Source organism: Podarcis cretensis, assembly GCF_951804945.1.
Source record: "Podarcis cretensis genome assembly, chromosome: 3".
Lineage (NCBI taxonomy): Eukaryota > Metazoa > Chordata > Lepidosauria > Squamata > Lacertidae > Podarcis > Podarcis cretensis.
Window position 1 is genome coordinate 85,871,447 of NC_137172.1, and position 254,034 is coordinate 86,125,480.

The 254,034-nt window shown below is 41.8% G+C and overlaps 3 protein-coding genes and 4 long non-coding RNA genes across 16 annotated transcripts; 4 read left to right on the top strand and 3 right to left on the bottom strand.

Moving 5' to 3' along the window:
- Positions 1-64,784: 64,784 nt before the first annotated feature.
- Positions 64,785-146,235, top strand: IMPG1 (interphotoreceptor matrix proteoglycan 1). 6 transcript variants are annotated; one of them, XM_079970411.1, is made up of 19 exons: positions 64,785-65,481; positions 78,752-78,985; positions 91,705-91,871; positions 92,053-92,081; positions 94,811-94,875; positions 95,853-95,899; positions 97,504-97,659; positions 105,374-105,432; positions 113,620-113,640; positions 116,448-116,695; positions 117,256-117,332; positions 119,631-119,970; positions 133,380-133,918; positions 135,838-136,057; positions 139,946-140,156; positions 142,248-142,415; positions 142,510-142,691; positions 142,957-143,034; positions 143,971-146,235. In XM_079970411.1, exons 1-18 carry the CDS (start codon positions 65,415-65,417, stop codon positions 142,980-142,982), a joined length of 2,856 nt encoding a protein of 951 aa, XP_079826537.1. In that variant the 5' UTR covers positions 64,785-65,414; the 3' UTR covers positions 142,983-143,034; positions 143,971-146,235. The 6 variants fall into 6 exon arrangements, with proteins under 6 accessions (XP_079826537.1, XP_079826539.1, XP_079826541.1 ...); XM_079970413.1 differs by having other exon boundaries at positions 142,510-142,612; XM_079970415.1 differs by lacking the exons at positions 142,248-142,415; positions 142,510-142,691.
- LOC307212983 lies at positions 79,089-82,996 on the bottom strand. Its single transcript, XR_013837325.1, has 2 exons — positions 82,844-82,996; positions 79,089-80,011 (listed from the first exon to the last, which is right to left on the bottom strand). It is a non-coding gene; the product is annotated as an uncharacterized lncRNA (long non-coding RNA).
- Positions 146,236-146,742: 507 nt separating the features above from the next.
- On the bottom strand, positions 146,743-226,119 carry MYO6 (myosin VI). Of its 4 annotated transcripts, XM_079970386.1 has the most exons (34): positions 225,967-226,118; positions 220,150-220,219; positions 218,304-218,377; positions 217,326-217,455; positions 215,110-215,215; positions 214,063-214,118; positions 209,738-209,835; positions 209,443-209,607; positions 207,847-207,927; positions 204,102-204,282; positions 203,378-203,522; positions 196,886-197,043; positions 195,962-196,053; positions 194,757-194,829; positions 193,998-194,125; positions 192,141-192,236; positions 191,490-191,663; positions 187,086-187,124; positions 183,419-183,512; positions 178,052-178,182; positions 177,851-177,928; positions 176,475-176,604; positions 174,561-174,651; positions 173,253-173,403; positions 172,540-172,748; positions 171,888-171,966; positions 169,098-169,258; positions 167,473-167,502; positions 166,986-167,024; positions 159,299-159,402; positions 158,101-158,232; positions 155,376-155,402; positions 153,181-153,402; positions 146,743-150,943 (listed from the first exon to the last, which is right to left on the bottom strand). In XM_079970386.1, the coding sequence occupies exons 1-34, from the start codon at positions 226,081-226,083 to the stop codon at positions 150,744-150,746; spliced, it is 3,861 nt and encodes a 1,286-aa protein (XP_079826512.1). In that variant the 5' UTR covers positions 226,084-226,118; the 3' UTR covers positions 146,743-150,743. The 4 variants fall into 4 exon arrangements, with proteins under 4 accessions (XP_079826512.1, XP_079826513.1, XP_079826514.1 ...); XM_079970387.1 differs by lacking the exon at positions 155,376-155,402 and having other exon boundaries at positions 225,967-226,119; XM_079970388.1 differs by lacking the exons at positions 166,986-167,024; positions 167,473-167,502.
- LOC307212992 lies at positions 160,561-162,252 on the top strand. Its single transcript, XR_013837334.1, has 2 exons — positions 160,561-160,957; positions 161,051-162,252. It is a non-coding gene; the product is annotated as an uncharacterized lncRNA (long non-coding RNA).
- LOC307212925 (uncharacterized protein) lies at positions 163,212-164,853 on the bottom strand. Its single transcript, XM_079970588.1, has 2 exons — positions 164,532-164,853; positions 163,212-164,198 (listed from the first exon to the last, which is right to left on the bottom strand). The coding sequence occupies exons 1-2, from the start codon at positions 164,725-164,727 to the stop codon at positions 163,744-163,746; spliced, it is 651 nt and encodes a 216-aa protein (XP_079826714.1). The 5' UTR covers positions 164,728-164,853; the 3' UTR covers positions 163,212-163,743.
- On the top strand, positions 176,671-179,517 carry LOC307212965. Its single transcript, XR_013837300.1, has 3 exons — positions 176,671-176,765; positions 177,582-177,641; positions 179,342-179,517. It is a non-coding gene; the product is annotated as an uncharacterized lncRNA (long non-coding RNA).
- Positions 224,999-237,091, top strand: LOC307212971. 2 transcript variants are annotated; one of them, XR_013837310.1, is made up of 4 exons: positions 224,999-225,105; positions 225,446-225,850; positions 227,188-227,242; positions 236,735-237,091. It is a non-coding gene; the product is annotated as an uncharacterized lncRNA (long non-coding RNA). The 2 variants fall into 2 exon arrangements; XR_013837311.1 differs by lacking the exon at positions 236,735-237,091 and adding an exon at positions 229,347-229,589.
- Positions 237,092-254,034: the final 16,943 nt, after the last annotated feature.

A 254,034-nucleotide genomic window follows, 5' to 3' on the forward strand; every position in this document is an offset into this window, starting at 1 on the left:
ACTAGAGGTGGCTCATGCTTCAGTGTCATGCAACAAATTATAATAATGGTACCCAGGTGAAGGTAAAGGACCCCTGGATGGTTAAGTCCAGTCAAAGGCGACTATGGGGTTGTGGCGCTAATCTAACTTTCAGGCCAAGGGAGCTGGCGTTTGTCCACAGACAGCTTTCCGGGTCATGTTGCCAGCATGACTAAACTACTTCTGGCGCAATGGAACACCATGATGAGTGCCAGAGTGCACGGAAATGCCTTTTACCTTCCCGCTGCAGCAGTACCTATTTATTTACTTGCCCTGGTATGCTTTCAAAATGCTAGGTTGGCAGCAACTGGGACTGAGCAACAGGAGCTCACCCCGTCGCGGGGATTAAAACCACCGACCTTCTGATCGGCAAGCCCAAGAGTCTCAGTGGTTTAGACCACAGCGCCACCTGCATCCCATTACTAGGTGAAGACAAGTAAATTAGTCCAATATCTTAGATATCTTAGCTTGCGCTCAAGCATTCCAAACAATCAGCATTTATGTGACATGAGGTGAGTCTTCTTCATACTAGGGAGATTGGAGATTTTAATTTTCAAAAAAAATATTTCAAACTTTCTGAACTTTGTTCAGAAATAATAGTTCTGACTCTCTGTGTGTGTGTGTGTTTGTGTGTGTGTGTGTGTGTGTGTATGTGTGTGTGTAATAAAACAACCTTCTATGAAAATAAGATTGTCATTGTATCTCATTAACATAAACACAGTCATAAGGCAATAACTTTTGACAATGAAATTGGTACAATATATCCATCAATCATACCATAAATTATACAGGTTTAGGAAAAATGAAAAGAAGAAACTCAAATACATAAATGCAAATCCATTTTCCTTCTTTCTCCTCTTTCTAGGCTGTTAGTTCTAGTTGATAACTATAGAATTTTCCCCTAGCTAATTACTGCTGAACCATCTCTTGCCTGCCCACCCCCCTTCTCAGTGCTGCTGGCTCTGCCACTTAGAACAAGCCAGGGTGCATGTATGTATGTATGTGCATGCACAAATACACAGAGCCATAACTGGTAACTGCAGCTGCATGTTTTCCCCAGATGCTCCTAGCTTTGTCCTGCTCATCCTGACCATCTGTGTTGCTATCTCAGCATCTGCCATATCCTTCCACGCCACCATGAAAGTGAGAGGAAGGTTAGAATGGGAAAGACTAAGGCAAACCACAGGGGTTAGGTTGTGTCTTTGTACAACTGGAGTGACCCACTGATAGTCAGGAAGCACTGTTCCATGAAAAATAATCTTCAAAACAAGTTGGCTTGTCTTTCATTGTTTTGAACAAGGTCTCTGGTTTAAGATCACTAGGCATATAATTTTTCTTTACTAAAAAATAATAATAGCTTGAAGTTTTTCGTAAGCCTCTATGCCATTGATGTTGCTCTTAAGAGCCTAAGACCTGTTAGCTGTGCTGCTTGTAAACCGCACAACCAGGCAATTTTTGTTCTGTTTTCATAAACAGCTTAGCCACTGATCTTTCGGGAGAAAATGCACAGTTGCAAACAGCATGTGGGTTACTTGGGTTTAACCGCAAATGTCAAGTTTAATTTGGAGCTAGCAAAATGAAGGGGCTCCTGACATAAAGTTGGACAGCTCAGCTCTGCATGTCAGATGGCAGAGTGCATGGGGATGACCTCTACAGGCTAATGTCGTCATCTGCTAATGGCTATTGGAGTCCAAGGAAGTAAGGGGAAAACTTTGCTTTGGTTGGGCATTTTTTATTGCACCCAAAGTATTACAGAAGAGACTTTTATGACATATTGTGTGCCTTTGTGAGGTTCGTAAGAGCCAATTCATGTCACAATTCATGTAGTTGTTTCCTCCCAGTGGCAAGTGGGATTCCATTCTGCGCCAATCATAGTTGTCAGAGAAACCATGGCGTGAGTCAAGATTCCTTCCCACAATGATATAATCAGCTCTTATCCTGAGCTCCCTATGCCAAACAGATGACCTTCACCCATTGGTTCCTCCGCTACAACCGTTAGGCTCATCTGAAAACGATCTCTTACCTTAGAAAGCCAGCATATGCCAAGTTAGGATTGTGGGTAGGGATGACAAAGATAATTTGATTCAGTACATACTGGAAGACAGACTTACTAAATGCACACTTTCAAAAACAAAAAATAGAAACGTAGCCACACTTTGAATATTGCAGTGAAGTTCCCCAGCCAATTAATGTGTACAAAAGCCACATACTGGGGTAAAGTATGCATTAAAAATGCATAGGTTGATGAAAATGACATTCAAAAATGCATTATACAGTGGTACCTCAGGTTAAGACCTTAATTCATTCTAGAGGTCTGTTCTTAACCTGAAACTGTTCTTAACCTGAGGTACCACTTTAGCTAATGGGGCCTCCTGCTGCTGCCACCGCGCCGCCGCCGCACGATTTCTGTTCTCATCCTGAAGCAAAGTTCTCACCCGAAGTACTATTTCTGGGTTAGTGGAGTCTGTAACCTGAAGCGTATGTGTCAGAGCTGCCCCTAGGTCCCAGCTCACAGAGGACCAACGCGAGGCTGTCGTTATGTACAAAAGTCTTTATTGAGGTTCAGTTTCCATTTCAAAGCCGCAGCGCGCAGCTCTACGTCTTAACCCTAGACCGGCGAAGTACCATCTGAGTCTCCTCCCCTATGACACCAGTTTAAGATCCTAGCCCTGCTCCACCTTTTACACTGCTCTCTCCTCCTCTGGGTCCTCCTGCCCGCTGGGGCATTGCCCTTTCTGGACTCTTCCGACGCTGAGTCGCTTAGCTCCTCCCCCTCCCTCCGGCGGGCTTTAGGACCCGGTTCCCAATCCTCATTCTCTGCTGTCCCGCGCTCCTGTACATTTGAACTTGCCTCTCGCGCCAACCCAGTGACCTTCCTCCTGACCGTTACACTACTTTGGTCACTGCTTCCCTCTTCCGGGATACTGGCCGGATCTGACCTCCCCTCCGTTGTCTGACTCTCCGATGGAGGTGTGGTCAGCCCTGCCTTATCTTCTCTCCCTGGTGGGGAATGCACTGGCCCCGATCCTTGGGACTCTTCCCCCCCACTCTGCTCTGGTGGGGAAGCTGGTCCTGATTTCCAACTACTGCTCTGAGAGTCCCTGCTGCCCCCTTGCTCCTGGGGCGTTCCCCTTGGGAACCCCCTACCCCTGGCCACTGGCGCCCCCTTCTGTGAATCTTCCGATTCGCTGGAGAGGCTCATGGAATCCCTCGGTCCACTGTCCTCTTCTCCTACGCTCCCCTCGGATTCCTCCCCTTCACTCTCCATCTCCTCTCCTCCCTGTGCCTCTGCTCCTGAATCCCTGACAGTATGTAACCTGAAGCATCTGTAACCCAAGGTACCACTGTATCGGGGAAAATGCTTTGCAAGAATATGTGTATCAGGAAAAAATTCATGCAGAAATGTGTGCCAGGGAAAAAATGCAGTTAAATGCTAACTAATATTCATGGTGATTTAAAAATAATAATCACAAATTGCTGCAGAAATGTGGAAAACTGGATTTAGGACTGGAGGAAAAATGAACCCAGATTGACAGATCCACCCACCCCAATTGGTGCTAGTATGCAAAGATGGATTCTTGGTGACTGCTCCTGAACTTTGGAATTATTTTCTCCTGGAGAGTCATATTATATTTGATGTCAAAGGCCTATGGAACCTTCTGACTTGACTGACCTGTGTCTGACCTGAAAAGCTGGCAAAAGCCTGTCAGAAACAGCTTACAGGATGCACAAGCTACAGTTTCCATCAAGCACAGCAAATCCTATTGTCTCTGTAATCAAAGTTTACTTTCCTTGAGGACACTGTTTGCTGAAGAGAGATTATTCTAGCTGTTCTTGCAGAAGCTATTGTGCTGAAGAAACCAAAAGTTTGAGCATGAAACTAGACCATCACACCTAAAACTAACATTTCTGCTAGTTGGTTTTTCTCCTCAAGTTAACACACAGAAATGCTGGTCAGCAGAAAGCAGGATTCAGGCTCTTGGCTCAAGGGCATGTGTCTGAGCTGTTTGCAAATTATTGTTCTCCAAGTTTGTTTCTGCAAGCTTGTGTTTGTAATTTTTACATGTAAGCTGAAAGTGCACTAGTGTACTTTTGTGACATCTTGTTGCAAGTAATGGCCAATACAGTATCTATGCAATCTTCATTCCCTGAATGAATTAATCAAGTTTATTTGTCCAGTCTAAAGTCTGCCTGCCTACCTGCCTGTCTTCCCTTTTCAAGGACTTTTGTGGTTGTAAGTTGGGCATTGTAAGTGTGTGTAGTTCTTTTCTCACACGTTAAAACCTGAGAATATGCATCAAGCAGAAATAATGTTAGCTGCTGTTTTTTCACACTAACATTGTGTGCCCCCCAAGACAAGACTTCTAATCCTTGGACTGGTCAGGTTATCCAAACAATCCTCTCTCCCCTTCATTGGTAGGGATGGATGACTCTGTCCATTGGGTTTAGTTGGTTTTTTAAATCCTTATGAAAATTTATCCACAGTTTATTGTACATTTTACAATTCAAAGTGTTGATGCTGACCTTTAAAGCCCTAAGCAACATCAGCCCAGGATAACTGAAGGAGCATCTCCACCCCCATCACTCAGCCCAGACACTAAGGTCCTCCTCTGAGGGTCTTCTGCTGGTTCCCTCACTGTGAGAAGTGAGGCTACAGGGAACCAGGCAGAGGGCCTTCTCGGTGGTGGTGCCCGCCCTGTGGACTGCCCTCCCATCAGATCTCAAGGATCCGACTTTTAGAAGACATCTGAAATCAGTCCTGTTTAGGGAAGTTTTTAAGGATTTTTATGTTTTTAGATGCATTGTGAGCCACCGAGACTGGCTGGGTGGGAAACCCAGCCAGATGGGCGGGGTATAAACAATGAAATTATTGTTGTTGTTGTTGTTGTTGTTGTTGTTATTATTATTATTATTATTACATTTCTCCTAACATATAATTTCTGTAAGCATTCTTCTCCAAGTCATTTTTAAAATATTGTTTTCATTTTTGTGCAGAATACTCGGTTTGCATTGCAAAATTCAGAGATCTGCTGCGAAAGGATAGCTGTGTTTCAGTTCATGTTTGATTTTGGGAAATTAAGTAGGTTGACACTAAAATGCAAACTGAATTTCTCCCACAGCCCCACTTCCTGGCAGTAAACAAATGAATAAATAGAAGTGGAACTGGAAGAGAAATGTTTGCCTTTACTTTTTAGCACCTTTAAGAGGGCGGTAGAGGTGTGAGAGTTGCTAGCCAGCATCATGCAAGCGCATGGGTGCTGGTGTGGGTTGCATGATGCTGTCTTCTGACACAGCAGTATTTGCACAGAGCTGGCAGCAGCACTCCGCACCCTCGGGACCAAGCAAACTACTGTACAGGTTACTGTTGGGCAGGGAAGAATAATGATCGTTACTTGCTCATGTTCTCAAGAAAGAGCAGGCTCTAAGTCGAATTCCATACATAAATGAACTCTCTTATTTATTTTTATCATTGAATTTATATACCACCCTATACCCAGAGGTGTCATGTCAGTTCACAAGACAAAATACATTATTCCAAAATACATTATTCCGATGTATGTTGCCAGTGCAATGACTGCTGCGCTGCTCTGGTAAGATGTGAATGGGGATCACTATTTCTTCCAAGAGTTATGAAATGTGTGAAGAAGCCCAAAGTGATTCAGTGGTGCATGGAAACAGAATGGCGTGAGAGAGATTTTACAGAATATGTCTTTGTTTTACATGCAGTTGATGACACCCAGGTGAGAGGTGATAACCTTCTTAAAGAAACAAAAATTAGCACTGTGCTGCAGATTCAATTAATTTCATGGGGTATTTTTCGCCCAACGTTGGACTTTGAATATCCATTGACGTAAAAGAACATTTAAATCTGACTCATGGCTTTGAAAAGCACAACTTATTTCATCTCTCATTAATGTGATTTTCATTTCATATTTTAATGATCTAGTTATTTGTACAGCCTAGGAGAAAAAGATGTCATGATTAAAATGTGGAATGGGGGAAGTCTCGTCAGAGGAACAGGCAACTTGTGGTGAGAATGCTAATCAAAGTCCCAAACAGGGACTGTTTGGTTCATGTTTTTCAAAGAGACAATGTGGATTTCAAGGAAACATATGTACTGATTCTCCTGCCTCCCGCAGGAACAAAGACCAGGCAAACACCACGCTCTTGATGGATGACTGAATCAATATGGTAAGCGTTGAGAAAACCACAAAGGAGGACCAAGGAAACTAGAACATGAAAAACAATGGATACATCATAACTAAGAATTAATCTATCAAAAGGCTTATGCTACAAGGGTAGAAATCCACTTCTACCACCCAGCAGTGAAATTGCTTTCAATCACACGCAAGTAACAACCACGAGGTCCCCCATTTTGCATTTGTATAAGAAAAGTTTGGGATATTGTCCAATGCAATCACTAGTTCATCAGTTTTCTGAAGTGTTTTCAGAAGGCAGTAGCTATAATATGGATGTTCTGAGACAACTGGGAGTGTAACAATGCTGAATGTTGTGTGACTAATAATTGAAATCCTAATGAAGAAAGAAAATACCATCCTTTCGTTTTGAAACTGGCTTTTCCATAGAGATCTTTTATTTGCACATTTGTTTTGGGTTTTTTTTTTTTGGGGGGGGGGGAGTTTGAAAGCTGCAGATGCCCCAATTCATTAACAGAAAAAGAAAAGACAGTACTGAGGAATAACTGCAAAAACTGTTATGTCAGTTAAGGCTTAGAAGTGAGATGTCAAGAGTTTAGGAAATATCTTGAGCCCTAAAGATTAATCTCTTATATAAACAGAAAAGCAGGGGCTATGTTGAACCACCCCTTTTGAAAACACACCCAATAAAGTGATAAAATACAAAAGATGTTACAACCTGGCTGTGTTCCCGTATGTGATCTGGAAGAGATATTTTCAGCAGATTCAATATTTAAACAACTGTACCAGCCAAGGACCATATGCTGTTTTCCAACCAATATCTTAAGCTTATCGGAAAGCCTTTAGTTCCACACAGGGAGAAATTAGGAAATTGACTGCTGTACTTTCTCTTTATGCCTGTGCTTCTTCATGGTTGCCCTGGATCACCGGGAGGACACCAGGGGCCTATTTCTAATGTCATGCTATGGATTTACTAAACATGGCTTCTGTGGGGAAGCCAGGAGGAAACCTACTATGCAAATACTATGCAAATAACACCAAAGTAATGAATTAGCAGGCTTCATAGTGGTGAGCCCAGCAAGTCAGAGGGACAAAAAAGTATTAATTCCAGCGAAAAAGCTGTGGTGGGAGTACGTAATAATTCTAATGGCAAAACACTGGGTGATGTCCAACATTAGCCAGTAGACCCATTAAACTCAATGGTCTTAAATTCATTCATTTCAGTGGGTTTACTTTATGCCTTAGTTGAATATCACTCATTACTTTTGTGTGTGTGTGCGTGCGCGCGCTAGTTTTTGTGCTCAGCTTCAGGTACATTTTTGCTATGTTTTCAAACACATTTTTAATCACTGTTCAGAGTTCTATAGAAACTTTCCCCCAGGGTATCTCCAGTGTCCAGAACTGTGAAGCTGCTATACTCGCAGTCCTCCATTTTAGCCATCTCCACCTTAGATTTTCTTCTTCTCAGTTTTACTGCCTCTGAGGTTCATTAACATTCATTCAAAATGTTCATTTGCTGCTGCCTCTGTTTGCTTCTCCTCCTCCGTCCCATCCATCGCTTTATATGCAGGCAGGGTCAAAGTCGACATCTTCAGTCTGCTCCTGCAGTCACACCATGACCCTCTGGCCCTCCTTTGTTTACACCCAACTGTGTCAGGGCCAGTGAGGTGCAGCAGGCGAGACTGCTCCTGGCTACCTCCCAACTGTGGTCTATAAATAAATTGACTGTGACTATTTGTCTGTTAGGCTGATGACCTTATTGTTCATTTCTAGACCAATGCTTCTATGATACACAAATCAAGATATATCACTTTCATAGGTACTATTGGGGCTCTGGTGTGGCGTCACGTAGACTTTTCTCCTCAGTCTTCACAACGCTCTCCCTGTCTCGGAGAAACAGCAAGTGGGATGCGGCAGGCTCATTAAATAATGCCTCAAATTTCCATTATGTATTGGATTACACCACAAAGGTACTGTCACACTTCAGTTACTCAAAGTAAAGTGCTTCTGAACCAAACATGTTCAGCCCCCTTTAAGCCTGAGGAGTCACTAGACAAACGCACAGCTCTCCAGAGAACGAATGCTTGGTTCAGCAGTTCCCAGTTCTGAAACACGGGAGACACACTAAGCATCTCTGATCTGTGTGCACAAGCATCAGAGTGAAAATGACAGGCAGAGCTGTGGAAAGAGACAGATCCTGTATTTGAGAAAGTTTAAAAAAAAAAAGGTATAGGTCACTGAAAACCTTATGACAAACACTGGAATTATTTAGAGAGGGCGTTTCTGTTTCAAGCAAGGGTCCCCCCCCCCCATACCACCAAAAATTGGGAAATACCACAGATTCAAGGCATAAGAAGAGACTTTACAGTAGATGCACACAAAAGTTTAATTACAACACAGAACCCAGAATGCTTTGAAAGAATGTATTTCTCGGGTGTAATATTTCTCATATGCTTTCTTCAAAAAGAGCTAACAAATAATATCCTAGCTCCTACAACTGCTTCTCCATGGAAAGATTCTAATCATTTCATTGAAACATGTTGAGATTGGAGCTGTAATTAAACTATTTCTTGCATCTTTTGAATTATGTCTCTTTTGTGCCTTTCCTTTTCCACACAACACTAGTCAGCCCCAAGAAAACAGCACAGGAAATGGTACAATCCAGGAGAACTGTTCCTGGACTGTACTATTACAGATTGCAGATGGACACGGACCCATTGGAGGGCAAAAAATCCTGCCTACAAATACAAAATTGCCATATTAGAGAGGCGCTAGGCTAAAATCATTTGATGTGCTTGTGACACACATATTAAGCTATAGACGTGTATCATACACAGAGGGAGAAATATTGAATAGTGATTTCCCTGCCTGAAGCTTGAAGTGGTGCACTCCATGCCGGTACAGTGTTACCTGCAGCTCAATCAATGTTTGTGTGAACTAGACCTCAATTCTTTTATGCACAAGGAAGATAACCCACAGTAGATAAAAAGGCTGCAGGTGGGTCATCACTATTCAATGTTCTCTCACCTGCTCTGCATGTATAATACAGTGAGTTTCTGCTTTATCTCCAGCTTGAGTCCCAAAGCAATTAGGGTCTGCCTGCCTTTCAGCAATCCTAGTGGGTGAACGACCCCCACTGTAGGAAACTTGGTCCTTTGTTTGTTGTCCTAATGCCAATAACACTTGGAGGCTGTGTTATGCAAAAATTGTGTGGAAATTATGCTCAGAACAATTTCCCTCACAGGGAAGTTTGTAAAATGCTCTTTCCTCACAATGCTTTTGGGAAATAAGGACCCCTTCATATCCTGGGTGAGGAAGGACCTGGAAAAGGAGCAAAAGTGGGAGCTGGTTTAGTAGTCAGCGCCATAGAGAGGGATGCAGGCAAACCAATTGCTGGCGGCAAAGCTGGAAGCTAAGGAATATATCCCCCATTATTATTCTCCTAGCTAGATACTAGAAGTGTAGTTTGTAAAGCTGGGGTTCGTCATCTTTTACTACTGTTCACAGGAAGGGGAAGCTTAGTGAAAGATGTTTCCAGATTTGGCTTCTTTAGTACCTTGAATATAAGTAGCATATCAGACACAGAATATATCAGACACATATCAGACACAGGCATCGTGGTTGATTTTGTCAGGGAGTGGTCCCTGACTGACTCCAGCTACAAAAACTAAGACTGCTGAACATACTTGAGCTGGGGTTTCTGAGGGGGGGGCGTGTTGTTGCTGTTATTGATATTAATTTTTGTATCATTTTAGATATTTGATTTATGTGTGACTTTAAATTTGATTGTGCACTTTTTGGTGTTTTATTCATTGTTTATGACTACTTTTGTTATGTTTGTAATTATGTATTTTTTCATGTTTTAAGACGCCATGAATATGGTTTTAACTATGCAAATGCAGCCTACAAATAAAACGATATGTATGTATGTATTTTGATTGACATTTCAGTGCTACTGTTTATGTTTGAAGCCAATAGCTTGAGAGGTTGTCCTGAAATAGGGAATAGCCAATCAGGGAGCATCTGAAGATGGGGTGAAGGAAAATTCTAAAGTATTGTCAGGAACAGGAACTAGTGTGAGACTAGAGATAAGAAAAAAAATGTAGATATTTATGTTTGCTGAAATATAAAAGTATAAGGATCAGCTAAGAAGAAAAGGTGGAGGAAGGGCAAGAAAATATAGATAGATACCAGAAACTAGGTACTGAGATAATGGAAACGAAAAATCATATAAAAAAAAGCATAGTGGATAATTGGAAAGCTGACATAAAGTGAAAAGGGTTGAGCGTAGCATAAGTCAACGTCACGCACAGAACAAAGGAAAGTTGCTGGATGAAGAGCTGAAGTTATTTAGCTGGAAGATTTAGAAGAAATTATAACTGCAAGAAAGGAAAATTGTCAGAGAAGATGTGCATAAAGGAAAAAATAGACCTTGAAAAATGAGGGGGAAAGAGCAAAGAAATAAAACTGTGTGACAGGGTAACGGAGGAGCTGCGGTTTTTCAAACCTAAAAACCATGTGGGTGATATCAGGTACAGAAGAAGCGTCTAAATGTGCTTGCTCTGAAAATGTTTGAAATATAGGGGACCCAACAAAAGGGCAAGGAGCTACAACAAGGAAGAACATCTTCCAGCAAAAAGTGTGGTATAAATAAGAGCCAAATGATAAACTCCACCTGCAAAATAGCTTTTAAGTTATTATGTGCCACACTATTAATGTCATCATCATATGTGCAAAAATGTGAATTGGACAACAATATGTAGGACCACTATTAACATAATTTACATTCCAAAAACCAAGTGCTTTGTAAACATGATCAGGTTCAATAGATTCTGAGATGGAGCTCAGTACCAGAACATTTTTTTCAGCCATGAACAAGATCTTATATAGGAATAGCAGTTTGCCAGAGGGTACAAGTCAATCAGTTCATAGCCAGTCTTTTAACTGCCTTGGTGTTTGTACAGAATGTAGATGAGTTCAGCATTTTAAAGCATTTCAGAGGGCCTGATATAGGCCACCTACTGTGCTTTGATATTTCACCTTCAGCCATGAATCCATATATTCTGAGGTATGCCAGGTCAAGCTTTGGCAAGATGGACTCCAAAGTTTTCACTAAAACTACACAATGTTTTCAGCAGAGATGAATGGCCCATTTGGACTGTACATTTACAGCATTGCTATAGCATACCACCTCAAACAGTCACGCATTTCCCCAAAGAATCCTGGGAACTGTCATTTGTTAAGGGGTCTCAGCACCCTTATTTCCCGCACAGAGCTACACTCCCTCACAGTGATTTAAGAGTCAACCTTCCCTTTCCACAGAACTCTGAAAATTCTTTGAAGGATTTCCATGACTGTTTAAAGTGGTATAATACTGTTTTGAGTACATAGTGCAAATGAGCCCCCCCCCCCCGAAGAGGGGCGTGAGGTGTTGCTGTTACTTCCCATATAGTGACAATCCCAATCAACCACTCAACAGCATGACACAGTTCCCCTGGGGACTTGTGAATTTCTGCTTGAGAGACAGACAAAATACATACGGTAGTGAAATGAAGGCTAGCATCTGGCTCTTCACTTTGCAGACATAAAAAATGGTAAAGATCACACCACAACCTGTTTGAATCAACAGTAACAAAGCAGTTTTTATGTGGACTTAATGCCACTTTTATTAGGTACGGTATATATACATCAACCCGATCTAATAACTGCCAAAATTGGTTATTGAATATTTTAGACTTTGTCTTCTACATTTTTATTTTTGTACACTGCCTGGACAAGATGATGGATGATGATAGATAGATAGATAGATAGATAGATAGATAGATAGATAGATTATAGATAGATATAGATAGATAGATGATAGATAGCTATCGATTCAAACGCCACTGTACAAAAGACAAAACCAGCAAAAGTCCTTCATCTCAGTCAAGAAAGGCTGATTCGGGACTGCTTCACTATGTGCAAAGATTGTGTTTCTGCAGGGAAACCATTGTTCTCCATAGTACACATAGGTTTGAAGGAAAGATGCATGTTCCTTCACATCACATGCACATGCCCAGGAGCCTGAATCAAGCTGCCATTCCCTGCTGTGGTAGTTAGTACAAAGGTTTTTGGGACACGAATCTATTCTTCACAGTTTAAATGTTTGCTATGGGAGAACTTCCAGGTTGGCGCCATCGCCGAATGGCGGACTCCCTCCGAGCTCCGGAGGGAGCCTGCTCGGCAGGGGTTGGGTCCCGCCGCACCGGCGACGCAGGGACCCTCAAAAACCATAGGCGCTGAAACCCATGGACATGATGACTCGGCGGGCACCGTTTGCGCCCCCCAACCCGCGAAGGAGCCTTTTTAAAGGCTCCGGAGCGGGGGACGGGGGATGGTGTGGTGCTATGAGTCTTCCGCTTCCCCTGCCGAGTGAAGCCGCATGCCATTTGACGGAAAGCGCTGACTTCTTCTATTGAAAATTTGGACTAAAAAGAATAACCCGTGAGTAATTGGGAAATCGGATTTAAAAGGAAAAAAAATTTAAATTTGGAACGAGCGGGGGAGGTGCAAAAAGGAAGTCCGTCTCCCCCCTGTTGTAGAGGATTTAAAGCAATATTTGACAACTAAGATCGAGAGAAGGGTCTACTTTTTATTGATAAAGTTATTAATTTCACGATGGAAAATTACAAGACTGCGCTGGAGGAGAAAAGTGGAATGTGTGAGCTAAAATGTAACACCCCCCCCCCCAGGAACCGGGAGAGATCCGTGAGAGCGCCTGGTGAGGAGATATAGAGGCTTTGACAGCTGTCAAAGTAGCTGTCAAAGTGGAAGAATAAAAAGAGAACTTTGTTACGATGACTTTGCCGGTTATATTTGTTACAATTTGGATATAAATTGTTGAAAACAAGGGATAACAAGTTACTCTGACTTTTGGGTGTGATTTGGAAGGAAACTGAGTTACCATAATCCCTCTAGAGGGGGCTTTGGGACACTACAAGAATTGCTGTAAGTGGAAAAGTACGCATGGAATTGGACAGGACTTTTTATCTCCTGGGAAAACTGCAGAAATGAAACATTATTTTGTCTACAGAGGTCTCTACACTAAAGGAGACAATAGATTTATCTATTGAAGAATGGAAGGGACTTGTTCCTGAACAAATAAAGCCTCTGTAGATGAACTAGAAGCTTTTGGAATTAGAACGTTTTTGCAGTGGAACAGGGAAAGAAACCAGAGGAAAGTGAGGAAAGAGAACAACAAGAATTGGACAAAGCTGGAAGTGGGAACATTTGAGACATCCAGATTTAAAAGGTCTAAGAAATAAAAAAAATGAGTTTTACTCTTAAATATAGAGATCTTGATGGAAAAAAGAATGGACCTTCTTGAGATAGAGTCCTTCCAAGATTGGGTGTTTGAAACTAAAGACTACCAAAAATACGGCAAGGACTATTAAAAAGACGGCAAAGTGGAGCGGAGAGAGATTTGGACATAGATGTGGGGTCTCCAGGCCGACAGCAGACATTGATGGACATTGGGGATCATAACCGGGAAAGGGGGGAGGGAAATTTGGAATCCAAAGGGTGTAAAATTATACTTTGTTCTTTATTTCTTATTTCATTCTGTTCTGTATATTAAAGAGGGGAACTCATGGAAGGGAACAGGGGTCGATTTTAGGGGGGGGAAATATTTTTAATATTGGGTCAATGATAATAAGTTCAAAATTTGGGGTAAGAACTTGCTGAACTAATTTAAGAGAATTGGAATATAAGAGGGGGTGAGGTGGGGAAGTCCGGGAAAGATGTTAATGAAAATAAGGCTTAAGTAAATGTTCTTTTTCTTTCTTTTTCTTTTCTCTGTTATATTTGGAAATTTCAATAAATATTATTTAAAAAAAAATGTTTGCTATGGGAAACACTACTGTTAAAGTCACTGTGCTTGGAACTAGGGATGGGGTGGAATTTTGATTCAGTCCACATTGAAAGACAACCTTAAAGGAGTTACAGTTTCCAACACAGTCATCCTTTGAAATCTGCTCTTCTCTGAATTTTGCAATGCAGCTCACCTGCCAAGTAAGCCATGTTGTTGGCATTCATCTGTCTCAAGAGACAATGAAGTGCGCCTCTGGGGGTGAAGTCAAACTGCTACATAAGCAGCACTGAAGTGACCTTGCTGGGATGCAGACCTGGGCAGTGTTTATGGAGGTCCTGGGGTACCCAGACAACAAGACCCCCTCTTGGCCTCATTGATGTGGTCCAAAGGAAATCTGAGCAATACATTTGACACCAGCTTGGCTATAGGAGTTGCTGGAAGGAGGCATACATGGTACCATCCAACTGTCTTAGGGACTCCATTCCAGATTTGTGTCAGATTTACTCCTTAGCCTTTTCTTCTCCTGAAGATGTCCCACAAGGCAGCAGGTACATATTTTTCCTTGGGGTTTACTCCTGAAGCCTTTCTCACAAATGAGTATAGCTGCAAGGCAGCAGAAATTTAGGTTTCTGTGTACAAAAATACCGTGTACAAAATACATATTCTAGGATAAAGTATGTATAAAAATGAATACAGCAGTGAGGGTGGGGACCCAAAAAATGCAAAGCATAATGGGAAAGGCTGTGCCCCAAAGTCCCACATTGTCCTGGTTCTGCCTGGAAGAATCTATTAATTTAATAATTTTGACAATTAATTGCAATTGTCTCTAAGTGGTATACAAGCAACTCAATACAATAAAGATAAATAATCTGTTAAAATTATGAAACTGGAATTCAGTTCAAATGCTTGCTGGAATAATTCAGTTCATCTGGGAGGGAGCCTGTCTGACTTCAGTTGGAATGGAGTTCCCTAAAAATCAAAGAATTTTGTGAGAATAATATTTTTTTAAAAAAACCCAGAGAAGGACTGGTGAGGATATGCATACTGTAGCCTTCAGGGAAAACCATGATAGCACAGCACAGTCACCTGTGAAAGGATTAATCCTCCCACCCTAATGAATAAAAGCAAAACAGTATTTTAGAAGCTACGTTTAATTAAAGCATGGAACACAACAGGAAGGAAATTTTTCACATTTCTGTGTGTAGGAGGAAATTGCTACAATTCAAATTTAAACAGAATAATAGTTAATAGCGAAGCTCTAAATTGTCACTAATTACAGCATATTAATCCTGTGGTTTCCTTAGGAACATCTGCATCTGCCTGTCACGACCTTTTAAGACAGGAGTGGGCAACCTTTTCCAAGTGTTTAACTAACAGGAGAGGCCCTTCTTCACACAATGTATTTCACTCCTGGTACCATATGTCAACTTCAATATGAAGCTCCGGCTTCAATGTTGTAATTTAGAACAGGCATTGACAAGAAACACCCATATATGTTGAACATCCGTCAACTGAACTAAACCTTTTCTAACTGAACAAGGTACCTGACAGGCTTGCTCTCAAGAGTCTATTAACATTAAAGTTACAATGACATATCTTTACAGGGGGGTGAATAGGGGCTACAGAATAGGGGAAGGCATGGAAATTGGGGTGAAGGTGTGCAATGAAGAGTTGGAAAAGGGAAGGAAGAGAAGGGGGGAATGAGTCTATAAGAGGCATGGGATTTGGGTGCAGCTGAAGATGATGGTCTGAAAGGTGCTGCAGAATGGGAGGGGATGTTGGCTTCATAATTGGGTGGGAAGTGAACAGGGCACATTGTAATTGCAATGTATGGGAGGAGGAAGATGCCATGGGGTTGGTCTGTGTGTGTGCAAGCTGGGATTGCAAAGTGGCCAACCAGATGCCTACGGGAAATCCAATACAGTGGTACCTTGGGTTAAAAACTTAATTTGTTCCAGAGGTCCGTTATCAACCTGAAACTGTTCTTAACCTGAAGCACTACTTTAGCTAATGGGGCCTCCCACTGCCGCCGCACCGCCACCATGCAATTTCTGTTCTCATCCTGAAGCAAAGTTCTTAACCCGAGGTACTATTTCTGGGTTAGCGGAGTCTGTAACCTGAAGCATTTGTAACCCGAGGTACCACTGTATCAGGACCTGAGTTCCACAGCACTCTAGCCTCCTGTTGTTTCCAGCATCTCAAATTCAGAAGCATTCCCTCCCCCTGACAGTGGGCATAGAGCACGTATCCATTGTGGCTCATAACCATGGGTGGCCTCATCCTTATGAATGTGTCTGATCAAGTTGGTGGCCATCACTATTTGTGCCAGGAGCAGATTCCACAGTAGTTGAAGCATGAGCTGTGTGAAGAAGTGTTTTGCTCTGTCCTTGAATTACCCTCAACGCTGCAACCTTTCCTCTTAGGGAAGCTGTCCCCTAGCCCTTGATCCATCTCTCTTTGGAGCAGTGTTCGAAACCGGGAAAGAAAAGCACAATTTCTAGTTGTGTTTTCTGTCGCGGTGCCCGGCGGATCCCCCGGCTCGTGCAGCACCGAAAGAGGCACGTCTAGGGCTGCTGCTAGCAGCGGAAGGGGGCAGCAGGATGCTGGGGCTGCAAAGTGCTGCTGCTCCAACTTCTGAAAACAGCTTCAGCTCTTCCGCGGCAACGTGGCTGCAAAACCACCCCGAGATCCTCTCGCTTCCCAAGGCAGCAGTAGCAGCAGCGATCCTGCTGCCCCCATCTTCTCCCTCTCTCTGTCAAGCGAAGCCTCCCGTCCTTCTTCCCCTTCGCTGGGGTGAGAGAAGCGATGCTTCGCTTTCCAGCCCGGCCTTGTAGAGGGAGGATGCAGAATAGGGGGAGCAGGAGAAGAAAGCAGCAGCAGGATCGCTCCTGCTTCTGCCTTGTGGAAGGAGACGGTTATTTGGAGCTAGAAGCAGCCGCGCTTTTGTGGCATCTCGGCAGCATCCACAACGGCTTAGGGTCTGGCGCGCGGGGGGGGGGGGTTCAGCAGCCTCACAGCTCTTCGCCATCCCACCCCACCCTCTCCTTACAGCCGGATCTGCAAAGCTCTCTTTGAAGTCCCGCTTCAGCTCCAGCGATCTCTTTCACGTAGGGCTGGCGGGGAGGAATGTCTCCTGCGCGCCCGCAGTGGCAATTGAAATGTTCGGTGCTGTGTACAGAAAATGCTCACAGTGATCAAATTCTCTATCGCAGAATGCGCCCATTGCTATGCGAGTTCTAAACACTGCTTTGGAGGCGAGGCGACCAGAACGGCACACAATATTCCAATTGCAATCGCTCCACAGATTTGTATAATGCACTGCAGTTTTATTTCCAATTTCTTTCCTAATGGTCCCTAGCATGGAACTTAAGTTGTGGGTAGACATATCAGACGACACAGCGAATTCTCCAAAGCAGCCCTTTATTTGTAAGCTGGAACAGAACTGAACTGAGGAGCTCAGTCAGCCTGCTTATATAGAGCTCCACTAGAACGCAACAGTAACCATTTTCTGTAACTAGCCAATCACTGAAGGTCACTTTTGATCCTTCATTTGCATACAAACTATCCAATCACTGAACGTCACTTTCGATCCTTCATTTGCATAACTATCTACAGTATCCCCCTGGATGAGAACTTCAGTACATAACAGAACTCGCCTTTTCCACAGCCCCGGTAAGGGACTTCCAGGGCAGGGCCTTGAGGCACGTGAGGCGACCACCTTGAAGAAGCTAAGCAAGTCTGGCTCTGGTAAGTGCCTTGAAGGGTGACCAACTGGCACCTGCATTGTATGCTGCCTAGAAGAAAACCAGGGGCAAATGTATGCAAACAAACAATGTGCCATGTAGCCAGTGTGCAGCGGCATAGCATGGGGGTGCACAGGGGCAGTTGCCCCGGGTGCAAAATTGTTAGGGGTTGCAAATTTTCAACACTTCAATACAGCTGTGTCCTTCTGTCGCTGGGCTCCATTCAAAATGGTTTCTCCATGCAAACCAGGAAGTGACGTCTCCAGACAACAAAAGGACTCTTCTTATCTCTGCAGCTTTGATCTCTTGAGCAATGCAGATACCATTAGGCAGTTGAATGCACATGCATGCTCCACCCATTTTCCTCCCTTTCACACACAGCCCTGGGCACTGGCAAGCTACGCTATGCCACTTCCAATGTGTCCCCCCTCCAGATATTGCAACTACAACTCCTATCATCCTGGACTGCTGGCTATGCTGACAAGGGCTGATAAGAGTCCAGGTTCTACAGCACCCAAAGAGTACCATGACATTGGTCACCGCTGCGCTACAAGATGAAGTCCTAGACTGGTGACTGGGGGCGGCCGCCGAGACCACATAACACCGGTCTTGAAAGACCTACATTGGCTCCCAGTACGTTTCCGAGCACAATTCAAAGTGCTGGTGTTGACCTTTAAAGCCCTAAACGGCCTCGGCCCAGTATACCTGAAGGAGCGTCTCCACCTCCATCGTTCTGCCCGGACGCTGAGGTCCAGTGCCGAGGGCCTTCTGGCGGTTCCCTCATTGCGAGAAGCAAAGCTACAGGGAACCAGGCAGAGGGCCTTCTCGGTCGTGGCGCCTGCCCTGTGGAACGCCCTCCCATCAGATGTCAAAGCAATAAATAACTACCTGACATTCAGAAGACATCTTAAGGCAGCCCTGTTCAGGGAAGTTTTTAATCTGTGATATTTTAGTGTATTTTTGGTTTTTATGGAAGCCGCCCAGAGTGGCTGGGGAGACCCAGCCAGATGGGCGGGGTACAAATAATAAATTATTATTATTATTATTATTTTCTTTGTCTGCCTTGTACCTTCTGCCAGTTCAGTGGATGGCCCTGTGTTCTATTAGGAGCAAGGAGGGAAACTTTCGTTCCACTTTCTTTCCACACTTTAAGCACTCCACTGCTGCCTTTGCCAAAGGTAGTGATGTCAAACCATGCTCTCCATGTATTTATCTATCTTGTTAGCCGCTTTATAACCCATCGTAGCTCTCAGGCTCAAAGCACTTACCAGCATATTTGAAACATAAAAAAGCATATCAGAAGGAACCAAAAAGCTAAACTAACGTCACAAATATCCCTGATCCTGCACAGCACATACTTGTTTGGGAGGCCTAAAGGCCTTAAAGTTCACTCGCCTGTGAAAAGTAAAGTTAATAGAAAGCTCTCACAAGGACACCTAACTACAGGAATGTCACCAGCACAATGAAGCAGGGGCATAAATAAAAACCAGATTGTTCATGGTCATGTGAGGTTAAAAAAAGGGGGGGAGAAGAGGTGGTGACTGAAGCTGGTTGGCATTTTAAAGAGCTGCCAGTAACCATGACATATGATACGGATTAGCACGACAGCAAATTCCTGAACATTATGGAACTCTTGAAGTAGATAAAAGCTCCATGAAAAAATACTAAGCTTCACACGAAAAAGCCCGGAAATTGGGAGAATTCTGTGCTAATCTCAATTCAGCAACATGGAAAGCAGCCTTGTAACAAGTCACACCTGTTGGTCCACCTAGCTCAGTATTCATACTGGCTGACAGTGGCTCACCAGGGCTTCATAGAGGGGGAGCTTCAAGTCCTGCCTAGAGACGCCAGGGAATTTTAAGACTGGGCAAAAATAGTCTCATCATCTCTCATCTACAGTGGTACCTCAGGTTACATACACTTCAGGTTACAGACTCCGCTAACCCAGAAGTAGTACCTCAGGTTAAGAACTTTGCTTCAGGATGAGAACAGAAATCGTGCTCCGGCGGCACGGTGGCAGCGGGAGGCCCCATTAGCTAAAGTGGTCTTCAGGTTAAGAACAGTTTCAGGTTAAGAACAGACCTCCGGAACGAAATAAGTTCTTAACCCGAGGTACCACTGTATTTTCAGGGAGTGAATTTGGGTCGGGGTGAAGAAATTTCAGCAAATATTGTGGGGTTGGGTGCATTTTTCACAGAAAATTCTCATCTGAGAAATTAGATTATATATTTCCCCTTCTAAGCCCCACCAACATACAATATATACTGCTTTTGTGCTTCCAGTGACAGAGGTGTCGGGGTGCATGGGAGGACAGAATGTGTTTGAAATGAGACTTCGAGCATCAGATCACGATGGTTGCATGTTGGGCCTCCATAAATAAAAAAATTAAATAAACACAGCTTGATTCAACTTGGGTGGGCAGATTTATCAACAGACTGATGCTATGAAGGGAGCATCAGGGAGACCCAAGCCATGTGGAATTTGGGTGCCCATGTTTATCATGCATCATTTTAATGTACGCCACCTTTCCATAGTTAAAACTTACCACTTACAAAGTGGCTTACAACATGAAACAAAATCACATAATTGCAAGTATAACAGAATAGCCATAAACTGTAAATAAAACAAATCAAAATGTATGCAATCAAATCAGACAATGGCCACATTAAATCATAAGAAGATCTAGAAATAAAGACACAAAAGAGTAATATCACCAGCACACCTAAACAATTCCCCAATCCCGGAGTCTGTTTAGCAGGCTCAGCTTTTGTAGCTGGAGTCGGTCAGGTCTACGCTTTCCCAGGCCAGGTGGGGAAAGGCCTGCAAGGCAGGGAGCAGGTCGTCCAGGACTCACAGCCAAGATGGTTGTGAATATGAATGGTTTGTGTGGGTGGATGTGAGCGGTGGCTCTTCTCACTCTGTGCATTTGATCCCACCCAGCACTGCCATGTGGCCCCTGGAATCTTAATTATGAGATAATACGGCTCTCAGTCTCTTCACCCCTGCTTTAGAATGGGGGCAGGAACAAATTGCATTCCATCAATAAGCTATTTGTTTAGGGTTATTAGTTATACAATTATATAAGATAACTAATTTCTAAAATTACAAAGGTAAATTTGTGATGCATGAATGTAATTATTTAATTCATACGTGCATTCTTTTCTCAGTTCAGCTGAAAGTATTATAATTAATGCTATTTTAAGAGAAAATGACTGTTAAATTGCTGATGGCTTAGAAGGAAGGGAAACTTTGTTTAAGGAGGAGGTGGTAATTGAAATAATTGAACTTCACGTCGTAGTTCAATTTGCGTTCTGCCTCTTCCTTTTAGCAGTCACGATACAATATGGAATAAATTACTTTAAACTTAAGGCAGCAGTTGTTTAATTTCACTCTTCCTGTGGCAAAGATGGAAAAGGGGGCTTATGTCTGTGGCTTTACACTCAGTGGCTATTAGTAGACTGTTCTTCTGAAGGAATATCCTATATAGAGATAGAGAAAGAACCAGGTGAGGAACAGGAACTTTTTGTTGTTGTTGTTTTTTACCCCAGGAGGAAAATTACTGAGAAATGAGGCCTAGGCAATGAAGAAGCAACATATAGAGTAATTTTAGGCACGTTGCTGAGCACCAACTGTAATTTAAAGTGCACTTTCCTAGTCTGAAGGTAATTTGAGTATAGCATTCTGGAAGAATGAGTTAACTGCAGGTGCTCCACTAAGTACTTCTGCCTCCAAAGATATCCACTTCTCTTCCCTTGGACGAGAAGAAATTCTGCTTCAGGTCCTGCCAGCAAGCTGAATATAACCCTATTTAATAAACATTTTATATTACCAATACTTGTGTGGAGCATGAGACCAGTGGCGTAGCGCGGGGGGTGCAGGGGGGGGCCGGCCGCACCGGGTGCAACATCTGGGGGTTAGGGAAATCCATGGGTTAGGGGGCGCAAATCCACGGGTTAGGGGGCGCATATCCATGGGTTAGGGGGCGCAAATTACTTGCCTTGCCCCGGGTGCTGATAACCCACGCTACGCCACTGCATGAGACAGTTACCAGATAAAACTTTCCTGAAGATGCCTCTCTCTTGCTTTGTTATCACAGAAATATTTTTAGATCATTTTTAATTGTTTCCTTAAAAATTAATATTTTCCCCCCAAGTTCTGTTTTTAATATTTTGATGTTTGCCACCGACGGCTCCTTAAAAAATAAATTAAAAAATATTAGAATCCCCACTTCTACATCTAATGCATCAGTTTCATTAATGCAATCCAAGGCAGAATAATAGAATCATAGAAACACAGAATTGTAGAGTTGGAAGGGACCCTGAAGATAATCTCATCCAACCAGAAAATGCAGCTGTCCCATATGGGGATTGAACCTGCAGACTTGGTGTTATCAGCGCCACGCTCTAATCAACTGAGCTATAGTAAAATAGATGACTGTCAATGCATTGTGCCTCTATAAAATTATATGAATTTGTTGTTGTTTAGTCCTTTAGTCGTGTCGAACTCTTCGTGACCCCATGGACCAGAGTATGCCATGTACTCCTGTCTTCCACTGCCTCCCGCAGTTTGGTCAAACTCATGCTGGTAGCTTCGAGAACACTGTCCAACCATCTCATCCTCTATCGTCCCCTTCTCCTTGTGCCTTCCATCTTTCCCATCATCAGGGTCTTTTCCAGGGAGTCTTCTCTTCTCATGAGGTGGCCAAAGTATTGGAGCCTCAGCTTCACGATCTTTCCTTCCAGTGAGCACTCAGGGCCGATTTCCTTAAGAATGGATAGGTTTGATCTTCTTGCAGTCCAAGGGGCCTCTCAAGAGTCTCCTCCAGCACCATAATTCAAAAGCATCAATTCTTCGGCGATCAGCTTTCTTTAAGGTCCAGATGTCACTTCCATACATCACTAAATTATATGAATATGAAAATTATATGAATAATAAATACCTAAAGTATTCTAGTTTACCTTTCATAAAGGGAAGAACAAAGGGGGCCTTGTGTGTTTCACATCTTCCACAAATTACAAATCAAGAAATTCTAGAGCAAAAAAAAAGGACATCTTTTAAGAGAAACATTTGGTGGCTGTCAGTGCCTGTGACTAGGGAAGAAATGACTTCAACCAGCTGGTCTATCTTTGTGTTCAACTTCCTTTAATTGGGGCAGAGGATGGAGAATGCAGAACCTTGGGGAGTTGCTGTAGGAATGTTTTCTAATTATTACCATGCTGTGGAAAGAAATGTAAAGGCCGGGGGTGGGGTGGTAGCAAAGGAATTGGTTCACTCGTAAAAGTGATGAATGATATAAAGCAGTGGGTAGAGAGAAGGAAGGAAGGAAGGAACTATTGCTATAAATGCTCATCCACAAGAGCCATAATTAAAAGCCGCTAAGAATCAGTCATTAAATTATTTCACTTAGGAAGTACAGAAGCCTAGCATGCTCATCTACACATATTAGCAATTAGCATTAATAACATTGAGACTTAACATATCATACCCCGCTCATTAAAGTGCATTCAGTATTGTAGGCCCAATCCTGTGGAATTTTTTTTCCAGACAATTGAACTCTATCCCGGCTGAATTTCAGGTGCTTTGCCTGATTTCCCTATTTCAGAAGGCATTTTAAGGTAGCCTGAACCGTAACCTGAACCGTATGTAACCCGAGGTACCACTGTACCATAGCCAGCCATGGCTCTCCCCACCTCCCCACCCCAATAATATTGGGAATTGTTAACAAGGGTGCTGAGAATTGTTAAGAGATCCCTTAACAGAGCTACAATTCCCAGAGTGCCTGCGAAAGAAGGATTGACTGTGAAATCACTCTAGAGATTAGGCGACTCTGATGAGAATAGGAGTCTCCTAACAACTCTCAGCTCACTTAAACCACAGTTCCCAAGATTCTTTGGGGGATGCCATAAACTGTTTAAAGTAGTATGATACTGTTATAAATATATAGTGCACGTGGGTTCATAGCTCTGAAATTAATGGGCCTAACTTAGTTATGCTCATTAATTTCATGAGTAAAACTCCTAGTAAAACTTAGTTGAATACCACCATATATGTCTTTCACAGCTGGTTGCAACCATAGCTGTCAATGTTTCCCTTTTTTAAAGGGAAATTCCCTTATTCCGAATAGGATTCCTCGCAAGAAAAGGGAAAAGTTGACAGCTGTGGTTGCAACTAATGGGCCCTGAATCTCTCATTTTTTATTTTTTATTTTAAAAAGGTGAATCCTAAAATTCAAATTTCTGCCTCCCCTTAATATACAGCAGCTGGCTTTTTAAGTAGTTCCAGGAAGTACCTGTACCAGACAAGGAGAAAGAGATCTGCAGGTGGTCAACAATGATGGATTGTTGCAGGTAATTATTTTAGCAAAGTAAAAACCTATTGGCTTTATTTAGTCATGATGGTAAGACGATGGTTTATCAAGCTTGTGCCCTCCCCATCCACTCTCCACGAGGAAGGAGATCAAAATACTTTTATGTCCATTTTCAATTAACTACAGTTTAGCATTATCTCCGAACCATAAATTGTGCTTAGCCTTAACTACGATACTTGAACAAGTTCATAAACTGAGGTTTGAAGCTAGCTTGTTTCAGTAACTATAATGAAGACTAATGCTAAATTATGGTTAGATAAACATTGATGCTGAAAACTGCTATCTCTTCCCCACACCAGAGGTTAACCGCTGTGGATGGGTGGGGAACATGCCAGAGTAATTCATAATATGTTAATAGTTTATTGTTATGCCCAAATGTAGCCATTAAAGGCAAAGTGAAATTTCTTTGTGCATCTGTCTCTCTCCCATATACATGTCATTAAATGATAAAAGCTTTGGATAGTTATACCTTCATGTTTAGTTCCTTAAAAGCATCCTTACGTTTTTTGCAACAAAAAATAAAAGTGGGACAGGCAGCCTTTTAAAAAGTTACTAAGGTAATGAAGAAAAGATCTCATCCATAATGCATAATGATACAATGGAAGATAACAAAAAAGTCAATGCTAATCCAAAAACGTTTATCTAAAATACAAATCCGACTCCCACCCCATCTTCCAAACACAAGATTTCAATTCTTCAAATTAAGCATCAGTATAAGTTCATCACCAGGACCTTATTAGAGAATTTGTCTTCACACAACCGAGAAGTTCTTCCTCACTGTGCTGGGAGCTCAGCATCTTTATATTCTATCAAAAATGTTTAAAAGGTGAGTGAAATCCAGCCATCTATTTAGTGTCAGCTGCCATAAGAAAGACTTTCAGTCTGGTACAATAGATCAAGATTTGAGTAGCATGAATAGGCCATGTGCTAGTCTGTGGTGGTCAAAAACATAAAGATTCTTTTCCTGAGAAAGTCACATTTCCCTGATAACTACTTTAAGTTATGCTCATTACAACTGCTCTTTCGGACTACAAATTCCCAGCAGAATTTGTGTGGAGGAAATGCTTTTCTAGAGCATGTTTCCTAATGCTTCAAATGTTTCCCAATAAAGGTTCTGTTCCAAAAAGTTTTCAGTACAAGCATCGTACTTTGAAATACATATTCCCAGTCAATTGCAATTCACACCAGTTGATGCAGTATTTAAGATGTATTTATTTCAAATACTTTTTTTCTGTCGCTTAATGCGGGTTTTATCTTTTTTTTAGATAAAGAATCATAGAATCATAGAGTTGGAAGAGACCACAAGGGCCATCAAGTCCAACCCCCTGCCAAGCAGGAAACACCATCAGAGCACTCCTGACATATGGTTGTCAAGCCTCTGCTTAAAGACCTCCAAAGAAGGAGATTCCACCACACTCCTTGGCAGCAAATTCCACTGTCGAACAGCTCTTACTGTCAGGAAGTTCTTCCTAATGTTTAGGTGGAATCTTTTTTCTTGTAGTTTGGAACCATTGCTCCGTGTCCGCTTCTCTGGAGCAGCAGAAAACAACCTTTCTCCCTCCTCTATGTGACATCCTTTTATATATTTGAACATGGCTATCATATCACCCCTTAACCTCCTCTTCTCCAGGCTAAACATACCCAGCTCCCTTAGCCGTTCCTCATAAGGCATTGTTTCCAGGCCTTTGACCATTTTGGTTGCCCTCCTCTGGACACGTTCCAGTTTCTCAGTGTCCTTCTTGAACTGTGGTGCCCAGAACTGGACACAGTACTCCAGGTGAGGTCTGACTAGAGCAGAATACAGTGGCACTATTACTTCCCTTGATCTAGATGCTATACTCCTATTGATGCAGCCCAGAATTGCATTGGCTTTTTTAGCTGCCGCGTCACACTGTTGGCTCATGTCAAGTTTGTGGTCAACCAAGACTCCTAGATCCTTTTCATATGTACTGCTCTCAAGCCAGGTGTCAACCATCTTGTATTTGTGCCTCTCATTTTTTTTGCCCAAGTGCAATACTTTACATTTCTCCCTGTTAAAATTCATCTTGTTTGTTTTGGCCCAGTTCTCTAATCTGTCAAGGTCGTTTTGAAGTGTGATCCTGTCCTCTGGGGTGTTAGCCACCCCTCCCAGTTTGGTGTCATCTGCAAATTTGATCAGGATGCCCTTGAGTCCATCATCCAAGTCGTTGATATATATATATATATATATATTTTATAATAATTTTTATTAGTTTTCCAATTTTAAAACAAAACAACAACAACAACATAAAAACATCAACCAATACAGACAAACACACAAATATAATTTCTTAACCTCATTTTCATAAGTCTCCTTTCTCGGACTTCCCCATACCTCACCCTTTTTGCATCCTTATTTTACAGTTTTTCAGCAACCCTTTTAGCCAATTAAATTTAAGTTTATTATCTTTCTCAATTTCACCTTAAATCCTCAAACATTTTCAGCTGCAATTCTGCATCTTCCTTCCCCTTGACATTTTAGCACTCATCAATATTGTGACAGTTCTTAAGATAAGCTTTGAACTTCTTCCAGTCTTCCTCCACCGTCTCCTTCTCTTGGTCACGGATTCTGCCGGTCATTTCTGCCAGTCCCATAAAGTCAATCACTTTTGTCTGCCATTCTTCCAGCGTGGGGAGTTCTTGTGTCTTCCAATACTTTGCTAGAAGAATCCTTGCTGCTGTAGTGGAGTACATAAAAAAAGTCCTATCCTTCCTTAACACCAATTGGCCGACCATGCCCAAGAGGAATGCTTCTGGTTTCTTGTGAAAAGTACATTTAAGTACCTTCTTAATTTCATTATAAATCATTTCCCAAAAGGCTTTAATCTTTGGGCAGGTCCACCAAAGGTGAAAGAAGGTACCTTCAGTCTCATTACATTTCCAACATTTATTATTGGGCAGATGATAAATCTTCGCAAGCTTAACTGGGGTCATGTACCACCTATAAATCATTTTCATAATATTTTCTCTTAGGGCATTACATGCCGTAAATTTAATACCGGTGGTCCATAACTGTTCCCAGTCAACAAACATAATGTCATGTCCAACGTCCTGTGCCCATTTAATCATGGCTGATTTAACTGTCTCATCTATTGTATTCCACTTCAGCAACAAATTGTACATTCTTGATACATTCTTAGTATTGGGTTCTAACAATTCTGTTTCCAATTTCGATTTCTCCACCTGGAAGCCAATTTTCCTGTCTTGTTTGAAGGTTTCCATTATTTGGTAGTAATGGAGCCAAGTCGTTGATAAAGATGTTGAATAAGACCGGGCCCAAGACAGAACCCTGTGACACCCCACTAGTCACTCTTCTCCAGGATGAAGAGGAACCATTGATGAGCACCCTTTGGGTTCGGTCAGTCAGCCAGTTACAAATCCACTGAGTGGTAGCATAGTCAAGTCCGCATTTTACCAGCTTCTTTACAAGAATATCATGGGGCACCTTGTCAAATGCCTTGCTGAAATCAAGGTAGGCTACATCCACTGCGTTCCCTTCATCTACCAGGCTTGTAATTCTGTCAAAAAACGAGATCAGGTTAGTCTGACATGACTTATTTTTCAGAAATCCATGCTGACTATTGGTGATCACAGTATTCCTTTCTAGGTACTCACAGACTGTTTGCTTAATGATCTGCTCCAGAATCTTCCCTGGTATTGATGTCAGATTGACTGGGCAGTAATTATTTGGGTCCTCTCTTTTCCCCTTTTTGAAAATAGGGACAACATTTGCCCTCCAGTCTGCCGGGACTTCGCCTGTTCTCCAGGAATTCTCAAAGATGACTGCCAGTGGTTCTGAGATCACATCTGCCAGTTCTTTTAATACTCTTGGATGCAGTTCATCTGGCCCTGGAGACTTGAATGCATCTAAACTAGCCAAGTATTCTTGTACTATCTCCTTAGTTATTCTGGGCTGTGTTTCCTCTGCTGAATCATTTGCTCCAAATTCTTCAGGTCGGGCATTGTTTTCTTTATCGGAGAAGACTGAGGCAAAGAAGGCATTGAGGAGTTCAGCCCTTTGTGTGTCCCCTGTTTGCATTTCACCATCTTCTCCTCTGAGTGACCCCACTGTTTCTTTGTTCTTCCTTTTGCTACGAACATACCCATAAAAGCCTTTTTTGTTGCTTTTAAGCTCTCTAGCAAGCCTGAGTTCATTCTGTGCTTTAGCTTTTCTGACTTTGTGTCTACACGTGCTGGCTATTTGTTTGAATTCCTCTTTGGTGTTTTCCCCCCTTTTCCATTTTTTGTACACATCCTTTTTTAATCTTAACTCAGTTAAAAGTTCTTTAGATAGCCACCCTGGCTTCTTTAGGCACCTTCCATGTTTCCGTCTCATTGGTATTGCCTGAAGTTGTGCTTTTACTATCTCCCTCTTAACAAACTCCCAGCCATCATGAACTCCCTTTCCCTTTAGTATTACTGTCCATGGGATCTCACCCAGCACTTCCCTAAGTTTTATGAAGTCGGCTTTCTTAAAGTCAAGAAATTGAGTCCTAGTATGCTTGGCTGCTCCTTTCCGCTGTATAGTAAACTTCAGAAGAGCATGATCACTCGCACCTAATGATCCTTCCACTTCTACCCCACTAACCAGGTCATCAACATTGGTTAGGACCAGATCTAAAATGGCTGTTCCTCTTGTTGCTTCTCCCACTTTCTGGACAACGAAGTTGTCTGCAAGGCCAGTGAGGAATCTGTTTGACCTTATGCTCTTGGCTGAGTTTGACATCCAGCAAATATCCGGGTAATTGAAGTCCCCCATTACTACTATCTCCCTTCCTTTTGCATGCTTGGCCATCTGTTCCAGGAAGGCATCATCTATGTCCTCTGTTTGGCTTGGGGATCTATAGTAAACTCCCACAATGAGGTCACTGTTATTCTTCTCTCCCTTAATTTTGACCCAAATGCTCTCACTTTGGCTTTGAGGTTCTAAATCTTGGATCTCTTCACAGGTATACACATCCCTGACATATAACGCCACTCCTCCTCCTTTCTTGTCTGGTCTGTTTCTCTGAAATAGATTGTATCCCTCCATTATTACATTCCAGTCGTGGGACTTATCCCACCAGGTTTCAGTGATGCCTATTATGTCATATTTAGTTTGCTGTACCAAGAGCTCAAGCTCATCTTGTTTATTTCCCATGCTTTGCGCATTAGTGTACAGACATTGAAGTCCATTAATCATTCCCCCATGTCTCTTATTTAAGGATTTTTTCCTCCCACCACTAGGTCTGCGTGCTGTTTGCTCCATTTGGTCTATGACATTTGGATGATCATCTTCATCAATTGATAGACTCCTACCTTCAGGAGCACTGTCTCCCTCCCCAACATTAGTCAGTTTAAAGCCCTCCTGGTGAGGTTTCTGAGATTTTTGGCAAAAACATTCCGCCCAACCGTTGTGAGGTGCAGCCCATCGCTTGCCAGAAGTCCATCTTCAAGAAACTGCAGTCCGTGATCTAAGAATCCAAACCGTTCCTGTTTACACCATTTGCGAAGCCAGCTGTTCACTTCCACTATTTTTCTCTCTCTCCCTGGGCCACGTCGTTCAACTGGGAGGACAGATGAGATGACAATTTGTGCATTTAATTGCTTCAATTTCCTGCCCAGAGCCTCATAGTCTCTTTTGATCTTCTGGAGGCTATTGCTTGCAGTGTCATTGGTTCCCACATGAACCAAGAGGAAGGGGTATTTGTCAGTGGGTTTTATGATTCCTTGCAGTCGTTCAGTTACATCTTGGATCTTAGCCCTGGGGAGACAGCACACTTCCCGAGACATCTTGTCAGGCCCACAGATCACTGCTTCTGTTCCCCTCAGTAGGGAATCCCCTAACTAGAATCCCCTAAGAAGAAGCAGGGATGAGAAACATGTGGCCCTCCAAATGTTGCCAGACTCCAATTCCTATGAGCCCCAGCCAGCACAGCCAATGGTCAGGGATGATGGGAGTTGTAGTTCAAGAACATCTGGAGAACAACTGATTTGTCATCCTGTTATACAACTGACTTAAGCTGTGTTACAAGGTGCATTTCTGAACCCACAGAGGGTTCAAACCACATGCATGGACCTCACGTACATTCCTGAGAGGAATTGAACCTTTGGTGTGGAGTCAAGAACTAACCAACCATTGAAGATCTGGGGTTTAAGTACACTTTGACTTTAACCAACTTCCATGGAAAGAAGAGGGGTTCCTTTGTGAGTCAATAACATAACAACACCTAAGTTGATTGAACTGTTGTTTGTTCCTTCTAGTGTATGATTGTGTTTTGTGATATAAGTTTGAAGTGGGGAGGACACAACCTTAATTTTGGGGATACCACATCTTTATCTTTACAGCTGCCAAATCATAAATCGATTTCCATCGTCTATGTGAAGTCTGTTTCTTGCTTACAGGAGGGTGTTAATTAAAACTCCTAGCAAATACAAAGATTAGTATGGTGATCCTTTCTGCAGCTATTATTATTACACACCCGAAGATTGAAAGCCAGGATGTTAATTATTATTTCAAGGTCACATCTGAGATAGGAGCTTGTACCAGGGTCACAAATAGTTCATGAGGAGTATCTTTTACATTAAACCTAGTTAGCTGCACTGATGCCATGATCTGTAGAAATAAACTGATTACACAATTACCCACTTGAGAGCAAGCTCACAATAGGACTTGCTTCTGAGTAAACATATATAGGACTGCAATACACATCTCACTGAAAGCAGCATACTTACCAGTCTAAGCACCAGTCAACCCACTTCTCACATGCTTGTCATGGAAGCATCCCCAGAGTGCCACAAGTTGTTTAGAGTATGTGCAATGTGTTATTATTCACAGTATGCTGAGAGCTTTTGTTTACTTTGCTGTGTGAATGGAGTCACTTTGCAAAATGGCTGGCAGGCCTGCATTAAAAAAATTGGCTGCTTTCATATATCACTTGTTGGAGAAATGTATTAAACATTTTAGTGCTGTTTTACTGCCTAATGCTTGAAAATGCAGTAAAGATTAAAAGCAGATAAATGTTCCCTGCAATGTGTTTCATCCTTTTTCTGACTTAAGCTGTGCGTACATTAGGCTGTGTACACATTACCGTTTATTTCAGCTCCAGTTCACTACCACTGCTAGTGTTTGAAGCCGTTTACATATAACCACAGCCCATGTTTTCTGAGATGTACACACACCTAGATTAGAAAATTCCCAAGGATTACTGTGTCTAACATCCAGTATATGCCTCTTAGTACATTTGAACTCTGTTGTTTGTTTTGACTTTACTGTTGAATTAATAGTGATTTCTGACTAAGAGACCAACCTTTCTCAGTTTCATGAAGTATTGCAGTCTGAATGCACTTTGCATTCTCCAGAGTCTTCCTAAAGTAACTTGCACACTCTCTCTGTGAAAGAACTTCATTAAATTTGTATTACACGTTCAAAATGATGAAATAACTTTGAATTCTGACATACTGACGGGTTTGGTACTTAGCAAAATGCTAGTACAACAGCAAAGCACTACTTCCCGCAAATACACATTTAAACAAAGTATTTCTTTTTTTATTAAAAAAAAAAACCCACCCTGCTAACACAGCTGCTTCTTTTTCAACCAGAGCTCAGTCCTGGCGCCTCTCAGGTGGGCACCATTGAAATTCTAAGAAAACAAGGGAAAAGTTCATGGTGAGCTCCAGCACCTCTTTCTAGAAAAATAGTGCTGCCTACTAGTATAGGTATTTGTTATATTACATGTCCTTATCTAAATACAAATCCTGAATTTGGTCCCAAAGCCTATTGATCTGGACTATCTGATGTGTGCTAATTTGTTGAGCAACTGATGTTTCAGCGCTGTGCAGGCTTTTCAACACGTGGAGTATCATGTACCCTACTTCCTGTATCACTGTGCTCAGTTGAAGGCTTCTGCAGAATTGATGTGCTTACAATTTTACATGATAAGGCTCCCCCTGTACAAATGGGAACCCTGAAAAAGTAGGTTTCCTGATTGCATTGAAAACTCCTAAGTGGCAGGGGTCACACACAGTTTCCATTTTTTCTTTGAAATGAGAGCTTACATTGCCATATCGTAGAAGACCATTGTTCTCTCAAGGAGATCAAGGTAGTGCCCAGCAATTGCTCCTCTCATGATTCCATAATGTCTAGAATTCCTGTGGGCCTGGGAATTTAAAAATGAACAGAAGTAACCACTTAAAGCTTTAGTTTCTTGCAGTCAGTTGATTCCTGAGATGGCTCTGTGTGATAATGTTTATCTTTAAGATTAGGCCTTGGCTGGCACCTGGAGTAAGAAAAATAAGCTTGCCTATGTTTACTCCTTGCCAAGTATTAGTCAGTCTTTCACACAGGTGGGAAACTGATATGTCACCCAAACACCAGTTGCGACTTATGTAACCCAACTACCACATTGCTGGGAATGGGTCACTCAAATATGCAACTCCAAGGGTACTGCGTTCCAAATTTGAAATGAACCATTGACCCTTTGATGATACAGAGGTTTTTACTTTGAATACATACTCATAACCAGCCTGCCCTCAATTACATTGTCACTCTCAGGAATCGGAGCTAGCTACTTCTGTTTCCCATGGCAAACCCTTCTCAGATCAGTTAATCACAAGGTCTTTTGAAAAAAGAAGTCCAAGCCTTCCATAATGGATGTTAAGGTGTGTGTTTTTTCCCTAAATACTAGGCCTCTCCGTGTCTCTTTGCATTGTTTCAGTCTGCTTTAGCTTCTGAGCAATCTAGGTCAGCATCCATATCTAACTTTTTACTTGTACAACTCCTAAAGTACACTGTTGGCATTTGGTAAATAAATAATAACAGCAAGAAAATGTTACAAATTCAAGGTTGAATATTCAAGACACTGAAGCTTGTACGCTGGGGTAGCTAGGAGAGCCAGAAATTCTGAGCCATCTGTGTATTCTTTTCATTTTCCATTATACACAATTTCCATTTTACAATCCCTGGTGAACACAAGCAAATCACTTCTGCAGCCTACAGACAAGAAGAACTGACACCCCACACCCACATTTCCCTTAATGTCTTTCTGTGTGATGCGTTCATCAAGTTTAAATAATTATAGAGTGTTTGTTACACCCTACAGACATGGAGTGGCCACTGCCAGAATCCTCCGATTTCACAGTCCGTCCCCCCCAGCATACTGGATGGATGCCATATAGACATACACACATATGTCCCTTTGGACATGCTTAGCGGCTCCCTCCAAACAAATGTATGGGGGGACACAGGCTGAAAACTTCTTGCTCAGTGCAATCAGCTATACTTACATTCAAATAGCTGTCCGCAAAACATGTGAATATTTAAAGCTATTCACTAGATCTTAACAATAAACCAGTAAGTTTTTCAGCAAGTATGGGGAACTTATTGTCCACCGGATGTTGTTGTTGTTGTTTAGTCGTGTCCGACTCTTCGTGACTCCATGGACCAGAGCACGCCAGGCACTTCTGTCTTCCACTGCCTCCAGCAGTTTGGTCAAACTCATGCTGGTAGCTTTGAGAACACTGTCCAACCATCTCGTCCTCTGTCGTCCCCTTCTCCTTGTGCCCTCCATCTTTCCCAACTTTGGGGTCTTTTCCAGGGAGTCTTCTCTTCTCATGAAGCGGCCAAATATTGGAGCCTCAGCTTCAGGATCTGTCCTTCCAGTGAGCACTCAAGGCTGATTTCCTTAAGAATGGATAGGTTTGATCTTCTTGCAGTCCATGGGACTCTCAAGAGTCTCCTCCAGCACCATAATTCAAAAGCATCAATTCTTTGGCGATCAGCCTTCTTTATGGTCTCCAACTCCCATGCTGTATCAAAAACACCCACCTCTTCCCACACCATGCTGCACAGATTCTCCAGTTTCCAAAAGTGACAGTATTGGGGTGGCACTGGCTGTCAGCTTCCTCCTGCTTAGCCTCAGTGTAGTTCTTGTAGAACTCAGCAGGGAGGAAGATAGGGTCAAAAACAGAATTAGTTGGAACTGCTTGTCATTGGCTCTGGCGCCACCTACTGTTGACCTCCCTGCCTTCTGCCCTAGTAGTTCCAATGGATATGCAGTTCCCTTCATATGTACAAATCTTGACTCACACACAATGCTTGCAAGAAAATGAACTAAAATTATTTAAATTGCAGTACCTGCAAGGCATTATAAACTTACAAGTAAGATCTGATCCCCCTAATATAATTTTTCAAGTTTGTTCCATATGAAAGGTTGCCATTCACCTATAATGACTGCAAAATATCTAATATAAGGAAATCAGCAGAGCAGCTGAGATTGTTTCCCACTCATTGCCAAAATCCCAGTAAGAAGTAGAATTGCATTCGCTTTTACTGGAAGATCAACATTTGCATAATGAATTTTCTACCTATGGTTGAAAAGCAGTGGATGACATGTTTAATCTGGTTGCCTAATATAGGGAAGCTTTAATTATATGGGGGGATACATTTCTCAGTTTCTACAGATGAGATGTTTATTCTAACACGTGGAGTTAAATTACTTCCAAAACAAATGATTGCCTAGACATACAAGCAGTTCAGTCCGAATCCTTCCTTAGTAGGCAACAAGCAATCCAACCACGAAGAGTGCTGAAGTGGGATTTTGCAGAGATGGGTACTGTTTTCTGTAATTAGATGCCAGCTGTACTAGACTGAAAAACTTATAATTTCCTCAAAGTGGAAATTCCACAAAGTTCCTAAAGTGGCTTGCCCTTTTGGTTGAGGTGTTTAGAAACACAAGATAGGGTGGAAGTGACATTTTGGGTTTTTTTAGAAAAATGCCAAAAAGCACAAACAAAAACAAACAATAAACTCAACATTGGGGGTGTCCAGATTTTTACTTCTTGAAATGTTGCAACCCAACACAAGGTAGGTAGGCACAAATACCTACCTACAGGAGCAATGTGGAATGTGACCATCCTGGTGTTGCTGGACTACAACTCCCATCATCCCTGCCCATTGGTCATGCTGACTGCGGATGATAATACTTGAAGTCTATCAACATCTGGATGACCACAGGTTCTCCATCCCTGACCTACAGTGCTGTTTTCTTTGTTGAACGTCGTCTAGCTAAGCAGGCACAACCTCAGTACTGAAATATAAGGTAAAACAGCATTTATCCACCACTACCCAATACATGAATCTTTTCATTCACAGAAAATATGACTGGAATAGATTTGGTTTAGAAGCAAAATAAGAAAATAAGAATCCCCTGAATGTACTTCATGCTCGCTCAGTTTCATGCAGCCATATATTCACTCTCAATGGGCTTCAATGCCTAGAAAGGATTCCACATTCAGTAAACTCCAAACTGCTAATGCAGTCTTACATCCTTCCATATTGCATGTGAGTTACATGACAATATGCTCACATTAGGCCAGTTTGGGTGTAATCCTAACCATAATTTACAAGGATTACCCTAGTATTCCCTCTCCTTGAGTCATTCTTCCACCTTCAGTATGGTCGCAAGCAGCTGAGAAGTTTACACATTTGTCTTTTAAAACTGCTATGTCATCCTAACCTGGACAAACTGTGGTAAATCTTAACTATGGCTAGTGGAAACTAACCAATTTCAAAATGTGGGTTATGTTGGTGCAAGGGGGAGATGTAGTTATAAAAAGGAGAATTGCTGGATGCCAAGATCCAAGTTTGGGGCAAGTACTCTTAGGTGAGAGAACCCCAGGAGAGATTTAACATTGCAAAAATGCAGCAAAGCATGGAAATATAGACTTTTCAAATATGTCCTAGCACATTTTAATAAATGAAGAAAATCAAGTCTTCCCCTAAATTTGCATGTAGCATTAAATTAAGGGTGGTGAAAGCAGTAGCATGAGCCAGCTCCAGTGGGCCTAAAAGCAAAGAGAGCACTTAAATGCTGTTTAAGGAATTAAACAGTTGGCTAAATGGACACTTAATAAAATACGAAAGGAAAGGTTTATTAGGTCATTCATCTAAAAGCAATAACAGGGGTATCTAAAACTACTAAACAGCAGCTGGAGTCCAGAAACAAAGGCTATTTTCCTATGCTTTAGCTAGTGATGGAGAAGGGGAAGTATGTGTTGATAATTATAGGTGATACAAACATCTTTTTGATTAGTTTTTTCCCCTTCACTGTGGAAATTTTGTAGCTGCTCATTTTGCAAAATTCTGGCCATGTTCACCACCTTTAATGTTCAACCGCTGCAAAATATTGAAGACTATGCTCATGTTGAGTTTATCCAGTACACTCCTGCCCTAATAATAGCTTTTGCAAAATGGTGGAAATGACTGCCAGTAGGTATACTTGAAGACTTTGTCAGTGTATGCCAATTTGTGAGATGCTTTTATCTTTCTATAACAAAACTGATAGTTCTGCCCTCAAGGGTTCTTTGTTGAAATTCCATACTGATATGCATGGAGATGAGAGATCTTATCGATGTCAGCTCTTCCAATTGGCTCCAAGTACCTTCCAACCATACGGTATTTGTTGCAATCCTTCCCCCCCCCCTTGCCTATTAAAGGAGATTTACAAGCTGGAAAGCCTTTCCAGCTGACACTTGATAAGGATGGAGCAGACTTCTTCCTTATATGTCTATGTCACTGTTCAGGATATCAGAAGAATCCATCAAAAATGGACCACCATGGCAACCAAGAATAACTTTAAGAGCAAGGTGTGCTATGGCAGTAATCCCCTGGTTGTGTAAACATGGTGCCTGCATATCCTAAGTGCTCTGGCATCTCCATCAGAACAAAAAAGCCTTCTCTGCTTTTGATCTGATTTGTTATAAGTAAACTAGCAAATATCCTTCAATAGAAACTGGGGGAGAGTAATGGATGCAGTTTCCCTTTCCCCCTTCTGATGCATATTTAAAAGAAAAAGGGGGAAATGAACCATGCCCTCCATTGCATTTATGGACTGTGCACAAAATGTTGGATGGGATCATTAAAAGATTGCTCCTACAACAACTATTTCAAACTGTGATGGCTCTGTGATAATCTAAGTTATTCAAGAGATGGATATCTTGCTGGTCAATTAAGTCACTGCCTGTGATAGCAATGCATTACTTTTGCTAAGAAGTTCAAAATTACATCAGGTATAGGCATAATATTAGCAACAGGGTGAAATAATCTTTCTCCCTAAGTTGCCCATTAATAGGTATGGGAAAACAAAAGTAATTTGTAATGTTATATGAGCTAATTGAACATCGGCTATTAGATGCCTACCGTTTCTGCATGAATTTTATTTTATTTTTTTTGTAAATTATTTTTATTAAGCTCTTTTTCATAAGAAAAGAAAATCACAAAGAAAAACATAAAAAACAAAGGAAAAACAAAGGAAAACAAAGGTAAACAACGTCAAAAAACAAGACCCAAACTCACCAACAAATACAACAACCAAAAAACACTAACAAAGAACACACCCACCCGTCACCAACAGTGATTGACTTCCCTTCAAAACGGCTTGAGTTGTAATCCCACATTATCTTCCTACGGGGTGTTTTTATCTCCTTTATTTACACCTCTCAAACTTTATGTATCGCCCACTGAAATTTTAATATTTCCTAAGTTTGTTTCCATATATATAAAAAATTTGCTCCAGTCATTAATAAATTTTTCATTTTTCTGCAGCCTGATCTTCTGTGTCATCCTTGCTAACTCTATATATTCGAATAATTTGGATTGCCAGTCCCTGATGGTTGGAATATTAGGGGTTTTCCAGTTTTGCGCCAGCAGTATCCTGGCTGCTACCATTGGGTATTGAAACATGGTTTGATCTTCTTGTCTAATCTCCTTCCCAACCATCCCTAGAAGGAAGGCTTCAGGTTTTTTAGGGAAGGTATATCTCAAGATCTTTTTTAGCTCGTCATAGATAAGTCCCCAAAACCTTCTCACTTTTTCGCAGGTCCACCACATATGGTGGAAGTCTCCTTCCTTTACCCTGCACTTCCAGCAAGACTTGTCCCCCGTCTTATACATTTTCCCCAGTTTCACAGGGGTAAGATACCACCTGTACATCATTTTTTGTAAGTTTTCTCGAAGGTCAACACATGCTGTAAATTTCATGTCCTTATTCCAGAGTTTCTCCCATCTGTCGAAGTCCAGATTGTAACCAAGGTCTATGGCCCATTTGGTCATCGCCTCCTTTACCTCTTCATCCTTCATATCCCAATCTAATAGTTGACTATACATTTTAGATAGGAGTTTGGAGTTTCCTTCTATTATTTCCACCTGAAATCTGGACTTTTTCTCGCTCATCCCTATTTTTTTATGCTCATTCCATAGGGAGTTAATTTGGTAAAATTGCAACCAGGTTGTTAATTTATCCTTCAGTTCTTCATAGGGTCTGAGCTTCCACCCTTTATCTGATTTTACCAATAGATCCTCATAGGTCCATCTTTGACCTTCCATATTAGGTTTTTTAATTGTCAGAATATCAACTGGTGATAACCACCACGGGGTGTCTTTTTCTAGAAGTTTCTTATTTCTGTTCCATACCTCGAGTAGCGCACCTCTAAATATGTGGTTGGAGAATACTTTATGGGCTCTTTCCTTATCTTGCCATAGATACGCATGCCAGCCAAATCTGGCATCGAACCCCTCCAAATCCAGCAGGTCTACATTTTTCAAGGCAATCCAATCCTTGATCCAACACAGACACGAGGCCTCATAGTAAAGTTTCAGATTAGGAACGGCAAATCCTCCTCTGTCACTACGGTCTGTAAGTAATTTAAATTTAATTCTTGCTCTCTTGCCCTGCCAAATGAATCTGGACAGGGTTCTCTTGTTTCTGCATGAATTTTAAATGAATATAATTAGAGGCAAATGTAATATGTTAAGATTTCTACAGGTGCTATCACAAAACATCCAGAAAGAACACTGGTGGGTTGTTTTTTTTTTAAAAAAAGCAGTATTTAAGAACATGCTGACATTCAATATCAAAATTCATAACTTAATCCAGCATCCAAGTTCATGTGGTTTGGCATAAAGAAGCAACTTGCAATCCTTTCACATTGTGGGGGATTTTTAGTTTGGAATAAACTCATCTACAGTATTATAAACATTAGCAGAATCCCCAGGGAATTTGGAGCTACATTTATTTGAACTTTAAGAAAAGACTTGGAGCTATTTTGGTGCATAGTCATGTACTGTTTACATCCAAAGTTTTTCAAGAGCCCAATTAACCTGACCTGGCTTCTTTAAAGAACAAATATGAACCAAAACAGACACTTGTTCGGGTCTTACTTGGCCTGCAGGATTCTACCTGGAGTGAGATCAGGCTTGTACACCTCCTCCTCCCTTCTTCCTTCATTACAGGAAGTAGACAGCAAACACATAGGGATCTTTCAAGCTGTTTGACTGCAGAATTCCCTCTAAATAGTGAGAAAGGCATGAGAGATTATGTGTGCCTACAGCCTACTACCAATTACACTTCTACTGGAGAACATAAGTAATGACTGATCAATTCCTATGCATGCATTTATCTGTCCTCAGATTGAGCTTAATCTGAGTTTGAGTCCCTGGCACACACACACACCCCAGAATGGGAGTTCAAAAGAATTAGGAGATAGTTCCTTACCTGAGAGATCTTGTCACCTGTTCTGCGTCAAAGGTTTATCTAACTTCAAGACTTTGGGTCCCAACAGAGGACTTGAAAACTGGTGGCCTCTAATTGTTTCTAAATGTTGTTTTCCCAGTATACCATCTTGTTGCATCCATCTGTCTCGAGACAATGGATAAATGTGTCAGAATTCAGGCTCGGTCAGAGGTATGTGCCTATCTCTCGAGGCACCGGCTGAATTCTTTTGACCTCCCTCCGGCGACTCCCGGCAGTAAAAACACACGAGGTCCGTTCCGGCGATTTTCCTCAGGCTGTGAGAAAAACACACCAAACTGCTTCTCCTCCTCCCTGCTCTCCAGCATATCCCCAGGGAGGGGAATCAGACACAGACAGAAATGTATCTACATGTTTTATTCCTGTCTTCAGCAGTCAAACAGTAAAAGAGAAAACATGTCTGCTCTCTTCAACAAACAGAGAGAAACTCCAAACTCCACCCATGTACATCCTGTACAGGTCATATGACACACACACTGAGCTAACATCCGGTGCTCAGTACAGAATGGACTGCCCCTTTGTTTCCATGGCAACAGTCACATACATCCTGTCTGGCTTTGCAGCCACAAGCAGCTGACTTAGCTGCTGGAGCCTTTGCTTGCTGCAGCATTGCTGCTTTAGAATAACATACTCCCCCTAAAGTATCAATGCGTGCTGCGAGCAAAGCGTCATCCAGAGAAGAAAACAAACAGTTGTTATACTTATAACACTCCCCTGTTGTTTCAGTTCCACCCTTGGAACTACCCGCCACTGGTTTTACCAATGTACCTCTCCGGTTGTGTGACTTCCAAGGAATGAGTGCTTCTGCATTACCTTGGTTAGCAACTCTCTGTTGTGCCTTTGTCTCTGACTCAGACACAGCTTCAATTTGACCTTGGTCGTTTACAACAGCAACACATGCAATAGCTTGGTTGGCAAACTCTTTTGAATACCTCTTGGGTGGTACACCCTTCGTTGCTCTCTCAGACCTACGTAAGAGGTGCTGCTCTCCCTTGCTTTCCGGTTCAGCCTCTGAACTCTCTGGAGAACCAGTACTAAGCTTAATCAGTGGTTCATCCTCCTCTTCTGAGGGTCTAGTCATTATGTGAGATTTCCTCTCAATGACTGTGACAACTGAGCTGTCTGAGCTATCGCTGTCATCATCAGTACTACTGAACTCAATAAGATCAAACTCATCATCATCATCATCAGAATCATCATCATCACCTGTGGGAAATGTGTGAACAATCACTCGCTCCTGTTCAGGAGCACTCTCTAGAAATTTTGTGAGAATCACTTTACCAGATTCAGACAAAATTACTCTGTAGAGACCCTTTTCATAACCCACAAAAATGCCTCTGGCATTCTTTACTCCACCCGGAGCTTCTGTTCTCACATGAGACCCGAAAACCTTGAAATGGGCAACAGAAGGTTTTCTGTGGAACAGTTTCTCAAAAGGAGAACATCCCAAGTCTTTTGAAACCTTTCTCAACCACGTGTAACAAAATGACATTAGCGACTCAGCCCAGTACTCATGTGGCAGATGTGAACTAAGCAATTGCGCATGCATTCCCTTTTGCAATTCTTTGTTCACTCTAACACAGACACATCTGTTCCAAGCTTCTTCGGAAGCTGCAATTCTGTGTCTTATCCCTTTCTTCTTCAGGAACCTCTGGAAATCCTGTAAGAGAAAAATTGGCTTCTCATCTGTGCAAAGACAATCTATGTCAGCACCATGCATATTTTTAACCTTTTCACAAAACTCTTTAAACCTTTCTAAGGCTTCTTTCGGTCTCTCCAAAAGATAAATCCAGACAAAACCTGTAAAAGAATCAACACATATTAGGTAATACTTTGCATTGCCTCTAGATGGTGCTAAAGGACCAATCACATCAGCATACACCCGCTGAAATGCCCTGTCGACCCTTGAGGTGACCTGCTTGGCGTTCTTTTTGGCTACACCTGCAAAAGAAATCATGTTAGAATCACAAGAATTACATTCCATGTAATCACTTTGATCAAAAGTCAACAAATACAGTCCATCTTTCTCTTTGGCAGAAAGATACAACTCTCCATCTTTGTAGATCTCGCAGTGTTGATCATCATAGGACAGTTTTAGTCCCTTCTTGGCAATCTGCGAAACGCTGAGCAGATTGTACTTCAACTCTGGAACCAAATAAACATTGTTTATAGTCAAGTTCAGACTTTTAAGATACACAGTCCCAATTCCGGTGGCTTCCAGCTCTTGACCGTTGGCTTGTTGTACAACGAAGCTTTGCTTCTTAAACGACGAAAACAAATCCCTGCGATGGGTCATGTGAACCGTCGCTCCCGTGTCTAAAATGAAAGAATTCCCCACTTGTGGTGTGGCTTTTAGGGACATCAAAGCCTTTGCAGGCATCGCCTGTGACTTGGCATGACTTCTGCCTGACGCCTCAGACTTCGTGGAGCTTCCCTTGGCTCCTTTGTTCTGACGTGGCTTCCTGCAGTACCGCTGAAGATGCCCAGTCTGTCCACAATTGTGGCATCGGACAACGTTCAAAGCTACGGCGTCTCCTCCAGTAGCTACAGCAGTGGGGGTGTCTGAACTCCGTTCTTCCCTCCCCCTGTCCTTGACTTCCAGGGCAGCAAGTCTGTCATGTTCGTTCAGGACCACGGCAAAGACCCTGTCCGACGTTAGATCTTGCGCTGGGAGAGACCCCAGCTGACTGGCAACCGTTTTGTAAGTCCGATTCAGGCTGTTGATCACCATGAAGCAAAACACTTCCTCCTGCAGACGGAAATTGCGTTCCACCATCTGTTGACGCAGAAATTTCATTTCCGTCAGGTGCGCTTGAACATCTCCATCAGGCGCAAGCCTCAGGTTAGTCAGCTTTTCAAAATACAGCAACGCTGAAGAACCTGCATCTCTCTGATGTGTCCTTCTCAGCGTGTCCCAAACATCTTTCGCGTGCTCTAAATTCTGTATATGAATAAGCTGCGAATCTGACACGCACAGAAGTATAGCAGTTCTGGCCTTCACATCCTGTGACTCCCAAGCACGCGTTGGTGCTGCAGGGATGGGGTTCTCAATCACCCCAAACAGTCTCTGATTCTGCAGCAAGGCCTTCATCTTTATAGACCAAGATGCATAATTGTCACTGGTCAAGAGGGGTGGAGAAGGCAGGCTTCCCTTCTTGACATCCATTTTGAGTCCTTTTATTGACTCTCAAACACAAGCCTCTAAAATCCAATAGCTGGCTTGTTTACACTCTGTGCACCTGGCAGCAATAACACTGGCTGCTTGGAAAGTCCCTTTCACAGTTCCTAGTCAAAACACGAGCTGTTTTTGCTTCTCCGAGCACAGCCTGACATCCAGCCCTTATCTTGAAACTGGCCTGCGTTGCTAAGCAACCACATTCCTTTCCTTGGACAGGAAAAACCACAGGAATGTTTGGAATGCAGACTCTTCTCTCTCGGAGCTGTTTTTCCCAAACGTTGCTCCCATGAAGCAGAGAATTAATCCATCTGCATTCACACTCTTAAGCCCGAAAATCTCATACCTGGGCTCCGTAGCTTGGCTTTCAGCTTCTTCTGGTCAGCTTCTAGCTGCAGAGAATCAGCATCCATCTCAGGCTTCCATGGAGAGGGATGAATACAGTCACCTTGATGCAGAGTTCCATGGATCGTAGCAACCGTCAGCTGCTACCAATGTCAGAATTCAGGCTCGGTCAGAGGTATGTGCCTATCTCTCGAGGCACCGGCTGAATTCTTTTGACCTCCCTCCGGCGACTCCCGGCAGTAAAAACACACGAGGTCCGTTCCGGCGATTTTCCTCAGGCTGTGAGAAAAACACACCAAACTGCTTCTCCTCCTCCCTGCTCTCCAGCATATCCCCAGGGAGGGGAATCAGACACAGACAGAAATGTATCTACATGTTTTATTCCTGTCTTCAGCAGTCAAACAGTAAAAGAGAAAACATGTCTGCTCTCTTCAACAAACAGAGAGAAACTCCAAACTCCACCCATGTACATCCTGTACAGGTCATATGACACACACACTGAGCTAACATCCGGTGCTCAGTACAGAATGGACTGCCCCTTTGTTTCCATGGCAACAGTCACATACATCCTGTCTGGCTTTGCAGCCACAAGCAGCTGACTTAGCTGCTGGAGCCTTTGCTTGCTGCAGCATTGCTGCTTTAGAATAACAAAATGCGCCTCTGGGGGTGAAATCAAACTGTTGGAAGGTTACAGTGCATGCTGTAACTGTAGAGACTGATGTGGGACAGACATGTTTTGTTGCAGATGGGGCAGATTAAGGTGTCTGGTTGTGCTGCTGCAGATGCATCATGGTGTTTCTTCTTCTGCACTCCGCCCAGCGGTCATTTCTCCTCTGGTCAGTGCTATGGATGCGTCACCTGACTGTCTCCAGGCATTGCAGTCATCTGCAGGGGTTTCCCACAGGGCAGAGTTGATGTTGCCAGCCTTCATGTCACATTTGCAAACATATTTGCAATACTTGGTCTGCCAATGAGCCTGAAGCCAAAGTTCCCTGTAGAGCACTTTCTTGGGGATCCTGGCATCTTTCATTCTGTGTACATGACCTATCCAGGGTAGATGCTGTTGAGACAGGAGTGAGAATATAGTGGGAATGTCGGCTTGGGAGAGCACATCTTTGAGACTCTGTCCAGCTGTGCAATACTGAACCACTTCCTGATGCAGTGCATGTAGAAGGCATTGAGGAATTGCTCCTGGTGGTTGTAAGTTGCCCATGACTCACTTCCATAAAGCAGCATGCTCAACACCCAAGCCTGGTAGACCTGCATCTTGGTATTGGTCATTAGAATCCCATTCTCCCATAACCTTTTGGAGAGGCAAGCCGTAGCCATAGCTGCCTTGCCAATATGCTTGTCCAGCTCAGCATCAATTGAAAGGTTGCTGGTTGTGGTGGAGCCCAGGTAGAAAAAATCGTCTACCACATCAAGTGTGTGGTCACCACTGCCGCGCATCTTGGTCTTGTTAGGCTGATGGTAAGGCTGGACTCCATGCAGGCTTGGGCAAAACAGTTGATGTGCTTGAGTAGAGCTTTCTTAGAATGTGTAGTCAAGGCTGTGTCATCTTGCAAAAAACATAACTCAGAAAAGAGAATCTCCATGGGATGGGGGTAGGCCAAAGGTTTGAAAATGGTATAAGTGCAATATATTCTGAACAAAAGGCAAAGCTAATTGTAAATAACGTGGTTACTGATGAACTTTCCATAGAAAAAGGGACACGGCAGGGGTGCCCAATATCCCCATTACTCTTTATATCAGTCCTGGAGGTTCTGTTGAATATGATCAGGGGGGGACCAGCTGGTAAAAGGAGTTCAGGTCGGAGCTAAACATTATAAATTGAAGGCATTTGCAGATGACCTAGTATTGACTTTACAAGAGCCAGACACTAGTACAAAAAGAGTTTTAGAGTTAATTCAATTCTTTGGTCAGGTGGCAGAATTCAAGTTGAACAAACAAAAAACTAAAGTTTTGGAAAAAAATTTAACAAATGTTGAAAGAGAGAGATTCCAAAATGAAACTGGGTTAATGGTGGCAAAGAAAGTAAAATATTTGGGGATTAACATGACATCTAAAAATGTGAATTTATTTAAAGACAATTATGATAAATGCTGGACAGAGGTAAAGAAAGATCTAGAAATATGGTCAAATCTGAAGCTTTCCTTGTTAGGCCGAATTGCAGTGATTAAAATGAATGTATTGCCTAGAATGTTATTTTTGTTTCAGACATTACAAATCGTGGATAAACTAGATTGTTTCAAGAAGTGGCAGAAAGATATATCTAAATTTATCTGGCAGGGCAAAAAGCCCAGAATAAAATTTAAGATACTTACTGATGCAAAAGAAAGAGGGGGGTTTGCCCTGCCGGATTTAAGACTGTACTATGAATCGGCAGCTTTCTGCTGGTTGAAAGATTGGCTACTTCTTGAGAATGCAGACATTCTGGATTTGGAAGGGTTTGATAATAGGTTTGGCTGGCATGCATATTTATGGTATGACAAGGTTAAAGTTCACAAGGGTTTTAAAAACCATATTGTTAGGAAAGCACTATATAATGTTTGGATTCAATACAAGGATTTGTTGGAAAATAAAACTCCTAGGTGGTTATCACCTATGGAGGCTAAGGAGGTGAAGAAACTAAACATAGAATCCAAATGGCCAAAATACTCTGAAATTTTAGAACAAGAAAGTGGTGAATTTAAACTACAGAGTTTTGAGAAAATAAAGTCCAAGGTACGAGATTGGCTCCATTACTACCAAATAATGGAAACCTTCAAACAAGACAGGAAAATTGGCTTCCAGGTGGAGAAATCGAAATTGGAAACAGAATTGTTAGAACCCAATACTAAGAATGTATCAAGAATGTATAATTTGTTGCTGAAGTGGAATACAATAGATGAGACAGTTAAATCAGCCATGATTAAATGGGCACAGGATATTGGTCATGACATTATGTTTGCTGACTGGGAACAGTTATGGACCACCGGTATTAAATTCACGGCACGCAATGCCTTAAGAGAAAATATTATGAAAATGATTTATAGGTGGTACATGACCCCAGTCAAGCTTGCGAAGATTTATCATCTGCCCAATAATAAATGCTGGAAATGTAATGAGACTGAAGGTACCTTCTTTCACCTTTGGTGGACCTGCCCAAAGATTAAAGCCTTTTGGGAAATTATCTATAATGAAATTAAGAAGGTACTTAAATGTACCTTTCACAAGAAACCAGAGGCATTTCTCTTGGGCATGGTTGGCCAATTGGTGTCAAGGAAGGATAGGACTTTTTTTTATGTACGCCACTACAGCAGCAAGGATCCTTCTAGCAAAGTATTGGAAGACACAAGAACTTCCCACACTGGAAGAATGGCAGACGAAAGTGATTGACTTTATGGGACTGGCGGAGATGACTGGCAGAATCTGTGACCAGGGGAGGGAGACGGTGGAGGAAGACTGGAAGAAGTTCAAAGCTTATCTTAAGAACTGTTACAATATTGATGAGTGCTAAAATGTCAAGGGAAAGGAAGATACAGAAATGCAGTGGAAATTGTTTGTTGAAATAAGATGAAATCGAGAAAGATAATAAGATAATAAGTTCTAATTAATTGGAGTAAAGGGTTGCTGAAAAACTGTAAAATAAGGATGCAAAAAGGGGGAGGTATGGGGAAGTCCGAGAAAGAAGGCTTATGAAAATGAGGTTATGAAATCATATCTGTGTGTTTGTTTTTGTTTGTTGATGTAGGTTGTTTTGTCTTAAAATTGGAAAATTAATAAAAATTATATATATATATATATAAAAACATAACTCAGAAAAGGACCCGCTGCACTTTTGTTTGGGCACAGAAACATGCCAGGTTGAACAGACCCCCATCCCTTCTCAAACGAAAGTACATACCGTCTTCTCTTGAGCTAAAGGCATATGAAAGCACCAGGGAGATGAATACGCCCAAGAGTTGGGGCAAGAACACAGCCCTGTTTCACACTGCTCTTTATAGGGAAGGCATTCAAGGATGAGCCATCATACTTGTCCTGAACCCCTGGCTTACCTGGCAGCAAATCAGTAAGTCAAGTCCAAAGTCCAAGTCTGGGGTCAAACCACGGAAGCAGAAAGCAAAATCCAGGAAGCACAGTCCAGCGTCAATCCAAGTAGCCGTCTGAAGTCACACAGTCAGAATACAGTTCAGAGTCAAACCCGAAGCACAGTCCTGTAGAGGTCTAGGAGCATCCAAGCCAAAATCCATCAACATGGGCAGCTGAGCAGACACAGCACCTCAGCTCTGCTGCCATTTTATACTTTGCATGCTGATTGCAGCATGACGAGGCAGGTGACCCTTACCTGTTCTGAGCCTACTCCAGCTGAGGAATCACACCCCTATTCCCAGAGCTAGTGAGCCCCATTTGGCCAGCTAATGAGCTGGGCTGTGGGCCCTTGCCTGCCTCAGCTTCCTAGAGTGCCTCTCCCACCACTCCCTACGCCTCAGAGCCTGCCATGTTCATGGGGACAGGGACCCTCTGGCTCAGGAGATGGATTCTGTTCCTCTAGTTCTTGGGCATTGACCTCCATCCCCTTGCCATTCTCTGTCACCCTGTAAGAACTTCCTTCTCCGTCCCCTGCTTGCCCCGGAGTGTCCCTACACCCATCACCAGGATCTTCTTCACCCTCTTCCTCCTCCCCATCATTCTGCCAGTTCATGACAATACTGGACGGTGCCTCACATGTTCTCAGGGAAGGACACAATCATTGACAACCTATCCTGAGTCACAATGTGGCTTTAGTGCTCAGACATCAATAATCAACACTGTTTTTTCACTGTACCAGTTGCAGGAGAAATGCTTAGAGCGGAGGTGCCCCTTGCACATCACCTTCATAGACCTGACAAAGGCCTTAAACTTTGACAGCTGAAAAGGACTTTTCACACTGCTCATCAAGAAGAATGCCCACATAAGCTTCGCAAGATGATTGTGTCCTTCCACGAGAACATGGGTGATATACCATCTATGGCTCCATAAAAACTGGCATTTGTCTTTGATACCTAAACATACTGAATTTATGCTGTTGCACAATGTCAGGAAGCAACAAGAAATGTTTGAAAAATAATGATTTCACATATGACTCGTTATTTTGATATGGATGTCAATAGATACAAAGCCTTCTCGCTGCTGGCATAATTAGTGCAGAAGTTTGATTGAGAGTGGATTATGTGATAGACCGTTCATTGAAAATTGTGACTGTTCATTGTAAAATTGTTCATTTTGCAATTTATGAAACTATGGTGTGCTGTAATTGTAAGGAAATATAAAAGAAAGGAAAATGACAGACTCTGACAGGGAAGATAGTTTGAACTTTGATCTTTCAGAATAACTGTTCTCTTTGAAAGATCCTTTACAATCTCCCACCACTGCTACGTGTTTATATGCTTGCTAATCTCAGATTGCATTGCATTCATCTGATGAAGCTGACTGCAATTGCAAAAGCTTATGCCAAATGATGGTTAGTCTTCAATATGCTGCAGGATTCTGGATTGTTTTTGCTACTGGAAAATGCAGGCCTTCATAATTTTGATTAATGACATTTTGTATACATTGAATCAAAGTATTTGCTAAAATGTTTTGTTTCAGTAATCCAGTAATTTAGTTCTGCTTAGCTTTTTTTTGTTTGCATCTTGGTTGTTCTAACTCAAGATATTGGCAACCATCAAACTGCACCACATGATATATTTTTGCAAAGTAGAGATACATGGTGGACTGGAAAGCCACAAGATACATTTGTATAGCCCTGCATCAAGTGAATTCCTGACTTTTGCACTACCCCAGCCAACATATGCTGACTATCAGATATGGGGTCCAGGATGAAATTTATTTACCTCAGTTGAATATATGTGAACAGGCTTAGGAACCCTGCCTTGTAATGGGGAGTTCTATCATTTGAACAATAAAAATGCTCAATAGGGGAATATATTTCCGTGCATTTTTTGAAAGAGAAGAAATAATAGCAGAAGGTGACAAATGCAATTATATTTTCATTTCCTTGCAGAGAAGTCTGAGAAAGCACGTGTTACAAGGGAAAGAAAAATACACATCAAATAGCATATTATATTAATATTTTAAAAGTAAGTAAATCAATGGCAGGGTGTTGATGTGTAGCAAGAGATCGCTGGAGACAGATTTCATTTCTAACACAGCTTTGAGGGAAATGCTGTATGTGGCCAACGGGAGTCGTATAAGTCCTGGGAAATATATTAAAAGTAAGCAGGTAAAGCAAGGTAGTTTTTCTTGCATTGTAACACCAGCTTTCCATGAAATTCATTACAATTCCCATTGACAGCCTAGCTATTCCGCATGGAGGGTGGAACTGACCAGCTGTAAATTGTTCTGATGCTGGTGCTGTTCTGCTCAGCAGACCTGGAGCTTAGGGTTTTAAACTGACATTTCTGATTCTTTGTGAATGAAAGCCTCAAGGAACCTTCTCCTTTGCTCACAGAAGCAGACGTTACAAACTCGCTAATCCACAGTTTGAACTGATTACGGTGCCAAATGAGATTATCCATTGGGAGTGAAAACAAACTTGTTCGGCTAAAGAAAGCAGGGGTTTGCATTCAGAAACACCACACCACCTCTTATGGTGTTATTCTTCACCTATATCAATTCAGTTATTGTTAGAGAAAATTTGTCAAGTAAACCCTTGTCATTATGTGCATATTATGGATAGGGGGTAGGGCTGAAGTTGAGAGAGAGACTTCTGTGAAGGTCCACTGTGAGCTCATGAGACTGATTTCCAGCTCATGGTCTCAATAGCCAGTAAACCAATGCCACAGATGGATGCTTCTTTGTGTGTGGATGTGTTCTGTAACACGTATTAGACACATTTGTGGTGGGTTTATACAGACCTTCAGATATAACAGGGGTGGGAAACCTTTTCAGCCCAGGGAGCCTAGTTGCCATCTTTTCCCTACCGCATGGACCGAATTTGACAGTGGGCTGGGCAACCCAATCACCTAACATCATTATTACATCAGAAGATGGGCAGGTGGGTTGTTTCACACACACCCCTGTTGCATTCCCTTGCTCAGCATTTGAGATATGTCTGACAGCCAGCTGGTTGTCAGGTGCTTGGGTGCCTCAGCTCAAGCTTCTCTGCCAACCCAGGCAAAAAGCACCAGGCAAAACAATCAAATTCCTCTTGGGGATGAGCAGTGAGTTCAAACTTGCTTTCTGTTGTGATTGGCTGTAAAATTGAGTTCCTCATTATGTCAGGTGTTGGGCAGGTGGACATGGGATGGGGAAAACATCTTTTTGGGGTCATTTGGGTCTGTGGGACAGAGGTCCTCTACTTCTGAAAGAGGGGGTTGTCTTCTGTAAAACAGCAAACATGGCCACTATAGTTTGACCATCTCTCTCTTTCTTTTTCTCTAACACCCCCCCCCCCCCCATTTTAACAGGGAATTATATTCTGGGGAGGAACAGCAGACAGGCTTTGTGTCTAAATAATAAGGAAGCCTCTATGAACAAGCAATTTTAGATGTCTACCTGAAACACATTTGTTAGAAAAGCGGAATATCGGTGTCTGAAATGTAAAGCACACACTCTGAAAGACTGCAAATCTAATCACTTAAAAGAGATATAGGCACAGACAATGCAAATAGAAAGCAGCTATCAAAATTACCTAGGAGGAGTGAGCTTCTATATTATCAACCAAGTTTTTCAGGCTTTCAGAAGAAGAAGAAAAAGATCTGATTTCCAGCACTTATGCACCAAAATGAATTAATTCCCATGTGGGATTATCAAAAAAGCTACTCATTATTTTTTTTAAAAAAAAAAAAAAAGCACCAGCAAACTAAACTGATAGCCATATGTGCCTGGAATTATCCACGAGCCTCATTTGATTGTGCATGAGGCAATAAAACTGAAGATAATTTGCTGCCACAGGCGCATGATGTCTACAGCCGGTGTGGGGAAGACTGAGGATATGAATACAGGAGATTGGCATTGGGTTGAACTAGGCCAGGTAAGTGTAGGTTTGGCTAAGGCGTTGGGCATGTATCCAGCATCAGATAGATAACCCCAACATAGGCTGGGTTCTACAACCCCACATAGGCTGCCATTGGGAGAGGTGTATTGGCCTGTGTGGACTCCCAGACAGAGCCACCCCTCCTGAAGTCCTTTGACAGGGTACCGCTGTGACTAAGGATCTAGCCAAATACCTTATCCATCATAAGACAGTTGCTATGAGATCCCTGGTCCCAAATATGGTGACTGAGTAAACCAGGCATAGGCAAACTCCAGCCCTCCAGATGTTTGGGACTACAATTCTCATCATCCCTAGCTAACAAGACCAGTGGTCAGAGATGATGGGAATTGTAGTCCCAAACATCTGGAGGGCCAGAGTTTGCCTATGCCTGGAGTAAACCATAGCAAGATCCTACACCTACATACACATACACACACACACACACACACACACACACACACACATATCCAGGCAAGCAAGGGGCATTATCACACTTCAAGGGCACTTCACCAGAGACTCACTTCACCAGCCACCATATTCTCTCATGCAGAAGAAACCTGAGTAATGTTTACTACTTTTTTCATGTGAGTGTTTTTTTAATCTGAGATGAAATACAGCAAGGTAAACTGTAACTGTAATTAGGGCTTCAGTTCCATGCAGTTACTTACCTGGAGGAAAGTTCAGTCAAACTCAGTGAGGCTTACTTCTGAGTAGACGTGTATAGGACTACCAGCAAACGTGTGCTACATGTCAAGTGCATTTCTCAAACCCTGTAATAGGGTCTGAGGCTCTTCCATAGCTGTCAACTTTCAGATTTGAAAATAAGGGATCAGCAGCCTCACCTGTCCCAGGGACAGTCTACAGGATATCTAACAATCCGGGATAGCAGCAGGAAGCAGCGGGAAACGGCGCTGGAATAAGGGAATTTCCCGCAAAAAAGGGAAGGTTGACAGCTATGCTCTTCTGAAACAGAAAACAGCAGACATACTCAACAGGAAAAGACACAGCAGTCTTCTGTAACTTCAAGACATTTTGGTGAGTTTTCTGGAAGAAGGGGGTACATGGGTACTGACCTATTGCTGTTGTTATTTGTGCTCTGTGCTCGAATTCTGCTTGAGAGTTTCCCATAGGCATCTGTTTAATCACTGTGAGAACAGAATGTGGGACCAGATGAACCATTGGCCTGATTCGACAGGTGGTTCTCGTGGTGTTTTATTATTACCTATTGATCCAAGTGGCACAATGTTGATTTGTTCATTCCTTGCTATACTGTTGCTCCTGATGTTGTTTGTAATAAAGTGAAGTACAGTTTTTTTAAAAAAAGTGAATATTTTTATACAAGCATATTACCATTTCATTTCCACTCATTTTGTTGCTGAGTTTGCTTAGCTAGTTGTTGATTTTCTGTTGTGAGACGCTGTTTGGGGAATCCTGAGAAACTGGAGATGTTTCCTCACATTATAGAAATCTCTGATTTGGTTAGGAAGAAATCATTTCACCATTAAGAGGTAGGTTTTTGTTACTGTGTTAGCAAGAACGAATGTTGATATAAAGCTATTATGAAGAATGAAAATTTGATCAGGCAGTCATGTAGCAGTAGAGACGTGTAAATTCAATTAGCGTTAGCTCATTTTCATACTGCGGTGGGGGTGGGGGGGTGCATTTTGTGCTGGCTGTGGCTGTTGGGATCTTTATTTTTTATTTTGTTTCTTTCATTTCTTATCTTTTGGAAAGTTTTCTGAGCTGTTAGGGCTGGACAGCTGGTGCAATTAAAACATGGGATGTGAAGCATCCACACCAAGCATTTTCCAACTTTTTATTCCCTACAGGCCACTTTAAAATTGCTAGGGGTCTCAATGGACCATTTAGGAAACCTTTTGTTCCTACAAATCAGAGCACATATTTCTTATTTTAATAACTGCAGTCTTTCCTCTTCAGTGCAATGGATTTTCCTGTTTTGGTGAGCAAAAATGTCCATTGCCAGGGAGGAATCAAATACAGGGAAAAGCACGGAGTTTTATCACTGTTCAGCTAATATTCCGTAGGCCATCTGAATGGAACTCGCAGATAACAGTTTGAGAACTTCTGAACACAATGACAATATGCTGAAGGTCATCTTTCTAAAGATTTCCTCTAATGCCTGGCACTTCATGTGCCATCACTATAAGTACTCAACAGATCAGTTATAGTTCTTGTTTGCCTTAATCATTCAGCTATTGTCCCTGTTTTCCCCATTCATTAAAATGAAGCCCTTGTTGCCTCAGTCATTCAGTTATTGCCCTTGTTAATGCCATTCATTAAATTATCCTATGTCCTATTCATTCAGCCTCCCTGGGCACTCAATAGTTCCCCAGGAGGACCAAACAACTGGGACAAGGATAAGTAAAAATCAATGTGTTTTAAAAATTAAAAATAAAAAAGTGGATCTGCATTTAAATAACACTTTGTTTTTTATTTTATAATAGCTCAGACAAAGCCAAGTATATGATCCCAAGGTGTTTATGACTTGGACAACAATAGACTTTAAGTTAAATAGCATTGTCTGTGCATCTGCAGGACCTTGTACAGTGGTGCCTTGGTTCTCAAACTTAATCCAGTCTAGAAGTCTGTTCCAAAACCAAAGCGTTCCAAAACCAAGGTGCACTTTCCCATAGAAAGTAATGCAAAATGGATTAATCCTTTAAAAACAACCCCTAAGACAGCAATTTAACATGAATTTTACTATCTAACAATACCACTGATCCATTAAAATAAAAGCAATAAACAATGTACTGCAGTCACACAATCAATCAATCAGTAGCTGAACGGGGTTCCACACAGTCACATAAACAAAACAAAAAAGAGCCACAAAAACGCAAAATAAATAGCAAAAACAGACAGACCTCAGCATAACACTCAAAACAGAGCAAATTCAGCTTCCAAAAAAGGTTGCAAACTGGAACACTTACTTCCAGGTCTGCAGTGTTCGGGTTCCAAGTTGTTTGAGTACCAAGGCGTTTGAGAACCAAGGTACTAAATCTGAGCAAGATAAGTTCCATTAGACAGTAGAGAGTGACTTCCTGATGCAATTGATTCTGGGCTTCCTGAAAGGGCATCAGATTTGTTCTTGTTGCTGAATTCTTACTGCCATGAAGAGGGAGAGGGCACTTGTGGGGTTTTCTGCCTCAGCTGCCAAAATAAAATGACAGGCTTTGGGTACTATGCATCTTGATTTCTTGACTTGGCGTTCAGTGCAGTGGAAGACTAAGGAAGGGCTCCTGGCTATTCCTGATCTGCTGTTTGGTGTAACTGGCCTTGTGAGGGACAAGGAGGTTGCAGCAAGGAGAGGGACAATCATTGGCGCAGGAATGCAGAGCTAGGGCTCCAACATGACTGTGAGGTCACCAGCTGTGTACTCACATCAGCACAGGTAAGGTTGCATCTTATACTGGAGCTGATTCTGAGGCCTTTTAAAATGCCTGTGCCGATATATACTTCTAAGATGCACTCTATTTACATGTTATTTTATACTCTCAATACCCATAGCATTTTTCAACTTCAAAGTGATTTACAGTTTGTTTGTTTTTTACAGATCCATATGTATTTCAAAAAGAGAGAGTGAGCAGGCACACGCTTGTCTGAATTGCCCCTCTTACTGGAATACAGCACTGCAATGCCTCATAATGAACAGCAGATGGTGCCCAAGAACAATGTCCAGCCTTGACCGGCAAGCAAGAGAGGTTGGAAGACATGGAGCAAGGACTCCAGTTTTTGTGGCACTGGGGGAAAATGTAAGTGTTCGATGGCCATGCTTGTGTGAGGGACTCCTGGAATCGATATTGAAAAGGTCAAAAGGTTGACATGTGCATTCCTGTGTACAAAAAAAAAAGAGAGCTGTACTGAAGAGGAAACATTGGAATAGCAACTGTCAGGGCTTTTTTCCTGGGGGGACGCATACCCCTAAACAGTTGTGCCTCATTGAGGGGCAGTATTTCAATATGAGTAGGGAAATGAGAGTACAGTGCTACCTCGGGTTAAGAACTTAATTCGTTCTGGAGGTTCGTTCTTAACCTGAAACTGTTCTTAACCTGAGGTACCACTTTAGCTAATGGGGCCTCCCGCTGCCGCTGTGCCACTGCCGCATGATTTCTGTTCTCCTCCTGAGGTAAAGTTCTTAACCTGAGGTATTATTTCTGAGTTAGCGGAGTCTGTAACCTGAAGCGTCTTTAACCTGAAGCGTCTGTAACCCGAGGTATCACTGTACCCCTAAACATTCTTGTAGGGGGGGGGGAATCACTGGTGACTGTCATTGCTCTTTATTAATTAGGGTGGTCTGAGATGTTTTGCCAATTTTTGCTGCCTGGAGAGGCTCCCTTGAGCTCTAGCATGACCAAAAAATAAACTGGAACACTTGCGGTATAGAAAGTTACAGGAATTGATCAAGAAGTCACAGGACATGCACTGACTAGAAATGATACAGTTTGTCTATGCTAAAACCTTTGCAGGTGCAGTTTTTAAAGCAGGATCATGTGCTGTATAATGACTCCCATCATGAGTACAAATCACTGTGAGTACAAACCATCATGGAAGCGCAAGAAAAAGGGCATCTGGAGGACGCCCTGATAGGAACATAAGAAGGGCCTGCTGGATCAGACCAATGGCCCTTCTAGTCCAGAAGAAGAAGAGTTTGAATTTGATATCCCGCCTTTCACTCCCTTTAAGGAGTCTCAAAGCGGCTCACATTCTCCTTTCCCTTCCTCCCCCACAACAAACACTCTGTGAGGTGAGTGGGGCTGAGAGACTTCAAAGAAGTGTGACTAGCCCAAGGTCACCCAGCAGCTGCATGTGGAGGAGCGGAGACGCGAACCCGGTTCCCCAGATTACGAGACTACTGCTCTTAACCACTACACTGGCTCTCGAATCTTGTTCTCACAGTGGACAACCAGATTCCTATAGGAAATCTGCAAGTAGAACCTGTGCACACAAGCCTTCGTCCTCCTGTCGTTTCCAGCAACTGGTATTCAGAAGAATCACTTCCTCCGACTGTGTCACTTCCTCTGACTGTGAAAGCAGGCTGTAGCCAAAATGGCTTGCAGCCATTGACAGCTTTATTCATGAATTCATCCCATTTTCTTTTAAAGCCATCCAAGTTGATGGCCATCAGAGCTTCCTGTGGGAATGAGCTCCACAGTTTAACTGTGTGGTGCATGAACGAATGGACCCCCAGCCTTCTGTAAAACAACCGGAGGGACAGAACTGAAACCTGCCAAGGAAAACAGCAACTTAACTCTCACAGTCTGCTTGGGCTTCTACATCATTCTCTTTTGTTTGCGTTCTCTCCACAGTGTCATCTTCTTCTCGATCACAAATTTCCTGTTACCTCCTGGAGCCTTTGGCAGTTTCTGTGGACATGTGTATGTTTCACCTCACATAAATCGAGCTCAGTAATCCAAGCTGTGCCTTCTCAACACCATATCAAGGAAGATAATGCTCAGCAGAGAGAGAGGATTTGAAGACAATAGTCTGGCAGGTCTTATGTTTGGCTTTGTAGCCATCATCTTCTTACCTTCCTCTAGAATCTAGAACACTGATAATGTAGCAACCATAATCTAACTTCTTTTTTTATCTTGAAGGCAACAAAGATAAACTTGTCTATTAGTATTTATTAGTGGCATTTTAATAAAGATGAAAAATATCATATTCTATCAGGCAAATCAATGAAAAATATCATATTCTATCAGAAAATCGTTATCCTTAATCAGTGGAATGGCACCCACCTGTGAGATGCCAGAACTGAGCCCTGCTGAAAAAAAGCCCTATCCTTGATATAGAAACAGGAAGTACAAGCAAGCCATACTACTACTACTACCACTATTACTACTAATTACATTTGTATATTGCCCATATCAGAAACGCATGCCCCATAGCAAAGGTATGCAAGATTCATTTTCAAATGCATAAAAAGGACATACAGCTGTCTTTGATGCCCTGTGTTAAGTGTTTGTTAAAATAATAATCATCATAATCATAATCATTATTATTTTTAATTATTATTTATACCCCACCCCTCTGGCTGGGTTTCCCCAGCCGCTCTGGGCGGCTTCCAACAGAATATTAAGATACAATAGTTCAAATACAAAATAAAAAAGTTCAAAGCTGCCCCTAAAGTTGCAGCCTAAAAACTAAAGGGGAAGAGGAAGGTTTTTCTAAAGTTGTTGCATAAGGACTATACAGTGGTACCTCGGTTTACAAACTTAATCCGTTCCGGGAGCCTGTTCTTAAACCAAAGCCGTTCTTAAACTGAGGTGCACTTTCCCTAATGAAACCTCCCGCCACAGGTGCCCTTCCACTGTTTGGCTTCTGTTCATAGACCGAGGTAAAGTTTGCTAACTGGAACACTACTTCCGGTTTTGTGGAGTTCGTATACCAAATAGTTTGTAAACAGGGCTGTTCTTAAACCGAGGTACCACTGTAGAACCAAAGGGAGGCATACTCTGGCCTCTGTCAGTGGCTAAGGGCCACCTGCAGGCTGTACTCCCTGCCTCCCAGGAACAAGATCTTGGGAAGGAGAAAACCAACCTGACTAAACCCATCAGCCAGTGATGGAGCAACTGCTTCAATGCAGCTTTAGTCTTCCCTCCCCATTCCCTTTCCTTTTATATCATGTCCATTTAGCTGTCATGTATGTAGGCAGGGACAGTCTTTATACATATAGCACTAAGAAGACTGTGCTCAGTTTCTCAATATTAGAGAATAGCATTCTTGTTCCACGTTAGAAGTGAATACCAATCTTTTTTGATGAGCTGAAGAAGAGGATATGCAAATGGATTTGTGATGTTCCAGGTTTTGGCTACAAGTTAACTAGGCTAAAGGGACGCAGGTGGCGCTGTGGGTTAAAGCCTCAGTGCCTAGGACTTGCCGATCGAAAGGTCGGCGGTTCGAATCCCTGCGGCGGGGTGCGCTCCCGCTGCTCGGTCCCAGCGCCTGCCAACCTAGCAGTTCGAAAGCACCTCCGGGTGCAAGTAGATAAATAGGGACCGCTTACCAGCGGGAAGGTAAACGGCGTTTCCGTGTGCGGCTCTGGCTCGCCAGAGCAGCGATGTCACGCTGGCCACGTGACCCGGAAGTGTCTCCGGACAGCGCTGGCCCCTGGCCTCTTAAGTGAGATGGGCGCACAACCCCAGAGTCTGTCAAGACTGGCCCGTACGGGCAGGGGTACCTTTACCTTTACCTTTTAACTAGGCTAAGCTAATTAAGAACATGTTAGCAATGGTGCATTGATGACGCTGAATGTGAAATGTCAGCATCGTTCTTTAGATGCAACATTTATTTACTGACAGCATTTATATTCTGGCCCATAACCAGAGTTCTCTGGGTGGCTTAGAATAAAGATGTTTAAATACCCTGCCAGCCACAAAATGCAAATACAGCACCAAGTTCAGTAGCTGATAAATCAAGGCATAACATAAATTGAAGACAGGAGGATTTTCAAGCAGCACGAGCAGATCTTAAAAGCGTCAGAATTTCAAATCCTGCAAAAACCCTTACACGCCTTTAAGCCTTTAAAAAGCCCTTTAAGAACCTTTTTTTAAAATCCCTGGGGAATAAAAAGAAAGTCTTCCTCTCACACCCAAAAGAATGGGTACCACTCTGGAGACAAGTTGAAAGTATGTTAAAAATAGTGAGGGGGGCAGGGACAACATAGGAAGCAATGAAATGTTATTTTTTAAAAATTGAATCGTGCTGAATTATTATTATTATTAATTAATTAATTAAGTTTCTATACCATCCATCATTTGAAGATTTCAGGGCGGTTCACAAACAAAGACAAATGATAACCCCCCCCCCTCCCAAAAGGCCAGGGAATATTAATTAGCCAAAGGCCTGATTAAAGTGGAATGTTTTCGCCTGGTGCCTAAGGATGTATAATGAAGGCACCAGATTCAAGTGATGATCAATTTATATGGGGAGAGGCAGACTGTAGTGGGGAGTTAAAATAATGCTTTTTCACAGGTATGGTCTATGCACATGTCATTAAAAAATCGTGAAAGGTAGAAAGTGACACAGAAGTTGATATTGGTACTAAGTGAATATACACTCAGCCTACACTCTGAATCTTGGTCAGCGTTCCAGTCATGAGATGGGGGAAAAAACACCGGAAGAACATTAATAGGATTTATGATATAAATATATCTCTGCCACTGCTTGGTGTGCCCGTGAACATGAATAATGTTGGTCCAGCTAGACTAAAACAACACACACATCAGCGCCAAAATCTTAGATAAAACAAATTTAATGAATTGAGTTATATTTGAGTTCTGGGGGACCGAACAGGCATTTGAATCATAATAACACAATCCAAAAGAAATCTGAGTAATGGCAGCCACGTAATCTCAGGGTTTAAAGCAACTCCTTTTCTATAAAGGACCCCCCAAGAGCAACAGGAATGGGAGGAAATAACTCTAGGCTGCAGAGATATGCAGGCTACTGTCTGTAAAAGTAAAAAATGGTCACAGCCAATTCTGTGAGTTGAAACTTAAAAAAATGATAGAAATCAAATGCTGTTTGACATGAAAAGGGAGCATTCTCAACAAGCAGAAGCTGCAATGTTAAAATGGTTCCCAAAATTTTTGACAGTTGAACAGGGCAATCACATACATGTTGACTCAGATGTAAGTCCAATTGTTCTCAATAAGGTTTTCTCCCAGGCCAGCTAAATGCTTAGCATAATTTCATCAAGTGCATGAGGACATAAAAGGAACTGTAATGAAGAGATGGCATTTAATATACAGCAAATGAATATAAACACTTTCCACATACAACCCCCCCCCCCATGCTATTCTCTTTGTTGTCACACATTCTTTTCCTGTCTTCACACTTAGATTTCCACTTTTACTGGCATGACTTCTGTTCTTTTAACAGCTTCAAAACAGAAATGCAACAAGTGACTTTTCCCAAATATGATAGAAAAAGCATCACCCCTTGAATTCCTGCAACTTGACTTCACACAGGATAGTTTTCTCCAGTTGCTTCAGCTGTTGACAAGTTATGATAGGGGAGGTGCATTGTTGTAATAACTCAAAAAAGAAAGAAAAGTAAGAGTGTTAAAATCTTGAAATATATAGTTCAAGCTTCGGTTGTCAGCATGACTCAGTGTGTTGATAAGGAGAAATAAAAATTAATATGAAGGCATGTTAATGAATAGGAGATTGCTTATAGGTGTGCCAGTTCACTTCCTTGTATTTTGTCACAGCTCATAAAGATAAACAATATTAGGGATTCTGTTGCTAAATGTTCAATAGTAAGTAACCTTTCCCAGGCATCCTGTCAACTTCAGATAACATTTGTGCTGCTAAGGGAAACTTAGGGTGGTATTTAACTGTGTTTTACTTAGAGTAGACCCATTGAAATTAATAAGTATGACTAAGTTATGCTTATTAATTTCAGCAGATTTATTCTGAGTAAAACATAGTTGAATACCACCCTTAATCTTCATCTGGTTCATGTTGCAGGTGTGTATATGAGCTCCACTAACTTTCCACATTGAAAAATATTTTTCAGATGCACCTATCTTGCAGAACAGGTGATAAATAGCACCATTAGATGTCCAGATGATTTTAATTAAATGTATTTAACTATAGTTTGTCTCAACATAATGAGGAAAATGGCCCTTACATTAGTCTCTCCCTCCCTCCCTCCCTCCCTCCCTCTCTCTCTGATTCAGTTCTCCGTGTAGTAACTTAGGAACCACAGGTGTGACTTCAGAAGTAGGGAAGAAACACAATGAAAGAGCAGAAGTTCTTAGAAGCACAATGAAAAGAAGCTTCTACATACAATATTGTTCTTTTCAGAAAACACCGACAGCAGTACTGCAGGGTGTTTTTGTCATGCTGCTGCTTTATACATTAGGAATCAGTGGACACAAAGCCTGTCAAACTTTCCTAGCACAATCGTCTGAAAAGACAAGAAACTTCTTGCTTCCTGTGAAGGAAGCAAGGAAGTAGTAGATCACATGAAAAGTCCTTAATCCTCAGCATCTCCAGGTGGACCTGGGAGAGATAGGCCTGAGACCCCACAGAGTCACCACCAATCAGTGCCAACATTACTGAGCTAAGAGGACCAATGGTCTGAGTTAGTATAATGTGGCTTCCTGTGTTCTTTTGTTCTGTTGGTGAAGAACTGAGTCAGCCAGTCCTTGGGTCAGGCACTCTCTGATATGCAAGCAATAGCTCAAACCTTTTTATTTATTTAGGAGTTCAACTTGGTTCAGCCCTGGGCATGATCCAAAGCTCTGCAATGTGCATACTGAGCTTCCTGCAGACGGGAGATGTTCATGTCTTTTCTGTAGTAAGGTAAAACTCTGTACTAAATAGCCATTCCCATTACCACATAACGGGAGGATAAAAGTTCATATTCAGTCAGTTCTGATAGCTTGTCCAGCACAAGGATCCTGCTTTGTATATCCAAATAGTTTTCATGTGTGGGATGGGTCAGAAATGAGAGCAGCAACTACACTGCCGCCTACATATGTGAGATGGGAGTAATGGCAGCATATTGGATATGGGTCCAAGAAGTGTTGGTCTAGGAATATGATTTGTCACAGAGCCTCCTTGCCCCTGCTTTGCACATGTCAAAATCTCTATTACCCTACAGATACAACAGATATGATTACGTCTCCACTCTAGGACAGTCCGTGTGCATTTCAAATGCTCTCAGGCATCAGCACAGGGTCCCAGTTGTCCCTCACTTCCCATTTTTCCATTCATCCCATTACATCCCACATCAAAAGGATATTGGGGGCTCTCCTGTATGTTTCCACAATTGGTTGAAAGAGAGTCTCTTTGTGGGTGCAAAGTTTGGTCGCATAAAAGCTGCACCTACAGCAATTCCCTTTTGCTATGGGGGCCTACTGGGAAGAAAAAACAACAATAGCTGATCCCCCATCTTGGGAATTGCACAAACCAGCTGTTAATTAGGAATCAATGAAGCAGTCCACTCTGGTTCCTTTGTTTTACCAGTCTTAAGTTCAGTTTGCCACATTTCCACATCAAATTTTGCATTTTTTTATTTTTAAAAAGTCCTAATGAAAATCCACCAGGATTTTAGTGAAAATGTCTCATATTAGACACCTTTTTGCAAGACTCTTTCCCTACTATTATGCATTTGAATGTTCTTTTTCACTATTATATGCATTTTTATGAGCATTTCTCCCTAATAATACACATATCTGTACACATTTTTGTTGGGACCACTGCATCACAAAATTCAGAAAAGTGCAAATGTAAATTATACTCATGCCTCAGTTCTTGGATGCAAATTAGGTAGGTTTGCATTAAGATAGGAACAAAACCAAATTTCTCCTCCATCCCTAGCTATTACCCACATGTTCCGTGATAGGTGGAGAACAGATGGTGACAAATGAAATCTTCTGGCATTCATCTGTGTTTGCTTCTCTTGGCTGAATGAGTGCTTCAGCTTCAAGCACTGCCCTGCTATGCTTCACTTGTATGTTTATAATGTCCCATTGAAATACAGCCATTAAAAAAAAAAGCTTTGCCTCTTTAAGAATGTATAATTATTTATGACAGCAAACCAGCTAGAAGAAGCACTTCTAGATTAATTAACAGTGACCCATAATTAAACACAGCAGTACTTTAGAGAAGCAACAGTCCCTTGATAGCATTGCTTTTACTATAATGAGTGTTTATCATCCTTGTTTGCTTTCACAGTGGTAGTTATCAAGTTTAGTTACCAGGTTTTTTAATTGTGGAAATATGGATAAGGTACTCTAAAAATACCCAGGATTTACAGATAGCTCTCAGTGTATCAATTCCATCAGAGAAACATTCATGCGGCCCATTCCTGTCTTTATTTGCAAGTAAATAATTCCCACTAAATTCAGTTGAGTTTATTCCCATGTGAGATGGTGTTGTTCATATCAATGTGCTGCCAAAACTTCCAGTGGCTGTCATGGGAAGTTGTTTTGTGTGTGTATATACATTTTAATGAAGTGTAGGTGTTTTGTATGGGCTTTTCTAATGGTATGATGTGTTTATGTTTATGTTTTAAAATGTGCTGTTAAGTCTTATTGTGAAAAAGAAGATTTGCGGTCTTTTCAGAAAGTTGCTGTATATCTTAAGTTTATTAAAGTTAGCAATATGGAAATTTTGCAAAATATGTTATCAGTTTTTGGTAAATTTTAATGCACTTACAATCTCAATAGCAAAGTTTGATGAGAGAGTGCTGGTGCAAAGTAATTTTGTGCAAACACACATTAATTTAGTAATATGCTAAGTAGTAGATTATTCTGTTCTGAATATGTACTGGGTAACTAATAATCAAATCTTGTTCCTGCCAGATGGTATTTCAGTATCGGGCTCAATGCTTTTAAGCATTCTTCAAAAACTTTGATTCCATTTCTCTGCCTTTCCTAGTGACCATGATTATGTTTATCTATTTTGTTAATTATCCTTTAATAATGGGTATCTTGGCTACAGAGCAAGTACAAGGCTTTCAGAGAACATTCAGTCCTCCTCGAAAACCATTCATTGTCGTTGCAGAGGTGATGTTGCATTGAGAATTCCTGCAGTGTGTAAAAGAACAGAATCTTCTAAAGAACAGACAACTTAGTCTTTTCATCATCTCATGTTGTGATTTTTACATGGCTTAATTATGGTTGGAGTTGCACGTTGTTCCCAGAATTTATGAAAGAAGAAATATCACCATAGCTATAGTGCTGTTGGTATTCTCATGTGTAGCTCAGAGTAAATCCAGAATTCCATTGTTCAAGATGGCTAATTTCCTGGTACAAATTTCTCTCTTTATTTCCAGCAGGCTGGAAGAAATATTTGTTCAGAAAACATAAATCTATATTCCTAAAGACTGTAAAAAATAAAAATAAAAAACAGGCAGCAGGGTAGGTCAATTTGGGGTCCCAACAGCAGCGGCTTTGTAATCCTTGCCACAAGTACTGTAGATCAAAGAGGGCGATCTTTGTTTTCTTCTGCCATTGTTTAAATCCCAAGTAAAAATAGAACTCTGACCAGGTTCAAATGAAGGTTGTTCTGAGAGCAACTTGTTCCTGCAGCGCTAGGAAAGTTTCTTGCCGCCAGTGAATCTCACAGTGTGAAGCCTAACCAGGGCAAACAAAGATATGCAAGAGAACGAAAAGACCAATCCCATCATTATCCCTGCTTTTCTGGAAGACGTGTAACCTCTTTTTAACCAAATAAAGATAACAATACCCTGGCACAAATATAGGATAGGTAAATGTTACAATAGGTCCAACTATCATTATGGAATGGAATGCTGAAGTGTAGAAGGAAATACTTAGCATTAACAGTATTGCAAATTTTGATCAGCTTCAGGCTGCAGAATGCATTCCTCTTACTTTCCTGTCTCTGCCCATGAAAGCTTCTTTTCCCTCCCCACCCCCTCCTAATCTAATTTGGAATTGGATGCTCCAAGTTGTGACCGCTACAGAACTTTCCTGCTGAGTCATGACATTGCTTGCTCAGACATTGCTAAAGCAGCCTTTTCATGGTTTGGTTTGTTTGTTTTTAAGGGAAAGGCTCCGCACCGTCAGCTTGCTGAAAGGATGTTCGCTAGCTATGATTGCACCTCACCAAAGTAATGGGCTCTCCTACTGCCGTCATTTGCCGATGCTTCTTGATGTGACATAGGCCACATGACTGGGATGTCCAAATGGCAAGTGTTGACAGGTAATGGTCACTAAAAGAAGGCTTCCGTTGTTTATCATGGTGCTACTGAAAGTCTACTGGGAGCTGACAGATGCCACTCCAGAAGGTTAATAAGATGAAGGCAGCTCCTCCAGCTGGACCATAAGAGGGATTATGTCTGAGCAGCAGATAAACAGCTTATTCCAGAAACAGACACTGCTTTTTTTTCTTCTTGTTTAAACTTCGTCACTCTTCTCCGAATTCTCACTCCAGTTCTACTTTCATTCTCTCTGGGTGACAGGTGTGAGCTTGAGAATTTGCTCAGGTTTTCTGCATCCACACCTGTTATTACACATCAGGCCAGAGAGCATTCTAAACGACTTGGGGTTTGGCAACCCCTTTCGGGGGTGGGGGTGGGAAACGCAGCTAGTAGGAAGTTTTGTTCCTAAAGTCAGTCCAACATAAGTTCTGTTTCCTGAATAACCAGCCTTGAACATTGTGAATGATAAAAAAGCAGCATGCATCTGAAAAGTGGATTAATATTTCTTATAATTTGGCTCGCGCTCCAAGTTCAAGGAAGCAAAGGTGAGTATATCTTAAAATACATTGATGCTTCAGTTTGGGGTGGGGAAGCAGGGGGTTTAGCTGAGAGGAACAAATGCCAAATTTACTGTGCGAATGTTGAAATGTGTTTTGCACTCCAGATTTGGGCATGCTTTCATTGAAGAGTAATTTTTGCTATAGGATTTGTTATTCCTATTCAATATCGCTGTATTGCAGAAACTTTTTGTGCTACCCTTCATAAAAATTCCTAGTATGCCTGATTCAGTCAAATTAGCCTCTGTCGATGATGCACTTCACTTTAGACCTTTCAGTAAGACACATATAATCTCAAAACCAAAAAAGGCAATAAATGTGAAGAGGTAAGTATGGATTTCTGCTGAAAATGTTTAATCCAGCTAAAGTTGGTCATTTAAGTTAGTTGCAAATTCACTACCAACTTTTCCTTTTAGTTTCAGTGTGATTCCATTTCATTTTAAGAGAAACTGCTATAGTTCAAATTGCAGATGTACTTGCCATCAAGGTGTTTATGTGTTAATGATAATGCTGTACAGGGATTAAAAACATTATTTAAGTGTTTGCTGAGAAAGGCATGAACTAACAATGATAATAAAATGGTACATACTACTTTTGCAGTGAATTAATTTTAAAAAACAAACAAATAAAGTCTCACTTTGTTTTAGAATGGAGTCCTAATATAAGCAAAGGCATTTAGTCTACATCAGAACTGGGCTATCTTCCTTCTGATGAAGTGAAAAGTTCACATGCTTTGAATTTTGTGTAACAGAAACAGCATTGTCACTGTTACGTTTCCCTTTTTCTTTCTAGACAGAAAACAGCAATTGGGTGGGGGATTTTGTTATTATTTAGTAGTTCATTTGGTGTACTGATTTTCTTTCATTTTTAATAAATAGATAAATTCACATTGCTATAATTTGATTTTTTTAAAATGCAAGGATTCAGTCCACGTTCCAACTCTGGGTTTGTCCAACATATTTCCATGAAAAGTGAAGTACAAAAAAATGAGTGGATTTTAGACTGCCTCACTCATTATTGAATAATTTCATACATATACCAGACATCTCCATTGTGCAGGTAAACGTCAAACAGGATTCAGGATCAAATCTATTTTTATTGGATTGTCAAAATGAGTAGGGATAGATTAATGACAGTGTGTTCCCAATACTGTTTTGAAATAATATCTCTAGATGAAACAATGCAGTCATTTTCCTGCTATTTTTCTTAAGCTGCCTGATAATAGGAAGTATAATCATTCACTAACGTACTCAAATAGCTGTAGCAAACACTGATCAGAATCAACGTTGAGAATATTTGTCTAGAGAAAAATATAATTTAGCTAAGTAGTAGTACCACTTATAGTTGTCTTTTGAAACCATTGTTTGTTATTCCATCTTTCATTTTCACAATCCAGTTAATATAATCCTTTAATACTGTTTTAAAAATTGGGACACCTGGATGCTAGAGAAAAGTGAATGCTTATCTGCAGCAAGAGCTATAAGCAAAATGTGGGCAGAGATTCACTGCTCTTGCATTGAATGAACCTTTTAAAGCAATTAAAACAAACTTATTTGACAGATTGTCAATTAACAAGGGTATGAATCTTGTAGCCTTTTTAAAAAAAGAAATTTATTATACGGAAATATATGTTTGTTCTTATATAATTCTTGAGGATTTCAACCCGTCTGAAATTAGGAGTTACTGGATGACATTATAGGAAGAAGAAAGTGACAATCTGAAACTTCCTGATAGAGATTATGAATTATTTCCCCAAGAAGTCGTCATTTAGAGGATAAGGCACAAGGCAACTACCTGGGTCAGGAGGGGACAGGAAAAAGATTAAATAATAAAATCTCTTTTTTCTTATACTTTGAACCTGCACCAGACAGCTTAACTCAAGATTATTTCTGTGCATAGGGGCTGTGACAGATCAGAAGATTTATCTTAAACAGTGCTGGTATTTGTCAGTTTGTGTTATAGTCTTCCCAATGTGATTTCCCCTTCCCCATTTTTCATTTTTGGAAGTATGGCATGAAAATGCATGCACATATTTTGATACCCCTACCCTACCCGCTTGATACTAGAGTCTTGTGGCACCTCAAAGACTACCAAATTTATCATAGCATAAATTTCATGCCCACAAAGCAGTCCACAAATTCATAATGAATTTGTTAGATGGCAATCCTAATTCTACAGACCCAGGGAGTAAGCCTCGTTGAATTCAAGAGGACTTATTTCTGAGTCGAAATGGTTAGGACCACACTGTTAGGCTTTGTTGTTTTGGGTGCAGCAGGCTAACATGGCTAGCCTCTAGAGATTTGGGCAGATATATATTTTATTTAAATCTACTGCCAGAAAGTTGTCATTACACCTGGACAGAGATTAACACTATGAGAGTTGCATTAGGAAACTTCAATTATTTGTTCGGATGAAAGGACCACTTTGATACTGGGCTCAACATTTTCTTGCTTGAGTAAAGACAGAGACAGCAATTATGCAGCTGCCCCAGAGCACATTGTGATGTAGGTTCTCCTCATCCAACTATCTTTTGGAAACTTTCCACAACACTAATGTCATCTTCCAGGAAGGTCTGTCATGTTAGATTCTACACTGGGATGTGGACGGTCATGGCATAGCAGCTTACTGCGATGGTGTGTATACGGGCCTATTCTTGACATAGCAATCTAAGCCACATCCTAGAATTCAGTTTATAATCTTGGCTCTACCTCTGTTTTTCAGCAACTATTAGCTTTGATAATGGGTCTCAGACACGAAACACCGTTTCAGAATGAATCTGATACCCAAATGAAAGGCAGATGCAAGACATTCTGTCATACATGGACAAAGTGCTGCAAAAGCATTAATTTGACTTATATACTGACTTCCTACTTATATTTAAATAACTTTGTTATCCTTACAACAAAATTCCCCCATGACTCAGTTGAAATAGTATATCTTCATGGTTTGAAGGTGCAACTTCAAGAACATTCCAAATATCAATGCACAGGTATAAAGAATAAACTAAAATAATAATTGTAAGTCTTCTTGTTAGAGAAGTAGAGGGAAATACACCCAATGTTAGGAGGAGACTTCCAGATGATTTGATCCACATCAGGGATATAGGAAGCTGCTGTTTACCAAACCCAAATCCATCTAGCTTAGTTTTGTCCTTACAGTGATTTGCATCAGTTCCCCAGAGCTTCAAGCAGAGCCCTTTCTCAACCTGCAGATGCAGAGATTGAACCTGGGTCTTTCTGCCTGCAAGCCACGTGCTGTGCCACTGACCTATGGTACTTCCTCATCCTTTCTTAGCACATTAAAGCTATTTGGAATTTCCCCTTAGAGCTCCATGAATATTAGGCATAATTCCAATGGTTGCTCAGACAAGCTGGCAACATACACACATCCCTCCTAAGCAGAATTCTAGTCATATTTTTCTTCCACACCCTGAACTACTAATATAAGATGCATGATCATTCTTTTCACAATATTATTGACTCCTTTTGTTATACATGAAAATTATGTCATGGTGAAATGTTGCTGAAAGCATTAAAAAAACCCGTATATTGTATTTAATTGGGTCAGCCACATGTGAATGTACTATCTCTTGATGATGTTCCATCGCTTGATGGCTTATCACACACTGTGTTGCCTTTGCTGAAACAGTGCAATATTGTTGAATGGCATCAAAGCATAATTCACACATCCATGTTATCATCACATGATTCAAGAGTTATTCGGTGAGTCATATGAATGTGTGGACATGTTCTCTGTCTAAATTACTTACACATTGAGATCAAGTACCTCTACATTGTGTCCTTTCCTTTTCAGAAAAGAATACGAGGATCATGTGGTTCATGGAAGCTTAATGTGAGTTTTAGGTCAGAGAATAAATATTCACCAGTTTATTCAGACAGGCGCACAAAAGCTTTCTATGTGCTTTGAGAAATCATTCTAATTACTTCTGGCTTTCCACTTCCCCTCCTGACGGCCTCAGCAGTGACTAGCAACTGTTAAAGATCTCTGTTTATATAACTGACCTCAAGAAGAAGGTTAAAAATATCTGTACCAAGAGGCCCTCATCACAATTTTTCTTTTGTTTATGCAAGGCTACAAGCTTTTGAGTGCTCATCACCATTCCACAAGTTAATTTTTCTGTTCACAGTGGAAATGCTATAGGCAGTTGTATTGGCTGTGTTAAACACATGCAACCTGTTCTCTAACACAAGACCTGGGAGTGACCTTTTTGTATTATTGAAGTATTACTTATAAATATGACATAGGGATAAACTAGTCATCAAGATAGATATGTTTGTCATATTTATTGTATACCATCCATCTGGGTCCAAACTATTATGTTTTAAGATCAGGAGGAGGAAGCCTTTTGCCTACTTCTGAAAGAAGATATATACAATGAAGTGTTTGAATTGACTGTGTTGGTCAGTTAGATTAGATAGAGGCGTTGCATGCTTGACTCTTGATAGCATGGTGACTAGTGTCTTATTCCTCTGAGACAGGTAGACTTGATAATAACAGGGAAAATGTGGGGGGGGGGGACTCTGGAGTGCGAGAACAAGGCAACTAATGCTAATAACAGACCCTCTGTACAATAATGATCCAAATCAATAGGTCCAAATTAATATCGAGTAGTACTGTACTCTTGGCAGGAAGCTCACTCTATTGTAGTCTGTGGTCTGGTGTTTTCTTTTTAATTTCATAATTTTACTGTGACTTCAAACTGGTCAGAAGAGCATTGCAATCTGTATGCTGTTCAGCTGCCTGTGTGTTCATATGGATGCATTTGCATCCGTGTGCCCTGGAGACAAGCTCCATCTACTCCCCCAGGAAAGTCATGTGCCCATATTTACAGAGGACAATCCTACCCCAACCCTGGTTTAAAGACAAAGAACCATAAAGAGAGACATTGAAGTTGCTCATCAACAGATTGATGAGCTTACAGATCACCTGATCGCAGTATTCCCAATATGGTGACATGTACTGAGTTTCTATTTAGAACAATCATTTAACAGGAATCATTTCTAAACTAATTTGTATATATCCATTTCAGTTAACACGTGCAAATTTAATGTCTTTACCTCCTCTTTTTTGGTGATGTGCAAGTGACCAGCCTACAATCCCTATTCTAAGTCACTTCTATAGACTCTGTGGCAGGGGTGAGTGAATCGATGGATTGGGGTTTATTTGTTTCTATTTTTTCCCATTTTAAGTTTAGTTCTCCACATTTCCACATCCATTTGCAAATTCTTCTTTTTTAATCACGAAAATTCATCAGCGTTTTAGTGTGAATTTCTCCTAATACACACAGTTCTATATGGAATTTTGCCTAACATTTTTATGCAAAGCAATAATACAGTTTTATGGTATCTTCATTAAGGTACGCAACCTTTTTGTGCAATCTTTTAGAGTATGCATTTTTGTAAGCATTACTTGACTGGAAAACTCACTCGCTTGCAAAATACAGAGTAGTGTAGATTTCTAAGGCTGTTTATCTTTCAGTTCCTGTATTGGCACATTAGGTAGGTTCACCTTTAAATGCAAACTCAATTGAATGTCCCTCCCATCTCTTCACTGAGGAAGGAGCTGGTCAATGAAGAATGGTAACCCTAGGAAGTCAAGTGAGCAATTTGTTAAGAAGGCATTTTGAAAAGGCACAGAAGGGGCAAGTACCAAAATGAAAACTGTTGTTGGTAGACAGGAATATTTGGGCATACGGTACCTCAGTATATATACTTGCATGGGAGAATAATTAGTGTGTTTAATGTCCCTTCAATTGCTGTATTTTCTGAATTTTAAATTTTTTATTATTAATAACTTATTATTTATCCCACCTCTCTTAAAAGGTGTTGCAAGTGGCTTAGTGCATGAGTGTGTGTTATGTTTTTCTTCAAAGAACCAGCCAGCTCTTTCCAACTCGGCTCCTTTCTTATTTTCCCTAGAGGACCAAATCCTACTTTGAACTAGTCTTCACACTCTTTCATAGTATAAGTTTGGAACTGCCTTATAAAGAGGCAAAATGTTAAGGTCAAGGCATGTAATGGGGGTGATGGCATTTATATAGAGCCTGTATAGCTCTATACATTTGTTGTGCTTACTGTTGGTATTTTAAATAGTAAGATTCCCTAAGGGCCAGCTGCTTTAGTACATCCGGTTGAGAGCTGATGAATGGCTGAGAAACCAAACTTTTAGCAAGCTGTATCCTTTCGTAGTAGAAGGGAGCAGAATTAGTCCTACTCTAGCAGCTTCAAATACACAGCCAAAGCTCTACACAAGCAGGAGCTACCCTTTTAACTTGTATTATAAGAAAGGGAAAGTTCTGAATGTGAATCTTCCTCCCCCTCCATTGAAGTGAATGGGAAATGCTGCTACTGGAAAAATTTGCTCAAGTTGTATAGGATGTAAGTGATACGTCTTTCTTATTCAGCTGGCAGACTCAAGTATTATTTCTTTGTTCTGACTGTATTGCAATGTTCATATTATAATATAAGCATATTCTTGATTGGATTTGCCCATCTGCCACATTTAAATACTGATCTGTATTTAATTATTAAAGCTCCCTTTCCATCATTAGTTTTGCCTGGTAATTTAAATACAAGCAGTGCAGCAGCTGAAAATGTAATTCTTGTTCTTAGCTTGCTTAGCAGCATATATAAGAAAGCTAATAAAATTATCCACTTGATAATTTTTGGAAGGGGAAGTTGTCATCCAATACTGCTTTTGTCTCTGAATTTATGCAACTTTTCCCATTAGTAATTGGTCTACAGTGGTACCTCAGGTTAAGTACTTAATTCGTACCGGAGGTCCATTCTTAAACTGAAACTGTTCTTAACCTGAAGCACCACTTTAGCTAATGGGGCCTCCTGCTCCTGCTGCGCCGCCGGAGCACGATTTCTGTTCTTATCCTGAAGCAAAGTTCTTAACCCGAGGTACTATTTCTGGGTTAGCGGAGTCTGTAACCTGAAGCGTATGTAACCTGAAGCATATGTAACCCGAGGTACCACTGTAATCTGAAGGCAGTATGCCTTGCTAATCAATCAGGCAGTCCTGCCTGCATTTTGAAAGTATCTTATGGGACATAAATAATTTGCTTTTCATAGCTTTCCAGAATTGGACTGACCTTCAGGATATTATTACCCCTTCCTCCAAAATTATTCAAATTTCAGCAGGTTTGTTTTATGCGATCACCTACAGCTGTTTGGTCCACATTCTACATTTTGTTAGTCTTCTATTTTACATAACTATATTATTTATGCTTTTTGCTATGGGCAGCTGTCACAGTGCCCCTCAACTGAATCCACTATTTGTCAATCAATTTGTCATCAACCAATGAAATGATCTAATGATCTAATGTTTGATGCTATCAAGTGCTGCCATGAATAGGGCACCAACATTGAGGGCTAGCTTGTTCCAGGAGGACTGTCAAAAGAATTTAGGTGGCATGGCAAGGGGAAAGAGTTGTTAATAGAAAGAATAGTGCCTCAAAGACGTACCAGTGAGTCAACATTTGCACAGATTTGTGAATAAGAAAAATGTTACATAAATGTTAAGTGATAATGAAAAGTCAGCGGTGTGTGACAGATGTCTGCCTATCTACAATTGAATTATAATTGGGGAGGGGGTAGAATATTTCCACAGCTGTCCTCACAGTACAGAAATCAGGAAATGCCTTTGCAAATAACCAGAACTAAGTAAAAGGGCAAAATTATCATGCTTAGCCAATATGTCACATGCAGATACAACACTGATAATCGCATAAAATATTTGTTATATGTGGCAAATCTGAGGCTGGAGATTAGCTATCCATGCTTCTGAGGTTATTTGAAAATATATGTATTGACAAACTCATATATGTAGTGCTTCTAAAGAGTGAGAAGCTGGATGGAGCCCAAGACTGACAAGTCCTGCCATTAGCTGTGGTAGGACTGAAGTAGAACACAACATGGTTACTCAACAATGCAGGATACTCAAAAGCACTTCTTAAAACTGTTACTTTACATATTCTAGAATTGGTCATAACATTAAAAATGGATTCTAGGGCTAAATCGTTTCACAAATTACTAAAGCATGCTTACACCCGGCACAATTGAACAGCAGCCTCTCTTACTGAGAGAGGGAACTAAGCTGCCCCACCAAGTGAATGTTTTAAAGTGAGTGGGTGGGGTGGAGGATAAATGGGAAATCTTTCTCAGACTTGGATTTAAATCCAAGATGGAGGATACTTTGGGGCTTGTGATACCATGCACCAGCCAGTGTGGTGTAGTGGTTAAGAGCGGTGGACTCGTAATCTGGGGAACTGGGTTCGCGTCTCTGCTCCTCCACATGCAGCTGCTGGGTGACCTTGGGCCAGTCACACTTCTCTGAAGTCTCTCAGCCCCACTCACCTTACAGAGTGTTTGTTGTGGGGCAGGAAGGGAAATGAGAATGTTAGCCGCTTTGAGACTCCTTCGGGTAGTGATAAAGCGGGATATCAAATCCAAACTCTTCTTTCCTGTTCTTTGAGCTGCCAAAGTTTCCTTCTTGGGAAAAGCTAGGTGAGCTCCATCAACACCCCTACAATCTTGCCCTGCTTGTGGACTTCCAAACAGTTGGCCACTCTCAGACATGAATCTATATGGTCCGATTCAGCAAGACAAATTCATATATCCTTGTCCTGAATTCTCACACAATGTATATATGTGCTCAGTGTGAACAGATTAGCTATTTAATCCTGGAATACTCCTCTTTGTCACAAGCAATTGAATGGGAGGTTGCTGGTCCAGCACTGTGTTTTACAGCAAGGCCCTTTGCTCCTTTCTGGTGTTTGAATTGTATTTCTTTAGTTGAATATAGAGAGCAGCCTTCTGCAGAGTCAGGCCAGCTATGCAACTTGCCACAGTTCAGAGAATGGTTAAGAGTCAAGACACACAGTGAGCTCTGCTACTATGCATTTTGCCCTCCCCAGGGAGAAAGCAGAACTACACCTTTAAAAATGATTTGGTTGGCTGTGGTATCAGGTGCAAATGGGAATGGATCGTCAGCACCCTACTAATCAACTTCTGTTGACTTTTTAAAAAAGAGAGAACAGGTATATCACAGTTCACCTGTCAAGGATTTAGAATTATGTGAAGCTAGGATGAGTCAAGCTTAATCGCCTACAGAAGGAAAGGAAGGGAATTCATAGTAGTACAAGTAATTTTCATGTCACAGGACTTCTTAAAGGATATATTGGTACTGAGCAGCTATAGAACTTGGCAAGTGAGATATTTTAAAAGGTGCTCAGTGTGATGGCCTGCATTTTGTTGGTTTTGCTCTTTGGTGGAAAAAAGGTGTGTAATTACTAGTAACTATATCTATGTAAGTAAGATATAGGGGAGTAGCTGGTGAACAATGATCTTTCCAAGGGTGGAGAGCTTGAAGACACGGGATGTTGGGCTTATCTATTTATATTTTAGAAATGGATTACAGGGGAGATACAATTACCTCACAAAGCAGGCAAATGTGTTTTTGTCTTTCTGTGAATCCTTTGTCTGGCTTACTTCCCCCTGGTCTGGGAGGGGAGAGCCTTGACTGTGCCTAGTGATGAAAAGTACATGAAAGATCATGTGAGAGCAAGTATGTGCGGTGTTCACAAAAGTGATGGGAAATGAAACCTCTGGGTGCTTCCTTTTTGTCCTTAACAGCAAATATTTATGCCATCTGCAAGAACCAGCTGTTTAGGCCAAAGTTTCCCAAACATAGGTCTCCAGCTGTTTTTGTACAGCTCCTATCATCCCGAGCTAGCAGGACCAGTGGTCAGGAATGATGGGAAATGTAGTCCCAAAACAGCTGTAGACCCAAGTTTGGGAAACCCCAATTTAGGCATTTTTAAGGGGAACCAACCCCAAAGAGACTTGCATTTGCACCATTTAAAGGTGTCAAAATGTAAGCACCAGTTAGGAAGGTTGAGGCTCCTAATTATTCATTTGCAGTTGTGGCTTTACCTGCCCTACACCTAACATCATGTGGGCATGGCTAGCTAAAAACAGCTTTCTGAGCAAAAGTAGAACCCCTGATGGGCATAATTTAGCCTGCAGGCCAGAAATCCCTCACTCCTGCAGTGGAGTGTTTGATGGGGACTAGGAAGGCCTGAGTTCAAATTTCACAATGTGTTAGTGAAAAACAGATCTTGAATGAAAAATAATAGATTTGTTTACTGGGCCCAGGAAAAAACAACAACCCAGCATGTGAACTACATTGTGTTGTCACTTTAATGAGGCAATCTGAGAAAGTTGTGTCAGGCACCAAGCACCATTCCTCCCACTTGCTTGCTTCACTGCCTGTACCAGCCATACTCTACCCATCTCTGTGCACCCACCTTGTGAGGCTTTCTGCCTCCCTGTCTCATTCTGAAGAAGGGCCAGAGGTTTTACCATGATTGAGGAAGGGAGGAGAGAGGGGGGGCTGCCAGTACTGATGGCAAATTAGCAATACAGTAGTACCTCTGGTTACGAAATTAATTCGTTCCGGAGGTCCGCTCTTAACCTGAAACTGTTCTTAACCTGAGATACCACTTTAGCTAATGGGGCTTCCCGCTGCCACCGCGCAATTTCTGTTCTCATCCTGAGGTAAATTTCTTAACCCAATGTACTCCTTCCCAGTGAGCAGAGTCTGTAACCCAAAGTGTTTGCAACCCGAGGTGTTTGTAATCCGAGGGACAACTGTATAAGAAACCAGCAGTGCAGTGAGGTAATTTATATCCTGGACTTAATGGTTGTGTCCATGTGCAGTACACCAGTTGTAAAGCACATGTTTAAGACTTCTCATCTGCCACCCCGCACTTGACCCAGTCTATGATTGCAACAGCCTCTACGTTCCTGATAGATTCAAACCAAAACACCAACCAAAAATAGCATGGCAACTCTGTTTAAAAAAGAAATAATCTGAAAACGAACAATTTCTATACTTCACACTCGCTTAAACCATAATGTCATCTCCACAACAGGAATGAAATGGAGTTTGCTGTGTCTCAGGAAAAGAAGTAGGAGAAAAGTGCAATCCCTTATGCCAGCCCTACATGTTGCTGTGCCCATTCTGCATGCTGGATCGCAGAATGAACAAATAACAACTAACTAAATAAAAAGAAGAACTTTTGTGAATCAATTTAGGCCAGTGCTGGCTGGGGCTGATAGGTTCAGTATATCTGTGGGGCTTCAGGTTGGAAAAGACTAAATAGAAGTTTACAGCAAAATCAAGGTTTTATTTTTCCCGCCCCTTCCTTAGAACTGTAGAGTTGAAAGGGTCATCTTGTCCAATCCCCGGCAATGCAGGAATCATTTTGCCCAATATGGAACTCAAACCCAAGACTCTGAGATTAAGAGTCTCAGGCCAACTGAACTATCAAGAAGTTGTTCCATACATGCTTCACATTTGTGCCTTATGATTGAAAGTTTTTGTATAGTGCTGCTTTTCCACTTTGGCAGTGCCTTAGTTCATGCAAGGTTGTTTGTTGTTGTTATTGTTTACAAGTCCCTGTAAAGCCTTCCCAATTACTGAATATCTCGTGTGGTTCTCCTTCTTAGGTGTGCCGTTTCGGCAAACAGTTTTATTTGTGTTTGATGCTCATTTTGCCTGGTCACAGGTTAGTGAAAAACAAATGATTGTTGATAGAAATGGAGCTGAGAAATATGGCAGAACCACATTGCTGTCTTCTCTTTCCTTGTTGTCAGTAAGATATTAGAAGCTCAGTGTGTGTGTGTGTGTGTGTGTGTGTGTGTGTGTATGCCCTGCCCTTGCAACCAACACTAAGATTTGTGCAAAAGAATAGTTCTGGACCAAACTCATATTATCCAGGTGTTTTACTCTCTGTGTGGAAGAGCACTTGTCTAAATGGTCTTAAAACGTACTGGAATAACTGTTCCCAGCTTGTGTGTTTTGAAAAAGACATCCATTGGAATGTTAATTAAGAAATTATGCAACAGTCCAATGCACAAAGGAAGCTACTTTTTCTCTGACATATTACCGGAAGTGTCACTCCCCCCAATTTTTTTCCTGTCAGTTCAGATTCAATTCATTCAATTCCAAATCATCACAATGAAGCATATATTCTCTCTTATTTTCTTTTCATCTATCTAACAACCACTGACATAATAATGAATGTTTACGGCTTTGCTTGAAGCTATATTCTTCATTTCAGAGAGTAAGAGAAAACTATAGACGTAGATCATTCCTGCTACGTGGAAACTTGTCATGCTCCACTAAATATTTAGCTCTTAGTTTTCCTAATATTCTTATTTTCTTGTAAGCTTGATTCTCTTGAAAGACATTTGATTCCTTTTCTCTGCCCCTTACTGAATTTGAACTATTTCCAAATGCAATTACCATCTACAGTCAGTTCATTGGTATCTAAGTTAGCTACACACATATTGTTGGCCTCCTAGACAAATATTTTCTGCCTCAGAAAGTTTTCCAATTATCTACACATTTTACCATTTCCTTTTCATGGAAGTTCTTTAAACAAATATTGGGATGCTATTTACCTTTTCTTCTTTTAGGTTGCTTGTGCAATTAAAAGACAGAACTGCAAAAATGCTTCCAAAGCATCTTGAAAAGTTCATTTAAAATCAACATTATAATTTTTTTTAAGCATCAGTGAATAAAATTGAAAATATAATTACTTCACTGACTGCTCCTTCATTATCTCCATGAAACTGATAATGCAGCTTTTCTTTTTAGCCATTGAAATTCAAAGCTCATAATTTCCTTACTGTTAACTTAAAAATTCACACGCACCTTGAATTAGTATGTCATGTATCAAGTTGTGTTAGGCATAATATGTAGACTAGCAAATACGCTGTACAAAGTTCTGCTCTCGTTTATTAAAGATTACTTTCCTGCATAATTTCCCACAAAAAGGTTAGTGACAACTTTCCCAGTGCTTTGGTATCTTTCATGAGCCAGAAGCAGATGCATCCTGGTGGGGCTGGGAGTGCCTGGAGTGCATGTGACTCAAAGCAGCCAAGCATAAGCTGCTGAATGATGCAACAGGCAAACCCACTTTGACTTGAAAGAGAAGATAAATGTAGCACAGTGGACAGTAATGCATAGGTTAGACAGCAGATTTACACCCAGTTCCTTATAACAGAGGCAAGTTATAATGAAACATTTGTCATGTTGTTGGTATTTTGAGGTAATAGTTTGTTTCCTTATTCTTCAGTAAATGGGGGTTGACTACCCACAACCATCTGTGTACTGTATAGCATTTTATTGATGTATTTTTTTCTCTTTGCCTTTCCTTTAACAGAAACCCCTAATAAAATGAATCGCGGTGAAGCAAAACATCTTGCAGATGCTTCAGGGTCTGAAAAGTCAGAAAGAACGACAAAGAGGTCTAAAGTATCCACCATCCGAAGGATATTTGATATGGCGAAACATCGAACAAAGAGGTCTTCTTTTTTCCCAACTGGAGTGAAGGTTTGCCCTCAAGAGTCAGTGAAACAAATTTTAGCAAGCCACCAAGCTTATTATAGGCTAAGAGGTGAGCATGCCACAATTTGACCTGCTTTCGATATACCACGCAATTATTTTTGTAACAAGTACCCATAACCTATTGGCCCATAACCTATTGGCCACATGTCTGCTTTTTCTTGCAAGAAAAGACTTTGAAAGTGACTCTGTAGGCAGTGTTATATCTTTCCTGATATAAGTGGTGCAACACTGCCAGTATATTAAAAATGACCGTGTGGGGTCCCAGTGTTATACTTCAAAGTTTGGCTGTGGAGAAGTTGGTGTCAAAATTCTCCTCAGCCGTGAAGATCAGTGGATGACCTAAGGCAAGTCAATGAAAGTCAGCCTAGGCCAGCTCACAAGGTTGTCTGATGCTAAAATTAGATAATTTTTAATGTATTTTATGGTGCTCCACTCTCCTTGGAGAGAGGGTGAGGTATAAATGTGACAAACAGTCTATAAGTAACAATTTGTACTGAATCAGACAAACAGTCAGCCTGGTCTTGTGCTGTCAGTTCTGCCTGCGTTTCATCTCTTCATAAGTAACCATGTAAACCCAGGGTAACCAAAATGGTGTCCTCAAAATGATGCTTGACTACAACTCCCAGAGGATTTCACAGAGGCAGGTAGTTGACTGCTGTGGGAAATGGGACTTGATGAGCCCTTAGTCTTCTGATCCAGTAGGATTCTTGTTGTTTGTTGTTTTCTTAAATGCAGCTTAATTCTAGAGATGTTGTGTTGAACCAACAGCATTCCAGAGGCAGCTTGCCCTCCACACACACTGAATCCTAGTACAGCCCAATGTGAGCTGTGTCACATGAATTTCTGAATGATGTGTTTTTGTTCTAGGAAAAGTAGCACAAGGCAGAAGTAGGATTCTTTTATGCCCTCCTGCATCACTTAGAATTATATCTAACCTATGGACACCTGGAGATTTGTGCTGCACCACGCCAAAAGAAGGGTGTTGTAGGAAGGTTTTCCAAGACACACAGGCTTTTGAGGGGCTGTTTATAATGATGTAGCTGCTTTGAATTAAAAGGATCCAGATAGCGTACACCTGCAGTCCAAGACAAATTTAATAGTTTAGTGAAGCTGTTTGAGTTTGTCTGCTAAATATGATAAATGCTGTCCCTCTTCTGGAGCATCAGCAAATGCAGAAAAATTGTCATGCAGTTCCACATATTTCTGCATCTCTCATATTTATGTTTTGTGAGTTGGAGTTAAGATGTTCCGCAAGAATGTTTGTAGAACGTATATAATACATTATCTTGAATAATTCATCAGCCATAGGTTTTGTCACACATGAGTTTTGCAAATGGGTTAAAAATGATCCATGTGTATCAGGAACTTGTGGTGTTTACAGAAAAACTGCAAGCAGATAAATTTTCTGCCATTTTATAGAATGGAATAAATCCAACCTAGAACTGTAAAAGTTGATGGCTTCCTATTTGCCCAGAATGGCACCTGTTTTCTTCAAGACCTAAATACCGCGAGAGGCAGCACTATTACTAGGATCACAGGGATAGGAGGAGTATGGTTAACCATTCTCTTTCCAGCAAGATCCTCTCCCTGCATAGTAATTATGCTTAGGAAGAAAACTGATGCTGTGTGTGCTCCTCTTTTTATGCTATGATCCCAACAAAAATCCCATCAAAATCCCCACAAGATGTGGTGTGGGGCAAGGAGAAGGCATGGCTGGGTGTGGCCTGCAGATTGGTGTTCTCTGACTGCAGGATTTCATGCATGCTCTGAATGTTACTTGGTATCATTAAACAAATAGTGATTGAGCAGGAGATGTAGTTCATCTGCCAAGGAACAGTTAAAGCATCAAAGACTAGGGGGTGGGGCGGGTTAGCATGGTGTCCTGGCATATTCTGGGTATAGCTACTTCAATAGCCTCTGAGGTACTCCTTAGGTAGTGGTTTTACTCAGTGGTGTTTCTCTGTTTGTGGAACAGCCCCCTCAGTGTGATGTTTCTGTCTCCTTTGCTCTTAACATTCGGGAAGTTGAAATAAATTTAAAGATTAAAAAAATTGTCCAGTAGCACCTTAGAGACCAACTAAGTTTGTTCCGGGTATAAGCTTTTGTGTGCATGCACACTTACACAAAAGCTTATACCCAGAACAAACTTAGTTGGTCTCTAAGGTGCTACTGGGCAATTTATTTTATTTTTTAATTTATTTTTACTACATCAGACCATCACGGCTACCTACCTGAATTCGGGATGTTGTTTTTTTATATCATTGTATTACCCTTACAAAAAAGTACCCTAAGCAGCTACCTAGAATGAACTAATAAGGATGGAAAAGAAAGTTGCACAGTGATTAATCCTTTTATTTCAGCAAGACTATGGCAGAGATGGTACTCTTGAGAATGCATTATTGAATTCACCAAGTCACAATGTTTGCTTCCTTGAAGTAACTGTTTTGGACTTCCTTGGCAATTTCCCACTCAAATCAATGTTGAATTTGGTAGCACCATGGCAACTTTTAGCAATCAGTTCAACAACACTTAAATCTTGCATGTCACCAGGTCCTGTGCACCATTCAAGTTTCTGTCCATGGATGCCTCTCGTCTCTTTGGTTCCATGGCCAGCTGTTTTAGGTTAGTCATTAAGGGCACCTAGAAATGTTACCTCTTTTTCATCACTGGAACATTGTAATCAAAGTCACACATTATTACAATGTTTCTTCCTACGGCTTCCTCCTTTATTTCACTTTATATCTCAAAATCACTCTGGATGTTTTCAACAGGGGGTGATGGTACCTTCCTAGTACTAAATTACTCTTAGGGCCTTGTATTGCCACCTAAGTGATTCTGTGGAGAAGTCCTTTTTGGATTTCTAGTTCATTTGACACTATAGTAAAGAATGTTGTGACTCCTAATATGCCCTTTTGGTTTGTATTTGTATCCAGAGATAGCCTTGTCCCACTGGCTTTCTCTCCACTTCACCATGTTTCTGTTTTGCCCATTATATTGATGCTCTCCTTTAAAATCAAGCACTTCATTGGTTCACCCATCTTGGCTAAGAAGTTTCTAGCATATAAACACACGTACATGGTGCCTCTCTCCAAATTTCTCTGGCATGTGTGTTTTCCTTTGGCCTTTGTGAATGCCTGTCATGCCCCTCTGCACTTTCATTGCCTAGTTACTCTAATCAAAAACATTTTCACCCTCATCCCTTAGGGATGATTCATCTGTAACTGCACGGCCCTCCACTTCAGTTGGATTTTTCCTAGGGATCAGTTTAAAAGTTGCTCAGCCACCTTTTAAATTTAAGCGCAAGCACTCTGGTTGCACTCTGGTTCATGTGGAGCCTTTCTAGAGGTCTGGCTTGGCCCAAAATATTCTCCGGGGCCTAATAAATCTAAAACATCCATCTCATGCACACATTGAGACTCATCAGCTGTAGATGGCCACACATGTGGAAGAGGTTGCATTTTAGAGAAATTACCTCGGAAGGTTCTGCTTTCTACCTAGCAACCTAAACTTTGCTGCCAAGATCACACAACTACTTTCCCTCATGTCATTGATACCAATACGTACCATGATCACGATCTCCTCCTGAGCTGTACAGGCTATCTAGATGACATGAGTTGTGATCTGCCATTTTGCACCAGGCAGGCAAGTCACCATGTGGTCTTGCACACTCATCACAAACCCAGCTATGTTCTGATTTAATCACCCACTGCCAGGAGCCCCTGACCCACTGAAGGAAGTATTATCAACGCAAAGGTTATTTATTCATCCTCCAAGGAATAAGCCCATTCAAAGGGATCATTTCAAAAGAAGGAATATAGTCACATCTATCATATCACTTTAAGCAGAAAGCAGTGAGGAGGGGGACATAGTTCTTATTTTGGGCACATACTTTTGTAATATTTCTTACCTGTTCCGTTATTTATAATTTACTGTAGTATTAAAGCTTCCAGTGGCAAAGGCTTCTTTTGTTAGGCAGTTGGATTAGTTGATGGCTCATCAATGGGTTATTTATTCACAGTATTTACCACTTTTCAGGCAGACCTCACAAAGCAGTTTACATAAGATTTGGAAGAAGCTGCTGCTTCTCCCCTCCCCTCTGGGCAAGGTGGTCCTTCAGAGCCCCCAGCCCCCCCCCCCATGGTGGCAGTTGGGCGGGAGGAGAGGCCACAGAGGGATATCAATGGTGACAGTTCCTCAAGTTTTTTTCTTCTCCCCTCCTCTCCCCTCAGGAGAATACTTTATTTATGAATTGCTTCCCATGATACCTTCCAAAGTGATTCACAATATGATCAAAATTATATATCTTAAAACGGTTAAAGCAATTGCATATATAAAAAAGCAATCATATACAGGCACACATACAACAACAGCAGATACATAAAATCAAATCCAGCATACCAACTTTTGCTACCAATTTAGATACCCAAATACTAATAGTGATGATAATAATAAAGGTGCATTGATTATTTAGTATGTAAACTAGTCTGTCTCCTAGTATTCAGCGATGGTAGTCTACTGTAAATTTTTGGGTTTATTTGCCTAAATTATGTATTATACTACTTTTCCTAACTATCCAATAGTAAGATACAGATTGCAGCTGCGTGAGCTTATTTCTGTAATCAGTCCCATACCTGAGTTGAGCATCAAATTATGATGCCAACCTGGGCCTTCACCATGCAGGGCAGCAACACCTATGACAGCACTTCATGTTGATTATACGAGATGCACAATAATGCTTCTATGTGTGGTTATTCACCACCATATGATTAAAGAACAGCAGTTGTTCTTCCCAATTATGAAGTGTGAGAATATCTGTCTTTATGAGGTTTGTGATAAAAGTTTACGGAATCTTTTTTTCGTTCTTTCATTCATTCTTTCTTGCATTCATTCTTCCTTGCATTTTCTCTCTCTATGCAGTCCTTGCCTATATATTCTACAAATGGATTTTCAAAAACATTAGCAAAATTAAATTGCATAGCAATTCTTGATTTTAGACTGCAGTTCTCTTCATGCGTATGGGATTGAGCTTTCTTTTTCAGGACTGTCTTTAAGGTATGGAGGTTTTTATGTCATGAGTTTCATTGCATCTAGAAACTATGCATTTCATATCCAGGTGAATATGAAAAGAACTCCCACAGGCACCTGTTATAGTAGGGTTCAAAAAGTAAAATTCCTGACACCTACAAAGTTGTTGAGCCCCGAAAATAGTGATTTTAGGCTTTTAGCTGTTTCTGCTACTTTTTCTACCATATTGCCATACATCTGGGTTTTTCCTGGCACCAAGCACCCCCTGGCCAGCCTCAGAGGCACCATGCACCTCGGAAGCTTGTAGCCTGGGCTGCTGCAACAAACAGCTTTGCAAGCTTTTGGTAGGTAGAAATGTGAGAGGGCATCAGAGAAGGGAGAGAAGGAAAAAGGGACAGAGGCCAGTGTTGCCCACGGCACTCCTGACCATCATTCAAGGCATCACAGGGTGCCATGGCACACTGGTTGAAAAACCCTGTTCTGGGAAAAGGCCCTGGCTGCCAGTTTCCTCCTCTTCCTTAGTTTCCATGTTGCTTTTGTAGAGCTCAGCAGGAAGGATGGAGGCATTAGAAGTAGAATTAGTTGGCTCTGCCAGTCATTGGCTCTAGCGTCACCTGCTGTTGGCTCCCTCCTTTCTGCCCCACTAGTTCCAATGTATACCAGCCACTACGGCCATCTTCCTTTGCATCTATACCCTCCATCCATTGTTTGAGGACAGGATATTGTGCTAAAAGCATTGGATCAAGGCCACCATTGATATATCTCCCTCCCCATCAAAAAAAAGGGGGGGAGAACCAATTGAAATTTGTTTTTGGCTTGTTTTTTCCTCTCAAAAACTCCCCTCAGACAACATACATTTCATCTGTGTAGTGCCCAGCTCCCTTTTAAAGCTATTCAAGCTGGTTTGTACAATATGGCAAAAAAAACAAAACTTTGTTGCTTTTCTTTGTTAGGAATTAATTAATGGGCTTGTGTAGTCTGACATGCACACATTCATTTATGAACAGCAGGTTGTTAAATATTTGTGTGCACGTTAGTCCTCCTTTTTGGAGCTTGTTGTATTAATTGCACGAGGCTGCTGACAGAGGCTGAGCAGAGGGGACTCTTGGAACTCTTCCTTGCAGCCATGAGATTTTATCCTACTGTGTGTTTGTTCTGAAGCGTCATCCCAGCCTTATTAGTTTTGTGCGTTTGCACATGCTTGCTTTTATTTCCCCAAATGATACAGAAGCCAGCAGTTGTTCCACAGCTGCGATGGCTGTTATTTTCCACCAGTAGCTACAGTTTTGGCATGCGGTTCAGTTAGTTATTCAGCATTGAGAGGGAGCACTTTAACTTTTAACAAATTAGAGCCAATGTACAAAAGAGGAGAGTTGTTTCCATGGGGACTATACATCAAAGTAGGTTTTCTTTTCTTTTTCCTGGAGGGTCATTTGAAACGACAACAAATGAAGCAGGAATATAAATGCATAGGACCACATAATTATACTTCGGACAGTATAACATTTATGAGTCAATAGATTCGGGGGGGGGTATAATATGTACACTAGAATTGGCATTATCTATGGCTAGATTATTTCCATCTGTGCCCAGGCAATTCTTTCTGTGGAACAATAGGAGAGTTTTTCCCTTTTACCACAGGATTCTGATCCCGCTTTAGTAGCTTGGTTACTGTTCAAATGTAATGAATGAGAGGGCATGCCCAGAGAAAAACACTTTTTTCAGAAATACACCATATCAAGAGCATTTTTGTATCATATTGGTGTTATTCTAAAGCAGCAATGCAGCAGCAAGCAAAGGCTCTAGCAGCCAAGTCAGCTGCTTGTGGCTGCAAAGCCAGACAGGAAGTATGTGACTGTTGCCATGGAAACAAAGGGGCAGTCCATTCTGTACTGAGCACCGGATGTTAGCTCAGTGTGTGTGTCATATGACCTGTACAGGATGTACATGGGTGGAGTTTGGAGTTTCTCTCTGTTTGTTGAAGAGAGCAGACATGTTTTCTCTGTACTGAAGTGAAAGACAGGAATAAAAGCAATGTAGATACATTTCTGTCTGAGTCTGATTCCCCTCCCTGGGGATATGCTGGAGAGCAGGGAGGAGGAGAGCAGTTGGTGTGTTTTTCTCACAGCCTGAGGAAAATCGCCGGAACGGACCTCGTGTGTTTTTCCTGCCGGGAGTCGCCGGAGGGAGGTCAAAAGAATTCAGCCGGTGCCTGGAGAGATAGGCACATACCTCTGACCGGCACTGAATTCTGACAATGGTAGCAGAGCTGATGGTTGCTACGATCCATGGGAGTCTGCATCAAGGAGACTGTATTCATCCCTCTCCATGGAAGCCTGAGATGGAGGCTGCTTCTCTGCAGCTAGAAGCTCACCAGAAGAAGCTGAAAGCCAAGCTACGGAGCCCAGGTATGAGATTTTCGGGCTTAAGAGTGTGAATGCAGATGGATTAATTCTCTGCTTCATGGGAGCAACGTTTGGGAAAAACAGCTCCGAGAGAGAAGAGTCTGCATTCCAAACATTCCTGTGGTTTTTCCTGTCCAAGGAAAGGAATGTGGTTGCTTAGCAACGCAGGCCAGTTTCAAGATAAGGGCTGGAAGTCAGGCTATGCCCAGAGTGGCAAAAACAGCTCGTGTTTAGTCTAGGCCCTTACAAAGGAACTGTGAAAGGGGACTTTCCAAGCAGCCAGTGTTATTGCTGCCAGGTGCACAGAGTGTAAACAAGCCAGCTATTGGATTTTAGAGGCTTGTGTTTGAGAGTCAATGCAAGGACTCAAAATGGATGCCAAGAAAGGGGGAGGCCTGCCTTCTCCACCCCTCTTGACCACTGACAATTATGCATCTTGGTCTATTAAGATGAAGGCCTTGCTGCAGAATCAGAGACTGTTTGGGGTGATTGAGAACCCCATCCCTGCAGCACCAACGCGTGCTTGGGAGTCACAGGATGTGAAGGCCAGAACCGCTATAATTCTGTGCGTGTCAGATTCTCAGCTTATTCATATACAAGATTTAGAGCACGCGAAAGATGTTTGGGACACGCTGAGAAGGACACATCAGAGAGATGCAGGTTCTTCAGCGTTGCTGTATTTTGAAAAGCTGACTAACCTGAGGCTTGCGCCTGATGGAGATGTTCAAGCGCACCTGACGGAAATGAAATTTCTGCGTCAGCAGATGGTGGAACGCAATTTCCGTCTGCAGGAGGAAGTGTTTTGCTTCATGGTGATCAACAGCCTGAATCGGACTTACAAAACGGTTGCCAGTCAGCTGGGGTCTCTCCCAGCGCAAGATCTAACGTCGGACAGGGTCTTTGCCGTCGTCCTGAACGAACATGACAGACTTGCCGCACTGGAGGTCAAGGACAGGGGGAGGGAAGAACGGAGTTCAGACACCCCCACTGCTGTAGCTACTGGAGAAGACGCCGTAGCTTTGAACGTTGTCCAATGCCACAATTGTGGACAGACTGGGCATCTTCAGCGGAACTGCAGGAAGCCACGTCAGAACAAAGGAGCCAAGGGAAGCTCCACGAAGTCTGAGGCGTCAGGCAGAAGTCATGCCAAGTCACAGGCGAAGCCTGCAAAGGCTTTGATGTCCCTAAAAGCCAAACCACAAGTGGGGAATTCCTTCGTTTTAGACACGGGAGCGACGGTTCACATGACCCATCGCAGGGATTTGTTTTCGTCGTTTAAGAAGCAAAGCTTCGTTGTACAACAAGCCAACGGTCAAGAGCTGGAAGCCACCGGAATTGGGACTGTGTATCTTAAAAGTCTGAACTTGACTATAAACGATGTTTATTTGGTTCCAGAGTTGAAGTACAATCTGCTCAGCGTTTCGCAGATTGCCAAGAAGGGACTAAAACTGTCCTATGATGATCAACACTGCGAGATCTACAAAGATGGAGAGTTGTATCTTTCTGCTGAAGAGAAAGATGGACTGTATTTGTTGACTTTTGATCAAAGTGATTACATGGAATGTAATTCTTGTGATTCTAACATGATTTCTTTTGCAGGTGTAGCCAAGAAGAACGCCAAGCAGGTCACCTCAAGGGTCGACAGGGCATTTCAGCGGGTGTATGCTGATGTGATTGGTCCTTTAGCACCATCTAGAGGCAATGCAAAGTATTACCTAATATGTGTTGATTCTTTTACAGGTTTTGTCTGGATTTATCTTTTGGAGAGACCGAAAGAAGCCTTAGAAAGGTTTAAAGAGTTTTGTGGCAAGGTTAAAAATATGCATGATGCTGACATAGATTGTCTTTGCACAGATGAGAAGCCAATTTTTCTTTTGCAGGATTTCCAGAGGTTCCTGAAGAAGAAAGGGATAAGACACAAAATTGCTAGTTCCGAAGAAGCTTGGAACAGATGTGTCTGTGTTAGGGTGAACAAAGGATTGCAAAAGGGAATGGAAGCGCAATTGCTTGGTTCACATCTGCCACATGAGTACTGGGCTGAGTCACTAATGTCATATTGTTACACGTGGTTGAGAAAGGTTTCAAAAGACTTGGGATGTTCTCCTTTTGAGAAACTGTTCCACAGAAAACCTTCAGTTGCCCATTTCAAGGTTTTTGGGTCTCATGTGAGGACAGAAGCTCCGGGTGGAGTAAAGAATGCCAGAGGCATTTTTGTGGGTTATGAAAAGGGTCTCTACAGAGTAATTTTGTCTGAATCTGGTAAGGTGATTCTCACAAAATTTCTAGAGAGTGCTCCTGAACAGGAGCGAGTGATTGTTCACACATTTCCCACAGGTGATGATGATGATTCTGATGATGATGATGAGTTTGATCTTATTGAGTTCAGTAGTACTGATGATGACAGCGATAGCTCAGACAGCTCAGTTGTCACAGTCATTGAGAGGAAATCTCACGTAATGACTAGACCCTCAGAAGAGGAGGATGAACCACTGATTAAGCTTAGTACTGGTTCTCCAGAGAGTTCAGAGGCTGAACCAGAAAGCAAGGGAGAGCAGCACCTCTTACGTAGGTCTGAGAGAGCAACGAAGGGTGTACCACCCAAGAGGTATTCAAAAGAGTTTGCCAACCAAGCTATTGCATGTGTTGCTGTTGTAAACGACCAAGGTCAAATTGAAGCTGTGTCTGAGTCAGAGACAAGGGCACAACAGAGAGTTGCTAACCAAGGTAATGCAGAAGCACTCATTCCTTGGAAGTCACACAACCAGAGAGGTACATTGGTAAAACCAGTGGCAGGTAGTTCCAAGGGTGGAACTGAGACAACAGGGGAGTGTTATACATATAACAACTGTTTGTTTTCTTCTCTGGATGACGCTTTGCTCGCTGCACGCATTGATACTTTAGGGGGAGTATGTTATTCTAAAGCAGCAATGCAGCAGCAAGCAAAGGCTCTAGCAGCCAAGTCAGCTGCTTGTGGCTGCAAAGCCAGACAGGAAGTATGTGACTGTTGCCATGGAAACAAAGGGGCAGTCCATTCTGTACTGAGCACCGGATGTTAGCTCAGTGTGTGTGTCATATGACCTGTACAGGATGTACATGGGTGGAGTTTGGAGTTTCTCTCTGTTTGTTGAAGAGAGCAGACATGTTTTCTCTGTACTGAAGTGAAAGACAGGAATAAAAGCAATGTAGATACATTTCTGTCTGAGTCTGATTCCCCTCCCTGGGGATATGCTGGAGAGCAGGGAGGAGGAGAGCAGTTGGTGTGTTTTTCTCACAGCCTGAGGAAAATCGCCGGAACGGACCTCGTGTGTTTTTCCTGCCGGGAGTCGCCGGAGGGAGGTCAAAAGAATTCAGCCGGTGCCTGGAGAGATAGGCACATACCTCTGACCGGCACTGAATTCTGACAATTGGTAGTCCTACACTGTAAAAGGCTGCAGTAGGAGCCATGAGGATCAGCTGATAAATAACTATGCTTTCAGTAAAGTGTGGGTTTTAAAACCCTTTGAAAACCATTTCAGAAATTATCTGGGCATGAATGTGAGGAAAATACTTTACTTCCAATAGGAACCAGCCATAATCACCTTTCGTTATTGCAGCAGCACTAGGAACTAGTTCTGGTGGCTAGCTTTAGATTTTATAGGGTACAGGTATAAAGCACTGTGAAATCCTGGGGTGGGGAATAGTTTTGCAAGGTCTAGAACAGGATATAATAACTGGATGGGTGTATGTACTCAAATGATGGTTCTGTAGTATTGCCACCAAATATCTAAAAAGCTATTACTTGGCCCATAGCTCGAATCTCTTATTTATATGATTTGTTGTCACCAATTCGCCCCACCTCAATCAGTGCAGCTTTTTGCAAACAGCAGTTTCATCTATCCAAATCACTGATTATTCAGATGCCAATACATGTGCAACTTGCACTTGCCCTTCAAAGCACTTTCTTTCCCTCAAAGAGTTCTGGGCTGAATAGTTTACTGCTCACAGAGTTAGTTTCCAGCAACCCTTAACAAACTACAGTGCCCCAAATTCTGAGGTAGTTAATGTGCTTCAAATGTGCACTAAATATGTCTAGTGTATACAGAGCCTTAGAGTAGTAGGGGTATAAAACATTTCTCACAGGGAGTTAGAGTTGACATATTTTATTGCAGCAGAAGCTTGTTTGATTGAGGTAGAAAATCAAGAGGAAAGGCATTTCTCATTATTGTACTTGCCAGGGTATTTCCACCTGTCAATGTAACTTTTAAAAGCCACTCTTTGGAGCCTGCTATTTTATTTACTATCATCATACTTAATGCAATTTTCCTGCCATAGGCCTGGTTCCTCCAACCAGACGCTTGATCATCACCCCAGCTAAAGGAGCCAACAGTTCAATAACCACCCCATACCCATGATTTTCACGATTGATTGATCTGAGGAAATTAGTGCTTCATGACTCTGAGTTAACATGTTCACCTAATTACTGCTGAGCAAGTTGCTGTCCTTTCTCTGTGTCTTCACTTCAGCTGAGACCTCATGATTTTCTGAAACATTTTTAAAAAAATCATTTTGGGGAGATGCCTGAATAGAACTATAACCATGTAGAATTACAGTCGCAAAAAAGCATATCACTTGGGAAACAAAGTCTATCGTTTGGTGTAAGTGGCATTACTGTAAGCTTTATTGAACAAATAAATAAATACTTTTGAGTAACTCCCACTTAAGTGAAATGCCCTCCCAATGCATATTTATCAGGCTAATCTTTCTATGCACGTCTGGCAAAAACATGACTGTTTTGGAAGACATTTGGTTATTTTATTGGCTTTGTGGTTTTATTTCTGATCCTCTATTACTGTCTTTTGATATATGAATGTGTGTGTGTGTGTCCATTTTTAGTGGGTATTTTTTGGTATTGTGTGACGTTCTTATATTGTAAGCTGCTTTGAACAAATGTGTAAAAAAAATGAACAATGAAATAAACGTATGAGGACTAGTTCTGACTAAACATACTGATGAGCATACTGCACATTTCTTCCCAAAAGGAAAACAATGGGTGTAGGGGGGTGGTTTCGCCTAGCTTTGAAGTTGCTAGACAATTCTAAAGAGAGAGGCCGCCAGTGGTCCTTTTGCTTCTCAAAAAAGTTAGAACTAGTAAGTGATTGAATGAGCTTCAGAGTTTGGGCAATTTGGGTATTTGTGGAGCAGAGTTCCATGTAACCCAAAATTTAGCTGCATGTGTGAGACAGACTGAAGCATTAGTAAGGGATCAAACACCTTTAAGTCTCTATACGGGTGCTGTTACTAAATTAAGATTAAAGTTTTTGCTCAGTAAAGTGCAGGCATTCTTATTCTGTTTTCTCAGTCTGCCAAGAAGCTGTATGGGAAGCCTTCCGGATCTTTCTGGATCGGATTCCAGATGCATCAGAATACCAGAATTGGGTCACCGCCTGTCAACGAGACACTTTCTGCATATTTGACATTGGGAAAAATTTCAGTAATTCTCAGGAGCATCTGGAGATAATTCAACGGGTAAGACCTAAAGACTGTGTTTTCTCACACAGAAGAATGTCTCTTTTAAAAGACCAAGGCACATAAAAAAAAGATTTAAAGGATCCACGGTGGAAAAGAAATGGCATTAGACTGAATCATGGAATAATGAAAGAAGAAACTTGCAAGTAATCTGTTTTTCTCTTTTTAAATCTTTTTGCAGCGAGTAAAACACAGAACCTTCCAGGATAGGTAAGTAAACCAAAATAAGAGTTCTCTTCAGTTGATGTTCCTGCCTTCTGTAAACAAAAATGTAAAAGGTATGTAAGCATTTTGAATGTTATGTAGCTTATGTGCATGACATACATTTATTACACCTGCTACAGTTAAGAAGAGTGTAAAAAATCCTCTGAGTCTGGTGTGTCCATGAGTGACTGCCTCTAAAGGGTGAGTGATTCAGAATCACACTCTTCATAAATAATTTGATCCACAATCCTATCCAGGAAGATTTGGGCATTAGCTATTGTAGGCTGAAGATCTTTCAATCTTCAAAACAATTTCTAAATAGACATAATGCAATATTCACAGGAGAACTGAGATGGATAATGTCAAGATTGAAGTAATATAAAGTTATTTACTTCTGACTGTATATTTGTTTGTTTAAAATTCCATGAATTTTTCAATAATGTGCCCTGTTACATATACCATTCTGTAATCTGGTTTTTATCAACATTTCCAAATTCAAGATGTCCAGTCCAAACCCTTTTTAAACAGTTCTTGTGAGCTCATATGATTGGAGTAAAGTCTGGCTAGGAAACCTCACAAATTCCACTTTCAGCAGAGTGTGAAAGTTGATATATAAGTTTCCTTTTCATTGGTTCTCATGACTAGACCACTTGTGTGAGCTGCTAAATGTACAAGAAAGCATTCCTGTGGCTTTAATCTGAGTTTAGCAGCCACCAGATCAAGCAGAAAGGATTTTGAGAAGACCTTTTGTTTGGAAAGATGTTACTTTAGATACAAGTGTGTTCTTGATCTGGCCAGTTATAATCTGGGAGAGAGAGAGAAAAGAACATGGAGTCCTCTTCATTTGTTCATTCTTTCTGACTGCCAAACTCTTTTCTCCTTACAGTCCTCCCCTCCCCCTCACTCCAATCATTCCTCCTCTGGCAATGCCATAGTAATAAGAGGAAATGTTTTGGATGCATAATGTCCCAAAATAAGCCTCTGCATGGCACCTCTAGTTGAAAGTTACCAGGCTGCAAAGGTAGAGGATTGAGAGAATTTGGCAAATGGATGTTTTAGAAAGGGTTGACACCCTAAATTAGAAGAACGTTTAGCTTGTCACAATGTAAGACAAGACCCTCAAAGAAGGAGAACATATAGATTTCCTGACTTTCATCTGTTGTGTGGTAGCCACATGAGGTGCTGCGTCGTGCAGAATATTAGAACAATTCATCAGAAAGGAAAGGAAATATTTTACCTCCATGAAAATGACCCCTGTGGTTGTTTGTTGTGGCACTTATTCATTTTATTTACTATTGCTTCCACTACTACTCTTTTGAAATTGGATCAGTTTTGTAGAGGGCAAAAATTAAAGGAACAGCGTGAATGGAGAAAAATTGAGTTATAGGACCAGTTCAAGCATCACTGTAGAAAGAAACAGAAGCAGTCTTTTACATTGCCTAAAAAATAACCCTGACAAGAGTTCATTACAAGTTTAAACTGAAGTGAGGCTACATTTGGTGCACTTGTATATGAATTGGTTTTCCCTTCTGAGGCCTTCACATCATTGCCTCACCTTACCTTTCTCTGCTTGTTTTCTGTTATACCTTTTATGACCTTCGCTCCTCCAACTCTATTAGCCTCAGCTTTTTGCTCTCTTAGAAGCAGGCACAGCTGGCAATGATGGAGCTGGTTGTTATCCCTCACTGCCCCCTGTGTCTGAGCTCCTTTTCTGACTATGAGAGCAGAACCACCTTTTTATTTCAAATCCCTCCTCAGAACCCACTGGTTTCTTAAGGATTTTGGTATAACCCCTTAATTCTCATCCCCAGCTTTAAGCAAGTCCATGTAATATTAAAAACACAATAACATCAAACATTAAAAACTTTCCTAAACATGGCTGCCTTCAGAAGTTTTCTAAAAGTCAAATAGTTGTTTATTTCCTTGACATCTGATGGGAGGGCGTTCTACAGGGCTTTGGATTTCACACTTCTCTGAATTTTGCGCTGTAGCTCTTGGTTTTAAGGACATACACATTTTAAATGTGTATTCTAGGATAAAATGGAAGGAACTTGATATCGCAGTAAACATTGCTGGATGGAACAATCACCTGTTCTGGGGATTTCCCCCATCCCCACCTTGAGCCAATTTTGGGAGGGTGGGGGGTAGAGATGGGGGGAAAGCAAGTTGTGCAAGTCCTTTGTGTAGGACTTCCACTGATAGGACTCATTAGTTGAATCTCACCCAGTGTGTTTAGAAAATTTTACTTTGAGATAGAAAATGTATTTAAATCATTTGTGAAAAAACAAATATATAAATATAAATTTTTGTATGGATTTATTTATTTTTTAAAAAAGAAACAGGATGGCATTGAATTATGAATAAACAACTTGCAAAATGGACAGAGACCAGAAACAGACTGATTCATTCATGGATAGTGGTGTTGTTGTTGTTACTATTGACAGAAATGTTTTAATTATCGGGGGGGGGGGGTATTTAGAAGCATTTATTCCATTATTTGGGCTGTGTCTATAAAACTAAGGCACCTGCCCAGCCAACATAAGCAGTTTTAAGTTCCATTGATGTAAGTGCAAAGAGGAATGAAATAGAAGATTCATTATCCTATTGAGACCAATAGAACTTTAGAGAATACCTAGTTGAATCAAGGCCTTAATCTGTATGTCAAAGAGGAAAGAATTCCTGTTCCTTTCATCTTCGCTCCATAATTTACAGTGTTCCTTATTTCTTTCTGATAGAAAAGAGGAAATTTCTACAGAGAAAACTAGTGGCAAAAAAATTGAAGAACCTTCTGTTGCTACAGGTAAATTAAAAGATGCCATATGCTTCTATCCATTAACCCTGAGTATTATTGTTACTTGTTCAGAACTCTGAAATATAATGGGTGTCGCAAGTGAAATATGCTAATGGCATATGTTTGGATTATAAGTCTCATATCTTTCCCGTAGCTACAAACTGAGCTTTCAGTGCTTAAACCAGAGCGTTTAACTGTGCACTATTCATCTTGTTTCTGCTGTAAAATACTTCTCAGAAAAGCTGCTGCGGTTTGCTAAAAGAAATAATCAGGCAGGAAATTGGCAACACAGAATTTCATCTGGATGGGGTTTGATGGTACGTTGTTGAAGGCAATGCTATTGTTCATGCAACTGCATGAATGGCTTTCAAAAACTAAATGGCAGCACTGAAGGGGCCATTTTGGAGTGTGATCCTAGCAGGGTTGTAGGGGGTTCGAAACCTTTGTCCCTTGCTATGGTTCTAGTCTGTGTTGGGCCCCTCTGTACCTGCTATTTGCAATGAAATAAAACCTTTCACTTGCACCAACAGTCTTTCTTCTAGTGCAAATAGTAAGTACAGGGCTCTTAATCTGGATTGGGGCTACAGCAGAGGAACAGAGGCTTAAAGCCCCTACAGTCCCACCCCAGTCAAGCCCCTGATCTGAATTGGGGCCCTTATGCCTACTATTTACTTCAAAACATCCTTTACGTAATTGTTAATTGCCTGAGTGGTGGCACATGTCGTTTGGCCTTTAAAGCGAAGTTCTAACTCATGGTGAATTCAGTGAGTCTTGCTCTTAAATTAGTGTGCATAATATTGTCACCCCAATCTGTGCCTTTGTTTCTCTTGAATTATATACATCACAAGAGGTAAATGTATATTTTAATTCATTTCTTAGGTTCAAATTGGTTCTGTTATTTTGCTAATTCACATTATTTGCTTCTTGGGCAAAGAAAGAGCTCCCACACCTGTTTTTAACCCCCTCTCTACCTTTACTGCACACAGCAGCCCCTACAGGCCCCGTTGTTGACGACACCAAAGTTCCTGTGAAGGTGAGGGCACATTAACATTCCATATCGCTAGCCAATTGCTCTTGGTTTTCTGACTCAGTGACTTGTGTGCCATTAGAGAAAGCCATTAGGTTTTCTCTATATTCACTTCAGTTATGATGTAAATGTTGTATTAGCGTCTCTCCTGTGAGCTAATTGTGAATGATGCTTCCTGCCCACGCTTGTGGAAAATAATGGTCATTTGAAATGGCTTTAAAGCAAAGGTTTCACCCACCAATGTTAATCAAGGCTTTTTGTCCTTATTGCATAATCCATTCCCATTACACAAACAGAAGCCTATGCTTTGCTATGAAAGGGGTGGGAAAACAGATCAAAGTTTTCTTTTCTAGCTTATGGGAATGAGGGAAAAGGCACTGAGGAAGCATTGGTCGAGGGAAAAGCCTGTCAGGAATTCATGTAAGGAATACTTTGAAATACTGGCTGGTATACACAAAGTAACCACAAAGCCCTGAGCTGAGCATACCTTGGTCCATTGTATGTTGCAGTCAGGACCATTCCAACTTGCCCATGCCATTCATGCAATCATTCTATAAACCTGTATGTTTAGGGTCATTAGCAAAGCTGTGTGCATTTTGCGATGTGCTCCCCAATAGCCCTTCCATTGTCATAGAGGATGCTACAAATCTTCGGCTGTAGTCTTCAGATTCACCAGAGCATTACAAGTTATCATGGGACGCACCTCTCGGTTTTTGCAGCATAGCTGGGCAGTGAGAGAATGAAGTATTGGGATAGATGTTATTTAAACTTACATATTTTGTACATCCTGTCAAATCATCACAGTAGCCCTACCCACCAACCCAAGGGAAGACCCAAGCAAACTGGTGGCTAGCATCAGAACCACTAAGGGCACCCCACTTGACTTATTCTTGGAAAAGTCTCAGCTGAAAATAGCAGTGACTGGTACTTCTCCTTGTTGTGATGCTGTTACTGATTGTATCAATCTAAAACTGGGAGATGTTGCTTCTACGGGGATTTCAGAACATGGGAAAATATAGACATTTGCATGCTGACAGTTTTCTAGGAAGTTGTAATTAATATGCATATTGATATACACATAAATATTCATGATTTTAGAGATTAGTGCTGTATTCAGCCTTTTAATACAAAATCAGTTGGTGTAGATTCTGTGCCCAGTTATTTTTAAATGACATGTGCATGCATCTTTAAGAAATATCACGCAAAATTTCTTTAAAATATAGAACTAAATAATATTAGTGAGTTCTGCGACAAGGTGTTGTAGTGTGGAGTGCTGGCTTGAAGCACAAGCCAGCCAGTATTCCATTCCCCTTCTCTAGTTTTTTGTTTTCTTCTTCTTCTTCTTCTTCTTCTTCTTCTTCTTCTTCTTCTTCTTCTCCCCAGAACCTTTGACTTTTTTCTCCTTTTACTTTGTCTGCTTTCCCAAAGTTTTGTGTGTGCATGTGCATGCTTCTGCTAACCTCACAGATTAATACCTCTGTCTTGTGTGTGGATGGTGTGGTTTTGATCGCATAAGACTGGCAGTCAGAGAATGAGTTCACTTTCAGTATACAGGATATTGGGTGTTGCCCAGGTAGGATGGCAACTCATTTCCTCTCCTGTTTTCTCAGGAGCCAAAGCCAGAGGTCCCGAACATAGTCCCTGAACGTCCTGTGGAGCAGATGGTGGAGTTCAGTGTGACCCTCACTGACCAGGAGTATACTCCAGAACTGAGTGATCCTACATCTCCTCAGTACCAGAAACTAGCTGAAAAATTTCAGCTTCAAGTAAGAGCACTCAGTTATTCAATGACAATACAACTTACACTTGTTTGTTTAGAGGGTTGGTTTGGGTTTATTTAGTGGGACATTATAGACAGTGATAAATAAGAAATGTGTCTGTTGTCTGCTTTGCTGTGTGTTGATATAGAGTAGTGAAATTATTTAGACTGTAATCTGTGGGAAGCTGCTTAGGTTTGTGTTTCCCAAGTAGTTCAGATTTGCAAGGAAATAATGAAAAGCTCAATCCAGGCAAGTTAAGCGCTTGATTTGATATGGGAAGGTCTTATGCTTTCAGCAAATGATAAGCAGTCCTACATTTCAGTGGAGAAGATTCATCAGTCCATGCCAACTGTTCAATCCACAGTTTTATACATGTGCATGCCAGTGTCAAATCAGTATCAAGATGCCACGCTAAGTAAAGAACTTTCTGCCATACAAACTAATTAAACCGTGCTAAAACCCAAGGACTGGTGTTTTTAAAGTACATAGGCACTGTGTCCAAGAACCAGGTTGCCTGATAACCCAGCACCAGAACCTGAACCCACATTTTACAGAAACAAGTTGATGCTCTACTACCCTGGACCACACTAGCTGTCAGAAAGTAGTAACAGTGATGACATTCTGGCCTTATGGTAACTGCTCTTTATATCAGTTGGAACCTCAGTTAGTTTAAAAATTCAGTCATTCAAAACAGAGAACACCGCTTGCTCCTAACTCTTACGTCCAACACTGCAAAGGTACCCTGCATAATCTTTGAGCCATTAAGCCAACAGCCATCCATGCAGGGGTGCCAACTTGAATAAAATATTGTGGGGGCCCAGGTAAGCCCTGCTCCACATAATTGATTAAATGATGCAGTCCACACACACCATTTGAATGGGAATGCCCATCAACTTTGGGGAGGGCAGCCCCATCAAATACTTTCTAATGGGGGTTGAAGGCCCCATAGCCCCTAGAAGTTGGCTCCTATGCATCTATGGTTGCCTAGAGATTCAGACTTCCTGTTTTGGTTGCCTACCTGAGACTGCAGGGTTGAAGGGGGAGGTGGTCAAGTACCTGACAGGCCCCACAATATGTCATTGGTTGGTTGTGTTCAGGGTTGAATACTTAGGTGTGTGCAAATTATATGAACTGTACATTCTCTGTTGCTGTATGATATGGTGGCAGGAGGAACAGTGAGGTGGTGATCATCTCGTGGGGTAGAAATGACGTGGCCCTGGAGAACCCCATGTTGACACACACATTTACTTCATCTTTAGATGTATCGGGGAGATCATAAAAATGATTGTGTCAAGCTGCTGCTTAAAACTCACCAGGGGAGAAAGGGGTTGAGCTGACCCACATTGTGAAAAGATCAATTCTCATGGGGTGGTTCTTCATTATCCCTTAGCTGATACCTGTTCATGCATTTTGGGGAAATTTGGTTTGGCAGGAGACCTCTAAAAGCCTGTTTAGCCATTTAGATTATGCTGTGTGAACATGATGTGGTGTTTTCCATTGTGGAGCCCAGCCTTTGGAATTCCTTCTCCCTAAATATGACAGGTATTGACTTTACTTGTATTTTGACATCTGCTAAAGACATTTATTTCACCAAGCATTTGCTGATCACACACACACACACACACACACACACACACCAAACTTCATCTGAGGATCAAATGTGGTTTGTCATATTAAAACACAAAAATAATTAACATAGTAACAAACAAAACAATACCCTCCCAGTTTAAAAGGCCATAAAATATTTAATTAGCCAAAGGCCTGGGAGAGGTGGAATGTTTTCACCTGGCACCTAAAGGTATGCAATAAAGGCACCAGACCAGTCTCCATGGGGAGAGCATTCCACAGGCAACCATTGCAGAAAAGGCCCGCTCTCATGTTGCCACCCTCTGGACCTCTTGTGAAGGGGGCACACGAAGAAGGGTCTTATGATGATCACAGGGTCTGGATTAGCTGCAGGAGATGTGGTCCTTGAGGTATGGCAATGCTGAGCCATCTTGAATTGGGCCCAGAAACTAATTGGCAGGCAGTGCAGTCTTGCACCCGGTGAGCAACTTAGCTGCTGAATTCTACACCTGCTGAAATTTATGAACTGTCTTCAGAGGCAGCCCCACATATAATGCATTGCAGTAATCTAACCTAGAGGTTACCAAAACATAGATGACAGGAGTTGGCTATCCCTGTCCAGATGGGGTGCAGCTGGGTCACCAGCCAAAGCTGATGGAAGGCACTCCGTGACACCAAGGCCACCTGAGCCTCAAGTGACAGCAATTGATCTAGAAGTACCCTAAAACTATGTGCCTTCTCCTTCAGACAAAGTGTAGCCCCATCAAGAACAGGCCACCTCTCATCCATCAAGTCTAGGAAACCACTTGGTGCCTTGGTCTTATCTGGATTGAGCTTCAATTTGTTGGCTCTCATCCAGTTCGTTACTGAGGCAAGATAGTTTCCCGGCACACTCACAGTCCCCCTTGCAGATTTAGCCTTTAGTGCTGTGTTTTCTATTTTTTCTGATGTGGATTGCTGTATTTAATTTACTACTGTTTTAATATTTTCTGTAAACTGTCCTGAGATTTGATAATGAAAGGTGGCATATGAATATTTTAAATGTTGTTGTTTAGTCATTTAGTCATGTCCGACTCTTTGTGACCCCATGGACCAGAGCACACCAGGCACTCCTGCTTCCACTGCCTCCTGCTGTTTGGTCAGGCTCATGTTGGTAGCTTCTAGAACACTGTCCAACCATCTCGTCCTCTGTCGTCCCCTTCTCCTTGTGCCCTCCATCTTTCCCAACTTTGTGGTCTTTTCCAGGGAGTCTTCTCATCTCATGAAGCGGCCAAATATTGGAGCCTCGGCTTCACGATCTGTCCTTCCAGTGAGCACTCAGGGCTGATTTCCTTCAGAATGGATAGGTTTGATCTTCTTGCAGTCCATGGGACTCTCAAGAGTCTCCTCCAGCACCATTATTTAACAGTTTAAATAAATAGACAAAATAATAGAACTATGTGTGCTTGTAAAAAAGAAAAGAAAAAAAGCAAACAAACAAACTTAACAGGAAGATGCTTCTAGCTCAAATCCTCTGGGCATGCTCTGAGATGGTACAGGCCTATGCGAGGCCTATACCACTGTGCTGCACCCCTTCTCCTCAAGTGGTTTAAGCATCTGTTCCCCCATTGACAGCATCTCCTCAGCAGCATAAGACAGACTATAGAGATACCCAGTCAGCAGAGAGCATTAGTTGTACTACACACCATTAGGAAAAGTCATTTGAGCCTCATCAGGAATTAATGGACAGTACTTTGTAGCGATTTCATTTCAACAATAAACCTAATGAGCAATCTAAATACGAATGTTGAATGAAATTAGCCACTGTTGTCTGAACTACTTTCAAAGGAAGCTGCCAGGGGACCCAAAATCACACATTCTCCTCTATTCATTTGGGCATTATCCCATTTCCTCTGAGTTAGAGGAAAGATGGCATGTTTATATCATTACTAAGGCTAATTGCATGCTTCATTAGCTATTTAATAGCCAGCAATTAATGATCTGAAGGTTGCTTAGTTGAAAGTTAAGCAAAAGTCAGTATGGCAAGTGAGGAGGGAGGTATTCCGGGAATGCTGCTTTGGGGTATTCACTTTGCCTTTTGAATTCTTAAATCCTTTGCAAATGCAGTGCTTATTCAAAGTGTGTTGGAAAAAACTTCAAATAACCTCTTCCTAGAATGTAACACAAATTTTTATGCAAAGTTGTGGGTAAACTTTCCACATTGTAAAACACCCTACTGAGATCTGAGAACTAATAAAGTGACAGCCCAACAGCTTTTAAACAAGTTTTGAGAGAGGTGTATGAATAATAATGGGGAAAGTGTGTGTTTGCATGTATCTATCAATCTATAATTTCAGTCCAAATGTATATATATTGACTGAAATTGCCACTGACTGCTTTGAAGGGCCTGCAGCTTTGTTCTTGAGATGAAGTATTCATCAATGAAATTGTTCACAGCTCTGTCTTTCATGCCTAGACTCATTGGCCTCCACCAGAAAGAAAATCTAAGAATGCAGTGGGCGATGCTAACCAAATACAATGCTCTCAGTTCTCTAGCTTTTGATGCAAAATGGATAGCGACAGATCTCATTATTTGTGGCAAGGTCTGTAGCTACTCTGCCACTACTTCCATGACAAAGGGGAAAAAATTAACTGACATGTTCGCTGCATTGCCACTGCAGCACATATTCCAAGAATAAGGGGGCACCTCTTTTGACTGTTGAACAAAACAGTGGTTCTCCTGCCCACATGGCAAATAGGCTGCTCCCTTTCCCCTGATCCAGCCCATCATGAGAAGGAAAGGAATGGCCATGCATGGACAGAACATCTAAGTACAACCACTGTGCTTAAGTCAAAATTGCACAATTGGGTATTGCATTTTTCCAGGAGGTTGACCTAGTGTTTTTGGATTATATACACTTAGGCAGTATTGGGATGTGTGGGGTAATTGAAGGAGAGACAGGTGTGCCGGGTCAATGGGGAGTGCACTTGCTGTCCTCCATGTGATGTACCAGGTCAGGGAAGTGGTTTCACCCAATCCAGCTCAAAGGCAGCCAGCATTTCAAGTAGTTATAAGCACCTCTGGTAAGTTACCATTTGATCATCAGTCTGTGTTCCTGATGGTCAGTAATCCTGAAGGTCTATTCACTGAGCCTAGGACTTGCAGATCAGAAGGTTGGCAGTTCGAATCCCTGTGACGGGGTGAGCACCCGTTGCTCGGTCCCAGCTCCTGCCAACCTTGCAGTTCGAAAGCACATCAAAGTGCAAGTAGATAAATAGGTACCGCTCTGGCAGGAAGGTAAACGGCATTTCCGTGCGCTGCTCTGGTTCGCCAGAAGCGGCTTAGTCATGCTGGCCCCGGAAGCTGTACACCGGCTCCCTCAGCCAATAAAGCGAGATGAGAGCCGCAACCCCAGAGTTGGCCACGACTGGACCTAATGGTCAGGGGTCCCCTTACCTTTACCTTTTATAAATACAAAAAAGAAGATGATTGGGCATGTATAGTATATGTACCACAGTGTTTAACACAAAATATTAACCAAGAAATGGCAACCAAGAGAATTAGAATAAGAATAAGAATAAGAATAAGAATAAGAATAAGAATAAGAATAAGAATATTGGCCCATAATCAATCTAAGCTTCCCATGGGAAAACGAAGCTTAGCAAATGTTTACGTTACTTGCTTCAGTATGGTAGGATTCTTTCGGCTAGCCATAAAGCTATAAATTTATACCCGAAAAGCCTTCTGTGATTTGTGTTTTCGAGATCCTGTAGTATGTTTGTAAAGAGCTGCCGCTGCAGTACTGGTTTTGCTTGGAAAGAGAAGCACTGTTTATTTTATTTCCACAATTTATATACACTGTAGTCTCTAGGTCGATAAAGATACAAAAAAGATATGTTAGATAAAATAGGTTACAATTAACCACAACATCAGAAAAGCTGACAGTCGTACCTCTGCTTACATATCCCTCAGCTTATGTAGACTTCGGGATACGTAAGCCGCAAACCTAGAAGTATTTTTCCAGGTTTTTGCCACGCACACATGCACAGAAGCGCTCTACCGTGTGTGCACAGAAGCAATCCCTCCGGTTGCGGAAACCTCAGGATCCGACCAGAGTTCCGGAACGGATCCCGTCCGCAACCGGAGGTACCACTGTACTTTAAATACCTGCTGAAATAAAAAGGTCTTCTCCAAGTGCCAGAAGTTCAAAAGGGAGGAGACCTCTCTCAGCCAGGAAGTAGGTCCACAGAGTTTAGGTATTGAATGTGTACCTCAAGTTCAGGCATTCAAGATACCTAGCTAAGAAGCTAGTGTCAACTTACCTGGAACGTAAATATGCAGTCACATGTGGGGGAAATAGAATAAAATAAATAAGGAAGGAGTATTGCAAAGCCAGCGTCATCGTCATCAAGCTCCTTCTGAGGTCCACACTGGAGCAGGGAGGTAACAGCCAGGCCTCAGAGCCCTGCTCCTCTTCTTTGATGTTCATGTTGGTCACTTGCCCTCACCTAGCACTCAAGCGCAAGAATATGGAAGAGCGTCCGCTGCATGCTTTGCCCTCTCTGCAGCAGTAGTGTACATTTGGCTTAGAAGGAGAGGGGAAGACAATGGGCTGCGTTGAACGTAGCAAGGAATCTGGCCGACTCAATAAGGGAGGGCACTGAGGGCATCTTCCACAAAAGAGTGATGTCAGAAAGGCAACGTAGCCATTCTCTGTCATTGTTCCATCCTCCCCATTACTGTCAGCACAGCTTTGACACAACCTGATCTACTGAAACAAAGCACCTAATAATTTTTCTGTCATTTGTCTTATGCACAGTATCATCCAAGGGCTAATTAGGTAGCAACAGCAATAGCCGCTTCCTGAGCAAGTGGGCTAGGATGGATCATTAGGCTGCATTATAAGTCGGTGGATTTAGGAGAAGGCCATTAGATTGGTTGGCTCACTTGGGTGGGCTTTTATCTCTCTGCTTCATCCATGTATGAGGTTCAGCCATTATCTCCTGCATCCCACTTTATAATGTCTCCATATATACCCATCACTTAGTCACTGGAAATAAACTACCTTATGTCATTTATCATGTGTAGGAAGTGATTGTTGTGTAACACAGTGGAAGCCTTTTCTAATAATGATTTGTGGATGTAGGAAGTTGGTCATTCATGAACTAAAGAAGTGTTTTGCTTCAAACCTGTGGTTAAATTCTTTTATGGGATTTAACTGCCACAAGTGCAGGGGGAGGTGGGACACAAGTATTATAAATGAATGCCAGGAAGGCACACCCACCCACTGCCTACTGTTAGGTGGTGTGAAACAACGACCCGGGTAAAAGATTCTTGGCAGTGGAGGGGTGTTGGGAGGACCGAACAGCATGCGCCATGTATCCTGCACACACACCCCGGCTAGCCTTTTGCTTCTCAGTGTTCTGCCAGCAGTGGTGAAATAAGATTTCATTGTCATTCCAGTAAATGGGGAGAGGACACCCTATTGCCCATTGCCTCTGGCAGCAAAATGCCGTGATCTTAGGTCTCAAAGCTTAGGTCATATGGTTTCCCAGCTTATATCACGACGTAGTAACCAACTTAGATTTATTACCAAGTGTACTCTAAACAGCTGTACCTAAACCAGGCTCCCTGATAAAGTGAGCCACCATGATGCATTTGTTTGCAAACACATGTTCCTACCTTGTTCACTTTATGTTTTAAGGATGCATCAAAAACCATAAAGTGACTGAAGAGGTTGATAGTGGAGTTTGGTGTTCTGCACATGCTGAGAGGAAGTCGAACTGTCATATTGCTTCATGTAAACTGGAGCGAATTCTGGCCCTGAAAACCAAGGCCATGGGCTTAAACAATGCCCTCTGTAACCTTATTGCAAACACCAATACCAATAAGGCATGCAGGCTCACTAGGTGAGAAAAGCTGCAACGTTGCAGGGCTTTGTCCATTAATCTAAACAGTATCTCAGCATGTCCAAGTTAAAATGCTTAATTAAGGTCTCCACTAACCATGCAACAAAAGCAAATTCCCCAATGGTCTTTCTAAATTCCAAAGTTCTGTTTTACAAATGCTAGAATAGGCTCTGCTGGGAGTAAATGCTTATTTAGCTAACATCTGTCAGTTCCCCTGACAGAAGAATGAACATATAATTAACTTTTCCCCCTCTCTGTTTAATAGATGCAAAAGATATTTGAGAAACTTGCGGGATTCAAAGAAATCCGTGTATTAGGATTTAGGTAAGCGATAACGTTATTCACTTTCTAGTTAGGGGTAAGTATTCCCTTCTCACTAAGGAAGCAAATAAGGCATTTTATTCTAGGAAACATTTTGTTGTACGTTAGCATTTCAGAATCTTCTAATCAGTTTTCTCTGTGATCTGTAGCTTTGTTCTGTGTTTATTTGGCTTTGGGGAATTTTTCTGAATGTTGCTGTGTGTCCTTTTATTATTCTCTGGGGACCAGATTCAATTCATCCATTCTGCTAGCAGAAGCCAGTGCAAGGACTCCTGCTAGCACAATGGGACTCTCCCCCAGTCCCCCCCCCTCCATGCCTCTCCCTCTGGAGAAGCCCTGGGACAGCAGTCGGGGGTGGGGCGGAGAGGAGGGGAGATGGTTCTGATGGAGAACAGAAATGCTTGCACTGATGCAGTGGCGTAGTATGGGTTGTCAGCACCCGGGGCAAGGCAAGTAATTTGCGCCCCCAACCCATGGATTTGCGCTCCCTAACCCTAACCCCCAGATGTTGCGCCCGGTGCGGCCGGCCCCCCTGTACCCCCCACGCTACACCACTGCGCCCCGCAAAATGCCAGCTCCACGAGAGGCGCCACGTCCACGGCCTGAGTGTAGCCCTTTGCCGCGACGCCAGCCGCAGCCGAGGTAACCTGGGACATGCGGCGGCGGCTGCGGGCCGAGGAGCGGCTGGCTGAGGCGAAGCGGCACCGAGCGGCGGGAAGGGGAAGCGGCGAGACTCGGGCTCCTCCCGTTTGGGGCTGAGGTGGCGGCGACGACAGCACCAACCAGTGGCGTAGCGTGGGTTGTCAGCACCCGGGGCGAAATCTGTGACAGCACTGAGAAAGAGTGAGTGAGCCAGGTAGGGGTAGAGAGCTGCAAGTGCGAGCGCGCCCCCCACAGATGTTGCGCCCGGTGTGGCCAGCCCCCCTTGCACCCCCCATGCTATGCCACTGCACTGATGGAACAATCTCCTTAGCAGTGTGTTGAACTCCACTCTATGTAAACAGTTTAGGGATTTATTTTTTAAGTGGTATAATTTTTAGTGATTTCAATCAGTTTTGAAAGCCGGTAGAGAGGTTAGTTTAGACAAAAGTATTTCTAAATTGGCACTTCAAGACAGTATGAGACTGTAGACCCTGCCAATACCTCTTCCTCTGTCACCTCCCTTCTCCTCTCCTCTATCTGTTGCTCCACCTTTCCGAAAGCGATAGGCAGGAAGCTCCAAACTGTAGGTGCTACCATACTATAAGATCAAAGGGAACATGCAGTGTTTTCTTACATACAGCAGAAAAGAAAGTCCCTGGGGATATTAAGTTATTACTCACATTCTTTACTAAGAGAGTCTGTGTACTGGTCCAGTAAACGCTTCCGCTGCGCAACCAGCAACAGTTCTCTTTGCAGAGCATTAATTAAGTCCAGTGCAGAGATTCTTGTTGCAGTACAAGCTTCAGAGTCTCAGCAGCAAAGAAATAACGACACAGGGAAGCCTGTCTTTCCAAAGACAGGTTTATTGCAGAAAGATAACAGAAACACCTCCGGAGCTTTCAGACATTTTTGCTTCACGCCCCCCACAGGCAGAGAAAACAAACACTCTTTATATACTGAGCAACTTAACAACTTAACGAGCTTGACTACTTAAAGTGACATGACATTGCTAACTTGCCAGCGTCTTAGGTTTCACACCCTAACACCCCCTCTCGCTGGCAATACAAAAACAAAATTACTTCAGACCCATTTCTTCACAAAAGTTTTCATGCCGCTGAAACCCAAGCGGTTTTGTAAAACCATCAGCTTGATTTTCATGACTGGGACAGTAATTTAATTTAACAATTCCTGCTTTTACCATTTGACATACATTTTGAAAGCGGATATCCAAATGTTTTGTACGACCTTTAAGCTGCCCATTTTGTGCTAACTTAAGACACGGTTGATTATCACCCCATACAGTGATTGGAGTGATGGCCTTTTCATACATCTCTTGTGCCAAGCATTTGTAAAATTCTAGATCTCTACATAACTCAGATAAGGCACAGAACTCAGCTTCTGTTGACGACAAAGCAATCAGGTTCTGTTTCTTGGATCTCCACCCAATCAGAGAGTTACCAAATTTTATTACACAGCCAGACACTGATTTTCTATCCTTTAAATTTGCCCAATCACTATCTGCGCAACAAGTAATCTGTGCTTGTCCCTCAGAAGATAATTCAAGGCAAAAATCTTTGGTGTATTGTAAATATCTTAACACTCTTTGAATTCCTTTCCATGCATTTACACTAGGTTTTGAAGCTTCTCTGCTGAGTAAGTTAACAGCGTAAGCAATGTCTGGTCTACTCCATTGCGAAAGATGAAGTAAGCTTCCCAGTGCTGACTGAAAGATTTCAGCACGCTTGAATTCAGCACTATCCTTGAACTCATTGTCTTTTACAAAACCCATTTCCATTGGTGTTCTAACACCTGCACACTCCGTCATGCCAAACTTTTTCAACATTTGCAATATCTTGCCTTTTTGATTCAGTAGAAAACTGCCATTTTTGGTCCTATCTATCTGAACACCAAGATAGACCTTTACATCACCAAGATTCTTAACTTTGAAGTGTTTATTTAACTCTTTGGCTAGTTTTTTTACTTGTTCTTGTGTCTTTGAAGTATAAATCAGGTCATCTACATAAACAAGCAAAGATTCTTGGGCATCTCCTGAACCTCTGAAATATAAGCAATTGTCAGCCTTGCTCCTGCTAAAACCAATGCCTACCAAAACGTCATTCAAACACTCATTCCAATTATGAGCAGATTGCTTGAGTCCATAAATAGATTTATGTAGTTTCCATACCTGATTTGATTTACCAACTTTCAATCCTGGCGGTAGCTCCATATAGAGCTCTTCAGCCAAGTCTGAATGAAGATAAGCTGTAGAGACATCAAATTGATTCACTTTGAACCCTTTCTGAGCAGCAACTGCTAATAGTGCCCGAAGGGTTTCACTCCTTGAAGTGGGTGCATAGACTTCGGAATAATGTAACCCCTCTCTTTGCGTAAAACCTCGAGCTACAAGCCTTGCTTTGTACTCTGGTTTCCCCATCGCTGTTGTCTTTATACTGTACACCCACCTACAACTTACTGCCTTGGTGCCTTCTGGCAGTTTAGTGATGGAAAACACACCCAGTTCTTTCATAGAATTCAACTCTTTTTGCATGGCCTCGCGCCACCTAATGGCCTCCTCTTGGGGTAATTGCTCAACCTCCTCAAAACTTTCAGGTTCGCAATTTGCCAAACCAGCCCAAACACTAATAGCTTGGTACCTTTCAGGAGGTATACCTTTGTTGGCACGCTTGGAACGCCTTAACAGTTCCTGCGATGTTCCTTCAGTTTCCCCCTCTGACCCAGAATCACTAGTCGTCACCTGTTTGTCACTAGTAGTTGAAGAACTTTCTGATTCTGACTTTACACGTCTCTCTTGCTGTACAGGTGAACTAGAAGAGCTAGAAGATTCTGACTTTACAGACTTGGGTGAACTAGGCGATTTCTCACCCTCGTCCTCAGACTCAAATTCCTCAGCCTGTTCTGGAACTAATACCTGCCCTGGGGCCTGAGTTTCATTATTACTGTTCACCACATCAAATAGTATGTCAGGATTTCCATGAATTTTATTCCAACCATCCTGTTCACAAAATTCTGCACTTCTGCTGATTGTGATTTTTGTTTGATTGCCTTCTACATTCACAAATCTCCAACCTTTTGTGTTTGCTTGATAACCACAGAAAAACATTTCTTTAGATCTAGGATCGCCTTTCCTACGTTGTGCCCTAGGCACCAGCACATAAGCACGACATCCAAAAACTCTTAATGATCAATTTTTGGCTTTTTCCCAAATAGCATGAAGTAAGGAGTGTTGCCTACTGTGCTATTGTACACTCTGTTAAAAGTATAATTCGCATACAGTGCAGCCTCAGCCCAAAACTGCTGAGGAAGTCCAGAATCAAACAGCAAAGCAGCAATGGCTTCCTGTAATGTTTGAAATTTTCTTTCGGCAACTGCATTCTCCTGTGGTGAATAGGGATTGGTAAGTCTATGAACTATACCTTTCCTTTTTAACCACGTCTCCAGCGTGTGGTTCACATATTCCCCACCACGATCTGATTGTATTTTACGCACCCTGGTGTCAAATTTACATTCGACTTCTTCAATCCAATCCATCAGGATGGAAGCTGCTTGTGATTTTTCTTTCAGAAAGAAAACCCAACTAGCCCTTGAAAAATCATCCACCAAAATTTGCATAAATCTCGCACCTCCAAGCGATTTGACTGGCATAGGGCCACACACGTCTGTGTGCACAAGTTCAAAGGGTTTCTTGCTTACTCTATCAGATCTAGGATAGTTACATGTCTTAACCTTAGCATGTTTACAAGCACAACAATCCAGAAAATTTGGACAGGGTTTAATGTTACACTCCTCAGCTAAATCTGGCATCTTGCTTACATACTTAAAGCATATATGAGCTAACCTTCTGTGTAGTAGATGTGCACAACCTGTATGAGGAGCCTTATTTACACACTTAGCTTGTGCTTCACCTGTTGAACATCTACCTGCTGCTAACTGCTCTTCATCCAAAACAAAAAGCCCATCCTCACAGGGAATTTTAACTAGCTCCTTCCCCTGTTTCGAAATGGTGCACACATCATTTTCAAACTCAACCTTAAAACCACTTTTTACCAGGCATGACACACTCAAAAGTCCATTCTTCATTCCTGGAAGAACGAAAACAGGAAGGTTAGTTTGCAAACAATTAACATAAATTGTGCCTTTAAGGTTCATTTCTCGTTTACTATTGTCTGCTATAGTCACAGTTTTTGCAACTGGCAATGTCTTGCAGTTCATCAAGCTGCCACTAGATGTCGCTGGAACTAAACTGTGACTTGCTCCACTGTCAATAATCCACTTCAAGGTTTGTTGGCTCCTTTTAGGACTCTGTTGTGCTGCCATTGCAGATAGTCCCTTATCAGCACCTGCTCCCCCTCTGGATCGTTGATTCTTGTAGTTCTCACATCGTCTTCCCCTGTAGCTCCGGAAACTGGCCTTGGACTGTTGAAATTCCTGTTGCTTTTCTGGACACTTTGCTATCAAATGAAACCTGCTGCCACATCGAAAACATGACTTGCTTGCCATAGCAGACACTTGTGAGGCTTCCTTACAGCTCTGCCTGCTAGTTCCCCCACGCTCTATGGTGGCTCTATGGTGAATTCGCCTAAGAGCTTCCCAAATTTCAAATGCAGACCTTAAATTTTCCACATGAGGTAATTGGGAATCGTCTATCGATACCATCAACATGCATCTAGCTTTAGTATCCATTTTATCAAGTTCCCTGTTCTGAGCATGTGCAGCAGCCTGTTGCTCTGCTGTGGCATCTGCTGCAACAGCCACAAACGGCTTTCGCCTTTGGACATAGTCAGCCCACACTTCTTTGGCTTCTAACCAGACTTGAGCCCTCTTAGACCACTGCACGTAATTAGCAGAGTTCAACTTTGTAAAGGGAACCTGGAAATTTTCCACTGCCATTCTTGGGGTCAGCTGCTACTCCCTCTGTGTGCCCTTGCTTCTCTTTCCCCTTGGGATTTGTTTTACTCACTTTTCAGACGCCTCCAGCCTCCTCTGAAGCCTTTTAAACTTTTTTCCCTCCGTCTCTTCACTAGCAACCTACCACCGTCCTCTGTTTTTATTAACAAAACAAAAACACAACGGGAGGTCAAGCTAGCCTTTTGCAGCTTATGAAGCTGTAAATCTTCACTTACGCAGCTCTCTCAACTTTCTGCAGCCTCTCAGTTCCTTTAAGAGCTGGATTTACGACCAAGCCGGTCTTCTCTCATCCGAAAGCTGCTTTCACTTTCTCTGCACACAATACAGCTGTAGAAACGTAGAAAAAAGCCCATAACCTAAGAGAGTCTGTGTACTGGTCCAGTAAACGCTTCCGCTGCGCAACCAGCAACAGTTCTCTTTGCAGAGCATTAATTAAGTCCAGTGCAGAGATTCTTGTTGCAGTACAAGCTTCAGAGTCTCAGCAGCAAAGAAATAACGACACAGGGAAGCCTGTCTTTCCAAAGACAGGTTTATTGCAGAAAGATAACAGAAACACCTCCGGAGCTTTCAGACATTTTTGCTTCACGCCCCCCACAGGCAGAGAAAACAAACACTCTTTATATACTGAGCAACTTAACAACTTAACGAGCTTGACTACTTAAAGTGACATGACATTGCTAACTTGCCCGCGTCTTAGGTTTCACACCCTAACATTTACAACCCACATAAGTGGTCCCACAACTACAGGTTTGTTTGCAGCGCACTGAAATTTTCAGGGATCCCAAGGGACAGCAAGAGCTCATGTGGTGGTGTGGACAGTGATTCTACTTGGGGTGGAGGCTGACATGCGAGGGAGCCTCAGCAGAACTAGGTCAACATCCCATTCAAGCTCAAGTTATGCAGGAGGTTGGCCTCTATTATTGTCTCCATCTTTATGCATTTAGGTTTTCAGGTTTTGCTTAAGACATCCTAGTTAATTCATGACTACGGTGAGATTTCAGTTGGGGACATCCCAGCTTGTGCTCTTCACCACTACAGTACTATCTACCTGTGATGCTGTAGGTGATGTTAGTTTACAACTCCCATCAGTCCTGAGGATGCACCAGGCTGGCTGGGGCTCATGAAGTCCAACAACTTTTGGGGGACTACAGGTTCCCCACCCCATTCTACCATAATATCCATCTAGACCAACGATTCTCAACCTGTGGGTACCCAGATGTCGTTGGACTACAACTCCCATCATCCCTGAGCTCTGGCCTTGCTGGGGATCCACAGGTTGAGAACCGCTGATCTAGACCCTTTCCATGCCTTGAAGAAAGCTTTCTATCATTCCCCCGCAGGTGCTGATGTTTTTATCAATATGATACTAATGTGTTATCCCACACCTACATTTTGACCAGATGTGGGGAACCTCTGGCCAGGGGCGTAGCATGGGTTGTCAGCACCCGGGGCAAGGCAAGTAATTTGTGCCCCCTAACCCGTGGATTTGCGCCCCCTAACCCATGGATTTGCGCACCCTAACCCTAACCCCCAGATGTTGTGCCCGGTCCGGCGGCCCCCCCTGCACCCCCCATGCTACGCCACTGCCTCTGGCTTCATATGTTGTTGAACAACAACTCCCTACACCCCTGGCTATTAGTCATGCTTGCTGGGGCTGATGGGAGTTGTACTTAATAATAATATTGTTATACCCTGCCCATCTGGTTGGGTTTCCAGGAGAGCCAAATATTTCCAACAAAACTTTGATAAAACTTTGCAGCACATCACCACCAGAAACAAAGTTTGACAAAACTTTGCAGCACATTACCACCAGAAATAAAGATCAGTTACACAAGGATTAAAGATATCCTGCTACATATAGAGAAGAAGCCTCCATATATGCCCCTTACCTGGCAAATTTAATATAAAAATGTTGGGAAATAGCTAGTTTAGAACCTGGCCCTACACAAAGATTATTTCTATTTACCTCTGAACATTTAGCAGTGCTAGAAATGGAGTCTTGACTTTCATGATTACCTCCGAGAGAAAAAGTAGTCTTTGTTTTGGTGCCTTCCCTTCTTGTACATCTCAAGCTAGGAGAAAGAAAGCTGTTCTGGGAGATCCACATGGGTGTGTGGGGGCAGCTAAGGAGCTCCATATTTGGCATGGAAGATATGTCAGACAAACAAAGAGAGGACAGTATTACAAAGTGTCATGGCAGGACATGGCCTCAAGAAGTGTGCATAGTCAGAATGATAATTAGGTCAGGTTACTGAGGCCCGGATTTGGACAAGAGCCAAACAAAGTCAATCCCAGCTTCTTCGTTGCCACGGGAAAGGTACAGATTAGCACCCGATGAATTGCAATTAGTGTCCTGGGGAGGGGAGGGGAAATGGATGGAAAGAGAGGGGGAAGCTGAAGAGCTTTCTTTTACTCCAGGAAGGGAAAGAGAAAAGGAGCACTCACGTTTTGTGAAGAAAGGAATTTTAATGATGGAAATCACTTGCCCTGGCAAATAGCAAAGAGGAAAGATGCAGAGTATATTACTAACTGCAAGTTAATATGTTTGTATGCTTTAATGTTCTTCTTTCTTTGCCTTTGAAATACTTCCATCTGTCCTGCCTTCGTGTGCTGGAACTGAAGACAGAAGAAGGAAAAAGATGGGTAATTTTTTCCTGCACTTTTTTAATACAAAAAACAACAACACATGATATGACATGCATAGTAGTGTCAACGTGAAATTAACTAGTTTTAAGATACAGAATCTGGAAGAAACATGTAGGCTTGGCTGACTTTAGGCCACTTTAGCCTAAGCCATTATGCAGCATAGGCAGACAAAGACTAACGTGAACAGCAGAAAGTTCCTCCGTCTACAACATAAAATAGACAAGGGAAATGTTTTTGCTTTTCTGTTCTGCTGAGAAGACCAGATTTCTTCTCCTCACGCCTCTCAATAGGGTCATCATCCTATCACAGAGCTACTGTAACCGCCACCTTGTGTGTAGGAGTAGGAAGCGATAGTGCTAGCACAGTAAATTAAATGCATTTATACATGGCTTTAGAAAATGATAAGAAGCAAACTTATTCTCAGGCTCTCTTTATGTATCTTTGAAGTGCTGATGGAAGGTCAGTTATCATCTGACTCACAAAAGGAAGTTGTCTGACGTGTAGGTTTTTCAGAACCCCTTAAGTGCCTACCAAGTAACTATTGATTTTCAATGTATGATACAAGTCTAAAATATTTTTGAAACCTATTCCCTACCCCACCCTGCCATTGAGGAGATTTGCCACAGAGTAGAATATGGAAAGCACAATTCAGTGTCTCCCCCTCCCTTCAGATGTTTGCCATTGCAGAGCAGTTTTAAGCAAGTTTAGTCCATAACTATTTGTTGTTCCTTTTCCATTCAGAAAAGTGAAGATTGATATCCTGATCCTAAACATTTGTACTATTAATTGTCTGTGAGGTTGATCTAACATTATTGAAGCACTGACATGATGACACTTGCAGTGTTTTTGGCCTGGATGTTCTTTCCTTAAGGAGTCATGTTCCCTTACCCTGGAGTCCTTTATCCTAGAACAAACCAGCTCTTTCAGGTCTTCTTGTGATTACTCAGAGGTGAAAAAAGGCACATTGATCTGCTTCATATGACATATTAAATTATAGTCAAATTTGCTGTGGTTTAATATGAATGACACTTTACTCCTCCCCCACTTCTGCTGCACTGCCAAGGAACAAACCATGATCTGACTTGTCACGCCATCTGAGCTTGGTCTCATTATTTATTTCCCTCAAACAAACCATGAGTGGCAAACTAAGAACAAACTTTGGCTTCCGCTTGTGGTTTGTTCAGAGAGAAACAAACCACAAGTCCAGGTCTGGACAACAAGACAAGCCATACCATGGTTTGTTTCCTAGCCGGAGCAAGGGAAGAGTGAAGCACTGCTTGTTCACATTAAATTGTGGTTTATTTTAACTATGGTTTAGTGCGGCATGTGAACCAGGCCTCTGAGTACATAGTCACTCCTTTTTTATTTGATGTGACTCCTAACACAGAACAGGTCTTTTATGGCACTTTTATTTATGTGCCCTGTTCCTCCTAAGCATTCATGTACTGTTCCAGCAAGAAGGGTAGAAAAACAACTGCTTTTGTTTGACTGATCAGCAACTACTCCTAGGGACTTACCCAATTAGTGCTATTACCTTTAGTCAACATTACCTTTAGTACATGGCATGATATGGTTGCCACAGGTACTGAATGTGGGAGGCTGCCTTGTTGTCTCGAATGTGCCTTTTTGTTGGGATCTGATAACACCAAATTATAGGAGTTGAGGTGACCTAGCACTGGAAGGGCTATGTTTTTTGATGCTACATGCACGTGCACACAAACCTATATCATCATATAGTGAGTTATAACTTACATGAACACTTCTGCACTTGACAGATTAGGAACGCAGGAACATAGGAAAGTGCCTTTTACTGAGAAGTCAGGCCATTGGCTATCTACTTCAGCATTGTGAATGCTGATTGGCAGTAGCTCTCCAGGGTTTCCCTACCGTACCTGGAGATGCTGCAAACAGAATCTGGAACCTTCTGCATGCAAATAATATGCTCTAGTCTAGCAGTCACCTACAACCCTTCCTTATAGGTTCAAACAGGCAGTGTTCAGGCTCCAACTGTGTCTTTTAAACATTTTAAACTGCTTAGAAAAGGCACCTTACCCCATGGGTTGAGTGGGATTTTTTAAATCCTGCACTAGTTATATAATAAGTGCTGTTAAGAAGCTGCCTATGCCATGTGTACCATCCTGCAGTACAATTAGAAAAGCAAGGGATGTGCTTGGAGAAGAATATTGCTATTTAAATGCTGAGGAAATGTAGTCATTCTGTTTAGGAGATACTGGTTAGAAAGGCGTCTGGTTTTCCATGCAAGTGAGAAGCAAAGTTCATTTATTATGCTAAATGGGATTTTAAGCATCTCCCCCTTCACAAACACCGACCTGCATGCCTCAATCCAAACTAGGAAGGATGGGAAATCTAGTTTTTAAATTTTGCATCGTTAATTGTGTTGCATTGTGGATTAAATGTTATTTTCCATTGCTGATATTTTAATGTGTTGGTTGCCTGGAGAAGGCATTTCAATAATTTAGCCAAGTTGACCTTTACATGACTGGAGTGAGTCATATCGCAAGAGCTCCTGTTAACTCGCATCAGTGGCAATATCTCCTAACCCATCTCAGTCACCATAAAAGCCGTGTCACTGGGTTTTAACCAGTGAAGAGGGCTGGGTGACCGAGGGAAGTTGTGACTCATTGCTACTAACTTAGATTAGCAAGCTAGCCAGTGAAATCAATCACCTAATGACAAGCAGGTCTTCCATGTCCTCCTCTATTACTAAACCAATTTCAGTGAAATATGAACTTGGCACAGGTAAAAGCATTTATCATACACTTAGTTTCCTCCCACACCCAAAGGTCAAGCAGCACGGTAGCTCGGTATGTCATCAACTTTGAGAGAGAGGAGTCCGAAGTTAAAGGTCCTGCGGATGACATCTCAACTATCAGTTCCAACAAGATTGAAAACGAAAAAGGTTCTATTAGTACGGAGGGCGAGATACCAGCAACTAAACCGAGAGTGACAGACCTTCAGCAGATGGTTGCCATGGCACTACAGGAAGATAAGTCACTGTCCATGGATCTTGGGACACTTCAGTTTGCTGACGGTCAGTCAATCAGATTTTCCTCTTTGTGAAGTAGGGAGCCAGTTGAAAATGACCCTGCGCTGTGCATCATTGATTCCCTCTGAGGTTGCAGAGATCCAGTAAAATGAATAAATATATGTAGGAATGCAACAAATGGATTTGAACAGCACATATATTGCACAAGCGTACCACATTTGTCAGCGAGCTAGAATTAACAGGCGCTTTGAGCCAAATAGACACTCAGTACTAAACCCAGACCTGTTGCTGTGTAATGGGGACAATGGCCTTGCAATGTGGACATCCTGAACAATCTGAGTTCATACTGCTCTTTCCCATTAGTTAATTTAGAGAGAAAGCTCAGTTCTCTGGAGTAAGCAGCATCTTTAAAATTTAAATTCATATTGAATGACCAACTCTCTCCCCCCCCCCCAGCTCAGTAATTGTATTTGTCGTGTTGCATTACTCAAGTTTACAACATAGCACCTTATATAACATTTTGCACACTTTGATCAGTAAGCATGCTTCTTGTCATTTATGCAGATTTACTGGAAAAATTCCCTTTGCATTTGTCTCATTTACAGAAACCATTAGGCCATCAAGTGACGTAGATAATGATATCCAATCCATGGTAACCGATGGTGTCGCTGGACCTGGGTTGGTGAGTAAATTTTCCTGCCTTTGTTCCTTAAGGTAAGATATATACCAGGAACCCAATAAAATCATTGCAAAATAAAACTTTGACTGTGAATATGAGTAGCATCCAACAGACCCAGGCTGCTATTATATCTTCTCTGTCAAATACAACTCCTTCTGCTTCACACAATTTTCGTTTCCCCTCTCCCCCCACCATGTGTTCACATCCTATGAAACCCTAGTGCTGAAGTGAACTTTTTAACACTGTTGTTTTTAAGGCAAAGTTTTCAACACTCGGCCTCCTGCCCTCCCGATCCCCCGCATAAACTCCTATTTTGTGAACTTGTATATTTTATTCCATTGGTGGCTATTAAACTTTGTTTGCTAAACCAAAACAGAGCTGGTGCTCATCTGCCCTAGTTTTAAAAGCTAGCAAAGGAGGGAGAGCCAAGAGGTTCCTGCCCCTTCTACCATTTATCTCAGAGCAAATCTATGTCTCCCATGGAGGGAGGAGGCAACAGATACTAAAAACAAAATCTGGAGCATGCATGACTTGTGGCACCAAAAAATAAAATGTGTTTATTGCATAATTTATTTATTGATCATGTGAAAATGTCATATAGCAGGAGTGACCTCCCTGTGACCCTCCATATGTTGTTGGGCTCCTACTCCCATCAGGCTCCACCAGCATGGTCAATGATGATGGGAGGCATAGTCCAACAATATCTGGAGGGCCGCAGATTAGCCGCAATATCTGTGGTTTCAATGATACGTTGGATCCAGGAAAGAAGGTGGCCTGTTATAGATGGAGTTGACTCCTCTTGAAGGATCAGGTCTGTAGTCTGGGGGTATTCCTTGACTTGACCTTGTCATTGAAGGCCCAAGTGGCATCTGGTATGGAGTGCCTTTCTCCAGTTGGGGCTGTTTCACCAGTTATGACTATTCTTGAGTAGGGAATGGCTTGGCCATAGTGATCCATGCTCTAGTAACCTCCTGTTTGGAGCACTGCAGTTCACTCTGTGTAGCATTGTCCTTGAAGATGGAGCAACCACAGAACTAATGGGCATGCAGTCCTTAAAGATCTGCACTGCTTATCATATTTGTCACTGGACCTATTATAAAGTAACAGTTCAGATGTATAAAGCCTTAAACGCCTTAGGACCCAGTTACCTGAAAGATGGTGTCTTCCCCATATTGTCCTGCCTTTGATGTTGGCTGTGGAGGCTCTTCTGGTACTGCCAATGTTAACTGAGAACAAACAATAAATGTTTATTGTTTGTTTACAGATAGTTGCCTTGGTGATACTATCTTGTGTCAATTGCAGTAGTCATTGTATCACCACCCTGTTCATTGTTTTAATGTTAACTGAGGCCAGGATATCTATGACCCTCTCCTATAGACACACACCAAGGGCCTTCTCAGCAATAGCACCCTGGGCTATGGAATAGTCTCTCCCCTGAAGTCTAGCTAGCATCTACTCTGTCAGTTTTCTAGTGCCAGGTGAAGGCAGTTCTGGTGAGAGCCAGTGTGGTGTAGTGGTTAAGAGCAGTAGTCTCGTAATCTGGGGAACCGGGTTCGCATCTCCGCTCCTCCACATGCAGCTTCTGGGTGACCTTGGGCCAGTCACACTTCTTTGAAGTCTCTCAGCCCCACTCACCTCATAGAGTGTTTGTTGTGGGGGAGGAAGGGAAAGGATATTGTTAGCCGCTTTGAGACTCCTGAAGGGGAGTGAAAGGCGGGATATCAAATCCAAACTCCTCCTCTTCTTCTTCTCTTGCTTCAGAGTATTTTGAATATTTGTGAGAGGACAGGTGAATGTGTTAATGTTATGTTTATATATTTATATTGTTATGAGCCACTCCAGAATCATATGTGACAAGTAGTGTAATAATAAACTCTAAATAAAAATACATACATGTTTGCGCACACATATGTATACAGTTGTAAAATATTTTCTGGAGTGTACCTGTATACATTACACCAGAGTTTCCCAAACTTGGGTCTCCAGGTGTTTTTGGACTACAGTTCCCATCGTCCCTGACTATTGGTCCTGCTAGCTAGGGATGATGGGAGTTGTAGTCCAACAACAGCTGGAGACCCAAGTGTGGGAAACCCTGCATTACACAGAGGCAGCCCCTGGTTTGCAGCGCAGTTTATAGAAACCAGAGCAAATCAAGGTTCTATAATGTACACTTAAATCATAATAGACAAGCACTTAGCAACCTTAATGTGTGCAATGGCCTTCCATGGACCACAATTAAGTATCATAGCAATTGTTCCTCTCTTCAGGTTTTCTTCATCCTCTCTTTCTTCTCTTTGCTAGACCTCTGAAGTACCACTGGTTTATGCAAGTCCAGCAACAGTTAATGACATTGAGGATACAAACCTCATTCTAGATTACCCAATGCCCACAGTGCCTTTCAATGCCTTGGATAGTACTGGGGTTCCTCTCAGACCAGGAGATCCTGATTCACCTCCTCCAGCAGATCAATCAGCCAGCAATGATTTAAGCCCAGCCTTTTCTGAGATGCCGACTGAACAGTTATTCACACCTGCAACATTTACTGCTGGTATCTTTCAGGAGGTTAGCGATGAGGAGAGTGAAGATGAGAAGATGAAAGACCAGATCCCCAGCACAGACTCAACAATCCTCTCTGAGCAAGGTAAGCTATTTAGTACCTTTCCAGTACAGGAGATCCTGTGTTCATACCATGTGTTGACAGTAAGCAGATAATGGCATTATATGTAAAATGTGCATTTACTGTTGCAGAAAGGCTTGCATTTCCCTTCCAGACATCTTTAATGAACTGTGCTTATAATAATGTTGAGCATGTATATACTGCATGTCAAGTGTTCAGTTCACATACATTATCTGAGTTAATATTACAACACTCTGGTAAGGTGAGCAAGAATTATCTTCCCTATACTGCAGATGAAGTGAGTGGCATAGCTGAGGCTGAGAGAAAGCAGCCACATGTTGATGTCACACTGCACTGTAGTTTAGTGCAGCATGAATGGGCCTAGCCCCCTCCAGGCAGATCTATACAGGGCAAACCATTCACATAACCCAGTCGGAAGCAGTTTAGGGCTTTAGGTAAGTACAAAAGCCTTAAACTTGGAATGGCAGTAGCGTATTGGCAGCCAATGCGGTTCTTTAAAAAGCGGTGTTAAATGTTTGCATTAAGCTTCCTTAGTCAGCAGCCTAAGCACTGTATTCTGCATTAGCTGCAGCTTCCGTACCAATCTTAAAGGTTGCACCTTGTAGAACGCACCACAGTAGCCCAGTCCTGATGTTACCAAGTCAGTGTGGCATGGTTAGCGTGACCCAAGAGCAGTCATACCTGCAACACCAATCAAAGGTGGTAAAAGGTGCCATTCCCACCACCTGGGCATTCTGCACACCTGCTCCTACAGGGATAGTGTAGCATTATAAGTTACCTGCCAGACTCGGGGCCTCCATCCTATTGGCATTTAGCTGAAGCTTATTAGCTCTCATCCCATCCGCCACTACATCCAGGCATTGATCCATCACTTTCATAACTGAGACGTGATTCAGATGTAACATAGAAATAGAAGCAGCATCACAGCTGGGGAAGGGAGGTTGGGACAGTGGGCAACCAGCAGCTGCCCAGCCAGGCTACCAGGTGATGTGGGACCTGCCTCTTTTCAGTGTGTTATTTTCATGATCTTGGTGTTCTCTGCAATTGCATTCACAGGCATGTTAATTGTCCCAAAATATAACATCGGAAATGAAATACCTCAGCGTGGTGTGCACAGTTAGCATTCTTTTATTCTGCAAATCATCTCTTTGGTGGTCTGTATTCTGTAGCCTTCCAGGCTACTCTGGCACCCTGAGTCTAGAGCCTTTGCCTGAATGCACTGTAGGATTTTCAAAGTCTCAGCTGGGATCTGAAAAGCAGTTCCATTTTTCTTCTTTCACATTGCTGTCACTATCAATTTAATGGGGCTCCAAGTTTGCTGGAATCATCATGAGGTGCATGAAAAATGCACACGCGTCACTGGGATCCTATAAATTCTCAGCATCTCAGAGCAGAGTGCCCAGTTCATGGCAGCAAGGAAGTGTTAAGATGCTGAATGTGAGGCAGTCTTTCTTGGTATACATCTGGCGGTTTGTTGGGAGTCAAGATTATCACTGTCCCTTTCAGAATAAGGTTTATGAGGGCAAGGTAAGAAACTTGGCTTCCCAGAAAGCTCATTGTTCACACAAGAGAAAGTGATCCAAGGTGTTTTCTGTTAGGGCTTGTGACAAAACACTCAGACAGGCAGTGATGAAATGGAAGTTATACACTCGGGGGGTATGAAGGGATTTGCTGTAACTCATTCAGCTGATGGCAAAGTGACAGCAATTCCCAGTCTGCTTCCACGTGTGATACATTAGCTGCATTTCCCTTATCTGGCTTTCTGGTTTGTAGCAGCTAACAGGGTACTCTGAAATGCTTTCCACAGGCAACAGGCAACGGAGGAAAAAAATAACTGTGCCAACAAGCTTAAACAATCATATCTTAGTTTATTAAGCTGAGATTTTAAGGGGGCTTCTGTCCCCTTTACCCAAGCCATAGTTAAATCTGGGAGCTTTTAATAAAACATAGTTTCCCAGTTTTGGAACATTCCAAGATAATAAACCAACTTCAGTTTGTAGTATAGTATCCCGGATTGTTCCAAAACTAGTAATCCTAGTTTCAGATGGAACAGGAAACTGGTTAGTTAGATGCCTCTTTGTTTAATCATGGCTTACAACAGAGGCAGTTGAAGGGCAGAGCAACCAGTTGGGTCGCACTGGTCCCCATGCTGCGTGGGGTGCCATGATGATGCTGTAGAATGGAGCATGAGAGGCGGGGTGGGCACTGGATTTTATCAGCACACAGGGTGCCACTGAAATTTGATAGCTCCAAGTCTGCCATTGCTCCCAACAAAGGGGCTGTGTGCATGGGCAACAGGCTCATGTATATCTTTAAGCTGACGTATGATGGTTCAAATGTCATATTGTATGCCTCTGCTCTGTGGACCTGGAAAGGAATGTGTAGCCTCTCTTCTGTCAATTTGAAACTGACCATGTTTTCTGTTGAAATTGCTTTGATGATTACCAATGGTGAGTTTAGCCGACACCTGCAGCAATCTGTTTGCTGACATCGTAAAGACTAAAACTGCACAGTCCAAATGATAGAGTGTATCGTGGCTTTTTCCACTTTATTGGCAGGGGCTGCCACTTGGCATGATGAGCTGTTGGAGCACCTGCACATACCTATAACACCAATCATTCCACCAACTTCTCTCCTTCATGTGACGTTTTGTAACAAAATGAAGTTGCATTTTCTGGGCAGCTCAGTATGTTGCAGGCACGCTTCTGCATGAACTAACTGGGGGAAAATACTTGAAAACAAAGGACTGTTTAAATAAGGGGAACTATCACTTCTCATTTGATTTCCAAGTACATGCAGGCAGTTTATTCATACAAAGGGGCCCATCTCAGTGCTTACAGAATGTTGAACAGATCAAAACAAATATGGTTTTCTTTCAGACATCGTGGACACAGCCTGCAGGCAAATGCAGCTCTCGTCTCCATCTCATTAGTTTGTAGACGTTGTCATAAATCTGTCTCATGTTCCAGATTGCTGGATTTTAGACAAATCCTTTGTTTGTTTTTTAGTGGGCTGACAGGTATTAGTGCTTTTGGTTCCTTAACCAAAGTAGCAGAAGGGAATTATTCATTTCTGAAATGATTTGAAACAAACATTATGCTAAATAACTTCCCATTCTATTCTGATCTAGGAGTAGCCTTACCATTAACTGACGGGAAGTAATTTTCTCAGCAACAGATTCCAGCTAGAGATGCCCCTTTGGCTCCTCCAAACTTCATATTTTGATCTTATTTTTTTAAAAAAATTATAATGACTAAAGTGGGCCCAAGATGGAGCAGACACTTAAGCTGAATACACTGGCATAGCCATGATGGTGAGATTTTACCTTACGAAAGCTATTCCATCTCTAGGGACCTAGTGTTATTTGCTAAATACAAGGGAAGGTAAACAGTGCAGGACAACAGAATCCAGTGCTCAGATTATGTGGAAAGAAGATAAAGTCACAGGGCATTTGAACATCGTGGGCCCCCAAAAAGTGCATTTTGCGGGCTAGAGTGCGTGAGGTTATCACCCAAAATGGCCACCGCAATCTCCTGCAAAAAAAACCCCAAGTTGTCCCATTTAAAGCGTCCGAAATGACATGAGACACAGGACCTTTTAAAAATTCTTTTGGATGAGCAAGCCTTGTCAGGTAAGAACTCTGATTTCATTATCCTTACTTTTAGTTCTTACAAATTCTGTTTGATCACAAACTGACAAAGTCATTGTTAACGTTTTCATCAGGAGCACCATCCACTGTCTGCCAATATCATTTCCTGCTATAGATGTGTTGAGAATGATCTGGCTGAAGTCAATGCTTTGAAGATAGAAAAAGTAAGTCCAGCTATGTACCTTTTATGAGAATTACATGAAGTTTTGATGAATATAAGGCTTTCTGTTTCCACATCCGGATAGATAGATAGATAGATATAGATATTTTTTGTGTGTGTGCTGCTTTAAGGTTAGAAACCTTTTCAACCCTGGGAGTTGAAACTCTGAAAGCAATATTAGATTGTATGTGCAATGGTTATTTTTGGGGTTTGGGAGAAGCAACATGCAATTTCATCAGCAGCACAGGGTATTGTAATAAAGACACTGATCTTGATCTTTTCAGACAGCTCATATTTCTATGTTCAAACATCCATATTTTTGTCAGTTGTTTTTTTTTTAAGTCAGTCATTATTCTGTAGTCATTGTTTTCTGCAAAAGGACTGCTGTACAGATACATTTCAGAAATACGTTCACAACTTTCAGGTTAGATATAAACTTTCCTTCAATAACACATTGCTGCTTTCATGTTCACCCAAGATTCAGCCCAGCTATTTTCCCGAAAAGCACTGTGCAGTTCTATGCATGCTTACTTGGAATTTAGTCCTGCTGAGTTCAGTGAGGCTTCTTATTGCCAAGTAAGTATGCAGACAATTGCAGCAGCGTCATGATTGACTATGGGCCAAAGTTGCACATTTTCTTCCACCCAAATTGCTTTTAAAAATGTTCATTCAAAGGAACTCTGGTTCAGGATGTTCCCAACATGTGAAAGGGTGGGAGAAACAATTGGAATTTCAAATCAAGATCCTTCATAGCCAGTCATCCTTTATAGGTTATGCCTTAAATCCACATTAAAATGTAATTCAAACACACCAAGATGTGCCAGGGCTAATGTGCCCTAGGTATTGAGAAATAACAAATAGTTTTAGTCCACCTAATTGAAGAGAAACAGGCATTACAGTTGAACCAGTAGGATTGGTGTTTTCTTCCGTTTCTAATTTTCTGCTTGCTTTTTTTTCTTTTTTAGGAATCTTGGCTTATTCTTTCACGTGTTTTGTGCCTTGTTGACTCCTGTCATTGCTCCATCCAATAAACGCTGATACCATAGAGCTACGTTTCCGGGTATTAAATTAGCCTGTGAAAGGGTTTGCCATAATGTTCAATATGTCATATAGCAAATGAGAAACAAGGGGTTTAAGCATCCTATTTAAGATTTGATTTGGAATCGGAGACTTCCGGGTTAGCGCCTCCGGCAATGGCGGAGCTCCTCTGAACGGGAGGAACTTGCTCCGTGAAAAGTAGGGTCTGAACCGCCACGGCGAAGGCGGAGACCCACTGAAATCACAGGCGGAAGAAGCCTGTGAACTTGGGATTCGGCTGGCACCCTTTGCGCCTCCCCTACTCGCGGGGAAACCCTGTTCTGGGGATCCGGAGTGACGTGGGGTGAGCGGCGCGGTGCTTTGAATCGACTGCTTCTTTCACGGAGTGAAGCCGCATTGCTGCTGCCGGAGAGCGCTGACTTTTTTCTGTGGACAATTGGATTTTAAACAACAACCCGTGAGTAGTATGGAAAATTGGATCTTTAAATACCTTAATTTGACATCGAACGGGGAAGGTTCAAAACAGGAAGTCCGCCTTCCCCTTTTGTAAATAGACTGAAGCAAAGAGCTTACAAGTTAAGGTCTTGGAAAGTCTTATGTAAAGGATTAAACTTCCTTCGATTTAATTTATTAGACCTCCCTTGGAAGCTGGAGAAGAGGGGGAAATTTTGGACCGCTTATCCTGCAGGAGAGAGTGATTAGAATTAAATTCCCACTGCTCTGAACCTGGGAACGGACTGACAATGATTGACGTTTTGGAAGAGTTCATTGACAGCGAAGAGAACGGATGTTGACAGTCGGTTGAATAAGAGAAATATATTGTTTCCATTGTCCGCTTCTGCATTTAAAAGGGAGGGAAAGTATCTGAAAATTGAAACCAACTTTACTTTCTGAACTTTCTTTGAAATGATTGATACAAGTGGAGACTGTTTCCCTCTAGAGGGAGCTTTTGAAACTGTTACAAGAGTGGAGCTGGGAAATCTCCAGCTGCTTGATAAGAAGTGTGGGAACTAGAGATTGACCTTGGACATTCAAGAATGTTGACAGGAGAAGCCTTAGTAACTGCATTTTGCAAGATAAACTATTTGTTGGAACAGCTTCATAAAAAAATGGATGTTATGATTACTAAAACTGACATTTTGGGACCAAAAGTGATCACCAATACAGAAATTATTCAGGATTTGGCACAGGAATCTATTTTAGCAGGACAAATTGTTGAAAAGGAGAAGGAGAAAGTTGCTGTTGTCAAACCTAAAGCAATACAAGGGGGAGCCTTAGTCTTACAGAGGCAAATTGAAGACTATAAGTTGAGGCCCTTTATGATTGAAACTAGAAAAAGTCAGACTCTGAAGATCGGAGCCTGGCCTGGACTGGAAAAGGAAAGTTGGAAAGATCCCTCTATGCAGGGACTTTTGGAATATGGACTTGGGTCAGGAGGAGAGTGGAGCTCGGGGGGCCTTTGGAGTTGGAGGAATTTTGAAATATGCCCTGAAATACTTTATGGATCCTAGTTTTAATTGTGGAAATTTGGCTGACCTGTCGAGAGGGAGTGGAGGTGTCATTGGATTGGAGTTTCCTCGAGATCTGCTCTTTAGCATCAAAGAATATGAAGAAGAACTGCGGAAGGGACGTGGAAAACAGTTAAGAGCCTCGGACATAAGATCTCCAGGTTGATGGACTGTATGGAGTGGACGGAAGTGTCTGGCAGAGCCCGAGACCGGGGAGAGGAGATGGTGGAAGAAGATTGGAAAATTTAAAGTCTATATATAGAAATATTGTAAAATTAATGAGTGACAGGAAAATGTTGGAATGGATTTTTATGGCCTTAGTAGAAATGCTATAAGGAGTTAAGCTTAAATAAGTATACTAATTTTAATGGAAATAAGATTAAAAATATGTTAAGACATTTATATGATAGAAAATGGAGAAAGATGGAAAGGAATTGCTGAAACAATTAATGGAAGTGGAATACAAAGAGGGAGGTGAGAGGAGGTCGATGATATAAGGGAATGAAAGTTAGAATATGGAAAAGGTATGATGTATGTTTTTAAATTGTTTTTGTTTTGTTTTGTTTAGTTCATTGTGTTAGATAATGTGTTAAGGTTGTGTTTTGTATGGTTTATATATTGTAATGTATTGTTTTATTTTTTCTTGTTCTTGTTCTTTTTTTCTCTTTTTTCTCTTTTTCCTTTTTAAAAAGTAATAAATATTATTTTAAAAAAAAAAAGATTTGATTTGGAATCACATCTCCATTTACAGAGAATGTGCATTGTATTGTTGCACGCCACTCCAATCTCCCAGCAGTGCAAGATTCCAGGGGTTCCAGGTGTTTAACCAGGCTCCATGTTTCCTTTGGGGAATGAGGCACAGCAGAGACTGTGCTGTCTTTATGATATATCGTTTATTTACATACATACACAACCTGAACCTGGAGGGGTTCACAGCACTAACACTCCAAGAAGGTCTTGCTTCTCCCATAGGCACAGCCTTGGATCCAAACAGACTTAAGATATCATGCTCATGCTCTCCAGCTTGCTGCCTTTAACAGCCTGACACCTTTTTGTCCTCCCAGGTCACATCACAGCCAGCTCTAAAAACTCTCCTTCAAACTTCTAAGTAAGCTCTGAGTTGAGGGAGTGCCCCCTGTCTTTGGTTTCCTAATCACTCATTGTCTTCCTTTTGTTCTCCTAATGGCTCATCTCCCAGGCAACTACCTCATCAGAAAACTGGTCTGGCTTATATTTTAACATTTGCTGAATCCAGGGGTTCAGTGTCCGGCACCCAGAAACTCATAACAGCAGGGAGCCTGGAACTCTTAACACAGGGGATTCTGGCACCCACAAACTCATAACAATGTACTGAGCTTGTCAAAATATAATTTTAAAGTGCTGCCAAATAGTATGCTTACACAGACAAGCAGAGTTATTTTAGTTCTTTACACTTCTTTCTTTTACCTTCTGTAGATAGCTTTTTGGCCCCCTTGCGACCTCTCTCATTTTGAAAAATGTTAAGTATGCTGAGAATCAGGCACTCCCTGCATTTGATTACTATTTTTGGTAGTGTTTTGGAGCAAAGGTCATATTTTTGTTGCCACTAGTAGCTTTCCATCAAAATGCTCTGCAACTGCTAAATGTATATGTAGCAGCAAGGTGTAATCCGAAAGCCAGTGACAAACAGTACAGTGGTACCTCAGGTTAAGTACTTGATTTGTTCCGGAGGTCCGTTCTTAACCTGAAACTGTTCTTAACCTGAAGCACCACTTTAGCTAATGGGGCCTCCCGCTGCCGCCGCACCGCCGGAGCACGATTTCTGTTCTCATCCTGAAGCAAAGTTCTTAACCTGAGGTACTATTTCTGGGTTAATGGAGTCTGTAACCTGAAGCATATGTAACCTGAAGCATATAACCCAAGGTACCACTGTACTTACATGGTTCAATTTAGCAAAAGTTGTTCACTGGCTTCTAAATTCCCATTCTAAGATCTTCCTAGATCATTTCCTTCAGGACTCAGCTGCTTAGGGCTAAGCTACCCTGACCTGCTGTGACATCAGAGCAGCTAAGCCAGAGGGGACACAAGTCTTTCAGAAATATTGAAACTTGAAGCTGTGTTTTAAAATATTCTGTCCCTGTTCTTCCAGCAACACTATGTCTGCATGCTGAAGTGCATGCTGTTGGTAGAAGCTGAGAGAGAGAAAAGAGTTAGACATTGTACATGAATGTAAGAATCCATCCACAGTTCTTCAGTATGCATACCTACTTGCTGCTTATTTCATTTTCAGTCTTTCTAGAAATATAATTGAAATGTTCTTTTGGGTACAGGATTCCAATGTAAACAGCTTTTACCTGGAAATTTAGCTATAGATTTAAATCAAATGAATAATATTCTGCCCTGAGAGTTCTGTCCTAACAGAGTTAGGTGTGCTTGAACTTGTTTAAATTAGAGGACTTGGTGCTTTTTTTCTAGAAAAACAGGTGCCGGTACTCACCACGCAAGGGAGGGCTATCGGACCCTGCCAGAGCATCATGTCTTTGTCCCTAAGCTGGGGACAAACTTCCCCGGCTTTGGGAGGGAGATGTGAGGCTCTGATTTGAGGCAGAAAAATACACTGCCAGGGGGGGAAAGCACTGAGTGGACCTAACCCAGATTTAACACTCTGTTGGATTGTGGCATATGCCTTTTTGTTCTTAAACTACATGTTGCTTTCTATAATGTTTTGGTAGTCCTTACATATTCTTTTTTTTTTTAACAGCATTTGAGAAGCAACAGAATATAAAAGCAAAACAGGAAGTTGAGTTACGGATAAAGGATTCTTTCATAGGCCGCCTCTGACCTGCAATTCCCCTCCTGTCATATTAGCCATCTAATTAGACTCACGCTGTTTTGGTACTGTAATAGAATTCAGTGGCATGGCTCTCACTTTATAATCCTTTCATTAGGAAACACTAATTCTCTAAGCTGCCCAAAATAGTTAAAGTACAGTAAGCAGAAATAAATAGTGCATTCCCAGAAAATACAGTGGCAAATAATAAGCATACTGTAATGATTACATTTTTCTCATGAAATGAATTTCTTCACAATACCAGAGAAACTATTAATAATGAAGATGTAATTTCAATCTATCTTGTGTGCGTGTTAGATGTTTTATTACCAACTGATTATATAATAGATTCATATGAAAACTTAACACAGAAATATTACTACCTTGTATAGTAAACTACTTCTGTTCCTGTGAAACCTAACTTCTCTCCCATATACAGGCAACAACCATTTTGCACATATCCGACTGACATGTGGCTACCGACACACATCATTTTCGGCCCTGGAAAGGGGTGGAATGGGCAGAATGGGGTGGGGGCAGAATGGGGTTATGCGCTGCTGCAACTCCCCCATACAAATCTGGAGTTGCCTGCATTGAATCACAGGGATCCATTTCTGTAAGTCATTTTTTAAATTTTTTTGTATCCTTCACCGTAGCTGTCTGTCAGAGCTGCCTCTAGGTCCCAGCTCACAGAGGACCAACGCTAGGCTGTAGTAATGTACAAAAGTCTTTATTGAAGTTCAGTTTCCATTTCAAAGCCACAGCGTGCAGCCCTACGTCTTAAACCCTAGATCGGCGAATGTCTCTCGTCTGAGTCTCCTCCCCTATGACACCAGTTTAAGATCCTAGCCCTGCTCCACCTTTTACGCTGCTCTCTCCTCCTCTGGGTCCTCCTGCCCGCTGGGGCATTGCCCTTTCTGGACTCTTCCGACGCTGAGTCGCTTAGCTCCTCCCCCTCCCTCCGGCGGGCTTTAGGACCCGGTTCCCAATCCTCATTCTCTGCTGTCCCGCGCTCCTGTACATTTGAACTTGCCTCTCGCGCCAGCCCAGTGACCTTTCTCCTAACCGTTACACTACTTCGGTCACTGCTTCCCTCTTCCGGGACACTGGCCGGATCTGACCTCTCCTCCGTTGTCCGACTTTCTGATGGAGGCGTGGTCAGCCCTGCCTTATCTTCTCTCCCTGGTGGGGAATGCACTGGCCCCGATCCTTGGGACTCTTCCCCCCCACTCTGCTCTGGTGGGGAAGCTGGTCCTGATTTCCAGCTACTGCTCTGGGAGTCCCTGCTGCCCCCTTGCTCCTGGGGCGTTCCCCTTGGGAATCCCCTACCCCTGGCCACTGGCGCCCCTTCTGTGAATCTTCCGATTCGCTGGAGAGGCTCATGGAATCCCTCGGTCCACTGTCCTCTTCTCCTACGCTCCCCTCAGATTCTTCCCCTTCGCTCTCCATCTCCTCTCTTCCCTGTGCCTCTGCTCCTGAGCCCCTGACACTGTCCATTTCACCGTAGCTGTTCCCATAAGTTGTGTATTGGTTCTGTTTTAGAGAAGCTTTGCATATAACTTTTTTTTTTTCCTGCTAGTGAGTATATAAATTTATTTTCTACCTCGTATGCTCTTCAATATAGTTTGACATAGAATCATAGAATTGTGGAGTTGGAAGGGGACCATGAGGATCATCTAGTTCAACCCCCTTCAATACAAGAGTGGCTGGCTGGCTAATAATAATAATAATAATAATAATAATAATACCATGGGGCTCGAATCCACAACCCTGAGATTAAGAGTCTCATGCTCTACTGACTGAACTATTGCAAAGCTTTCATGTAAGGCCACCAATCCCCTGGAAGCTAGTTTGATAGATGATCTTAGGAACGTGTATTTAGGGACAAGGTTTATAGCCTCCATATGCTGTTAGGTCTTCTCAACCTCACCTGTTGCCCAACCTGTTTGCGGTTCAGATCAGTAAAGTTACTCAAGGTTATCTAGGTACTTGGTGGTGGTGGTGAGAATATTAAGTTTATGAAATACAGCTTTTTAGAATGTATAAGCTAAAAAAGTTTCCATTTTCCTAAGTAGTAGTAAGCCTATCTGCTTTTTGTAGGGGGGTGGTGCCACAGCCTGGCTAATAATTCTCCCCCACCAACCTGAGCACTGAAGCTCCCTGCTTCTAAGTCAATAGGTGACAATGAGAAATATCTGAGAAACAGGCTCCCTAGAGCCAGCGTCCATGCAACACTGATATTTGTCACCACCTGTTGCTGTTGTAGGAAGCACTCCTGGTAAGGGGTCTCTAAACAGTGATTATATAGGGTGGGTAAGTGTAGCGTAACTTCAAAGACATTTGCCAGCAGCACTGCAATAGCAGAACAAGTCAGTAGCATAGGAGAAATGATGGCAGAGACTTGAGTTATCTGTTTTGCAACACTCACTAGGATTGTGGAGGGGAATAAACTGCAGATCAGACCTAAATCTATTCACAAAAATCAAGTAAATCACTGCGTTCAAACAAAATGTAAGTTATTCCACCATATTCATTCATTTGCACCCAGTCACACTCAAACTTCATAAAAGAAAATAACCTAAACAAATGTCAATAGCAACCCACTTCTGTGTCTTGCAACCACTCAGCCTTTGACCAAGGTATGTTGGCAGGTTATTAAGGAAATATTGAATCAGTGAATTTGTGGAATAACTGAAGAATGTGCATAAGTGTATTCAGCAAATTTGTATTGACTACACTCTAGGAGATAGTCAGCTTTACCGTTTTGATGTTCAAACCAAAGGCAAATCATTGTCATCTAATTTGCACCTAATTGCACATGCATCAAAGGTGTGACAGTTTGTCAAACCAATTAGTTGCTGAAGATTTAATCATAAAAATGAAGATTCTGAGCAAGAAATGTCAGCATAGCAACTTGTAGGACACAATACTACTGAAGCGAATTATTCTTGATATAATTGTCATCATCCCTTTATCTTTATGCTGTGCTCCTAATTCCCTTTCCTGTCATATTTCTTTTGGTTACAGACTCTTGAGTACTCTATATTTCTGTACAGAATACCAAGGCCTTTGCACATTTAGGAGAAAACATGATGGGGAGGGGGTGGTCTGTAAGGAGATTTGGTGACCTAAGATAAATTAAAAGTAATCAGGTAGAGCTATCATTACTAAAATTATAGTTTAGGGGGAAATGTTTAAAAGTGACACAATGGGTATCTGGGGGGGCAGAAAAGGACTGCACCCATGGGCACCGTCCACAGTGTCATGCATTCTGCCTGCTCTGCCATCCATGCATTCAGCACATTTGAAAAGGGAGCCTTCACATATACATCTGAAGGAGTGTGAGCTCTCTACCCACTTGGGAACAGTCACCATGTAGGGTTTCAAATCATGCACAGTATTATACAGCTGCGCATGCATAGGGTCTCCTTTTGAGATGACACACAAATTCATAGGAGCCAACTCCTAGGGGCCGAGGTCCCTTCGGCCTCCCCCAATAAAATATTTGAGGGGGCTGGGCCCTCCAAAGTTGATAGGCATTGCCATTCAAATGGTGTGCGTGTGCCACGTCTGGTGGTCAATTATGCAAGGCACCCAATTATGCTCCCCCACCCCAAGATGTCAAATGCAGGTGCATAACATTGAGGTTAGGGCTAACCCAGGTGGTCCTTCTTCCTCTGTATGCATGCACCAAATGCATGGAGATGACTGTATGAACAGAGTTGAAGAAGTAGGCCAATTTTTCATCTGAATATGGTCCTTACTAGAATAAAGAGAACAATGTTTGAGTTAACACATTAAGATTTTCCATGGAATTCATGTTCCACATGCCTTCTCTGTTTGAATTAGTGTGTTTGTGGGAGAGGAGGCATGGGTAAGTCCTTGTGGAACTCATTCCATATGGATGGATGCCTCACTTTCACTCAGCCAGGTGGTTAGCTAGAACACTGTTGTTCTGTTGGACTTTTGAGACTATAACGGATTGGAGTTGAATTCCTGTATTTATTTGCTGCAGCTTATTGACATTTTAATAAGGCACCCTGATTTGTATTTTGCTGAATTACTGTCATTTCAATTACCTGAATTGGATTTTAATTATTCTTTAGCCATCTTGTGTGCGTGTTTTCAGTGGCAAGTAGGGCATAAATGCCATAATAGGGAAACAATTCCACTTCAACATCTTCCATAGCAGACCTTAAATGTGTGTCTTCTACAGTGTTGTTGTTCAACGTGTTGTTTCCTTTTTAGATGTAAAGATCACTGATGATCTGGAATCTTCAGGCGATGAGATTTTGGCTGCAATAACTACTATACCATATGTCATTGGTTCTCCTGCCCTTCCCACCTCTCTTCCTGAAGATGATATTTTGGGGCCTACAGATCAGATCATTTTATTGCCTGCTGTGACTACCAGTGGTCCTTCTGTTGTCATTGACCAGTCTTTCGAAGCAACAAGCTCTGGGTGGGCAGTGACTGACGGTGACATCCCTACAGGATTTGACATGGGGGTGCAAGATATTGCTACTGAACTAGATACGGTTGACATCATGAGGCCAGCAACAATTAGTGAGGATGGAAGTGGCTACTATGCACTGCCTGAAACTCCGGATATGACTCCAGCTCCTCCACTGAAGTACGTCACCACCAGCTCAATGACAACTGCAGCCAAAGGCAAAGAGCTAGTAGTCTTCTTCAGCTTGAGAGTAACCAACATGCGGTTTTCTGATGACCTCTTCAATCGGAGTTCCTCAGAATACAAAGCACTCGAACAGCAGTTCATGCAGCTGGTAGGTGGCAAAGAATTGGCTTTAATGCATTTATATTTGCAAGCTGTTATGCCCCCCACCCCATGCCATTCCCCAAGTTAAAAGCAAATTCCAAATAATGAAAAGCATTTTAAAAAGAAATTTGGCACCTACTCTTCTTACTACCCAACCCTGTTCATGATGCTAATCACATGTGATTCTCAGATGTTGTTGTTGTTTAGTCGTTTAGTCGTGTCCGACTCTTCGTGACCCCATGGACCAGAGCACGCCAGGCACTCCTGTCTTCCACTGCCTCCCGCAGTTTGGCCAGACTCATGTTTGTAGCTTGAAGAACACTGTCCAACCATCTCGTCCTCTATCGTCCCCTTCTCCTTGTGCCTTCCATCTTTCCCAACATCAGGGTCTTTTCCAGGGAGTCTTCTCTTCTCATGAGGTGGCCAAAGTATTAGAGCCTCAGCTTCAGGATCTGTCCTTCCAGTGAGCACTCAGGGCTGATTTCCTTAAGAATGGATAGGTTTGATCTTCTTGCAGTCCATGGGACTCTCAAGAGTCTCCTCCAGCACCATAATTCAAAAGCATCAATTCTTCGGCGATCAGCCTTCTTTATGGTCCAGCTCTCACTTCCATACATCACTACTGGGAAAGATCCTCAGATGAAGGGCAGCAAAGAAATGTCATTATGATGATGTAGTTTCAACCTCATCCCTGCCTCAACTTGGGTTGGAAGAGGAAGTCAATTCACACTTAACGGCAAACCTAACCTGTGCTTTCTGAAACAATAGAAAACCCCAAACAAACTGATTTTTCAAAATCCGCACTTCCCTGAATTTTATCTGTTTATTCTTCACCTGAGTTGTGTATTTAGCTATGGTGGTGGTTAAAGTCTTCCTCTCTAATAGCGGCTCTATCACCAGCACCTCTGGAAGAGGGGAAGCTGGAGAGAGAATATTTTAACTTCTCCCACAAAGCAGAGCCCAGCAGGCATGAGAGGATAGGGCCTCCCTTTTAGGTGTGCATGAAGTGAAACTAGCACCAGAAGATAAAAAGGATGACATCCCTTGAACTACCTTAGCTACCACTGATCACTCCTGCTGCCATTGCAGGGTGGGGCTCTTTTGCCTTCCTCAGCCAGAAGGCTGAGGTTGGAAGTGTGAATAATCATAGCTGGAGGGTGCTAGCTCTCCTTGCCATGAAAGAACATACAAAACATGCTCAGTTATTGGCTATGCAATGCAGAGCTCCCAGTATACACAAGTACTTATTGTTGACTTTGGCAGCTGGGACATAAATATCCAAGGCTCGCTTTTTCCTTTTAACAACTAACAACACACAAAACTCTCTTGAAACCATAGAACTGCCTTGCCTATGGCTGCAATTCACATTTAAGCATGTTTAAGTCCCATTGATTTCTTTTTTAACTGGATTGCAGCCTATGAAATTTAATTAGAAGGAAAATCGCACTCTATCTATCTTAATAGATTATTGAAGAAGATCTAACCAGAGAGACAGTTAAAGACTAACTGAGAAACTTAACCTGGTAGCAGATGTAAAGTCTGCTAATAAAGTCAGTGAAACAGAGCAGTTGATTTATGTTCCCTAAAATGAAAAGTGAAAATAAGTGGAATCAATGATATGTGGGCAGTGATAGAGGACTTAAAGCAGGCATGTCCAAAGTCCATTTTGGAGGCCTAATCCTGCCCTCCGGTCAATTTAATCTGCCCCCTGTGGCAGTTTATTTCCTGGGGTAAAATTGTAAAAAAAAACCTCAACAACTTCAATCCTAAAAGAAGCTCAACAACTCCAACCCTAAAAAAAATCAACAACTTTAGTTGACCCTTTGGTCGGCCCCCACGGCCCTTCACTTCATAAAATCTGGCCCTCTTTGAAAAATTTGGACACCACTGACTTAAAGTTTTCTCTTTTCTTTTTTCTTTTTGTAGCTTCTTCCTTACCTACAGTCCAACCTAACAGGCTTCAAGCAACTGGAAATACTGAACTTCCGCAATGGAAGTGTGATTGTCAACAGCAAAATGAAGTTTGCCAAGTCAGTGCCGTACAACATCACAGAGGCTGTCCATTGTGTGCTGGAGGATTTTTGTGATGCAGCAGCTCAGCGCCTTAACCTTGAAATTGACAGCTATTCCCTTGATATTGAGCCAGGTGATGTAAAAAATGGGGCAGTGGGGGAAGAAACATTGCTCTCTCCTCCAAGCATTTCATGATGTCGGTTGCTCTCTGTAAGACGGGTGGCCCTGGAAGAATGAAAAGCCCCAGGTTGTCTCTAAGTCATGATCAGGGTCCCTCCTGAGAACCCAGTGAAACATGACACAGAGCCCAAGAGCTTAAATAGCTGCTTTTTATCAACAGAAAATAGCAATAGGGGAAATGCATATTTTGACAAGAAACATTGCCATTTATATATGCATTCTAAGCTAACACAAGGCACATGTTGTTTGCACTTATTTATTTGTAACAAAATGTAAAGCTCTTAAGCATTCCTTAGCATTGACAAAAAGGTACCTAGAGAGAAACTGGCTAAACGGCATATTTACTTTTATGGGGGGGGGGGGAGATTCATAGGCCAAAATCAAGGAAGATATTATTTTGCCTACAGTCCAGATGAAGTCAGTGGGAGTTCTGGCAAATGTTCTATGTACTTCACACTTACAGGGAGCACCAACATAATCACTCAAGAGTAAGAGGCCCATCCTGCCAAGTGAAGCAGCAGCAGGGATCTTGTGCCAGTTAAAGCTACTGGCTGGGAGGGCCCAGCCTGGTGACTGAAACAATCCTTCTGCAGCTGCAGGTCTGTTGCAGCTTTTCATTGGGAGCAGCTCCTGTAGGGCTGTGGGGAGATTTCCTAGCTGTTCAATGCCCTGGCCAATGTCTGGCCAAACATCATGTAGAACATGGCAGAGAACTGAGTCTCTCTCTTAATGAATTGACCTTTCCCATAAGCAAATCTAAGAGTAGAATGAAAACTGTGGACTCGTCTTAGAATGTGCTCCCAGAATGTATCTCACATGTCCCAACACAGCCCAAGGATCACTTGGTTTTCTGGTCTGTTACTCTGCTGATTTGCACACACTTCCTATGACAGCTGCAGCACTAAAGAGCATCTGTTTATTTGGCCACCCATTCTACAAAACTGGTGAAAGAGTTCATCAGGCATTACAGACCTGAGTTCTCATTCCTTTGAAGAGTCATACTTCAGGAACATGGCATAATGGGCACTGAGTACCCTGCTGCGAGATAAGCACATGTCACATTGAGGTTATATGCTTGGGTGGAGTAGGAAGCTGAGTGTGCATTTTTAACAACAGAAAACTGTCTGCTGACCAAGGAAGGGTAAGGAGGCTGGCAGCCAGGCTACAGTAACTGAGAGAACCTTAATGCAAGCACAGACAGTAACTGTGAGAAATATCTCAAGGTGGCATAGCAACTGTGCAATGTGAACTCCTTATCTCAACTCCTTATCTGAAGTTGCATGTGTACTTCATGACTTAAAAATGTTGTCTTGACAACAGTCCTGAAGGATCCTCCTTCTACCTCACATCCTGGAATGTTGATACCGCATTTAAATGAGATAAACAAGATGGGTGTTAAATTGTGTCCCTTTTCTGACTAGAACAAAGTTTGTGGATTAAAATGTGAGATTCCGTGCAGCACTGTAAGCAAAACCAAACATAGTTGACCATTTGTTTTTATGTACGTCTGAAGGGATGAGACACTGCAGTAGCCAGAGCTCCTCTGGGGGTTCTTCAGCACTTCAGTTTGAGAAGGTTGTAGACATTTGGAGCTGGTTCAGAGGACAACGATGGTCAAGGGTCCTGCAAAGAAGTCCTATGAAGAACGGGTGAAGGAACTAGGTCTCTTTAGCCTGGAGAAGGGAAGACACAGAGGACATGATAGCTGTAGTCAGATACCTGAAGGACTGTCACCTATAAGAGGGCAGAGACATCTTGTCTGCTGCCCGAGAGGGCAGGTCTAGATCTAATGGGATTAAGTAACAGGATGACTTTATAAAAGGATTAGACAAATTCATAGAGGCTAAGGCTTCCAGTGACTACTAATCCTAATAGCTATGTTGTTCCTCCACTGATGGAGGCAATATGCTTCTGAGTACCAGTTGTTTGAAATCATCAGTCAGGTGCAGTTGTGCTCAGGTTCTGTTTGTGGGCTTCCCACAGGCAGCTAATAGAACAGGATACTAAGACTAGATGGGACACTGTTCTGATCCACCAGGGCTGCTCTCCTTGTGCTTTTATGAGGGTGGATGTCAACTGAACGTTAGGAGAAAATAATTAAAGTTAAGAACAGTTCAACAGCAGAACCATTTACCTGGGTGGAGATCCATCTCTTGGGGAATGCTCTTGGTCTGGATTTCCTGCACTGAGCAAGGGATGGGACTAGATTAGGGTTTCCCAAACTTGGGTCTCCAGCTGTTGTTGGACTACAACTCCCATCATCTCCGACGTGTGCCAACTGGAATAAAATATTGGGGGACCCAGGTAAGTCCCACCCCACATAATCACTCATAAGATTCACAAACCATTTGAATGGCAACACCTATCAACTTGGGGGGTCCCTTCAAATATTTTATTGAGGGGCCCTAGGAGTTGGCTCCTATGATCCCTGACCACTGTTCCTGTTAGCTAGGGAAGATGGGCATTGTAGTTCAAAAACAGCTGAAAATTTTGGGAAACCCTGGACTAGATGAATGAATGAAATATGAATGAAAACTGAAGTTGACAAAAGCCTGATTGGTATATGTAGAAGAACAAATATATCTTGCTTTCCTATTATTTGTTTTAAGGGTAGGATGAAAACTCATTACTTGAAAAAATAGGATTATGTCTGAACCAACTTTGTTCCCAAGATTCTGCAGAAATATATAATCTCCGGATTAAAAGACGGCATTTATTTCCGAGTTGGGGATTGCTAACTATAACAGATATTCTAATAAATTCTGTGCAAGGCACACAATTACTTGAACCAGTTTCCTTAGCATGTCCTAAAGGATTTTTTAAACACTGTTACATTCTCTTTTTTAAAAAGCCTGGGAGATATAAAATTAAAAGTTCAGTGTTGTGGGAAAATGAGGAAAAGATCTACATGCTGGTTCTCAGATATCTGGAGATGAGGCAGACTGCCAAGGAAAATGAGCCAAGTGACACACACAGCTATGAGTCGCAGGCTTGTGTGGGTAGCAGACTATTTCAGAGAGGGAAGAAGACTCCTTTCCAGAAATAAAAGCCCTTCTGGATCAGACCAATGACTTGTCTTGGCCAGGATCCTGCTTCCCACAGTGGTCAAACAGTTGCCTTCAGGAATCCTACAAGCAGGGCTTGAGAGTAGTAGCGCTCTCCCACAGTTGTTCCTAGCTAGTGGTTCTAAGAGTTGGGAGATCTTCAAGATCTGATAATGCTGGTGGATTTCCAAAAAGATCAGTTAAGAAATCTTATGGCACTTGGAGTATTTTAAGTATTAAAAAAATAAATGTTATAATAAATACCAGTGGTGTCATTAGACCAGTGTTTCTCAAAGAGTAGACTAGGAACCACTGGTGGGACTTGGGCCATTTTCAGGTGGGCTTCTGTGTCTCAGCTTGTCCAGAGCCCCCTAACCTGCCAGCCATGCCATAGCCTCTTGGTTGTACTAATGCCAGCACCGGCAATTCCTTGCATACTGAATCCAGCTGGTTAGAACGTGGTGTGAATTGTATTAAGACATGGAGATGGGTACTAGATACAGGGCTCCCATTATTTGTAATATGCAACTCCATTATTAGTCTGAGCATACGACTGTCACAGGCAGGAAAATCAAGTAAAGAGAAAGCCAGATCACCAAAGAAAAGAATCCATAACTGCAGCTTTTAAATGCAAAATGATGGTGGCTCTTCTTCTAAGATGTATTTTACTGATAGACTCGTACTTGTGGGGGGAGCTCCTGTTTCCCTCCTCAGTCAAGAGTAAGTTTTTGCCAAGTGTACGTGGCACTGCAGCAATGGGTCCATTTTTTAAAAAAGATTATCCTTTTCTTTTACAGCTGATCAAGCGGATCCTTGCAAGTTCATGGGATGCGACGAATTTTCACAGTGCGTAAAGAATGACTGGACGAAAGAGGCCGATTGCCTTTGTAAGCCTGGTTATGTACGAAGAGATGGTCTGCCGTGCCGTAGCCTGTGTGAAATTGAGCCACACTTGTGTGTTAATGGTGGCAAGTGTGAACTGGTTCCAGGAAGAGGGGCAGTGTGTAGGTAAGTGTCACCACTATTATATTATTATTATGTATTTATTTATACCCTTCTTTTCCCTTGGCAGTGACTCGAGGCGGCTTAAGGGGGGGGGGATAAGAACAGCTAAAAACATTTTTATATAAATTATTTGTTTTTAAAAATCATTTAAAACAATTAAACACTAATCAATCAAACACACACACACAATTAAAAACATATAGATATTTATAATAACAGCAGCAGGGCACCAACCCTTTCATTAAAAGAAGTCTGTTCCTTGTTGTCCTTCTGGAAAAGGAAGGAGCCAGTCTAGCTTCTCCAGGGAGGGAGTTTCAAAGTTTTGGGGGCAGCCACTGAGAAGGCCCTATCCCCACATCCCTACCAAGTATGCCTGTGAGGATGGCAGGACCGATTGTGATTATGAATATTGTGAATATCAGTGCTGCTGTAGAATTTGAAATATATTATGGAATCTACTGCATCATTCGAACAGCATCACATGATAGAATGCAGCCATTATTCTTGGTTAGACATTGACTAGGGAGGGAACAGTGGTTTATGGCATCCGTACAGAAAACTCCCAATTGTAAAGCTCTTTGGTAGCAGGACTGGGAAGATCCCAGGAGAGCTCCTGCTTGCCATAGTAACAGTACTGGCCTAAATGAGCCAGTGCTATGTTATGCGCCTGTGCTCAGCATCAAGTTTTTGGTTCCCACATAGTCATGTTGACTTCCGGCCTCCATTGTTTGCCATAAGCCGGAATCTACTTCATGCAGCTCAGCGGAAAGGGCTTCAACGTTAAAGGTTATTTTTGTCAGATTTGAACATTGCATGTACTTGTCAGCTGTGTAATGGACCAGACACTTTGTTTAGATTTAGCTCATTTTAAGAATCTGTAAATTGTAAAGGAGGTAATCTTGGGAGTTTCTCGTAGTCTAGTTGATAGATACTGACAGGAAATCCTTCAGTCGCCTCATCAGGCATAATAGAAAAACAAAATAAAAATGCAAATCTTCCTATATTCAGGCCTGTTATGGAGAGAGGAATGCATGTGTTTTCTGGTAGCCTATGCACCTGTTATGCTATTGCAAGGGGCATGTGCTAGCAGAACACTTCCCTCCTCTCCCCTGAAGCCCCCTGCACACCCTCAAAATCAGGGGTTGAGAGACCCTCTGGAGAACATTTTGGGAGTGGGTCAAGTCGCTGCACCAGCAGAACTCCACTGTGTTGCTTTGGATACAATCCCCTGCTTCTATATTCTAAAACTGGGAGGCTGGCCTTTCCTTGCCCCGCAGACACCTCTTGTGAGGAAGGCCTGCTCCAAGCTCTTTTCCTTATAGGACCTTCCACCACTCCAAGTGAACATATGCAGCTTCATGAGGTAAGTATCTGAGGCTTCACTGTGCTTGTGGTGGGAGATGCCACCGTATCGGAAATGAACCTGAATGAACACACATTTGCCTGTCAGCTACTTACACCACGTTATTATTAGCAATTCTATTACAGTGTTATTACCATAATTTATGTACAGCATTTATAGCGCACTCTATAGCAGTCCTCAGGGTGTCTTACAAGAAGAAATCAAACAATTTAAAAGTTAATATGGAACCATAGAATTACAGAGTTGGAAGGGACCCTGAGGAACTCCCTACAATGCAGGAATATGCAGCTGTCCTATAGGGGCATCGAACCTGCAACTTTGGCCTTATCAGCACCACGCTCTAGCCAACTGAGCTATCCTATAAATGACTGGCATTCCGTGGAGTCAGCCCGCTTGTGGAATTGACATCCACATGAGCTATAGGACTTCTCCTTCACTCTCTTGCCCCTGTGTGCCTCCAAACTCCACTCTGAGTGGTTGTGGGGACCCCTGGAGCATATCTGAGCTGGGGGAAAGATAGGAAGGGGAAGTTCTACTGGGTCTACTCACACTTTGGGTGCCGGCTGATAAATATAAATGCAGCATAAAAAGTGGAATAAAAAGAAAAGTCCTAAAACCTAACACAGACTAAAGGGTTTAGGACAGGCATGGAGAACCTGTTTTGAATTGTTTTTCCCTTGGTCTTGTTTTGACATGACACTGCTATGCTTCCCTTTCCCTCCATGTTTTAGATGCCCAGCCCGTAGAAACAGCCGAGGGCGTTGTGCAAAATACGCTCCAGCACCTACCCGGTCCAACATCTCCAAAGCTTTGATGCTTGGCTTATTAAGCCTAGTTATTCTTCTCGTCACTTTAATATATAAGTTGCGAAGAAAATGCAATACCAAGCCTAAACTGGAGTAAGCAGCTTAACCCTCCCCCAACAGTTTTTTGGAACTTTTAAAAACTACAGACAGGAAGTCTTACCCTAAACAAACATGTTCTGCCTTGTAGAGGTCCTCCTCTCAGCCAAAGCAACACAGAGAATGCTGTCAGAATTAATCCTGCCTTTGACCACCATGAACCCATCAGTAGTTTGTGTCATGGGCCATGTAACGTAAGTGCTTGTATCAGTCCTTCAGAGAGCAGTGATCAAGGAGCATTGCAAAAGCATGAGCACAGAACAGAGCATGGAGGTAAAATGCATGCAAATACTACTCGTTCCTCTTCAACATGTGTCTTCTCTGAGTTGCCCTTGTTAACAACCAACTTCAACTTGCCTTTGGTGTTCCACAACTAAAAAGGACTAACCCTCACTGTCTCTAAAACCTCTTGTCACAGCTTCAGACCAGAACATTCTTTTTAGTACTTCTGCACTGTTAGCACTTTCTGCTCTAGCTTTTTGGCTTTGATGGCTTGCATAGCATGCAGTAAAAATTCATATCCTTCTTTTCCTTACAGGCCACCTGATACAAAGCAAAGACTGATGAGTTAGTATCTGACGCCCTGAATTCTAGGCAACAGTCAGCGGACATAAAGGTTTGTGGTTTTTCTTTTTGTAAATAGCTAGATATTGTGTGGAAACCTCCTCTAAATATATATACCTTTGAGAGTCAGAACTCACCCTTCATGTATTTATCTGCCACTGCTATAGTTGAGCCGTTTTTAAAATAGCCTAAACAATCATTGAAGAGTGGTGTGAAAGTAAAAGAAAGCTGAACGCTACAAAGGCCTGGTAAAGGTAAAGATAAAGGGTCCAGTCGTGGCTGACTCTGGGGTTGCGGCGCTCATCTCGCTTTATTGGCCGAGGGAGCCGGCGTACAGCTTCCGGGTCATGTGGCCAGCATGACTAAGCCGCTTCTGGCGAACCAGAGCAGCGCAAGGAAACACCGTTTACCTTCCCGCCGGAGCGGTACCTATTTATCTACTTGCACTTTGACCTGGTACAAACTACTGAAGGAGAGGATCTTGGAGTATAAACTGGATTCTAGGGGTGAGCAAAAATGTCTGTCATTGTCGCCCCCCCCTCCCCGAATTCTCTGCCCAACTTGTGGGCAGCAGCATGGTGTGGGTATTGGAAGAGGTAAGCAAACATACATTTTTGTTTGCACTGGTAGATGAAGGTAACAATGGAGTAAGGCAAGGATGGAAGGAGGACTAAGCGCTTTGCTTCCTTCAGCAATTCTAAACAGTATCAACAGTGGATCTGTATTTAACTCTGTTAGTGGGCAATAGAGGGGTGGGGGTGCCAAATATTCTTGGTGGGAATGGAAGTATCCAGCAATTCAGAAGGAGTCCAAAGAAGAAAATATTCTCAGAAAATGTAATAGTTATTTTCTGATAAATTTTGGCCAATAATTTATCTCAAGAGAAGTCTAAGGTGTCACTCCAGAAATTAACTCTGGAATTTGAGGGAAAGCTCTCAGTGTCTTTTGAGTCAATGTTGGCCACATTATTGGCACTTTGTTTCCACAGATTTTCACCAAGAGGACTGCTGGTTATACCAAGTTCACTCACCTGGATAAATGGAGTCTTTGGGGGAGGAGGGAGGCAACAACAAAGCTTCAGAAGGCAACCAATACTTTTTTTCCATAACAGTGAACACATTAACTGAAGTTTATATCGGAGTCAAAAACAACAAGGTGGCTGCACCTACTTTCCGTCAAAACTGTTGTCCTCCATTACATAATATCCATGTTATCATGAATGCAGTGCTAAATGTATTTAATAACTGTACAGTGTTTATATGATAAATATTTTTATTTTAAAGCTTAGATTCAGATGCAGAAGTCTCTGCTGGAAAAGTTACCATCAGTGGTATTCTATCCCAAAATAAATGAACAGAAAAGTGGCCGACACATATACTAACTACTGAAATGGTTGTCAGTTATGTGGTAGTAACTGTGTTATTATAATTACTGGAGAATCGTATTGAAGGCTTACAATGGGGTTTTCAGCCCTAAACACCACCTCCAGTGATTATTTTAAGTCTTTATTAAATTTGTTAGTCACTTTCTCTTGTTCAGGGCAACCTAAAGTGACCTACAATCATACAGACAGAAACTAAACCTCACAATGCTGTTCTTTTACAGATATAAAGTGGACATTTTTATTTTAACTATAATTGCTAAGAGATTTTCCTATATGCTTTTGAGAATCAGCCTGTAAATTTTAGGCTGTGTGTATAAGGGATGTGTTTGCTATCATATAGTTGTAATAGATTGCAGTAATTGTTTTTGTTCGCACAGAACAGACACCAAGCCACTAATGTGGTGTGATTTGTTACTGTACAAGACTTCTCAACTAGCAACATGCAGGCACATCTAGTAAGATTTTTCAAAAAATGGACACACACACACACACACACACACCAGCTTCAACCCACACTTCTGTGCTGGGTCATTTGTCTAAATGGAATGATAGTTGTGCAGAACCTTCAATGCATGCTAAGCACTGCATAACTGGTAGTGATCCGAATTGCTTTCAGTAAAAACAAAGTGCTTCAGGTGTCTGCAGCAAATAGGAAGTAGAGACTTGTTAGATAGGTTGGTGCATGTGCGTAATCCTACAACCAGCCAGGAATATGCATGAGCCTCAATTTCAAATATTCTAAAGCAGCAAGAGATGAGGAAGCGCAGTTTAGAGGTCCTTCTTCACCCCAACCCCCAGATGTACAGAATATCCAAAGCCAGAATTATTTAAAGTTAGGTGTGACTAGGAACTGAGCACTAAGAGGAAGTCTTTTACTAGGGCTAGCATTGCTTCCTTTCTTTTTTGGAGCGGCAGGTGTTTTCCTTTAATTATCAAGTGCATTTCTGCTCTGGGTATATAATCCTAGTGCCCTGAACCATCTCTCCTTCCTGCGTGCATTTAGGCAATACAGCTTATATAAACAATACCATGGCTAATTGCGTCTCTTAAATGTTTACTCGGAGCCAATACCTGTAAGAGTTGAGCTAACGAATCTATTTATTTTACGGTGTCAAGAAAGTCGCCTGCCAAGTTATATTCTCATATGGGCTTGTAGACGCCGTGTTAGAGGTAGTCAGCCGCCTCAAGGTAAAAAAAATGTTGAGTTTACAGTCAAGTATAACATTATTTATGTATACATGGAGAAGATCTCATCTTAATGTCAGTGAGGAAGCTTACATGGACACCAAGGTACCATTTCACAGCCTAGATGACATCTTTAGGGCATATATCTGAGGATATCCCACTATACACCAGGCACCATTGGAGGCTGTGTAAGTTAATATTCCTCATTGTATTCAATATATTTTCATTTCAGAGCTTTTTTTTTGTATATGTTTATTCATACCAATTTCTATAAGAAAAGCAATAGAAATCGTTTTTACACGTCAGTTTTAATAATGAAACAATTGTTCTTGACCATAATTTATCATTTTCAAATATTAATTACCAAATATCCTTGCTGGATGAGAGAATGTTTTGTATTTCAATAAAATAATAAAATATTTAACTAGAGTGTAGACAGACTATATTTCTATGTTATATATCAGAAAAATGTCTGCTTAGCAGTTAAAAGTTTTTTTCCTTTTTTGCGCATTTAGGATGCATGCATATATATAACATAAAATATTTAAAAGAGATATAAGGGCAATCAAAAATATTTTATAATCTTACAAAATATTAAATCCAGTGCTTGTTTTAAAGTAAGTTGTAAACAACTTGGCTTCATTTGATTCAAGCTGGCTTATGGTCACTATCTTTAATTGGGTTGTGGAAAATAATGGTGCATATTTGAGAAAAAAGCATTAGTTGGTAAGAAGAATGTTAGTTAGAAGCAATGACAACCCTCGACACCCCCCCCTCAAAAGTTCCACGTTGGAATATTATGCAAGCCAATTCATGAGAGTTTTAGAAGCCAGTACAGTAGTACCTCGGTTTACGAACTTAATCCGTTCCAGAAGTCCATTCTTAAACTGAGGCGCGCTTTCCCTAATGAGGCCTCCCGCCGCCAGTGCCCTTCCACCATTCGGATTTCGTTCTTAGACCAAGGTAAAGTTTGCAAACTGGGACACTATTTCCGGTTTTGTGGAGTTCGTAAACCAAATCGTTCTTAAACTGGACTGTTCTTAAATCGAGGTACCACTGTATTACTTTAATATCAAATGTTGTTCGTTTATTTGCTTTAATGGTTACACTGACTTGAGAAAGCAAAGTGCAAGTTTCACAGCTCCCCCAGTCATTCTCACTCTTTCTTAAATAAATAATATCCCAGAGAGATCAACGGAGTGTTTTTATTTTGCAGCAATTTTCAGTACATCATTAAGGTCATTTGACAAAGTACTTAAAACAGTTTAGGGTGAAAATAACCCAGGGATAAAGTAGGCAGAGATACCAGAAGCTGAGGAAATTTTCAATGGAATGTTAAAGACATTGTGCTATTTTCTGAAGGGAAACTTCTGTATAGGTTTTACGTTCCCAGTAAAGTAACATGAATTGAGACACAGGGCATGTTTATAACTGCATTTTCATTACTCAGTGACTGCAACCAGCATGTGAAACAGTCATCGCAGACCAAACACTATAGAAAGAACTTCAGCAGAACATCACATCCCCTGAAACAATAATCGGAATCCATTCAGGTGTATTCAAGTAATGTACATGCATAAGTAAAACAGCACCGCCCTTCCAGAGATCTCATAACCAAAAGACAGCAGTAGGTCCATTTCTAGTTGCAACACAGGGCTTAACTTGTTTTCTCTTAAGCAACACATAAAGGTAAAGGTAAAGGTACCCCTGCCCGTACGGGCCAGTCTTGACAGACTCTGGGGTTGTGCGCCCATCTCACTTAAGAGGCCAGGGGCCAGCGCTGTCCGGAGACACTTCCGGGTCACGTGGCCAGCGTGACATCGCTGCTCTGGCCAGAGCCAGAGCCAGAGCCAGAGCCGCACACGGAAATGCCGTTTACCTTCCCGCTGGTAAGCGGTCCCTATTTATCTACTTGCACCCGGAGGTGCTTTCGAACTGCTAGGTTGGCAGGCGCTGGGACCGAGCAGCGGGAGCGCACCCCGCCGCAGGGATTCGAACCGCCGACCTTTCGATCGGCAAGCCCTAGGCGCTGAGGCTTTAACCCACAGCGCCACCTGCGTCCCAAGCAACACATGGTGGTTACTAATTTTCATGACAAAGCATGTAGCCAGTTTATATGGAAGTGCGAGATATTGCAGTTATCATCACATCACATGCAAGCATTTGGGGGCTCCTTTTTCACAACCACTTCCTAGGATTCATTTGCTCATGGCTTTGCTTCCCAAATATAATGCATACAACTCATCTATTATGCAAGCCTACGCTCTTAACTTTTAGTTACTTCTCCCTTTTTTGTAAGCTGTACCTTTAAATTACAACACAGAAAATATTTTAAAGGAGAAAGTGCATCTTTTATATGCCATTAACTACTTGATGCGATATGGGGTCCATAAGAAACAACCCCAGACATGCCAAGGAAAGTGAGTGGCAGCAGTAATTAATGAGGGTTTTTAAAATAATAATAATAAAAAGCATGCATGTCAATAACTGGGAGGATACAGAGACCATAAGAACAGGGTAAGAGGCATTTTTAAACTGAATGTGATTCTCTCCTAGCAGGAAACACAGAGCGGTATGAAGCTCTCATGTAGTGTAACATATCTGTTCCTCATTAACTATTCTCCACCCCCCTTTCTCTGAACCTCTTCGCTATAAAAATCGTTGTGTTATCCACAGTGCTTTTTTAAAAGAAGAAGAAAAAGGTGCCAGTACTCACCATGAAGTCGTTACAGTAAGTGACACACTTTTAACATTTGAGGGAGAAAAGGTGCCAGTACTATGTGCCTTGAGTACCACCAGGAAAAAAAGCACTGGTTATCCAACTGGCCTTGTATGTATTTGTGACACCAATCAGATCTAAAGCATAGAATTCAACTAGTGAAATATCTGATTAGATCATGGTAAGTTAATGCTTAGCTTATGACTATAACTTTAATTCTAACATCCAGTCCCTATGGCCTCAGTTCAACAATTTTGCATTGAATATACTAATCTTGTTCTGCCGAACATTGATTAGAGGGGTTCTCTGAGTGCAGGACCAGCACAAAATCCTCTTGCTCTAGCCCTAAATGGCAAAAATGTGTTGTATGCATTGTTCCTGTTGCTGGATCCTAACCATCCAAAACAGAGGGCTCCATACATAAACTTGGATCCCATGAACTGCAAGCGGGCTCTGCGTTGCCTCCTCCTTCCTGTTGCTCCTTTAGACCTAAAGTCAGGGTTTTTCTAAAATAGCAAATGGTGCAATGCCGGAGGCTGAGGAGAGTGAGACACTCCTTTGTGCAATTAGAAGTGCCTTTGAATTGGGGTGGGCTCTGATTCCCATCAACTTCAGCCAGAATGGCCAATGGTGAGAATTTTAGTTCAACAACATCTGACGAGCAACAGGTTCCTCATCCCTAAATTTAAGTCATGGCTCCCACCGGGGGGGTGAAGGTTGCATGTGCAACTTCTGATGGATTTTTGGTGGTGGCCACTTCGACAATCAAGGATGCCAACCAGATCTTCAGAAAGTTGATGTGCAGGAATAGGGGCTTTTTACAGACTGAAGACAAGATGGAAATAGACAGGGTGTGAACAGTTTTAATCCATGCATTAAAATTGGAGGTTAATAAATATTGAAGTTTTACATCCTCTCAACCCTGTCCCAAAGTTGGTAGCCATGTGGGCACATAGCGTTTTACAATGGATAGTTGTTACACTGCAGAGGGTATTTCTGCCAGGAGGCATGCTACGGCAGAAGGCAGTGACAATGGTGTGCTTAGAAAGTATATTGAAGAATTAAAAACTACAGCCCAGAAATGTAATTAGCTTCTTAATATAATAAGGGAGGGGAAGCATCCCCAAATTCAATCTGTTTCCCTCCCAACCAGACAATACTTATTTCCCCAAATCTCCTAACACTGAGATAATACCAAGGTTTAATCTGTTGATATTAGCCAGCTATAGGGCTATCCAGCAACATCAATAAAAGGCAACTTCCATCTGTGTGAAACAAGTAATCGTTATACATAAGAAATTTAATTACCATCCAGGGTACATTAGCAAAAAAAAGCAACCCACAAAGCCTGAAGTTGGAAGATTAGCTGCAAAAAAATAATAATCTGTAAGATTAGAAGAAAAGTTTATTACTTTAACACTATGAAGTTAAGCCATTTGAAGCAGCATAGCACAATTAGAAATTCCAGTGCTGTGCCACTCATCAAGAGTCTGAAAGTTTCTGACAGAAGCCACCTAATCCCATGTGCATTGCACTGAAGTACAAAGGAACAGCAAAATTCAGCTGACAATTAGGCTTTGCTGTCATGAAAAATGGAACCCACTTCCCTTATGCTTTCAGTCCTAAATGTATCTAGATATATATTTTTTGTAAAATATTGTTTAACTCTGTCTTACTTCGTTTGACTAAGAAAGTTATAACTGAAAAATAAAAATGAAGAATTGCCTGAACAAATTTGTCTTGTAAAAAATAGTTAAAAAAGGAAAAACCCACTGCTTAGTAAATTCAGCATGCATCAGCATAACTATCCCTAAGTACTCCAGACACAATTGTCCTGCTCTCAGTATTTGAAATCCTGCAATCTACCTAAGACACATTTCCCAAAATGCTTTCTTGTGGACATCTACCTAGATGTCAAGCAGTTTTCATAAGTTGCACATGAAGTCTTTCATCTTATAAAAGTTTTTTTTTTTTAACCTCTACAGTAGAAGTTAACAATAAGGCCTCACAATTCCAGTTATAAGATGCAATGTACTTTTTTTCTTTTTGCTATGCTATCTTGAAGGAGAGACTAACATTCTGGGTATCACAAAGGAATTAACAGTGTAAAGAGGAAGTCAAAATGCAGTCATTGTTATGTAGTTAAATCCCAGTAGAGTGTTACTCTATGTTACAGCACTTTTAGTGTCATGACAGATGCTATGGGCAGGGATTGGTGCATGAACAAAAAAAGCAAACCACGTAGTTGGCTGAAACGGATGCTCAGACCCTCGGAACTAGTGAATTCACTACACAAATTAAAACATCAGAAATACAAATTAAAAACTGCCACATTAATAAAATCTGTTTACTTTATATTAAACATCTCTAGACAATTACAGAATGTTTACGTGTCCTCTGCTGCTCAGAGGAATTCTTCCCTTTATTGTTAAGGTGGGGGGGGGGACCAAGTGTTAATGTAGAAAGTGACTACTTATTTCAACAGGTTCTGCAACATAGCAGTTGCATATGTAGGCCGAGCTTGTTTGCTCTCAATCGCATTTTGAAGATACTGGATTCCCCCACAGCGCTCCCAGATCTCTTCAAACTGCCTCGGCAAAATCTCAGCTCCACGCTTACGAGTCAAGCCAGTCTCTTCAAGATTCAGCTCACACATCTCCATGTCATCCTTGCCTGGAATGAAAAACACCACCAGATTTAACAAAACATACAATGGGTTTCCAGTTTCTCCTACACCGGACTTACTGTGTCATGTTTAGATTTTAACACATACAGTGGTACCTCGGGTTACATACGCTTCAGGTTACAGACTCCGCTAACCCAGAAACAGTGCTTCAGGTTAAGAACTTTGCTTCAGGATGAGAACAGAAATTGTGCTCCGGCAGCACGGCAGCAGCAGGAGGCCCCATTAGCTAAAGTGGTGCTTCAGGTTAAGAACAGTTTCAGGTTAAGAACGGACCTCCAGAACGAATTAAGTATTTAACCCGAGGTACCACTGCACTCATAAAGTTGGGAACAAAGTGACAGTGAACAGGAGAAGGGCATTACCTCAGTGCTAAGAATATTGCCAGAGATCTTAAGAGGAGATTTATATATATATATATATACACACACACACACACACACACACACACACACACACACACACACTTTGTATTTATACACATAATATAAACTCTGGGAACCTTCAAGAACAGTTATGTGATACAACATGAGATACTGGGACTATAAATCAAAAACTAGAAGCCCAAAGCTTCTTTAGATATAAGACATTGCTTTGAGAGTAAGGAATAACAAGACTCCATTCTTCATAAAAGGGCAAAAGAAAAATATTTGAAGTAAGATATAATGTCCTGGATGTAAAACCCCAGTCTGGACATGTTTCAGTGATACTATACAGGCCTCTTGCCAGCCTGTACCACTTCCGAATCTAAAAGTCACCTCTCATATGGAGAGAAAGCTGGACTTAAGAGTCTTCACCATAGCAATATTGCCACAAGGAGGGCAACTGCAACACAATCACACGGTGATCAAATCACAGAAGATTTGAGTGTTGGCACGTGCACAGCACACTTAGAGAAATATTGCATACTTTTACAGGGCTTCCTTTGGTTTGGTTATGGGCACTGTTAGCTTTCCACACCACTTACTAGTGCATTTCCTTAGAAGTGGGGAATTAATTTCTCTTTCAGCCCCCAAAATAACATTAGTAGAGGATTGGTTCACATATGCACGCCCATCACTTGATGATTGCAGCATCAACTACAGGCGAAATGTTACGACCTCTCTGCCTTGTACATACACAGTGCTTTTCAAGGGGATCAGCTCAGCAATTTAATTGCACACCAAGTGATGTAGAAGGATGTATGAACTGAACCATGGTCTGTGGCACTGTAGCTAAACAGTCTCAACAGCACCACAAAGTGGGTAGTGTGATTTTAAACGCTAAATGCTTACCCAGACATTTATGATGGCTTTTTCTGAAAATGTGAGCATCCCATTTTTTTTAATAAACAAGAGATAATCAGTATTCGATTTTGCTTCAGTCTCATTAAATGAACTAAATTACGCTTGCTTGGATATATGGGATTTTGTTTAAAATCAGGCCATATAGATTAAGAGCAGTGTCTTACAGTAATACTCATCTGTATAACAGTCTGTATTAAGTACTGAAATGTGTTTAGGAGCTGCCAAATAATGTAGTTATTCTCATTACTCTAATTAAGGACTGATGTCTTTGGAAATTAGGGAGACCAAGCTTAATTAAACACATCCATTTTTATCAACAGGTCCCTTTCTCTCCATTCCTTGTAAAAAATGCATTGTGCTTCATACATTTCCTTTAGCCCAGTGACTCAAGGTTTCTCCATTCCCTTCAGTGTCAAGGATACTGGTGCATGAAATACTGTTCTAACCCTTTGTGTAAGCCCTATTTGTATTGGAATTCTAGGATAGCTCTGGAGCAAAATGGATCCTGGATTTTTTGGTACTTCCTGCTAGACTGAACACATTTTCTTCTATTTAAAGAAGAAAAGGAGGGTGCAAGAGGCATAGGAGCTGCTGTTTCCCCCTATTTTCCTTGAAAGTAGCAGCAGGATAACTTGTTCAAAGGCCAATCTAGTAGGAAGAATGAAAACTAAGTTAAAACGTCTAAAGCTGTAAGGATGCTCTGCAAATATAATACTGATATAACAAAGCCATTATTCACTGCTTTGCTTAAGTGATTTTGGGGTGTTTCATAATGAAGTTGGTTATATGATGGTACAGCCTTTCTGAATACAGCATTTGGATTTTATTTGTAACTCCTCTTTCCTGTAACATAGCTCAAATATCAGTTTGTTTGTTTTCCACTAAAAGGGGCCTAGGATTCCACTTTTCATTGCATAATAAAACTAAAAATGAATACCAACCAGCCACTAGCAAGATAGGTGGCTTATCAGGATGAAGCTCCATTTGACGAGCAATCCATGGTCCATCAAAGTGTGCATACCACCAGCCTTTCTTCTTGTTCTGCGGATCTTTGTATTGGTCCGCCGGGCGGATGAACGGAATACGGAAGTAACGCTGCTGCCGACTCATCTCTGCCTCTTGCTGCTGCCTGGCAGACAACTGGCTTGTTGGGTTCTGTTGAGCTACGAGGAATAACTAAGGTTAACATTTGCAAGCCAAGGATCAAAATCAGTCTTAAGTACAGTTACTTCTGTTGTTTAATCTACACAGAAAGTAGGAAAATTGTGAAAATATGATTATAGTAGTACCGTGGTACTCAAACGGCTTGGCTCCTGAACAAATCGGCTCCTGAACGCCGTAACCCCGGAAGCGAGTGTTCCAGTTTGCAAATGTTTTTCAGAAGCCAGATGTCTGACGCAGCTTCCAATTGAGTGCAGGAAGCTCCTGCAGCTAATCAGAAGCTGCACCTTGGGTTTTTGAATGGCTTCGGGAGTCGAACGGACTCCCGGAATGGATTAAGTTTGAGAACCAAGGTACCACTGTCTGTATTCCATAGCAGGGAAATGAATCACGATACTGCTCCCAAAGGAAATACCTTAAAGCCCAGTTTCACAAGTTAAGTTACCCTACAACCTGGAGTAGATACGAATGGCACAAGAGAAGGTGAATGATAGGTACAGGTTGAGAAACAGTCACCGCTTAGCTTACCTGAAATCCCACATTCTAAGATAGAGAAGGGGAGGGCCATTTCCTGAACTTTCAGATATTTGAACTTGGCAAAAATACCATTAATATAATTAATCATGAATTCACAATAGCATTACATAAATCTGATCCAGTAGTAGAAACTGGTCCCTTAGTCTGCACTAAAACCTGCTGCAGATAATGTTAACTGAAACCAGGCTCAGAAGTAGCCTCAACTTTATTCCAACTTCCCACATTGCCATTGAAATTCAATGCATACTGTTCAAGTTCACCTAAGAAAGAACTCTTCTCAACAACTGTTTATGTTGTGAACCACCCTGAGATCTATAAATGAAGGGTGGTATGCAAATTTGATAAATAATTTTTTTTTAAAGATGCTAAGAGTTCAACTGTTGTGGGCAACTAAACAGAAAATTCAGTATTAAAATAATTAACATTGAATTCCTCTGTTATCCAACCAACTTTAAGTAGTGAATTGGTTATGGACTCTGCCTGGCTGAATAAAAAATGATGAGCTGCTGTCACATCTGATTGATCGATTTATTCCATCCCCTCCCAATTTATAGGCAACATATTGGCAACTAGGAACAGAAAGTAAGTGTATCTTGCCCTCATTCATACATGTGGTGTTAATAAATCCAGAAATAGCCATTGCTTATCCCAGTGTAGAAATATTCCCAGTGTAGAAATGAGTAAAAAGACCCTTTTGCTATAATTAGGCTTTAAACCATAAATATTATGTCCAATTTATCCATTGGCATCACCGGCAAACATTCGTGTAAATAGTCAGTGTGTATTTTTCTGGGAGAATTATTAAGCCTGTTTATTTTCATTTAAATTAACTGACATGCAAAGTAATACATCTATTTCTGTAAGTCTCCTCAATATACTTTGAAGTAAATGGAGGCTGTGGCTTTCACGAATGCGCATAATGGTGAGCCTTAAAGAGGACTGAGAATTAAGAGCATTTTATTGGCACTCAAAGGCAGCTAGACAGGTCTTTTTCCTCATCCTCCTGCACTCAGACCAAGGATACTCTGCAGAGTAAACAAAGCCCTTTGGAAAAGAGAGATTAATTTCCTCCTCCTAAAACCAGCATCGTAGATGTTAATTTTTATTCTAAGGTTAGTCGATTAACAACAGTTTGAGTGTTTTGCTACAACAGAAAAAGATGTCTCTGACAGGCACAAGCTGCAGAAATGCCGCATCATATGAATTTATCACCATTCCTTTTTATAATTAAGAACAATATTCCTATTGAATATCGTCAAGGGCTGCTATCTTTTTCCTGCAGCTCCCTGAGCACTTTTAGATGACAAAATAATTACCAGGCCAAGTATGATGTGTCACAAATGTAGCAAAACACAGTATTTCGTTAGGGTTAGTAAATTGGAGCCTATGTTTTTCCTATGTGCAAAGTTAGCTGAAATAAACCAATTCCCTCACTTACTTGAGTTGGTCAAAAATGGTGCAAAATCTGCAAACAAACATTGGACACTGAAGAAACCATAAAACTTTTTGATCTGAGCAATCTGAAAAGGCACTCTTTCAGCAATTCAATGGAGCGTGCCATTAGCCACATGTAACTACTAAATGGGATGGCAACAAAACTGGAAAGAGGGGCTACTGGCAGCTGGATTGTTGTGCTCACCAGGAGGGAGAGTGGGCAAAACCATCAGGATGCCAGTGCAGGCATAGTGGTGGGCATCCCTGTTTTGGCTCCATATCTATGACTTCACTGTGTCCATCTCCCCACGGCCTCGCCCTTCCCCTTCTTGGTGGGCACAACATAGCTGCCTGGAGGCCAGGTGTGTGGCAGCACACATCCCCACCACCCTGTCCCTGGGAAATAGCTAATATGGACAATACACAATTCTCCCTTCCTGGTTAAAAGGGGAACAGCGCAGGGCCTTAGCTTGTTTCATATCTCGTTGGCAGATAGAACAGACTGGAGCCCAACCAATTCAAGACACAGGGAATGTCAAAGCAAACAGTATACCATAACTATGACATGTGCAATGCCACCCAAAGTAACAGGAAAAGGTACCAAAAAATGCAAGAAACAGATTCTGGTAATCACTCAAATGTCTAGCTATCCTGTGATAATATTGGTGGGTACCCCACTCCAGTAACCCAGAGACTCAGGCTCACTCAGGCTTTTCCCATTCAGGTGTGCTAGCAGGAGAGTCCCATTCCCATACATCTACTTCTCAGAAGCCAATAAATCTGGTCCAGTCCCTTCTGTAAGATCCTTTTGTCCAAAAACTGACACACTTCACTGTGGGCTATACCCAATGCTTCAGAGGGTAAAGGGAACTACCAGAGCAGATTTTTGGGGCATGCAGCAGAGGGGAAGAGGAAGACTCAAGTTTTTAGCACCGTGAAATAGAGGGAAGTAATTTGAACCATCCGTGCCAGGATAGACACAGATGCTTTTCTACTCAGAAATTATTCTCTGAACAAAACAAAGGAGCAGTTCATAGAGGCACGCTCATCATGATGACTAAGGTAAAGGGACCCCTGACCAATAGATCCAGTTGTGACCAACTTTGGGGTTGCAGCGCTCATCTCACTTTATTGCCTGAGGGAGCTGGCATTTGTCCGCAGACAGCTTCCGGGTCATATGGCCAACATGACTAAACCACTTCTGGCGAACCAGAGCAACACACGGAAATGCTGTTTACCTTCCCGCCAGAGTGGTACCTATTTATCTACTTGCACTTTGATGTGCTTTCGAACTGCTAGGTTGGCAGGAGCAGGGACCGAGCAATGGGAGCGCACCCTGTCGTGGGGATTCGAACCGCCAACCTTCTGATCAGCAAGTCCTAGGCTCTGTGGTTTAACCCACAGCGCCACCTGCGTCCCTATCATGATGACTACAGAAGTTCTTAACACTAGGACATTTCCTCTGAAGGCTGCATGGACTGACAGCCAAAGAAAGCATCCCTGAAGAAACAGAACAAGAGAAGTGTTCTTTTAGTTTTAGTATCACATAAAACAACTGGGATATCAATGTATCTCACAGCATGGGTGGGATGTGAATTAAACAAACAAATAAATATCAATCTCCTATATGTTACAATTACAGTGTTGTTGTATTTATTAACTATAAATCTAACTTATAAAAAAGTAGCCAAAATATTTGAAAGGCATTTCAAACTTGTGGAAAATAAGTCTTGCTAAGAACTGGGTTATTTGGAGATAAACTGGACCCAAGCAAAATTACACTTCAAACCAGTCTCCTATGACATTTATGTTAAAGCTGTACCTGGAAAAACAGAGCCAATGTGGTTTACTATTTGGTAACAAAACTGAATGCATTATATGAAGTCTTTGGACTCTCTCTTTGTCCTGAGCATCTGACTAGTGGTAAGCAAGAATTAGCTCCATTTGGCAAGGCAAACTGAAATCTTTATTCAGGTAAAGATAATGGCAAATCAGCCAAGATATAGTATTAACTGTTATAGATTACACCAGTTAATGAAATAGTAAAACCCCTTTAAACAAAAATATTCCTGATGGTTTTGCTTTACTCATGAACTATATTTTGACTCCAGAAGACAAACGGGATAGTTTTCTGGCTACCTGGCTTCATTTGCCTTCCCGCCAACATAGCCAGTTTCCCAGAACATCCAGAGCTCTTGGTCCTGCAAGCCTATTTGTGGAACACACTTGCTTTCCATTCGTAGCACATACTGCTCTAGATCCCATGGATCAAATTAGTAGGACATGAAATCAGCCCTGAGTGCTCACTGGAAAGACAGATCGTGAAGCTGAGGCTCCAATACTTTGGCCACCTCATGAGAAGAGAAGACTCCCTGGAAAAGACCCTGATGTTGGGAAAGATGGAGAGCACAAGGAGAAGGGGACGACAGAGGATGAGATGGTTGGACAGTGTTCTCGAAGCTACCAGCATGAGTTTGACCAAACTGCGGAAGGCAGTGGAAGACAGAAGTGCCTGGTGTGCTCTGGTCCATGGGGTCACGAAGAGTCGGACACAACTAAACGACTAAACAACAACAAAGCTACCTTTTAAAATATTCTGAAGGGCAATTAAAGTTCTTACTTTATTCTAAGGTAACTATTAACTTTTCCAGGAACCTCATTCAGGTACTCCCTATCTCCTTAGCTCTCTCTCCCAACATTTTTTAGGGAAAAAAGGGATTTCCCCTCACCATAGTCAGTCACTGATTTGGGTGCACGCTGTTCTGTTTCTGTATTGCGCTTCTTATTCTTGGACTTCCAAGCATGATAAACCTTTAGCCGCCTGTGAAACTCTTCTCTGCAAGCTGCCAGCAGTTCAATATCTGTCTCAGACAAAACACAGCAGGGGTGGAAGAAGTGAGGAAAAGCAATAAACAAATATGCTTATGAATTGTGTTGACAGAGCCAAACAACCAAAATTATTTCAGAGCAAGTTATAACATTACTTCTCACAGTGTAAACTTATCAAGCTGTGGAAGAGAGAGAGAAAATTGGGGAATAACTTTTTTCTTTTTCTTTTTCACGGTTTAGGCATTTTTAAATACGTGACAGCAGAAAAACGACATAAAAACAAAACGAAAAGAAACCTACCAAAAACAGTGTTTCAAAAAAGTATTCAAGCTTTAAAATCTCACATTTTATCAGATCTAAAGTTAACCTTCTGCATGCAGAAAGAATCTTCCGCCCAGGGAAGGGCTGTTTTACATCTTGCACTCAACTTTGGTACAATTGAAAGGGAAACAAAAATTCAAAGATGTTCTGCTTGTGCAACAGGTTTTTGATAACTGCTATAGAAACCACTATTATGCACATTACACAGACTCTTGTGCGTACACAGTTGAATCTCTTAATCCTTCTATTCATGGTTCTTTGAACTCAGACTGATAATACTTGAATTTCTCCCAATTACTGCCTCCCTCATTATGGGGGCGGGGATTATTTGGTCTCTGCCTCAACACAACATCGCCAATGGCATTAGGAAGGATGAGAGCAGACCCTCCAAGTATCCCTATTTTCCAGGGACAGTCCCGGATTTACAGAAGCCACCCTGGTTTCTGATTTGATCCTGGGATGTCCCACTTTTTGTTAGGATGTCCCTCTTCTCATCAGAGAAATGTTGGAGGGCATGGAATTATCTGACCCCCGAGCCATCTGTGACATGCAGTTAAGAACCCTGTCCACTTTGATATGCAGGGTACAGAGTGTCAGGTGTTGACAGGGAAATGCCTGAAACACACACAGCAAGAAACAAGCTATCCACTATTATTAGATTTCTACCGCGGACCTAATTGTTCACATAGTTGCTTAAGAGTTTTACCAGGAAAAAATAAGCAAAAGTGCTCCTACTAGCCAACAGGCTTCTTCTCCCCAAAATGAGCAGCTACTTACCACAAGAGGTATTGATGGTATCACGTAGCTCGGCATACTTCCACTTGCTAAGGTCATGTTTCTTGGTGCCAGCTGCAGCTTTAGTGGCTTGCACTGTGGGTCCCCTGAAACATTTTCATTAAGAAGTTATTGCAATATTCACAACAACAAGAAGGTGAGGTCAGGAAAACAGGAGACGAGAAGATCGTAAAAACAGGGACCCATACAGCAATAAGGCAAACAAAAGGACAACTGCCCTGATTGGTAACGCACAGGACTTTTTTTCCAGCTCAGTGGATGCCATTGCCATTATAAGAGAATGGTGAGTTCTGCTGCTTCTTTCTCTAGAAATATAGCAGTGGCAATGTACCCAGCACTTTGGAGGGAAGGTTTTTTAATCAGAGGGAAACTTTTTCTGTACTTCTTAAGAAGTGAAAAGCATTCCAAGCTGTCTTTCTCTTATTCTTTGACAAGAAGATGCCACCATTTGCCCCTCTTGGAATACTTTCATGACAAGACCAAGGACATAGCAAAGCTCTTTAACTTGAATAGTGTTTGATGTGCTTCCTTTTGCAGGAATAGTGATCGATTCTCATTTGACTCCCATTTTCTGTTACTGTCCATAGTCAGGGATGCTTGCCTGTGTACAAACTACATATGTACAGTGACAAAGCAAGCATAATTGGGCATGTGTTGCTTTTAAGAAGTGTGAAGCGGTTCCGAATACAGCTGTTAAAGGTAAAGGTAAAGGGACCCCTGACCATTAGGTCCAGTTGTGGCCAACTCTGGGGTTGCGGCGCTCATCTCGCTTTATTGGCCGAGGGAGCTGGCGTACAGCTTCTGGGTCATGTGGCCAGCATGACTAAGCCGCTTCTGGCGAACCAGAGCAGTGCACGGAAACACCGTTTACCTTCCCGCCGGAGGGGTACCTATTTATCTACTTGCACTTTGACGTGCTTTCAAACTGCTAGGTTGGCAGGAGCAGGGACCGAGCAACGGGAGCTCACCCCATCATGGGGATTTGAACCGCCGACCTTCTGATCGGCAAGTCCTAGGCTCTGTGGTTTAACCAACAGTGCCACCTGAGTCCCATACAGCTGTTACAGAGTGATTAATAATAAGGAGGAGGAGGCATATGCCAAATATTGTACACATGTACATCACCCTTCACATTTGACAAGATGTACCTATAATTCAAAGAGTCAGATCTCTTGCATTACTATTCTTAATTAAATTTGTATGCCAGGGTTCTTTGCATCAGAAAAATACAAAATGAGAAACAAACCAGTAACTCTCCATCTCACAAACACATGTAAAAAGCCATAGAATGTTAATCAGCTGGTTGAAGAGAAACATTTTTGCTTGGCACCTAAGGCTATGTAACGAAGGTGCCAGGTGAGCCTCCCTGGGGAGATCATTCCACAACAGGGAGCCACCACAGAAAAGGCCTGTTCTCATGTTGCCACCCTCTGGACTTCTCAAGGAGGCACACAAAGAAAGGCCTCAGATTATGATCGAAGGATCCAGGTAGGTTCATATGGGGAGAGGCAGTCTTTGCATGGCTTCATAGCTTTATCAAACAGACATATTGATCCAAACAGAGACTGAGGATCTCTATTCTCCCTTCTCGTCATTTATTTAATTTTCCATCCTGTCGTTCTATATAAAAATCCATCCAAAGTTAAACATCATCTTTGAGAATTCTAAAAGCTTCTAAACAGGGAGAAAGGATCTGCAAGAAGCGGCCACAAACAGGAAAACAACCAACCAAAGGAAGCATTTTTATCTCTTGAATACCTGGACAACTGTCTATCTACCAAGAATAGCTAAATATCCTTAAAGCTTCAGAGCAGCAGCACATGAAATAGCTGCATCCTTGGCCCACAGGACACATGTATGCACACACATCACCCCTCAAAACTGTGCAGCCTATTCTATTGTTAATAAATCTCCTCTCTGCCCTATAGAAGCCTACTGTGCCTTATCTCTAACCTAAGATCTGGGATTTCACCCCCCCCCCTCCTTCAAGCTTTCCTTTTCATTCTACTTTTCCCTCTCCTACTCAGCCTACTAATTCTTGATATTCACCTCTTCAACCCTGCCTATATTCCCTGTGTGTTCCTAACTTTGAGATGCCATTGATAAAGCAGAAGCAGCTCCTGCTTGCACTGTTTCCATCAACTTCTATGGTCTTCCCCTCCCAAGCTTTTCTCAGGAAGTGTTTTCTGTTGGGAGAGCGGGTAGTAGCAACAACAGTTCGCCTGAACTGCTTCATTGCTCCTGAACTATGACTCAGGGACAGTGTTCTATGTTACAACAATAGCCACTTAAGAAGACCATCAGAAAATTGAAGATGGCAGACAAAACCATCACGGAGCCAAATGGCCGCACAGCGAACACTCTTGCTGCATAACACAGAAATATACAGCTCTCTAATATTGTCATTCTTTGAGTGAAAGGAAAACTAGCCAACAGTCTTGCTTCACTCCCACATTTCTCTCTAAATTCATTCTGTAGTAGCTGCTATAATGTCCTCAACGCAGAGGCTCTAGGTACTGCGGAGATACGATTCCCATCATCCCCAAATCATTTGTCACTTTGGGGTGGGAATGAAGGGCCCTGTAGTTCTAACAACACCTGAAAACCCAAGGTTCAGGGAGGATGCCCTATAAAGGACAGGTGTGCTTTTATCACTGAAGTTATTATACTGTTTTCAGTTATAGATTTTTGTGTACTGCTTAGAGATCTTAAACTTTAATATGTTTAGAAATGCTTTAGAATAAATAAATCAGGTTCTGGGTAAAACTGGTTCAATTCTCCTTAAATCTTCAGTATCAATTTTTACTCTTTTGTGCCACTTAGATCCATTACCCTTAAAAATATGTCTATGAACGTCTGAGAATTTAGTTAAGAGTGCCTTATTATGTTACAAGCAGTGTCTAATGTGATATTAAAGTGCAGCTTAAAAAAAAAAAGTTTAAATGCTGTTAGGACTAGACAAGATTCTGCAAGTTTATTATCAAGAGAACTCAAGAATGCCAGTCATATTGATCCAACTAGCCTTACCAACAAGAACTCAATTTTTATTATTAAAATATTAACAATGTGCTCTGTTCCTTACTGTTTAACACAATCTCAAACGTGGCGAGTGGCCTTTTGCACAGCTGAGAAATCAATAGCCTTTTATTGCAGCCATTACATTAGTGCATGCCATAAAAGTATATCTTAAATGACAAATTAATTCCCCATTTGCTATTTAAACAGCCTGAAACTCAAATACATTTTAGAGACTCTCATTGCCCTTATAACTATATATACACAAAATGCAAGTGCATAAAATCGTGCATTGTAACGGCACAATGAAATGTAAAGGTTATGTTTTAAACTGCTGGCACACTTCCTGTTAGACACAAAAACAGTGGTTGTTAAATCTAATTTCCTCAATATAATGACTAAGCCTCTTGAACAATTAATGTGACAAATCCTGAGGATTTTCTTTATTTAGCTGCACCACCCGTAGGCCTAAGTATCTCTCAGATAGTTTAGATCAACAGAACTAGGCCAAAAGATCTCTGGTTAAACAAGTAATCTTTAAGAATGGTAATCCAACTGAGTAGCTTAGCTTTTCTTTGATGGTTCTGCTAAGATCATGGTTATGTGGACACAACAAACCTGTGATTCATAACTGTCAGTAAGATGTGCTTGGTAGTGTCTCCATTCCCATTGTGCCCTTTGGGACAAACCAGGGTTTATTGCTGTGCAACTTGTGAAACAGCGCAAAGTAATGGATAATCTGTCAAATACACATGCTCATTTAAGTTATTCGTTTTGACATTGCAACCTCATTTGTCACATGAGCAAGCATGTCATTCATGCATAAACTTGCTAAAGGCAAGCACCCTATTCCAGAGGCTCAGATTCTGTAACACCCAATATGAACACAGAGATGATGATGATGATGATGATGATGGATGATGATGATGATAATAATAATAATAATAATAATAATAATAATAATAATAATAATATATTATTTATACCCCGCCCATCTGGCTGGGCCTCCCCAGCCACTCTGGGCGGCTTCCAAAAGAATATTAAAATACTGTGATACATCAAACATTAAAAGCATCCCTAAACAGGGCTGCCTTCAGATGTCTTCTAAAAGTCTGGTAGTTGTTGTTCTCTTTGACATCTGGTGGGAGGGCGTTCCACAGGGAGGGCGCCACTACCGAGAAGGCCCTCTGCCTGGTTCCCTGTAACTTGGCGTCTCGCAGTGAGGGAACCGCCAGAAGGCCCTCGGTGCTGGACCTCAGTGTCCGGGTAGAACGATGGGGGTGGAGACGCTCCTTCAGGTATACTGGACCGAGGCCGTTTAGGGCTTTAAAGGTCAGCACCAACACTTTGAATTGTGCTCGGAAACGTACTGGGAGCCAGTGTAGGTCTTTCAAGACCGGTGTTATATGGTCTCAGCGGCCGCTCCCAGTCACCAGTCTGGCTGCTGCGTTCTGGATTAGTTGTAGTTTCTGGGTCACCTTCAAAGGTAGCCCCACGTAGAGCGCATTGCAGTAGTCCAAGCGGGAGATAACCAGAGCATGCACCACTCTGGCGAGGCAGTCCACAGGCAGATAGGGCCTCAGCCTGCGTACCAGATGGAGCTGGTACACAGCTGCCCTGGACACGGATTTGACCTGTGCCTCCATGGACAGCTGTGAGTCCAAAATGACTCCCAGGCTGCGCACCTGGTCCTTCAGGGGCACAGTTACCCCATTCAGGACCAGGGAATCCTCCACACCTGCCCGCCTCCTGTCCCCCAGAAACAGTACTTCTGTCTTGTCAGGATTCAATCTCAATCTGTTAGCCGCCATCCATCCTCCAACCGCCTCCAGACACTCACACAGGACCGTCACCGCCTTCACTGGTTCTGATTTGAAAGAGAGGTAGAGCTGGGTATCATCCACATACTGATGAACACCCAGCCCAAACCCCCTGATGATCTCTCCCAGCAGCCGCATGTAGATGTTGAAAAGCATGGGGGAGAGGACAGAACCCTGAGGCACCCCACAAGTGAGAGCCCAGGGGTCTGAACACTCATCCCCCACCACCACTTTCTGAACACGGCCCAGGAGGAAGGAGCGGAACCACTGTATGACATTGCCCCCAGCTCCCAGCCCCTCAAGACGATCCAGAAGGATGTTATGGTCGATGGTATCAAACGCCGCTGAGAGATCCAGCAGAACTAGGAATCAGCTCTCACCTTTGTCCCTAGCCCGCCGGAGATCATCAACCAGTGCGACCAAGGCAGTTTCAGTCCCGTGATGAGGCCTGAATCCTGACTGGAAGGGATCCAAATGGTCCGCTTCTTCCAGGCGTGCCTGGAGTTGTTCAGCAACCACTCGCTCAATCACCTTGCCCAAGAATGGAAGATTTGAGACTGGGCGATAGTTGGCCATCGTGGCCGCATCTAAAGATGGTTTTTTAAGAAGCGGTTTAATAACCGCCTCTTTCAGCGGGTCTGGGAAGGCTCCCTCACAGAGGGAAGCATTCACCACCCCACGAAGCCCATCACCCAGCCCTTCCCGGCTAGCTTTTATAAGCCAGGATGAGCAAGGATCAAGGAGACAGGTGGTTGGTTTCACTCGTCCAAGCAGCCCGTCCACATCCTCGGAGGTAACAGATTGGAATTGATCCCACGCAATTTGACTAGACAGGACTCTAGCACTCTGCCGCCCCAGCCCTGCTCCCACGGTGGCGTCTACCTCTTCCCAAATCTGAGCAACTTTATCTGCAAAAAAACTTTGCACTGTGGCCAGGAACTCCTGCATTCTCTTCAATGTAGGGAAGTGTGAACACAGAATTCCTGGACTTTATTTAAAAAAAGAGGGGGGGATACAACTTAATGTGTGTATTACAGGTTTATTACCTTTGACCTGAGCTTTCAGAAGTTGATAGTTAGGGGTGGGGAATTGGATACAGATGGCAATCTTTAGCTGCCCCACATCTGACATGTGGGCATGGTTTGGTCAAAACAGCCTTGTAGGCCAAATGGGGAGGCCCACAGAATGGAAGGTTCCCACTCCTGCCACAGACGCACTCAGCACACCAATATACAAATGCACTGAAGGGAAACTAAGTCACTGTCAATAAAGTAAAACTAAAGGAAAGGGATGCCATCTTGGCAGTTGGAATGTTAAGTACGAATACAAATGAATTGAGACCCAAATAATTATTTCTGGCAAGTCCAAAGCATGTGCTAAACCAGGGGTCCCCAAACTAAGGCCCGCGGACCGGATAAGGGCCGAGGGACTTGTTTATTCGGCCTGCGGCGACCGCTGCCATTGCCCACTCTTACCAGTACTGTGCTGCACGGCTGCCCACTTCCACGTCGGAGGAGCACCGGAAATAGCTTGCACACATGCATTATTGCACAAGCGTTATTTCTGGTGCACATCTGGGTCGGAGAAGGCCCGTGCACATGCGCACAAGCTATTTCCAGTGCTACTCCGACCCGGAAGTGTGCCGGAAATAGCATGTGTGCACGCGTACGGGCACATGCTCCCCTGCCCTCCGGGCAATCGGCGCTGGAGACACCAGCCCGAGGCGTGGTAAGTTTGCTGAGCCCTATGCTAAACCAATGTTTTTTTCTGTCTCCAACTCCCCTCTTTGAACATTCTGTGTGTGTGTGTGCGCGCACGCGCACACACACACCCCACTAAAAGTAACCACCTTAAAGGAGTTGGTTCCCAATCATCATTCCAATGCCACAAAGTTCCTCTGCAATTCTTTTTACTTTCATACATTCATTTCCATGTGGCATGCAGCCGTTCATATCCACAGGACCCTCTCTTTCTATTCCCATGCAAAACAAACTAGTCAAACTGTTGTTTGGATTTTGGCCAATATACCGTATACAATAAAAATGTGATGTTCTGGCAAATCAATTACTGGGACAATAAGAACGAAGTTTGATATACAAAATGGACTTTTGCGAAGAGCTTAACATCCAACATTTGCTTATTTAATTTTGTCAAAGCATTACTTTTATATTTTATTTTTTAATGTTTCATCTTAACTTCAGGCACCAAATGCTGTTAAAGCTGCATCTGGCCTGGAGGTGAGAATGGACAACGTTTAATTTGCAGCTCAATAACACACAGAGTCCTTTTTACTAGAAAGGAGGAGTGCATTCCAACATTGTCTGTACAACAGTACAATAAGAACATTATTGAATATATGCCACCTGTCTGTAATTGGTTTAGGTAGTACTATTTGGCAACAAGGTAAGATTTTGATCCTGCTGTTCTTTAAAATAGATCTGTCAGGATTTCAAGATTTAATAGCTTTTCAGAAGCCACATGCTAAGAGGCAGTTACTGCAATTCTCAATATGGAAATGCATGAAATGCAAGTTTTTTTAAAAGCGGCAAGAAATCTCTTCAATTTATCTACATCAATAATATTAGATAAGAACTTTGATGAAAATTAATTCTTCGTGCAATTAATAAATCTAACAGTGAAATTATTTCTTAAAATAAATCTGATGGGTGCAAATTGGTACTAAATTGATGCAATGAACGTATCTTGATTAGAAGTTATTTCTTCATTTTCCCAAAGCAATTCAAATAGAACTTAATTGTCCTTTATTTTGATTTATTATGATTATTTCATATGGCGATTGAACTGATTTGTTTCCAACAACCTGTTACACCCACCTAGACAAAATTTCTGACATTTCACTGGCCATTTGCTCCCTATAAAAGAATTAAGAATATATGAGGGTAGAGGGAATATAAAAGTGCTAGCATAGTAATTCCAGTGGTTTTATACATCTAATACTGGATCAGCAGACAGATGTCTATCCTAAAAATTATGCTGCACTAAACCGATCCAGAGTTTTATCAGTAAAACAATAATTAATCTTTGTTTAGCTGATATCAGAAATATACACTTTGATTGAATCAAACAACCACACTTACATAGGTGACATTTAAATCACAACCAATTGCACCTGTATATAAGGAGTCTGAAAGACTGACACTCAAACAGGACTCATGCTCAAATTATAACTATTCTGCGCTAAATGGAAATAAAGAACATTTGTTAGCAAGGTGGCTTACACTGTGGAAAATTATTAATTTTTTTTTTTTTTAAGCCCACAGATTTCTACAGAATGCCCCATAAAAAAAAAGATTGTCATACGCAGTCATTTGACATCTTGTTCCATTGGGTCTGCAAATAGAAGATATTTTGGTTAGTGTGGCATTTTCCTAAGTTAGTTTTGTACTAATTTGCGACATTACAAAGCCTGTTTGGGCAAATGATTGCCTGTCCTTCAGCTCTCTATATTGGACAAACAGGCCAAACCTTACGCCAAAGAATAAACGGACATAAATCCGACATCAGGAACCACAAGACAGAGAAACCAGTAGGAGAACACTTCAATCTCCCAGGACATTCTATACAAGATCTCAAAGTAGCTGAAATAGACTGGAAAGAGAAGCTGCTGAATTGCAACTTATTACCAAACTTAAAACCATGGAGAGACCTGGTCTGAACAAAGACATTGGATTCTTATCTCATTATACATAACAAAGCCATTTTTCACCTTCTCACCCCTTGCTTTTTCCTGTAAGACCTATTGCAGTCATTAAGAGTCGTCAACAGGCTCATCACAGCTATCTGCCAATCACCCAATCCCACCACCCTTCTGAGTAATACCCCTCCCCACCTTCTCACTATATAGAAGGGTCTGGTGACTTCTGTTTCAGTGTATCTGAAGAGGTGTGCATGCACACGAAAGCTCATACCAAGAACTAACTTAGTTGGTCTTTAAGGTGCTACGGGAAGGAATTTTTTTATTTTGTTTTGACTATGGCAGACCAACACGGCTACCTATCTGTAACTGGTAAATTCTTGTAAAGTTTCTTTGGTTTGGGGTTACAAACCACACAGAGTAGAACTTACGCTGCACTTAAATGGCATGCTGCTATTAAATTGGCTTAAACTAAAATTATGGTATGAAATGCCAAGTTAAACCATGGTTTAGCACAAACAAGCAAGCACATGGGTTCCTGGAATGAAGATCATCTTTTAAATGCACTCGTTTTCGTTTTGGGCTGGGTGTTTGTTTTATCACTGCTCAGTTCAACCCGTGTGTGTGTGTGTGTGTGTGTGTGTGTGTGTGTTATTCAGAAGGGGCTTCCCAGGTTTATCAATATTTGTGATGCTAATTGCATTGTAAAAGGTAAAGGCAAAGGACCCTTGACAGTTAAGTTCAGTCGCAGACGACTCTGGGGTTGAGGCGCTCATCTTGCTTTACAGGCCAAGGGAGGCGGCGTTTGTCCGCAGACAGTTTTTCTGGGTCATGTGGCCAGCATGACTAAGCCGCTTCTGGCGCAACAGAACACCGAAACCAGGGCAATGCACAGAAATGCTGTTTACCTTCCAGACGGAGCGGTACCTATTTATCTATTTGCACTTTTTTGGGAGGGGTGCTTTCGAACTGCTATGTCGGCAGGAGCTGGGACCGAGCAACGGGAGCTCACCCCACTGTGGGGATTCGAACTGCCGACCTTCTGATCGGGAAGCCCAAGAGGCTCAGTAGTTTAGACCACAGTGCCACCCACGTCCCTAATTGCATGGTAGACTGTGTTTATAGGCAATACTTGGAGAAAGTGCTCATTCTTAAAGGTGGCATACAAATGTTTTAAATGCAGTAAATAAAATAAAATAAAATAAGAAATAATGTTAGCTTCCTATTTAAGAAAGACACCTTTTCAATGGCAATATCTTTTTTGAAGGGCAAAACTAACAAAGTGCAATACCTGCGCAACCCGGGGTCCAGCTGAGATTCATCATTGATGAGTTCCGACTCACTCTGGGCAATTCTCATGGCCAGCTCATGGTCTCTGCGCTCTTGTTCCAGAACTGCCTGCTGCTGGTTCGCTTCTTCACGTTCTTGTGCCAGCTGTGCCTCAACTTCAGCCTGGAGAGCGACGTAAAATTAAGTTACATGGGGAAACATTTCCCAAGTCCATACTGCCTGCTTCTGTAGAAAAATGATCACTTAGGTGAAACACACAGTCGAGTTTACAAAATACAGCCTAAAACACCTGTGCTCAAATGGGTTACTGTAAGCCCATGGAGAGCTTGCAAACAGCATGGATCAAGATGAGAAAAGAAGTCTAAGTTCAGTATAGGAAGCCCTTCATATGTTAATTTAGAAACCAGGTTTTCATGACAGAAATCTTCAGAGTTGGGAAAAAGCAATACAGCTCACAGAAAATCAACAAATTTTAGAAGAAATTCTATACACCTCTCAGGCAAAAGACATTTAAGTGGTTTACATAACTAAATTATGGGTCTAGACAGCTGCAGAATTGTCTGCAATTGTACATAGCAGAGTTTTATCCATTATCATTTTTAAAACAATAATAATGCTATGTAGTTGAGACTGCTTGGCTGAGTTCATGAGAGAGAGGATTGCAAAATGCATTTCTCAAAGCACTTGTAATGTACTGGCTTCTCTGTGTTCTTTTGCATTGCGTTATTTCAGAATGGTGCGTTTAGTGAGCTGCTTCTATAGGGAAATATCAAAAACTCACTCCGATGATATCTTTCTTTTTTTATTGGCCACTTGTGAATGAAACACAGCGACCATGCTACCGTTTCCTACCTGAAAAAGTTTAAATGAGTAGAATCTTCCATGGAATAGATGACCCATGCATCTCTTACCAAAACTGGGGTAACTGAAGGTGTAGGTTTCCTACAGCTTGAGGACCCAAGCAGCTGTCATGTGCCAAAATACCTCTCTACCAACACATTCCCAACAGTCCTAATTCAGCAATGCCTTCCCAGAACGGTGGGCTGGATGACCGTCACAGACTGGCATCGGCTCTCATTCCGATTATGGTATTATCGAGTAAATCTTCATTTCTGCGATGGAGACTTTCCCTATGCAGATCCCTACTTTGGATTACCCGGTGGCAGCAGACACAAGAAGGAAAGCCGATTGAATGTGGCCTAAGGAAAAGCCCCACTGAAAGGAACAGCTGCTCTGCTGCTATCGCCAAGTGAAAGGAAATCCACTGAAAGGTCATAGACTGAACTGAACAAGGCATCCCTTTACGTATATCAAGACCAAGGCACACAGTTACCAGCATACTTGGCCGGCCGACCAACCAGTCCTGTGCAAGCCCCATTACCAGGAAAGGGAAAAGCAGGAAAGAATGAGGATTGAATAGCAGCAATTGATTATGCCCTCAGTTTGGTAGCAATGCATGCTTCAGTCTTGAAATGCACAAAGGGTGCCTTTTTTGTTGTATCTATAATCCCTTGTTTATTTGCGTTATTTAAATGCTACTCAATAACAGCATTACTCTATGAGCTCCTTGGAGGAAAGGTAAAATATGAATAATAAATAAAATAAATGTAACCCAGGGCACCAGGTGCAAGTAAGAAAGATCCTGCTGTTAGATCACTGATACAAAGCTGGGTCTCTGTCTTCGGCTCTTAAAATGTGTAGACAGAGATTATAAACAGACTAGAGAATTAGCTACTGTAAGAATCATGGAACTACTTAATTAGACATCTTTCCAGTAACCTAGTCAGTTACAGAACCAGTAAAAAATACAGAAAAAGTAGTGTCCTTGTTTATAACAGGGAACAAAGGATCCAAAAACAGGTAAAGTACCTTCATTAGATGACTTTTCTTATATGGAACTTAGGTACACAACTCTATAAAAAATTTTCAGAACTGCCAGTTCGGCAAAGCTTCATATATGCTACATATCCTTTAAATATATCCCAAGCCAGGAGTTATTTAAACACAAAACGAGCAAAGATTATCTTGAAATAATGGGTATGATATCAACAGCGATCTTTTGCTTCTCTTAATTAAACATAGTTTAAGAGATTAATACAAAGTCACATTATGAAAAAGAAAACTGGTCTATATAACAAAAGAGTGCAGAACTCAGCTATCAAGTAATATACATTATCATTATGATTCCATTAAAGAGCAGCCAAAAGCTTCCGCAAATGAGTGTTACTTTGTAAGGAATCTTTTTAACAAAACTGACATTTAAATCATGGTTTCATTATTCTGTCATATCTGTGAGTAGCAATAGCCCTCTCATTAAACCTCCATGCTCAAAACTGACACATTCCTCCTAGCAGGTACTTTTCTCTTTGAGGCAGCGTAATCTCCCTCTCCTTCGGTGCTCCAAATTATATTAATGTTAGTAGTGGATTTAAAGCACAGAACCAAATCTAAGGGCTGAAGCTCACGACTGTCTTAAATCTAGCTTGGTGGCTTGCATTACAACTACCTATTTTAACATGAACATTTAATCACTCCCTGTAGCAATATCCTTAAGGAAGTTGGAAGTCTTACCTGTTACTCTGTGAGGCCACAGAGTATCTCACCTGCCCTTTTGCCAACACCACCTAATCGTTCTATGCACACACACACTCCAGCTTCAACAAATTGTGACTCAGAACACTTGCTTTAGTATTACATTTGAGCAGGTTCTATTCAGTCCGTTGTGGAAACTCTGAAGGAGTGAGGGCATGACTGTGAGACAGAGAAAGTGCTAGTAGTGCAACTGTCCCACCTGAAGTCGTCTTTCTTCTTCTTCCCTTTTTTTCCTCTCCTCCTCTTCCTGTTTTCTCTTTGCTTCAATCTCATACTTTCTAGAAAAACAAAATTGACACTCAAAGAAAACGAACATTCAGGAACTGTTCTGTCCCTTCCCCTCACTTTACGTCGTTGTTTTCTCCCACAAGAAAGCAAACAAGTTTACATCAAGAGAAGTATTCGGGAGGGGGGAGAGAGACACTCAAGAGACAGTCTCTTAAGAATACAGTTTCATTGGGATTTAGTCTTCTACCTATGGTTTAAACAAGGATGGATCTATCTGGCCCTTGGGCTTGCCCCAGGCCACATTTCCCACCCCCGCTGAGTGGTTTTGCCTGGTCAGCTCTTCCATTTTCTGGAGGGCAGAGGGCGGGGGGCATGTGCAGTAATCTCTGTCTTTTCATGTCTGGAATATCGCCTACTGTTCCTCTGACCACTTTTGCCTCTGGCTTCATACACCACTGGCATGAAGCCCCTGAACAAGTTTTCCTGGGGGAACATGGCTGAAAAGGTTTCCCCAGCCTGGATCTCTGTAGGATAATTTTCTAAGACGGAAAGTTCACTTTGGATGGTTGTCCATGCCTGTATTTCTGTTGGCCCTAGAACTGGCAATTGCATTGGACACTCACAGTCGCCTTTCGTCCTCTTCCTTCTTCCGACGTTGCTCCTCTTCCTCACGCCTCTTCCGTTCTCTTTCCATTTCCTCCTGGATACGCCGCAGCCTTTCTTGCTCTTCTTCCTGTTGCTTCTTTTTCTGCAGTGAGCCCAGAAGCTGCTCTGAGCTTCTCACTAGACCATCGTATTCCTTCTGGATCTGCTGCCTAGGCATTTCAGTGGCCTGCAAAACAAACCATTAGTCACTAGCCTTCATGGCTGCAAAAAATGTGCTTCAAAAAGAAACGGCAACGACTGCTGAAATTTCAAAGACGATGACAGATTGTTGAATAAAATATGCAGTAGCGGGTCCTAGGAAAATCCTGTTTCCTCACTCCTTTAACAATGAGCAGAACCAGAAAAAGGGTTGTAGGAACAAGCAAAAAAAAAGGCACAGAATTACACAAAGTAGGAAGAAATATGCATATTTACATGCTTATTTTTTTAAAAAAGCTATCACACAATTCATCTTTTCTGTGTGCTGCATGGATCATTAGGGTGCCAAATTTTAAAGATTTAGCATGAAACACTAAGCGCCTTGAATATTTTTAAATTTAACCCTTAATAGGAATTTGATTCTGAATCCATCAAATGCCTCCCAAGGCCTCATCCCTAAGAGCAGAAGATCTACAGGACATAATATGCTCTCAATATGTTCTCTTACCTTGCTCTCAATATGTTCTCTTACCTTGATCTTGATCATCAAAGCATCAATAGACGTTTCAAGGTCCTTGACCTGCTTGCTCATTTCTGCTTTCCCCTCTTTCAGAGCACTTACTACTTCATTGAATTTATCAAGCCTGTTCTTCAAGGTGCGGACCTTTATTAGCCCATCAATGCTGTGAAAGGAACATTTCTCTACATTTCAGAAAAGGCTCCCTCCTTTGAGAAGCAGACAGCAAATACAGAATGAGATCCAACATCAAGCAATGGGGCATCTACTCATACCAGGGGATACTCCTTCCTCTCCTCTTCTGGGCAATCCTGATGAGGACCACATTTCTAGGGGGTTGTGTGAGAGCAGGATAAACACCAGAAGCCCTGTTTGTGCAACCAGATTTCCACCGCACAAACTGTTTCTTGAATTTATATGCTGCCCTTCATTCCAAGTTCACAGAGCAGTACACAGTAGGTATCCCTGGATGTTAGCTATGAACCACTGTCCCATGCTGTGCCCTCAGGTTCCCCTTGGACAAAGCCATGGAGTTCAAAAGAAAAATTGCAAACAGGGTAACAAACAGAGCAACTGCACCAATCTTATTAATTCTGTCTTGCATTGCAAGTTTTATGGCACACAGGGACTGTGATGGAAGATACACATTTTTTAAAAAAAGTTTGTTGCGTTACAGTTGTTTTTCACACCTGGCTTTATTCCAGTGATGTTTTTAAACTGTTTAGGGTTTTGTCTCTAGGTTCCTAATTCTATACTTCATAGCTGAAACTTATTTGTGAACCGCCCAGAGATTCTGTATTTTACTTTTGCAGCTGGGCAGTTCAGAAATGTTGCAATTACATCACATAAATAAGTAGTTTTGAAGGCTCCCCATAGAACTTAACCTTTCCCAAGAGGAGGGAGGGCAGCACCAGTAGAACTGAAGTCTTGCCCGCCCACTCCTCATCCTTTATAATGCTAATTGCTACGTGTGTGTGTGTGTGTGTGTGTGTGAGAGAGAGAGAGAGAGAGAGAGAGAGAGAGATTTACGAAGATAATATCTGGGGAATGTGGGGCAAGCAGATTTTCAATTTTACTTCAATTAAAACAACAAAGGTGTGACCGCTGCTCACAGCACTAGTGTAATGTGAAGTTAGGTGCTAAGATGAGCAGTACAGCATCCTAGAAGGAACATCCCTAACATCCCTTAGAACTCTTTCCCAGGCTCTTAAGGCCTTGGATGGGATGTACAGGTTCTACCAGCAACAAAACCAGACTGGTCATTCAGTACACTGGTATTTAGGAGTAGGGTGCAAGCATATATATAGGATTGCTTCTTCTTACCGTGGTTTATGCTTTCTCTTGCACAGCCACATACGAATCGTCTTCTGTATTTTAATGCAGGCACCGGCTCTGTATTTTATTTTGTTTTTCACTGTGAAATACAAAGAGAAAATTGAAAGACCATCACAAATGTGCAGGTAGGGCATAAGCCAGCGTGGTGTAGTGGTTAGAGTGTTGGACTAGAGCCTTGGAGACCAGGGTTCAGATCCCTGCTCAGACACGAGGCTCACTGGATGATCTTAGGCCAGTCGCAGTCTCTCGGCCTAACCTACCTCACAGGATTGTTGTTCTGAGGATAAAAGGGGAAGGAAGAAAACTACGTATGCCACCTTGAACTCGGAAGAAAGGTGAGGTTTAAATGTAATGAAATAATAACAATATATAATGATGCCATAAAATGGGAGTTGGGAAGGTAGGGCAAGCAGATGACAAAAACCTCACACAATGTTGTTTGGGTTTTGTTTTTGTTATTTAAAAGCAAACCCTGGAGCAGGAAACCTGTGTCCTAACAGATGTTGGAATTTAACTCCCTTCATCCCTAACCACTGACCATGCTGGCTGCAGCTGATATGAGTTGCGCTCCATCACCATCTGGAGGGTCATCAGTTCCCCAAGCTTGAACTAACATTCCCTTTCCTCGTTTGTGGTTAAGGCAACTGTGGCCGTCAACAATTCCTGTGTGAGCAGTACTCATGCTTCTGAACAAATTTACCTGGCTATGAGCCCCACTCCCATGTGTGGGAGACTTAAATTATAATGTACGGGGCCTGCTGGATCTGACTAAAAAACCCTCAAAACCGAGCATTGGGTTTGCATCCATGACCAGTTTCCAGTAAGCTCCCAAATTAAGAGCACCAAGTTAGCAGCCCCTGTTGTTATTTTTCTACCAGCTTCTGGTATTTAGAAGAACACCGTGCCTCTGGGAATTTGATCATTCAGTCTATTAATCTATGAGCATTTCTCAAGACCCCTCTCACCCAGGTGTGCATCATTTTTAAGGCATCTAAACCAGGGATGGGGAACCTGTGGCCCTTGAGATGCTGTAGGACCCATCAGAGCCAGTCACCGTGGTCAGGGATGATGGAAGCTGCAGACCAACAATACCTGGAGGGTCAAAGGTGTCCCATCCCCTGGCCTAAACTGACAGGCCATCGCAGCAACTTGTGATAAGGAATTCCACAACTTAATACAGGGGTCAGCAACCTTTTTCAGCCATGGGCCTGTCCACCATCCCTCAGACCATGTGGTGGGCCTGACTATATTTTGAAGAAGAAAAAAAATGAACGAATTCCTATGCCCCACAAATAACCCAGAGATGCATTTTAAATAAAAGCACACATTCTACTCATGTAAAAACACACTGATTCCCAGACCGTCTGTGGGCCGGATTGAGAAGGCGATTGGGCCATATCGAGCCCCCGGGCCTTAGGTTGCCTACCTCTGACTTAATATATGGGCATAAGAAGATTGCCTACAGGATCATACCAAAGGTCTGTCTCGTCCACACTGTCCCATTTCCCATGATACCCAGCCAGATGCCTCTGGGAAGTCCATAGGCAAGGTACAAAGGCACCAGACCTCTCCTGTTGCTGCTCCCTAGCAACAAGTACTGAAAAACATCCTACCTCTCAAATAATCCTGCCTATAACCATCCTGAGTAGTAGCAACAGCTAAGCTAGTGCTCATCAGGGCATCTTGTGGCAGTGAATTCCATAAATAATACAGTCCATAAATAATGCACTGTGTGGAATGGCTGTTCAGAACATACCCCTGATCCATTTCATTGCATGCTCCAGAGTTCTAGTATTTCCAAGTAAGTGTGTTTTAATAGTCTGCAGCTTTAGGAAGCTTTCAGTGCTGGCTCACAAATACCCCCCTCCAGACACCCCCCCCAAGAGACCCGTGAATACATACATTTAATAACCGACAGAGAACACCACTGGACCTTCTTCCAACGACTGCAGATAAGCCAGTGGTTGACTCGTTTAACCAACTCAGCAAGATGATCTGGGTCAGACTTCATGATCTGATCAAACTCTGCAAACTGAAAGTGGACACCAGCATCACAAAGAGGAAATAATTTACATGACAGCTGTTTTGGAATGTTGAGGGGGCTCAGGTGGGATGAAGCACAAACAGAATATTGTAACCATGGCAGTGAAGGCCATGGCCATGGGGGGGGGGGGCTTCTGGGCTCTATTCAAGGTGATTGTTTTGACATTTAAAGCCAGACTGTGATGGATGGATGGATGGATGGATGGATGGACAGATGTTAAAAATAAAAATGGGCCTAGGGTCCTTTAAGTACTGCCTGATTGCTTAGGCTCCGCCTTGATCACTGAGACCATCTGATGAAGCCCTTCTGGTGGTTCCACACTTCCCTGAGGTTCAGCTGCCGTGGCCAGGGATTGAGCATCTAGTGTGCAGGCCTTGCCCTGTCAAACTCAACACCAGTAGAGGTTCAACAGGAACCATCGCTCCCTTCAGAAATCTGAAAACTTTTTGTGTGTCTGTGTACAGACAGGCCTTTACAACATGACTCCCCCACACACACATCTCCTTTAATCTATCGGTATTTATTGATGTTTTTCAATGCTGTTTAATGGGTATTTTTTATTATTTTATTTCTATAGGTTGTATTCCACCTTGTGGGTTATAAATGCATGAATAAAAATAAAGAACTAAATAGATTTCCTTGCATGAGCCACATGCACTATACATCTGGCCATCTGATGGTCTGGCAAACTGCTTTGCCCCAAGTCTGAGCCAGCAGATGAGGATACAGCTGTGAGAGCAATAAAAGAGGGCTTTTGCAACTGTAGCCTCAATAGTAGTAGTAGTAATAATAATAATAATAATAATAATAATAATAATCTCTCTAAGAAAGTTTGTTATCTCCCCTGGCTTTTTGAAAAAGGTGTCAGTCCTATTTGTTTACTAAACCTTTTGGCGCCTAAGGCTTTACTGCTCATTGTGGGGTTTTAAACCATTGCTCTCATTTTTTGACTTTTTGTGTTCCAGAGATTTAGGTTTTTAAATCTGCTATAAGCCAATCTGATTACAGGGAGAAGTTTGATCAAGGTATTTTAAATAGTTAAGTAAATAAAACTTGGAAATGGCATTGCTAATATCTGCATCATCAGAAGAGACAAAATTAAATTGTGGTTTTGTTTTGTATTTTTAAAAAACAACCCAGCTTTCACGTGTCTTAGTTACCAATTACTTTACAGAAAGAATGAGTAGAAAATGTTCACATTCATCAACTCTCCTTGGATAACAATAACACTTACCTTGCCAGGTCTAAAAAACACTTTGGTTAATCCAAATTTATAATCATTTTCATTTAATCCAAGGGCTTTGAAGAGTGCCTGGGAGAGGAGAAAAACACTTTGATGAATAAATCCTTTGAGAGGACAAAGATTTCAATGAATATCAATTCTCTATGATAAAAAATACAAAAGAAGTGTATTTAGCATTCTAGACGTTAATACCTTGCAGAAGAGTCTAGGATCCAAACGAGACAGCTTTGCAGGCATGTACTTTTTGTACATGTTATATAGCTCATGGAATGAGGCTCGGGATGGGAAGCCACCTTGCATCAAATCCAAAACAGACACCATGCCTAGAGTAATGAGCATGCAAAAACATGTCACCAATTAAGTTAAAAGGACACAGCTGTCACTCTCACGATGCTCTGGGGCGTGGATCATTAAAACTTTGCAAGCATTGCACATTTATTCTGAGACACAGTGATGGGCTGAACATCACCCAAGGAGCAACATAACCCAGGAAGCCTCGGTCACATTTTACAGAAGGGAATGGTGAGAGTGTCTGTCTGTACTAGCAGAACTGCTCAAAATCAGATCAATTGCTCAAAGGCAGATCCCAAGTGAGTCACATCACATCACCACATACACCAAATGTTCAATATTATCAAAGGTGTCAGGGAGTCCAAAAGGATCAATAGAATAGCAGAGTTACTCAAGCATCGCCAAGCAAGGGTGTAGCAATTTGGAGATAGCAAGCGGGCAAGAGCTGGGAAATACCCACGCGACTCAAAACCTTTCCCATGGAGACAGAATCACTGGACTGTTTGAAGGGGAGTGAGGTTGAGCAGGGATGACATGAGCAAAGGTATAAGGTAATCTTATACCTTATACCTACCTAGCCTCCTGAACGAGATTTAAAACTACCGGTTCTTGTATAGACTGGACTCTAATTATAACGTGTGCATGGGTATAATGCATCCAGGAGTACACAAATGCACATATGCTGGATATTTGTGTACTGAAGTTTAATATTTTATTTCAGAGACAGTGAAATTTCTTACTGGGTGTGCTATTAGCTATTGTTTTATTGCCTGAAATTTGTGTTTGTTTGTTTTGTGAGAGTCGCCTCTTCTGCTAAATTTATATTATTCTGTTCTGGCTAGGATGGTTTCATTTTATCAGCTGTTTTATCTGTTTTTATAAGCGTATGTTATGATGTAACCTGCCCTCATGGTGAAGGGTTAGCTAAGAACTCTTGTACAACAAATCAATAAATGCAACCTTGGAAGAGAAATCCAAATAAATGGGAGATGTGCAGTCTATCATGTGGCTAACAGTCCTTTCTATTTAAAAAAAGGGGGGAGACAGAAGATGCTCTCTGCTGCATTTATTCTTGGAGACATTCATGTTATTTTAATTTCTCCCTCTCCTGCTTCTCATATTAATAAGCCATTTATTTTTAGCATGTTTCTCCCCCTTTAAATTTGCATGAACTTGTTTCTCAACGAGAAGATGGAAACAGAAACCCATAAAAGAAAACCACGGCTTGTGAGCAACACAGAAGTATGGAGTTTTATTACTTCCCCACCTCCCTCTTTCATAATACTTGCCAAGAGCGATCAGCCTTCAGATTATCAGCCAAAAATGGTGTCAATAGAACCCTAATTAAAGCAAAGTTGTTAAGCGTTTATGACTGATTTGCTAAATTAAACTTTAAATGTAACTTGACATGACAAGCAAAAGGGAGGCTTGCCAAGATGAACCAGATGCTTAAAGTCTCAGGGCCCCTCTGGCATGCTAAATTAAGAGAAAAGCTGAGGTGGCAGCTAATGAAAACTGGAAACCTAACTGGAAACAAGGCTTATTTCAGAGGAAATTAGGTGCCTCCTGAAAACCTGTTCTGTATCCCAGATTTTCTGATGTCCAATCCACAGCTCTACTTGCTCCCCAGATGACATTGAGTGAGCGCATTTTGCCTAGTCTGGCAGAGATTTTGGCTGCAGTCTTATGCATAACGTACCTGGGAAGTTGTCCCACTGAAGTCAACGGGGCACACTTCTAAGTAAAGGAGTATAGTAAAGGTAAAGGTAAAGGTACCCCTGCCCGTACGGGCCAGTCTTGCCAGACTCTGGGGTTGTGCGCCCATCTCACTTAAGAGGCCAGGGGCCAGCGCTGTCCGGAGACACTTCCGGGTCACGTGGCCAGCGTGACATCGCTGCTCTGGCGAGCCAGAGCCGCACACGGAAACGCCGTTTACCTTCCCGCTGGTAAGCGGTCCCTATTTATCTACTTGCACCCGGAGGTGCTTTCGAACTGCTAGGTTGGCAGGCGCTGGGACCGAGCAGCGGGAGCGCACCCCGCCGCAGGGATTCGAACCGCCAACCTTTCGATCGGCAAGCCCTAGGCGCTGAGGCTTTAACCCACAGCGCCACCTGCGTCCCTAAAGGAGTATAGGTTTGCGCTATTATTTGTCACTTTGCTACTCATGTATCCAAATGACTTAGATGCAAAATAACCACCAACAGAAATTAAATAATTAAAATGCTAGAGAAGGCAATAGCTCTTTGTGCATGTGTGGTGTGAGGCAGGTGTAGCCCATAGTTAGGTAGGTACACACACACAGGATTTGTGAGCAGTGGCGAAAAGTGGATGCACTGGGTCTATTGCACCTGAATTATAAACATTCCAGTGGGAAAAAGGTCCATGAATGTCAATGGAACCTCCGGCTGGGTGCATTAAGGGCTACAGTCCATCTTATGAATGTATCTGCAGAAGTAAGGTTCACTGAGTTCAGTGGGCGCTGCTCTCAGATTAATGCACTGCAGCCTTAAAGTATATGAATCCACATACTATTGATTTCACAGGTTTGGAGTCAAAACCTTCCTGCTCTCATTAGAAAAAGCTTACTTTTAACAGAAAAAGGAAACATTTTGATCCAATCCACAATACCAGAAAAGCATCCTGATTTGGTGAGGTTGTGGCTTCTTTTGAATAAGTGTCTTAAATAATAATAATTATTATTATTTATACCCCATCCATCTGGCTGAGTTTCCCCAGCCACTCTGGGCAGCTCCCAATCGAGTGTTAAAAACAATACAGCATTAAGTATTAAAAACTTCCCTAAACAGGGCTGCCTTCAGATGTCTTTTAAAGATAAGATAGCTGCTTATTTCCTTCACATCTGAAGGGAGGGTGTTCCACAGGGCGGGCGCCACCACCGAGAAGGCCCTCTGTCTGGTTCCCTGTAACTCGCAAGCTACATTACTCTCAAATAGTTTTAAAAAACAGATTTCTAATGTCATCATTAATGCCGATTTTTTCCCCCTCCAGGAGAAGTCATTAGGGACAAGCCACGCAGGAATGTGGACAACTCCTTTTATAAAAAATAGAAGGAATTAAATACATCTCCTCCGACTACTTTGGGAATTTGGCGCAAGAACTCACAAGGAAACTAGTACTGTAATTTACATGAACCTCAAAAAAGTGTGTGCCTTCAATGTTTGCTGCCATGACACATAAAGGTAAAGGTAAAGGTACCCCTGCCCATACGGGCCAGTCTTGACAGACTCTGGGGTTGTGCGCCCATCTCACTTAAGAGGCCAGGGGCCAGCGCTGTCCGGAGACACTTCCGGGTCACGTGGCCAGCGTGACATCGCTGCTCTGGCGAGCCAGAGTCGCACACGGAAACGCCGTTTACCTTCCCGCTGGTAAGCGGTCCCTATTTATCTACTTGCACCTGGAGGTGCTTTCGAACTGCTAGGTTGGCAGGCGCTGGGACCGAGCAGCGGGAGCGCACCCCGCCGCAGGGATTCGAACCGCCGACCTTTCGATCGGCAAGTCCTAGGCGCTGAGGCTTTAACCCACAGCGCCACCTGCGTCCCCGCCATGACACATAGCTTTGACTAATTACTACTCCAGGAGGAGCTAATGGGGTCTCTTCATGTGGTCATGTTGACTAGGGTGGATGGAGTTCAACAACATCTGGAGGGCACGATGCTGTCTACACCTTATCTACTTCCTTATCTTTGTAGTCTAAATCACTGAGCCTCTTGGGCTTGCTGATTGGAAGGTCAGTGGTTCGAATCCGTGTAACGGGGTGAGCTCCCATTGCTCTGTCCCAGCTCCTGCCAACCTAGCAGTTCGAAAGCATGCCCGGGCAAGTAGATAAATAGGTACCGCTGCAGCGGGAAGGTAAGCAGCGTTTCCGTGCACTCTGGCACTCATCACAGTGTCCCGTTGTGCCAGAAGCAGATTAGTCCTGCTGACCACATGACCCGGAAAGCTGTCTGTGGACAAATGCTGGCTCCCTTGGCCTGAAAAGCGAGAGGAATGCCACACCCCATAGTCACCTTTGACTTGACTTAACCATCCAGGGGTCCTTTACCTTAACTTTTTTTAGTTTGACCCCAGTGTCTAAATATGTAGCCTCTGGGCTAACTGTTACAGATTTCCTTGCTGCCCTCTGGAACTGGATTTCCATGGGTAGGGGACGTACAGAACTAAGTATGATCTGACTTTTGTTTTTTTAAGAATGAAAGGGGCTTGAGAAAGGTGGAACGCCTCTCCTACAAACACAGCGTGCTCTTTTTCTCTTCTCCTTCCCTTCCCTTCTCCTTGATGCTAGTGCACAGAGCAAGACCTCGAAGTTGGATTTGTGAAATACCAGCTCTGCACTAAAGATCTAAGGGGATATACTGGCACCTTCCATGACCACCTACCCAATACAGTTATTTTGCATTTGTGGGGGGATGAATCTGGGGGGATGAATCTAAACTGTAAACTTTTCGTAACAGTATTTTCACCCAATGCTTCACAAAGAACTGCTATATGGAACATTAATTAGTATAGCAGTAATTAGATCCAAATTCAATATATGCAAATGGGAGGATGGCAATATAAAATATTTCAAAGGTGCTCAGGTGATGATGGCATGGTGCTCTCTTTCTAATCTGATAATGCATTATGATCTCATGCTCAGACCGTTACCATTAAGCTTCCCTTTTACTGTAGACAAGATTGTGACATGGCATTTTAAGAATGGACAGGTGCTTTCTGGTTGCTGAAGCAGCTCTGACCAAGCAGAGGTTCCTGCTGGAAAAAGGAGGGCTTTGGACTGATTCTCCTTTTTACCTACAGCTCCCAGCACCACCTCCCATGCTGCTCTGGAGGATCACCCAACTCTTCACAGCAGATTTTCAGGAAATACCAGTAGGTTGCAGAGTGAGGGAGGAAGAGACAAAAAAAATCCCCCTTCCTATGGAATGTCCTGCGAGTGGGAAGTTTCGACCCAAGCCAAGTGCATAGAATGCCCAGTTCTTTCCTCTCTGCTTTTAAAATGCTTAAGAAACAAGGATTAAGTTGTTGCCCTTTAAAAAGTAGCTGGGTTAACTAAGAATCAATATTATCTCCCACTTATTGTTATGCACCAGTAATCTTGCTGCACTGGCAGAGCTTTGCTGAAATTAAAAAGTAACCTGTTGTTTCTAATTAAGGAAGACTTGTCTAAAGCCCTGTTGTTACAACTCCGCATGAATCTTTTCATCTACATGACAATCGTGCTACAGAACTGAACAAGACACATCAAGTTACCTGAACACTGGAGCTGGGAGAGGATCTGGGCGCCTTCGAAGTGGTGGCTTGTCATCTTTAAATTAGGCTTGATACAGCGAATAAAGCTAGACCCCTGTTGGAAAAGACAGCAGGTTGGCAACATCACAAAAATACATGCAAATCACTTATAAGTAAAATAATAGATTTTGAGGCTTCAGGCTTTACTGTCCCCATATGAATCCAACTGCCCATTAAAACCTCAATTATTTCACCTTCTGAAAAGCTGGCGTTTAGAAGCATTATCTAAATCAAACTGGTCTTGTACCATATTAGTACATATTAATATTTTCTCCATTGTTTGGATCCTCTTCTTTGAGGGGGAAAAAGGGGGAGAGCAAGACAGACAAACATTGCAAAAGATTAAACTTCCTGTACGTTCAAAAAGTTACACACCTTTTGAAGGAAGGCAGCCAGATCAGAACATCTGAGAATTGGATAAAGATTCTAAAACTGAGCCTTTCCCTTTCTAGATACTACCCCCCACTTCATGACCAGTATTTCTCCTCCAAGCTTCTATGGTAAAAGATACCTTGTTTTCCCTTTTAGGTAAATGCAAATACAGAGAAAGGCACAGGAATATTTTACTATTTGAAGAACAAGGTGCTTTGCAATAGTTTTCCCTAGTTAAAGAATAATTCCCCCCTCCTTCTTTTTTTTATTGAGACTAGTATTGATACCCAGAACTCAAGTGCCTTTTGAAAGTTGCATTTCTCAGGGTCCCTTGCAGTAGTGTACAAATTCTGAAAAAGGAATGAGGGAGGTTGTACTGCCACTGCTGCAGTTAACAAAAAACCCCACAACATTTGAGTGGGGACAGAACTACAGGGCAGACCACAGTGGCTTTTGAGAGAGTACGGAGTAGTTTTCAGACCACTGCATTCCTGATGGTGTTCAGAGAGTGTGGGTGGCAAGTCAAGTTCTGAACAGGATCTGGAATAAACTGATTATATATATATATATATATATATATATATATATATATATATATGACCAATGGGAGGGAGCAGCTCAGTTTATAGATATTGGGGAAGAGAGTTCACTCATCATCACTACTACTCACTCATTATGGGGTATGGAGGAGAGGATAAAATATTTTGAGCTTTAGGCTGAGCTCTGAGATAGAACAGATGCCGTCAAAATAAGGCATTTTTTAATCTGTCTACACAACTTCAGAGCCATAAAGCAGCATCCCAAAAGGCTGATAAGCATTCATTTATCAAGGAAGCATTTAATGAATACATGAATTGACAAGTCTGGCTCGAGGTCTTTCTGAGGGGCTCTTAAATCAACTCATAATTATGTGGCAATTATGGCCAGAACATCTCAGACACTTATTCCAAACATCTCGAGGACAATATACAAATAAGACTGCAGCTAATGAATGACACCATCAATAGACAGTCCAAAAAGCTTGAAGAACATTTACTCTTCCTCTAGAATCTCCCTTTTCCACCTCCCAAGTTTTCATCTGGTTTTGAAGTGCCTGTTATATCTAGGCAAGAGAGGCAGAGAAAACTAGCTTCCATTATTTCACAGCATTTGTTCACATGCTGCTTGAAAAGAACAACGTTTGTTCATCAATTTAAAAGGCTCCCAAACCCTGTCCAGATTCAATAGTATTGGGATGCTCCTTCCACAAGCATTTTTTGCTGTCTCTCTGTCACATGCACAGCTTTATCACATCACATACATGAGTTGTGGTGGCACCTGCTGCTGGGTGGACAACACAAAAAAACCCTTAAATCCATATCTGGATGTGTTGGATACTATGAACTCAGAGCCATAGCCTCGTGGACTCTCCTAACTCTGTGATTCTATGATACCATGAAACTGAAACATGTGCACCCAGGAAGGCTGAAGAGATTATTTATAGAATGAAAAAAGGATGAACACCTCTCTATACACAACCATGAGGATTCCCTCAATTTTTTCTCTCTCCTTTGATAATTTTTAAATGGAGAATTCTTCCAAAAATAAAAAATGCAGAAGTTTCTTGCATAGCACTAATTTACATCAAGCTTACATCAAGTTTTTAAATGTGTTTGTTAAAGACTATGTGAGATTTTTTAAAAAGAGAGAGAGAGAGAGAGAGAGAGAGAGAGAGAGAGAAACACAATTACACATCACTTAGGAAGACAGGCAAACTAATGTTAGTGTACTGGAAGAAGCAAAGATCACCAGTGTCAAAGCATTGATTCTTCAACATCAATTTCGTTGGACTGGCCATGTTGTGCAGATGCCTGACTATTGTCTTCGAAAGCAACTACTCTACTCCCAACTAAAGAATGGAAAGTGAAATACCAGTGGACACCAAGAGATATTTAAAGATGCTCCCAAGGCAAACCTTAAAAAATGTAGTATAAGCACTGATAACTGGGAAACACTGGCCTATGAGTGCTCCAGTTGGAGAACAGCCTTCACCAAAGGTGTCATGGACTTTGAAGAAGCACAAACTCAGGGCAAAAAGAAGAAACGAGCTAAGAGGAAGGCACGTTTGGCAAATTCTCACTGTGATCAACTCCTGCCCTGAAACCTATGTCCGCACTGTGGAAGGACATATGGCTCTAGAAGTGGCCTCCACAGTCACTTACAGACTCACTCACTGTTAAAACCCTGTTCATGGAAGACGATCTTACTTGGCTATGAGTGACTGCCAAAGAAAATAAAGAACTGATGTTTTAGTAGGTACTTGTACTTTGCATGCTTAAGAACAGGGCAGATAAATGGTCTCAGATGTGTAAGCAACGAGCCACAATACATCTCATTGTGTTTATCATGGGCAATTATCTGCTAGCAAGTCTTCCCCAATGCTTTGATCTGGCACTGAAGCCCTCAAGGATGGGATACTTTAAAAATATACATATCTAAAACTAAATAGAAGGTCCGTATAGTTAAAGCCATGGTTTTCCCAGTATTGATGTATGGAAGTGAGAGCTGGACCATAAAGAAGGCTGATCACCGAAGAATTGATGCTTTTGAATTATGGTGCTGGAGGAGACTCTTGAGAGTCCCATGGACTGCAAGAAGATCAAACGCATCCATTCTTAAGGAAATCAGCCCTGAGTGCTCACTGGAAGGACAGATCGTGAAGCTAAGGCTCCAATACTTTGGCCACCTCATGAGAAGAGAAGACTCCCTGGAAAAGACCCTGATGTTGGGAAAGATGGAGGGCACAAGGAGAAGGGGACGACAGAGGACGAGATGGTTGGATGGTGTTCTCGAAGCCACAAACATGAGTCTGACCAAACTGTGGGAGGCAGTGGAAGACAGAAGTGCCTGGCGTGCCCTGGTCCATGGGGTCACGAAGAGTCGGACACGACTAAACGACTAAACAACAACAACAAAACTAAATAGTACTATGAAAATGGTTTGAGCCACATCGGAAACACTCAACCTATGCACACAGAAGGCACCATCAATTCATGTATTGGATGGTAATATCCAAAACATCTGACCCCTAATAACTAACTTGTTGACATGGATCATGGAACAGCCATGCTTCAGCAGATAAGAGCTAAAGCAGTGGTTATACTGTTAACTTATTCCTGCAATATGTCATTTGAAATCTATAGATTTGGTGTAAATGCAATTTTAAAAAAAATTAAAATAAATGTGAGTTAACAGAAGGTAAAGAATCTCCACTTACTGTACTGCGAAGCTTTTCCAGGAGCAGGTTCAGCTGAGTCTGTAAAAGCAAAGGAAATTGCATCAAAATGGAGAATGGGAGATTAGGCACACAGGACATAGACTGGCATGGCCAGGTTTCATGGGGGGGGCAGAACCTCAGTTAATTAAATGTTTTTATTGATTTGCCGTATTTTTCGCCCCATAGGGCACACCGGCCCATAGGACGCACCTAGTGTTTTTTTTTGGGGGGGGGGGGAATAAAGAAAAAATATATATTCCCCCCCCCCAGGCGCGGGGCCTCTGACCCCTCTCGCTCTCCAGGCTTCAGCGAAAGCCTGCATTCGCCCCATAGGGCGCACACACATTTCCCCTTCATTTTTGGAGGGGGAAAAGTGCGTCCTATAGGGCAAAAAATACGGTACTTGATGGGGGCAGCTGCCCCCCCGCCTCCTCCTGGGCTACACTCATGAGGACACATCATTACTTGCATGCATCACTTAGCACGAGCTCCCCATGCATACATGCACTTGCTCAAATGGAGGTGAAAAGGAGAATGAGTGCATAGGATCTGTCAGTCCACAATACCAACACCTTCACCTGCTACTCGTAGTCAAACCGCATTAGCAGCAAGAGAATTAAGGTGGGAAGCAGCAACGCCATACCATACCACTACCAGAATTCTTCCACCCGACTTCATACGTACAACTTGGTACATAAATGCTTCTCTTACCCAAGTGGCCTTTAGGAATGTCTCCTTTCTATGCAATGGAAAGCACCACCAATTTGCTAAATGTGAGCTACTCTTTTAAACACTGAACACAAGGGTAAGCCAATATGGTGCCCTGCAGGTGTTGTCAGACACCAGATGCCATCAGCCCCAGCTAGCATTAGCAGGGGCAGGCGTGGCAGGGGCTTTGGCCCAACGAACCTGGAGGGCACCACTTTGGCTTCCCCTTGACTTACACTATGCATTCACCTGGCACATAGATATCCTGATCCATGTTATTAGATGGATTAAGTGGATGGTGTATGATCAGACACAGTATCCCAAATGATGAGGGGAGTCTTGTACTTTGCCAGATGCAGCAGATGTTTGCACATAACTCATCAGGAACCAGATAGGTTTCAATAAACACTTTTTTCAGCCATTAGGGTGTGTTGGTCGAAGTTACAAAATGTTTAAAATATAGACTATGCATTGACTTAGTGGTCTAGTTTTTGTTTCAAATGGTGATTCACAAAGCCAATCACCTGCTAATGAAGGCACATCCACCACCAATATTTTTTCCCTTCCCCCACGGACCTCCCTTGGCATTGCACAGAGCCCAGGGAAATGCAATTTTCATGTTGGGCAAAAGAGGGTCAACCCATCCAATGACTCACCTGGCATGCACAGAGAAACTTGTTGGAGGAGCAGAGTCAGTTTCTTACCTGGCATTGCAACCGAGAGGCAAAAACAGCAATGTAGGCTTGAGCACTGATTTTTACCTTTCCCTTGCCCCAAAGCCCAGTGAGTAGTAGGAACAGACCTGCTCACCTCCCCAAGTCCTCTGTGCATACTAGCGGACCCTCAGGAAGAGTGGGGTTTTGTTTCATAGCGTGCTGGGCTTGGCAGAAGCCAGAAGCAGGGAGCATCTTCCTCACCTGTTTAGCCTAGCACAGAGACTGGCTCTGCTATCCTATACCGTCCCACTTCTCCCCCAACCCTATTCCAGCCACCATTATCAGGCCATTCAAGGGGGCTGGGGGGATGGGAAGGCTTTGTGGCAATCCCAAGTAACAGAGGGATCTTCAGCTAAGCTGAAACGCCTTGGCCCTCCTATAAATTTCATCTACTTCTCCGCATGCCTGAAATCCTCCTTTTGCATTTTGATTTTGGAAATACATACCTACACTTTCTACCCATGGAAAATGGCTTATCTTTGTAAACCCGTTTTCTATTTGAAAACCAAGCAACATTTTATATTTAACCTCCATCAGTAAAGATTTCATTTGAAATCTTTAAGATGATATTTTAGTTTCCTGTTAATTACGCTGCTTTGGATGAATACTTTATATTTGACTTTATTTTGTAATGTTTTCTTTTGGATTGTTTTATTTGCGTACTTTGAGATACCCCCACCTTAAAAATGTAAAGCAGGATGGAAAGGAAATTATTATTAATAATAATGATGATTCACAACTCCCATTCATTCTAACCAGGAATGATGGGAGCTGTGGTCCATCATCATTCATGTTGGCTACGCCAGATTCTACAGTGTGTGGCAGCCTTTCTCCAGAATTTCACAAAAGGAGTACTGCTGGAGGAGAAAAAGAACTAAGGCAGATTTCATACATATCTTCTAAGATTGTGCAAAAGCAAAACATCTCGGAGTTATAATTTTGAATATAGCAGGAAATCACCAGCTTTGCATTACCAAGAAATGCAAACACAATCCTTCTTTGCATGCAGTGAAGTTATAAATCCCTATCTCTAATTAGTAACTACTCTTTTGATTATGGCGAAACTCTATACAGCCCAGCAATCGAAAAATAAAAACCCTCCAACCAACCCACAATGGCTGAGGAAAGCTTGGGAATATGTCACAATGATAAAGCTGACAGAAACACTTTAAAATATAATGATCAAAACAAGTTTATGGGCTCTGTTCATTCAACAATCAAATTGCAGGCAAAGTACCCCTGTATATTCTTTTTATGTTAATTTAATAATGTATATTCTTTTATGTTAATTTAATAATATCTCATTATGCAAGCTATTTTCTCCAACCATTTTCTCTCTTTCCATTTTTCTCAATATATTTTACTTTGCCCTCTATTTGGATGGTTGTGGTATTTAATTTAAAATTTAAAAAACGAAAGTGAAAAAGAAAATGAGCTTTCCCCTCCATCTCTAACTGAATTGAACCCAAGTCCCTTTGCATGCAAGGCACACAGTCCAACCCTGAGCTACTGCCCTTCCCAGGTCCCACCACAGATTTAATACGTGATTTTTAATGCATGGGTTGTTGAGGGAACCAGCAACAAAAATAAAAACCCTGCTGTGGAGTGGAGGCATTTTTCTAACGTTACATGAAGCAAAACTGATGTGCTAGAAATAAGAATTCTGGCTGAAATTACTGCAGTTTGATAAATAATGAGTCCACGAAGGTGATACATTTACCTGCAGCCCTTGGTTTTGCCTCTGCCTGCTTTTCCTCTCAACTCCCCTATAGCTTCCCCTCCAGCCATCCTGAGCTGGTAAAAGCCAACTAAAATAAAAACTGATGAATAGGGAAAGGAAGCAGAAAAACAGAGCTTAACACAGAAAGAGCAGAAGACACAGAGGTCAGATTTACAGCTAAGAACAAAAGGAAAAATTAGGAAAAGCATCAGATAATACTGTTAGGAGAAGGGCAGGGGGATGAGAAAAGGAATGCTCAACCCCCCAAGGTTTTTGGGGTTTTGTTTTGTCTTGTCAAAGCTATTAATATTTTTAGAGGGTTCAGAGAAATGATAACACTTTAAATATACTTTACTGTCTCAATGGGACACCCACAGCTAGCTTCTGTTGACTGAAGGGGCTCGCTTCAAATGTGCAAATTCTCAAAGCTTTTTAAACCACACATTTAGCTCTGATAAGAAGTTGCTTCGGAGTCTGCAGTTAATACAGACACTAAACATACAGTATTAAACTAATACAGATTCCCATTTTGGCAATTCATTCGCTCCCTGTGCAACATTCAATGCTTTCACATGTGGTGAAGTCTCAGTCGCAACTTTCGGCAGCCACAGCCCAAGAGAAGGTGGAATGACAGAGGCAATGGTGGAAGTGAGTGCAAGTGTGAGTGTGCGACTGAAGAGTCCAAGAAGCCCCACATAAAATGTTGCAGAGGCAGATTGCAAAAGCGGGTGTGTGTGTGTGAGAGAGAGAGAAGCCATTCATGCTGCTTGTGAGTCATAAAGGAAGGGCAAGGAACAGAAGTGAGGCAGAGGGATGTGTGGAAGAAATGTGTGGTGCAGTGTTACCTGGAGATCGCACAGGCCTTTCTGAAATTCAAACACGGACTACAAAAAACAGGGAGGGAGGACAGAAGGAATACCCCAGTATCCTCAGGGCATGGAGAAATGTTGCTTCAATATCAGGAAAAGGCAAAAAGCCACTGAAGATTTGCCTCAGTTTACTACAGCAAAAGCCAGACTGCATGGGCTATAGCTGTCATATCACAAAACTGTTTGAGGTTGCCATTTTGAGCATACATCCTAGAAAATGGAAATCCTGATGAAACCAGCAGGGATTGCTTCTGAGTAAACAAGGATGGTCTGACAAGAGGAATACGGGAAACTGAAACCACTCATGCTGTCTGCCTAACTTTACAGTCCCGTTGTGTTCACAGAAAATGGAAAGGAGTCCGAGAAAGGAGAAGGTTTGTCATGCCCATACCTTAAATTTGTTTCCCACACTGATGAAACTGAGCTTCCCTGCTTTTTGTTTATGGTCCTTGTTGTTGTTCGTGTTGGATTCAAAGAGCTGCCGGATAAATTTATCTTTGGATTCACATATAAGGGACTCCAGAGACATATGCAGAGCATCGTTGTTTTTCTCCACAAACTGGGTCTGAGGAAAATAATGAAAATAATGTTAGATAGGAGGGAAAGTTTGCACATGTCTATGCTATCACTTGATCACTGTGGCACCTGGGCACATAGGAAAATGGCACATAGGAAAGTGGCACCTTGCACATAGGAAAATGACACTGCAGACCAAACTTCAATGATTTTAAAAAGCAGAAGCAAAATTTGTTTTACTTCATTAGGTTACACCATTCAGAAACTTTTAGTTGCTCTCACAAAGAGTGTTGCCAACTTAGATTAACACCTCTTCCCAATGAAACTTCTTCAATATTCAAATTATCTGGTGGGGTCCTAAGCATGATGTTGAGTTCTTCCTATAGCCTTCGTAGATTCTCACCATGTAGCTGAATATATTTTATCTGCTCAGCCACACTCACAAGGATCCACTACACAACAGATATAAATAATTTATTTTTAAAACTATACAGAAGATGAAATTCAGTAAATCATGTTCACTTACTGTCTCGTAACATACTGCTCCTGCAAAATGTCTGATTATAAAGCCCTCGTCATCTCGGATATTTCTGTGAACAGCCAGTTTAGATTTCCTGGGTATCTGAAATTTAAAATCAACATTTTATTTATGTTATTTATTTATAGGTGTCATAGAACTATAAAATCATAAATACAAAACAAATGACCAACTACGTACATAAAACAGCAAAGAAAATAGATTAGAAAACTACTCTCTCTTGTAAGCCCCATGCATTTTTACATGCCAGTTCTAGGCAGCCATTTTGGCATGCCACAAATTAATGTACTGCTAAATGGCAGCTCTTCACTGCCCTCGTGGTGTTCAACTAAAAAGGGCAAGAAAGTGAAGGCAGCTAAGACTCCAACCACATGGACTGCACTGGATCCTGGTTGGGTTATGTATTTATTAATTAAAATATTAATGCCACACCTGTTGTGTCAAAGCAGTTCAAAGCATAGAAAACATACAGAATAGCTTTGACACCTATTTAAAAAAAAACCCCAGCAACAACAACTAAAATGCCCAACGGCAATATCGCAGCTATGGGGGTCTTGAATGCCCTCTGAAAGATGCAACTGAAAACTAGCAATGCAAAGGCAGACCACACTTCCCCAGGGACAAAGTTCCAAAACCTTGGACCCAACATACCCCCCCCCCCAAAAAAAAACCACCTATGAAGCAGATCTTAATGAACAGATATATGAGAGAAGACATGTATGTTGGACCTGGGCACTTTAGGTCTTTAAAGGTCAAAGACAACTCATTAAACTGAACCTAGAAACAAACCAGGAGCCACAGCCGGCATATCAAAATTGGTGCCACATGCTTTCTTCAGCCTACTCTATTTAACTGTAAGGAAGCCACATTTTATATTGAGTTTGTGACCAAGGCAACTAGATTGCAATCACAGCCAGAAGGGATGGTGGTCAAGGTTATATTAGGGAGATAGACATATTCGTTTTTGCAATATGATCACATTAGTGGTTTCATTGTAGCTTGGTGGAGTATTGTGTATCGGAATCTTATCTGTATATGTCACTTGGAGAGTTCTTGTGGAAAGTGGCTAAGAAATTAAATGTGATGCACTGCAGATTCTTATCCACCTCCTTTTAAAATTCTGTGACTCAAAGTGTGCAATTGTACTGACTTTCTCCCAGAACCTCAGAGACCAAATGCTTCTTTATGCTTGGCCATGGTAAATAAATCAGGAGTGTACGTTTATAATATTCCCTTTCGTTTTGCTGTAAAGACATATGGAGATAAAACCTGCCATAACTATTGCCAAGGACGCTTCCCTATGGTGGGGTCAACACACTGGGTTTCATAACAAATGGGTTGATTCAGAATTTAAGGTGACATGATAGCTGCAATGGGTGCACTGGACATTCATCTGTGTGGCCCATCCATTATGTAAAATGGCACCCTTAACTAAATATTTTGGTTATTTTAGAAATATTTTAGATAATGTCCCATTTGTGGAGATGGGAACTTTTTGCTAAACCAAGCTGTCATGCGGGAGAAAAGGTGATTTTTGAGGGTTGGTGAGTTAACCAAACATTGCAAAGCAAACATTTCCTTGTTCTCTGCAGTCAATCTCTCTGTCCTTGTGTCCTGCATTCACACATTGCAATTAGAAACCAAAATACATATACATGTAATTGTAGCTACACTCTCTCCAAGCAAATGAGCCTCTATAAGACCAGTATTGTCAGTAGGAAAGTATTCTGGAACATCTGACAGAAAAGGGATAATGGGGAATCTTGGATGTACAATTGTTTTATTTATGACAATTTATAACTTGGGGTAAACAAAGTGATGCCAATATAAAAAAAATAAGCCTACCGAGAGTCTGAAGTGATCTTTGTGCTTCTGATGTACCATTGATGTAAAGTGCTGATCACTTGGCTGGGGAAGCCGATTTTCTTCATCCAAAATGTCAAGAACACCTATTAATTTCCCTTCAATCAAATCTGTTTGCAAGACAGAAGCCAACAGGCTAGTTAATACAGTATATACAGAGTAGTGACAAGAGTGTTACCAAGCAATACAAAGCTTTTACCTTTCCTAAATACATCTGCTCTTGAGCAATCTGCAGAATCTGCAAACCGCTATTCTATTAGCTGATATATTAAGTGGCTTAGCAGTAAATGTTAACAACCTAAGCAACAAACCTGCGGTTTGTCAACAATATGTGAATTCAGATGTTTTACAACAATTAGTTTTTGCAAAGTACCTCCAAATTGTGATTTCGTATTTTGGTTTATCAGTCCCCCAAACAATCCAGGTTTATAGTGAGGCTCAGAACCAGACCTTAAAGTAAACTATGTTTAAGCAAACCACAGTTTCACATTATGTCCCTTCACTAAAATTTCAAAATATGGATCTCTTATCAAATATGAAAGGAGCAGCTGTAAAATACGGCATGTTTTCATTAAAAAAATCATGTGAAATGGCCCATTTTACACTCCTGCCGCTTCCAAGAATGTTAAAGGTTAAGGAAAACAAAACAGATATACTACCATTCAGTTTCAATGAAAAGCATAGCAAATAAAACTTCTTTTATTTTTACACAAACGGCATCTCAGAATTCAACATGCATACCTATACAGTCTTGGTTATCTACATAGTGGACTTCATTGACACCTAAGCCTTCTTTCTGGTAAAGTTCTTGTTCCTATAATAGAAATAATGAAATTATTGTATGAGTAAAATACTGCTCATCTGTCCAACTTCTCATATCCTTTACGTGAGGGCCGAAGGTACATGCTAGCAATGTCACACATGAGTGCCAGCACCATCCCTGTTCCTGGCTTGGTTGTATTTCAAGTCAAGCTGATCTTGTGATCGAAGAACGAGTAATGTTCTCAGTGATGAGCCACTTCACAGTCTTAAGCAACCTGAACTTTGTGGCATGAAACAGTTCTGAAATAGCTCGGCACTTTTGCTCAAGCTTCCAAAAAACAACAATCCTATATTTTTCTGGTGCCCTGAACCACCTCCTATGTCATTTGCCTTATTTGTTTCTGGGAATATGATTGTTCAGTATCTCGAACATCAGGCCTTTGTCAAATTGCTAGAGGTGCTATGAAGGCTGACCTTGTTCAAATGATTCCAGCATTGCTGTCTAACTAGCATCACCATGTGCACTGAAGTGGAAGCTGAAAAATAATGTTGTCATTTGGAAGTTTTTCTTCATGGTTTTCAAATCCGGTAGGACATTCAAGCACATCAGTTATATGCATGCTCTTAAATGTGAATGGGGGAAATAAGGCTGATTCAGACACAACTTTTCTGTGCATCTTCGTAGAAGGAATTTCAAATCACTATTTTTTTATTTTAAAAAATTACATATATGGGGTATCTATGTAATGCAATATTTGTGTAACTTTTCTCAAAAGTCCATGAGACTCAAGGAGTTGACTCCTAGAATTGCTACAGGCAAAGATCTGCAGATGTATTGTATCTGCAGATCAGACACTGGTAATAGAAAAACCTCAGTGAAATGACTATAAACAACATGCATCACATTCTAAAATGGTAGCTGTGTTAAACTGTTGTGGCAAAAACAAGAGTCTTGTGGCACCTTAAAGACTAATGGGTTTGTTCACTGAACAGCCTTATTAACTGGTCACTGTAAATACTTTGCTTTCAGGTACTTATCACTGGATTACCCTGAATTTCACTCTGCATTCATTGTTGTATGTCCCATTCCCACCACCTGCCAAATGAGGATTACACTTCATGCATCTGAAGAAGCGGGCTGTGGTCCATGCCATAATAAATTTGTTATGGTTGTATACAATTACCTCTTTGAGAATCCTTTCGTTAAAGAACTGCTGCAGCTTCTCATTACAGTAGTTAATGCAAAACTGTTCAAAGCTGTTGTGTTCAAAATATTCTGTAAAATAAAGGAATTAATATGCTTTAGAATCAGTGGGGGCGTCACTAGGAAATACACTTATTATAATCTTATGTTGGTTTAAGGCACAGAGTTCCAACATTAGGTCTTCCATGCAGGAAACACAGTTGCAATTCAGAAGAGTGAAGTTAGACTATCCCCTACTGTTCTCTTCTAAAATACAAAGGAAGTGCTCAGGTAGCAGCTCTGACTTTCTGACGGTAATTGCATACAGAGTCGTGGACTCAATTCCTCTTCCCACCATGGGAATTCCAGTTGCATCCAAGGCTTAATGAGAACAATTTGTTGCCATATTTCTTTAGATAACTTCACATCTTCCATTAAGCTGAAGACAGGTAACATAGCCAGGGTAGCACAGTGGTTTAAAGAAGGAGCTTTGAAACAGGAACTCAGGGTATCTAATCTCTACCCAGCTTACTTGCTGATCTCCCAGTCTCCGAGCTCCCACAGCTCCTTCTGCTATAGGTTGATTACACTGCTTGTTTATTGAATAATACCGCCAGACTACATAGCACTTTAAAAAAAGGAAGTGTCACCACAACATAAATGCCAACATCTTGATCACTGCTTTGGGAAGGTTTCCTGGGATCGGGCTTAAGTCATTTGGACTTTTAGCTTCCCCCAATCCGATGTAATGCTCACTCTGCTTTGAATGTCAACAGACTTACACACAACACTAAGTGATCACTCCAATGGAAGAAATACAGATCACTAACTAGGTCCCAGAGCACGGTCTGAAAGCAGATGATGCAATACAGCAACCATATTAAAGCTAAACAGCAATTTAGAGTTCCCTAGGCAAAAGACTTACCAAAACCTGCAATATCAAGAACTCCAATGAAAAAACAGGACGTCTCAAAAGGGAAACATTGGTTTACCCTGTTTACCACGTGGTCAAAGAGGTGACTGTAGACAGTTTTTGCCAGAGCATCACGTGCATTGTTCGCCTGTTCTACTTTCAGTGGAACCCTGCATGGTAACAAGAGGATATTTGTTCATTTCAGTTCTCCCCATTTTTGGTGGCAAGCCCTCACAACACAACTTCCCAAAACAAATGCAAAACGACAGAACGAAACAAGATATAATCTTCAAAACCTCAGATAACACCATAAATAAAGATTTAGTGATATGGTGGAATTTTCTTTTTCTTTTTTTTAAGCTTTTTTGTCCTCTTAAAGGCTACAAGAAAAGGGGACAAGTGGAGTTCTTAGGGGAAGGAATTCCAGAAGCATGGGGGGCCACCAATAAAAAGGCCGGGAGCCTAATACCCATCAGCCTTGCTGGAGGGCCCAGTACCAGTAAAATCTTAAGTTTGCTGTTCCAACATGCATGCATTAAGGCAACAGACAGGAGTTTCACCACTTGAACATAGCTGTAGGGTGCCTGTACCTGAAAAGCAAAACGGAATGTGTGGAGTGGTTCATATGCCTTGGAGATAATGTTGGTCTTATGGCCGAGCTGAGCTTGCAAAATTGGAGCTGCTGTGTCTACAGCTCCAATGTGGAGACACCAATTTGCATGAATGGTGTCTCCCCCACATGGGTGCTGTATACACAGCAATGTCAATTTTCATTATAGCAGAGGATTGAAAAATGCTGCCACCCTCATGGAAACTGGGGCAGCCACAGTCACGCTACCTACATGGATGCATCGGTTCACGTGAAGAAGAAGAGGAGTTTGGATTTGATATCCCTCTTTATCACTACCTGAAGGAGTCTTAAAGCGGCTAACATTCTCCTTTCCCTTCCTCCCCCACAACAAACACTCTGTGAGGTGAGTGAGGCTGAGAGACTTCAGAGAAGTGTGACTAGCCCAAGGTCACCCAGCAGCTGCATGTGGAGGAGCGGAGACACGAACCCGGTTCCCCAGATTACGAGTCTACCACTCTTAACTACTACACTACACTGAGCCCAGACTGTCCGCAAGCCCAAAAACAGCCCCATGTGTTAGCAAGGCGATTATATGGAGTGCTGCTCTGTGGTGAACTCCTTTAAAAGAGGTCATACATCCTCTCTCTAGGCTCCCTGGAACTGCGTGAAAGCTGTATCCAAATACTGAGCACATAACATCTTCCTTCATTATGTAATACCAGGAAGAGCAGAAACTGATGTACTAATCCCTTGCATATCCTCTAGTTCCACTCTGTGGTAATAGGTAAAGAAGCTCTTTGGCATTTCTCATTTAACCACTTCATTGCCCTCTGCCACCCCCCCCTTTTTTTTTTTTACTGTTTACATCCTGTTTTATGTAACAAAGCACACAAGATGAAAGACTGCTATTTAAAATGCTTAAAATCCACAATCGGAAGGAAGCAGACTCAGTTGAAAGTGGGAGAGCATGGAAGATGAAGGAGGAAAGGCCGGATTCAAAACACTGGATCCTGAGGAGAAACTGGAAAGAAGAGAAGGAAATATCTCAAACAAGGAAAGGATAATATTCCAGGTATATTTCTTTGAGGGCTGAGCCAAATGTGCTATTCTCAGCACACACAAAAAATGTATTTTAAAATTGACCTTCTTCCTGGTAACAATGATCTCATCACACAGCAATTTAGGTTCGGCAATGTGACACCACCCCTGAGGGCAAGAGAGACTTATTTGGACAATGCCTGTTCAGAAGAATTGCCCTCACTCAGAATTAGTTTTGTGGGCTACTTGATGTCACATGATGGGGGGGGGGGGTGGCATGAAATTATAGCCAGTCAGGGAATACTGCAGCTACCTAAAACTCAAAATATTGGAGAGAAAGGAGGGTCATCTATAGCCCAACCTCCTGTGAAGAATGCCTTCTCATTGCAGTAAATAGCCACAAAAATGCACACCCTGTAACAAACCACCAGGAGCAGGGCGTGCCTTTTGTGGAAAGTTTGATTTGTTTTATTCACAAGCATACAGGCATGCACTGAAAACAGAAGTAGACACAAAGAAAGCTAACACTGAAAATAGGTTTTCCAAGACAGCTTTTCTGTTGTGATGGAGGGGATAGAAACTTTAAGACGTTTCACTTTTTTGCCCTCTTCCCCCTTACCTGGCAGCAACGAACACTTATTTGCAAAAAGAAAAGAGAAAAACAACTGAAAGCTGCACAGGGAATCTGAACTGTTTTGTTGGCAATTTTAAGCCCAGCCTGTTGAAAAAACACAATCCCATTTGCACCGAGATGCTGACACTGTCAGAGAAAAGGATTAGGAGTTACAGTCCTCTCTACACTGCGCTCTTCTCTAGGTCAACACAGAGAGGAATTGTAGAGAGCCTGCAGGGCAGCTGTCTAGCATTACACCATTCTTAAGGGTATAAAAGGCAGGCTTTCCTCTATCGCAGTAACGCCTCTCCTTTGTGTGAAAACCCTATGTAAAGGCAAGCTGCTGTGCATTGGAATTCCCCGCTATTGCAAACGAAGTAACTAGGAAATGAAGGCTCTGTTCATCTGTTCATTAGGAATGGCTGCAGCTACATTACATTAGAGTGTAATTAGCCTTAATGTACTATCTCTTGATTTATCTTAGCGTAATAGGTACTGACAGCAATCCTATCTTATAAATAGAGGGAAGGTTCCTTTACATTCCCCTTCTGATACGTTTAAGAGCTCAGCGCTGTAATCCTCGTCGTTCATGTCAACTGCCAATCTTTTATATAAGGCACTAGGCACACCATAATTTTAGGGCCCCCCCCCAAAAAAAAAATAACACCCCAGCAACTTTCCACAGATTTCAAAATTAAAGGAAATTGAAGGAAGAAGAAAGTAGTATACATTAACACCTGTAGTTTAGAAGTAACTATATAGTCATCTATACTATAAAATATGATGCTGCAGAACCTCTTCAAAACAGAATGCAAACTTATCCCTCAATATTATTTCTACAGGATTGGGAGATGGGCACCCCAGCCCTAGAGATGTGAAGGCCTGGGAGGAAATGGAAAATGTGGGGTAGGACCCATTCCCCCCCCCGTATTGTTCTGGATCCCCCCCCCCCATTGTTTTGGAAACACAACAGGACAAAAAACAGAAAAATGGGGGGGGGACTGGGATTTCCCCCAATTCTTCCATTTCCCCCCTCCTCAGGCCTTCATAGCTCTACCCAACACTTTGGAATCTTGAAATATTAAGACAGTCAAAATGCTGTGGCTATAAGAAAAGATCAAATTCCATGCTCCCAGAAGTCACACAGGTGTCAAATTGCCCTTTTACAGGTTTATGGTTTGTCATGGGAATACTGGCGCAAGCATCAGGGGACCAAGAATGAGGCAGGGCCCATCTAAAATGCAAACCTGGGTCCCCATTACTGCATAATAGTTACATTAAAAACTATTCATTTATTAACTGTTACTATTATTAATAAATTGATTGCTCACCCTTAACCAACAGGTCCCAGGAAGGTTACAACAACAATTAAAAAATCAGAAATTAAAAATGGCTAAATAAATTACAGTCATAGGGAGAGGGTGGGCCCTGAAAACACACACCTCAAGTTTGAAAGGCCAGGGTAAATAAATATGTCTTTAGCATTCGCCAAAAGCTCTATAGGGAAGATGCCAGATATACCTCTGTGGGCTGAGAGCAGACTAAGGGTCTGCCATGGGGAATGTCCTCTCCTAGGCCATCACTACCCCGAACATCTGGGAGCAGCAGAACTACTAAGAGGGTCCCTCTGCTGATCTTAACGCCAAAGAAGGTTTGTAAGGAAGGGCAAACACTAGCACAACTGGTTCCAGAAATTAACCGACAATTTATTTGGACAGGGGCGTTTGAATGTTGTCTAGGGACAGCCCCCCCCCAAAGTCAATAATCTGGCCACTGCATTTTGAACCAGTTGAAGTTTCCAAGTCGCCTTCAAGGGCAGCCCATGTACAGCGCATTAAAATAATCCAATCTGGAAGTCGCCAGAGCCATAGAGTACCATGGCCAAGTCATCTCTGTTTATCTCATCAAGCTCATCCCCACTACCTATTAAGCAGCTCATTCTTCCTAAATCTTAATACTTAAGTATTCTCTGTACTTTCAATTGGGAAAGTGCAGCAATCATCTTTTTTGTTGTTGTTGTTCTTCCTTTAGTCATTCCAAAAGTGGCTGCATTTCCTAGATTTTCATAGAATCACTGGGTAGTATTCTACTATGTTTTACTCAGAGCAGGCCCATTTAAATTAACGAACGTGACTAAGTCAGGCCCATTAATTTGAGTGAGCATACTATGAGTAATGCCTGCTTGAATACTGCCCATAGAGTCGGACAAGACCTCCAAGATCACCTACCCAAGCCTGCTGCAGATGTAGGAAATCCAGCTTTACAATTTCTTTAATCAGTAGCCTTCAGCCTCTACTGAAAACCTTCTGAAAAAGGATGGTCTATCATTTTCCAAGCAAGTTTGCTCCACCGCTGAATAGTCATGTCAACAAGTTCTTGATCATGTTTATAATCTAAAAATGGGCACCTGCTTTGGTTTAGAAACCTGTTCAATATTTGACACAGAATTTAATCTAGACCTGGGGCTCCTCCAGATGCCCTAGTTATTGAGCATTTATCCTGATTTGCTTGCACAAAGCTTATGTGGAAGTTAGATGATATCTGTTCTTTATTGAACATTTGTTCCGATTTGTTATACAATCAGCATTCATCCCAATTTGCTTGTGGGGTGTTTATACATGTTCTCATTGGCCAGTCGGTCATCTCATGTTTTCCCATCACTTTCCTAACTGCAAAAGTTCTGTTTCTGAATTAGGGCAACCCCTTGAATAGCGCAAACCTAAACTTCCTGCTTGAATCCCTCCCACAAAATACTGACAGCTTGTTCAGTTCTGCCATCCTATAGCACAGAAAGGAAACTTTTGGTTAAAGATGAAGTTCATCTCACCTTTTGTACCCTGGGAAAGTACACCTTGATTTATTAGAGGGGGGGTAGCAACAATGCCCACTGAAAGTTGTTGAAGTGAATGAAGCTGGAAACTCATGATATAGCAGTGTTTTAAAGGCCCTCCTGAATGGCAAGTAGGTTTACTGGCTCCACTCAAGAAAACATGGGAGGGTAGTGCACCAAATGGGCTTTCAAGTCCCCCACTTCTGGAAGGTCAGTGTGTGATGGGGCATGGAGGGCTACAACAGTAGAGGCAAATTGGGGGAACTCAGCAGGACTGCCTTGAACAAGTGGAAGTGTCTTTTCACCATGAGCGCAGGAGTGGTTGCACTGCCTGCTGCTCTGTATCCTTCTCCTTGTACAGAATGACCTCCTTCCCCACTGCTGCCCTCCTACCAGTTGCATTAAGTCAGAAGTGATATCGAAGTGGCAACACATTCTCATTCTGTTCATTAAGAGTTCTTCCCACTGGATTGCGCCTTCTCTTTTTGAGGAAAAGCCAGCCTCATCAGAGAAAGCGATCCTAAGCAAATGGTATCCAAAGGTACGAACTTTGGGCTCTTGACACAATGTCATGTAATTAAAATGGAAATTTGGGGTGGTGCATTGAAAGCCCACCTCAAACCAAGCCAAACCAAGTCATCTTGCAGAAGTAGGCAAGGTTCTCAGTTAGCGTAAATCACTGGTAAGATGAATCATTGCGAGAGTGAGCTGTTAATAACCGAAGTGACTGAACAGAACCCATCCACAATTCAAGCAATGTTGACAGGAGACAAACCGTTTACATAGCAGGCTATTTGCATAACTCATGCCTATAAAGCGGCAGTTCTGCTGCACAGTGCTGCAAACCACACACACAAAAGAGTAAGTTGCAGTGCTTAAAGAACTGAGCGAACATTGGAGTTTTCCACTTCCATCTTTAAAATATTCCAAGGAGCCGTGCAGGCTGCACGCTTAGTACAGACATCATGCTTACTCCCAGGTTTTAAGCAATTATTGTTATGCGAATATGGATTCAAGCTGTGCCGAGACACACTGCAAGGCATTTTCACTTTCCCTGCTAGCGTTTGACAGGTTAATCATTAACAAAACTGCCAGGCAATTTTTTCCCCCTTACCGTTATTGCACAGATATATTCTCTCTTGCACACTGGGATGAAAGGGAGACAGAAATAAATTTGGCACAGCAACAGATGTTTTATTGCTCTTCGGAAAGTGCTATTCATCTTGCAGAACAAAGCAAAAAGTAAAAAGGAAAGGAACGCAACTCTAAATTTCTATTCCGCCATAAACAGTTGCAAGTAAGACATTTCCGAATAGCTCAAAGCAAAGATTTAATAGGCAATTTTTACAATCTCCGTTTTTGAAAAAAGACAACTACCATGTAGGGCAGCTGTTTGGGGTGGGTGGGGGGAGAGAAACAAAGAGAAACACACTGCTTTTCTGAACCACTTACTTTATAACCGTTCCTTTGGTGCCCCCTGCTGTTGTCAGCATGACTCTGGTGGTGAGGCTTACACGCAAATCATCCTGGTCCAAACCGAGGAGCTCTGCACAGCATTCCAGAGACTGGCTAGATTTATTCTTCAGAGTGCAACCACCTATTTTTAAAAGCAAAAGAGGGGAAAACAGCTAAAAAATGGGTTAAAAAAAATCATTAAAGTAAGTAACCAGCAACTGCCTACAAAGTCCTTTTCTTTATACAGCTACTTGTAACACACAGCACAAACTATTCCACAAAGCATGAATGAACAAGGCAGAATCACACACATAATAATAGGCATATCTCTTAAGAAAGAAAGAAACCGTATTTTTTGCTCTATAAGACTCACTTTTTCCCTCCTAAAAAGTAAAGGGAAATGTGTGTGCGCCTTATGGAGCGAATGCAGGCTGCGCAGCTATCCCAGAAGCCAGAACAGCAAGAGGGATCGCTGCTTTCACTGCAAAGCGATCCCTCTTGCTGTTCTGGCTTCTGAGGTTCAGAATATTTTTTCTCTTGTTTTCCTCCTGCAAAAACTAGGTGCGTCTTGTGGTCTGGTGCGTCTTATAGAGTGAAAAATACGGTAAATCACCACACACAAACAAGGAATCCTCTGTGTTCCTTTGCTGAAGCGCACCAACGTTTCACCAAAGAAGCAACACTGCTCGATGCAAAATGAAACAAAAGTTACTGATCTAACCAGAAGTGCTGCCAGCTTCTTCAAAATCAATATTCCCAAGGTGTAGAACGCCAGCCACCACCCGGAAGAGATCCAGCTTCTCTTCATCATCTAAGCCAATCTTCTTCATCGCAGTGCACATTCTGTTAAAGTCTCCGTGATCATCAAGCAGAGGATCTTTCAGGGAGCCTGATTTCAAGTACTATAAAAGCAAAACAAAAGCAGTCTCAAAATGCTTGGAACTAATATTTCCATTGGTGAACATCCAGCCAAAGCAAGCAAAAGTGTATTTGATGGACAGAGCTCAGAAATACCACACATAAAAATCAAGATTTGTGTTCTAGCAAGGTTTGTCTAGCATTATAGATCAATGTGGAGGACGATGTTGAATGTGGAGAAAGGAGTATATGGGGCAGAGTGATTTGAAACTTCACAAAAATCTACCAGAAGAATGTATGGAAGTAGTGTTAAATATGAGAAGTATCTTCTCGTTTAGAAAATCTTCAAGAAAACAGCCCTTAAGAGTGAGGGCAGGAATTATTGTCCTCACTCTGAATAGGCTTCATAGCATTCTGACAGGGTAGCGTGACACTGTCACAGATGCTACATGATCCTCAACTGTTTGCTGTCACATAATCAGGTCAAAGCAGCCTGAGAAAGCAGCCAAACATTTAGGCAGTAATCAAGTAGCTGCATAAGGAGGAGCCAAGGACAAAGGAAGTTGCCTCACACTAATTCAGATCATTGGTTGATCTAGCTCAGAACTGTCAAAGCTGACTAGGAGCTCACTCCAGTGTTTTGGAAGGGAATCATTTGCAGGCCTACATGGAAATGTTAAGGGTTGATCTTTGAATAAGTTCTAACACTGAGCTACAGGCCCATCCCCATTTTGGCCCCCATAAAATGGAACAAAAATGTCTGCTTGCGAACATTTGGTTCAGGCCCAATATTAACATTCCTCAGTTTTGGCACAAGAAAAGTCAGGCGACAGCAATATACGTAGATTATGAATGAAGTGTGGGATCATAAAATTCAGCAGAAAAACAAACACTGGTCTGGCAAACAGAACTGTGTATAGAAGTCCATAGCCCAGTTCTTATGAACTTTTATAGTGCATAAGAATTCACCAGGCAATGGGTTCTTTGTGGGGAGGGAAAGTTACACACAGTTATGGTTATTCAGCTGTTTTGAGTTCAAACATCACACACCACCACCACCACCTCTAAAATCGAAACATTTTAACTAAAAAGCAAGCTACTACATGCAAGGGTGTGGGGAAGCATGCAGAAAAATAATCCTTAAATCTTAAAAGTTTACTGTAAACCCAAAGAGAAGATGCAATTTGACTTGCATTGTACCCACTTTAATCCCAAACAAGGGAAACACTGATCTAATCATCTAAGAATAAAAATGCTAACATGCATCTGAAAAATTCACATCACGTAGCAATTTAATGAAATTAAAATTTCAAATTATACAAAGTGATCACCTCATCTTCCTGATAGGAAAAGGATAAAAATAATGTAAGCATTAATTGATTACTCCGCTTACTATTATTAAAACATGTTCAAGGAGGTTTAAAGATGAAACAACAAAGATGACTTATACAATGGAATAGCTTGATGAAAGAGAATAACTTATAGTTAGAAAGGGCAGGTGACATTCTTAGGAATCAATTCCAAGATCCATACTGAGATCACAGACTATATATTTGTTTAAAACCGAAGACAGAATTTGCATTCTAATATACCTCTGAAAATAGGTCATCCTTCAAGATCACATATCTATATTTAAAAGGATCCCTGTATTTACAAGATGGATCTTCTCTTCATTTAACATTAACAATCCCTTCAAGTTTTTGACACCAGGCTCATTCACATGGCTTTTAGCCCACAACAACCAAAGCTTTTGATCAGTACAGGGGTCAAGTAGATGTAAAAGACACATATCACCCACTGAACTGAGAAGAAGTTAGTTTTTTCACATGGCATCCACATAAGATGGACGGGTGGAAGAAAAAAGAAAAGTCAGGGCTCCCCGCACCTTTAACAGTTGAACTGAAGAGGGAATTTCAACAGGTGAAGTTTGTGACACAGCAGAAACCCTATCCCCTTTTTTCACCTGACCACCCTTCACCCGCACCACAGCTGTGAGAGCATGTCTTACGCCAATGATGGCCAAACTTGGCCCTCCAGCTGTTTTGGGACTACAATTCCCATCATCCCTGACCACTGGTCCTGTTAGCTAGGGATGATGGGAGCTGTAGTCCCAAAACAGCTGGAGAGCCAAGTTTGGCCATCACTGTCTTATGCAGTCCGTGGCTAAAAGTTTATTTAAGACCCTTAAGTGCCACTGGTCCAAGCAGTCGTGTGAATAAATACATAGTTATAAAGCAATGCCCACTCATGGCTAAATGAAGTTGGTTGTGCATTCTTTATATGACTGATCCTTTGGAGAGAATACTGTCATTTTTATTTATTTTTAATTATTACTTACACGTGTCTTATAATAGTAATAAAAATTAATGTCTCCGCACTACATAGCGATACTAGGAGTTGGGCAAATTACTTGATTGGACATGCAACAGCTCCAAGTTACCACAAACAGATAAATTAATAAATAATCCTAAAGGTGCCAGTACATAAGCTAACTGTTCTCCAATGTGCTTTCTGGGGTACGAATATAAACCATTCCTACATGCCCAAAGAGCATTGCAAGTTACAGAGAGAAACCATGAGTAGCTACTAACCTAAGCCCATTTTAGGCTTGTGGTACCAGCACTTCACTATAAGCCTGATGCTATGCTGCCATATTAGCGATAAAGCACTGACGTGGCAAGAAGATTTGCACTGAGAAAGGGATTTTTCCCCTCTTGCCTCACTAACTAAGACTTCATGGCAGCCCCCTTGTAAGAGCAACCAATAATGGACCACAATTGCAATTGTTGTGGGCACTCACATGGGGAGTGAAGCATTTCTGTGAACAGGTACCCACCTGGAGGCTATATACTGGCGATGACTAGGGAGTGGGGAGGTAGGGAAATCAGGATCAACAACCCAGCCCAATAGCATACCTTTATTGAATTTTGCTTTTCTGCTTCTTTAGTTTACTGAGACCAGCATTACAATATACACTCTGTACGTTTGGGCTTCTGCAGGTATTTAAACTCAACAATGTAGTGAAATGTTAAACTACACAGCAAGCAAAAAATACCTGCTGTGTTGTTGTTGTTGTTTAATTTCTTTAAATAGTCAGATTGGGGTGGGGTGGGGAATCCAATTGGGTATTCAATTATAGGCCACTTTCCCTAAAGAATGTGTGCCAACGAAATTTCAGTGGCTACAACTTGGGCACATAGGCAAGAACAGAACCTCCCAAGATTAATCCATATATACATGAATAAAAGTTCGGTTCATAAAGGGAAGCCACAGCTGAGACAATGGGTCCTAGTTGAAATGGCCTTACATAGAGCGGTGGATAGGTTTTCCAGCTGCACATTAGGATCTGCATGCACTAACAGATGGCTGCTGTCATTTTTGACAGTGCCAATCATTTGTCTGAAGTAGTAGTGGTGGTGACATTCAGTCCCTGTTCTCAAACAAGGATCAGTGCTGCCAAACTGCTTGCATACAAAGCAAAAATAAGTCGTACCATGTGAACCAGATGTGAAATAGCAGCAAGCGATGGCGGCAGCAAATGCTGCTGCTGCTTTGCAAAGTCTGAGCTTTTAAACATGAATGTAAAACATACGGAGTAGCTCTCATACCTGAGGACTTTTGCGGTTCTGTAAAATTTGCTTATCTGTTTCTTTGGTGGCAAAGTATTGAGTGCAACCACGATTCAAATACTGTTGTGAAGCAAAGGAAAACAAAAGATACAATTAACAACAAAAACTATAGAAGGAAGTAGAAAAATATGGTGTATCGTCATCATGTTACAGGATGTAATTATAACATCATGTTACAGAATTGTAAATTTGCCTTGAGGCCTACTTTATGGTCTCATTTACATCCTAAGGTAAAGGTAAAAGTAAAGGGACCCCTGACTATTAGCTCCAGTCGTGGATGACTCTGGGGTTGCGGCGCTCATTTCACTTTATTGGCCGAGGGAGCCGGCGTACAGCTTCCGGGTCATGTGGCCAGCATGACTAAGCCGCTTCTGGCGAACCAGAGCAGCACACAGAAACGCCGTTTACCTTCCCACTGGAGTGGTACCTATTTATCTACTTGCACTTTGACGTGCTTTCGAACTGCTAGGTGCGCAGGAGCTGGGACCGAGCAACGGGAGCTCACCCCATTGCGGGGATTCGAACCGCCGACCTTCTGATCAACAAGTCCTTGGCTTTGTGGTTTAACCCACAGCGCCACCCGTGTCCCTCTCATTTACATCCTATTATACATTTAATTATTTGAAAATGCAGGTATTATTTCTGGGTTAGATCAAGACTTGCTCTTCCATGAATATAAGGGGTCCTATGTGGAACAGACTGATATCCAGTGGAAGTTCCCACCAGTGGATAGGGAGGGGAGATTTGAGCTAAATTCTTCCTATGCCTGCAGCCCCTCAGCACCACCTTACATACTGTTCAGAAGAACAGGCCAACCTTTCAGTGCAGATTTTTGGGGGTGGGTGGGATGGGGAAATCAGCATAAATCGCCTCTTCCATTCCTCCAGTGGAAATATTGCATGAGCTGTTCATGAGACCTCTGGGTCAAACCCAATATACTTTAAAACCAGGACAGTGGAACAAATAGACCCTTAAAACGAAATTCAATCAGAGAAAAACAACACCCATGGACTGTTCATAATACATCGCTACAGCGAATTGTATGGTAAAAATGAACTAGAGCAAATAGCAATTTTTTAAAAAAATAATTAAAGCAAGTCATAGGTGGGCAGTATTTGTGCTGATGGAACGTTTTGTTTTACCACGACGCTGAATTCCTTCCTATCATTTTGATCTGATTTCATATTATGTGTCAGCCTGCAAACCATCCCACGCCTTGTGTAACAGGACACTAACACAAATAAAATGCTTATATGCATGAAAAGATCTAACTGATAAAAAATAAGTTAAGAGGAGAATGCATCAATATGATGACAAGTTGAAGATTCAACCACTTTGGGCACAAAAATCAAGGTTTAGTACAGGGGTAGCCAACTTGGCAGCTTCCAGTTGTTGTTGGATTCCCAACTCCCATCAACCCAAGCCAGCACGGACAATTGCCAGGGATGATGGGAATTGTAGTCCAGAATCACCTGGATGGCACCATGTTGGCTACCCTGGTTTCATGTCTGAATAACTTCACTGTAAGCATCCTGCAAGATGGAGGAAAGTGGGGAGGAAGAACAATCAACTCACTCTAAAATTATCTGGCGAATTTAAATAAAGTTTCTCTCTTATATCTTCAGAGGCTCCAGCACACAGCCTGTAGAAAATATGGTAATTCCTTTCTTCTTTGCCTTGAACGCAGATCCTCGATTTCTCCAGCAGATAATGTGACACAAATCCACCAACTACTGAATTCTAGGAGGGGAAAAATAAAGCTTTTCTGAATGAGGAAATGGTTATGTTTAAAAGGATTTCCCAAATGAGATTACAAAAAGAAAAGGGAAGCTCCTGTGCAAACCTACCATGCACAAAAAAGTACTGATACCTTTTCATTGAAATGGATTTCGACAAATTTTCCAAAGCGACTACTGTTGTTGTTACGAACGGTCTTTGCATTTCCAAAGGCTTCTAGAAGGGGGTTGGCTATTAAAATAAGAAGAATAAAATGAAAGTGGCTTAATATGAATTTTTTCCATTTGATGCAAAGGTGGGGAGAATAACTATTTAAAGCACAGAAAAGCAAACTCAATTTTTAAATCCCTAAACGTGTTACTCTCTCAAAGAATTTGAATAAAATTACATTTTTCCAAATAAATTATAAGCAGATCATCTTATATATTTATAGATAAACACACAGTCATTTCCACCCTTCCATCCTTTTTTTCAATACACAATTCAAGAAAGAAACCCTCAAGAAAATCTATAAGGCAAGTTAGACTTTGCTCCAGTTCTTAAGATGCTGCCTAGAAACGGTCAGCATTATCAGGTGAGCAAAAGCTAGCTTTGGACAGAAAAAAAAGTCACACATCCAATAGCTTGTTTAAAGCAACTGCAGCTGCATCCCCAAGCACATGAATTATCTCATTCCTTGAGAGAAGGACAATGCACAAGGCCTGCTAGCTGCTTCTGTGATCCCCAGATCAGGACAACTATCTGATGATAACGGAAAGGACAGCCCTGATCCCATGGCTCAGCTACAAACACAAACAGAACCACTGGCCTTGCAACAAGCAGGTGCCTGGAATCTTGCCCAGACTATGGCGTTTAAGCTGCGCTGTCACATCACTGGGCCAGCAAAGACTGCACTCCTCCTTCAGTAACTAACCGAGCCATCAAAAACAATGCAAAACAGCATAAGCACGTGGCCACTTGCAATGGTGGACTGCTCTCCCCAGGGAGACCCCTCTGGCACCATCTTTATCTAGTTTTAGGCTCCAGGCAAAAGCTTTCTTTTTCACCTGGGTTTTGGGCCCTGGATTTGAAAGGTTTTTAAGTATCTTTGGCCTCTTCTAGTGTGGCAGGATCTGTAAGTCCTGTATTTTATTGAGGTTTAAAAAAGTTTTTATTCTGCTTATTGCAGTTGGTTTTAGTATTTCTACTGAGCCTATGAGTTACTTCCACGAGTAAAGCAACTAATAACTGATACAAAATAATAATAGTAGTAGTAGTAATAGGCTATAGTTTCCCAATGGTAAGGAAATTTTCCATGCAGGGCAGGTATGAGGCAAAATAACAATATTAAGCAGATGCAGGCATCATTTGTACAAAACAAAGCTACTGATATCGCTCACTGCAATATCACCGTAAGGCAGGGATGGGGAACCTGAGGCCCTCAAGATGCTGTTGCACCACAACTCCCATCGTTCCTCACCAAGAGACATGCTGGCATGCTGTTAAAGGTCCAGCACCAGTGGGGAGGCCCACATGTTCCCACACCTGTTCTATAATTGTCCTGCTTGACCAGACCACAGCTTACATAGTCCAGCATTCTATTTCTAACAGCAGAGGCTTCTGGGAAATCTTAAGAAAGATATATTTATCACTGGCTCTGCTGTATCTCCCACTATTTGGCATGTAATATCAAGCCTCAGCAGGGATGTTGCACTCAAGGAAGTCCCCATTTAGGTCCCGTCCTCCTCAGATTCACATTACTGCTACACACACACGTTTAGCTAACGCCACATTTTAAAATTGCCTTTGCCTCAGAAAACATTTATCTATTTAGTCCCAACAATGTTTTAGGAATTGGGAAAGGGGGGGGGAGAGAGAGAAGTACAAGCATTAAAAAGGAATTTGGACTTCTGTCTCTAAGGATATTTAAAGAAAACAAAAAGTACTGATCTCAAAATACCAAAGAAAAGCAAAGATGATAGCTGACAGCTCTCAACCAACTTTTTAGTTTTCTTGCATGTGTATGTTTTTTCTTTTTTTATCCTTGATTTGTAACACAGAAAACAATTTGGGTTGGTAGGTGACCTTTCAAGCTATCCAATTTGTCAGGCAAACACACAAAAGAATCACAACAAAGACTCAATGTTTACAAGTACTTCAAATGTGAGAAGATTTTTATTTTTTTTGAAGAGGCTACAAAAAAGGCTTTGTGAACAAGTCCTTCTGTTGTAACAATGCAGCCACACTGCACACATGCATGTTAAGAAGTGCAAAAGAAGACGGGTGCTAGTGTGCAGCAATGGCAGCTGTTCTAGGTAAGATATTCTTTTTCAAAGCTTCCTCCCCAAGCCTTTTGCAAAAAACCTCAAACCTCTAGGTAGCAGGGTTCAGGAACTGTGCAGCTTCAAATGCTACGTCCAACTGTTAGCCGTGGATTTGGAATGCCTATATATTTGACTGTTTTTAAGAGACATCGTTCTCAGGTCTTTCATCATTCACTAAAGGTGGACACATTGCTCTCTGTTTGACACTGGCTAGAAAGCAGGGAGAGAGATGCTCAATCTAGCCCCAGTGCAATGTGCCCTTTCACAAAGGCTCAAATGGCAGGACTTCCCTTTTTTCTTATGTATCTAAATCTATCTTTCTTTCTGTCCATCTATCTATATCTGTCTGTAACATCATATGGGACAATTTTAATTGCCCAGCTGAACAGGAGAATCTTGCTCTCACATGTTATAATGAGCATACTGACTCATTGAAAATCAGGCATAAAAGAATTAAGAATGAAATCTGGCATAAAAGAATTAAGAACTGCAGGATGGTACCAAAGGTACGGAAGGTGGATGGTTCTATCCTTTGCTCTGCGCCGTTCTATCTTTTGAAGCCTTTGAAAGAGGGATGCAAATTTGGAGAAATTCTTTCTCGTAACCCTGCAATGGATTCAAACCTGCCGTTCGCAGAAGGAGTGCTTCTCACCTAAGCCACCTTCAGATAGTCTCCATGCAGAGAACCTACAGGTGGGAAGGGGAAGTGGGACTGTGCCACTGGCTCCGCTCTCAACATTCTGCATGGAAGGCACTAGCCATGCTCCCTGGACATCCATGTGCTGACGGTTGCTCAAGCATGCACTTTCCCTATGTATGGAGGTGGGGCTTGGCCAGTGGCACATGGCCTTTTGCTTCTTTAATCCATGCATAGTGTCTACATGTGGATAATGCCTCGGTGAGTATACAGTACAGAGGTGGGGGATTGTTTGCAGCCTGGGGGTCATATTCCCTTCTTGTGCAATCTTCTTAGACTAGTTTCTACACACATTCATACATGGGCACTTTCTGTGCTGGCTCCCAGATTGTGGAATGCTCTCCCCAGAGAGGCTCGCCTGGCACCATCATTACATGTTTTTAGGTGCCAGGCAAAAACATTCCTCTTTACCCAGGCCTATGGCTATTAAATAATCTATGGCCTGTGAAAGTATGGCGGAGTGGACTGCTATTATTATGATTATTTTACTATTAGGCTGTCTCTCAGTATGTTTTTTATTATGTTTTTATCATTGATGTTCTGTAATGTGCTTTTAATGTTGTACACTACCTGGGATCTTCTGGTAGAGGGCAGTATATAAATTGAATTAATGAATGAAAGAAATAATATACACTCCTCTCCAACAAGAAAAGTAAGAGCTAGAGGCAGGATCATAGTTCAAGGGAAGACTTCTGGGTCTGCAGAGAAAGGTTTAGAGTAGGGTTTTCCAAAACTCGGTTCTCCAGCGGTTTGGAGTTCCCATTATCCCTGACAACTGGTCCTGCTAGCTAGAGATGATGGGAGATGTAGTCCAACAACAGCTGGAGACCCAAGTTTGGGAAACATTGGTCTAGAGGGTGACTTTTGGCCTCAAGGCCTGAACCCATTTCTGCTCTAATGTGGATGAGAAGAGTGACTCCAAACCCAGATAAATTATTGTTCTCGTATGCTATTGCACAAGACTTTGCCCAAGCTCCAAAACCTTTCATAGCCCTCTCATTACCGGCTCACTCATTCTGTAACTCAACCCTGACACACTGCAGTGAAGAAGTCTTCCACTGGTGCTAGTACAAGAGTTCATAGAACAGGTTCAGGTTCTACTTCCACAGATAGTTGCTTTTGCATCCAAGGCCCTGAGTCTGGTGGCAGTATTTCTGATTTGGATTTAAAGAGAGAAAGGAAGCTCATTCCCAATTCCTACAGACCATAACCATTCCGAGGTCAAATGCTGAAAGTGCCTACTGTTTGTCAACTGAAGCTTGACAGAATGAGACACCCTCATATTTGGTATCTTGGTAAGATAACTGGGCACATTCATTAGTATACTTTCCAATACATGGCCTGTTATAAGGATGTTATACAACACCACATTTCAAAATGGCAGTGTGATACCTATTTCTTCCACCTCAGCTAGTTATTGTTAATTCATACAAATGAAATTTAAGCATGACAAAGTACCTTCTACAATTCTGTCATCAATATCTTGACCACTGCCATAGGATTCAGTCAAATACCTGTGGGAGAGAAAGAAAAGAAACGTTATCAAATATATGTTTTCATATTTATATAACCACCACCACCCCAGGAATAATTATCGAAGGGTGGCTATATAAATTGGATTAAATAAATGTCACCACTTTTGCATTACTTTACTTGAGGAACAGCAGACACTGCCATTTCCCTCCTTTCTCCCTGGTTTGTGGGCTGCATCCAAAAGTTATGCAAAAAAAAAGTGAAAGAATTTTTGTGCAGTCGGGACCTCCAAATTACAACTACCTCTCCTAGTAGGTGTGGAACTTTCCAGAAAAAAGAGTGTGGTGTGGCACCAGGATGTAGTGGAAGAGTGGAATTGGAAAAATCAGACAGACAAATACAAGGAATTCAGGAAGACTTCCCTGAGGGGTATGATGCCTAGGAAAGGGTTTTCAGTGACCTTATAGGCCTGCATTGGTGGGGGGGCATGGTTGAGAGGTTGGGAAAAAGCTGCTATATAAGCAGCGTTCACACATGTAACGTTTGGGTGGAACCCTAGAATGTATGTCCTGTGTCTGAAGAAACTTTTTTGTCGTAATATTTTTTATCCAATGAGACAGCATGGCACATTACTAGTGTCTTGGTACGGGAAGACCTCAGCTGAAGTTGACCTCTGGGTCCATCACTGATTCTCAGCCTAGGCAATTTCACAGGGCCATTGGGAATGTAAAATGATGTTAAACCCATGAACACCATCCCTGAGTTCCTTGGACAAAGGGCAATAAAGAAAAGTAAATTATGAGTGCAAGGAAAGAATCATGATGCGTATTTTGAAAGCTTCCTGTCACCAGGAAGTCTCTGGGGCAGGTGGGGCTCCCTGTACATAACGGAATCACCCTGGAATTGCCATCCATGCTGTTTTGTGTATCTGAATTACACCCATTAGGAGTTTCACAATTTCTTAAGAGAGATTAAAACAGCCAGCACACAGTATTTTATTCAATGGTAATGTTTTCAACTAGATATACAAACCGTAAAACAAATTTAGTGTTTTCTGTCTTGCCAGCTCCGGACTCTCCAGACACAATGATCGACTGACTCATCTTGAGTACTTTCATATCACGAAATGCTTTATCGGCTGAAGTAAACATTTAAGAGGACATTAAAATGGATTCATATAAAACAACACAGATCAATGTTTTCATTAGCCTTTTGAACACTATGTAATGTTCTTGTGTAAGCATCATCTGAAGTAATGAAATCGCAATGTTTTGAAGTATTCACCTGAAGTTATTTACTTCCTGAGAATTCTTTCCAATACCAACAAGCAATATCATGCTAGACAGACAAATAATGGTACTTTATTTATTTACAACATTTATTTCCCACTTTTATACAATGCAATCTATAAAGTGGCTGACAAATATATGAAATTCGCATTTGTTGTGGTTTTTAAGAAAAGAAACACATTAAAGGAACTAGGTCCAAATAGAACAGAAGTAAATAAGTAAAAAATAAAATGGGAGCTGAAAGAGCCCTCAAGCTACCTGTCTTTAACATGGCACCAAAATGAACAAAAAGTGGGTCAGAAGCAAATGTTGTTTTGGAGGCAACACCACTGAAAGCACCCACCTCACCTCCGATGGGGAAAGCCCATTGGATGAGAATTGTGGTTAATGGGCAACCTCACAGAACACATTGCATTAATGTAACCTGGAGACGGCCGATGTATGGGCAACAGATTAAGACAGCTGGAGTAGGGTGACCATGTGGATCTAGGGTGTGATGCACCCACTCCTTAAAAAGCCCACTCTGGGTGCAATGGTTTGCAATAACTACTAGTCAGTTACCAATACTCCTTTGGGGCACAGACGTTGGAACAACTTCAGTTGTTCTTGGGTGACACTGATTATCTGGATTCATTTCAATCTGGGTTCTAGTTCTGAGACTGAATCAGCCTTGGTAGTGCTTTATGGAGAGAGGGACAGTGTATGACCCTGTTTTCCCCTCTCAATCTCCCAGTGGTTTTTGATACCATTGACCACAGTATCCTCCTTGATCGACTGTGTGAGATGGGAATTGGAGGCGCTGTATTACAGTGGTCCTACTCCTATCTGCACAGTCAAGTCTAGAGTAGCATTAGATGCGTGTTTTTCAACCACCTGTCAGTTCCGTCATGTCCCCAGTGCTACTTAGCATCTAAGAACCTAAGGGTCCACTTGGGATAATCTGACCACTCTTCTCCATATATTTGTTAACCTCAAGACTGGATTGCTGCAATGCACTCTATGTGGGGATGGCTGTGGCTGTGCTTCAGAAGCTTCAGGTAGTGCAGAATGCAGCAGCTAGACTGTCCCAACAGCATGCAACACCTTGGCTAAAACATCTGCACTGACTGGTCATATTAACCATGCCACTTTCAAGGCTCATATACAAAGCCCTGAACTACCTAAGGACCTTAACATGCATGCCTTAAGGACTGCTTGAGCCCTTATATCCCAGCTTGATCAGTAAGATCATAGAGGGGAATACTGTTAATTGACTCCTAAGTTACAGAGGCCCAACTGGCCTCTACAAGCTTGCCATTTAGCGTCACTGGTCTCATGCTGTGGAACACTCTGCCAGCAAAGATTCAGCAGGTACCATCACTTTTTAGTTTCAAGCATGCCTTGAAGATATTTTTAAGCAGAGAGGCCTAGGCAACTATTTAAATTTTTTGATCAGCCATTTAAACCATTTTGTACTGTTTTATGGTGTTTTATATTTTACTGCATACACTACCGTGTTAGGTTTCACAAATCAGGGATATAAAAATGCTTCTATAAATAAATAAGCAAGCAAGCGGCAGCTAGATCATTTTTCTATCAGACCATACAAAGCAGGCACACCAAACAAGGTTAATGAAAGGCACTTATGCCTCCAGATGTTATGCAGGCAACCATGAGTGGACCTAATCCTTGAAGGAAATCATAATCCCAACAAGAACAAGCAAACTACCTTGACCATGTTCAGATGGACTTCCTACCAGTTCTCCCATCTTGTCTCAATTCAGATTCAGTTTAATTAGACTTCCTAAAATCCATTACTAATACCAGGCACCATCTTAGGATACCTTAGTGACAGGAGACAATTACCCATTTTTCTCCGTTTAAAACAAGTGAGAAAACACCCTAATATCATGAGCCAAATAAACAACGGAAAAAAATGCATCAGGATTGGAAGCAAAGGCAAAATGGTATACTACTTACCAATTGCGTAGACATGCGGGGGCAGTGTCCCTAGTGATCTACCCTGATACTTTTTAATAGCATCTGATGAGTAAAGTTTAGGTATATCAAAGTATGGGTTCACTGCTATCAGGATGTTGGCTACGTATGTCTGCCAAAAGAAAACATAAAAGAAAATCCATAACGGTGTTTCATTGATTTGGAATTTCTAAAGACTCTAGAGATCTACTACAAAATTCAAAATGAGAACGTGACTTTGAGATTGGACTCGTGTATCTGTCAGGTCAATCTCATTGCTTCAAGAGCCATTTGAATTCAGAACCATTTTGAATTCAAAGCATATATAACAACCGCATGTGTTTTTTAAAGCTGCATTTGTTAAACGTATAATCTGCAATTAAGAACCTTTTCCAAAATTGTGCAATTATACACCAAGCAATGAAATTAATAGCAATAATCGTAATAACAGCCCAATGCAGACAAAATATGTAACTTAGGATTTAGGGGGCAGGAGTGCAGAAAGGAGGGGAAATGTATTTGATATAATTGCGTATCTGTTTCTGGCACCCTTGCAAAAGTTTCTTCCTTCTATTTCACAGCTGTCATTTGCCAGAGCAGATGGTGGGGACTATGTGTCATTTAGTCAGAATTCATTACATGCAATCAGGCAATCTGATAGCTACATAAAAGATTAAGGTGGCCAACTGAGCTAGGAAGGGTCAGAGGTGGCATGTGCTTTTGTTTTGTTTTTTAAAGGAAGGGGGGAAATGCATCTTTACTATTAACATGCCATATTCTTGTAATTCAGGGGAAGAGGGAAAACATGTAGAAAGGGGCTGTGGGGCCATACTTTATAAGCATGGGCCATCTGAGGTAGAGAAACCTTTGCAGGTTTGCCTCTTCACACACAGGTTCCCCTGGATTCTGGAGCGTGGCTTGAGCCGTTGTTTGTGACAAACACCTCTACCTCCACATTTTACAAGTCAGTACAGTACTTACATAAATTCTGTCCTTACTGTATCGAACTTTTACATTGTGTAGGAGTGTAGCTTCATTTAAATACATTAGCGAACCTACAAGGAAAGCACAGTGATGTTTTATAACACAGCACACACACTTGTTCCAGTTTTTATTACCTTTCTTCATCTCCAAGTAGTACACAGAAAACAAATGCTCTCCCCAGAGAAGCTCGCCTGGTGGCTTTAGGCAGCAGGAAAAAACAACCCTCTTCTCCCAGAGCTTTGGCTAATTAAACAATCTATGGCCTTTAAAACTTGGGGAGGGGGTATTGTTTTGTTTGTTGTTATGCTGTATGTTTTTTTATTTAATAAAAAAAATATAAAAATAAACTTTTTAAATAAAATATAAATATAGAAATAAACTTGTTTAATTAATAAAAAATAAATACAATTATTATTATAATACACTCAGGCATAATATGTTTAAAATGGTACCTAAACATACATAGTGAGCCCTTGGGCGGGGGGGGACAAAAAAATTATGTTCCTCTCTTGGAAACACACCTACAATACAGTATATCAGCTGAAATGGCAAGACTGATAGGAAAGATCAGAAATCAGGAAAACCAATTTGTGAAAGACTGGATTATATTTTCAATATATTTGAGAGACCACTGTAAACAGTTGAAATCATTGGTAGGAATACAATGACACTTGTAAAGTAACATGAACTTTTTATATGATGGATATATAACAGATAGATTACAGTAAAAGATGCAGGGGGGGTCAGAAATTGAACCCATGGAGGGATGGAGGGAGGTCTGAAGGTTCGAGAGAACTTTGTTCTTTTTCTGTTTCTTTTTTGTGCATATAATCTTTATGTAAAACTAATTTTTAAAATATTATTTTTTAAAAAATGGAAACATACCTACAGGAATGAACCTTACTTTTTGAATGGCTGTAGTACAGGCCATGATGTGTACAGTGAGAGCCAGGAAGCAGCAACAGCACTCTGCTAGAAAACTACCCTAAACCCACATTTTGTGCTCTTGCACAAAAAGCTAGTAATAAGTCTTTCAGCAGACTTTCTTCAATCATAGGCGGAAAGGAGCAGTTCAAAATAAAATGTTAGCTGCCCATTTGTTCTCCAGGGATATATTGGGATAGCTTTCATTCTTTCCCCATACTATCTAACATCTAAACAAGCCAGTCAAGGGCAACACAGCTGCAGTTCAGATCAAGGTCTGTGTTGCTTTATTCTATTTGTTATATTTCTGACTCAGTGAGCTATACATCACAAAAATGTGTCCCTTCTCTGAAAAGCAAACCAGGGTGAACAGAGTTCATGGATTTGCGCATGCAGTATCCCCACGCCCCAAACTTTTTATGTGCAGAAGATTAAATCCAAATTCCAACCTCCACAAATACAAAAGCTGCTTCCGCCTGCAGTGTGGATCCAGTAGAGAGATCCTGCTGGCAAGAGGTGGGAGAGAGTGGTCTTTTGCCAATTCCCTCTCTGTCCCCCGCACCTCCTTGCAGCCCTAAGGATCACCTTCCATGCTGTTTTGGAGGGGCTGCAAGAAGAAGAGGAAGCTATCAAAAGTAGCCTTCCTCCCTTCTGCTGGTGGGAGTGTGCCTTTGGTAGAATTCCACTTCAAGGATGCTTCCCCACCAGTGGCAAAGCCTGGTTCTGAGCCAGAGTGATTCAAACTAGGTTTGGGGCTCAAGACCCAAATCACTCTTTCAAGCAGAGTCTGGATCACAAGACAATATGCATCTTGTCTTCGGATAAATATAGCATATGGGTTAACTGCAAAAATTAAAGATCTGAATGGGGAAATAAGTACAGCTGGCTAGCCAAGCCATGTTTTACAACTTTCACTTACAATTATCTTCCACATCCTTCTTACTGTCTTCTTCTGCAGGAAAGACTTGGTTGATAGCAGCATGAAAGGTCTGTAATTGAAAAAGAAGATAATGTTGGCTTCAGCTATAAACTGAGAAGATATATGAAGAAACAATTTACATGAAAGCACTTTATTTAAAAACTGAGCTGCACGGGGGGAGAGGGGAGGTTCAGACATACCCAGTCAGTTTTTCTGACACACAGATTTCCCCAAAATGCTAATACCATTCAAATATCAGAAATACAAAAAAAATAAATCGGGGAACACTACAGATTGAGGCTACTGCATTTGTGTTAATGGTCATGAGTTCCTACCTAGGAAGTGTGGCAAACATATGGCAGCACATGGCTTAGTCCCATCTAGATTCAATTATTGCAAAGCTCTCTACTGGGGCTTTATCTGAAGAGTCTTTGGAAACCTCAGTTGAGCCAGTGTGCATCTGCAAGGATGTTGGAGATGACTGACCATTGGTCCATATTACCTTCCCTTGTCCTCCTCAAGTTAGGTAAGCCAAGGTATCTTTCTTTGATTTCAAACATCCTGGATGTTTCATTTAATTGAGCAGCAAAACTGTTATATTTTGCCTACATCTACACTTGACTATCCAACTTGTGATGTTGCAGGTTGTGTTAATAAAGACTTTAAATGTAATTCAGCCTTCAGAAACATTCCAGTTAAAACAAACTGCAACCATGCACCACCATATCAAATATTTTGTCGACTGCGGGTTACACACAGAACTGCTACAACAGAACTGCTAATAATAACACTTGGTAGGCCCCAAACCCTTCTACTCATACACAAGGTTTTTCAAACTGCCCTTCTCTAGAGCATGCCCACAACACCTCTGGAAGCCCTCCCACAAGGACCTCAGCATGGCACCCCATGGGTGCTAGAAGCTGCTACAAGAAAGGACTAGTGTCCTCTTCCCTTTGTGCAAATTGTAGATGTTCCATCAAAGAGAAGAGAGCTGGGAAGTTTATGTGGGTGACATTCTATGCAAACTTGCAACTGGTTGAAATGCAACCAATTTATTTTAAACAAGCAATTACAGGTCAGTGCAGACATTAAAATAAACATATGGTTCCGCTGAGATCAAAAGAGGATCAGTTTTGTCAAGAAGAAAGCAGACGGCAGAGGGGGATAAAGAGCTCATGCTAAGTAAGACATATAGACAGTCATAATATACTAGATCCCTTAGCATACTTTTTAAACACATTTCCTAGTTTACACATGTATATTTGCAGTGCTTGAGCATGTGTTTTTACTTCTGTGTATCAGCTGCCCCTCTCACCAGGGTACAGCTTTACTGAAAATGGTTTTCAGACACCTCACATCTGAGATTATTTGAAAAATAATTCTTAAAAAGACATTAGAATTAAAATAAATTATAAATAAAGGGTATCACTGTCATCCACTTAAAAAGTGATATCCAGATAAAAATGTTTCACAAGGCTTCACAAGTTGACTTTCAGCACAATTCAGTAAAATTTAGCTATGACCAAGTCCCATTAAAATAAATGGGATTTAAGCTACGAATGAATGTCCGATTCTATCCCATTATCAGAGATCTCTTGATTTCCAAAAACATACCACTTATCTGCAATGCTGGTTGGGATTCAGCCAACATGTCAATCACATTAATTTTCATGGAGAAAAATGAAGTTTAATTTAATATAATATCAAAATACCACGTGACATTTATATAGCATTTCCATATTTTCAAGCTGCTTCACTTACATTATATTGCAGAAATCCTTACAATAACCCCATAAGGTAGATTAGCATTATTTACCTGCAGAAACAGGACTAAGACCAAGAGAATGGCTTGCCTCAGGAGACCTAGTGAACTCATGGTCCTACATGAACTCACAGACACAAAATGGTTCTTAGTGTGGACTGCTCTGGTCTAGGTCCAGTGAGGAAAAAATGTATTAACAGCTAAATAAGGCTCAAATGTGGACAACCCCATGTCTCATGGCAACACCTTCTGGAAGCCTGCATTTACTGAGAAATTGGACATATTTACAACACCCTCAACATTTTCTTGAGTCAAAATGAGAGTACCCCTAAACATTTATTTAGAAAAAAGCACTGATTATCGCCTGAGGAAAACCCACCAACTTCCTTCTCACCGGACTTCTTCCTTAGGAGACATACCTAGCTCCCCTGGCAGAAGGAAGCCTGTGGCTTCACCTCTTGACCTACAACTAAGATTTCCACCAACCATCAATGCGTTATTATTTGTTTTGCAGTCTTACATTCCAAATTTAGATATACAAAGGGTAAAAATAAATAAACCTACAACCTATTGATTTTCTGTACATTGTTTACCCGTGCCTCATTGATTCTTTGTGACTCACACAACAGGAACAGTTGCTTTTTAAAAAACCTGCTACAAAATAGCAACCTTTTCAAAATAATAACCATATTTATTAATAGCATTACTAACTTCAGGGAACTCTAGACATTATTTTAACCTCTGACCCTCCAGATGTTGCAAAACTACAGCCATCATCTGTCCCAGCAAGTGTGGTCAATGGACAGAGCTGATGGGAGTTGTAGTTCGGCAACTTTTGGAAGGCCCAAGATATTTCTAGTTGTATGACTGCAGCTGAAAATGGCAGCTAACTACAGTGGTGCCTCGCAAGACGAAAAGAATCCATCCCACGAGTCTCTTCATCTAGCTGTTTTTTCGTCTTGCGAAGCAAGCCCATTGACGGCTTAGCGGATTAGCGCTATTAGCGGTTTAGCGGCTTAGGAAAGGGGGGGGGAGGAAAAAACCCCGCAGGAACTCGCAAGACATTTTCGTCTTGTGAAGCAAGCCCATAGGAAATTCGTTTTGCGAAGCACCTCCAAAACGGAAAACTCTTTCGTCTAGCGAGTTTTCCGTCTTGCGAGGCATTCGTCTTGCGGGGCACCACTGTATCTAGCTTCCCCAAGTAACATCTAGTACAATTTGCCTTGTGTTACAATGTCACAACTTCCCACATTTTGCACCACCAACAAACAATGGAAGGTGAGGGAAATCCATATTGTGGTGTCACGATATGACGTAAGCTGCACCAGGCATTGAGTCCGATTCAAACTTAGTTAGTAAACTTTGGTCCTAATGTAATCAATCGGACTTAAAACATGGCTAACTTGATCCACTGATTTCAATTAAGCCTAAGTAGGGTGCAGGACACAAATACTTTGCTAGAGTGCCTTTGCCAGTGTGCCCCACCCAAGAGGCTCTGCTGCCGTCACCACCACTCCATAGTGATACCTCACTTATGGAACTCCTTCCCATTGGATGTACAACTGGATATCTCAATGTTGTCTTTTAAGCAACTTTTAAAGTTGCATTTATTTACTTGGGCCTTTGGAGGAAGTTGAGGTATTAAGGCTCTTTTGAATCCTTGACAGTGTCTTCTGAGGTCACTTAATTTTAATGTTACATTTAAGGACATTTTAATGTATACTGTAGTTCCGTTGTGTGGTTTTATATTATGATGCACACTGCTCTGCAGTCTTCAGATAAAAGGAGGTCCGCAAATAAACTAGCAATAATTTATATTACAACTACCACTGCCTATATTACTATCACCATTACTAGTTAGTCTGGACCCAACCCATTATGGGAGAGGAGTGAGCAGAAGCATGACCACAGTTTTCAGTGTCTATTACAGATTTACAGCAGTCTAGTTCAGCCTGTAATCTACCCAGAAATAAAGTAGCTCCAGATCCCAGATATATACTGTGCATAAATTGGTATGAAACACGACATTTGCCAAGTATTCTTACAGAGACAATTAGCCATATGAGTAACAATTTCACCGAACAAGTATCTCTTTCAAACTAAAATTAAATACATCATGACAGCTAAAGTCTTGTTAATAGATCCATCTTAGCTTTAACATTGAACGAAGTTACCATATCAATTTAAGTGACAGTGATAACAAAGGTGTAACCCTTCCGGTTTTCTGTGGCCTACATCCACTTTGCCTCTGAAGAGGTGCTGAATCTTAAACAAACACATTGAAATCATTGCTATGATATTTCTCAATGAGCCTCTTACAGCCGTTGCCTCACAATCCAGCAGACTCTCAAGTATTATTGTCTCCCATGAATGGTGCTTAAACATGCTGAAAAATCCCAACAATTGCTCATACAGCAGCGATTAATCTCAATTTTCTCAAAGAAGTATCCACAATGATTTTATAATGGATAATTTTAAGACAGCTCACCTACATTTTAGGTTCCCTCAGCTAGAGAGCTACAGAGATTCATAGAATTGTAGAGCTGGAAGGGATCCTGACACTATAAAGTACTGCTCTTCCAGAAAATATAGGTCTTTCACTTGGGTGGGACATAAGATTGACAACAAGAATACATTCAAGATTAAGTTGCCCAAAGGTGCATTATAGTAACACTTCGTGGCTGCTTGTTATATCTCATAAAAGACAGAAATACAGTGGTACCTCAGGTTAAGTACTTAATTCGTTCCAGAAGTCTGTTCTTAACCTGAAACTGTTCTTCACCTGAAGCACCACTTTAGCTAATGGGGCCTCCTGCTGCTGCCGCGCCACCGGTGCACACATTCTGTTCTCATCCTGAAGCGAAGTTCTTAACCTGAAGCACTATTTCTGGGTTAGCAGAGTCTGTAACCTGAAGCGTATGTGACCTGAGGTACCACTGTATACCATATTGGCCTGAATAAGCCTCACTTCTTCCCCAAATTCCGACCGTGAAAAGTTAAAGTGCAGCTTATATTCACGACATTACGGTATGCAACCAGGAGCGTGGGGCAAACAGCGGCAGGAGCGCAGCAGGAGCGTGGCACCCGCCCTGCACGTAGTCCCCCGTCCTCTCCCCCAAGGCCAGGAAGGGAGAGAGCAAGGAAGGGGAAAGGCCGCCGGCAACACAACATGGCTCCCCCCGCCCAGTACAGTGGTGCCTCGCAAGACGAAAAGAATCCGTTCTGCGATTCTCTTCGTCTAGCCGTTTTTTCGTCTTGCGAAGCAAGCCCATTGACGGCTTAGCAGATTAGCACTATTAGCGGTTTAGCAGCTTTTAGCAGCTTATCGTCTTAGCGGATAAGCGGATAAGCGGCTTAGAAAAGGGGTGGGGGAAAGGGGAAAAAACCCGCAGGAACTCGCAAGACATTTTCATCTTGCGAAGCAAGCCCATAGGAAATTCGTTTTGCGAAGCACCTCCAAAACGGAAAACTCTTTCGTCTAGCGAGTTTTCCGTCTTGCGAGGCATTCGTCTTGCGGGGCACCACTGTATGCAGCCAGGAGCAGCAAGGAATGGAGCGGCTTATATTCAGGTATGGCTTATATACGGGCCAATACGGTAGGTTTTCCTGAGGAATGATCAATCACCTGAAAAAATCTGGATCTTGACCAACTCACCCAACCACAACAACTTCCAGTTTAAAACTAGGTACATGATAAGGCAGAGAACTTTGATCAGAGTAGGAAATGCAGAAAACAAAGCAGTGTATTTACAAGTCCCCATATGACATAGTACACATTTCCTACTTCCGCTTTCAGAGGCCTTAACAGAACTGTGTACTTTGGAATACTTCCCCCCCCCCACCCCCCAACAGCAGGCCATAACACAGATCAAGCCACTGAGTGGAGCTTCAAAGGCAGTCTGGCGCCCCAAATCATGTGTCACAGGAACCAAACTACAGGTATGATCAATATTCTAAATTACTTGACAAACAGCCTCACCCTCATTGCATACACCTTCTCTTCAACTAAAACAATTTCTTGAAAGGTTTGTAATCACCTTTTTGGAGATACTTACCTTGCCTTTTTGATTTAGAGGTTCAATAGTTAAGGTATCAGGGCCAATATCCACAATTAATCCCATCTGAAATCCATCAGTCGCGTGCGGAGCCCAGACAGGCTTCCCGTCCTCCATTTTGAGGAGCTATTTTCTAGAGAGAGAAGGGGAAAAAATGAAGGTAAATCAATCAACCATCCGGTAAGATTCTCCTTACAAGTTTAACACTGCAGGTATATTCCAAATATTTGGAGAAGGAAAAGGTCTAGCTCAGCCACTTCTTAGGAAAAGTTGTACTAACTCAAGCAGCATGTGCTGATTTCAGTTCCCCAGTTCTCCAAACACACAAAATAAAGGGATACAACTGAGCTGAGAAATATTTAACAAATATTTTTGCATTTATTGGAGCTTGAATGATGACTGGACTCCAAATCCCTGATGCTGTAGAGTTGCTAAAACTAAGGAGGTATGAATTTGATCAGTCCCCTCAATGAGAGAGCCATGCTGCTTTAAGTAATATTTTCTGAGGAAAGGCAATGGATTGTTCTCACACTTCAAAGACTAAACTTTGTTCCATTTAGCAGTGTAGATCCTATGTCTTTTAAATGTTCCAGTGCTTGGGGTTTTGTTTTGTTTTTTAGTTCCTGTTTACTTGACTTTCAACACATGTGGGCATTACAGCCACAACTTTCTCAGTTCTCTTCTCAGGAACTGGAGATAGGAGGATAACAACCACAACACTAATTCCACAATAAGACAGATGGAAGACAGATAGAAAGTGTGAATATTATATTAAAAACCCAATACATTAGGCAGGAGTTATTAAGGTGCAAAAGGTTGAGAATGAAATCCCTAACAGTAGTAGAAAAAGGCATGATGAATACAAAGAGTGGGCTTCTGGTCCAATAGCAATACTTCAGTTTGTCTCTTGAACGAAGCAACTGAAAGAGGCAGTTGCTACATAAAATGGATCTCTTTTATTTAAGCATGGTTCTATAAATTTCTAACTATGTATAGCATTGCATTGCATCATATCATATCCATTTTGGATCAAGATTACACAGCTTAAAATTAATCTAATACTCTTGGTAAGCGATTTGTCAACTCACACCCACACTATTAAATACAAAGGGTCCTGCAGTAAGCTTCCATTGGTAATTAAATACACCCAAATCTCTGCTTAACAAGCAACCTTTTTTTTCTTGTCCCTTTATGCAATATGTTACTGATTTATTATTTCAGATCTACATAAGGACTCAGGCCAAGAGATCCTATGCATCTATCTACAGAAAAACAGGTATCATATTTATGCATCTAAACTATTTAGTATGCTGATCCAAAACATATTTTATGATGGTAATAAAAAAAGTTCCGTCTACTTAGAACTTCCCCTTCACAAACGCTGCTGAAATTTATGTAACACAGCAAGTCAATATTGGTGGACCTTTTCCGGTGTTTGATGTTTCTCATTCTATATGTCAAATTTGCAAAGCCGAGGTTTTATTGGTAAGTTCAGCGACTCTCATCGAGAGAGAGAGAGAGAGAGAGAGAGAGAGAGAGAGAGCGCTCCATTCTTCAGAATGAAAAAATGTATACAAGTTAAGGAAACACCGCAACGTAGATGGGCAAGGTTGCCTCAAGAGGCATTCAGGTTGTTTCTGAAGTGCTTCACTTCTTTGATTTGTTCCTCCAAATCTAAAAGGCAAATTGGGATTTCACAAGAGAATTTTCCAAAAGTAAAACCGACAGAAAAAGGAAATAAACAGCATTCACCCTTTCACCACACATGCCGAGAAATGTGCGCTTCCCAGTTGCCTCTTGGGAGACTCTTACTGAGGTTTCAAAGGAGCAGCTGTAACATGGGGGGGGGAGGGATGTCTCAACATTCTATTGCGCACACAGCTCTTGTACAGAAACATGACCTTAAATTCAAGGAGTTTGCAATGAACTTCTATCCTGGCAATTCTCAAACTGTTTTGTTTTGACAAATTTCAACAAATTTCAAAAGAAAAAGACTTTTTTTGTATTGCTACGGAAGCAACTAATTTATTTACATAAAATGTGCATTTAAATTTTGGGTATTAGAATAATAAAAAAGAGGGGACACCTTGTATGCAATCTAACCTGGCGCCTCGCTTGATGCAGGAGATAGAGATCATATTACATATATGTATACTAAGCACACATACAACTGTTTTCATATATAGCATTGTTTTCAAATGTTTGTAATTTTTGTATATGGAATTGTTTCAAATTGATTTATATGTGGACCTGTTTTTAACTGCTTCTACATCTTTATGACTTTATGGCTGTAATTGTTCATTTGACTAGTAAGTGCATTTTATTGCCCAGGGACTTATGGGAAAGGGCAGGTAATGTTTAGGGGTACTCTCATTTTGACTCAAAGAAAATCACCATTTTATAGTTTGAATTGGGGAAAATAAATACAGTAAATGGACAAAAGTACAAAGATTCACAAAATGTTTAGAGGTATGTATGCATCCCCCAGAAAAAAGCACTGTATATACCCATAAATGTACATATTCACATAAAGGCAGAGAATTCTGAACAGGGTGTTGACAGACTCCCAAATGGAGAATACATGGACTGCGTGGCCAATCCCAACTTTTGGATTACATGACTGACGCTGCCCATGCCTTCATGTAAATGTGCCTCAGCCTTTTAACTACACTGTATTTAAACGATTTTTGGATCTCGCCCCTCTCCCCCACCCTCAATGGTTGTTTCATTCTTCTGATTCCCAGCTGTGGCAACTTCTGTGTCACTCAAAAACAAAACCCTATTGTAAGATTTTTGTGTGCGATGAAACGTTGTGACACAATAAATCAGTTAGAAAATATTCTGCCACAAAGTGCCAGTCATCAGTCATAAAAGCGCCTCGATTACCTCAAAGTAGTTTCCTTCCTTTTATTTTTTTATTAACCTGCAGCAGTGCACAAATGTAGACATTATCGCTAAGCAATAATGGTGTGAGCTACATTGGACAGGAAGGGCTCACGTATCCTTCCTTTAAAAAGGCCTGTCAAACAAGCAGATTTTTCACTCCTACGTGTAAGGAGAGAGCCATAACAGGCATTGAAATCATACTGAGGTGATAGGAGTCAAGCTCAGCTTGATCAGAGAGATTCCCACAAGAGTGGCGACAGTCGACAGCAGTCCCTCAACAGCAGAGGTGGAAAGGGAATAAGGCTGTATTTGCTTCTAGAGGAAAGAAATCCTGTCAAATAGCAAAAGCATTCTCCTGTAAGGCAGCTGCCTCAAGCAACGCACATTAGACACTATCTTACTGACAAGATACTCCCCTCATTTAATTGAATTTTGCATTCTGTTTTTTACCACAGAGGACAAGGGTGCTACCATATGCGATTTCTACATCTCAGGCATTAGAATGGGCTTGGGCTGGTCCTACTGGGCTGAGGTGAACAGGAATATAGGCAGAACTGGGAGAAACAGGTGCCAAAATGTTACCATGGTTTGAACATGGCCACTACATCGAAGGAGCCATAGAACTGCATCAAGTGGTTACTGCCACAGCCTCTGGGAAGAGTCTTCAAGAACTGTGATCTCTGGTACTCTGGAGTTGTCTATAAATTTGGAATCCAAAAGCCATTCTATACATTTCCTTGTTCAGATGGTGGCTTAGAGATGATTGAGAACAAGGTGCAACGTCAGGAGCTCACGTGCGGTCTTCCCCTCTTCTCTTTTGCCCCAAGTGGACCGAAGAAGAGCCAAAGCTCCTGCTTCCACTTTGGATTAAACCAATTACCCTTATGTATGAACTGGGGGAAAGGAAAGCGGAGCACACAAGCCCAAGGCTCATCGTAGGTCATTCAAATCATCTAAATGTGGAACATGTGGCCCTCCAGATATTGCTGAGCTACCACCTCCACCATCCCTGATCATTAGGCATGCTTGCTGAGGCTGATAGGAGTTGGAATCCAACAACATCTGGAGGGCCACAGGTGCTAGACCCAAGCCACAGAATGAGGCGATATGGTTGCAGTAGTGGAATTCTGCCTTATTTCAGAATGCTGATGGGTTGTGTATGATTATTTTAAAATGTTTGCCCAATCAGAAAGAAGTACTCTGCATATAACCCATAGATTGGGGGGGAGGCTTAGAACAGTCCTCTCCCTGCTAACTTACTACATGCACAGTTGTTGTTTTTAAAAAAATAGGAGAGCAGTAACACACACAAACACACACAAAATGAATCTCTGCATACACAATTTGGCACTCTACCATCTCATTCTGCATTATGTAAAGTTCAAAACAGCTCTGGATTTCTGTATGGGCATTTCCCCCAACTCAAGGGGAAAATAATATGGAATGTATAGAATCCCTGCTTCCAGACCACAAAAAGGAAAAAAAAAACCAGAGATGCCTGCATATGCTTTCAATCCGTAATTGGCCTTAATAATCGCAAGGACAGAAGAAAGACTTCAGCTTTTGCCAGCAAAACTAAAGCTTGCAGAACCTTGAGTATTAAACATGAGCACTTTTGTCCACAAAATGAAAGCTTGTGGCTCTACACTGTGAAGTCAAGTCCAGTTTATGTTAACTTGGAAGCCTTCAGCTACATTCCAAGCAGTTCACAACACCCGATTATCCTGGTCATGTGTGCTGAGCAACATAGAGCAAATCCTTTTGAACAACATCTGTATTCAGTCAGACCTGGCCAGTGGCCATATTTATATCTTTAATTAGAACTGTACAAATCAGATATAAGCCACATTTTCTGTAGGTTGAAATATATTCAATTCATTCTTAACTCTGGGCTCCACTTTTTATCCAACCTCCAAGCATCCAGTAGCCACAGTAGCTCCAAGGTTACGACAGAAGTCAAGAAGCAAGTTTTTACCACTAACTAAGGTGCCTATGAGAAGTTAACTGGCTCCTAAATTTTGCACACACTAAAAATCCAATGATATGAATGGTAATGGCTCTTTAGAATATTGAAAGTGTATTGGATCTAAAGAGGCCATGACTTTCACTAGCCCCTGATTTATTTTTAGCATATAGTACTTGGAGAACAACATTCATTTCGGACAACCACGAAAACCAAAGGAACATTGTTACCAGGGCACACACTGCCATTTCTCCAGATGTTCAAGTAGGCTGCACAAGCAAGCTACCCTGAAATTAAAATGTATAATCTCTTAACCACCAGGCCTACAATAAAAGGTCAGTCAGTTGTCTGAGGAAGTAGCCACTTCTTAAATTCCAGTTCCACAAAGTAGGAACTTCAGATCTTGAATTCATTTGTTTACTCAAGAGACTCCTTTTTTCCATTGACAAAACAGACTATTTCTTTCCCTGATGCCACATTTGTGTCCAACAATTGAGCTATTATACACTACTGAAATTAAACCAGGGCGTTTGCAATGGTTTCTTATTTACTATCAATTCAACCTAATGTGAGGATATTTTTGTTCGCACCTCAAACTGTGCCTTTACACACAGTAGAGTCATAAGCCTTTATTTTATGAGTTTACAGAGCTCTTTTACAGAGCTGCTATACATCTGGAATTTCCCTGACACAGCTGGGATTTGTCCGTCGAAAATGGCGTCCAGGTGGAATGTTTGAAAAGCGGGCATATGGCAGCCCATACAGGAAGTATGTTTTTGTGATGTGTGTTGTTGTTGTTTTTTTGAGATCCCCCTAAAAATAGGTTAAAAACTTCATTTTTGGAGGGGTTTTTTTTTTTAAAAAAAAAAAGCTCAAGAACTTTTGTGTCCAGATTTTCACATTTTGAAATATGGTAACCATATCTTTTCCAATATAGAACTTTTCAACTACTGGAACCTATACTGTTTCCTTAATTTGTTTTTACTAAATTAATAAAGGGGCCTCTGATTCTTTTTTTAAAAAAGTGCACTGCTGCCAATTAATGTGCCTAATTTTGTTTTGAACTGTATTGTAGTTTTATGATATCTTGTATGGGGTGTGTCCCTAATGGTAACCTATGATTAACTTTATAAATTTATTTATAAAACAAATATCAAACATAATTCAGTATTAAGCATGTGCCACAATACTGTGGTACAAATATACATCTATCATAAGCGTAATTCAGTTTTGATTAGTTATTCATAGCTTCCGGCAAACACTATTATTTTGGACGTATTTCACTACTGATCGTTTTAGTTGCGATTCTATGCAAGCATCTGCCCTCCAGATGTTCCCATGCCCTTCAGCCATAGCCAACATGGTCAATGGTCAGAGCTGATGGTAGTCTAACAACCTCAGGAAAGTCACAGGTTCTCCATCCCCATTTTATACCTTGATAATTCCAACACGTGTAAATATCTGAATCACTGAAAATGGCATTGCACATGTGCCCTCTGATCAGCAACTCATTGAGAAACAGCCAACAAACAGGCAGCTATCTAAAATCTGGGTGAACCAGTCAAATTTCTTTGGGCCTGTTAGTTAAGAATAGTGTACTATATAGCATTATGCTTTGAGAATGAATTCCACATGTAATTGCATATTATATGAAAAGTATACCTTTTCACTGCTTCAAACACTTATCCTGTCAAAACAGGATAACATCCCTTAGATGTTCTTGGGCTGGAAAACAGCCTGCACCTCAGATAAAGGCATTATGGTTTGGTTTTGGTTTTATTTAAAAACGTTTCTAAACAGATTAAGATCTTTAAAACCTCTAAGCCGTGTACACTTTGCACAATATAAATAAAGTATCCATTAAAAGAGAAATACAGCCTAAAATCAATAAAAAAAATATGAAAGCATAGAAAAGCAAATAAAACAGATTTGGGAGTTTCATACACATAAATCAGGGTCCCATTTTATGGGTGACAGGAAATCCGGGCAAAAAAGTAAGTCTTTACAAGATATCTGAAGCAACTGTTTCACATATCACGGGGGAAGGACATTCCTCAAAACAGGGGAAACAGCAGAACATGCCTGTTCCCCAGATGATCGAAGTGAACTTGCAGGTCTACACAGGGGTCGTTGGTCTTTCAGGCAACCTGATCCTAAGTTGTTCAGGCCTTTAACATGGCTTGCAGCTGATTGGCAGCCAATGTCGTTGCCCTGGCACAGGTGTAACATGCGAGTGCTCAGGTGTTTCGCTCAACACCCTGGTTGCAGCTTCCAGACCAATCCTAAAGGCAAGCCCCACATGGAGTGAATTACAGTAGTCCAATTTTAAGATTACAATGACTAAGCTATCCCTAGCCAGGAAAGGGCATAGTTGGCACACCAACCTAAGCTGATGATAAGTGCTCCTCACCACAGAGGACATCTGAGCTTTCAATGGCTGAGATGGACCTAGGAATACCACCAAACTATACACCTGTTCTTTTGGAAGGAGTGGACCCCAGTCCAGAACTGAATCCTATGTCTATTATATCCAGAGCTAGCACAAATAAGAGGCACTTATAGATTTGATGCTGGTGAACTGTCAGGGCGTGGTGGGCAGAAGCCCTGAAAAAAATATGTGATTATTTACTTCCGTGCATTCTCTCATTGTATCTTACACTATCATTGTTCTGGTATATTCAATCAAATATCGACCCTTCATATATTATTTAGCCATGCACAGTTTCATTACTTATGTTATTGTTTCTGGTTTAAGTAGGGGGTCTTGGATTATCCTAAGACTTGAGCAATCCTACTGCAAGTAGTAAGTGAATTTCTGTTGTGGCTGCAATTTCTAGCTCTAATATCAAACATTTATTAAAAGTGCACTGAATTATTTATTTAATGCCATTGACTTGGTCTATCAAATGGTCTAAAGAGAGGAGAGTGGGGGATGTAATGGGAGCTGAAAGGCGATTTGATCAGCAGCATAGTTTTAAATTAAGCTGAAATTTTATTTTTATTTTCATTTCTATACCGCTTTGTATTTTTAGGGGGGGGGGATCTCAAAGCGGTTTATGATCTACTTTAAAATATCAAATAAAACAATCCAGAATAAAACACTGCTGAAGAATGTCAAGTATACTATGGCATAAAAGAGTAAATTGTAAAAATCCTTTATAGATCCCATGGGCTGCAACCATGTAGAAATTCGTGCTTGGGAATCAACTGAACTACATGCACAAGCTTACCTTGGGCTCTTATAAACACTCCATTCCATAATTCCCGTCCATTCACCATGTTGGCTTGGACTAATGGGAGCTAGAGTTCAAAAACATCTGCAGGGCATCACATCGGCTATCACCCGAGTGATAATACAACTAATACCCTCTTCTTTCTATTTATCTTCCCACAGCTAAAAGATTTTTTGTATAATGAACAGGAAGAGGTTACAAATCTTTGCAAGAGTGAAATCATAGCAATGTGTTCCCCTTGGAAATTGGCGCTTGCTTGCACATCCGTTTGGTGACGCTACAAGCAGTAATTTCATGACATCAAGAGGATTCATTCCTGCACATAAATCTCAGCAAATTGCAGCCTTTGCCATCTGAACATTTTTTTAATGCTCTACTGCATCCAGTATGCTACATTTGCCTTTTTTTCTTTTTGCCACTGTAACACATGAGTAGTTATCAGATAGCCTTGAGTTCCCAGGTAGCAGATCTAACCAAAAAGCAAAGGTTATCATTAGTCCCTAAATCCATCACAATATACACTCTTCCACAAGATTTCACTATCTTTCTGTTACTCCATCTTAACCTACATAAGCTTGCCACTCCTGCTATGAATTAAAAATACTTCCCAGTGTGATGCCATCTACAAATCTCACCAACCATATCACTATTTTTACCAAAGGTCACCTGTTAAAATATTGAATACATGGAATGAAGGACTGATCCCAGAAAAGTCTCTTCACATAATAACTTTTGGATTATGTCAGGCAGTTCCTCACCTATTTGAGAAACCAGGATAAAGCTCATTGAAGCCCATGGGTTGGGCATTCATGAAGAAATCTGCCAGTCTCAAAGCCTAATCAGACACAAAGACTTTGAATAATAGAACTGTACCAATAACAGCCCCAGTGGCAGCATATAGTTTCCTCCCAAACAGGTATAGACTTGACCTGGTAGGCAATAAATGGTAATGCAAAAAGTAAACACAGACACCCAGGCCTATAACAGAAGTTCCAAAATCCACATTACCTTTATTAGGTAAATCCACATTACCTTTATCCAGATTACCTTTATTAGGCTGACTAAAATGTCACCATAGGGTGCAAGCTTTCAAGTTCTCCGGAACTCGTCCATCACAGAGTCTGCATCTATTCAGATCCCTAACACAGAATGGAGGAAGAGGCACGAAGCATTCAAATGGGTCTCTATTAGTTGCTGCTCAGGTTTCAAGCTGCACCGAGTAAAAAATAAAAAGCTCTTGGCTTTAAGTGATGGAATGATCACATACAGAAAGTTCTGCTATGCATATTCAAATCTCATATGGTCAACCAGCCATCTCAAGGCACTGTCGCTCCAACAACTCCCAACTATAAAGAGCTTCATCTCTTCAGCAGCCCAGCCTGTGACCCAGTTTTAAGTGTTCGCTTCACCACATTCTTACGGAAAGTGTTGCTCTTCACTAACTACATTATGAAGCGAAAGTCACCACATGACTTGCAGCCCATCATGCAGCAAGTCTGCCTGTCTCCAATTTATGTCAGTAACAGGCAGAGGACAGAATTCCGTTTTACACCTTGGCACTGGGGAGGGCAGGGAACCACTTGCGCCAATACTTTACCCCATGGTAAAAGTTAAGTGTGGACTAGAGTCTGGCTGCATACACACCAAACATCTAAAGCACATGACTTCCCCCAGAGAATTCCATGCTGGGAATTGTAGCTATGTGATGGGTAAACTCCAGTTCCAAGAATTCTTTACAGGAAGTCATGTGTTCTAAATGCTTTTTTCTGGGGGGACACAGGGCTACGCATACCCCTAAACATTTTGTGAATCTAAGTTTAGCCTCATTGAGGGGCAATATTTCAATATGAGTAGGAAAACGAGGTAAAGGTAAAGGTAAAGGTACCCCTGCCCGTACGGGCCAGTCTTGACAGACTCTGGGGTTGTGCGCCCATCTCACTTAAGAAGCCAGGGGCCAGCGCTGTCCGGAGACACTTCCGGGTCACGTGGCCAGCGTGACATCGCTGCTCTGGCCAGAGCCAGAGCCAGAGCCAGAGCTGCACACGGAAACGCCGTTTACCTTCCCGCTGGTAAGCGGTCCCTATTTATCTACTTGCACCCGGAGGTGCTTTCGAACTGCTAGGTTGGCAGGCGCTGGGACCGAGCAGCGGGAGCGCACTCCGCCGCAGGGATTCGAACCGCCGACCTTTCGATCGGCAAGCCCTAGGCGCTGAGGCTTTAACCCACAGCGCCACCTGCGTCCCCTAGGAAAACGAGAGTTACCCCTAAACATTTTGGGATATGCCATAACACAGATAAGTCAACACAGCTTCCGGGGCTAACACTAGCATTAGCAACATAATCATTAGCACAGTAAATGCATGAGCTTGCTTACAATAGTGGCATGTTTCATAGGCGTTGTCTTGCAGGTGTGACAGTGGCCTTTAGAGAGCAGCTTACAGGAAAGAGGTTGCATCACCTGGACACCCATGCGATTAGGAATACTGCTTGTTAAATGACTTCGCACTTTTTTGGCGAACTCACAATGAGGACTACATTTAGAAGCAGCAAATTAGGATTTGCGCACACATACAAACCTATAGCTACCGGTGACTTACTTCCCCTCCCTTGCCGGTTTAATGAAAAGATTAACAAAGCAAACACAAAAGTGTGCTTATATAAATGCTCGATTTCTATTTTTAAAAAGGAGGCAATGGAGCTGGAAAAGTACCCTTGGAACCAGATGCCCTCATCTCCTACTCCCCGACGTGTGCTGAAATTATTTGGAGATGAGGGAATTGCACTCTTCACCTGCTCAGAGGCACTTTCATCTATTTTCACTTCACATGAGCAAGGGGAGCCCACATTGGCCAAACTATGCCCTATGGACTGTCATTTGGAAGTGACACGGAAACGAGCTTTTTCTGCTGTTGCCCCTGCCCTTTGGAATGTTCTTCCTCCTGCTATATGGGAATGCTTCTTCCATTGTTTGTTTTATGTGTCTTTTAAAGACCTAGTTCTTTGTCCAGGTTTTCCCTGACCACTAAATTTAGTTATTGAAGCTGGATCCTGCATTTGGTCATTCTGACTTGAATTTTATCTACCGTTATAGATAATGGCAACCCGGCCAGATGGGCGGAGTATAAATAATAAAAGTATTTAATTTTTTAAAAAATTATTATTGTTATAGTGATGTTGGGATTAATTGTTTTATGTTATTGTTTTTATATACTGAGTTTTTCACATCACTTAAAAGAATGTTTTCCTTAATATTAAGGTGGTTACAAATGTTCTTAATACTTTAGCGCTGAGCACCGGCACCAAATACACATACTACGGCAAAAGGAAAAGGAAATTAAGTCCTGGCAAGACGGAAAGGAAACTAAGTTCTGCATCTACACACAATTCTTGCAGAATGTGTTCACTTGGGAGCATCATAATGGCCATGGTGAAAATCTTTTTTCTTTTTTTAAGGCGGGAGGGAAGAGACACCCAGAACTAAAAAGATAGCAGTTGGTCTTGACAGCAAAATATTCAAGGAAATAAGTGGGGGGCTGCGTGTTATCTACACGGAGGAGGAAAAGAAAAGGGAGGGAGCATGACAATAACGTCCAAATATGTATATATAGAAGAATGTCAAAAGTTTCCCGGTGCCATATGGAACAATTAGCAAGGGCCCTACATAGGGTGACCATAACATGACTCAGACTATCTCCATGACACCTACATTCCAGCAGAGGCTGGAAACTTCAAGGCTGCTTTCCCTTCTGGTTAACTTTACAAAAGCCACGCGCCAATAGCAAGAAGAGAAGCAAGAGGCATTATCAGAGTTCATGGACACCATTCCAGCCAGGCAAAAACATTCAGGGTGTGAAGTGAGGATTGTGGCCTGGGAAAAGTTCCAAGGGCCAGACAGAGAGGGCTGAAGGGGCACATTTGTCCCAGGGACATGAGGTCCCCAAACCCATTATACAACTATTCCACACCCACAGAAATCCATGCCACCTCATGATTGGTGAGTTAAAGATTATTGCAGAAAGAGACTGCTGTAATTCCTGTCAGTGACAAACCTTTTGGCAGGCTTTCACAAATTTCAGCTGGGAGGAAGAACCAGTCATTACAGGCGTCACCATGGACTTTGCTTCCCTAGACTCTACTAGCACACACACAAGACTTGGGAATCCCGCCTTGTACTTCTGAGACTCTCCAAACCTCAGTGTGAGGTGAGAAACTGAACGCCTCTTCCTCTGTTACCCCAGATATCCTGGGAGTGTGCAAATAACTTAGAACAGAAGCAGGGACTCCGCCATCCAGAACAAAACAAGACCTCTTGTGCCTCTGAGTTCTCTGTGATGTATGAAGAGCCTACAGAAGAGAAAGGGACTCTCATTTCATGTGATCAACCAAGAATTGTGGTCACCACTAGTCATCTGCAAAACCCCTGGCAAGCTGGTAGCCGAGGAACAGTTGTTTATTTAAAGTGTACATTAGACTGTGTCTAGAACAAAATGGAAAAAAGACTGCTTTAAAAATAAGCATGGTGTGTAATCATTTTTAATTATTCCACTGCTATCCCTTATCAGGACAACCCAATTAATTGCTGCTTTTATGCTTTCCCCTAGAGTAAAACAGTGGCTCTAGAACCTTTCTCCAAAACATAATTAGATCAACTGCTGTCAGTCACCGCAGCATCTCTGTGTTTTGTTATTTGCTGCATTTAAACCTATTATCTTGTTAATCCATTAGGGAGGAGAATAAAGCCAAAATAATTCTTAAATGTGCTTCAAACCAACTTAAATGGCTTAGACTTGTTAAACTGGAACCTTCTGTGGCTGTAAGAGCACATTCACAACCACCCTGGCTATGAAATGTTATTTTAAAAAAGAAAGAAATTTAAGTATCATTTCCCTTCCATCGCCAATACCTAGCCAACAACTTCTCATCCATTTCAGCTTCCCAAATGTATTTGTTAAAATTACCCAACAGCCCTAGAACAGAGCTGGGGAAGCTTTGACCTCCAGATCTTGTTAGACCACAACCGGCATCTTCCCTGACCATGCTTGCTGTGTCCACAACATTGGGAGCAGAGGTAGTCAATGCCACATTCTCCAGAAGGTTTTGACTACAACTCCCATCAGCCCTAGCCAGCATGGCCAATGGCCAGGAATGACAGCAACTGTAGTCCATAATTTATAGATGACACCCCATTGGTTATCCCTCATCTGGAGCGCCAGGGCAGCCAAGAAGTCACTCCAATATTTCATTCAAACTTCTAAAGGTATCCTCTACAAGGGATTCTCTTTTATACAACAAACCTTATGAAAATATGACAAATACACTGCTGGGAAAGGGAGTCAGGACCAACACTTACTATAAACTTTATGTGCATTTTCACACTGTTACCTTATTATATATAATTTTGATCTGCATGGATGTTGTTTGAAACACTAAGCTCCTAAACATTCAATTCTTGGAGGAGGTTGCAATCTCAGAAGACAAATCACCACCCAAGCCAAAGCTCGTATCCACATTCAAACTTTCAATTTTCTTACATTTGCTGAGCAAAACTCTCTTCACTATCACTCTGAGAATACACAGCTATTCCCAACATGACATTCTAAGAAGATGACTTACATCCTGCAATAATTACAAGTCGTTCATAATAGGCAAGAAGACGCAGATCAATTCAGACAGTCTAGTCCCACTTACACCAGAAAACCAAAACAAAGCTATTAATGTAAGTAAGGATCACCCATTGACACCATAATAATGGGCCTAGAGCTTCCACCCACTCTTCATTGTGACTCAAATTACCTCTGAGTGGCCACACCCTTTATTAAAAGTAAAGACAGATCAAAGGGTAGTGAGACAATTATTTTTAACTCGTAAATCTATTAGAGAAGTCATTTCCAAGGTATTCACTTTATGCTTATCAAGAGTCACCCCAGTGGACAAGCTGCCCTGACATACAGCTTGTCTACCACTATCAGTCTTGCTTGACATTGTAGAGTCTACAGCCACCAAGCAGCATAGGATGTGTTCCAGGATGCACAAGGTAGCCCAATGCCAGGGACCGTCTGGACACTGAGGAGTGGTGGCTGGGTACTGATGAGTGGGAACCGGGAATCATAGAATCATAGAGTTGGAAGAGACCACAAGGGCCATCGAGTCCAACCCCCTGCCAAGCAGGAAACACCATCAGAGCACTCCTGACATATGGTTGTCAAGCCTCTGCTTAAAGACCTCCAAAGAAGGAGACTCCACCACACTCCTTGGCAGCAAATTCCACTGTTGAACAGCTCTTACTGTCAGGAAGTTCTTCCTAATGTTTAGGTGGAATCTTCTTTCTTGTAGTTTGGATCCATTGCTCCGTGTCCGCTTCTCTGGAGCAGCAGAAAACAACCTTTCTCCCTCCTCTATGTGACATCCTTTTATATATTTGAACATGGCTATCATATCACCCCTTAACCTCCTCTTCTCCAAGCTAAACATGCCCAGCTCCCTTAGCCATTCCTCATAAGGCATCGTTTCCAGGCCTTTGACCATTTTGGTTGCCCTCCTCTGGACACGTTCCAGTTTGTCAGTGTCCTTCTTGAACTGTGGTGCCCAGAACTGGACACAGTACTCCAGGTGAGGTCTGACCAGAGCAGAATACAGTGGCACTATTACTTCCCTTGATCTAGATGCTATACTCCTATTGATGCAGCCCAGAATTGCATTGGCTTTTTTAGCTGCCGCGTCACACTGTTGGCTCATGTCAAGTTTGTGGTCAACCAAGACTCCTAGATCCTTTTCACATGTACTGCTCTCAAGCCAGGGAGAAGGGGTGTTGTTGGAAATTGACTTGGAAGAAGGAATCAGTGATCTGGGGAAGCCTGTAGCAGCCAGGAGATGAGAGTCAGAAGCAGGAGAAGCTGCAGGATTGGAGAGTGAACCACAAGTGCAGGAGTCTGGAGAGATAGGTCAGCCTGGTATAGAGTCTAAGGCTTCCATGCCTCCTCCTCCTGCCCCCACCTCTCCTGCTCCACTGTCTCCCAAGACCATAGAGGACTGAAGAGGGAGGAGCAGAGACAGGTTACATGCAGGTGTAGTCTTCGCCTGCTTGCGTGCAGCTTGGGTGGGGGAAGATATAGAAGCTGAGGTTGGTTGGAAGGGCTCTCTGTTGCTGCATCTGCCTCACTGGGTACACACCTAGGAGTAGCTGAAAGTCAGAGGACTGATGGACCTGCCTTTTCCTAACTTGTAAGTGTGCTTTTATAAAGAGTTGATTCCTCACTCTGGACATTCCTTGCCTGGCAGTGCTGTGTCAGGCATGGTCAATGCTCCATGGGAACTAGCAGCATGCCCTGGAACATTCAACAACACACAAGAACTACAGAGCAGCTAAACTGACATGGAAGAGGCATTCTGAAGGTAGAAAGTAAGGAAATCATTGTATTATCTGAACAGTCCATATAGCTTGGAACCCACATTTTATTTTCTTTCTAGCACTTCTCCCAAATGGCTCCCAACAGCCAAACAGCAAAATAATGATTTTTTTAAAAAGTCAATATATTCACTTAGTAACACAAAATGTAGACAGATCACTTCCAACTACTACATTATTTCATTTCTTTTCAATGGGAATGCTACAGGGTGTTCTGGGTTATTTTAGTTTCAAAGTCATTAACAGGTGCTATTTAACTTGCCTTACAACTGGGCATGCCCAGGAAGCATACCTCTTGCATGAAAGTAACTTGACGAGCCAGGGATTTGCAAATTAATCAGAACAGCCAATCACTCTGAACCAAACTGGGTAGATTTTAATATGTAGGCATTTCTCAACAACAAGATTTAGTAATGAAAGGAGTTATTACTAAAAATGGTTGTCTACTAAGGAAGCCCAAGTATAGTTTGCACTGCAAAGTTTCTGCCCATACTCTTGAGCAACCTTCCTCAACCAAGTACTTTCCAGATGCTTCTGGATTTGAATTCTCATCAGCCCCAGCCAGCATGACCAATGGTCAGGACTGATCAGAGATGGGAGTCCAGAACTTCTAGAGGGCACTCAGGTGTGGGAGTCTGCTTCACTGCTTTTCTTCATTTACAGAAAAGTGCATTCATTCTTATATAATTTAAAAACCATTGTATATTAGCCATCAGACACTCAGAATGGGAAACATAAGTCACTGATCCAGCACATTCTCACAAGCTACAGTGATAGACTGGCATTGCCAATACCACTGCCTCAAATGTATTCAGCATAAATATTTAGGACTTGGTTGCTGAGTGACCATTTCAAAGAAAATGTTATTACTGTTTTTATAAGTAATATAAATATATATCTTCAGGGATTTAATCCTATCCAAAAGGATCAAGGGATATCCAAAAAGATAAAGGGACGTGGGTGGCACTGTCGGTTAAACCACAGAGCCTAGGACTTGCCGATCAGAAGGTTGGCGGTTCGAATCCCCACAACGGGGTGAGCTCCCGTTGCTCAGTCCCTGCTCCTGCCCACCTAGCAGTTTGAAAGCACATCAAAGTGCAAGTAGATAAATAGGTACCGCTCCAGCGGGAAGGTAAACGACGTTTCCGTGCACTGCTCTGGTTCGCCAGAAGCGGCTTAGTCATGCTGGCCACATGACCCGGAAGCTGTATGCCGGCTCCCTTGGCCAATAATGGTCAGGGGTCCCTTTACCTTTACTAAAAGGATCATATGGTTACACAATCACTTCAGTGACCAGAAGACTATTCTTATTTTACACATTTGATAAAGATCACACAAAGTCATAACAGGACAAACTGTTTTTAATTAAGTTTGTCATTCAAAAAGTACAAACAAATGTTTGTTTTAAAAAAATAATAATGCATGGGCATTCTCTCAATGCTGCTTTTGTCCAAGAAGAACAGACAGTTCTTTCTCACACAGTACACAAATAAGAATATTTATATATCAACATATTAAAACAATGTTTTAAATACAATGGCTAAGATCCAAAGAACTACATTAGGTGTGCTCAGTGATCTGGACATGCTCAGTGGGATTTTTTAAATATATTCACCTCTCCTTTGAACAGTAGATCCCCCCGCACACTATATTACAAATGGTTTTTAAGAGGGGTTTAAAAAAAGCACACAATATATTTTTACATAGCTTATTGAGCCAATGTACTTTCTCCTCTTTGAATCAGTCTTCCAATGACAGCCTAGAACTGTACCTCCCAGATGTTTTGGACTACAACTCCCATCATCCCCAGTCATTGGCCATGCTGTAGTAACACATTGGAGAAAGCTAGTCTAGAGGGATTAACAAACTAATCCAGTGTATCTCAATAAACATTTCCACATAGGTTGCATTCAGTAAAAGGTCTCAAATACAAGCTTTTCAGAAAACAGTGGGGATCATATTCACAGTAGCAAAGAACACTAAAGGGAGCATAAAGCTGGTTCTCTGTCAAATTCAATATTTATTTGGATTTTATGAATATGGCATGGTTTTCCTCGTCACATTTGAATTGGTCCTTTGTCCAAGTCGCTCAAAGCAGAGTTCATTTAACTTTATTCTTGGATTCACCCTGTGGGTTAATTTAAGTAATACACTATGTGGCATTGGGCAAATGAAGTAATATCAGGCAATGTACATTTGTGACTCTTTCCAATCAAAATCCTACGAGTGAACACATCTCACAAATACAAGCTGTTCATTTAAAAGCAATAATGAATATTAGTCTTAACGTTATGACAGTCCACATGAAGGATGGGAAAGCAGCTAATCGCAGCAGCCAATTAAATGGAATAACCTCAAAGGAAGAAGTCTCCAGTCTGAACCTCGCCTGTGCTAAGGGGCTTTAGGCAAGCTACTTTCACAGCATCTGCAATATGGGGGGATATTAATATAGACAGAGTTGTTGTAAGGAATGCAACAATATAATGCATGTGAAGTTCTGTAAACACTTGAAAACCCTATAAAAATATTAGTCCGTGGATTTCAAAGCGTTTACCATGAGTATGATTAAATGTTAGAGATCACCTTCTATTTCCACTGAAACATGCTTAGGGCCCAGCCACAAATTTTCATTTAGATTCCACAAAGCCAAAGAAAAATGTATTTGGGGTTGTGGTTTTTCTCCTCTCTCTCTCTCTCTCTCTCTCTCTTTCTTCTCCTTCTCCTTCTTCTTCTTCTTCTTCTTCTTCTTCTTCTTCTTCTCCTCCTCCTCCTCCTCCTCCTCCTCCTCCTCCTCCTCCTCCTCCAAGTTGTAGTTTCTAGTTGTATTTTTCCTCTGCCACCATGGGGATCAATTTTCTGCCTCAAAGAACCTACTTTTTCAGTAATGTTGACTAATATATTCAACACTGTATGCAATTCAAATTAGTTCTCTCACCAGAGACAGATTTATCCTGAGAGATTAGCTATGCCAAAACAAACAGGAAAAGTCCCTGGATAGTCTTCACTCTTCAATATCATGCTACCCTACCATAAACAGAACTCAAAAACACAGATGATTCTTCCACAACTTTTGTACTATCAAAATTTTATCCTTGTAAAAGCCTACTTGCTATTCTTTTAAGCATTCCACGCTTAAAATGCAAAGGAGATTTCCATTTATTTCCAGCAGATGGACTAAAACAGCTTAAGGTTTTCATCTGCCTCTTAGGATCTCCTAGTCCTATTAGTCTGTTTTCATTAAAAATTTACCAGGCTGAAATATTGTGTTTCTGCCTTTGAGGCCATTAGAGGAAACCAAGTATATGCTCTACCTGACTGAGAATGAAGAGCTACAGTGAAAAGCTAGGTGAGCCACAAAATGCCCTTAGCAAATATACTTATTTGGCAGACGTATGAGAAGAATTGCTTATAGAACTGATGTCGAAACTGGTTTTATTTTGGCAAATTATGTGCAAAAATAGAAGAAGAAATCTATTAGTATCAGTACAGTATTGTTATTTTCTAAATTTGTATACTGCCTTCATCCGAAGATCACAGGGTGGTTCACAACATAAAAATACAAAACAAAAACAAACCAATAATCTGAGAGCAGACCATCCTAATAGGTCCCCCACGTCTGCAGAGGCTGTAAGGTGCTGAAAGCCTAAACCTCAAAAGGAAGTGATCTGGCCAGGACAAGGGACTAATTACCCCACTTTCAGATCACCCTCTTCCTGCCCTGTTGGGAAAAAAAACAAGGCCCAGAGTGTGGCTTGCCACATCCATTGGGCCAGTGATGTTGATCAGTGATGGTCATCATGGCAGCTATGATGTTCTGAGCCACCCCAGAGCCTGTAGCCTCAGCAGAGATGTTGAAACCAGCATTCTGGGAATCTTCAACACTGCGTCTCTGCCAGCTCAGGTAGGGAGACTGCTGGGTAGTGAGGCGGGTGTTAAACCAGCAGAATCCCTAATCTGTCCCAATTGCCCAATGCCAGAAACACACACTCTAGATCCCGTCTCAGCTGGGACAGAGAGCCTGGAGAAAGAGACAGAATCTCTATAGACTAGACTACAGCAACTCCCCCTCCTCGACTCTCAAGTCTGCCCCGATGCAGCATCAAGTACCCAGGTGGGCACAACTGGGTGAGACCAACCAGATCTGTCTCCTCATCAGATCGTGGATGAGGGAGGTTTTACTCAGAGCTGAGCAACAGCAGCTGCAGAACCAAGGGCTGGCTGATAGGACAACCATGATTCCCCAGGAACCACAATTCGCTAGCCTGACCCACCTCTACACCATACTTCCCTCTGCCCAGAGCCATTGCAATTAGTCTCACCCCTGCTCCCCTAGCTGATCCCTTCCCATGCATATCTTACATCCCTTAATTTAAAAAAACCAAGAACTGCTATGTAGAATTACATTTATACATCATTTAAAACTAAAGAAATAAGACTAAACATGTTCCATTCTAAAGCAGCTGACAATTTTACCCACTCGGCTTTCTTGATAAAGATATAAGTAAAAGGTGAGGGTTGCCACTTCAAAATAAAATGCTTTTCCTTGAATGTGTCCTTGAGACGCAACTTTTTGCATGAAGCACTTTTAACTAAACGCTTTTCTATGCCAACTGTACAGTACTCACATCTACTTATCTCAAACAAGAAGTGGAATCGCACACAGAGAGTAGAGGCAAATGGCCATCAAATACCTGCTTCTGATATTAATGCAAAACTCATTTAAATGAAACCTATTCCTGCACATTACTTTTAAGTCTAAGGACGCTTCACAGCCGCACCTGCAAGACTGAAGAAGCCATCTCCTTGGTTCTCAGGTCAATGAGTAAAGCACACCCTTTTTTTAGAGTTTACCGCATAACCAGCATGCAAGTGGTCCCCTCCCACTTCCATGAAAGACTGAGGCTTGAAATACACCAAGATCCAAACACGCAACTGTTGGTTTGCAAGATTTGGGAATACCCCTCCCTTTTGTCATTGTGCTTGTTGCCTATTGGTGCTGCCCTCCTACATTACTTGAGGTGTACCACAAAACTGACTCATTTTCTTTGAAGGAGTATACAGAGAAGTGCAAAAAGAAAGAAAAAATAACCTAACAGAGACTGCTCTTGTCCCCATATAAACACTTCACAGAAAAATAGGGGTGGGGGATAAAATAATAAATGATAATAATAATACATTTTATTTATACCCCGCCCTCCCCAGCCAGAGCCAGGCTCAGGGTGGCTAACAATAGTAAAATTACAGTAAAAACATAATAGGGGGGGAACCAATTTAAAATACAGGTTAAAATGCAATTTAAAATGCAGCCTCATCAAAACCATAAGGGGAGGGAAACATAAGGGTCAGACTGAGTCCAGACCAAAGGCCAGGCGAAACAGCTCTGTCTTGAAGGCCCTGCGGAAAGATGTCCAGTCCCGCAGGGCCCTAGTCTCTTGTGACAGAGCGTTCCACCAAGTCGGGGCCAGTACTGAAAAGGCCCTGGCCCTAGTTGCGACCAGTCTAACCACCTTGTGACCTGGGACCTCCAAAATGTTGTCATTTATGGACCTTAAGGTCCTCCGCAGGGCATACCAGGAGAGGTGGTCCCGTAGGTACATGGGTCCTAGGCCGCATAGGACTTTAAAGGTCAAAACCAGCACCTTAAACCTGACCCTGTACTCCACTGGGAGCCAGTGCAAGTTTGTACTAAATACAGCTTATTTTAGTTATTTTTCATATCACCCTTCAGTTCAATAACTCCTAGGCTGGTTTACAATAAAAATAATTCGGGGGGGGGGGATAGTTCCAAAGATGTACAAGTATGTGAGTAATGATGAGCGAAATTTCAGAAGCCAGAGAGAACAAAAAGAGGATGCCCAAGAACTGCAGGCAAAACTATGAAACAGTAATGATTCCTACTCATTACTAAGGTGGGGGCACCTTTGTTCCACTCATATCTTAATGCAAACTTACAAAATTTGCTCTTCTCAAACGAATACGTGAACAGGTCTTTGAAACAGAAATTTGAACTCCTCTGAATTTTGCGATGCAGTTCTCCAGCCAAATCATGCATACAGAAATGCATGCATTTCTAAGAAGTGCTTGGAAAACGTAATGGTTTCTAAGGGGTTGCTCATGCGTAAGCAGGCATCTATCTCCCTGGCTGGGTGGAAACACCTGGCTGGGCTGCCAAAGTGAACCTTTTCTGTCCGGACCACCACTCACCCGTGGCTGACTCAGTCGCTGGCAGAATCCGTGAGTGGGCGTTTCTTAAACTTCTTCCAGCAAAGAAGCTCTTTGACGCCTAGTCTCCGCCTACCCTCTCTGCGTGAAAGCCTTCTGCGCAAGGAGGGCGTGGGCAACGGAGGACCCCTAGTCTCCCCGCTGGTCCCAGGCAAGGAGTCATGGGACCGCCTCGCCACTTCCCCCACCTGCCCCCCTTCTCCACTGGTGCTACGCTGATTCTCTTCCCCAGAAGATGGGCTGCTTCTCCCAATCCCGGGACGCTCTCTGGAATCCCCCTGGCTTTTGCGCTCTCCCTCCAGTACTGATGGCAGTTCCCTGACAGAAAAATAATGCATGAAAATGATATACAAACATGGATTTTATCAGGGTGTGTGTAAATTTCCATGCAAACTTTTTTCATGAAAAGCTTTGCAAATGTTCAGCTGTTTATGAATGATATAAATTGCAAATGAAGAAAAAAGCACAATTAGAAGCAGAGGGGGACTTTGTACTTGTATGTGGAAACGGGACACATAGAATTTAAGATCAGAAAAAGTGGGAAACTGGAAGAATTTGAAACTGCACTGACCCCAAAAGAGAATACACACAGACCTCTGAATAACTAAAATTATATTGTTTTAACATACTGCATGTTTCAATAATGTTTCCCTAGCGAAGCTCCTCCTTTCTGTTTCCAGCACCACCCAAGTTTAAAGCAGCAAAAGTTTCTACTATTAAACAAGCTTTTTTAAACTGTAGTATCTAATCCAAGGAATATTTAACAGTACAGAGTAATGGGATTAGCACACTTAAGAGTCCAACGGACTGCAGCTGTTATTTAATTCTCAACAGCCCAACTTTGCTTTAAAAATGAATTGAGCTCCATTTTTTCTATAAGGCCACACAACAGCGGTAGCCAGTGTGGTGCCTTTAAGATGTTGCCGACTCCCACTCTTACCTGCCCCAGCTGGCATGGCCAATGGACAGGGCTGAGTTGGAGTCTATGATATCTGGAAGGCACCTAGTTGGCTACCCCCATCCATTTAAGGATCAATGCACTTTCTGAGTCTTCTGCAGAGGTTTTATTATGAAATCTACACTGACGTAATTACAGGCTTGCTCAACGAAAAAGCCTGGCATTGCAGAATTGCCTGCTCACAACACACATCAGGGTGCCTACGTTAGTCCTCATGCTGGTTGTTGTCAACGCTACAGACTATATATCCTTCGGCATTCAACATCTTGCCTGGGGAAGATAAAGATGTTCCACATCAGCTTCATAATGACCTTGTCTGAAACACGTTTGGCCAAATACAAGCTATATTTTTAAGCAACAGAGATTAAGCATTTGGGTGAGGAGGAGTATGGCAGTTGTAATTTAATTGCTTCTTGCCCTGCTGAAGTCTTGAGAAAATAAACAGCGTGCCTTAAAGCAGCCTTCCTCCACCAGGTGTTCTCCAGATGTTTTAGACTGCAACTCATGTGCTGGCAGGGGTTGTTGCAGTCTAAAACATCTGGGGAGCACCAGGTTAAGGAAGGCGGTCTTAAAGAAAAGGAATTCGGCTTATCTTGTATTTAACACAACTGCACCAGCAAATTCTTGAACAACCTGTTTTATTACATACATTTAAACCCTAACATGGTCAGGTATGCTCACCTAAAGGCCTGCTTTTGCCCATAATCACCAGCCAGCATTTCAAGATCACCATCTCAGGCCCTGCTCTCTGTTGTCCCTTTAAATCTGGACTCGTTTGGCAAGAGAAAGGACCTTTTTGCAGTGACACTTCAGCTAGGAACTCCTTCCATGGAGAAGCCCACCAAGCGTCTCCCGTTTTCTGGTGCTTTTAAAAAACAAATCTTGGCTACTGCCCATGGTTAGTGAGGGAAAAGTTTAACCACGAGTCTGGGTCTGAGAAAGTTTCTCCGCCAAATATTGGCTTAGCTCAAAGCAGCATGGGAGTAAAAAAAATACTCAACAAAGTGCCTGTGGCCTCCTCTCCATGAGCCAACACGTTTGCCCAGTTGCAGCACTGCATAATTTGGTCTACTGTGTTGTGTGAACCAAGCCCATGTTTTTATCCGTGGTATTCCCCCCCCCCCCAGTTTCTTTTTTAAACTGGATGGGTCAACCTGCTTATTTTTAAAACTGGATGGGTAAACCTGCTTTTCAAACTATTTTTGTTAGCTTTGCTGCTTTAATTATGAGAGTTTTCAATTTTATATCTTCACAGGCCACCTTCTGAGAAGATTTCCTAAAAGACAGAGTATAAATCTATAATATATGCTCCACAAGCAGCGATAAAAATTTCCATAGAAAAAAGGCTAGCTCTCGAGATTGTCGCATCCCAGGAAAAACAAGGACCGAACAGTGTGATGCAGATGAAAGGGGGAGGCCTGCATTTATGGGAAGGAGTAGGCTTTCATTGCAACCTGGATGATAAAATTACTATGCCACAAAAACAGGCCACCAGATCTGCCCTATAAATTTCCATCCCTGCTGGCACAAAGTCACCAGGGGCACCCTACAGCTAACCCTTATATGTTGATGGTTACCTTTCCCTGATAAATCACATGGCAAACCGAATGTTTTATTTCATAGAGTTTCTTCCTAGTGTAGGAATAAATCAGTGCTAATCAGAGTGCATTACATATTAATTATAACACTTTAGTTTTACTTGTCAAGTTCTTGTACTTCTGTTGTAAAATCCATGTGATGCCCTAGATACTGGCCCAGTCTTGATTTATACAGATCCCTCAGGGGAGATCAACTGTACCACACAGGGACCCTGTTTGTAATATTCAGCTCTTCACCTCCAAAATGATAAGAACAATGCTTGCTGCAGAGTAGGCTTGCCCAACAGCTGTGACATTACCTAGCTTTCTAAAACGAAATTTAAACCTGCATTGCTGAAGCCAATAGGATCTCACCTTTCACTTGACAGATAAGCTAAAGCTGCAATTCTAACCCCATTTACCTGGGAGGAAGCCCACCGAATTCAGTAGGACTTCTGAGTCAGCATAATCAGGATTGTGCTCTAAGCTCCTAAAGCAAACATTCTTTGCACTGTCCTCCTATATTGGAAAGAATGTGTATTCACGAAAAACAACCATCCTTTACTTGTCAACAACTCAGTGGAAAAGTCTATGATTCTCTGTTTTGCTTGCATTAGGTCTCACATGGAATCCCTGGCACCTCCAGTTAAAATGAGCTCCCATAAGGAAGCATAGAGAAATTCTGCCCACAGTCACTGCCAGTCACTTTAGGCAATATTGAGCCTAGTCTCTGTCAATCCAAAACAAAAGGCAAAATTTGGCATAGCAAAGGATCTAATATGATATTCAACTGGCAATTCTTACTTCACTCATATTCAGTTGCCTTCACAGACTTTCACCAAATGTGGAAAAGCATCGCCTTTTCATTCTTTGCATATCAAGCATGGCCATTTTAAAACAATTCATTTTGTAAGTGAAGTACAAGGTAGACTGTAGACTCATGTGTCCAAGAAAAATGAAAAATTCCTCATGAGCTAACATCCATACAGGAAGAGACAGAAGACAAATGCAATCAAAGTGAGTTTCTTTATTTATTATTATAAATATTATTATAACACTTAACATGAGTGTCTCACCAATGCATCTCTCTTAAACACAAGTTTATTTTTACAGAAATATATTTTATGTCAAGGCCTTTCTGCTAATTTGACAATGGGTAAGTTGCTGGGGTGGGAGGAAAGGAGTATAACCATCCATCATTACTTTGGTCAGCAACTGCCTAGAGCACTGTTTCCCAAAGTGGGCAATACCGCCCCCCTGGGGGGTGCTGGAACAATCCAGGGGGTGGTAGTAGCCTTGGGTGCAATTGGGGTGGGGGGGTTGAATATAAATAAGGGGGTGGTGGAAGCATAAAGAAAGAATTTTTTGAAAAACCATCCATAAATGCTTCATCTGTTCTGTAATTATGCTTACCAATGTAACACAGAGTTAAAGTCATCGTGATTACTTTATTTTCCAAATAAACACACAAAATGCAAGTTATAACTCGAAATCAGTGGTCAAGTCCTCCGACAGATCTTAACAAGCATTTTTTATTTTAATAGTATTCTTTTGAAATTAAAAAATTGTCCAGTAGCACCTTAGAAACCAACTAAGTTTGTTCTGGGTATGAGTTTTCGTGTGCATGCACACTTCTTCAGAAACTTCTTCGTCAGACCAGCATGGCTACCTACCTGAATATTATCCTTTGTGTGTAATGCACTATGTTACTATGGTTGATTTTAATAAGTAATTTTATAATTTAAAGCTTCAAGGTGTCTTATTTACAATAGCATCTTTCTTTACTATGTTGTAGGACATAGGTAGAAATATAGACAAATAAAAAAACACAAATTTGTCACTGCATCTTTCTGTTCATTCACTTAAAAAAGGCAGATTTCCAGGAGGGTGCTAAGTAATTATTTTTATGAAAAAGGGGTGGTAGGCCAAATAAGTTTGGGAACCTGTGGCCTAGAGGCAGGTTGAACATTATGATCAAGTCATAAAACCCCATGAAATCCCCCTCTTTGCTGGCTCCTCTCACAGTGCTGTCGTGCTGCCAGAATTGCTTAGAGATTTATCCAGTACCCTTCGGAAGCACTGCAAACATTTCATGGGGAAAGCTACACCAGGGTGAAATTCTAGCTGCTCTGCCCTTTTCAATGCACAGTAGCCCTCAGGGCCAGGGCCTGGCAGCTACCTCCCTGCTTAGGCAAGAAAAGAGAGAGGCAAGCAGTAGCCTTCCAAGGAAGCCCCACCCTGAAAGCGTTTGATTAAGGATGAAAACAGCTATGACTAACAGTGTAACAATGCAAAGTCCCAATGGGCAGAGCTGCCAGATCCCAGCTGCCAAGCTGCTAATAGTCAACGAGTTTCACCTGCTACTACCTGGTATCAGGTGTTTCGTGCTCAAACTAGAAGAAGATCATCTCACCGGGTAACTTAGCACAATGACAACCGACGGCAAATGCCTCCTGATACAGGCACACTCTAGAAGGCAAGTTGACTCTTCCAAGTGGCCCTTCAACAGAGGGAATCAATAATCAACTTCCACTTTGCTCTCAGCTTTAGGTTCTCCCATACATTGTTTGCTTTAATGTTGTGGATGCCCCAAAGGGAGATATCCCTGAAGAAGCATGGAAAATACCACAGGTTCAATCCCCAACATCTTTAGGTGGGGCTGAGAATCATAGAATCATAAACTTGTAGAGCTGGAAGAGACCATGAGCATCATCTCGTCCAACCCCCTGCAGTGAAGGAATCCTTTTGCCCAATGTGAGATTCGAACCCAGACCCTGGGTTCTCATGCTCTACCAACTATGGGAAATACCTCTGTTTTCAACCATAGAGAACTGCTGCCCTTCACTAGAAGCTTTAGCTACCTACATCCTGACAAGATTTCTTGACGTAGTCAGTAACACTGGCTACGTTCTCCCCTGCCCTCCTATGATATTGTTCATTTTTCTTTTCTTTTCTATTTTTAACAGACATGCTGCTCATAATAAATACAACTAAGGGTGCAGCTAAATTACTGTTTATCCATCTTTCTGTGAAACTTTGTTCCGTGTGTATTGTCTACAAAGTTGCCTACAGCTATCCAAACTGCCTGGGAAAGCAAGCCTCTCTACAAAAACAACAACCAAAAAAACACTCTCATTTAAAAAAGAAACCTCTTTTACTGTGGGGTAAATTGAAGTCAGAAAGGCTTTGCATCATTTCTTTTGTTTTGAACTTTTTGCAAGACTCCAGCCTTGGCCTACTAAGTATTAAGCACTGCAATGCTCTGTTGGTTTTCAATAATAACTTGATAAAAATAAGAACTTGATAAAAACCATACGGAATGGCACAGACCCCTTCAGACAACCGGGCCAGTTCCTTATGAGCTCTACTGCAGCAGTCATCACACAGTGTGAATAACCTGTTCCTCTTACAAAGGGTCTCTCATTTGGTGATATGCTTCAGAAAGGCAATTTCCCCCCAGGACTAAACCTGGAGAGATTATTTATACTACTGAGTATGCCTTACATAAATTAGGTTTTATTAAGTATGCTGTGAGTGTGTTTTATTTTTACCTTGTCAGTTACCCTGAGAGGGCTTCTGCCCTTAAAAATGCAGCCTAAAACTCTTTCTAATTAATTAAACATGCAACAGTTTGGCTTTTATTCCAATCTTTCTCTTGCCAGTAAAGATATCAATGAATATTTTTTTTAGTTTTTATTATCGCCATAATGCTGTAATCCTTGAAAGACTCTTGAGGGATGTTAAAATAACCACCATCAACAATTTATAGTGTACTTCGGTTTTGGCAGAGCTTGTTACTAAAGCTAAATTGGAGAGCAAGAGTC

Bases quoted from the DNA above. Each gene is read 5' to 3' on its own strand.
- MYO6 (XM_079970386.1), bottom strand. From the start codon at position 226,083: ATGGAGGACGGGAAGCCTGTCTGGGCTCCGCACGCGACTGATGGATTT. The intron at 196,054-196,885 runs GTAAGTCTTTTG...TTTATTTTACAG, and splicing joins TCTTGATATTGCAGGTTTTG to AATATTTTGAACACAACAGC. The intron at 178,183-183,418 runs GTAACTTGATGT...TCATTACTCTAG, and splicing joins CTCCCAGCTCCAGTGTTCAG to GCATGGTGTCTGTTTTGGAT.
- LOC307212925 (XM_079970588.1), bottom strand. From the start codon at position 164,727: ATGGCCAACTATCGCCCAGTCTCAAATCTTCCATTCTTGGGCAAGGTG. The intron at 164,199-164,531 runs GTGAGAGCTGAT...CTTTCAAATCAG, and splicing joins CCGGCGGGCTAGGGACAAAG to AACCAGTGAAGGCGGTGACG.
- IMPG1 (XM_079970410.1), top strand. From the start codon at position 65,415: ATGCATCTGAAAAGTGGATTAATATTTCTTATAATTTGGCTCGCGCTC. The intron at 95,900-97,503 runs GTGAGGGCACAT...CTGTTTTCTCAG, and splicing joins ACACCAAAGTTCCTGTGAAG to GAGCCAAAGCCAGAGGTCCC. The intron at 119,971-133,379 runs GTAAGCTATTTA...TTTCCTTTTTAG, and splicing joins AACAATCCTCTCTGAGCAAG to ATGTAAAGATCACTGATGAT.